This window comes from Chanodichthys erythropterus, chromosome 19 (assembly GCF_024489055.1).
Source record: "Chanodichthys erythropterus isolate Z2021 chromosome 19, ASM2448905v1, whole genome shotgun sequence".
In the NCBI taxonomy this organism is placed as follows: Eukaryota; Metazoa; Chordata; class Actinopteri; order Cypriniformes; family Xenocyprididae; genus Chanodichthys; species Chanodichthys erythropterus.
The window spans coordinates 36,175,066-36,463,423 of record NC_090239.1 but is presented as its reverse complement, the minus strand read 5'-3'; the positions used below and the strand labels follow the sequence as shown (position 1 = coordinate 36,463,423).

The 288,358-nt window shown below is 41.8% G+C and overlaps 2 protein-coding genes and 1 pseudogene across 4 annotated transcripts; all 3 read left to right on the top strand.

Annotated features, from left to right (window-relative positions):
- Window positions 1-30,684: 30,684 nt before the first annotated feature.
- On the top strand, window positions 30,685-33,170 carry LOC137007567 (uncharacterized). Its single transcript, XM_067369104.1, has 2 exons — window positions 30,685-30,862; window positions 32,122-33,170. The coding sequence occupies exons 1-2, from the start codon at window positions 30,685-30,687 to the stop codon at window positions 33,168-33,170; spliced, it is 1,227 nt and encodes a 408-aa protein (XP_067225205.1).
- An 81,364-nt stretch (window positions 33,171-114,534) lies between these two features.
- Window positions 114,535-250,408, top strand: LOC137007883 (uncharacterized). 3 transcript variants are annotated; one of them, XM_067369581.1, is made up of 3 exons: window positions 114,535-114,719; window positions 227,357-227,523; window positions 227,623-227,728. In XM_067369581.1, the coding sequence occupies exons 1-3, from the start codon at window positions 114,644-114,646 to the stop codon at window positions 227,647-227,649; spliced, it is 270 nt and encodes an 89-aa protein (XP_067225682.1). In that variant the 5' UTR covers window positions 114,535-114,643; the 3' UTR covers window positions 227,650-227,728. The 3 variants fall into 3 exon arrangements, with proteins under 3 accessions (XP_067225682.1, XP_067225681.1, XP_067225680.1); XM_067369580.1 differs by lacking the exons at window positions 114,535-114,719; window positions 227,623-227,728 and adding exons at window positions 249,181-249,463; window positions 249,560-250,408 and having other exon boundaries at window positions 227,506-227,523; XM_067369579.1 differs by lacking the exons at window positions 114,535-114,719; window positions 227,357-227,523; window positions 227,623-227,728 and adding exons at window positions 238,494-238,579; window positions 249,181-249,463; window positions 249,560-250,408.
- On the top strand, window positions 132,226-132,342 carry LOC137008366 (5S ribosomal RNA; annotated as a pseudogene).
- Window positions 250,409-288,358: the final 37,950 nt, after the last annotated feature.

Here is a 288,358-nt window from a genome sequence, read left to right as displayed (position 1 = left end):
TCCAATTTAGCACACAAAAGTATACTAAATATACTTAAAGTTGTATTTTAATACTACTTAATTTCAACTTAAATATATTTAGTACAAAATTAGTTGTTTCAAAATAGCACACTTTAAATGAACTAATCATTAACACACTTTAAATAAACTAATAATTAGTCTTGCTGCAAATATACTTAGCATACTTTTTTTTCACTAGGGCAGAAGGGAAACTTCAGGGGAGGGAGGACATTCAAACGGGGCAATCCTCCCTCCAGAAGATAAATGTGCCTCGTTTACCTGATGCTTCCATGAGTGAAACTTGAAACTTGTATTCCTAATATAAAAAAGTACGTCTGAATCTGAAACTTATTTCTTAAACTAAGGTTAAATGAACTGACATTAAGCTACTTTTGAGGAAGTATTTATGAATTTATTTGTTAACACAGATGCACACACATTAACGTTGGTCACCGGTCTCTCTCCCTCAAAAAAAAAAAAAAAAAAAAAAAATCCATTCCAATAAATGGTTCATATTTCATATTTGGCAACAATTTACAGCATTAGGTGTCATGAATTAACAATGAATATTAATGTTTTACCATAAAAAAGGCACATAAAACCTCAACCGAAATGTTTAAGACAATTTTTCCATCTCAACATATTTCTTTTTGGGTAACAATAGTTACAGCATTAGGTGTCATGACTTATTGAACAAATCACAGGCACAATGAGGTCTTCTTGTTGTCTTCTTGTTTAAGCCGCTTACTTCAACCTTAAAAACAAGAAACAACAACAAACAAACAAAACACTTTACAATAAGTTACAGCATTAGGTGTCATTTATTTAATGAACAATCATGTTTTACCTTTAAAAAAAGGGCACAGTGGTCGCTGATGCAATGATGGGCTCAGAGCAGGTACAGTGAGGTCTTTGACTTCTTTGACTTATTGTTTAAGCCGTTTACTCCAACCTTTAAAAAAAAAAAAAAAAATACAATAAGTTACAGCATTATGTGTCATAAATTAATGAACAATCATCGTTTAAAGAACTGAATCTTGGTTACTGTTAAGGTTCAAAGTGGTTAAAGGGTTAGTTCACGCAAAAAATGAAAATTCAGTCATTAATTACTCACCCACATGTCATTCCACACCCGTAAGACCTTTGTGCATCTTCAGAATACAAATTGAGATATTTTTTATTTTTGCACACAAAAAGTATTCTTGTCGCTTCATAAAATTAAGATTTAACCACTGCAGTTACATCAACTGTTTTTCTGGAACTTGAATGTGGTAAATTCATTGCTTTCAATAGAGAATAAAAAAAAAAAAAAAAATTGGATTTAATCAAAAATATCTTAATTTGTGTGAAGATGAATGGCGTGGAACGACATGAGACGAGGGTGAGCAATTAATGACAGAATTTTAATTTGTGGGTGAACTAGGGAGTCTCTTCTGTTGATCTGAAAAATCAGGTACATTTAGTAACATAGCAGGTGTGTAGCAACTCATGAAATAACTGCACATATTGCAATAAGTATTACATTATTATTGTAACAATGTTCATAATTTAATAATTTTCTCAAAACCTAATAAAATCTTGCTCAATGTAATGTTTACATTATGAGAAATTTATTACATTATGAACTCACCAAAAACATGTAATTTTCATAATTGTAATAGCTTTTTAAACAAAATATTCCCTTACAGTACATTTTTAAAAAATCTAAATCCAGTGTTAAACTACCTGTACCTATTGGTTGAATATTCATGCTATTATTATTCATATTTTTATTAAACAAAACACTGGTATTCCTTTTACAGTAAATTTTAAATATCTAATGCCTTAACCTGCCTACAAAATCCACCAGACGATTACTACTAATACTACACAGGCGCTGGAGGGTGTACTGGAGGGTGCACTGGATAGTGCACAGGTGCTGGAGGGTGTACTGGAGGGTGCACAGGCGCTGGAGGGTGTACTGGAGGGTGCACAGGCGCTGGAGGTGTACTGGAGGGTGCACAGGTGCTGGAGGGTGTACTGGAGGGTGCACAGGCACTGGAGGGTGTACTGGAGGGTGCACTGGATAGAGCACAGGTGCTGGAGGGTGTACTGGAGGGTGCACAGGTTCTGGAGGGTGTACTGGAGGGTGTACAGGTGCTGGAGGGTGTACTGGAAAGTGCACAGGTGCTGGAGGGTGTACTGGAGGGTGCACAGGCACTGGAGGGTGTAATGAAGGGTACACAGGCGCTGGAGGGTGTACTAGAGGGTGCACAGACGCTGGAGGGTGTACTGGAGGGTGCACAGGTGCTGGAGGGTTTGCTGGAGGGTGTACTGGAGGGTGCACTGGATAGTGCACAGGTACTGGAGGGTGCACAGATGCTGGTGTCTGCAGAGACACAGGGACCTGTTGAGGCGTCAGCCAACCCACATTTCTGCACATGGTTCAAAAATAAATTTTGCTGAGTTATAATCCTTGCAAAATAGCAGCAGTGATAATGATGGCTTTTTAAACATCCACCATGGCATCTGTACATTTTATACCCTAAAAACAAAGAGAAATTCAGTTTTACAATTTACTCTGTGACGAGCAGGGCGGGCGAGAGCCGTGAGGGAACGGCACGAGGCCGGTGACGCGAGTGATAATGAGCGTCACCTGCGAGGCGTGCCGGCCTCGAGTCTCTCACGGAGGAGCTCCGGAAGCATAAAAGGAGGAGCGACTACAGTGAAGGACGAGAGAGGACCAGGCCTGGACTTTATTTTATGGTTTATTATGTTTGTGTGGCCGGCAGACGTCCGCGAGGGTCTGCCGGCATTACTTTCGTTTTGTTTGTTTATTTTGAGATTAAAGTTTTGTTGAATGTTCGCCGGTTCTCCTTCCCACGTCTACTGACCTCGTTACATACTCATACATACCTACTTTATTCTTATGGTAATGTTCAAAATTAAACGTGTACACAAATTAACGTTGGAATAAAAAGCTTATCATTACTAGTGGACAATTTGTAAATTTTACAAGATCTGGAACATTTATTGAAACATAAATACCTCCGTGTTTAACAGCTGTCTTCTCTTGGGTTTGCATATGTGCCACAACATATGCATACTCTCCCATTTTGCTGCAGAACTGGAATTTGTAGTATGGGCCTTCAGAAATTAGATTTTTTTAATATACCTTCCCTACAAACTCTGTTGGATGAAGCTGGAAGCAAATAAATTAAGAATTTTTAATACATATTCTATTTTTTCCCCAAACATAAAAAAACACATAATAATAATAATAATAATAACAACAACATTTTCCAAAAGTCATGTTCTCTAAAGGAAAAAATAACGTTACAAATAGAATGTTACAGATAGGGCTTAACATTACCCTAATGTTAATTAATACAGCACATTGTAAACCTCAGTTCAACCAACCACTAATATTATTTAATTAATGTACAGCTAATGCTAAACTAATTTAATCTATAAGCAACGTTATGATTTTCAGTGGGCTAGCTAGCTTATTTATGCCCGCCAATAGTTGTTAAATAAAAATAAAATGCTTACTTAACAACAATAAGAGAAAGGTTAAACTTTCATAGATATTCCACTTCAGAAACAATACCAATATGCCTTATGTGGCGACCAGGGAGGGCAAGAGCCGTGAGGGAATGGCGCGAGGCCGGTGACGCAAGTGATAACGAGCATCACCTGGGAGGCGCACCGGCCTTGAGTCTCTCACGAAAGTAATGCCGGCAGACCCTCGCAGGCGTCTGCCGGCCACACAAACATAATAAAACATAAAATAATATCCAGGCCTGGTCCTCTCTCGTCCTTCACGGTCGTCGCTCCTCCTTTTATGCTCCCGGAGCTCCTCCATGAGAGACTCGAGGCCGGTGCGCCTCCCAGATGATGCTCGTTATCACTTGCGTCACCGGCCTCCTGCTCCTGCTCGCCTGGCAAGGGGGGAAGTGCAGAGAGTGAAATGACCTGGGATCTGAAAGGTGTAGAAAGCACCTTGGGAACGTAGCCAACCTTAGGTTTCAGCACGACTCTAGAGTCACCTGGCCCAAATTTGAGGCATGCAGGGCTAACAAAAAAGGGCCTGCAAATCGCCAACAACCTTGATCGACGCCAGTGCAAGCAGCAGGGCGGTCTTAAGCGTAAGGGGCCTGAGGTCTGCCAGACGCAGTGGCTCAAAGGGCGGGCCCTTTAGAGCTCTGAGGACCAACGAGAGGTCCCAGGAAGGAACCGTAGGGGCCCGTGGTGGATGCAACCGCCTGGAACCCCTCAGAAACCTTATGACAAGGTTGTTCTGACCTACTGACTGGCCAGAGATGGGTGCGTGAAATGCTGCTCAAAGCGCTCCTGAAGGAAGGACAGTATAGCAGATACGTCACACTCCTCCGGGTCTATGTTGCATGTGGAACACCAGCTAACAAAGATCGCCCATTTCTGAGTGTAGAGGCATCTAGTGGACGGGGCTCTAGCCTGCGAAATGGTATCTAGCACGCTCCTAGGGAGGTCAGACGGCTCCCATCGAGGAACCAAAGGTGCAGAGCCCACAGCTCCGGCTGTAGGTGCCAGATCGTTCTGTTCGCCTGAGAGAGGAGGTCCCAACTCAGGGGAATCGGCCAAGGGGCTTTCGTGGAAAGCCTGAACAGCTCCAAGGTCCAAACTTGGCACCTCCAGAGCGGGGCCATTAACAGAACTCTGTGTTTGTCTTCCCTGACACGCCTGATCAGAGCGACTGGGGGAAAAGTGTAAAGAAGGGTGTTGGGCCAAGAGTGGGCCAGTGCATCATCCTTGAAAAATAGATTGGGCAATGAGAGTTGTCTTGAGAGGCAAAGAGGTCTATCTCCGCCCTCCCGAAGGACTCCCAAATGGTATGAACTGTCTTGGGATGGAGCATCCACCCGTCTGAGGGGACATTGCTCCGGGACAGCATATCTGCTCCCAGGTTGTTCTTCCCGGGTATGTGGGTCGCTCTGAGTGACCGAACCCGTGGAGAAGCCCATTCTAGCAGGCGTTTCGCCAGAGCACATAGGCGGCTGGACAAAAGACCTCCTTGGCGGTTGATGTAAGAAACCACTGTCATGCTGTCCGATTGGACTAAGGCCGGGTTCACACCGCAAGCGGCAGCAGAGCAGAAGCAGTGCGAATTTTTTCGGCATCCATGTTAACAGATGAGAGCGTTCACACCGCACGCAGAGGCTGCGCGGCAGCGCGGAGCAGGAGCAGAGCAGAAGCAGCAGTGCCGCGATCGTTTCGGCGCTGGGTCTATTTTTGCTGCGCTGCTAACGCTCAATTAAAGTGAAAGTACACCTTTGATGGACAAAATAAACAGGATTTCACACAAAAAGTGCTCAAAATGCACAGAATAAGCATATCTAGTGTGTTTTAACAAGAATTGAAGTATGTCAGGAGAGAAAATTAATATTAAAAAATATTTATAGAAGATTTACTAATTTAAACTTGTTTTTAATTATTCAGTTTGGGTTAAAGTATGGTATATTATAGAAAACTAAACTAAACTAGCCAGAAAATATTATTAATATATATAATATAATTATTTTAGTTATTACACAGACAGCAATTTAGGCTCTTGCATACCCAAATTAAACCCGAGTTTGCAGACTTTTTCGCCGAGTTTGCAGTCTTGTAAACATGTTCATGCGTCAGATGATGTAAAACACAAAGCTTACCTCATTCATGTGCAGCAATGGATGACACAAGGCTTTTATTTATTTATTTATTTTTTATATATTTTACGTTTATATGTGAGTGTTGTACACCTTGCATGTTAACAAACTTTCAAGACTATCAAGTTTAACAATGACCAATTATAAAAACAAATTTATAGCTGTCTTTGTAAAGAAATGCTCACTTTATATGTAGCTTCGAGCTGCTGCTGTGACGATGTACAAACGCTTCCAGTGTGAATACTCGCGTGTCTCTGCAGCTGCAGTTCACGCTCACGCGCTGCTTCCGCTCTGCTGCCGCTTGCGGTGTGAACCCGGCCTAAGACGTGGCGATCCATCAAATGAGCCTGAAAGGCATGTAGGGCTCGAATCACTGCCAGCATTTCAAGGTCAATTGAGACGCAGGTGGCCGTGCTGCCAGGCGTGAGGAGGGACCCGAATTTTCAGCCAGTACTGAAGAGGCCGCATACAAAGCAGGCCGAGCTGCAGCACAGGGGAGGCGGAAGCCATCAGCCCTAGCAACCTCTGGAACAGCTTCAGAGGGAGGTAGGCTTTGTTCTTGATGGAAGCCGCGAGCTGCTGAATGGTCAGAGCGCGCTCTGACGAGACTACTGCTGTGATACGGACTGAGTCGAGGACTGCACCCAGGAACGAGATACGTTGAGTGGGAAGCAGCAAGCTCTTGGCTAAATTGACCCTGAGACCCAGACACTGCAAGTGGCTGAGGAGCACGGATCTGTGGTGTTCCAGCTCTGTTCGTGGTCTGGCCAGGATGAGCCAGTCGTCGAGGTAGTTCAGAACCCCTATACCCATCTGCCTCAGACGGGAAAGTGCCGCGTTCATGCACTTTGTGAAAGTGCAAGGAGCTAGAGACAACCCGAAGGGAAGGACCGTATATTGGTAAGCCACACCCTCGAACGCGTATCTCAAGAATCGCCTGTGTTGGGGGGCTATCTGGATGTGAAAGTAAGTAAGTAAGCCTCAGTCCGGGTAGCAAGGGGTAGAATGACATCGGATGGCGGCCCGCGTAGAGGGGGGTCGCAGACCGATATGGGAGGAAGAGGAAATAAGCTCTTTGGAGGAGAGTGTAAAAAATTGGTCACTGTGATAACGGCAGTTGTTGAGGACGCAGCATGTGTGGGCCCTTTTACAGCAAACTGCATTTGTCCTGTGCCCGGAGTTAAACGAGACGGAGGGGAGTATGCACGAGCGAGCTTTCGGGGTGGTCCGGCCGCAGCGAGACATGCCCCGATCCTCTTTCTTTCTGGTCGATCAGGATGACTTAGGAGGCGCCGGGTCCAGCACAATCTTGGGCCGGGGTCCCTGGCGTCTTGAGAAAGCCATGCGCTTAGAGGAGCGCACGCGCTGGAGGTGCTCTTTGGGTGGCGCAGCTTGTGAGGCAGAGGGAGCTTGTTTCGTCTGCTGAGCCGGCGCAGGCCTGGGGCAGCTGGGAGCAGACGCGGAGCTCGAACGCTTGGGCAGGAAATGTCTCATCGCTTGAGAAGACTTCTGTGCTGCCGTAAAGCGCTCTGTGAACCCTTCCACTGCCGGTCCAAAGAGTCCTGACGGGGAGACGGGTGCATCCAGGAAGGCCGTCTTGTCCTGATCTTTGATCTCCATCAGGTTAAGCCATAAATGGCACTCCAAAACAACCAGGCTGGCCATCAATCTCCCAATGGCCTGGGCCGCGGCCTTTGTGGCCCACAGGGCTAAGTCGGTCGCGCTGCGGAGGTCCCTGAAGGAAGTTTCTTCAATGCCAGACTCGTCCATGGAGCAGAGAAGTTTGGCTTGAGAGACCTGGAAGATGGCCATAGAATGGAGCGCTGAGGCAGCTTGCCCCGCAGAGGCGTACGCTCTTCCTGCGAGGGCGGAGGTGGTCCTGCAAGGCTTGGACAGGAGGGAACGCTTCGTCTTCCAGCCCACAGCCGCGGGTGGACAGAGGTGAGCAGCCACTGCTTCATCCAGGGGCGGCAGGTGTTCGTATCCCTTCTCCTCCGAGCCATCGACCGAGGTGAGGGCTGACCGGTGTGACGTGTGCAGGCGGGCTGAGTACGGGGCGCGCCATGACTTGGCCAGTTCCTCGTGAACCTCAGGAAAGAACGGGGCCGAGCGTTGTCGAGGGGCTTGGCGGCGGCCTGGGAGAAACCACTCATCCAGGCGGCTTCATGATGGCCCCTCTGGAGGAGCCCAGTCGAGGTCCAATTCCTCCACGGCTTTAGATAGGACAATGGGCTCCAGGGGGGGCTGGGGAGCGGGGCCGTCCGACTCACCCAACCAGTGCTCGGGTTTGGAGGCTGCCAAAGACACGGAGTCGTCAAGCTGCTCCTCATCAAATCCGCCGAACGAGACAAGGTCGCTTGCATCCGCTGAGGGACGTTGCTCGGGGTGCCAGAACAGAACCGGGGACTGCTCTCTGCTGGGAGAAGGCGAGGTACGTGGGCATTGGGCCGACATGAGCTCGCTTAACTCTGTGCGCTGGACCGGTCTACCCCGCTGTCTCTTCCTAGCCGGCTCGTGGGAGTAAGGCGAGAGGAGGGCGCGATCGGCGGGGTCACTTCCCTTGAAGAAAGCAGCCCGAGAGCGCAAGGGCGCCAGGCTCATGCTCTCGCAGTGTGGGCATGAGCCCCCAGCAAGCGCGTCATCCACATGGGACTTGCCCAAGCATCCAACGCACTCACCGTGGCCGTCTGCATCGTGCAGAGGTGCTCTGCACGTAGTGCAGTGGTGAGGCATTGAAAAATGCCGGGGCGCCGTGAAAACAGCGATTGTGTGGCTCTTGAACGACGAGGGCCGTAAGCGGTGAAAACCGCTGTGGAAAGTGCTCTTAAAGCGGTTAGTAAACCGCGGAAAAATGCTCTAATTAGATGCGCCGATGGCGGCAGGAGACGCACTGAGACCGGGCCGGAAGGCGGAGGCGTCGACAGCGCGCAGGCAGCAGTCAGCGAGGGCGAAGGCGAAGGTGAATCCAGCGACTCAGCAGTGTCCGCTGCAGGGCCTTCTTCAATGACGGCAGAGCTTCTTCCAAGGTGGCGAGCTTCTTTCCAGGCGAGCAGGCTTCGGCGAGGATCAGTGAGGAGAAGACGAGTCGTCGCTGAAGGAGAAAGGACTGAGTGGCCTATGGCGAAATGCTCACTTATATAGGGCTTTACCCCGCCCATTTAGGCGGGAAAGTTTGCACGCTTTGTCGCCATAGGCCGCGCAGCTAAGCAGCACCGTCATTGGTTCAACGACTTGCAATGAGTGAACTAATGGCGATGCAGCTGCACTGCGTTATTGAAAAAGGCTTTAGTAGCGGGGAAAAAGGGAGACTTTTCACCCATACGCAGTACGAGTGAAGTATCGAAAGGGAACTAACATTACATAGCAGGCATAGGAAATGCTCTCTCGAACGGAGAAACACGCAATCTCCAAGCAATCGATCAGAGCATGCTAACGTTTTAGGACAGGTCGATCGTATATAAATCATGGCCGAATGTTAGCGTTTGTCAATCAAGCCGAACTGTCCATTTACAAACCGTGAAATTTGACACTTTAAGTTAAGGAGGCTGATCTCTCAGGTTGACACGCAAGCTGGCTTGTTTTTGATTTCAGTAATTACATCTAGAAAGTTAAAAGCATTGATGGCATCTATAAAAGAGATATCTAAAAGCGAAACAAAAGTTATTGCCTCGACTGGCGACACAGTGGGGAGGACGCATGAGAGGAAACCTGTGTGTTTAATTGATATATACTGTAATACTGCATTTACAAAGCTTATCAGTGGCATGCACTTTGATCGCGAAAGTGAAAGTGCCCTTTGCGGTCGCATCGCGGTGCCCCCGCGTTCCCATTTCTCTCGATGTAAACTGTGAGCTCCAGTCCATTACAATTTAGGGCCCTGTTATACTTTATTTCTATGGGATTAATATCCTGCCATGATTCAAAACTGAAAATAAATTTCTGAAAGGTTGAAACTAAATGTTCGAAAACTCAAAATCTTACAAAAAAAAGTTTTGCAAGATCGAAAAATAAGATTTGCAAGCTTGCAAAATGTAAAAAAATATCTCTTCAAACATTGTTGTTTTTGAGATTTCCTTTTTCAGAACTGCAACATTTTTCAGAGTTTCAGATTTGTCAGTGTTCTCCCACTGTATAGCTTGTTCCCTTTCGTGGGAACTATCGACGCTACGTCAATGACGTGATGGGAACCCTCTGCATTTTGTGTTCGTGAAGCACCTCTGTATCCAACCAATGAGAAGATGGCGGGTGACGTCACGGACCAGGAAACTATAAAGCATACCCAAAAACAGAGAACGCCAGCTTCTGTTGTCTTCAGCAAGTGCTATCTGTATCTTGTCTGTCTTATTTACTGTTGTTTGTCCCTGCACACTGCACACACTGATCTCTTTGTCTGAGGACAAGAGTTTCACAAGCACAAAATAAGACAAAAAATATATATAAATGGCGGAAAAGCAGCAAAAGTTTACGAAGTGTGTTCCTCCCTGTCCGCGCTTCATTACGGACGGGGATACACACGATATGTGTGTAAAATGCCTGGGAGTTGAGCACGCACAGGCAGCTCTCAAAGGAGGTGTCTTTGTACACTGCGAGAGGCTCACTTTCAGAGTGCTGCATTCATGCCGGGCGCTCTTTGAGGAGAGCGCCGCGGCGAGTGTTCCCCGCGGGTCCGGTCCCGCTGCTGCTGAGGCACAGCGAAGGCTGCGCTCGTGGGGTTCACAAATTGATTTAGCAGAGAGAGGACAGATGGGTCCTGCCCTATCGCTCCCCTTACCTGCTGAACCCAGTGTCTCTCCTCTGGTGGCGGAAGCATGCGCTGCGGTTTCTTCCCCCCGGAGAGAGACACCGGCACTCAACATATCTTCCTCCGAGGAGGTTGATGTGGAGGGTGCCGAAGAAGGAGATGAGGGACCGCCATCCTCATCTAAAGCGCATGAGGAGCTTTTGGAAGTAGTGACCAGGGCAGTTGAAAAGTTAAGCATAGACTGGCCCATAGAAAAAAGTGAAAATCAGCCTAAAAGCAAACTTGATGAAAGATTTCTTCCAGCGTAGTCACTACCCCAGCGCCGGGGTCTGCCGTTCTTTACCGACCTCCACACCGAGGTGTCGAGGTCATGGAAGAGACCAGTCCAATACCGTGTTTACAGCCCCCAAACATCATTATACAGTAACATCATGGGGCTGAAACACCAAGGCTATGGGGCGATGTCTCGGGTGGAAGAGACGCTCGCGAGCTATCTCTCTCCCGAGTCTGCGTCGTCCCTTAAGACCCTGACGTTGCCCACTAAGCCATTAAAAACAACCTCCAGCTTAGTGGGTAAGGCTTATTTGGCAGCAGGTCAAGCGGCAGCATGCCTGCATACAATGTCTATCTTGCAGGCATACCAAGCCGACCTGCTGGGGGAAATAGATGAGAGCGGGGAAGCATCATTTGAAGCCATACATGAACTTAGAAAGGCGACAGATCTAGCTCTCCGGGCCACCAAGGAGACGGCCAAATCAATCGGCTGCTCTATGGCAGCCCTGGTGGCCACGGAGAGGCATCTATGGCTCAATCTATCCGATATAAAAGAAAAGGATAAAAACGTCCTGATGGATGCGCCGCTGTCTCCTGGTGGCCTGTTCGGCGACGCAGTGACATCTGTCTTCGACAGGTTCCAGGAGACACGCAAACAGTCAGCGGCGTTTCAAAAGCTTCTCCCCCGTTGCTCTCATTCCCCCGAGACTGCTGGGCGGGAACAGTCTCGGCCGATAGCCAGCTCCTCGGCACACAGGGCACAGCAGAAAGCCAGTGTGGCCACCCGGGCTCCCCCGCAGAAAGCTTGGGGACCGGGGCGGTCAGCGCAGGTGAAGCCTTCCGGGGGCTTCCAAGAAAAGGTCCTGACGCCAGTCATTTGGGACCTTTGAGGGCAATCCCCTCCAGGGTAATTAAATTATCATCTCGGGCGCCCGTTCTACCCCGGTGCCCTCAGGGGGCCGTTCTGCCAACCCTGCCACCCAGTGTGCGTCAGGGCGCAGCGGTCTCCACCGATCCTCCGAGGATCCATTCGTTTGTCTGCCGGTGCGCCGCGTCAGATGAACGAGCCAAGTGCTCAAAAAACACCAGAGACCAGTCTCGAGAGACTGGTTCCCTTAGTAGAATATATGGAAGAATGGAAACATCTCCCGAACATTTCAAAATGGGTGCTGCTCATGATACAACAGGGTTACAGAATTCAGTCCGGTTCTCGACCGCCCAAGTTCAATGGGGTTCTCCACACAGTGGTAGCCCCAGAGCAGTCTCTGGTGATGGAACAAGAAGTTACGATGCTTTTGCAAAAAGGAGCTATAGAGAGGGTTCCTCCTCCCAGCAAAATGTCAGGCTTTTACAGCCGCTACTTCATTGTTCCAAAGAAGGATGGAGGGTTGCGTCCGATCATAGATTTACGTGTGTTAAATCGATCTGTAAAGAAGTTGAAGTTCAAAATGCTCAGACTCAAACAGATTATCCCACAGATCAGTTCCGAGGACTGGTTTGTGGCAATAGATCTGAAAGACGCTTATTTCCATGTATCCATCCATCCTTCTCACAGGAATTTCCTCAGGTTCGCTTTCAGGGGCGAAGCTTACCAATACAGGGTCCTTCCTTTCGGCCTATCTCTATCACCCTGCACGTTCACGAAGTGCGTGGATGCAGCGCTGGCTCCGCTGAGACTCCAGGGCGTACTGAACTATATTGATAATTGGTTGTGTGGAATTACAAATTTAAGAATCTGTTTAAAATCTGCAGATCCTACATCCTGACCATTTGGCAGGACAAGCTCAAGATACAGCAGTGCTTTTGTCTCTATGATAATGTAAAGGTATAGGTGATACTGCCAGACTGATTGGATTAGCACCTATGCATTTGAATGACACAGTTATGCTGATTAGACCATGGCTGGGAAATGTAAGCAATGATCTGATTCCTGTACTGCATTTGCATCCTTTGTTTAGATTGTCCACACCTCTACTCTATGTATCCCTCCCCCTTGAATGTATATGAACTACCAAGTCACTGCTTTAGTTAGATTTTGGATGACCACAGCGACGCACAGCGTGTTTCTCAATAAAGAGTAACTTCTGCTTCAAGAGATCCCAAAGTCTCCTGGTCTATGCTTCTGAGATTTCCAACAGTTTTGGTGCCGTGACCCGGATAGAGCTTCTCACTTCAATCCAGATTGGAACTTCAAGCACAACAAAGATCTGATCCAAAGGAAGATCCAGGCTGAATTTTCCTGTTCACCCAAGGGTTGGTGAGTGATACTCTATCCAAAAGAACCATTAAGACCAGTACTAATGTGTTATCCTCTGCGCCGTCAGAGAAGAGTTAACAGACAGCTGTAGGGTTTGGTTAACTAAGTTATCCTCTAAAAATGTTCTTTTAGAGATTAAGTTTATCCTCTGTTTAGGCAGGGAAGTTTAGCATCACATGCTAATAATTAGGTATCCTCTGTTCAGGCAGGGAAGAATTAGTGTAAAGTGCTAATAATTTGTGTTGTCCTCTGTTTTATCAGGGAAGGTGGTGTGTTAACAGAATAGCCATCCTCTACTTTGCTAGAGAAGAAGGTTCATCCTCTGTTAATTCAGGGAAGGTTACAGTTGTTACAGTGTGTTAGCAGGTTGGTTCTACTCTGCTCACCAGAGAAGGTTGAATACATTACGATGTGTATTAACTAGGTTAACCTCTGCTCTGTCAGGGAAGTGTTGAAGTGTTTTGTTGTACCAGAAAGACATTACACAATGTTGAGAAAGAACGCTAGACTTATTCCAACAACTGAGAAAGGTGGACTAGCTACTCCTTTATGGACAGATAGTGAGTTCAAATCAGTGTTAGGAAAGCACATGGACTCAATAGTGACTGAGTCAGTCAGATTGGATTTGACAAAGAAATTTGGGATTCATCCAGAAAAAGTTTGGTCCATTGAAGAATGCAAAAAGGTATTTGGTGCTTGTATTCTGAAGAAAAATATGAAGGGCATTATCTGCTGCCACAGAGAATTTACTCTATCCATTGCACAAGAACAAATCCAACATATTGCTAAGTTAGAAGAGCAGAACAAACAGTTGCACACTAGAGTGTCTCGTCTCACTCAGAAGTTGGGCCTTAACAAAGCCTCAACCAAATGTGACTCAAAAGACCAACAGTCAGATGAAAGCTATCCTGACTTACAGTCTTTCTGTAGACTAGAGGGCAATAGCAATACTGGATTCATGGATAAAGATGTAAATGCAGTTGAAGTGTGTGGAGTGAGACAAAAGGCTCAGAGTAGGGCAAAAGGGGTTGACACAGTTCCATCTGTAACCCCCATACTGCAGTTACAAGCAGTCAGTACCGCTATAGGTCCTGAAGACATAGAAAGAATTGCTGAGAATTTGCCATCAGTGCATAGAAATTTTTCTGAGTTTAGGACAGAGTTGTCCAGAAAAATGAAGCTCTATGATATGTCCCTAGCTGAAGTCACACAGCTAATGTCACAAATCCTGAAAGAGTCAGAATTCAATGATTTTGAAAGTGCTGTAAATAATTCTGAGTTTCAGCATTCCAGCAAAGGCGAATTGAGAGAAGGAGTTCTGAGAGTGTTACAGAACCTTGTTGGACCAAAGGTAGACTGGTCAAAGATCACTAGTTGTGTACAGAAGGATGAAACTGTAAGTGAGTACACTGAAAGATTTTGTCAGTCAGCGGCAGCATACAGTGGAATAGTTGACACTCCAGAGAAGGTGTTAGAGGATAATGGACCACTGGTCCGCATGTGGTTTGATGGGCTTTCATCAGAATACAGAAATGCATTGCCTTTCTTAGACCTCACATGGTCCAATGGAACCCTGCAAAACAACTTGGATAGGTTAGCTATTTGGGAAAGAGACTCAGATGTCAAGACAAGAGTAAAGATTGCAGCAGCATCCTTTAAGGTCAACACAGAGAATCGACAGAAACGTAAATGTCCTAAGAGAGAAGGCAGATGTCATTACTGTGGTAAACCTGGACATTGGATGAAAGAGTGTAGGAAAAACAAAAAGACATTAAAAGAAATGAACAGCTTTACTCAGCTCCTACTCAGTCTACTTGCTACACTGAAACTGCCCCTCCCCTCTTCTCCAAACTCTTGGAGCAGCAGCTTGCTGACATGCTAACCATTTGGGCTGTGAGTGCTTAATTTCCCCAGTCATTTACAAGAAAGCTTAAAGACTCATTCTGAACAAAAGAAAGTTGACTATCACTTCCACCATTTGGGGACACAGGTTAAGTATACTCACAGCCTTAAATGTTATGCTACAGCACACTCCATTCACTTGTCCATCCTCAATGGGGTATGATGTCTGCTATGACTGATGTTTCAATGGAAGATGGAGATGTAGCACCTTAAATTTGGAAACTAACTACAGGGAGAGAATAGGACACACAGACCAGTGAGGAGCCCAGGGAAGAACCGAAGTGCATAAGGCCTCGGGGGCTAAACCCTGTGGTGAAGACTTCCTCATAGGTTTCCCCCTCTCTCAGTTAATCCCCACCTTACTGGTCTATAGGTGTCAAATTGATTAAGACTAGGTTAAGAAAAAGAAGAACAAAACCACTATACGATCACTAGAAGTTTATGATGATCAGAGTTAGACAGAAAAACTATAGGATCATCAGAGGTCTAACGTACTAAAGTCTATGCATGAATACTGCTGGTCTGCTTTTTCTTTGTTTTCTTGTGTGCAGGTATGTGTATATGCCATGACGTCTCAAGCAGCACCTGGTGTAAAGCATCACCTCAGATAACCATGAACAACCTTCATGATGACGGAGTCATCTGAGCAACTCGGAGTTGCACAACGACAAAGAATCATCTTGGGACAAACATGGAAATGGACTCTACAGGGAACAGACTCCACAGCTATTCAGGCACCATGGACTTTTAGGACTTCCACGCTTATGCTACATGGTTTTTCTGTGTCATCATGTAGTTAATACAACATGTTACCACCCTGCGTTGTATATGTGTGTCAACAGTATACTCAAGTTAAAGAACAACACTTATGTAAATGTTGGACACGACACAGAATAAGATGTATGTGCCTGTAACTGTTACAAGTTGCATGACTGGAAGATGGAACTTATGTTAACAAACATATGTTATAGAAGGGATTTAAGAAGGTTTAAATTTGTATTATGTGAGAGTTATTAGAACTCTCAAAGGGGGAACTGTGGAATTACAAATTTAAGAATCTGTTTAAAATCTGCAGATCCTACATCCTGACCATTTGGCAGGACAAGCTCAAGATACAGCAGTGCTTTTGTCTCTATGATAATGTAAAGGTATAGGTGATACTGCCAGACTGATTGGATTAGCACCTATGCATTTGAATGACACAGTTATGCTGATTAGACCATGGCTGGGAAATGTAAGCAATGATCTGATTCCTGTACTGCATTTGCATCCTTTGTTTAGATTGTCCACACCTCTACTCTATGTATCCCTCCCCCTTGAATGTATATGAACTACCAAGTCACTGCTTTAGTTAGATTTTGGATGACCACAGCGACGCACAGCGTGTTTCTCAATAAAGAGTAACTTCTGCTTCAAGAGATCCCAAAGTCTCCTGGTCTATGCTTCTGAGATTTCCAACAGTTGATACTAGCTCAAACAGAACGACTAGCAGTTCAACATCGAGATGTTGTTCTGTCACACATGAAGAAGCTTGGGTTGAGACTCAATGCCAAAAAGAGTGTGCTGGTCCCGAGTCAGGTTGCGAATCATCTAGGTGTAATCTGGGATTCCACTACGATGCAGGCGCAATTGACTCCTGCTCATGTGAATGCCATTCTTGGGGCCGTGAATGGGGTGAAGTTAGGCCAGTCACTCACTGTAAAACAGTTTCAGAGACTGTTGGGTCTGATGGCAGCTGCGTCCAACGTTATTACTATTGGCCTTCTGCACATGAGACCCTTACAGTGGTGGCTCAGGACCAAGGGGTTTTCCCAGAGGGGAAATCCTTTTCGTATGATCAAAGTCACGTGGCGATGCCTTCGTGCTCTGGTCATGTGGAAAAAGCCTTGGTTCCTGTCCCAAGGACCCATGTTGGGAACTCCACGTCGTCGCGTAATGCTAACGACAGATGCTTCCCTCAAGGACTGGGGGGCGATCATGAGTGGTCGCTCAGCTCAGGGTCTCTGGGAGGACCATCAGCTCTCCTGGCACATAAATCGGCTGGAGATGATGGCGGTGTTTCTAGCTCTAAAACACTTCCTCCCAGACCTGAGGGGACACCATGTGTTGGTCCGCACGGACAACACTACGCTGGTCTCATATATAAACCACCAGCGGGGTTTGCGGTCTCGCCTGCTATGCAATTTGGTCAGCCGCATCCTCCTGTGGGCCCAGGGAAAACTCCTTTCATTGAAAGCAGCATATATTCCCGGGCGGTTGAATGTGGGAGCAGATGCTCTGTCGAGGCAGGGCGCAAGGCCGGGGGAATGGAAGCTCCACACCGAGGTGGCGGAGTTGATATGGAAAGTTTACGGTCGAGCTCAAGTCGATCTATTTGCCACAGAGGAGTCAACTCAGTGCCCTCTGTGGTACTCTCTGGAGCACCCAGCACCCCTAGGGCTGGATGCTATGCTACAGAAGTGGCCGAGGCTACGTCTGTACGCATTCCCCCCAGTCTCATTGCTCCCGGGAGTTCTGGACAAGGTTCGCCAGGAGAGGGCCGACCTAATACTGGTGGCCCCTTACTGGCCAACAAGAATATGGTTTGCGGACCTAATATCTCTCCTTCACGGCTCTCCAATGGAGCTTCCTCTCAGACAGGATCTCCTGTCACAAGCAGGAGGGGATTCTCCATCCCCTCCCAGAAATGTGGAAACTATGGGCCTGGCCTCTGAGGGGGCAAGGCTCATAGAATCTGGTCTCTCAACCACATGGTGTGGCCAGCAAAATATGGACCCTGTCCACTCTCCTATTAGCTGTGTGCTACAATTCCTTCAAGAAAAATTTTCAGAAGGCTTAATCCCTTCAACACTGAAGGTATATATTGCAGCCATCTCAGCTTATCATAATCCTGTAGGGGGCTCCTCGGTGGGTCGAGACCCCCTAGTTATACGCTTCCTCCGTGGTGCACTGAGGTTGAGGCCTACAGTGTGCACAAAAACTCCGACCTGGGACTTATCTATTGTGCTCCAAGGGTTAGCTGAGGCTCCCTTCGAGCCAATAGAAGAAGTGTCAGATAAATTTCTAACACTAAAAACAGTCTTTCTGTTAGCAATTTCTTCCTTGAAAAGGATTGGTGATTTGCAAGCGCTGTCAGTCGCTCCATCATGTTTAGAATTTGCGCCTGGTATAGTCAAGGCTTTCTTACATACTAGACCGGGCTATGTGCCAAAGGTCCCCACTAGAGTCCCAGGTCCCATTGTACTGGAGGCTTTCTGTCCTCCTCCATTTGAAAATCAGGATCAGGAAAAACGTAATCTGCTTTGCCCTGTGAGGGCGCTGGATGCCTACACCCACAGAGCTGCCCTGTGGAGAAAAACAGATCAATTATTTGTATGTTACGGGTCCCCAAGAAGGGAGGGGGGGGGGGGGGCAGCATCCAAGCAGAGGATGAGCAAGTGGGTGGTCGAGGCCATCTCACTCGCATATAAAGCAGTGGGACAGCCATGTCCCTTAGCCGTTAGAGCTCATTCTTCAAGAGGTATGGCCGCTTCTAAAGCTCTTTTGTCAGGAGTGTCACTGGACGACATATGTGGTGCAGCTGGATGGTCATCCCAGCACACTTTCATCAGATTTTATAATCTTAATATAAGTTCTACTCCAGGTTCCTTGGTCTTGCAAGATAGCAGCCATGCACTTGAACATAAGGCGTAGTTGGGACAGCGTTCCCATCACGTCATTGACGTAGCGTCAATAGTTCCCACGAAAGGGAACGTCTCGGGTTACGAGTGTAACCCCTGTTCCCTGAGTAAGGGAACGAGGCGCTACGTCGCGTTTCCGTACCTCCTTCATACCTGGAGCGCTTTGCTTCAGACATATTCCAGAAGCTGGCGTTCTCTGTTTTTGGGTATGCTTTATAGTTTCCTGGTCCGTGACGTCACCCGCCTCTGACGTCACATCTTCTCATTGGTTGGATACAGAGGTGCTTCACGAACACAAAATGCAGAGGGTTCCCATCACGTCATTGACAGGGGTTACACTCGTAACCTGAGACGTTTTCCAGGTTTGAAACCTTGTAAATGGTGATCTGAAAACTGGTGTGCAAATGTGTGAAAAAAAGTTTTGAAACTCTGAAAACAGAGTTTTGCAGGCTTGCAATGTGGTAAAAAAAAAAAATAAAAATAAAAAATCTCTGCAAACATAATTTTGTTTTTGAGTTTTCCTTCTTCAGAAGTGCAACACTCTTTTTTTTTACGGTGTTGTGCAATCATTTTTTCAGAGTTTCGAATTTGTTACTGTTTTGTTGTTTTATTTTAGTAGTATTTTTGTATTTTTTTGTCTTTATTGTTTAGCACCTGGTTGGAAAGGAGAACAAGGTATCCATGTATATTAATACTTGCATAAATATAGTGTACTTTGCCTTTGTGATTGTTTTATATGTATTTGCTTGATTTATGAGTCATTTTATGTTGTTTAGGATAAATGTTAGTATTAATTTAGTAATTTTTGCTATATGGTCAATTGTTTTGTTTCATTTACATGAATGTGAATTATTTACAAATTCCAATATTGTTTATTCATCTGTTCTAGCTCTTACGGTGTTGTGGAATTAATAAGAACAATAAACAAAGAGAGGAAAAGCACAAGATCAGTGGAGGAGCTAAATCCTTTATTATTTCAACTGGGCTGCTACAAGTCAGTTGTTTTGTAAATCCCAACACATAGAAACTCCTACACCTAGATATTTTTCACATAGAGACTGTGTCTGTACCCCGAATTAATAAAAACAAAAAACTTCCAAACCCATTTAATGGAAAAAAAATGAATTGATGTTCAACAAATAAAAAATAGAGATAATAATGATAAACAAATGATAAAGCTTGGATTGTTAAATATTAGATCACTTTCTTCAAAAGCACTTATTGTAAATGATATTATCACAGACAACAATCTAGATGTGCTGTGTTTGACAGAAACCTGGCTAAAACCGGACGATTACATTACTTTAAATGAGTCCAGCCCTCAAGGTTATGATTATCGACACAATCCTCGACAGAAAGGCAAAGGGGGAGGTGTTGCTGTAATTTATAGTAATATTTACAGTATTAGTCAAAAGTCTTTCAAATATAATTCCTTTGAAGTGATGGTGCTTTACGTAACATTATGTAAGTTGACATTTGTGCTGGCTACTGTATACAGGCCACCAGGACACCATACAGACTTTATTAAAGAATTTGCTGATTTTCCAGACAGCTTAGAAAACCTCAATGTTGCAACAGAAACTATTGCCTCTGTCTTTTCCAGTACAGAAAGGCCTTAAAAAGTGCTAGATCTGCCTATTTTTCAAAACTCTTAGAAGAAAATAAACACAACCCTATGTATTTATTTGATACAGTGGCTAAATTAACAAGAAATAAAGCTTCAACTTCTGATGTTTCCAAAGAGCACAGCAGTAACGACTTTATGAACTTCTTTACTTGCAAGATTGATAATATTAGAGAGAAAATTATAACCATGCAACCGTCTACTACAGTATCGTGTCAGACATTGCATTGTAGTGTCCCTGAGGAAAAATTCATTTCATTTACTGCTTTAGGAGGGGAAGAATTGTCTAAACTTGTTAAATCATCAAAATCAACAACATGTATGTTAGACCCTATACCAACTAAGCTATTGAAAGAGATGCTTCCAGAAGTCATAGATCCCCTTCTTAATATTGTTAATTCATCTTTGTCATTAGGATACTGTCATGAATGTGGCTCCCTCGGTCCCTCCTCCGGACCATCGGAGGGAGCCATCTCCGGAATACTGAACAGTTACCATTCGGACTACATTTCCCTTGGGCCCTCATTCCTGGGACTGATTGCACACACACCTGCAACACATCACATCCACACTACTTAAGACACACACACACACACTTACACCGCGAAGTCTTGATTTGCCGAGGTGATCATTACTGAGCGTTTTTCTGTGGACTGCTACCTGTTTTTGTCTGGACTGTTTATCTCTTGTGACCCATCGCCGCCTGCCCTGATTACTGCCTGTTTCCTGGACTGTGTTTGTGTTGCCGCCTGCCTTGATCTCTGCCTGTCCCTTGACTCTGTCTGTCTGCCGCCTGCCACGACCATTGCCTGTTCCTGTTTATGCCTCTGCCTTAGCCCTGTTCTGCTTTGTTGATTTTTCTAAATAAACGCTGCAAATGGATCCACACTCTGCCGACTCATCACTACAGAAGACTTCGCCACACAGCGATCCAGCAGCTCTCCAGCAGATATCATCTGAACTATCTGCCCAGGCCAACCAGCTGGCGGTGCATCAACACCAACTCACCCGCCTAACCTCCCTTACCGAAGAGCTGGTGAAGACGCTACAGGGCCTCCAATTCAGTCCCGCCGCAGCCGCCACGCCGCCGCCCTCTGCCGCCGCCGCTCCAGCCTTCGCGGCCTCTCCGGCAGTCAACCCACGCCTCGCGCTCCCGGAAAAATTCGACGGTAATCCTGCCAGATGCAAGGGATTCCTCCTACAATGCTCCTTGTTCATCAACCAACAGCCGTCTCTGTATCCCACCGAGTCCAGCCGGATAGCGTTTGTGTGTTCCCTGCTTTCTGGGAAAGCCTTGGATTGGGCCACCGCGGTGTGGCAGGATGGCGGATCCACATTCCCCACGTTCCAGGATTTCCTGCGGAGCTTTAAAGAAGTCTTCGAGCACCCCGAAGGAGGCAAGAGTGCGGGCGATCAACTACTCGCCCTCAGCCAAGGTAAACAAACAGCTGCCGAGTATGCACTGAACTTCCGCACATTAGCCGCACAAACTAATTGGGTTGAAGACACTTTAAAACTGCTTTTCCGAAGGGGTCTGACACTAGAGTTACAAGCCGAGCTCGCTTGCCGAGATGAAGGAAGTTCGCTCAACGCGTTCATTGAACTCGCCATTCATATAGACAATCTGCTACGAACTCGACGCCCGAACCGCTTATCTACCCCCGTCAGTCCCGCTCCAGAGCCCATGCAACTCGGTTACACTCCTCTGCAACCCGAGGAGAGAGAGAGGAGACGGCAGCTTCATCTCTGTCTCTATTGCGGCCAGGCCGGCCACATTAAGATCAACTGCCCCGTACGGCCTCAAGCCTCCAGTTCCAAAGCGGTGAGTTCCATGCATCAGCTCAACCATTCTGCTAGCTGTTTTAAAATTCCCATCCAAATTACTGTCAATGGCAAACACATACTCACTGACGCCCTGCTAGATTCTGGAGCTGCTGGGAATTTTATATCAGAGACATTCATTAATGAACATGGCATCCCTCTAACAGACTGTAATTCCCTGTTAACAGTGGAGGCGCTAGATGGGAAACCCATCGGCGGAGGAAGAGTGGCTCACATCTCCGCCGAAGTTTCGCTGCAAATAGGAGCCCTTCACCACGAACGAATCCGATTTTATGTCATCCACTCGCCCAGCAACCCTGTAATCCTTGGTTTACCCTGGCTCAGAATGCATAACCCTCATGTTTCCTGGAAGGACTGTCAAATTCTACAGTGGGACGCAAACTGTCATAAAAACTGTCTCAAACCAGTAACCCCGCTACCCATTCAAATTACTTTACTCCACGGCACAGACACTGAGAAACCCAACATTCCCGATGAGTACGCCGATCTGGCCGTGGTTTTCAGCAAGAACAAATCCACTGAGCTACCTCCACATTGCCCCAGTGACTGCGCTATAGACCTGCTGCCTGGCACCACGCCCCCCAAGGGCAGGATCTTTCCCCTATCACAACCCGAATCAGCAGCTAGTAAAGCTTACATCGAGGAGGAGTTGGAGAAAGGATTTATCCGGCCATCCACCTCACCAGCCGCCTCTGGGTTCTTCTTTGTCAAAAAAAAGGATGGTGGTTTAAGACCCTGTATCGATTACCGAGGATTAAATGATATCACAGTCAAGTTCCGGTACCCTCTGCCTCTGGTTCCTCCAGCCCTTGAACAACTTCGTCAGGCGGCTTACTTCACCAAACTGGACCTTCGCTGCGCCTATAATCTGATTCGCATTTGTGAAGGAGACGAATGGAAAACCGCATTCTCCACCACCACTGGTCACTATGAGACTCTTGTCATGCCGTTCGGGCTGTCCAACAGTCCATCCGTTTTCCAGTCATTCATGAACGACATCTTCCGAGATATGCTCAACCGCTGGGTCATCATCTACATAGACGACATCCTGATTTATTCCAATTCCTACGAAGAACATGTCCAACACGTTCGGGCGGTCCTCCAAAGGTTAATCCAGCATCAACTATACGCCAAGGCAGAGAAATGCGAATTTCATCGAACCTCCACAACCTTCCTGGGCTACGTGATCAGCCGTGAGGGCGTGGTGATGGATGACAACAAGGTTAAAGCGGTTCTGGAATGGCCGCAGCCTTGCACATTGAAGGAACTACAACGGTTCTTGGGGTTCGCCAACTTCTACAGGCGGTTCATACGAAACTTCAGCAGCGTTGCAGCCCCACTCACGTCTATGACCAAACGACAATCCTCCCGCCTCGCCTGGTCCCCCGAGGCAGTACAGGCCTTCCAGGAATTAAAAGAACGGTTCACCTCAGCTCCCATTCTCCACCATCCAGACCCCGAACTCCCTTTCATCGTAGAAGTGGATGCATCCAGCACGGGCATAGGGGCCGTGCTCTCCCAACGGCAAGGTGACCCCGGGAAAACATACCCCTGTGCATTCTTCTCACGGAAGATGTCGGCAGCTGAACGTAATTACGACGTGGGCAACCGAGAACTGCTAGCCACGAAGGCGGCTCTAGAGGAGTGGCGACATTGGCTGGAAGGGGCTAAACATCCATTTACCATTCTCACGGATCACAAGAATCTGGAATACCTACGCTCCGCCAAACGTCTCAACCCACGACAAGCTAGGTGGGCTTTGTTCTTTACGCGGTTTCAATTCGTGGTGACATACAGACCAGGCTCGAAAAACACCAAGGCGGACGCGTTGTCTCGGCAACATGAGGAGGTGGAACGGACCGAGTACACAGACAACATTATTCCTCACACCTTACTTATCGCTCCAGTACAGTGGGATATCATTACAGAGATTACTCAGGCCAACGAACAGACCACACCCCCTTCGACATGCCCGCCAGACCGCATGTATGTTCCCGACCAGTTTCGTGACAGGCTGATTCATCATGTACATGACTTCCCTAGTTCCGGCCATCCGGGCATTACAGCCACTTTCAAGCTCCTGCAAAACCAGTTCTGGTGGGATTCCATGCTGGCCGACACCACTCACTTCATCTCCAACTGCTCACCCTGTCAGACTACCAAAGCCTCGCACCAAGCACCAGCGGGTTTGCTACAACCTTTGCCCATTCCTCAACGCCCATGGTCTCACATAGCCGTTGATTTCATCACTGATCTCTCAGCATCCCAGGGCCACACTACCATCCTCACAGTCATTGACCGCTTTTCTAAAGCATGCAGACTCATCCCCCTGGCCAAGTTACTCACAGCATTTGAAACCGCTGAGGTGCTTTGCAATTATGTGTTTCGATTCTATGGACTACCCGAGGATATTGTGTCAGACAGGGGACCCCAGTTTACTTCTCGAGTGTGGTCTTCGTTCTTCAAGAACCTCAATGTCAACGTTAGCCTCACCTCTGGGTACCATCCAGAATCCAATGGCCAAACTGAGCGCATGAATCAAGAATTAACTAGATTCCTACGCACTTACTGCCATCGCAACCAGAGTGACTGGAGCCGTTACCTGCTCTGGGCGGAGTACGCCCAAAACTCCCTGCAAAAACCTGCCACTGGCATCACACCCTTTCAATGTATCTTGGGCTTTCAACCTCCGTTATTCCCCTGGTCAGGAGAACCATCCAGCCTACCGTCTGTCAATGAGTGGATGCAAAGAAGCGAGGAGACTTGGGACCAAGCTCACCATCACCTCCAGCGTGCTGTAAGAAGACAGGAGATACAGGCTAACCGGCGACGTCGTCCCAATCCTCAGTACACTGCGGGACAATGGGTATGGCTGTCCACTAGAGACCTCCGGCTAAGGCTTCCATGCAGAAAACTCAGTCCCAGGTTTGTTGGGCCCTTTCAAATTATTAAACAAATAACTCCAGTGTCATATCGTTTAGATTTGCCTACTAATTACCGTGTGTCTCCTACTTTTCATGTTTCGCTGTTGAAACCCTCCGGGGGCCCGGGGGAGGAGCCGGAGGGAGCCGAAGCCCGCAACCCCCCACCCTTGATGGTCGAGGGCGAGGAAGCGTATCGCGTACGAGAGTTGATCGATTCCAGGCGCCGGGGTAGGAGACTGCAGTACCTGGTCGACTGGGAGGGGTTTGGCCCGGAGGAGCGATCCTGGGTCAATACGGATGATATCCTGGACCCGTCACTCATAGAGGAGTTTCATAGGACGCACCCGGAGAGACCGGCCCCGCGACCACGCGGTAGACCCCGGCGCCCGCGCCCTCGCGTCTGGAGCCGCTCACAGGGGGGGGGGCTCTGTCATGAATGTGCCTCCGGACCATCGGAGGGAGCCATCTCCGGAATACTGAACAGTTACCATTCGGACTACATTTCCCTTGGGCCCTCATTCCTGGGACTGATTGCACACACACCTGCAACACATCACATCCACACTACTTAAGACACACACACACACACTTACACCGCGAAGTCTTGATTTGCCGAGGTGATCATTACTGAGCGTTTTTCTGTGGACTGCTACCTGTTTTTGTCTGGACTGTTTATCTCTTGTGACCCATCGCCGCCTGCCCTGATTACTGCCTGTTTCCTGGACTGTGTTTGTGTTGCCGCCTGCCTTGATCTCTGCCTGTCCCTTGACTCTGTCTGTCTGCCGCCTGCCACGACCATTGCCTGTTCCTGTTTATGCCTCTGCCTTAGCCCTGTTCTGCTTTGTTGATTTTTCTAAATAAACGCTGCAAATGGATCCACACTCTGCCGACTCATCACTACAGATACGTACCAAAAACTTTTAAGCTGGCTATTATTAAACCTCTTATTAAAAAACCACAACTAGATCCTAAAGAATTAGTCAATTATAGGCCAATCTCAAATCTTACTTTTCTGTCAAAAATACTAGAAAAGGCAGTTTCATCGCAACTATGTTCCTTTTTAGAAAGAAATAATATCTGTGAGGATTTCCAGTCAGGATTTAGACCGTACCATAGTACTGAGACTGCTCTCATTAGAGTTACTAATGATTTGCTCTTATCATCAGATCGTGGTTTTATCTCTCTATTAGGGCCCTATAATACACCCGGCACAATGCGACGCAAGGCGCAGTGCAAGTGTGTTTGCTAGTTTGCGTTTGGCGCCGTTCGCGTTTTCCCGCTCAGCGCCACGTCCTTAAATTAGTAAATGCATTTGCGCCAGTTAGTGCGCCCATGGGCGTGCTGGTCTAAAAAAGAGGTGTGTTCAGGCGCATTGCCGGCGCATTGCTATTTTAAGGAGCTGAAAATAGACTGCGCCATAGACCAACTCAAACCTGGTCTAAAGTCTAAAGTCAATGGCGCAATATTTTTTTGTTAGAGCGCGTTGGTAGAAACTGCGCCTCTGGGCGCGTCCACAGTGCGTGTTGACTTTGCTTATTACACACAATGCGCATCACACAAACATGCCAAATATTAAAAACAAAAGGATTACAGTGTAAAAGAATATTATTGTGTAGGCTACATAAATATAAAAATGTAATGATGAATAGTCATTGCGTGTATTAGAATTCAATTCAGCCTATTACTACTTATAATGATGAACGAAATTGGCTAATTAATTGAACAATCGTGCCAATACACACACATATATATTAACTGACTCATCGCGTGTACGCCATGTAAATAGCAATCCGCCATGGCGCAAGCGCATCTCACTCTTAAAGGGAATGGGAGATGACACTCTGATTGGTTTATTGAACGTTACGCCCATTACTCATTAAGAGAATAGGGACAACCCATTTCAAAAATGCGCCCCGGCGCACGGACCGTTTTTCCGTCGTTAAAATAGCAAAAGTGGATTTGGACACGCCCTGAGTGCACCTGCGCTTTACACTTTGCATTTAGATCGTTAAAATAGGGCCCTTAGTGTTGTCAAAAATATCGATATTTCGATAAATATCGATACTGAAATATCTGAATGGTACCAATACTAATTTCCCGAAGTATCGATACTAGCCGCCCTTTCATTTTCACTTCTCTCCAAAGGTGCGTTGATGACCACCACATGCGCACGCGCACTCGCACTCGTCTCATTCGCTCTGGGCTGCGTTTCTCAAAAGCATCATAAGCTTAAGTTGATCGTAGCTCCATTGAAACCAATGGAGCTACGATCAACTTAGGCTTACAATGATTTTGGGAAACGCTACCCAGGGGTGCGTTTCCCAAAGCGAACTATGGTCGCAAGTTTCGTCATTACCAATAGAGTTCAGTGGGACTTACGATCATAGTTGGCTAACGATGCTTTCGGGAAACGCACCCCTGGTTAGCAAAAGTGAAGTGAATGGAAAGATGGCGAGTGCAACGCCCGCGCGACCGGCTTTGGTTGATAAGAAACACAGCAGGAGTGCTATCTGGAAATATTTTGCATATGAGGCAAATGAACATGGAAAGCCGAAGGACACAAGCAAGCCAATATGCAAGAGATGCTACAGAACAGTGCTAACAAAAGGCGCTAACACCACTAATATAGCAAAGCACCTGAGAGACCGACACCCGGATCTGTATAAAGAATTTCTCGAGGTTGGTATTATTATTATACATTACTGACACTCTATCCTCCAGTTTGATACTATTTAAATAAAGGTGACTTTACGACTTCATGTCGATCCAGTGAGCACTGTTTGAGCACTGTTTACAGTTTTGTTAATGTAAAATATATGTTCTAGACTTGTTATATTTAGCTTTAAATAAAAAAATAACCCCTTAATATTGTGGCAGTTTTTTTCTCTGTGGTATCGAAAATGGTATCGAATATCGATATAATATCGATTTATTTAACACAGACCTACGAATTTATTATCGAATTGAAATATTTCTTTCTTTTTAGGTACAATTAATCGCTGAGTTTAAGTTCATTTTTGAGACGTTTCAGTTTCTCGCAGAGAGACAGCTAAAAGCGCACCCTGTTTGTATTAATTTTATTTTACTAAAGCACAAGGTTTTGTTGTTATTGTGAGCGCACACAAATAAAAGTAAACCATTTGTAGTCTTGCACTAAATGATGTTTTATTAACAAAATTCGGGAGGAGCAGGTGCAGATTATTAGACTAATTATCACAGGTGGAAAGCATTCAGCTAATCAACCAATGGAGGTATATATACGGCACACTTACCTCCGTTCGTTTGACAGTTTATCAGCATTTCGGTTCGCCCTTCTGCTACTATGTCTCAAGTTAACCCTCTGGAGTCTGAGGCTGATTTGGGGCCTGGAGAAGTTTTGACATGCTCTGACATTTGTGCTTTTTTCAGTTCTTCATAAACATATTAATGGAAAAAGTGTCATTACACTGTATTCAGCACAAACTAGGCTACAATAATATGTGAGGAACATGTATGTACATGTTTGTGTTTTTGAAGGAATAACATTTATGCGTGGTTATTGAAAAAACTAAAAACTTAAGTCACTGAAATAAGGCCAAAAAAAGTATAGTAAATCTGTGTTCACAAGACTTTTGGGTATTGGAGGTTGTAGACTAGAATTTTTGCTTCAGAATTATGTAAAAATTATGTTGCCTACTCCTTCATATAAAACAATATATTCATTTAGTTTTTGTAAGACACTTTTTGCCAAGGAACACAGTATGCGAGGAGGCGTGAATCACCACTGAAAATGGGCCATTCTCACCTGAGAAGACAAAAGAATTGGATAGTAATGAGCTGAAATGACTTGCATATTAATGAGGCATTTCAGTCAGGTAGGCTGTGAAAAAAAACCTTCTGTGATGTCTCAAGCTCATTATGATATATGAAACATACAGAAAAATATTATTACAATATAAAGTAATGGTTTTATATTATACTTTAAAATATAATGTATTTCTGTGATGCAAAGAGTCTGAATATAGGCTTTTAGTTTAAAAGCATGCACATTTGGAGAAATATTGGATTCTCATATGCTTATGTCAATTTTCTATACAGAGGAGTTATTTTAATTTAATATTCACTGTCATTACTATGAGCGCTGGAGTTTTCAATTCATCCTTGAAGTCGGAGGGCGCTCTGTGCATTTTTAGTCCACAAATTCATCTAAAAGAAGAAGAGGCTATTCCATGAATGGAGTTTCCAATTCATACAGCAGCAGGAGGGCGCTAAAGAAACAAAAACTCATCTAAAATTCATCCATAGAAGAAAAGTAAACAGGAACTAACTGTATGTCTTCTAGAGATCGCTAACCATGACTTTTACATCCAGATAAACACTTTTCAAGACAATAAATACACGATTGAGATAATGAATGCATGTATTGCCTCTGAATTTGCGTCTGAATAGCGCTGGCTCCGTGGGCGTGGCCGCATTAGCGGGTAATGAGCTGAATCACAGTCTTCTGACATGGCTCTCTTTTCATACAGATTACATAAACACAGAAGGTTTGTTTTCGATGTGACTTACATGATTTAAAACCTGACATCTTAATGTTTTTTTAGACATAAGTTTAATTTTTCTGTGATTAGTATTCACTAAGTTACAGTTCATTTTCTGAGAATTATCGGATTGGATTTCGTTCAGAGGGAGAGGAGAGATCACGCATCATGTTAGTTTTCTTTATTTTACAAAAAGCACAACATTTTGTTTTTACTTTGAGTGTATATAAATAAAAGAAGACATTCTATAGTTTCAATTGATATATTACTTATGTCTCTATGACAAAAAATGACGGAGTATTTGAAGTCTGTTTTGCTGCAATGTGAAAAAAAACTGCAAAATGCGCCGGCGCGTTTTTAGACCTCAGAGTGTTAACGTCTCCCCGTCTAACGACGAAGCTAACTTTTCCGAGGATCCTGCGTCTCCACCTGCCGACCCCTCGACAACTTCTCCTCTGCCCGACACTGCACCTGAGCCCCAGGCTCCCAGGCGCGGCCGACCACCTGCCTGTGCAGCTACAAGCTCGCCTAGACGCCGAGCTCAGCCCTCACCTCCACCGGCGAGACCTCAAAATACCTCCCCGGCGTCTTCCTATCGTTCAGCCGTCCCAACGATTCCACCTATTGGCAATTGGACAGTTGTAGGATTGAGGCAAGCGCTGGCAAATTCGGATGTACAGTTCTCGCTGTACGATCTATACGTGAGTTTACAGCCAACCTACCTCACTCCGAAGTCCACTCCAGCTCCCAAGACGGCCAACAGGCAGAGCAAAGCCCGCAAAGGTCAACGTTCGCCTCGCTCAACTCCTCCTTCCTCCCGCACAAGATCTAGCTCGACTCAACTGTTGGGCTGCAACAAAAGGCATTCGGCGAGCCTGGGCCGTACCCCAGATGCCTCCGCCGTTAAACCTAGTCAGCCTCTCGCTGAAGCCCAGCATTTCTACTCGGCTCCTCTTGCCGCAACACCTCATGCGGCCGGGCCAACAGGCCTTCCCTCAGCTTCTCAGCCTTTTCTCGCTGTCCACAACCCTACCTATTATCAGTGGCCTCCAGCTCCCTTCGCAGACACTAGCGCGAGGATGCTGGCAACTCAGGCTCAGGGCTTTCACCAGTTCCCTCCAGCATCTCTAACCCCGCCCCTTCTCAGTGGCAGGCAGCGCAAGCAAGGGCGCCTATGCCTTCAGCTCAAGATTTTAGAGCTCACCTCCAGGCTCCTTTCAATCTTCCTTTTCAAGCCCCAGAGGCTGATCTAAGCATGAGGCCACCGCTGCTTACAAACACCGCTGCAGCCACTGCTTCTTGCAATCCACTCCTGCAAAACAAATCACCTTACTCTCTCTTCACAGCATCAGCGATGCCCGTCCCACCGAATGCGGTCGCCTCGGAGCCCCCCCCCCCAGTGACTCAAAACATCCGAGCGCAGATCCTGGCAGGTGCAGACGTAGATTTATCATCTCTTCTCTCTTTAATACCGGCTCCAGATTCTAATCGTCAAATAGACTGCGGCGATTTCTCAGTCATCCTAAAAAACTCAAATCCACATTCATCTCGTCTGCTTTCTTTTTCTGAGTTTTCTATTGCTTTTTCCCGTTTCACTGAAATAATCTGTTCAGCTTTCCCCCATAGGCGGCGCAAACTAAATGATTATCTGGCAATCATAGTTGAGCTCGCGCTGTCCTATGGGGGCGGGCACTTCTACACCTACCACAAACTGTTTTCTGCAAAATGTGCCGTGCGAGTCGCCCAGTGGAATCCGTGCAAAAGCAGCCCCAAGATTTTTGATATGCTTTCAGAAGCCGTTTGCTGGATTTTGTCCAACAATTACGCGATTCCTCACCTCATTCACTTGCTAGATGATTTTCTAGTCATTTCGCCACCCGACGCCATTCCAGCCGCGCATATCCATACAGTTCAAACTGTTTTTTCCGAGCTCGGAATCCCTATCGCCCAGGAAAAAACCATGGGTCCCGCCACATCCATCGAGTTCCTTGGCATTAATTTAGATTCTGAGAAATTCCAGGCTTCCTTGCCAAAAGAAAAAAATCGATAGAATAATCCTCGTCTCGTCAACCCTCCTGCATAACTCCAATTGCTCCAAACGCGAACTCCTATCCCTTCTCGGACACATAAATTTCGCAATGCGCATCATTCCACAGGGCCGCTCTTTCATTTCACATCTCCTCTCACTCGCGTCTTCAGTTCACGCACTAGAGGACCTAATTTCCGTGACTCAGGCATGCCGCGACGAACTCCGGTTATGGATATCATTCTTAAATCAGTGGAACGGCCTAACCTTTTTCTATAACAGTCTCGTTTCTTCCCCCGTTGATATCCAACTGTTCACAGACGCAGCCCCATCAACTGGTTTCGGGGGATTTTATCAAGGTCGCTGGTTCGCATCACCATGGCCACCGCAGCTACAAGACTTTTCACAGTTTTCAGCTCTATTCGAGCTTTACCCTCTCATAGTCGCAGCTTTTCTGTGGGGGAAAGAATGGTCTAGTAGCATATTGGTGCACTGCGACAACGAGTCAACGGTCCAGTGCATTAATAAAGGCCGTTCCCATTCACCCGCTCTGATGCCCATGCTGAGACGTCTGACCTGGATTTCAGCATGAGACCAATTTATCATACGTGCTAAACACGTTGCCGGGTCTCAAAACCAGATTCTCTGTCTCGTTTTCTTTTTCAGAAATTCAGGACGCTGGCTCCAGAAGCAGACCAATTCCCAACTCCCGTACCTCCTTATTCAGATCTGATATTCCCATAAACCACCCATTAAAACCCCTTCTAGATGCATCACTCGACGCCATCCTGCAGGCTGTTTCCCCCAGAACCATCCAATCCTACGTGACAGCATGGAGATGTTTCAAAGCTTTCCATTGCGCATATAACTTGCAGTTCCCCGATTTTTCTCTCCTATCAATAACCTCATTCATCTCCTATCTCAAAAGCATTAAGGGCCTCCAAGTCGGGTCCATCAAAGGCTATCTGAGCGGCATCCAATTTTTCCATAAACTGAATTATGGCGCCCCCTCCACAGAAATAAATAACTCTCAAACTTCTCTCTTAATCAAAGGGATCCAACGATCCCAGCCCTCCCGTCCTGATTCCAGACAACCTATAGCGCTGGACATCCTCACCAAATGTATCCATACCCTTTGCACAAGTTATCAGCCCCTTAATACCGCCCGCACCCTCGACGCCATGTTCATTCTCGCCTTTTTTGGCTTTCTCAGATGCTCCGAAATTGCAATCACCTCAAAGTTTGATCCGAAAGTCCACCCCACCATTTCAGACCTTTCAGCAATCAACAGCGAAACAATCTCCTACTTGATTAAGCAAAGCAAAACGGACCAAGCTAAAAAAGGCCATTACATATATATTTTCAACCTCTCATCTCCAATCCAACCATACCAAACTGTCTTAGCATATCTGAAGATCAGAAATGCCCAGGCTAAATCTCCTCTTGAACCTCTTTTCATCGATGCTTCCAACAAACCTGCTACACGCTTCTGGTTTCAAAAACACCTCAAATCAGTTCTCCAGCAATCCGGCATCTCAGCACACAATTTTTCCAGTCATTCATTCCGCATTGGGGCAGCAACATCAGCAGCCCAAAAAGGCCTCTCCCAGCAGCAAATCCAAGCTCTAGGAAGATGGTCCTCAGATGCTTTCCATAGCTACATCAGGACCAACCGTTTCCATATCAGAAAAGCCCACCAAACCCTTATCGGTTGAAGGAAGAAAGAAGGAAAGAAAAAAAAAAAACGCAGATGCTGCGAGTCTTGATCTCCCATCGGATGCTGCAAGAGCCCTCCTGCTAAGTTTCCAACTCCTCCCTTCCTCTGTCTGGCGAGGCTTACCCGTCTGATGCTGTGAGTATTGATTTCCCATCGGTCGCAGCAAGAGCCCTCCCAGTCAGCTTTTATCCTTTTATCCTTTCTCTGACGGGCAAGGCTTACCCGTCTGACACAGTGAGTCTTGATCTCCCGTCCGACGCAGCGAGAGCCCTCCCGATCAGCTTCCTTGTCGATATCATTCTTCGTCCGGCGAGGCTTACCCGTCTGTCGCCACGAGCATTGCTCTCCTGGAGCCTTGGTCTCCCTTCGGACGCAGCGAGAGCCTCCCGGTCGATCTTCATTGCTTAACTTCTGCCTGTCTGTTAGCGAGGCTTACCCGTCTGATGTTATGAGCATTGGTCTCCTGGAGCCTTGGTCTCCCATCGGACGCCGCGAAAGCCTCCCGGTCAGTGTTCATTCTCTCCCCGTCCGGCGAGGCTTACCCGTCCGAGGCCCCGAGCATTGGTCTCCCGTCGGACGCCGCGAGAGCCTCCCGATCGAACCTCTGCACTTTATTTTCCGCCCGTCTGCTAGCGAAGCTTACCCGTCTGATGCCATGAGCATTGGTCTCCTGGAGCCTTGGTCTCCCATCAGACGCTGCGAGAGCTCTCCTGGCTGGGCATTCTTTCCGTCCACCACACTATCGACCAACATTTTTCGATTGGTCGGTCAGTCCGAAACTTCGGTCGGTAGGGCTCACCCATTCAACGCCGTGAGCCTCGGTCTCCCGTCGGACGTAACCAGAGCCCTCCCGATCGGGCGCTCCAAATCACGCGCTCCCCGTCAAACGGCCGGTAGGGCCCGTCCACCTGGCGATGCACGATCCCGTCCGAGGCAACACGGACCCCCCCATCTCCTCACTTCTAAATTCCATCTCTCATAACCACATCCGGGGGGAGTACTCTGGGTTCAGGCCAAAATTCCGAGCTCGGAGCCCTCCCCCTGGACAGCACGCCAAATACGCATTACTCTCTCTATCTAATCGTATGTATATGTGAACTCGTGAATCTGTAGGCTATCGCCAAAAATGACGGAAGGCCTGATTTAAGTTGTTTCTGTCATGAGCAGAAAGTCCATCAGAATGCGGCGGCGCTTTCATCGGCCAGAGGGATAAAAATGTAACCAATTTAGTTTCATATTTATATTTAAATATTGGGCTATAGCCTAATATATATATTTTTAAAGATGTCACCTTTGATTATGAAAAGGGAATAGCATGACGGATGCGCAATGTTGGGAGACAAATGTAGCGGTTTAGACATAACTTTGACCACTTCATTAAGTTTTGTTTTATAGTAAGTCTTTCTTTAAAATGAATTTCGTTTTGTAGAAATTGTATCTTAATTTCAATAAATGTTTCATCAACCAATAGCTTATATTTAATTAGGAAGAAAACCATGAACGTCGGGTGTGGAATGGAAACGAAACCATGTTTCCACGGCCTTTGAATAAGGCTGAAGCAATAGACGTCTTTCTGTTTTTATTAAATGTATTTATTACATGTCTTTATTACTTAATTAATTGATAAGATGTTTTGGTCTAACAAAATATTTTAGCTGCTCTAAATTCTAAGTTAGACACAAATTTGCGCATAGGCTAGGCTATATAAGGTTCTAGACAAGCGCGTAAAATGCTGTTTCAGTAATTTCGATCGGTGCATCAAATGATATAGCCTAGGCCTAAACTAAATTCATGTATTTACAGTAAAAGAATAAAGAAATAGCCTAACTCTAGACTTATTGGCTATGCTATTTACATTTGGGCAATATAATAATAATAATAATAATATCTCAGCAAAGGCCGAACATATTTATTTGTCTCGGCACACGACCGCTAACAGTAACACAGTAGCACAGCACATCAAAGCTTGCTGTTGTCTTGGCTACCTTACAAACGGCTATGGAAACAACAGTGAATTTTTCTCCCTTTTTGGTAATTTAGCACTAGTTTCTATGGTATTCTGCTTGCATTTTTGGGCTTCAGATGGATGCTTTATTTTTATCTTTAGTCAATTGAGTTTAGTTCTAAAAAAAAAAAGCAAAGGCTAAATAGTAAATAATCTGCGACGGCCCATCATAGGGTGGGGGCTGCGGGGCTGTCCCGTACGCCCATGATGTAATGGTAATACATCGCTTACAAAAGGTTCATGTTAACTACTGTGTGATTATCAGACGATTTTAATGTGTTAATGTTTTAACTATATTGTGCAATTATAGCTATGTAACAATCTGATAAACTGCAATTGTGCAGTTTGTATCCATTAACACGCTCATAAACATTACAAAAAGAAATGTCATGCCATAAAAAAATGTTATCCCAATAATCAACATTTTGTTATTCAACAAGTGCTAGGCTATTAAGATAAAAAAGTTTCTGCTATAGAGTTGCTCTGCAACACTTGACAAGTTTGAGATAGGGGGAAGGGCGCTTTGTTTAAAATGTTTGTCACCAAAGCCATTAATCCAGAGAGCGGGAGACTCAAAATATTAGCCTAAGCTATGCGCCTGACAGACCTTTTTGCAATCTTGGTGATTTTTGTTAATTTTAACATCCTGATCTGATCATATGAAATAAGCTGACGAAATACACAATTGTTAGACTCTGTTATGAGTATTTGCAGTAAGTTTCTTTATTTGTTTGTAATTTTGCAGTGTTTCACGCTCCACTCCAGAAGTTTGCATGGGATCAACCCTCCCCCCGCGCGTTTGACAGCGTCTGCTGCTGCCGAGTATGTGCGAAGTTTTGACTTGAGCGAGGAGGGATTTTGTAAAAGTCGGAGCGTCGTTTTTTTTTTTTTTTTTTTTTTTTTTTTAAATCTGCAAGACATGTTATGAGTTTGGCGTGTGGTAGGAAAAAAAAGTTTGCACAATAAGCCACTACGCAAATGTGTCTAAGACCAGCTAAAATATATTGTTCGACCAAAAACATCTTATCAATTATTTAAGTAATAAAGACATGTAATAAAGTAATAAATCAATTTAATTAAAACAGAAAGACGTATATTGCTTCAGCCTTATTCAAAGGCCGCGGAAACATGCTTTCGTTTCCATTCCACACCCGACGTTCTTGGTTTTCTTCCTATTTATTAAATATAGGCAATTGGTTGATGAAACATTGATTGAAATTAAGATACAATTTCTACAAAACGAAATTCATTTAAAGAAAGACTTACTATAAAACAAACTTAATGAAGTGGTCAAACTTATGTCTAACCCGCTGCATTTGTCTCCCGACATTGCGCATCCGTCATGCTATCCCTTTTCATAATCAAAATAGGTGGAATTTATTCATTTAAAAATAATAGGCAATAGCCCAATATTTAAAAACTAGATAAAAAAGTTTGAAGACAAACTTTAGGTTGGCTTGAAAAAGCCAGTCCAGAAAGTTTTAAATAGTTTTAAAAGTTTGAAGTTTGAAAGCTTGAAGTTTGAAAGTTTGAAGTTTGAAAGTTTAAGTTTAGTAGTTTAGATAGATATATAGTTGTCACAGATGGTTACTATGGAGTTTTATAGAGTTATTAGCATGTTCTTAGCCTACTTTAGCACTTAGCTAATAGATATTAGCATGTAGCTATTCACTGCTAGCATGTGTAGCATGTTGGAAGTAGAGATTGCTAGCATGAGTCAAAAGAGCCAACCGCCATGTCTCTACAATATTCTGATGCAGAGATATAGATCTTACAAAACGGTTGCAAGGGTACTCTGTTTGGTTGCTAGGGAGTGGCTCGGCAGCTACCAATGATGATACTCCAAAGGCTGCCTGACAATATAAACCAACCCCCATGTCTTTACGATGTTCTGATGCAGAGATATAGATCTTGCAAAACGGTTGCTAGGGTACTCTGTTTGGTTGCTAGGAAGTGGCTTGGCAGCTACCAATGATGGTACTCCAAAGGCTGCTTGACAATATAAACCAACCCCCATGTCTTTACGATGTTCTGATGCAGAGATATAGATCTTGCAAAACGGTTGCTAGGGTACTCTGTTTGGTTGCTAGGGAGTGGCTCGGCAGCTACCAATGATGATATTCCAAAGATTGCTTGACAATATAAACCAAACCCCATGTCTCTACGATGTTTTGATGCAGAGATATAGATCTTGCAAAACGGTTGCTAGGGTACTCTGTTTGGTTGCTAGGGAGTGGCTCGGCAGCTACCAATGATGATACTCCAAAGGCTGCTTGACAATATAAACCAACCCCCATGTCTTTACGATGTTCTGATGCAGAGATATAGATCTTGCAAAACAGTTGCTAGGGTACTGTTTGGTTGCTAGGGAGTGCCTTAGCAGCTACCAATGATGATACTCCAAAGGCTGCTTGACAATATAAACCAACCCCCATGTCTTTACGATATTCTGATGCAGAGATATAGATTTTGCAAAATGGTTGCTAGGGTACTGTTTGGTTGCTAGGGAGTGGCTCGGCAGCTACCAATGATGATACTCCAAAGGCTACTTGACAATATAAACCTACCCCCATGTCTGTACGATGTTCTGATGTAGAGATATAGATCTTGCAAAACGGTTGCTAGGGTACTGTTTGGTTGCTAGGGAGTGGCTCGGCAGCTACCAATGATGATACTCCAAAGGTTGCTTGACAGTATAAACCAACCCCCATGTCTGTACGATGTTCTGATGCAGAGATGTAGATCTTGCAAAACGGTTGCTAGGGTACTGTTTGGTTGCCAGGGAGTGGCTCGGCAGCTACCATTGATGATACTCCAAAGGCTGCTTGGCACTACAAACCTACCCCCATGTCTGTACGATGTTCTGATGCAGAGATATAGATTTTGCAAAACGGTTGCTAGGGTACTCTATTTGGTTGCTAGGGAGTGGCTTGGCAGCTACCAATGATGATACTCCAGAGGCTGCTTGACAATATAAACCAACCCCCATGTCTGTACGATGTTCTGATGCAGAGATATAGATTTTGCAAAATGGTTGCTAGGGTACTCTATTTGGTTGCTAGGGAGTGGCTAGGCAGCTACCAGTGATGATACTCCAAAGGCTGCTTGACAATATAAACCAATCCCCATGTCTGTACGATGTTCTGATGCAGAGATATAGATTTTGCAAAACGGTTGCTAGGGTACTCTATTTGGTTGCTAGGGAGTGGCTTTGCAGCTACCAATGATGATACTCCAAAGGCTGCTTGACAATATAAACCAACCCCCATGTCTGTACGATGTTCTGATGCAGAGTTATAGATTTTACAAAACGGTTGCTAGGGTACTCTGTTTGGTTGCTAGGGAGTGGCTTTGCAGCTACCAATGATGATACTCCAAAGGCTGCTTGACAATATAAACCAACCCCTATGTCTGTACGATGTTCTGATGCAGAGATATAGATTTTGCAAAACGGTTGCTAGGGTACTCTGTTTGGTTGCTAGGGAGTGGCTTGGCAGCTACCAGTGATGATATTCCAAAGGCTGCTTGACATTATAAACCAACCCCCATGTCTCTATGATGTTCTGATGCAGAGATATAGATTTTCCAAAATGGTTGCTAGGGTACTCTGTTTGGTTGCTAGGGAGTGGCTTGGCAGCTACCAGTAATGATAGATGGATAGATAGATAGATGAGTTTGAATGAGATGATAGATAGATAGATAGATAGATAGATAGATAGATAGATAGATAGATAGATAGATGAGTTTGAATGAGTTAGATAGATAGATAGATAGACAGACAGACAGACAGACAGACAGACAGACAGACAGACAGACAGACAGACAGATAGATAGATAGACAGATGAGTTTGAATGAGATAGATAGATAGATAGATAGATAGATGAGTTTGAATGAGTTAGATAGATAGATAGATAGATAGATGAGTTTGAATGGGATAGATAGATAGATAGACAGACAGACAGATAGATGAGTTTGAATGAGATAGATAGATAGATAGATAGATAGATAGATAGATAGATAGATAGATAGATAGATAGATAGATAGATGAGTTTGAATGAGTTAGATAGATAGATAGATAGATAGATAGATAGATAGATAGATAGATAGATAGATAGATAGATAGATAGATGAGTTTGAATGAGTTAGATTTAGTTTGATAGATAGATAGATAGATTTAGTTTGATAGATAGATAGATAGATAAAGTTTAATGAGTTTCAATGAATTAGAAATAGTACATAGAATGGCAGTTGAGTCTAATTGAGTTTTTGAGTCTAATGGGCTTCCATAGTTTGAATTTGAATTTTGACAGTTGGAATTTGAAAGTCTTGGCTCATTTGAACATTCCGTCAATGAAAGTCAATGGGATTTTTCCGAGCTTTACTTGTCATTTTTAGGAAAACCGTAAGTCGGATCAGTTAGAAAAGATATAGCACACCAAGTCAGAACAGTCTGAAGGTCTGACCCGAGTTTGGAGTTTGTGGAGTTAAAGCTCTAGGAGGAGTTAGTCTTGGAAATTCAAGTAAGAAGAATAATAATAATAACTAGAATGTACATTTCCTGAAGAAAATGTGAATGGTGCTTGCAGTGGCAAAATCGGCACTCGGTTGCTAGGGGGTTGCTAAGGTACTTGGGGTGGTTGCTAAGGTGTTGCTAGGCAGTTGCTAGGGTGTTCTGGGTGGTTGCTAGGTGGTTGCTATGGTAACCTGGGTGGTTGCTAGGGTGTTGCTAGGCAGTTGCTAAGGTACTTGGAGCGGTCGCTAAGGTGTTGCTAGGCGGTTGCTAGGGTGTTCTGGGTGGTTGCTAGGCGGTTGCTATGGTAACCCGGGTGGTTGCTAGGGTGTTGCTAGGCAGTTGCTAAGGTACGTGGGGTGGTCACTATGGTGTTGCTAGGCGGTTTCTAGGGTGTTCTGGGTGGTTGCTAGGCGGTTGCTATGGTAACCCGGGTGGTTGCTAGGGTGTTGCTAGGCAGTTGCTAAGGTACCTGGGGTGGTCACTATGGTGTTGCTAGGCGGTTGCTAGGGTGTTCGCTAGGCGGTTGCTATGGTAACCTGGGTGGTTGCTAGGGTGTTGCTAGGGTGTTCTGGGTGGTTGCTAGGCGGTTGCTATGGTAACCTGGGTGGTTGCTAGGCAGTTGTTAAGGTACTTGGGGTGGTTGCTAAGGTGTTGCTAGGCAGTTACTAGGGTGTTCTGGGCGGTTGCTAGGCGGTTGCTATGGTAACCTGGGTGGTTGCTATGGTGTTACTAGGTGTTTGATGGTTGTCACTGATAGTTACTATGGAGTTTCTATAGAGTTCCTGGCGTGTTCTCAGCCCACTTTAGCACTTAGCTAATCACTATTAGCATGTAGCTATTCACTGCTAGCATGTGTAGCATGTTGGAAGTCCAGTTTGCTAGCATGAGTCAAAAGAGCCAACCGCCATGTATCTATGATGCTCTGATGCAGAGATATAGATCTTGTTAAACGGTTGCTAGGGTACTCTGTTTGGTTGCTAGGGAGTGGCTTGGCAGCTACCAATGATGATACTCCAAAGGCTGCTTGACAATATAAACCAACACCCATGTCTTTACGATGTTCTGATGCAGAGATATATATTTTGCAAAACGGTTGCTAAGGTACTCTGTTTGGTTGCTAGGGAGTGGCTTGGCAGCTGCCAGTGATGATACACCAAAGGATGCTTGCCAGTAGGAATGATATAAACCAACCCCCATGCTTCTATGATATTCAGATTTGAAGATATCCCTCTATGCTTTGGGTTGCTAGGGTGCTCTAAATGGTTGCTAGGGCGTGGCTATGATGTCTTTAAGGTGATTTGTGATTGGCTGTTTGCTGCCCTGAGTCAAATGAGCCCACCCTCATTTTTCTACGACACTTCTATCCAAAGATATTTGATATTTTTCAATGGAAGTCTATGGAGCTTGTTGCTATGGTGCTCTATATGGTTGCTAGGGCGTGGCTTGATAGCTTCACATTGATCCTGAGAGCCTGATTGGTTGCCTGAGTGAAATGAGCCCGCCCCCTTGTCTCTATCACAGTGTGATCAATAGTGAGTGAGTGAGAGAAAGGTTTCTAAGGGCCTGCGTGTGTGAGTGTGTGTGCGAAAGTGACAGTTGAAATTCAAATTTCTGAACATTCCGCCATTGAAAGTCAATGGGACTTTTTTGGCCGCTTTTTCGCCCCCTGTGCGAACATCGTTGGTCCGATCGCTTATAAAAGTCATAGCACACCTCTCCTCAATGAGCCGGTCGATTTGACACTTCATTCATGGGTCTAGGACAAACGCTGCGGGAGGAGTAGCGCGCAGAAATAAAAGTGGAAGAAAATGAGTGTCTGTGTCTGAGAGAGAAAGGCTTCTAAGGGCCTGCGTGTGTGAGTGTGTGTGAGAAAGTGACAGTTGAGATTTGAATTTCGGAACATTCCGCCATTGAAAGTCAATGGGACTTTTTTGGCCGCTTTTTCACCCCCTGTGCGAACATCGTTGGTCCGATCGCTTATAAAAGTCATAGCACACCACTCCTCAATGAGCCGGTCGATTTGACACCTCATTCGTGGGTCTAGGACAAAAACTGCGGGAGGAGTAGCGTGCCGATAATTTGGCCAGAAGAAGAAGAAGAAGAACTAGAATGTACATTTCCTGAAGAAAATGTGAATGGTGCTTGCAGTGGAAAAATTCGGCACCGGTTGCTAGGGTGCTGTAATTGGTTGCTAGGGCGTGGCTATGAAGTTGCTGTGTCAGTACTTATTGGCTGGCCGAATCAAAAGAGCCCAGCCCCAAGTCTCTATGACCTTCTGATCCAAAGATATGATCTCATAGAATTTGCCTCAATGTTAAGTCTATGGGAGTTTTTTCAGCCATTTTTTTCGTACACTGTGCGAACATCGTACACCCGATCGCTTAGAAAAATCATAGCACACCTCTCCTCAATAAGCCGGTCGATTTGACACCTCATTTGTGGGTCTACAACAAACGGTGCGGGACGAGTTACGCGCCAAAGTTTTGTTCAGGTGAATAGTAATTACAATACTAGAATGTACATTTCCTGAAGAAAATGTGAATGGTGCTTGCAGTGGCAAAACACCGGACTCGGTTGCTAGGGTGCTGTAATTGGTTGCTAGGGAGTGGCTATGAAGTTGCTGTGCCACTACTTATTGGCTGGCCGAATCAAAAGAGCCCAGCCCCAAGTCTCTATGACCTTCTGATCCAAAGATATGATCTCACAGATTTTGACCCAATGTTAAGTCTAAGGGAGTTTTTTCAGCCATTTTTTTCGTACGCTGTGCGAACATCGTACACCCGATCGCTTAGAAAAGTCATAGCACACCTCTCCTCAATAAGCCGGTCGATTTGACACCTCATTTGTGGGTCTAGGACAAACGGTGCGGGACGAGTTACGCGCCAAAGTTTTGTTCAGGTGAATAGTAATTACAATACTAGAATGTACATTTCCTGAAGAAAATGTGAATGGTGCTTGCAGTGGCAAAAATCGGCACCGGTTGCTAGGGTGCTGTAATTGGTTGCTAGGACGTGGCTATGAAGTTGCTGTGTCACTACTTATTGGCTGGCCGAATCAAAAGAGCCCAGCCCCAAGTCTCTACGAACTTCTAAACTAAAGATATGATCTCACAGATTTGGCCCCCATGTTAAGTCTATGGGAGTTTTTTCAGCCGTTTTTTCGTACGCTCTGCGAACATCGTACACCCGATCACTTAGAAAAGTCATAGCACACCTCTCCTCAATAAGCCGGTCGATTTGACACCTCATTCATGGGTCTACGACAAACGGTGCGGGACGAGTTATGCACCAAAGTTTTGTTCAGGTGAATAGTAATTACAATACTAGAATGTACATTTCCTGAAGAAAATGTGAATGGTGCTTGCAGTGGCAAAATTCGGTACCGGTTGCTAGGTTGCTGTATTTGGTTGCTAGGGCGTGGCTATGAAGTTGCTGTGTCACTACTTATTGGCTGGCCGAATCAAAAGAGCCCAGCCCCAAGTCTCTATGACCTTCTGATCCAAAGATATGATCTCACAGATTTTGACCCAATGTTAAGTCTATGGGAGTTTTTTCAGCCGTTTTTTTCGTTGGCTGTGCGAACATCGTACACCCGATCGCTTAGAAAAGTCATAGCACACCTCTCCTCAATAAGCCGGTCGATTTGACACCTCATTTGTGGGTCTACGACAAACGGTGCGGGACAAGTTATGCGCCAAAGTTTTGTTCAGGTGAATAGTAATTACAATACTAGAATGTACATTTCCTAAAGAAAATGTGAATGGTGCTTGCAGTGGCAAAACACCGGACTCGGTTGCTAGGGTGCTGTAATTGGTTGCTAGGGCGTGGCTATGAAGTTGCTGTGTCACTACTTATTGGCTGGCCGAATCAAAAGAGCCCAGCCCCAAGTCTCTATGACCTTCTGATCCAAAGATATGATATCACAGATTTTGACCCAATGTTAAGTCTATGGGAGTTTTTTCAGCCGATTTGTTCGTACGCTGTGCGAACATCGTACACCCGATCGCTTAGAAAAGTCATAGCACACCTCTCCTCAATAAGCCGGTCGATTTGACACCTCATTCGTGGGTCTATGACAAACGGTGCAGGACGAGTTACACGCCAAAGTTTTGTCTAGGTGAATAGTAATTACAATACTAGAATGTACATTTCCTGAAGAAAATGTGAATGGTGCTTGCAGTGGCAAAATTCGTCACCGGTTGCTAGGGTACTGTAATTGGTTGCTAGGGCGTGGCTATGAAGATGCTGTGTCAATACTTATTGGCAGGCTGAATCAAAAGAGCCCAGCCCCAAGTCTCTATGACCTTCTAAACCAAAGATATGATCTCACAGATTTGGCCCCCATGTTAAGTCTATGGGACTTTTTTCAGTCGTATTTTCGTATGCTGTGCGAACATCGTACACCCAATCGCTTAGAAAAGTCATAGCACACCTCTCCTCAATAAGCCGGTCGATTTGACACCTCATTCGTGGGTCTACGACAAACGGTGCGGGACGAGTTACGTGCCAAATTTTTGTTCAGGTGAATAGTAATTACAATACTAGAATGTACATTTCCTGAAGAAAATGTGAATGGTGCTTGCAGTGGCAAAACTCAGCACTCTTGATTAGCATGATGCTAACATAATTACCGTCCTGCTAGGATGTTTTTAGCAAGATGCTAACAGATTAGCATGTTCTTGCAAGATGATGCTAACACCCATAGCATGATGCCAGCATGTTTTTAGCAAGATTCTAATCATGTTAGCATAATGCTAGCAAAACATGCTAACATGATTAGCATAATGCTAGCATGATGCTAGCATGATTACCATGTTGCTACCATGATTTTAACAAGATGCTAATCATGTTAGCATAATGCTAGCAACATGCTAACATGATTAGCATAATGTTACCATGATGCTAAAGCATGATTACCATTTCTACAAGCATGTTTTTAACAAGATGCTAACATGATTAGCATGTTGCTAGCATGATGCTAACACCCTAAGCATTCTGCTTAGCATGTTTTAAACAAAATGCTAGTCATGTTAGCATAATGCTAGCAACATGCTAACATGATTAGCATAATGCTAGCATGATGCTAGCATGATTACCATGTTGCTAGCATTATTTTAACCAAATGCTAATCATGTTAGCATTATGTTAGCAACATGCTAACATGATTAGCATGTTGCTAGCATGATGCTAACACCCTTAGCATGCTGCTAGCATGTTTTAAACAAGATGCTAATCATGTTAGCATAATGCTAGCAAACATGCTAACATGATTAGCATAATGCTAGCATGATCACAGATATATTACCATGTTGTTAGCATGATTTTAACAAGATGCTAATCATGTTAGCATAATGTTAGCAACATGCTAACATCATTAGCATAATGCTAGCATGATGCTAGCATGATTACCATGTTGTTAGCATGTATTTAACAAGATGCTAACATGATTAGCATGTTTGCTAACATGATGCTAACATGATTAGCATGCTACTAGCATCATGCTAACACAATTAACAGGCCACTAGCATTATTCTAACACATTTTTACTAGTTTGTGTCATGTTTAAACCTTAAGCTAATCACTATTAGCATGTAGCTATTCACTGCTAGCATGTGTAGCATGGTGGAAGTCCAGTTTGCTAGCATGAGTCAAAAGAGCCAACCGCCATGTCTCTATAATGTTCTGATGCAGAAATATAGGTGTTTCAAAACGGTTGCTAGGGTACTCTGTTTGGTTGCTAGGGAGTGGCTTGGTAGCTACCAATGATGATACTCCAAAGGCTGCTTGACAATATAAACCAACACCCATGTCTCTACGATGTTCTGATGCAGAGATATAGATCTTGCAAAACGGTTGCTAGGGTACTCTGTTTGGTTGCTAGGGAGTGGCTTGGCAGCTGCCAGTAATGATAAACCAAAGGCTGCTTGCCAGTATGAATGATATAAACCAACCCCCATTCCTCTATGATGTTCAGATTTGAAGATATCCCCTCTATGCTTTGAGTTGCTAGGGTGCTCTAAATAGTTGCTAGGGCGTGGCTATGATATCTTGAAGGTGATTCGTGATTGGCCGTTTGCTGCCCCGAGTCAAATGAGCCCACCCTCATGTTTCTATGACACTCCTATCCAAAGATATTCCTTTGATCTTTTTCAATGGAAGTCTATGGAACTTGTTGCTAAGGTACTCTCTATGGTTGCTAGGGCGTGGCTTGATAGCTTTAAAATTATCTTGATAGACTGATTGGTTGCCTGAGTAAAATGAGCCCACCCCCTTGTCTCTATGACATTGTGATCCAGAGTTATGACTTGTCAAAGTTCGTCCCAATGTTAAGTCTATGGGATTTTTCGCCCGATTTTTCGCCCGTCGGACGAACATCGTACACCCGATCGCTTATAAAAGTCATAGCACACCTCTCCTCAATAAGCCGGTCGATTTGACACCTCATTCATGGGTCTAGGACAAAAGCTGCGGGAGGAGTAGCGCGCCAAAATTTTGTGTGGAATAATAATAATAATAATAATAATAACTAGAATGTACATTTCCTGAAGAAAATGTGAATGGTGCTTGCAGTGGCAAAACACCGGACTCGGTTGCTAGGGTGCTGTAATTGGTTGCTAGGGCGTGGCTATGAAGCTGCTGTGTCACTACTTATTGGCTGGCCGAATCAAAAGAGCCCAGCCCCAAGTCTCTACGAACTTCTGATCCAAAGATATGATCTCACAGATTTGGACCCCATGTTAAGTCTATGGGAGTTTTTTCAGCCGTTTTTTTTGTACGCTGTGCGAACATCGTACACCCGATCGCTTAGAAAAGTCATAGCACACCTCTCCTCAATAAGCCGGTCGATTTGACACCTCATTCGTGGGTCTACTACAAACGGTGCCGGACGAGTTACGCGCCAAAGTTTTGTTCAGGTGAATAGTAATTACAATACTAGAATGTACATTTCCTGAAGAAAATGTGAATGGTGCTTGCAGTGGCAAAATTCGGCACCGGTTGCTAGGGTGCTGTAATTGGTTGCTAGGGCGTGGCCATAAAGTCACTACTTATTGGCGGCTTGATAGGCCGAGCCAAAAGAGCCCAGCCCCAAGTCTCTATGACCATGTAAACCAAAGATATGATCTCACAGATTTGGCCCCCATGTTAAGTCTATGGGAGTTTTTTCAGCCGTTTTTTCGTACGCTGTGCGAACATCGTACACCCAATCGCTTAGAAAAGTCATAGCACACCTCTCCTCAATAAGCCGGTCGATTTGACACCTCATTCGTGGGTCTGCGACAAACGGTGCGGGACGAGTTACGCGCCAAAGTTTTGTTCAGGTGAATAGTAATTACAATACTAGAATGTACATTTCCTAAAGAAAATGTGAATGGTGCTTGCAGTGGCAAAACACCGGACTAGGTTGCTAGGGTGCTGTAATTGGTTGCTAGGGCGTGGCTATGAAGTTGCTGTGTCACTACTTATTGGCTGGCCAAATCAAAAGAGCCCAGCCCCAAGTCTCTACGAACTTCTGATCCAAAGATATGATCTCACAGATTTGGACCCCATGTTAAGTCTATGGGAGTTTTTTCAGCCTTTTATTACGTACGCTGTGCGAACATCGTACACCCGATCGCTTAGAAAAGTCATAGCACACCTCTCCTCAATAAGCCGGTCGATTTGACACCTCATTTGTGGGTCTAGGACAAACGGTGCGGGACGAGTTACGCGCCAAAGTTTTGTTCAGGTGAATAGTAATTACAATACTAGAATGTACATTTCCTGAAGAAAATGTGAATGGTGCTTGCAGTGGCAAAAATCGGCACCGGTTGCTAGGGTGCTGTAATTGGTTGCTAGGGCGTGGCTATGAAGTTGCTGTGCCACTACTTATTGGCTGGCCGAATCAAAAGAGCCCAGCCCCAAGTCTCTATGACCTTCTGATCCAAAGATATGATCTCACAGATTTTGACCCAATGTTAAGTCTATGGGAGTTTTTTCAACCATTTTTTTCGTACACTGTGCGAACATCGTACACCCGATCGCTTAGAAAAGTCATAGCACACCTCTCCTCAATAAGCCGGTCGATTTGACACCTCATTCGTGGGTCTACGACAAACGGTGCGGGACGAGTTACGCGCCAAAGTTTTGTTCAGGTGAATAGTAATTACAATACTAGAATGTACATTTCCTGAAGAAAATGTGAATGGTGCTTGCAGTGGCAAAACACCGGACTCGGTTGCTAGGGTGCTGTAATTGGTTGCTAGGGAGTGGCTATGAAGTTGCTGTGCCACTACTTATTGGCTGGCCGAATCAAAAGAGCCCAGCCCCAAGTCTCTATGACCTTCTGATCCAAAGATATGATCTCACAGATTTTGACCCAATGTTAAGTCTAAGGGAGTTTTTTCAGCCATTTTTTTCGTACGCTGTGCGAACATCGTACACCCGATCGCTTAGAAAAGTCATAGCACACCTCTCCTCAATAAGCCGGTCGATTTGACACCTCATTTGTGGGTCTAGGACAAACGGTGCGGGACGAGTTACGCGCCAAAGTTTTGTTCAGGTGAATAGTAATTACAATACTAGAATGTACATTTCCTGAAGAAAATGTGAATGGTGCTTGCAGTGGCAAAAATCGGCACCGGTTGCTAGGGTGCTGTAATTGGTTGCTAGGACGTGGCTATGAAGTTGCTGTGTCACTACTTATTGGCTGGCCGAATCAAAAGAGCCCAGCCCCAAGTCTCTACGAACTTCTAAACTAAAGATATGATCTCACAGATTTGGCCCCCATGTTAAGTCTATGGGAGTTTTTTCAGCCGTTTTTTCGTACGCTCTGCGAACATCGTACACCCGATCACTTAGAAAAGTCATAGCACACCTCTCCTCAATAAGCCGGTCGATTTGACACCTCATTCATGGGTCTACGACAAACGGTGCGGGACGAGTTATGCACCAAAGTTTTGTTCAGGTGAATAGTAATTACAATACTAGAATGTACATTTCCTGAAGAAAATGTGAATGGTGCTTGCAGTGGCAAAATTCGGTACCGGTTGCTAGGTTGCTGTATTTGGTTGCTAGGGCGTGGCTATGAAGTTGCTGTGTCACTACTTATTGGCTGGCCGAATCAAAAGAGCCCAGCCCCAAGTCTCTATGACCTTCTGATCCAAAGATATGATCTCACAGATTTTGACCCAATGTTAAGTCTATGGGAGTTTTTTCAGCCGTTTTTTTCGTTGGCTGTGCGAACATCGTACACCCGATCGCTTAGAAAAGTCATAGCACACCTCTCCTCAATAAGCCGGTCGATTTGACACCTCATTTGTGGGTCTACGACAAACGGTGCGGGACAAGTTATGCGCCAAAGTTTTGTTCAGGTGAATAGTAATTACAATACTAGAATGTACATTTCCTAAAGAAAATGTGAATGGTGCTTGCAGTGGCAAAACACCGGACTCGGTTGCTAGGGTGCTGTAATTGGTTGCTAGGGCGTGGCTATGAAGTTGCTGTGTCACTACTTATTGGCTGGCCGAATCAAAAGAGCCCAGCCCCAAGTCTCTATGACCTTCTGATCCAAAGATATGATATCACAGATTTTGACCCAATGTTAAGTCTATGGGAGTTTTTTCAGCCGATTTGTTCGTACGCTGTGCGAACATCGTACACCCGATCGCTTAGAAAAGTCATAGCACACCTCTCCTCAATAAGCCGGTCGATTTGACACCTCATTCGTGGGTCTATGACAAACGGTGCAGGACGAGTTACACGCCAAAGTTTTGTCTAGGTGAATAGTAATTACAATACTAGAATGTACATTTCCTGAAGAAAATGTGAATGGTGCTTGCAGTGGCAAAATTCGTCACCGGTTGCTAGGGTACTGTAATTGGTTGCTAGGGCGTGGCTATGAAGATGCTGTGTCAATACTTATTGGCAGGCTGAATCAAAAGAGCCCAGCCCCAAGTCTCTATGACCTTCTAAACCAAAGATATGATCTCACAGATTTGGCCCCCATGTTAAGTCTATGGGACTTTTTTCAGCCGTATTTTCGTATGCTGTGCGAACATCGTACACCCAATCGCTTAGAAAAGTCATAGCACACCTCTCCTCAATAAGCCGGTCGATTTGACACCTCATTCGTGGGTCTACGACAAACGGTGCGGGACGAGTTACGTGCCAAATTTTTGTTCAGGTGAATAGTAATTACAATACTAGAATGTACATTTCCTGAAGAAAATGTGAATGGTGCTTGCAGTGGCAAAACTCAGCACTCTTGATTAGCATGATGCTAACATAATTACCGTCCTGCTAGGATGTTTTTAGCAAGATGCTAACAGATTAGCATGTTGCTAGCATGATGCTAACACCCATAGCATGATGCCAGCATGTTTTTAGCAAGATTCTAATCATGTTAGCATAATGCTAGCAAAACATGCTAACATGATTAGCATAATGCTAGCATGATGCTAGCATGATTACCATGTTGCTACCATGATTTTAACAAGATGCTAATCATGTTAGCATAATGCTAGCAACATGCTAACATGATTAGCATAATGGTAACATGATGCTAGCATGATTACCATTTTGCTAGCATGTTTTTAACAAGATGCTAACATGATTAGCATGTTGCTAGCATGATGCTAACACCCTAAGCATTCTGCTAGCATGTTTTAAACAAAATGCTAGTCATGTTAGCATAATGCTAGCAACATGCTAACATGATTAGCATAATGCTAGCATGATGCTTGCATGATTACCATGTTGCTAGCATTATTTTAACCAAATGCTAATCATGTTAGCATTATGTTAGCAACATGCTAACATGATTAGCATGTTGCTAGCATGATGCTAACACCCTTAGCATGCTGCTAGCATGTTTTAAACAAGATGCTAATCATGTTAGCATAATGCTAGCAAACATGCTAACATGATTAGCATAATGCTAGCATGATGCTAGCATGATTACCATGTTGTTAGCATGATTTTAACAAGATGCTAATCATGTTAGCATAATGTTAGCAACATGCTAACATCATTAGCATAATGCTAGCATGATGCTAGCATGATTACCATGTTGTTAGCATGTATTTAACAAGATGCTAACATGATTAGCATGTTTGCTAACATGATGCTAACATGATTAGCATGCTACTAGCATCATGCTAACACAATTAACAGGCCACTAGCATTATTCTAACACATTTTTACTAGTTTGTGTCATGTTTAAACCTTAAGCTAATCACTATTAGCATGTAGCTATTCACTGCTAGCATGTGTAGCATGGTGGAAGTCCAGTTTGCTAGCATGAGTCAAAAGAGCCAACCGCCATGTCTCTATAATGTTCTGATGCAGAAATATAGGTGTTTCAAAACGGTTGCTAGGGTACTCTGTTTGGTTGCTAGGGAGTGGCTTGGTAGCTACCAATGATGATACTCCAAAGGCTGCTTGACAATATAAACCAACACCCATGTCTCTACGATGTTCTGATGCAGAGATATAGATCTTGCAAAACGGTTGCTAGGGTACTCTGTTTGGTTGCTAGGGAGTGGCTTGGCAGCTGCCAGTAATGATAAACCAAAGGCTGCTTGCCAGTATGAATGATATAAACCAACCCCCATTCCTCTATGATGTTCAGATTTGAAGATATCCCCTCTATGCTTTGAGTTGCTAGGGTGCTCTAAATAGTTGCTAGGGCGTGGCTATGATATCTTGAAGGTGATTCGTGATTGGCCGTTTGCTGCCCCGAGTCAAATGAGCCCACCCTCATGTTTCTATGACACTCCTATCCAAAGATATTCCTTTGATCTTTTTCAATGGAAGTCTATGGAACTTGTTGCTAAGGTACTCTCTATGGTTGCTAGGGCGTGGCTTGATAGCTTTAAAATTATCTTGATAGACTGATTGGTTGCCTGAGTAAAATGAGCCCACCCCCTTGTCTCTATGACATTGTGATCCAGAGTTATGACTTGTCAAAGTTCGTCCCAATGTTAAGTCTATGGGATTTTTCGCCCGATTTTTCGCCCGTCGGACGAACATCGTACACCCGATCGCTTATAAAAGTCATAGCACACCTCTCCTCAATAAGCCGGTCGATTTGACACCTCATTCATGGGTCTAGGACAAAAGCTGCGGGAGGAGTAGCGCGCCAAAATTTTGTGTGGAATAATAATAATAATAATAATAATAACTAGAATGTACATTTCCTGAAGAAAATGTGAATGGTGCTTGCAGTGGCAAAACACCGGACTCGGTTGCTAGGGTGCTGTAATTGGTTGCTAGGGCGTGGCTATGAAGCTGCTGTGTCACTACTTATTGGCTGGCCGAATCAAAAGAGCCCAGCCCCAAGTCTCTACGAACTTCTGATCCAAAGATATGATCTCACAGATTTGGACCCCATGTTAAGTCTATGGGAGTTTTTTCAGCCGTTTTTTCGTACGCTGTGCGAACATCGTACACCCGATCGCTTAGAAAAGTCATAGCACACCTCTCCTCAATAAGCCGGTCGATTTGACACCTCATTCGTGGGTCTACTACAAACGGTGCCGGACGAGTTACGCGCCAAAGTTTTGTTCAGGTGAATAGTAATTACAATACTAGAATGTACATTTCCTGAAGAAAATGTGAATGGTGCTTGCAGTGGCAAAATTCGGCACCGGTTGCTAGGGTGCTGTAATTGGTTGCTAGGGCGTGGCCATAAAGTCACTACTTATTGGCGGCTTGATAGGCCGAGCCAAAAGAGCCCAGCCCCAAGTCTCTATGACCATGTAAACCAAAGATATGATCTCACAGATTTGGCCCCCATGTTAAGTCTATGGGAGTTTTTTCAGCCGTTTTTCGTACGCTGTGCGAACATCGTACACCCAATCGCTTAGAAAAGTCATAGCACACCTCTCCTCAATAAGCCGGTCGATTTGACACCTCATTCGTGGGTCTGCGACAAACGGTGCGGGACGAGTTACGCGCCAAAGTTTTGTTCAGGTGAATAGTAATTACAATACTAGAATGTACATTTCCTAAAGAAAATGTGAATGGTGCTTGCAGTGGCAAAACACCGGACTAGGTTGCTAGGGTGCTGTAATTGGTTGCTAGGGCGTGGCTATGAAGTTGCTGTGTCACTACTTATTGGCTGGCCAAATCAAAAGAGCCCAGCCCCAAGTCTCTACGAACTTCTGATCCAAAGATATGATCTCACAGATTTGGACCCCATGTTAAGTCTATGGGAGTTTTTTCAGCCTTTTATTACGTACGCTGTGCGAACATCGTACACCCGATCGCTTAGAAAAGTCATAGCACACCTCTCCTCAATAAGCCGGTCGATTTGACACCTCATTTGTGGGTCTAGGACAAACGGTGCGGGACGAGTTACGCGCCAAAGTTTTGTTCAGGTGAATAGTAATTACAATACTAGAATGTACATTTCCTGAAGAAAATGTGAATGGTGCTTGCAGTGGCAAAAATCGGCACCGGTTGCTAGGGTGCTGTAATTGGTTGCTAGGGCGTGGCTATGAAGTTGCTGTGCCACTACTTATTGGCTGGCCGAATCAAAAGAGCCCAGCCCCAAGTCTCTATGACCTTCTGATCCAAAGATATGATCTCACAGATTTTGACCCAATGTTAAGTCTATGGGAGTTTTTTCAACCATTTTTTTCGTACACTGTGCGAACATCGTACACCCGATCGCTTAGAAAAGTCATAGCACACCTCTCCTCAATAAGCCGGTCGATTTGACACCTCATTCGTGGGTCTACGACAAACGGTGCGGGACGAGTTACGCGCCAAAGTTTTGTTCAGGTGAATAGTAATTACAATACTAGAATGTACATTTCCTGAAGAAAATGTGAATGGTGCTTGCAGTGGCAAAACTCAGCACTCTTGATTAGCATGATGCTAACATAATTACCGTCCTGCTAGGATGTTTTTAGCAAGATGCTAACAGATTAGCATGTTGCTAGCATGATGCTCACACCCATAGCATGATACCAGCATGTTTTTAGCAAGATTCTAATCATGTTAGCATAATGCTAGCAAAACATACTAACATGATTAGCATAATGCTAGCATGATGCTAGCATGATTACCATTTTGCTAGCATGTTTTTTAACAAGATGCTAACATGATTAGCATGTTGCTAGCATGATGCTAACACCCTAAGCATGCTGCTAGCATGTTTTAAACAAAATGCTAGTCATGTTAGCATAATGCTAGCAACATGCTAACATGATTAGCATAATGCTAGCATGATGCTTGCATGATTACCATGTTGCTACCATTATTTTAACCAAATGCTAATCATGTTAGCATTATGTTAGCAACATGCTAACATGATTAGCATGTTGCTAGCATGATGCTAACACCCTTAGCATCCTGCTAGCATGTTTTAAACAAGATGCTAATCATGTTAGCATAATGCTAGCAAACATGCTAACATGATTAGCATAATGCTAGCATGATGCTAGCATGATTACCATGTTGTTAGCATGATTTTAACAAGATGCTAATCATGTTAGCATAATGTTAGCAACATGCTAACATCATTAGCATAATGCTAGCATGATGCTAGCATGATTACCATGTTGTTAGCATGTATTTAACAAGATGCTAACATGATTAGCATGTTTGCTAACATGATGCTAACATGATTAGCATGCTACTAGCATCATGCTAACACAATTAACATGCCACTAGCATTATTCTAACACATTTTTACTAGTTTGTGTCATGTTTAAACCTTAAGCTAATCACTATTAGCATGTAGCTATTCACTGCTAGCATGTGTAGCATGGTGGAAGTCCAGTTTGCTAGCATGAGTCAAAAGAGCCAACCGCCATGTCTCTATAATGTTCTGATGCAGAAATATAGGTGTTTCAAAACGGTTGCTAGGGTACTCTGTTTGGTTGCTAGGGAGTGGCTTGGTAGCTACCAATGATGATACTCCAAAGGCTGCTTGACAATATAAACCAAATCCCATGTCTCTACGATGTTCTGATGCAGAGATATAGATCTTGCAAAACGGTTGCTAGGGTACTCTGTTTGGTTGCTAGGGAGTGGCTTGGCAGCTGCCAGTAATGATAAACCAAAGGCTGCTTGCCAGTATGAATGATATAAACCAACCCCCATTCCTCTATGATGTTCAGATTTGAAGATATCCCCTCTATGCTTTGAGTTGCTAGGGTGCTCTAAATAGTTGCTAGGGCGTGGCTATGAAGTGTTTAAGGTGATTCGTGATTGGCCGTTTGCTGCCCCGAGTCAAATGAGCCCACCCTCATGTTTCTATGACACTCCTATCCAAAGATATTCCTTTGATCTTTTTCAATGGAAGTCTATGGAACTTGTTGCTAAGGTACTCTCTATGGTTGCTAGGGCGTGGCTTGATAGCTTTAAAATTATCTTGATAGACTGATTGGTTGCCTGAGTAAAATGAGCCCACCCCTTGTCTCTATGACATTGTGATCCAGAGTTATGACTTGTCAAAGTTCGTCCCAATGTTAAGTCTATGGGATTTTTCGCCCGATTTTTCGCCCGTCGGACGAACATCGTACACCCGATCGCTTATAAAAGTCATAGCACACCTCTCCTCAATAAGCCGGTCGATTTGACACCTCATTCATGGGTCTAGGACAAAAGCTGCGGGAGGAGTAGCGCGCCAAAATTTTGTGTGGAATAATAATAATAATAATAATAATAATAATAAGTATGCAGGAGAATAAGAATGGAGCTTTGCCTTTGGCAAGCACCATTAACTAGAATGTACATTTCCTGAAGAAAATGTGAATGGTGCTTGCAGTGGCAAAACTCAGCACTCTTGATTAGCATGATGCTAACATAATTACCGTCCTGCTAGGATGTTTTTAGCAAGATGCTAACAGATTAGCATGTTGCTAGCATGATGCTCACACCCATAGCATGATACCAGCATGTTTTTAGCAAGATTCTAATCATGTTAGCATAATGCTAGCAAAACATACTAACATGATTAGCATAATGCTAGCATGATGCTAGCATGATTACCATTTGCTTTAGCATGTTTTTTAACAAGATTCTAACATGATTAGCATGTTGCTAGCATGATGCTAACACCCTAAGCATGCTGCTAGCATGTTTTAAACAAAATGCTAGTCATGTTAGCATAATGCTAGCAACATGCTAACATGATTAGCATAATCTTGGCATGATGCTAGCATGATTACCATGTTGCTACCATTATTTTAACCAAATGCTAATCATGTTAGCATTATGTTAGCAACTTGCTAACATGATTAGCATGTTTCTAGCATGATGCTCACACCCCTCGCATCCTACTAGCATGTTTTAAACAAGATGCTAATCATGTTAGCATAATGCTAGCAAACATGCTAACATGATTAGCATAATGCTAGCATGATGCTAGCATGATTACCATGTTGTTAGCATGATTTTAACAAGATGCTAATCATGTTAGCATAATGTTAGCAACATGCTAACATCATTAGCATAATGCTAGCATGATGCTAGCATGATTACCATGTTGTTAGCATGTATTTAACAAGATGCTAACATGATTAGCATGTTTGCTAACATGATGCTAACATGATTAGCATGCTACTAGCATCATGCTAACACAATTAACATGCCACTAGCATTATTCTAACACATTTTTACTAGTTTGTGTCATGTTTAAACCTTAAGCTAATCACTATTAGCATGTAGCTATTCACTGCTAGCATGTGTAGCATGGTGGAAGTCCAGTTTGCTAGCATGAGTCAAAAGAGCCAACCGCCATGTCTCTATAATGTTCTGATGCAGAAATATAGGTGTTTCAAAACGGTTGCTAGGGTACTCTGTTTGGTTGCTAGGGAGTGGCTTGGTAGCTACCAATGATGATACTCCAAAGGCTGCTTGACAATATAAACCAAATCCCATGTCTCTACGATGTTCTGATGCAGAGATATAGATCTTGCAAAACGGTTGCTAGGGTACTCTATTTGGTTGCTAGGGAGTGGCTTGGCAGCTGCCAGTAATGATAAACCAAAGGCTGCTTGCCAGTATGAATGATATAAACCAACCCCCATTCCTCTATGATGTTCAGATTTGAAGATATCCCCTCTATGCTTTGAGTTGCTAGGGTGCTCTAAATAGTTGCTAGGGCGTGGCTATGAAGTGTTTAAGGTGATTCGTGATTGGCCGTTTGCTGCCCCGAGTCAAATGAGCCCACCCTCATGTTTCTATGACACTCCTATCCAAAGATATTCCTTTGATCTTTTTCAATGGAAGTCTATGGAACTTGTTGCTAAGGTACTCTCTATGGTTGCTAGGGCGTGGCTTGATAGCTTTAAAATTATCTTGATAGACTGATTGGTTGCCTGAGTAAAATGAGCCCACCCCCTTGTCTCTATGACATTGTGATCCAAAGTTATGACTTGTCAAAGTTCGTCCCAATGTTAAGTCTATGGGATTTTTCGCCCGATTTTTCGCCCGTCGGACGAACATCGTACACCCGATCGCTTATAAAAGTCATAGCACACCTCTCCTCAATAAGCCGGTCGATTTGACACCTCATTCATGGGTCTAGGACAAAAGCTGCGGGAGGAGTAGCGCGCCAAAATTTTGTGTGGAATAATAATAATAATAATAATAATAATAATAAGTATGCAGGAGAATAAGAATGGAGCTTTGCCTTTGGCAAGCACCATTAATAATAATAAGTATGCAGAAGATTAAGAATGGAGCTTTGCCTTTGGCAAGCACCATTAATAATAATAATAAGTTTAAATAGGATTACAGTAAGTTGGCTTTTTCAAGCCAATTTAATAAGCTTAAATAGAAGATCAGTAAGTTGGCTTTTTCAAGCCAACTTAATAATAATAATAAGTTTAAATAGGATTACAGTAAGTTGGCTTTTTCAAGCCAACTTAATAATAATAATAATAAGTTTAAATAGGATTACAGTAAGTTGGCTTTTTCAAGCCAACTTAATAAATATGAAACTAAATTGGCTATATTTTTATCCCTCTGGCCGACGAATGCGCCGGCGCGTTCTGATGGATTTTCTCCTCATGACAGCTGAAATAACTATAAAACACGCCTTCCGTCATTTTTGGCGATAGCTTACTACGAATGGTCTACTTTTATTTGTGTACGCTCACAATAACAACAAAACCTTGTACTTTTGAATAATAAAATAAAATAAAAACAGGGTGCGCTTTCAGCTGTCTCTCTGCGAGAATCTGAAACCTCTCAAAAGTGAACTTAAACTCAGCAAATAATTGTACCTAAAAATAAATAAATATCTCAATTCGATAAGATATAGGTCTGTGTTAAATAAGAGGTGATCTATCCGCTGGAACGTGTTGTTTCTGAAATCATGGCCAGTGCTCGTTGCTGCTGTTATCAGTTCTCTTGGCGCTCGTGCACACGAGCAGTTTTCACACAGACAACCGAGCGATTCGGTCTGGTAAAAGCACAAAACAAAATGCACACACCGTCCCAGCTAACACAGTTACGTTGTGACGATGTAACTGGACCGGACCATTCGTTGTAGCGACGTACCAAATAACGTTCTAGGGACGTAACTTTGTGATTCCCATATTCGTCGTGGCGACGTTATAGTGGTACGTCTCTGTAACGTGAGGAGTACGTCTCAACAACCAAACTGGCACGTTGTAAAAACGTAACCAGATTGGCTCATATTAATTGCAACGACGTCCCGAAAAACGTTCCAGCGACGTAACTTTGTGATTCCCATATTCGTCGTGGCGACGTTATAGCGGTACGCCGCTGGAACGTGACAGTAACGTCTCAACGACCAAAGTGGCACGTTGTAAAAACGTAACCAGATTGGCTCATATTAGTTACAACGACGTCCCGAATAACGTTCCAGAGACGTAACTTTGTGATTCCCATATTCGTCGTGGCGACGTTATAGTGGTACGTTGCTGGAACGTGACAGGTACGTCCTAAAGACCAAAATACCACCTCGACCTTTATCTTAAAATCTGCTTCTCACCTTTACTCCGGGGAATGGAGATGTGCACCGTCCATAACCTTGAAATCAATGCAGAATTGATAAACACTTCATTCTCTGCTATAAAACCTAATAAATTCTAATTGTTATAGGGAATTGTGTTGCTTTGGTTAATACATTTGCAGATCAAAATATGTAGTGGAAACCAATATAAACCCTCATTAAATTCTGATAGAAAATGGCTAGAAACACACTGCATCCATGAAATCATCAGCATTGTTACTTTGTACAATTACTAAGCCAAAACATTTGAACATTACCATGTAACCATGTTTTAACCATGTAAAGTGTTAACACATGAATTCATAAATTGAACACATTCATAGATAAAACAATACAATCAATAAATAAATGTAACCAGTAATTAATGTGTTTTATTCTTTTAATTGTCAAAGTGTTTTATCATTATATAGGTATAGTTAAATAATGTTTTTATCAATTATATGTATAGATACTCTTATGATTACTACTATCCATAATTTGGCACAAAAAAGACAAAGATATGACAAAGATTCAGCAGATATTTTATTACTTTATTTGCAAAAAATATATTTTAAACCATTTCCTAAGTGTCCTGTATGTGGCAGCTGCTACAAATATACTGAGGTAATTTTCTTTAATACTGCTTTACTGCCAGACAATATCACAATTACCAAAGATATACAGTCCTTGAGCTTCTCAAAAGCTAAAAAAATCCAGAAGATGACATTCATAAAGAGTAAAAGAACAATATAGAGATTTTTAGCATTCCTTCAAATAATAGTTTGGTCCACCCAAAAATACATGTACAGTTTTTGTTCAAGAAAATGAACATGTGGACTTTCTCAGGAAGAATTTGAGATCTCTCATTACCGTGTCCTCAGCTGTGTAGAACACTCTTGCCAACAGTGTTGCAGAGGTAGATGATGGAGAGCTGTGAGGAGGAGGAAGAGTGTCTTTCTCAGGTTCTTCTGAGGCAAGGATAGGAGGATGGTCTCTATATATTCACTTTGGATTTTGGCAAACTGGAAGCTAAAAAAAAAAAATATTGTAGTAGTTATTGTAGTAAGGTTTATTGTTTGTTAGAAAGGTATGAGGAAAGCATGTTTAACTTACATGTTCCTCCTCTTCTTCATCCTGAGCTTGCACTTTCACCTTGGTCACCACTGTCATCATCATCCTCCACTGGCAACTGAAAGGTTGAATTACATTGTTAGAAGTTGCATTTTTACTTTTGAAAGCAGTCTCTTCTACTTACCAAGGCAGCATTTGATGAAAAAAATACAGTAAAATAATAATACTGTGAAATAGTTTTACTTTAATATTCTAAAATAGTTTTACTATTAACTGTTTTTTATTTTAATCCATTTTTAAAAGTAAGTTATTCCTGTGATCAAAGCTGAATTTTCAACATCATTAACTCCAGTCTTCAGGGTCACATGATCCTTCAGAAATCATTCTAATATGATGATTTGATGCTCAAGAACAAAAAAAAAAAAAAAAAAAAAAATGAAGCAACACATTTCAAAAGAAATGTCCAAGCATCAATTCAGCATATTAGAATGATGAAAGATCAAGTGGCACTGAAGACTAGAAAAATGATGCCGAAAATTTTCCGTCAAAGGAATAAATTCAATTTTGCAACATCTTCCAAATCTCAATATCTTTGACTGGCAGTGTACATTATTACATTTTGATAATAAACAGTGCACAAATTCTCAAAGAACTTACATTTTAACGATTGACTCCTTCAAGCTGGGGACACACTGAACGACTAGAAAAAAAACATTCTAAGACTGAAATCAACACACTTAAAAACTTCGACTGAAGTGGATTTAAATACTTACAGATTATAAACAGACTGAACGCAACTGGCTCTGACTCCACGTGTTTGGGCAAGATCAGTTGAAAGTATCAAATTACATATATAATCGGCCTTACAGTCATTAAGTGTGTCCCTGGCTTTAATCGTTGTTGTAGCCTCCTCAAAAATACATCTTTCTGTACACGAAAGCAAGAAAAAAATATTTTAAGAAAAAATACAGTAAGGGCATATTTCATGTAGCCTAAATTAATTGTGATTATGAAGTTTTTTTTTTTTTAATTTTGAAATCATTAAAATATCATGTATATATTGTAAGTTACAACATTATTTGTTTTTATCATGACATGAATTAATGTCGTTCCAAACCTGTTAAGACTTTCGTTCATCTTCAAAACACAAAGATAATTTAATGAAATCTGAGAGCTTTCTGTCCCTCCATTGACAGTCTACACAACTGCCACTTTGATGTTTAAAACAAAAGTTCATACAGACCGTAAATCTAATCTAATGAATATCGAGGGGTTTAGTCCAAATTTTCTAAATAAACTCGATCACTTTATATAATGAACAAATTTAATACACTAGTGCATATTGTCACGATCACGTCTGTTCCTGTCACATCCCGGACTACATTTCCCATGATCCTCCATTGCTCATCACCTGCACTCACTTCACAATCACTCCACACTAATCACCACACCCAGCTGCCACTCATTACCAGGACTATAAAGGACTGTCACACATACCACCTCACCGCAAAGTCTTGATTACTCCGTGTGTCATTTCTGAGCATTACTATTCCTGCCTGTCTGCCTGCCTGCCTGCCTGCCTGCCTGCCTGCCTGCCTGCCTGCCTGCCTGCCTGCCTGCCTGCCTGCCTGCCTGCCTGCCTGCCTGTCTGCCTGTCTGCCTGTCTGCCTGTCTGTCTGTCTGCCTGTCTGTCTGTCTGTCTGTCTGTCTGTCTGTCTGTCTGCCTGCCTGTCTGTCTGTTACCGTTACCGTTACTGCCTGTTCCTGTTTCTTGACCCGTTGCTGGCTGTCCTGAGCATTGCCTATTTCCTGATTACGATTCTGCCTGTCCCTTGCTGTTCTCGTCTGCTCCTGATTGACCCTGCCTGTACGACATTCTTAATAAAGCTTGCATTTGGATCTTACCATGACTCCCGCTTCGTTACAGAAGACTTCGCCACCACCAAGATCCAGCAGCTTTACCAGAGAACATTTGTATGGTATGGATATTGATCATTTGTTATTGTGGAGTACGCAGGGCACGCGATCGTTAGAGGATTATGTGCAGGAATATCTGGACATTGCTCACCTCTCTGATCTTCCGGACTGTGCACTGATTGACTTCTTCTGTGATGGCGTCAACCAACCTCTCCAGAATCAACTAAGACGAGATGGACCGCGTTCGTCACTCAGCAGCTTTATGGACTATGCATTGTTGACTGTTGGCTCTCCGTTTACTGTGGGTGTCGCGGAGGAATGCGACACCATGGTGAGTCCCGTAATGGCCGCCGCGCCAGGTAACACGCACAAGATGGCGGCTACCATCACAACAGCAACAGTTCACGTCTCCGCTGATCGCCCAGAGTCACGTCACGTCTCCGCTGATCGCCCAGAGTCACGTCACGTCTCCGCTGATCGCCCAGAGTCACGTCACGTCTCCGCTGATCGCCCAGAGTCACGTCACGTCTCCGCTGATCGCCCAGAATCACGTCACGTCTCCGCTGATCGCCCAGAGTCACGTCACGTCTCCGCTGATCGCCCAGAGTCACGTCACGTCTCCGCTGATCGCCCAGAGTCACGTCACGTCTCCGCTGATCGCCCAGAGTCGCGTCACGTCTCCGCTGATCGCCCAGAGTCACGTCTCCGCTGATCGCCCAGAGTCACGTCTCCGCTGATCGCCCAGAGTCACGTCTCCGCTGATCGCCCAGAGTCACGTCTCCGCTGATCGCCCAGAGTCACGTCTCCGCTGATCGCCCAGAGTCACGTCTCCGCTGATCGCCCAGAGTCACGTCACGTCTCCGCTGATCGCCCAGAGTCACGTCACGTCTCCGCTGATCGCCCAGAGTCACGTCACGTCTCCGCTGATCGCCCAGAGTCACGTCACGTCTCCGCTGATCGCCCAGAGTCACGTCACGTCTCCGCTGATCGCCCAGAGTCACGTCACGTCTCCGCTGATCGCCCAGAGTCACGTCACGTCTCCGCTGATCGCCCAGAGTCACGTCACGTCTCCGCTGATCGCCCAGAGTCACGTCACGTCTCCGCTGATCGCCCAGAGTCACGTCACGTCTCCGCTGATCGCCCAGAGTCACGTCACGTCTCCGCTGATCGCCCAGAGTCACGTCACGTCTCCGCTGATCGCCCAGAGTCACGTCACGTCTCCGCTGAACGCCCAGAGTCACGTCACGTCTCCGCTGATCGCCCAGAGTCACGTCACGTCTCCGCTGATCGCCCAGAGCAACGCCACGCCTTCGCTGAACGCCCAGAGCAACGCCACGCCTTCGCTGAACGCCCAGAGCAACGCCACGCCTTCGCTGAACGCCCAGAGCAACGCCACGCCTTCGCTGAACGCCCAGAGCAACGCCACGCCTTCGCTGAACGCCCAGAGCAACGTCACGCCTTCGCTGATCGCCCAGAGCAACGTCACGCCTTCGCTGATCGCCCAGAGCAACGTCACATTGCCGCTGATCGCCCAGAGCAACGTCACGTCGCCGCTGATCACCCAGAGTCACGTCACGTCTGTAGATCAGTCCGGGAGCGGAGAGGGTTGCGTTCCAGTGTGGCTGATCCTCCACTGACTACGGTCCGAGCAGCTGGCATCCCCAAGTCCTCGCCGGACGCTTTGCTCTCAAGCCAGCCGGACGCTTTGCTCTCAAGCCAGCCGGACGCTTTGCTCTCAAGCCAGCCGGACGCTTCGCTCTCAAGCCAGCCGGACGCTTCGCTCTCAAGCCAGCCGGACGCTTCGCTCTCAAGCCAGCCGGACGCTTCGCTCTCAAGCCAGCCGGACGCTTCGCTCTCAAGCCAGCCGAACGCTTTGCTCTCAAGTTCGCCGGTTGCACCGCTCTCAAGTTCGCCGGTTGCAACGCACTCAAGCGCCCCAGACGCGATGGACAAAGTGGCTGCCTTGCCAGTGCCCTCGGGCAAGATGGCCGCCCCTGCAATGAGTAAGGATGTAGGGGGCGTTCCAGCCAGTGAGTCCATTCCAGAGGACGCTCCAGCCAGTGAGTCCACTCCAGAGCAGCCTGCTCTCCTGGTCAGTCCTGTCTTGGCCCAGAGGGCTGTGCTCACTTTTTATGTTTTGGCTGTCCTGCGTGCGTTGAGGATAAACTCGAGCTCTATGGACTTTGGAGCAGTCTGCCAGCCCGAGCAGCCCGCTGTCGTCCCAGAGCAGCCCGAGCCTGCTGCCGTCACAGAGCGGCTCGCTGCCGTTCCAGAACAGCCTGTGCCCATCCCAGAGCTGCTAGCTCTCCCTGACACGGCCACGGAGGCTGTCACCGAGCTGCCCGCTCTCCCTGACACGGCCACGGAGGCCGTCACCGAGCTGCCCACTCTCACTGACGGCCACGGAGCACCCTTGGTCGGCCCTGCCACCACCGCCCAGGCCATTTGTCCTTCCGCTGCCGCTCAGGCCATCTGCCCTGCAGGCGCCACCCGAGCTCCTTGCCCATGAACCCGCCAATGCCTCCGTTGATTTCTCCAAGAACTTTTTGGGGGAGGGCAGTATAACTAGGGGTGGGGAGCTTGTGGGTGGGGACCCTGCTCGGCCACTGCCGTCATCGGCCTTTGAACTATTATGGCCGTTTATGGACCCTAACCTGCCGTGGTTACCCAAACCACCTGACCTACCGTGGTTACCCAAACCACCTGATCTACCTTGGTTACCCAGACCACCTGACCTGCTGTGGCTGCCCAAGCCACCTGACCCACCTGACCTGCCATGGTTGCTCAAGTCACCTGACCTGCCGAGGTTACCCAAGCCACCTGATCCCCTATGGCCTTCTGACACTCCGGACTCACCATGGCTGCCCGTGGCACCTGACCCACCATGGCTGCCCGTAGCACCTGACCCGCCATGGCGGCCCGGGAACCTGCATTGGAGACTCCATTCCTGTCCGCCACTAGAGCTCCAATGCACCCACCCCCCCTCCCTATTGGTGTCATCTACGCCGCGAGGACGCGCATTCCGGGAGGGGGGCGTTATGTCACGATCACGTCTGTTCCTGTCACATCCCGGACTACATTTCCCATAATCCTCCGTTGCTCATCACCTGCACTCACTTCACAATCACTCCACACTAATCACCACACCCAGCTGCCACTCATTACCAGGACTATAAAGGACTGTCACACACACCACCTCACCGCGAAGTCTTGATTACTCCGTGTGTCATTTCCGAGCATTACTATTCCTGTCTGCCTGTCTGTTACCGTTACTGCCTGTTCCTGTTTCTTGACCCGTTGCTGCCTGTCCTGACCATTGCCTGTTTCCTGATTACGATTCTGCCTGTCCCTTGCTGTTCTCGTCTGCTCCTGATTAACCCTGCCTGTACGACATTCTTAATAAAGCTTGCATTTGGATCTTACCATGACTCCCGCTTCGTTACACATATACAAACAAGTACAGTTGAGCTTCCATTTATGTTCGCTAATTAATGTTTATATGTGAATAAAAGTCTAAACTCATACTGTATATTGCATTAAGCGAACAAGTCTCTTTGAAGTTCAAGTTTGGACTAAACTGCTCCATTCATATGGATCACTTTTACAATGTCTTTATGAACTTTTTGAAGTGTCAAAGTGTTAGTTGCATGGTCTGTAAATTGAGGGAGATAACTCTCAGATTTCATTAAAATATCTTCACTTATTTTTCGAAGATGAACAACACATTCTTGCATGTTCGGAATGACATAAGGGCGAGTCTTTTTTTTCTTTTCTTTTTCATTTTTGTGTGAACTAACCCTTTAGGCAGGCGTACACTTTGTAAGTTCGAACACTCAGTAGTTTGTGAGCCTTTGCATACAAGTTAGTTAACCCGATTATCATGTCAAAGCAGTTGGTACATTGCACGACTGCACTACACAGCTTTTCTTTGTTTTAAAAACAGACTTAACATTTATCTATTATGGGTCCTAATTAGGAGACGATGAGCACATTAAGCTTTGTGCCATGCGGTTTATATTTATCAAGCAGTAAAAATGCTCCTTTCAACGCCCAAAACAAGAAGCTTGCGGATGAGATGATGAAGGGAAGGAGATTTTGGATTGTATATGATAGTCGAAATGATTCGAACCGTTTTAATCGAACAGATTTAAAAAAAGCTTTAATCATGCCCTTTGAATCCGAATGAAATGCCAATCGGCAAATTCATTTCAACAAATGTGGTTACATGTGACTTTTTATTCCATCTGTGCTACTAGTCTGATTAAAGTCTGATTATTAGAGCCCATGTAAACACAGCTAATGTTGCTGCAATAGCTTCAGATTTAAAAAAGTTATAGGGTATGGGATCAGATTCCCACCAATAGTATTGCGGTCACGGATCAAAAAATAATACCACATGTATAACACATGTAAAAATATATAGCACAAACTTAAAAAAAATAATGCAAAATGATCGGAATGGCAAAGAACATGGTCACGGATCAAAATATAATAAGCGTAAATCGAAAAATTAAAAGCACATTTAAAAAAATAACAAGCATGAATCAAAACTTTAAACACATTAAAAATGATATTGCACAAATCTTAAACTTGTGTTTATGCGTTCTTAAAAGTTGTTTTCCTTGCTTTTATTACTCTTTTCTTTCTGCTCTCTTTACATTTTCTGCTTATATTTTACTCTTTTGTGCGCTTGTGCAGTTTTTCTCTTTGCTCTTCTTTCTACGTTCTGCTCTTGCTTTTCCCAATGTTGCAGTTCGAGTTTCATGTAAATTAGGCTGGGCTTAAGCGAGATTGAGATTGACAGCTCCTCCTCTAGCCAATCAATCGAAGGGAGGGAGATGACATCACTTCAATGCGACTCATGGCTACTGATGCTCACACTCATACAGGAGAAGATAACAGTTTAATCTGAAACTTTACAAGGATTTCCATTTGTAAAGTTATCTGAACTATGGACAAATAATTCCTCTTTTTGAGATACTCTTTTTATTGTGCAGTCCACTTATGATTGTTAATCTTTATGTTCATAATATATGGTATTTGGTGTTAAAATATTACTTGGCTCATGGTGCTAATATGCTAAGGCTACTGTAGCTAATATATTTCTTAATTGTTGTTAAACGATCATAGGTAAATTAATTCTAAGACTGAATGTATCATCTCTGCATTGACTACGATAGTGTTACAGAGAAGATAGTTACAGAAACCAGGTGGATTTGATATGCAGTGATTTATTCACACATTTATTGTTTAATTAACTACATAATTGCACAATACTATAAGATTAATGTTTTAAATAAAAACTAAATTATAGATACAGATATGTAGGTGGCGAAAAGTTCATTCAAACCTCTCGTTCAAATCAGGAATTCATTAATGAAACACTGCTGTGTTGCTCAGAGACGAGCGAAGCTGTTCTGCTGTGACTTTGTTTGATACTCCTTTCATTAAAATAGTGCAAAAACACATTCAAAATTAACTTATAGCTATATTGATTTATACAACAGCTCAATAAACATTTGCAATTGCTCTAATATTGGGGAAAACACTGATGTGAAGGCTATTGCTTAACTTTATAATTTTATAATCTCAGTGTTAAAATGTGATCAAATTCATAAACCAACACCCGTGTCAATGACATACTGTACATGGAAGACAAAATCTATAAATCTGTTTACAGGAAAACAATACATGACAAAATATGCACAGTTTACTATTACGAGCAACATACAATGATCTAAACCAGTGGTTCCCAAACTTTTCAGAGTGGAGTACCCCCTGAGACACTTACCATCCTTCTGCATACCCCCTCTCTTCCACTTAGATTGTAAATTTTCCATTAAGGGACAATATTTGCCCCCTAAATTGACTTTCTAGTGCAGTTTTTGATCTTTATGAATACCTTTACAACAATAATAATGTTTTAAATTAAAAAATGTTCAATAGAGAAATATGCAATGCTAAAAACGTGAAAAGTGATTATTTTAAATACTAAAACCGCCAGTAGATGGCGGTAAGTCACTGTCTTAATGCCTGAGTCATCGAGTCATTCATTCAAAGAAGCAAGTGGCTGTATTTATGAATGAATCATGACTTTCACGAACAATTTATTCAAAGTTGCAGATTCGTTCTCGAAGCACTGCTGTGTTGTAATCCTGCTGTTGTTTTCGTTGCAAAATAGAGCAAATACTGACAATACTGTGAAGAATAACACTTAATATTACCCCTTTGTTTGTTGAACTGTTGTGTGGATATTTGGATTTGCATTCTTGCTCATATAATATTATCAACATTAAAAACAAGAACGCACAAAAGGTAGGCTATGTTTTGTATCAAGAGTTTGAATCTTAAATTGATATTTAAGCCCGTTTTGTGCCAGGCTATTGTTCTCCGTGCTAGTAAGTGCTAAATCTGCAGGTACAGAATGGCAGTATGTTGCGCGTTTTGCTCAGGCTGCAGACTCCCCACGCAACCTATACTGTAGGCTATATGCACCCATATGTGCGCTGCATGTGGAAATGGACTCTTTCAGATTTGACCGCAAAAGATGTGGTATTTTGATTGGATGTCATATGGCATATTGTACCTGTTAGAAAATACATGATCAGTTTTAATGTTATTTTAATGTAGAGAAGAATTAAATGAATGGCAAAATTCTGCATTTTGTTCGCGTAACGTTACCCCCTCTGTCACCTCACGTACCCCAGTTTGGGAACTACTGATCTAAACAATTGCCATGGCATATCTTACTTTAAATGTAATTCACGAGCAATTATATTAGCCTAGTAAGGTAGGTTTCATATGTTATATTCTCTTGTGCAAAATACAGGAATAAAAGAAACAACAAGCAAGCATATTATTATTAATATTATTGTATGAATACTAAAAATATCTAACAGTAACATAACAGGTATAGACGAGCCAGGCACACATAAGAGTGATGTTGTGAGGCTGCTGCATGGTGGATGCTGCGTTTCACGGTGCCAAGTCCAGTTGTAGGTGCAATAAAGATTAATATAACAATGATAGATCGTCAGACAGGCACAACTGTGACAGGTTGTCGCTGGATGGTAAATGTAACAATAAAAGATTGTCCAGGTAGAAGTAGCCTATATACCGGTGACAGGTCGAGTTGCAGGTACAAATGTATGAAGGTTGTAATGAAATGTAGCGGTTATTAATCAATTTATGGATGAAATATGAATATAATAATTCATAAGGTTATGAATAAATTATGATTCATATATCGACCCAACGGGGAATTAAACTTATATTGTGAATCAATTACAACGAATTGTAATCAATTACATATAGTTCTGGTTTAATAATTATTTAGAGAAACTGTTCGTTTGTCCAGCAAACTAAGTCCCTCACAGAATATTATAAACAGAGTTATTCTCTGGCCGTGAAAATAACTTTATAGTTTTATAACATAAAGCGATCGAAAAGCGTTAAAGTGACTTGGTTTTCAGCTGAAAGAACAAACAGAACAATCGAGCATGAATAACGTTTTAATATATGCAAACTACGAATACAGAGGGTATACATCTAAATATATATACAAGAAAATACACACCTATGTACAAGAATAGAAGTAGAGAAGGAAAGAGAGAAGGCAAGTAGCAAACTCACAACCAGTCCTAAGCCAGCACGGAAATCAGTTTCATCATCTAAGATTGAGAAACGGCAGTATACTTGCATTGGTTGCGTGTGTCGAATTTCAGGTTAGCGCTGGTGCAGTTCGTCGGCTTCCTCCGTTCAGCGGGAAGGTTTGAACTGAGGACGAGAGTGAGTTTCGCTGGAAGATGGCGATCCCGAAGCTGAGCGCGGTGGCAGCGCGTGGTCACCGGAGAGGTCCGGGAAAAACGTGCACGAGATGCTCGTGAGACAATCGGGAGAGAACGCACAAGAAATTGTGCGTCTTTGCTTTTATGACAGATAAGCCGACACACCTCCTTGAGGTGGGGTAGCCAATAACATGGGTGCAAAGTTGGCGGGAAAGCTTTCCCATTGTTTGGCCTCACGACTTAATCCAATGATTTATGACTACCAGATCAGATCTCCAAAAGGAGAGTGTTCTTCACAGTATCATTAAACACATAAAAAGATGCATTTGTCCGTTTGGTGACATGTCTCAATGAATAGCTTGAGTCCGGAGCTTTGAAACGAGATCAAACTCGATAGGTCAGAAAGGCATAGGAGAGAAGTTATGGTTTACAGACAAAATTATATCATTAAAATGCACACTAGCACAAATACACTCATTTAAACACTAGGAAACATGCATAGGCCCTAAAATATATGAAATATATATTTCAGCATAGCGGTAGTATATATATATACAGTTAAAAGTGTATGTTTGTGTGTTTCTGTATGTGTGTCTGTGTGTGTGTTTTTGTGTGTGCCAGTGTGTGCGGGTGCTGGAATGTGGATCTGGCCCGTAGTCCACATGAGGGGCCCTTTTGATGTCCTAAGAGCAAGGAAATTGGGCCTGCTGTGTTACCTCGGAGGGCCACAAAGGTGTCAAGTGGGCTCATCTTTAGTAGACAGTTCGGAGCCGATTTAGTGATTAAGAAACAAAGTTCATCAGGTTAAAAGCGTTCTGAAAACTCCAAAGTTTATTGATTATCCTGATACGTGTGCATACGCTACAGATTCCCCCTTTCGGCCAACGAAGTTCCTGTGCGGACTTCGTTGGACGGTAACCAAGTTCGATGGCACATGGATCCGGATGGTCACGCAGCAGTTGGTTCCTACTGGTCCTTGAGGGAGAGCAGATAAGCTCCTGTCCATGGATTCTTGCATCCCTTTGATCCCTTGGGATAGGATGAAGGCCAGGCCCAGGGCGAGTGAGTACTTGATTGCCATGGAGATGCAACGGGTTGTGTTGGCAGGAGTCCAAGCTTGGGCTTTAGGTGAGCTGGTCAGGACAGGCAGTCATGAGAGTGCTTGGAGGGCTGCATCAATAGGAGTACTGTCACTTAGCTGGGACCCCCCTTTGTCAATCCTCAGTTCCATTCCTGGATCTAAGGTGTGATGGTGATCCCTGGGGGAAGATGGGATTTCCAGTTCTGACTGGTCCTCTTTGCTTGAGAGACAGTGCACCGCCAGATGGCTGCGGTGAAGGATGGAACCCAGGGGTACCTGGATCCACTTACTTGGATTGGGCAGGCTGACACGAGTGGCGGTGTTGTGCTGATTGTAGGTTAGGGTGGCAGCATGAGTGGGGGTGTGGACGAGCAGTCGATCACCCACAATCTCGGCTTGTGTTCCGATGACTGGGGTGTGAGGCTTGGCCTCGGCAGGGCAGCGTGTGTCGCTGGTCATAAGCTGCACCCGGCCCATTCCTTCAGTGTGGTTTCTGAGGAAAAGCTGGTTTGGGCAGAAGGACTGAAAGTCTTTGGTGAAACTACACCTGCGAAAGTGGGGAGCCGGGCACAGCAGTGGGTTGCTGTTGTGGTAGGTTACCGCAACTGAGGTGTGTTTCTTGGCATGGGTGTTACGTTGCCGCCACCTGACATTGACCGTGTCTTTGGGTCTGCCAGTAGCAAAGTCCAGCACAGTTTGTGTAGGATACTGAGGAATCCTATTCATAGCCACTCTGTCCATAGAGAAGCTAATTTCTCGCAGCAGGTCTGTCAACAGAGCTATAACCAGCTGATTTTGGGCAAAGTCATTCTGGAGGACTGTAAACAGTTGCTTCCTTGAGTTCGCAGTTTGGATCAGCAGGAAACTGTGAGTGCGGAGAACCACCGCAATACCTTTCCAGGATTTGCAGGTGGTTTGCAGGGTTTGGCTCTGTGTTGCGAGTTGCTTTCTCAGTTGTAGGCGGAGCTTGTTGTGATGCTGATGAGGGGAGCAGGCTGTGATGAGACTCAAGTCTCCTGGTTGGTACAGATGCAACGGCAGTGGCACCTGCCATGCCATCAGTAGTTCTGTGGGGAACACCTGAGTTGACTCCTGTACGGTGTCTGTGATGGCCATGAGCATCAGAGGAGGTTTTACCGTCCAGTCTTTCTGGTCGACTGACCGTGGAAATGTGATTCCTCGGTTTTGCAGTGAAGCTCGGTGCTTTGCGTTTGCAGTCTGGACATGACGGTAAACTTGACATCCTCTGGCGTGCTCTGCCACATCTTGCTGCATGCTGGGCCAGTGCGCCACTTGTTTTAATGTCTCGTCCGTAGTTCTGGTGCCATGGTGTTTGGCACATGGTGTGTCGTGGGTGTATATCAGTTCACCCCCTTTTGGCCCTGTGGCAGTACAAGCTTTGGCGCTGTGAAGACATCAGGGACATATTTTAGAAAGTTCACTCCAACAGCATGTGGTCGGTCATGGGACCAGGTGCCGTGAACGGGAGGTTGGAGGGGTATGAGTGGTGGTACACAACATTTTGCATGGAAGTGTTGGCAAGTTTGGTTGTCAGTGTGACCATAGCTTGTTATGCAGGGTGCCAGTCTTGGCAAGGGCATTAGTTTGGTCGTTCACGCCTTTGTCACGCCCTGGTTGCTTTAAGCGTCTTTTCACCTTTTCCCAGTAAACGATCATGTCGTGTGCTTGGGTGAGGTGATCATGTGTCTGGAACATGTGTTGATGTTTCACCTGCTTGTTGCATTCAGTCTTGAAACCAGTTTGTTTCCAGCCCAGAAGATGGCATGTGAAACAAGGTCTGGCAAAGTGTGAGTCTGTGCACATGAGTTCTCTGATGTTATGGACAGAGGAGACTTGAAGGGTTTTGAGGGTCGCTGCTGCTTCACCATACTGACATGACTGGGGACCACACCTGCTGTTCTGTGGTTGGCAGGGTTGGTTGTTTAACCATCGTGCCCCTGCACTTGCCTGTAAGATGCCCTCATGGTTGTAGGAACGTCCATCGACGTAGGCCGTGGGCATTCCTTGGCACGCATTCTCTTTGAGGTATCTGTGACAGGCTGGTCGCTGTTGTTGGGGTACCAGTATCTCAAGTGTCAACGCTGGTGTGCCGTTATAGCAGTTTTGGCAGGCAGCTGAATATCCGCTCTGTGCAGATTTGTGCTTTCTGGCACGTTGTGGCAGTGGCACCTGCTGGTTCAGCCTCCTGAAGTCGCTGGTGGGTCGCCACTTGCTGTCTGGTTTGACAATGGACCAGGTAGGGACTGAATAGGTGCTGTTGCATGGGCGGATAACACCTTTTCCTTCTGTTGAATGAACAACCTCCTGTACTGGTTCATGTGGGGCGATGTGACCTTCGTACTGCCTGATTAAGGTGGGAGGAGCATTTGGGTGTGTTGCACTATGCACTGTGTGAAGTTTAGTGAGACCACAGCATAAAAGGTCTTTGTCAAATGTCACTTTGAATTTGTGCAAGACGTTTCTGAGTCTTTGACAGTCTGCATCATTCTTTAGCGCACTTGCATCTTTCTGGATCTGTTGGCCTTTAGGCTCAAACCTTGGGAAGGGCTCCTCTGTTGTGGTGTAAGCTGTCAGGTTGGCTGTCCGAGGTGCAGCGCTTTCCTGAGTTTCACAGGCAGGCTGGTTAGCGACTGTGGGTACTGCAAGGTGTTTGTCCTCCATCAGCTCCGTTCTGTGCACCTGTTCTGTGGGTACCAGTTTGATGGAAGTGATGGAGATGCTCTTGAAGGATGCTGTGAAACTTGTGTTGCTTAAGCTTCCTTCTGGGACCATGGCAGCTGGTATTAAGTTAATGACTGTTAACTTGTGTTCAAAGTCATAGGGGCCGTGGTCCATTATCCATTCTAGATGGTGGGCTTTGGGAATGCTGATGTCTGTGACCATGCATTCGTTGAGCCAGCTGTGAACTACGTAGGGTGACACTTCAGTTAGCGGTGTGGCTTTTAGAGCAAGTCCAAGTTCCATGCCTTCAGGTGACAGTGTGAAGGAGCCCAGCATGTGGCTTAGGGTTTGACCACATTGCCTGTTGAGCCAACCAGCACCCCCTTTGGTGTAAGGTGGTACTACCGTTTCCTGTGCGTGGAGCCAAACAGCACCCCCTTTGGTGTAAGGTGGTACTACAATTTCCTGTATGTTGATCCAAACAGCACCCCCTTTGGTGTAAGGTGGTACTACAGGTTCCTGTATGTTGATCAGGATGCAGACCTGTTGGATAGTCTGGCCTGACAGGAAGTTGGCAGTGTTGACAGGAACAACAGGAAGCTGTACAGTCATCGGGGCCCACAACAACTCATTTGTACTGTCCGTATGAGCATTAGAGTGCATCAGGAGGTCTGGAAGGACCAAGAAGTGATGGGTTAAATGCCGGTTGTTCCATTTGAAGTTCAAAACGCAGATGTCCTTGACAGTCATCATGGTTGGCAGACGAAAGTCCAGTGGAAAGTGTGTTTGCTTGTTGACAAATGGGAGGTCCGGTGTTCCTTCACTGAGAGCACTTAACAGCGTGTGGCTGAAGGCTGAGTTGTCTGCCCACAGTGTGAGAATAATGTCTGTTGTAGTTACATCATTCAGCTGTGAGTCTGTCGTGACCTTGGAGCAGAGAGAGTTACAGTCTATGGTGAGTTGAAGTACGCCGGGTGGCGAACTTGAACTGTGTTCTGAGCCGGGGTTCCCGCGGTTAGCTGGGAGATTTCCCGCGACCTCTGTGACCTGACCGTCTGGCTCAGGTGGTCTGGGTGACTGGGAAGGCAGAAGTTCACACACTTGAGCCCAGATTTTCAGCGGTCTGGCGTTCAATAAGGGCTCAAAACAGTCTAGCAGGTCTTTGTGAGTGGAACAGAGAAACGTGTCCATTTGCGCTACGCACACAGGAGGTACCAGGCTCACTCGACCAATGGTGTGGTGCGTGGGAGCTGTGTGTTCAAGGTGGACCTCATTTGGACTGTGCGACTGCACATTCAGCTCACATCTTTGTGACTTGAGAGTCTGATTTTGTCTTTCAGCTTCATTTCTCAGTCTTTCAAAAAGGTAAGGACAGGTTTCTGGACAGTGATCGGAGACTGTGTAGCTGGTTTGATTTTCTACAGTCTTTTCAGGAGCCGTGTTCTGCTTGGAGTGAGCTTCGTCAACCAAGTTTTGCAGCTGCTGAGTAGACATACTGCGTGAGCAGGCCAAGGCTGCCAGGTGATCACTCACCGCAGGGTGCAGCTCTCGGAGAAGCAGAGTGTTGAAGATGAAATCTTCCTCCATCGCTGGCTGATCACATGTTCTGAAGTAGGCCATTTGCAGTCGGCTGTAGCAAGTGTATGGGTTTTTCAGTCTGCCCCGTTTTAGGTCCATGGCAGCAGGGAGCCCTTGATCTGATGCAGGGTCAGAAAGCTTTTGGATCAGAACCTGTTGCAGGTGCTGGCAGTTGGATGTGACAGCTGCTGGCAAAGGTTCTTGGCCGCTGGACATTTTGGGCAGTGGACTTTCAACCCATTTGGAATTAGGGCTTCTTGACTGGTTAGGGGAAACTCGGTGATGTGTGTTTCCCCTCCCATGCCACTTTTCAGTACTCTGTAACCAGTGTCAAGTTCATTCACATAGTCTCTTTGTTGTTTCGGAGCCATAACTCCTTTCTGGGCCTGTTTGAGATTATTTTCACAGGTCAGGGCTTTAGTGTGTCTGTCTTTCAGCTTAGTTTCTGCTTTGGCTAGGGGAGCTTCGCTGTGTTGGAGTTTTCCAGTCAGTTTTCTACGCTCCACCTCCAGGTGGAGCTCTGCAAGGGCTTTTTGAAGTCTTTGCAGCTCCTCCTGCAGCTCAGGTTTGGATTCGTCCACTGTCCAACGCTGGTCCTGGGTCTCGACGAGTCGCTGATCGTGGTGACGATGAATCTGGGCCTGATTCCTCCGGGCGTCCTCCACCTGGAGCTTGAGGTTGTGGGCGATGGCTCGGATGACTCTCGCCCATTCTTTGTAGCTCGGTATTGGATCGTGGGCCATTAGTCGATTCAGGTTGTCATCCAGCTGCTCGTTGCTTAGGTGCTGGGGATCCACAGCGTCGTTGGGCAGGATTGTGCTGGTCAGGGAGCCCAACCCGGTCTTGAGTCCGTCCCCATGGGTGCTGGGGCTGGCTGCTCTGAACACGTTAGCTTGCTGTTGGCGAGAGAAAGACAGCACAAACAGAACTAATGCAAGCACGCGCAGAGCTAACGACTTATAATAATGCATGATTATATAATTCTTTGGTTTGGTTCCAGTTAACTGGTGCAGACAGTTAGTGGAATGTAGGCTAGACACTTAATTGTCGATAGCCAAAAGGACCACGCGGGTCAATTTGTGTGGGTGAGTGCCGGATTTGAATAAAGATTTTGACAGGCGGTAGCCCTAAGAGTCCTTTGATGACTCTCGCTGCTCGGTCGTCTATCTATTACTCAGTTTTCCGTGATGGCTCTCACAGGCTCTGCTTTTACATGAACTGAAAGAAACAAACACAGTAGAGAAGCAAAACAGAACAGGGTGGATGCAATTAAATGAGAAATAGAGCAGTAAACAAATAGAAAGGAATAAAAATAGAATCGCAATAAACTAAAACAGAAGGGCTAGAGGGGAGAAGTGAAACTTAAACTTCCTATTCCAGCTGGGTTTATGACGGTGTCAGGCGAGTGCACGGTTGCGTCATAAAACCTAGAGGGATGGTATGGATCGAGAGCCTAAGGGTTGGCCCGCACCTGAATAATTGAAGAATATGTAATATTCTGTGGCTTTCAATTAGGTGAAGTGACTGTATGTCACCAATTTAGGCCTGGGTGAATCGTGGGTGCTCAGATAAGAACTCAATGGCAGGCCACCTTTCCTCGACGATCAAACACTCTACTGCGGTGTCCGTTGCCACCTGTCCCCTTTGTACCACGGTGCAACCTCTCAAACAGGGAACACCAGCACAATTGCGCACTTTGGCAAGGTATTTGCGCCAACGGCCCGAGTGACCGGTCAAAATTGAGTTTACCCTAAACTCAGAGTCTGTCCCCTTTACGGGCAATTAAACAAAATTGCCGTTTGTTGTCAACCTGGCTCGTTGCCTCCCTGTACCTGATACACAACTCACTGATGTCCTTGCGTGTTGCCCGTGATACGAGGTCAGAGTGTCTCCGATTCACACACAGTCAGTGAAAGAACCGACCAGGCCAGGTAGCTCCACTCACTGGAACTCACTGGAGCAACCGTCAGCTCACCCCAGGGCGCTAAAGGGCCTTATCTGCAAGTGCACAAACAGTCAGGTAAACACGACTTAATTGTAAATTTAAAACTCAATTTAAATCTTGTTTAAATAGAATTTAAATAATTAAGTGTGTAGGATAAAAGAGTAGGGGTCTAAAATGAACTAGCTAGAAGCAGAACAAAAGTAAAAATAAAATAAAACAAAAACAAATCAGATGCAGTTGATTCAGATTTGAATTAAACTCTGTTCAATTAAATTTAAATGAGTGCATAGAATAACAGGATGGGAAAAAGCGAAAAGAGGATAATTCAGAGGCACTTGATTCAAATTTGAATTAAACATGTTCAATTAAATTTAAATGAGTGCATAGAATAACAGAATGGGAGAAAGAAAAGAGAAAGCCTTCCCTATTTGCAGATTCCTAAAGAGAATTGCTTGTTGATAGCAAAATGCCAACTGATTGACACTACTTAATTTTAAAATTGAATTAAATGTTATTTAATTAAATTCAAAATAAGTGTATGAAATAAGGGAGGCTTGGGTGTGCGTGAATATTATTGCCAGCCAATAACACACAGGACCCAGAACTAAGAGTGACTAAAATAAAACATTAATAAAAGGGAATGAATTCCCAAAGTAAAACTAAAGAAATAACTTGAGAGAGAGAAAAGACAAAAAGGGAATGGATGAAATAACACAAAGTAGAATAAAAATAAAATAAATAAACTGAAATAAAATAAAATAGAGTAGATCTGTGAATACAGGAAAAAGAATACAAGGGAAAAGAGAATTGACTTATCTGGCAGTGTCCACCAGGGGGCGCACTCTCAGAAAGTGAATTCCCTTGTTGGAAGGGAAACTATTTAAATTAAAAATTTAAACGTGTTTAAATTAAATTTAAATCAGTAAACCACATTCCAACAATGATTGGAAAGCATAACCACCAAAAGCAAATTACTTTTACAACTCCCCGCAGTATAGAGAAGCAAAAGATAACTTGGAGATAATTTCAGTTCAAAGTATGGAGCGGCTTTAACTCAGAACGTCCACGCGGTGGCGTCACTGAGTCCACACAACCAATAAGTAGGGAGGGGTGGCACACCTGAGCACACTGCCCTCTGGCGTCTGGTCAGAGTTATTGCATCCCCTTTCTTTAATTCGTGATATAAAAACGAGCGCTTTGTGGGGTTCTGACCCTTACGCTGTTTTAACTGCACGGTCACGATTACAACTATAGAACCTTAGCGGATTCTTTCATAAATATATGTGTACTGTTTTACTCACGGGTACACAACTCTGGGAATCAGTCCCTTTGGTGCAAACTTTAATGTACGCGAATATGTAACGCTTGCGGGATTCCTTCGCCGCGGGTTACAAATCAACATTGGATCAGAATGTTGATATAGCTCCAAATTTTACACATCAATCGATAAACCAGGTGAACTGCTCTCCGATTAGATTTGTAAGTGGGATCACGTGTTTGGGTAGCTAGGCCAAACGGCGTAACCCAGGAGCGCCAGCTATATTATGAATTTTTGGACGACACAAATAATTCAGATAAATAGTGGCAAATATAATAAGGCCTTAAAAGAGATTTAGTGGGAATATTCGCCACTATACTCGTTTCAAAACGCGTTGAATACGATTCAATTCGTTAATTCAAGCGGAAATTAATATTCAAAACTGTAACTTACTGCAAAGATTGTCGTCCTTCACAGATACGAGCTTGAAATATCAATAGACTGCAGTGTATTTCACGGTCAACCAAGGCTAGGCCTGCAGTGTTTTTAGACACAAACAGCAGCTTGTTAACGGTGTGTAGAGAGGACTCGTGCGTCTTCTCACTGAATAAAGCGTGCATGTACATTAAGTCATACACAAATTATTCTACATTGCTCTTTTACCAAAAACCAAGTTTAAAACGTGCCTTTAAATTCTCCACCAAATATATGTAACGAAATGTAGCGGTTATTAATCAATTTATGGATGAAATATGAATATAATAATTCATAAGGTTATGAATAAATTATGATTCATATATCGACCCAACGGGGAATTAAACTTATATTGTGAATCAATTACAACGAATTGTAATCAATTACATATAGTTCTGGTTTAATAATTATTTAGAGAAACTGTTCGTTTGTCCAGCAAACTAAGTCCCTCACAGAATATTATAAACAGAGTTATTCTCTGGCCGTGAAAATAACTTTATAGTTTTATAACATAAAGCGATCGAAAAGCGTTAAAGTGACTTGGTTTTCAGCTGAAAGAACAAACAGAACAATCGAGCATGAATAACGTTTTAATATATGCAAACTACGAATACAGAGGGTATACATCTAAATATATATACAAGAAAATACACACCTATGTACAAGAATAGAAGTAGAGAAGGAAAGAGAGAAGGCAAGTAGCAAACTCACAACCAGTCCTAAGCCAGCACGGAAATCAGTTTCATCATCTAAGATTGAGAAACGGCAGTATACTTGCATTGGTTGCGTGTGTCGAATTTCAGGTTAGCGCTGGTGCAGTTCGTCGGCTTCCTCCGTTCAGCGGGAAGGTTTGAACTGAGGACGAGAGTGAGTTTCGCTGGAAGATGGCGATCCCGAAGCTGAGCGCGGTGGCAGCGCGTGGTCACCGGAGAGGTCCGGGAAAAACGTGCACGAGATGCTCGTGAGACAATCGGGAGAGAACGCACAAGAAATTGTGCGTCTTTGCTTTTATGACAGATAAGCCGACACACCTCCTTGAGGTGGGGTAGCCAATAACATGGGTGCAAAGTTGGCGGGAAAGCTTTCCCATTGTTTGGCCTCACGACTTAATCCAATGATTTATGACTACCAGATCAGATCTCCAAAAGGAGAGTGTTCTTCACAGTATCATTAAACACATAAAAAGATGCATTTGTCCGTTTGGTGACATGTCTCAATGAATAGCTTGAGTCCGGAGCTTTGAAACGAGATCAAACTCGATAGGTCAGAAAGGCATAGGAGAGAAGTTATGGTTTACAGACAAAATTATATCATTAAAATGCACACTAGCACAAATACACTCATTTAAACACTAGGAAACATGCATAGGCCCTAAAATATATGAAATATATATTTCAGCATAGCGGTAGTATATATATATACAGTTAAAAGTGTATGTTTGTGTGTTTCTGTATGTGTGTCTGTGTGTGTGTTTTTGTGTGTGCCAGTGTGTGCGGGTGCTGGAATGTGGATCTGGCCCGTAGTCCACATGAGGGGCCCTTTTGATGTCCTAAGAGCAAGGAAATTGGGCCTGCTGTGTTACCTCGGAGGGCCACAAAGGTGTCAAGTGGGCTCATCTTTAGTAGACAGTTCGGAGCCGATTTAGTGATTAAGAAACAAAGTTCATCAGGTTAAAAGCGTTCTGAAAACTCCAAAGTTTATTGATTATCCTGATACGTGTGCATACGCTACAGATTCCCCCTTTCGGCCAACGAAGTTCCTGTGCGGACTTCGTTGGACGGTAACCAAGTTCGATGGCACATGGATCCGGATGGTCACGCAGCAGTTGGTTCCTACTGGTCCTTGAGGGAGAGCAGATAAGCTCCTGTCCATGGATTCTTGCATCCCTTTGATCCCTTGGGATAGGATGAAGGCCAGGCCCAGGGCGAGTGAGTACTTGATTGCCATGGAGATGCAACGGGTTGTGTTGGCAGGAGTCCAAGCTTGGGCTTTAGGTGAGCTGGTCAGGACAGGCAGTCATGAGAGTGCTTGGAGGGCTGCATCAATAGGAGTACTGTCACTTAGCTGGGACCCCCCTTTGTCAATCCTCAGTTCCATTCCTGGATCTAAGGTGTGATGGTGATCCCTGGGGGAAGATGGGATTTCCAGTTCTGACTGGTCCTCTTTGCTTGAGAGACAGTGCACCGCCAGATGGCTGCGGTGAAGGATGGAACCCAGGGGTACCTGGATCCACTTACTTGGATTGGGCAGGCTGACACGAGTGGCGGTGTTGTGCTGATTGTAGGTTAGGGTGGCAGCATGAGTGGGGGTGTGGACGAGCAGTCGATCACCCACAATCTCGGCTTGTGTTCCGATGACTGGGGTGTGAGGCTTGGCCTCGGCAGGGCAGCGTGTGTCGCTGGTCATAAGCTGCACCCGGCCCATTCCTTCAGTGTGGTTTCTGAGGAAAAGCTGGTTTGGGCAGAAGGACTGAAAGTCTTTGGTGAAACTACACCTGCGAAAGTGGGGAGCCGGGCACAGCAGTGGGTTGCTGTTGTGGTAGGTTACCGCAACTGAGGTGTGTTTCTTGGCATGGGTGTTACGTTGCCGCCACCTGACATTGACCGTGTCTTTGGGTCTGCCAGTAGCAAAGTCCAGCACAGTTTGTGTAGGATACTGAGGAATCCTATTCATAGCCACTCTGTCCATAGAGAAGCTAATTTCTCGCAGCAGGTCTGTCAACAGAGCTATAACCAGCTGATTTTGGGCAAAGTCATTCTGGAGGACTGTAAACAGTTGCTTCCTTGAGTTCGCAGTTTGGATCAGCAGGAAACTGTGAGTGCGGAGAACCACCGCAATACCTTTCCAGGATTTGCAGGTGGTTTGCAGGGTTTGGCTCTGTGTTGCGAGTTGCTTTCTCAGTTGTAGGCGGAGCTTGTTGTGATGCTGATGAGGGGAGCAGGCTGTGATGAGACTCAAGTCTCCTGGTTGGTACAGATGCAACGGCAGTGGCACCTGCCATGCCATCAGTAGTTCTGTGGGGAACACCTGAGTTGACTCCTGTACGGTGTCTGTGATGGCCATGAGCATCAGAGGAGGTTTTACCGTCCAGTCTTTCTGGTCGACTGACCGTGGAAATGTGATTCCTCGGTTTTGCAGTGAAGCTCGGTGCTTTGCGTTTGCAGTCTGGACATGACGGTAAACTTGACATCCTCTGGCGTGCTCTGCCACATCTTGCTGCATGCTGGGCCAGTGCGCCACTTGTTTTAATGTCTCGTCCGTAGTTCTGGTGCCATGGTGTTTGGCACATGGTGTGTCGTGGGTGTATATCAGTTCACCCCCCTTTTGGCCCTGTGGCAGTACAAGCTTTGGCGCTGTGAAGACATCAGGGACATATTTTAGAAAGTTCACTCCAACAGCATGTGGTCGGTCATGGGACCAGGTGCCGTGAACGGGAGGTTGGAGGGGTATGAGTGGTGGTACACAACATTTTGCATGGAAGTGTTGGCAAGTTTGGTTGTCAGTGTGACCATAGCTTGTTATGCAGGGTGCCAGTCTTGGCAAGGGCATTAGTTTGGTCGTTCACGCCTTTGTCACGCCCTGGTTGCTTTAAGCGTCTTTTCACCTTTTCCCAGTAAACGATCATGTCGTGTGCTTGGGTGAGGTGATCATGTGTCTGGAACATGTGTTGATGTTTCACCTGCTTGTTGCATTCAGTCTTGAAACCAGTTTGTTTCCAGCCCAGAAGATGGCATGTGAAACAAGGTCTGGCAAAGTGTGAGTCTGTGCACATGAGTTCTCTGATGTTATGGACAGAGGAGACTTGAAGGGTTTTGAGGGTCGCTGCTGCTTCACCATACTGACATGACTGGGGACCACACCTGCTGTTCTGTGGTTGGCAGGGTTGGTTGTTTAACCATCGTGCCCCTGCACTTGCCTGTAAGATGCCCTCATGGTTGTAGGAACGTCCATCGACGTAGGCCGTGGGCATTCCTTGGCACGCATTCTCTTTGAGGTATCTGTGACAGGCTGGTCGCTGTTGTTGGGGTACCAGTATCTCAAGTGTCAACGCTGGTGTGCCGTTATAGCAGTTTTGGCAGGCAGCTGAATATCCGCTCTGTGCAGATTTGTGCTTTCTGGCACGTTGTGGCAGTGGCACCTGCTGGTTCAGCCTCCTGAAGTCGCTGGTGGGTCGCCACTTGCTGTCTGGTTTGACAATGGACCAGGTAGGGACTGAATAGGTGCTGTTGCATGGGCGGATAACACCTTTTCCTTCTGTTGAATGAACAACCTCCTGTACTGGTTCATGTGGGGCGATGTGACCTTCGTACTGCCTGATTAAGGTGGGAGGAGCATTTGGGTGTGTTGCACTATGCACTGTGTGAAGTTTAGTGAGACCACAGCATAAAAGGTCTTTGTCAAATGTCACTTTGAATTTGTGCAAGACGTTTCTGAGTCTTTGACAGTCTGCATCATTCTTTAGCGCACTTGCATCTTTCTGGATCTGTTGGCCTTTAGGCTCAAACCTTGGGAAGGGCTCCTCTGTTGTGGTGTAAGCTGTCAGGTTGGCTGTCCGAGGTGCAGCGCTTTCCTGAGTTTCACAGGCAGGCTGGTTAGCGACTGTGGGTACTGCAAGGTGTTTGTCCTCCATCAGCTCCGTTCTGTGCACCTGTTCTGTGGGTACCAGTTTGATGGAAGTGATGGAGATGCTCTTGAAGGATGCTGTGAAACTTGTGTTGCTTAAGCTTCCTTCTGGGACCATGGCAGCTGGTATTAAGTTAATGACTGTTAACTTGTGTTCAAAGTCATAGGGGCCGTGGTCCATTATCCATTCTAGATGGTGGGCTTTGGGAATGCTGATGTCTGTGACCATGCATTCGTTGAGCCAGCTGTGAACTACGTAGGGTGACACTTCAGTTAGCGGTGTGGCTTTTAGAGCAAGTCCAAGTTCCATGCCTTCAGGTGACAGTGTGAAGGAGCCCAGCATGTGGCTTAGGGTTTGACCACATTGCCTGTTGAGCCAACCAGCACCCCCTTTGGTGTAAGGTGGTACTACCGTTTCCTGTGCGTGGAGCCAAACAGCACCCCCTTTGGTGTAAGGTGGTACTACAATTTCCTGTATGTTGATCCAAACAGCACCCCCTTTGGTGTAAGGTGGTACTACAGGTTCCTGTATGTTGATCAGGATGCAGACCTGTTGGATAGTCTGGCCTGACAGGAAGTTGGCAGTGTTGACAGGAACAACAGGAAGCTGTACAGTCATCGGGGCCCACAACAACTCATTTGTACTGTCCGTATGAGCATTAGAGTGCATCAGGAGGTCTGGAAGGACCAAGAAGTGATGGGTTAAATGCCGGTTGTTCCATTTGAAGTTCAAAACGCAGATGTCCTTGACAGTCATCATGGTTGGCAGACGAAAGTCCAGTGGAAAGTGTGTTTGCTTGTTGACAAATGGGAGGTCCGGTGTTCCTTCACTGAGAGCACTTAACAGCGTGTGGCTGAAGGCTGAGTTGTCTGCCCACAGTGTGAGAATAATGTCTGTTGTAGTTACATCATTCAGCTGTGAGTCTGTCGTGACCTTGGAGCAGAGAGAGTTACAGTCTATGGTGAGTTGAAGTACGCCGGGTGGCGAACTTGAACTGTGTTCTGAGCCGGGGTTCCCGCGGTTAGCTGGGAGATTTCCCGCGACCTCTGTGACCTGACCGTCTGGCTCAGGTGGTCTGGGTGACTGGGAAGGCAGAAGTTCACACACTTGAGCCCAGATTTTCAGCGGTCTGGCGTTCAATAAGGGCTCAAAACAGTCTAGCAGGTCTTTGTGAGTGGAACAGAGAAACGTGTCCATTTGCGCTACGCACACAGGAGGTACCAGGCTCACTCGACCAATGGTGTGGTGCGTGGGAGCTGTGTGTTCAAGGTGGACCTCATTTGGACTGTGCGACTGCACATTCAGCTCACATCTTTGTGACTTGAGAGTCTGATTTTGTCTTTCAGCTTCATTTCTCAGTCTTTCAAAAAGGTAAGGACAGGTTTCTGGACAGTGATCGGAGACTGTGTAGCTGGTTTGATTTTCTACAGTCTTTTCAGGAGCCGTGTTCTGCTTGGAGTGAGCTTCGTCAACCAAGTTTTGCAGCTGCTGAGTAGACATACTGCGTGAGCAGGCCAAGGCTGCCAGGTGATCACTCACCGCAGGGTGCAGCTCTCGGAGAAGCAGAGTGTTGAAGATGAAATCTTCCTCCATCGCTGGCTGATCACATGTTCTGAAGTAGGCCATTTGCAGTCGGCTGTAGCAAGTGTATGGGTTTTTCAGTCTGCCCCGTTTTAGGTCCATGGCAGCAGGGAGCCCTTGATCTGATGCAGGGTCAGAAAGCTTTTGGATCAGAACCTGTTGCAGGTGCTGGCAGTTGGATGTGACAGCTGCTGGCAAAGGTTCTTGGCCGCTGGACATTTTGGGCAGTGGACTTTCAACCCATTTGGAATTAGGGCTTCTTGACTGGTTAGGGGAAACTCGGTGATGTGTGTTTCCCCTCCCATGCCACTTTTCAGTACTCTGTAACCAGTGTCAAGTTCATTCACATAGTCTCTTTGTTGTTTCGGAGCCATAACTCCTTTCTGGGCCTGTTTGAGATTATTTTCACAGGTCAGGGCTTTAGTGTGTCTGTCTTTCAGCTTAGTTTCTGCTTTGGCTAGGGGAGCTTCGCTGTGTTGGAGTTTTCCAGTCAGTTTTCTACGCTCCACCTCCAGGTGGAGCTCTGCAAGGGCTTTTTGAAGTCTTTGCAGCTCCTCCTGCAGCTCAGGTTTGGATTCGTCCACTGTCCAACGCTGGTCCTGGGTCTCGACGAGTCGCTGATCGTGGTGACGATGAATCTGGGCCTGATTCCTCCGGGCGTCCTCCACCTGGAGCTTGAGGTTGTGGGCGATGGCTCGGATGACTCTCGCCCATTCTTTGTAGCTCGGTATTGGATCGTGGGCCATTAGTCGATTCAGGTTGTCATCCAGCTGCTCGTTGCTTAGGTGCTGGGGATCCACAGCGTCGTTGGGCAGGATTGTGCTGGTCAGGGAGCCCAACCCGGTCTTGAGTCCGTCCCCATGGGTGCTGGGGCTGGCTGCTCTGAACACGTTAGCTTGCTGTTGGCGAGAGAAAGACAGCACAAACAGAACTAATGCAAGCACGCGCAGAGCTAACGACTTATAATAATGCATGATTATATAATTCTTTGGTTTGGTTCCAGTTAACTGGTGCAGACAGTTAGTGGAATGTAGGCTAGACACTTAATTGTCGATAGCCAAAAGGACCACGCGGGTCAATTTGTGTGGGTGAGTGCCGGATTTGAATAAAGATTTTGACAGGCGGTAGCCCTAAGAGTCCTTTGATGACTCTCGCTGCTCGGTCGTCTATCTATTACTCAGTTTTCCGTGATGGCTCTCACAGGCTCTGCTTTTACATGAACTGAAAGAAACAAACACAGTAGAGAAGCAAAACAGAACAGGGTGGATGCAATTAAATGAGAAATAGAGCAGTAAACAAATAGAAAGGAATAAAAATAGAATCGCAATAAACTAAAACAGAAGGGCTAGAGGGGAGAAGTGAAACTTAAACTTCCTATTCCAGCTGGGTTTATGACGGTGTCAGGCGAGTGCACGGTTGCGTCATAAAACCTAGAGGGATGGTATGGATCGAGAGCCTAAGGGTTGGCCCGCACCTGAATAATTGAAGAATATGTAATATTCTGTGGCTTTCAATTAGGTGAAGTGACTGTATGTCACCAATTTAGGCCTGGGTGAATCGTGGGTGCTCAGATAAGAACTCAATGGCAGGCCACCTTTCCTCGACGATCAAACACTCTACTGCGGTGTCCGTTGCCACCTGTCCCCTTTGTACCACGGTGCAACCTCTCAAACAGGGAACACCAGCACAATTGCGCACTTTGGCAAGGTATTTGCGCCAACGGCCCGAGTGACCGGTCAAAATTGAGTTTACCCTAAACTCAGAGTCTGTCCCCTTTACGGGCAATTAAACAAAATTGCCGTTTGTTGTCAACCTGGCTCGTTGCCTCCCTGTACCTGATACACAACTCACTGATGTCCTTGCGTGTTGCCCGTGATACGAGGTCAGAGTGTCTCCGATTCACACACAGTCAGTGAAAGAACCGACCAGGCCAGGTAGCTCCACTCACTGGAACTCACTGGAGCAACCGTCAGCTCACCCCAGGGCGCTAAAGGGCCTTATCTGCAAGTGCACAAACAGTCAGGTAAACACGACTTAATTGTAAATTTAAAACTCAATTTAAATCTTGTTTAAATAGAATTTAAATAATTAAGTGTGTAGGATAAAAGAGTAGGGGTCTAAAATGAACTAGCTAGAAGCAGAACAAAAGTAAAAATAAAATAAAACAAAAACAAATCAGATGCAGTTGATTCAGATTTGAATTAAACTCTGTTCAATTAAATTTAAATGAGTGCATAGAATAACAGGATGGGAAAAAGCGAAAAGAGGATAATTCAGAGGCACTTGATTCAAATTTGAATTAAACATGTTCAATTAAATTTAAATGAGTGCATAGAATAACAGAATGGGAGAAAGAAAAGAGAAAGCCTTCCCTATTTGCAGATTCCTAAAGAGAATTGCTTGTTGATAGCAAAATGCCAACTGATTGACACTACTTAATTTTAAAATTGAATTAAATGTTATTTAATTAAATTCAAAATAAGTGTATGAAATAAGGGAGGCTTGGGTGTGCGTGAATATTATTGCCAGCCAATAACACACAGGACCCAGAACTAAGAGTGACTAAAATAAAACATTAATAAAAGGGAATGAATTCCCAAAGTAAAACTAAAGAAATAACTTGAGAGAGAGAAAAGACAAAAAGGGAATGGATGAAATAACACAAAGTAGAATAAAAATAAAATAAATAAACTGAAATAAAATAAAATAGAGTAGATCTGTGAATACAGGAAAAAGAATACAAGGGAAAAGAGAATTGACTTATCTGGCAGTGTCCACCAGGGGGCGCACTCTCAGAAAGTGAATTCCCTTGTTGGAAGGGAAACTATTTAAATTAAAAATTTAAACGTGTTTAAATTAAATTTAAATCAGTAAACCACATTCCAACAATGATTGGAAAGCATAACCACCAAAAGCAAATTACTTTTACAACTCCCCGCAGTATAGAGAAGCAAAAGATAACTTGGAGATAATTTCAGTTCAAAGTATGGAGCGGCTTTAACTCAGAACGTCCACGCGGTGGCGTCACTGAGTCCACACAACCAATAAGTAGGGAGGGGTGGCACACCTGAGCACACTGCCCTCTGGCGTCTGGTCAGAGTTATTGCATCCCCTTTCTTTAATTCGTGATATAAAAACGAGCGCTTTGTGGGGTTCTGACCCTTACGCTGTTTTAACTGCACGGTCACGATTACAACTATAGAACCTTAGCGGATTCTTTCATAAATATATGTGTACTGTTTTACTCACGGGTACACAACTCTGGGAATCAGTCCCTTTGGTGCAAACTTTAATGTACGCGAATATGTAACGCTTGCGGGATTCCTTCGCCGCGGGTTACAAATCAACATTGGATCAGAATGTTGATATAGCTCCAAATTTTACACATCAATCGATAAACCAGGTGAACTGCTCTCCGATTAGATTTGTAAGTGGGATCACGTGTTTGGGTAGCTAGGCCAAACGGCGTAACCCAGGAGCGCCAGCTATATTATGAATTTTTGGACGACACAAATAATTCAGATAAATAGTGGCAAATATAATAAGGCCTTAAAAGAGATTTAGTGGGAATATTCGCCACTATACTCGTTTCAAAACGCGTTGAATACGATTCAATTCGTTAATTCAAGCGGAAATTAATATTCAAAACTGTAACTTACTGCAAAGATTGTCGTCCTTCACAGATACGAGCTTGAAATATCAATAGACTGCAGTGTATTTCACGGTCAACCAAGGCTAGGCCTGCAGTGTTTTTAGACACAAACAGCAGCTTGTTAACGGTGTGTAGAGAGGACTCGTGCGTCTTCTCACTGAATAAAGCGTGCATGTACATTAAGTCATACACAAATTATTCTACATTGCTCTTTTACCAAAAACCAAGTTTAAAACGTGCCTTTAAATTCTCCACCAAATATATGTAACGAAATGTAGCGGTTATTAATCAATTTATGGATGAAATATGAATATAATAATTCATAAGGTTATGAATAAATTATGATTCATATATCGACCCAACGGGGAATTAAACTTATATTGTGAATCAATTACAACGAATTGTAATCAATTACATATAGTTCTGGTTTAATAATTATTTAGAGAAACTGTAAGTTTGTCCAGCAAACTAAGTCCCTCACAGAATATTATAAACAGAGTTATTCTCTGGCCGTGAAAATAACTTTATAGTTTTATAACATAAAGCGATCGAAAAGCGTTAAAGTGACTTGGTTCTCAGCTGAAAGAACAAACAGAACAATCGAACATGAATAACGTTTTAATATATGCAAACTACGAATACAGAGGTTATACATCTAAATATATATACAAGAAAATACACACCTATGTACAAGAATAGAAGTAGAGAAGGAAAGAGAGAAGGCAAGTAGCAAACTCACAACCAGTCCTAAGCCAGCACGGAAATCAGTTTCATCATCTAAGATTGAGAAACGGCAGTATACTTGCATTGGTTGCGTGTGTCGAATTTCAGGTTAGCGCTGCTGCAGTTCGTCGGCTTCCTCCGTTCAGCGGGAAGGTTTGAACTGAGGACGAGAGTGAGTTTCGCTGGAAGATGGCGATCCCGAAGCTGAGCGCGGTGGCAGCGCGTGGTCACCGGAGAGGTCCGGGAAAAATGTGCACGAGATGCTCGTGAGACAATCGGGAGAGAACGCACAAGAAATTGTGCGTCTTTGCTTTTATGACAGATAAGCCGACACACCTCCTTGAGGTGGGGTAGCCAATAACATGGGTGCAAAGTTGGCGGGAAAGCTTTCCCATTGTTTGGCCTCACGACTTAATCCAATGATTTATGACTACCAGATCAGATCTCCAAAAGGAGAGTGTTCTTCACAGTATCATTGAACACATATAAAAATGCATTTGTCCGTTTGGTGACATGTCTCAATGAATAGCTTGAGTCCGGAGCTTTGAAACTAGATCAAACTCGATAGGTCAGAAAGGCATAGGAGAGAAGTTATGGTTTACAGACAAAATTATATCATTAAAATGCACACTAGCACAAATACACTCATTTAAACTCTAGGAAACATGCATAGGCCCTAAAATATATGAAATATATATTTCAGCATAGCGGTAGTATATATATATATACAGTTAAAAGTGTATGTTTGTGTGTTTCTGTATGTGTGTCTGTGTGTGTGTTTTTGTGTGTGCCAGTGTGTGTGGGTGCTGGAATGTGGATCTGGCCCATAGTCCACATGAGGGGCCCCTTTGATGTCCTAAGAGCAAGGAAATTGGGCCTGCTGTGTTACCTCGGAGGGCCACAAAGGTGTCAAGTGGGCTCATCTTTAGTAGACAGTTCGGAGCCGATTTAGTGATTAAGAAACAAAGTTCATCAGGTTAAAAGCGTTCTTTAAACTCCAAAGTTTATTGATTATCCTGATACGTGTGCATACGCTACAAGGTACATATGTACATATGTTATAATGTATATATATATACATTATAACAGTGTCCTGCAACAGAAAGAGTTTACCACAGCTCGGAAATTGCCAGCTGTGATGGTTATCTTCTCCTGTATGCGTGTGAGCATCAGTAGCCATGAGTCGCATTGAAGTGATGTCATCTCCCTCCCTTCGATTGATTGGCTAGAGGAGGAGCGTTCAATCTAGAACTAGTGGACCAATGGTGGCGCTTAAGCCCAGCCTAATTTACATGAAACTCGAACTGCAACATTTGGAAAAGCAAGAGCAGAACGTAGAAAGAAGAGCAAAGAGAAAAACTGCACAAGCGCACAAAAGAGTAAAATATAAGCAGAAAATGTAAAGAGAGCAGAAAGAAAAGAGTAATAAAAGCAAGGAAAACAACTTTTAAGAACGCATAAACACAAGTTTAAGATTTGTGCAATATCATTTTTAATGTGTTTAAAGTTTTGATTCATGCTTGTTATTTTTTTAAATGTGCTTTCGATTTTTTGATTTACGCTTATTATATTTTGATCCGTGACCATGTTCTTTGCCATTCCGATCATTTTGCATTATTTTTTTAAGTTTGTGCTATATATTTTTACATGTGTTTTTAAATTTGTGATTCACGTTTATTATTTTTTGATCCGTGACTGCAATACAATTGGCGGGAATCTGACCCCATAATAGGGTTGCCAAGCAGCCTATGTAATGTGATTGTGTATAATTTGGGACTATACAATAGCTGCATTTACATGGACCCTAGTAATTAATTTGTAATCGGACTAGTTGCACAGTCAAATTAAAGGGACAGTTCACGAAAAAATGAAAATTCTATCATCATTTACTCACCCTCAGCTTGTTCCAAAGCTATATAAAATATTTTAAAGAAAGTTTGTTACCAGGCTGCTTTGGGCCAACATTGACTTCCATAGTAGAAAAAAAAAAAAAAAAAAAAACTATGGAAGTCAATGGTGGTTTTTAACAGAAGAAATGTATACAGCTTTGGAACAAGCTGGAAAGTCTGTAATTCTGGACAGACAGTGCATTTTAAAATATAAAATCAAATTTCTAAATAAATGTACACATCACCTATATTCAGATTCATCAATCACAATGATGTCATTCTGAATTAAATGAAAAGTGTAAATGTATCAAATAGTAAAATTGCTGACCCCTCAAATTCAGAATTATTAACATCTCCTTGTCTCTGTGAGTAATTGAATTGTGAAATTCAACCCTGTGAATTACCTGTTTGTCCTCCTGAGCCTTTTAACGAGAAGGCGGCTTTTATGGCTGGATGCTGATTGACACACCTTTTGACCATGTTCTCACATCCAGGACAACAAAATGATCATGCAGACCTGAAAGAAATGACCCATGATTGAAATCACTTTAAATCCATTTAGTCTTACCTAAGTGATATTGGAAAAATGAGGCATAGTTGTTACCCAGTATACGCTGCTTCTCCTGGAACATGGTCTGCATGATGAATGATCTCTTGATCCTGGATCCATGCAGTCTACCTAGAGATTATCAGAATGATATGTGGTTGTATATAAAGGGTAATTAATGACTGAACGTTACATACATACCGATAGCAGCACTATTAGTCCAGGACCTTATTGGTACTGAATAAGTCAGAAATTAATTTAAAGGCAGGGTAGGCAAAAAATTTTGTTCCAAATTTGTTTAAACTTTCTATATATATCCATGCATAATTAAAATGTAAGAACTCTGATAAAAAGAGTATAAAAATCAAGTGACTCTAGACCGTTTAATATGTATTAAACACAGCTCATTATTTCCATCCGGGACGAAACATAGGATTGGCTTAGGCGACTGTCACTCTCTCGCAACCATGGCAACCACCCTTTTGACACACATGACCTGCCCACTTGCGCGCGCACGTTTGATTTGGGGAATTCAAGAGGCATGGATCCTAGGAATACCAAAACAATGGCAGAGAAACAGCAAGCAAAATTCACAGTACCGGCCCATGCAGTTAGTAAAGGCAAACCAGGCAAAAAAAGGAAGACAGTAACAGTACACGAAAAGGCAATGAACAAAAAGTCTTTGGATAAACAAAGAAATAAAACGCGAGTTAATATCGGTGTGGCTCTCCAGCGATGGCGAGAACTGAGAGCAGGATTTTTGCACGCATGCATCAATCGGCATTTATCATATATGCATCATATAACAGTGGCAGGTCCCGAGGCAGGCGCATATAACCACTGAAGGTCCCGAGGCAGGCGCGCATAACTGTGGCAGGTCCAGTGGCAGCTCCCCCTGCCACGCAAAGATTTTACTCCCTCTCAACTGAGGGAACTTAAGGGGCTGAAAAGTGACTCCTTGATGGCTTTATTTCTGCTGGACAGGTAAATCTTTCTTTTTGTATTTTGATCATACATATTTTTTTGTTTATTTTTTCATGAAGCATGTGTCATTAGCACACGTAGCTGCGTAATATAGCTAACATAACATTACTTAGCGAGCCGTAGTAGAGACGATAAATAATCTATAGGCCTAGCTCAAGATGATAGCTATAGTGTTGAATTGTGCATAATTTTTCTTTAGATAACTAAATACATGTTTAACAGATAGTAGGCTTAACCTTACTCCGCATCTAGGAACTTTTCTTAGAACTATATTTACCCTCTGTCTAACTCTTTTACCATGTTCACCTGTAAGTTTACCTGCACGTTTTTTTTTCGCCTTTGTTTTGTTTTTATATTCTCTACCTATGTTTACTGATGTCTTTATCTTGTATCTGTGTGTGTCGTACACACTTTGTTGTATGTGTGTGTTATTATTTTGTGTCTGCAATGCAGTTGTGAGTTGATATTTGAGTGTATATTACTCTGTTTATCTGTAGAACAACGTATATGTTATGAATCTTACACAAAATTCATCTTCATCACAGTGTAAATGATGGTAATGGAAAAATGTGTATCATGCAACCTGTTTTTAGCTTTGCCTTATAGATAACTAGCTCGTTAGCGAATCAAAATATATATATTTTAAACTTTACCAATATCAATATGCTAGCTTGATAGTGAGTACTAAAATACATCTTGTTTGTTTATCTTCATAATTATAATGTTATTTTTATTACATGTGATTCTGACATGATGTCACTACATGCACTGTGCTCCTTCCTCTCCGCTTGTCTCAGGTAAATAATGCGTCTTCCAGCTCAGTGGTCGGAGTCGCGCGTTCATGCGTTTTGGGGGTGTGGCTTTGGAAGGAGCCCAGAAGGGAGGGGGTGGAGTGAATGGAAATAATGAGCTGTCTTTAAAACAGTCGTGAGAGGTCTACAGACACTCGATTTTTATACTTTATTTTTCAGAGTACTTACATTTTAATTATGTATTGATATATAAATAAAGTTTAAACAAATTTTGAAAAAAAGTTTTTTTATACATTTTTTACCTACCCTGCCTTTAATACCCACCCATGCTCATTGTTGTCTTGTTGTTTCTGCACAGGCTGTCCCTCCTCCAGCTGCTGAAAATAAAAAGTATGTTAGATTTATTAGAATGAATAGACATACTCATAGACCACACATAACGTTAACGTTAAACCAGTAAGTGGCGACAAACGAGAATATTTTGTTATAAACAACTCTTAAGTCATTGATTTGTCTGGTTCATTGTCATTACAAAGAATTTAAGTAAACAAATCGTGAAGTAATTAACCATGTCTGATTAATCATTTTATACAGATTTTATTGGATTTTCAATATGGTTCATATGAGCTTCAGGGAGGCCAGGCAGGGTCTAAAATTAACAAACACTCTACTACAGTTGCCGTTTAACGAATATAAGTGATTATTCTGCCGTTTATAGCATTAAACAGTTAACGTTACACTTAAAATAACTAAAAATATATATATAAAACACGAGGCTGAATCCAGCTTCTTATTCGCAGCTTCTTATTGACGCTATCCAGTCCACCTTAAAAAACGCGACGCTTCCGCATTTGTAGCTTCTTATTCACGCTTAGTTAAGGGACGGTGCGGTTTTTCTGTTTTATGCCTTTTGTGTCTATTTTCAGAATTAAAGCAAAATAAACTATTTTGAAATGCAAATAGCACTGATATATCAGCGAAAATATGCTGCAAAAATATAAAGGCACTTAAAATATAATTATAGTATTCTTTGTTTATTGAACGTGTCATCAGCTCAACTTGAAGGACCGTGTGGTTTTTCTCTTATTCACGCTTTTTATGCTATATTGTCTATTTTTAGAAAAAAAACAATAAACTATTCTGAAATGTAAATAACACCGAAATATCTGTGAAAATTACTGTACAATTACAAAGGTATATAAAAAACAATTACATCATTCTTTTTGCACGTCATCATTTGAATGCATTAATGAATCAATTGAATAAAAAAATTATTCATGCAAATATTACAGATTTCAATATCACAAGGTAACTAGAGACTATCAGCTCCAGCTCCAGCTTGGATCCAGCCTGTTATGAAGACTTCAGATGAAGGACTCCAGAACATCAAACATGGATGATTATACAAAATGATCATGTTATCATTGCTTTGCATGCACACTACTTTTGCTTAAAAGAAGTAATATCTTACAACTGTACGTTCTGATATCATCTCATAAAAGAAGACTATTGTGTGCTTGCTACAAGTGAATGTGAATTAAATTACCTTTCAGGGTGCGTTAAAAGTTGCACTGGGGCCTTATTCCTAATGTGCTTGACTGTCACCATGCACATTTTCAGACATTTTTACTGTAGCATTTTAAAGTTATGGACCCATGAATTTGACAAACGTGACAAAAGTTTCATGAGAAATTGCACTTTTGGCCCATTTGGAGGCGTTATATCTCAGCTGCCTTTATGGGTGCGTTAAAAGTTGCATTGGGGCCTTATTCCAAGTGCACTTGACTGTCACCATGCACATTTTTAGACATTTTTACTGTAGCATTTTAAAGTTATGGACCCATGAATTTGACAAATGTGACAATACATTTACAGGAGAAATTGCACTTTTGGCCCAATCGAAGGCACTATATCTCAGCTGCCTTTAAGGGTGCGTTAAAAGTTGCACTGGGGCCTTATTCCCAATGTACTTGACTGTCACCATGCATATTTTCAGACATTTTTACTGTAGCATTTTAAAGTTATGGACCCATGAATTTGACAAATGTGACAATACAGTAACAGGAGAAATTGCACTTTTGGCCCAATTGGAGGCGCTATATCTCAGCTGCCTTTATGGGTGCGTTAAAAGTTGCACTGGGGCCTTATTCCCAATGTACTTGACTGTCACCATGCATATTTTCAGATATTTTTACTGTAGCATTTTAAAGTTATTGACCCATGAATTTGACAAACGTGGCAAAAGTTTCATGAGAAATTGCACTTTTGGCCCAATTGGAGGCGTTATATCTCAGCTACCTTTATGGGTGCGTTAAAAGTTGCACTGGGGCCTTATTCCCAATGTACTTTACTGTCACCATGCACATTTTCAGACATTTTTACTATAGAATTTTAACGTTATGGACCCATGAATTTGACAAATGTGACAAAAGTTTCATGAGAAATTGCACTTTTGGCCCAATTTGAGGCGCTATATCTCAGCTGCCTTTAAGGGTGCGTTCAAAATTGCACTGGAACCCTATTCCCAAATAACTTGTCTGTCAGCATACAACATTATCAGCAATTTTACTGTAGCATCGAGTTATGATCCCATGATTCTGAGAGATGTGACAAAACAGTTACATAAGAAATTGCACTATTCGCTATAACTCTTCTGCCTTTAAAGTTGTTCTGTTGCTGTTCATGGTGCTGAAAAATCTTCAACAATTGGATTATTAAGGAGTGCAAATACATTGTCATCTAGCATTAAAATAAAGTTATTACATACTATCACTATGAAACCCAAAATGTAAGGGTTTCAAAAATCTACTCAGATCATGCACACATCATAAAACATTAGAAGTCACTTAATGTTATCACAGTTAGTTATTTATTTCTTTATTTATTTATTTATTTATTTATTCATTCACTTATTTGTTCATATACGTCTGTGCTTTGAACGCACCGTTAAAGGAAACTGAGATATAGCGCCTCAAACTGGGCTAATAGTGCAATTTCTCCTGTTACTGTATTGTCACATTTGTCACATTCATGGGTCCATAACTTTAAAATGCTACAGTAAAAATGTCTGAAAATGTGCATGGTGACAGTCAAGTGCACTTGGAAGAAGGCCCCAGTGCAACTTTGAACGCATCCATAAAGGCAGCTGAGATATAGCGCCTCCAATTGGGCCAAAAGTGCAATTTCTCATGAAACTTTTGTCACGTTTGTCAAATTCATGGGTCAATAACTTTAAAATGCTACAGTGAAAATGTCTGAAAATATGCATGGTGACAGTCAAGTGCACTTGGAATAAGGCCCCAGTGCAACTTTTAGCGCACCCATAAAGGCAGCTGAGATATAGCGCCTCCAATTGGGCCAAAAGTGCAATTTCTCCTGTTACTGTAATGTCATATTTGTCATATTCATGGGTCTATAACTTAATAATTCTACAGTAAAATTGCTCATAATGTTGCATGGTGACAGTCAAGTGCATTTGGAATAAGGCCCCAGTGCAACTTTTAGCGCACCCATAAAGGCAGCTGAGATTTAGCGCCTCCAATTGGGCCAAAAGTGCAATTTCTCATGAAACTTTTGTCACGTTTGTCAAATTCATGGGTCCATAACTTAATAATGCTACAGTAAAATTGCTCATAATGTTGCATGGTGACAGTCAAGTGCACTTGGAATAAGGCCCCAGTGCAACTTTTAACGCACCCATAAAGGCAGCTGAGATATAGCGCCTCCAAATGGGCTAATAGTGCAATTTCTCCTGTTACTGTATTGTCACATTTGTCAAATTCATGGGTCCATAACTTTAAAATGCTACCGTAAAAATGTCTGAAAATGTGCATGGTGACAGTCAAGTGCACTTGGAATAAGGCCCCAGTGCAACTTTTAACGCATCCATAAAGGCAGCTGAGATATAGCGCCTCCAAATGGGCTAATAGTGCAATTTCTCCTGTTACTGTATTGTCACATTTGTCAAATTCATGGGTCCATAACTTTAAAATGCTACAGTAAAAATGTCTGGAAATGTGCATGGTGACAGTCAAGTGCACTTGGAATAAGGCCCCAGCGCAACTTTTAACGCACCCATAAAGGTAGCTGAGATATAACGCCTCCAATTGGGCCAAAAGTGCAATTTCTCATGAAACTTTTTTCACGTTTGTCAAATTCATGGGTCAATAACTTTAAAATGCTACAGTAAAATTATATGAAAATATGCATGGTGACAGTCAAGTACATTGGGAATAAGGCTCCAGTGCAACTTTTAACGCACCCATAAAGGCAGCTGAGATATAGCGCCTCCAATTGGGCCAAAAGTGCAATTTCTCCTGTTACTGTATTGTCACACTTGTCAAATTCATGGGTCCATAACTTTAAAATGCTACAGTAAAAATGTCTGAAAATATGCATGGTGACAATCAAGTACATTGGGAATAAGGTCCCAGTGCAACTTTTAACGCACCCTTAAAGGCAGCTGAGATATAGCGCCTCCAACTGGGCCAATAATGCAATTTCTCCTGTAAATGTATTGTCACATTTGTCAAATTCATGGGTCCATAACTTTAAAATGCTACAGTAAAAATGTCTGAAAATGTGCATGGTGACAGTCAAGCACATTAGGAATAAGGCCCCAGTGCAACTTTTAACGTACCCTGAAAGGTAATTTAATTCACATTCACTTGTAGCAAAAACACAATAGTCTTCTTTTATGAGATGATATCAGAACGTACAGTTGGAAGATATTACTTCTTTTAAACAAAAGTAGTGTGCATGCAAAGCAATGATAACATGATCATTTTGTATAATCATCCATGTTTGATGTTCTGGAGTCCTTCATCTGAAGTCTTCATAACAGGCTGGATCCAAGCTGGAGCTGATAGTCTCTAGTTACCTTGTGATATTGAAATCTGTAATATTTGCATGAATTAATTTTTTATTCAATTGATTCATTAATGCATTCAAACGATGACGTGCAAAAAGAATGATGTAATTGTTTTTTTATATTGTAATTGTACAGTAATTTTCACAGATATTTCGGTGTTATTTACATTTCAGAATAGTTTATTCTTTTTTTCTAAAAATAGACAATATAGCATAAAAAGCGTGAATAAGAGAAAAAAACCACACGGTCCTTCAAGTTGAGCTGATGACACGTTCAATAAACAAAGAATACTATATTTTAAGTGCCTTTATATTTTTGCAGCATATTTTCGATGATATATCAGTGCTATTTGCATTTCATAATAGTTTATTTTCCTTTAATTCCGAAAATAGACACAAAAAGCATAAAACAGAAAAACCGCACTGTAAAGTGAGCGTGAATAAGAAGCTACAAACGCGGAAGCGTCGCGTTTTTTAAGGTGGACCGGATAGCGTCAATAAGAAGCTGCGAATAAGAAGCTGGATTCAGCCTCGTATATTAAACTGCGTCTCAGATTTTAACGTTACCTCAGACCGCCGTACGGGGACAGCGCTCGTGCGCACATTAACCAAACGTAATTTATTTCTTAAATACATTTAGAAAACCAAAAACACTGCACTAACATTACTCATCACAAGTGATATTTAGTGTCACATGGGCAAAAACGATGAATAAAAGCAGATTTGTAGGGCTTACCTTTTACTCCGTGTCCGTCTGCTGGAAGTCGACCGTTACAAAAGTCCGTTTGACTTGCTCGTTTAAAATTTCGAATTTGTCTCGCGCGTGCCCCATCCAATAAATCTCCTACATTCACAAACACAACATATAATATATATAAACATGTCCATAACTTTTGGCGCTCTAACAGTTACACAGAACGGCATGCATCTTGCGGAAGAACATTGTAGCCGGAGCTACTTCTCTCTGTTTATGTCTAAGACGAGTCACGCAGGTATTTGTGCTACTCCGCAGCGGTTACCAGACTGGTCTAAAATAGTCCGAATATTTACACTATCTAGGTGTACCATAATGATTCAGGGTCCAACAAAAACACGGTTTGGAAAATGTATTCATGTTGTACATTCCCATTGTATACCTTTTGTAAATTTTGAACACAAAAAGTTACATATCTGGAAAGTTATCAGGAGACCAATGGACCACGTCGCTACAACGTTCTCCGTGGGATTAACCAGCGACGTCTTTTGAGAACGTGCCCGCGACGTTTCTGGAACGTTAGCCAAGATTCTTAAAAAAAAAAAAAAGGAACTTTACCACGACGTCCTCACAACGTTGTCATTCAGTAAACCTCTTGTTCACAAACATATGAATAATCACAATTTATTAAGTAAAATGTTAGGTAGTTTTGCTGGCAAATATTTTATGAATATGTAGGTATATCTTAAATATAAATAAAACTATGTCGATTCATTTAAAAAGCTTGAATCAATTAAATTTACTCATAATATCCAAATGCCATATTAACAAACATAATGTTGGCTTAATGCAATATCTGGAAAGTTATCAGGAGACCTATGGACCACGTCGCTACAACGTTCTCCGTGGTATTAACCAGCGACGTCTTTTGAGGACGTGCCCGCAACGTTTCTGGAACGTTAGCCAAGATTCTCAAAAATGGAACACTACCACGACGTCCTCACAACGTTGTCATAAAGTAATGTCACGCTGACCAAATGACGACTAACTGACGTCGTCGTCACAACGTACTGTGTTTGCTGCGGTGTCCTTGCTCTTGATGTACAATCACAGATGAACACTTTTGGATTTAATGAGTAAATTTGCCTAAAAATTTATTCCTGCCGGTATTAGTCTGCGATATCAAAATCACTAAACATTATATAGCATATATACAGTAATAGCCCCCCCAAATAATAATAATAACAAGAAAAATTAAAAAATCAAGAACAATAAGTCACGGATCCCTTTTTCTCCTAGACTCCATTTCCCAAGATCCTCCTGTTCTCCACACCTGCACTCACTTCCCTCGTCAGCGCCCCATCATCACGAATCACCTGCACCTGGACTCTATTGTCAGCACTCCTTTATATTGCACTCACTCCATTCACTCCTCGTCCGTTCTCTGTTTATGTTAAGTGTATGTTTGGTGCCTCCTGCCTTGTTCATTAAAGAAGTCTATAATTGTGGAACTCCGTATCTGCCTCGTCTCTCTACCAGCAACACGTAACAGAAGAACGGACCCAAAAACGACCGGATTTTCCACAAGGAGATGGAGATCTTCCCCAGCTCACTGGCTCCAACTATTCCCATGCCTCTCTCTTCCCCGTCAGCTGGCGAGCGGCTCATCGGGCTCCTGCAGGTGGGTCGTTCGCTGGAAAGGTATGTGGAGGAGTTCGTTGAGCTCGCTTGTTTGTCCGACTGGCCTGAAGCACGTTTGATCTCCCTGTATCTGGATGGACTAGATGATGACACCATCCGTTTTGGTGAACCCGATTACCGATTCTCCTTAAGTGAAACTATAAATTCCATTTTATGGTTAAATGACTCCAAATTCGTAGTAGATTGGGTTCAGGATGGGTGTCTGTCTCTAGTCCATCCAGAAACATGGTTGGCCGGGCCAGTCGGTCAACCTCAGTCTTCCTCCGCATACCCCTCCAGCGAACGCCCTGCCTGCCCCACACAGAACCCACACTCCTCCACTGGGTCCCGTAAGCGGAGGAGGAGAAAGGAAGCCGCTCCAGTGTCTCCAGAGCCCGCTCCAGTCTCTCCAGAAGCCGCTCCAGTATCCCCAGAGCCCTCTCCAGTATCCCCAGAGCCCTCTCCAGTATCCCCAGAGCCCTCTCCAGTATCCCCAGAGCCCTCTCCAGCATCTCCAGAGCCCGCTCCAGCCTCTCCAGAGCCCGCTCCAGCCTCTCCAGAGCCCGCTCCAGCCTCTCCAGAGCCCGCTCCAGCCTCTCCAGAGCCCGCTCCAGTCTCTCCAGAGCCTGTGCCCGTTCCTACGGGAATCTTAATTGTATTTGAGGGTATGGATTGGCCCTCAGCTCCAGCCGCCGCCTACGAGCCCTCAGCTTAAGCCACCGCCTACGAGCCCTCAGCTCCAGCCGCCGCCTACGAGCCAGCCGCTCCAGCCGCCGCCGCCGCTCCAGCCGCCGCCGCCACCGAGCCAGCCGCTCCTGCCGCCGCCGAGCCAGCCGCTCCTGCCGCCGCCGAGCCAGCCGCTCCTGCCGCCACCGAGCCCTTTATTATGATGAACTTTGTTGTTGAAACATACAGTCCTAAGACTGTTTCCCCTCCCTGCCTCCCTCTCCCACCTCCGTCCATTTGTATCTCCACTGAACCTCCACCTCACGACCCTTCGCCCAGATCTCCACCTCGGACCTCTGGGTGATTACCTACACCCTGGCTCCAACCTCCCTCGTCTCCACCAGGGCCCATCAGTCCTCCAGCCTCACAAGTCTCCATCCTGCCCCCGTTCACACCTTGGTCCCTCGTCAGCCTGCCCTCCCCTCTGGACTGCACTCCTCCGTCTCTGCTCGGTCCCTCCGTCCCTCGGTTCCAGTTGGCTTCCTTACTCCCCCTGGTGTTCACTGTGTTGTCTGTCGTCTTTATTCAACTGCGGCCTTCTGGAGCCCCGGCTGCGCTTCGGTCGGCGGAGCCGCTGGTTCCGCCATCTCCCACCGGTCCTTCAGCGCCGCCAGGGCTCATCGGCGCGAAGGCTTCAGCCCCTGACCCTCCATGGCTGCCTTCAGCCCCTGACCCTCCATGGCTGCCTCCAGGAGGAGGTACTGTCACGGATCCCTTGTTCTCCTAGACTCCATTTCCCAAGATCCTCCTGTTCTCCACACCTGCACTCACTTCCCTCGTCAGCCTAAAGGTCTTTCTTTTAATTTTTGATGCATAGAGTAGCCTAAGCCTATCCCACGTTTTGAAATTAACTCTCACTTTTTAATGGTTTTTAAGGATGTTAAAAGGTAATATTATAATGTTATTGTTGTTTTACTTCGTCGTCCTTTCATCTCCGTTTACAAACCGACATTTTATTATTACAGTCACTTTCCAATCCGTCCCTTTGCGTCACCTGGCGGTAGTTGTTTACACGCGACTGAATTTCAGTTAACGCAACGACCCTGCGGTGGCGGTATGCGCGGCGGTAATACCCATTTTGGTTGTCCACCTACTGTATATGCCGTGACTGGAGTGAAGCCCTTTGTGGATTATTTTGTTTTGTTGTTGTGCCTCGCACAGTTTTCGTTGGATTTTTCTGAATCTTGAAATAAAGCTCAGTCATCAGTTGAACGCTGACCCTGTCCCCTTCCTTCCTAGACTTAAGAATCTTATTTGTACTACACTGGTGCCGAAACCCGGGAAGGAAGCTGGGTGGCCGCTGCCATGCAATCTTCATCCTCCCCGTCGACATTTGCGGAAGTCATCGCGTCCCTCGCGGTCCTGCATCAGGAGCAACATCAGGCCCTGCTGGACCTGCGCACCGACCAAGAACGCCACTTTCAAGCCATCGTGCAGGCCCAGCAGGAGGACCGCGAGAGGTTCCGGAGCTGGATTGACCAGGAGGTTCACCAGGAAACCATCGCGCAGCTGGCTGCGCCTACCCACCTGCCAATGAACAAAATGGGGCCATCGGACGTCCCAGAGGCCTTCCTCGACCTATTCGAGCGGTCAGCCGAGGCAAGTGGCTGGCCGTGGGACCAATGGTCCATGAGGCTGGTCCCCCTCCTCTCGGGGGAGTCGCAGGTGGCGGCGCAGCAGCTGCCAGCAGAGAAGGGGGGCGGGACTCCCTGCTGCCAGGCCGGACTCCGCTCCTGCTTCTCCCCTCTCTCCGCGTCAACCATTTAACCCACTCCCTGCCACAAGAGCGGCGGACAGGTCTGGGCCGGCCTGTTGGCGTTGCGGGGACCCGGAGCACTTTGTGGACAGGTGTCCAGTGATGGAGGTTGGGACGTTGATCCGGGTCCCGGACTATCCGCAGGCTGCCCCCGGTCAAGCTGGCGAGTACCAAATACCTGTGAGTGTCAAGGGGGGTACCTATCAGGCTTTGGTGGACTCAGGATGTAACCAAACTTCGGTGCATCAAAGCCTGATTTCGTCCGGGGCATTGGATGCAGGCCGCTTGGTTAAGGTGAGGTGTGTGCACGGGGATGTGGTGAAATATCCGTTAGTGCCCATCATTATTCAATTTAGGGGGCAAAAGCATAGTGTGGAGGTGGCAGTTAACCCGCACCTCCGGCATCCGATAATTTTGGGTACGAATTGGCCTGCATTTAATAAATTGTTGGGGTGTTTATGCTCGGATGTCTCTTGGGGGGAAAAATTGCGGGATAAGGAGGTGCAAATGCAGGCAGGAGAGACTGACCAGACAAAAGAAGATACGACCCAATTGTTAGTTCCAAGGAGCCGCAGGGCTCACTAATCCGGCTCATTCTAATCCGATGGCTGGGCATCTAGGACAAACGGCAACACTAAATCGTCTCATGACCTGATTCTTTTGGCCGGGCATTCACGAGAATGTGCGCAGGTGGTGTGCGTCTTGTCGGGAATGTCAGTTGGATAACCCACCGGCCACCCCAAAAGCGCCGTTGCGCCCCCTCCCATTAATGCAGGTCCCCTTTGAAAGAATTGGTATGGACCTCATCGGGCCATTAGAGCGATCAGCAAGAGGGCATCGCTTTGCATTAGTCATTGTGGATTATGCAACGCGATATCCTGAAGCAGTGCCACTCCGCAACATTTCCGCTAAGAGTGTTGTGGATGCACTGTTTAGTTTAATCTCCCGAGTGGGGATTCCGAAAGAAATACTCACTGATCAGGGCACGGCGTTTATGTCACGCACGTTACGCGAACTTTACGAATTGTTGGGCATTAAATCCGTGCGTACCAGCGTCTTTCACCCACAAACGGACGGGCTGGTCGAACGGTTTAATCGCACGCTTAAATCCATGATTCATAAATTCGTTCAAGAGGACGCCAAAAATTGGGATAAGTGGTTGGAACCTCTGTTATTTGCAGTGCGAGAGGTCCCGCAAGCCTCCACGGGGTTTTCCCCCTTTGAGCTTCTCTTTGGACGCCAGCCCTGTGGGGTATTAGACATCCTAAGAGAAACTTGGGAGGATGGACCATCTCAGGCCAAAAATGAAATTCAGTATGTGCTGGACTTGAGAGCAAAACTCCACACGTTGGGGTGGCTGTCTATGGAGAATTTGTTACAAGCCTAGCACAGACAGAGCCAGCTGTATGACAGAGGAACTAACTTACGCAAATTTTCACCGGGAGATAAAGTACTTGTATTGCTTCCCACTTCAAGCTCGAAATTACTTGCAAAGTGGCAAGGACCATTTGTGGTGACACGGCAAGTTGGTGAGCTCGATTATGAGGTTGTGCGTTCTGATAGGAGAGGAGCACGTCAGATTTACCACCTCAATCTCCTTATAAAGTGGAATGAGGCGGAATCAGTGATGCTGGCGACGGTGATTAGCGTGTTTTCTCCCCTACCGGGCCGTACAAACCTCATTCAGCACCACATCGAGACAGAGCTGGGCGTGGTGGTTCGCAGCCGGCCGTATAGATTGCCGGAGCACAAGAAAAATGTAGTTCAGGCAGAATTAGAGGCTATGCTTGAAATGGGTGTAATAGAAGAGTCCAGCAGTAACTGGGCGAGCCCGATAGTTTTGGTTCCCAAGACAGACGGCTCAGTTCGGTTCTGTGTGGACTACCGCAAGGTGAACGCAGTGTCGAAATTCGACACATATCCAATGCCTCGGGTGGACGAGTTGCTTGACCGGCTAGGTACGGCTCGATTTTATTCGACACTGGACTTAACAAAAGGGTATTGGCAGATCCCCTTGTCGCCATTATCCAAAGAAAAGACAGCTTTCACGACGCCGTTTGGATTACACCAATTTGTCACCCTTCCGTTCGGGCTGTTCGGGGCACCGGCTACTTTTCAGCGTCTCATGGATAAAATTTTGCGGCCCCATGGTGCATATGCTGCTGCCTATCTGGATGATATTATTATCTTCAGTAATGACTGGCAGCGGCATATGCAGCATTTGAGGGCCGTCCTGAGATCGCTGAGTGGAGCCGGGCTCACGGCCAACCTGAAGAAGTGTGCGATTGGGCGCGTGGAAGTAAGGTATCTGGGCTTCCACTTGGGGCATGGACAGGTGCGTCCCCAAATTGATAAGACGGCAGCGATTGCGACCTGTCCGTGCCCCAAGACCAAAAAGGAGGTTAGACAGTTCCTCGGGCTGGCGGGATATTATAGGAGGTTTGTTCCTAATTATTCGGACCTCACCAGCTCATTGATTGATCTAACTAAAAAGGATGCGCCAGATACGGTCCAGTGGACGGAGCTGTGCCAGCAGGCCTTCACCCAGGTGAAGGCTGCTCTATGTGGCGGGCCATTGCTTCACTCTCCTGATTTTTCTCTCCCTTTTCTGTTGCAGACTGACGCGTCGGACAGAGGGCTAGGTGCTGTCCTGTCCCAGGAGATAGAGGGAGAGGAACGGCCGGTGCTGTACATTAGCCGTAAGCTCTCAAAGAGGGAAGCTAAGTACAGCACCGTTGAGAAAGAGTGTTTGATTATTAGGTGGGCCGTCCTCACCCTCCGCTATTATCTCCTGGGATGGGAATTCACTCTCTGTTCGGACCACGCTCCCCTGCAGTGGCTCCCCCGCTTGAAGGATACCAATGCGCGGATCACTCGTTGGTATCTGGCATTACAGCCTTTTAAGTTCAAGGTGGTCCACAGGCCGGGTGTTCAGATGGCTGTGGCCGATTTCCTCTCCAGAAATGGGGCGGGGGTTGCAGGCCGGACGGCTCCCCGGCCTGAGTCGGGTGGTGGGGGTATGTGGCGAGGGGGGCGTGGTTCAGCGAGGTCTGCGGCGGGAGAGGGCATCGGAAGATCTTTGGTGAGTGACCGAGTTAAATGTAAATCACGAACACCTGTTTCTCATTTCAGTAATTGGCACGGAGACAGGTTAAAACGCCGCAAGAAACAGGAGTCGGTGAATGAGAGGGGAACTGCTGACTGAGCCGCTGGTGCACGACTAACTGGAGTGAAGCCCATTGTGGATTGTACGTGCCGTGACCAGGAGTGAAGCCCTTTGTGGATTGTATATGCCGTGACTGGAGTGAAGCCCTTTGTGGATTATTTTGTTTGTTGTTGTGCCTCGCACAGTTTTCGTTGGACTTTTCTGAATCTTGAAATAAAGCTCAGTCAGCAGTGGAACGCCGACCCTGTCCCCTTCCTTCCTAGACTTAAGAATCTTATTTGTACTACATCCATGTTACTAGTGTAGCGCGGCCACTTTATGGGGAACATTTATACTGCTGTGAATTATTCTAATTAATAATATAAGTACAGCTGTTTTGTATATATGTTTTCCCCTGTGTTATGTTGCCCGGATATGTGTTTGTGTTCCCGTTTTACTCACGCGAGACTGCTGTCGGGAAGATCCAGGGAATCCCCGTGATGTCATGGGGTTGGACAGCTGATTGTCACGTCTGATAAAAGAAGCCGGTTTACCGGTGTTCGGGAGAGGACGCTCTCATTGCTACGTGGATATCGCGATCGATCGCTCTACACACTATTTGTTTGTCATCGTCTGTGACTGATCATCTCGTTGTGGAAGTAACATCCATTGGATTATTTCCCCTTCGGGATACGGGACAGGACAACGCTATACATCGTGCTCCCGGTCTAAAAGCCTTTCCGGTGAGGCCGATTCAACACACACCCGCACACACACACCTACACACACACATTACATTGGACTGAAACGGACTATTCCAACACGCATACATACATTTTTGTTTATATATATATATTGTATATATTGTTGGGGTTGTGGTATATTTATGTTTCTTGTATAATACACTTTGGTTTGACATTTATTCTGTTTATTTTGTGGAGTATTTTATTCAAACCCGTTTAAAATAAAGGGATTAAGAACCGGTTGACGTTGTGTAAACTGCCTTATATAGGCTGAGTGTTACATATTGGTGGCCCGTACGGGGATTTTTCCCGACTAAGGTGTTTTGTTTTTTTTCTTTCTTTCTTTTTCTTTCAACGGGCATTATGGATAGGACAAATACTGAAACAGTTGTTGAAGTTCATGTTGAGCAAACTGATGACACTGTTACACATGGAATTGTACAAAGTGAGAATGAACCAAGTGATATGGATTTTACTGCAGGCCCATTTGTGACAAGGCGTAATCCAGCTGCAGAAATAACGTCTATGATTAGTTCACTGTACATTTCTGATTCTGAACAGTCTGATGATGATGATAATGGTATAAGGAATGTTGATATGGCACAATCATTACACACAGACATGGCACAATGTAAAGTGGATTTATTGGCCCTTAACCAAAAAGTACTCACTTTAGACAAAGATTTCAAACAGTCAATGGACAGCACATTGAATAGGGAAACCAACTTCAGGCAGGCAGTGGATTCTAGCTTGGCAGGGTTGGAGGATTATTTTATGAAGGCACTGGAAAAATTAGAAAAGGCTGTAACAAATTGTTTTCTTAGGAGAGACCATAAATGGGAAAGTCAAATGAGGAAATTGAGACTGACTAGCACTCCCACACTCTCCAGATTACAGGCCTACTCTCCGGATGCCTCACGCTTTTCGGCTGTACGTCATCCTCAGACCCCAGTTCCAGTATCTAGGGAGAAAATTCCAGCTTTTAAACCACTTGATGATACATATGACATTCCCCCCCCTGTGCATACTAATCGTCAAAATGTGCTTACCTCTTCTTCAGTAGGGGTTGGTGCTTCCTCATTCTGTGCTCGACCTCCCATCCGCATTGAGTTCCCCTCTTTTGGCGACTCCTGTGAGACCTCGGAGGTGCTAAACTTCATAGAGCAATGTGAGAACTTCCTGGAGATCAGGCCCCTTCCTTGTGTTGAGCTTATTGGAACCTTAAGTACGGTCCTGAAGGGACCCGCTCTGAGCTGGTGGAAGGCAGAGAAAGCGAAGGTAACGGACTGGAAGTCCTTCAAAAAGGCATTCATGGCTGCGTTTCTTTCAGATGATTACCTCTCTGAAGTGGAGGAAAAGCTGAGGACCCTGGTTCAGCAGCCACAACAACGCCTGAGGGACTTTGCTTATGACTACCGGGCCCTCTGTCTTAAATGGAAGCCAGAGATCTTGGAGGAGGAACTGGTGAACCGCATCTTGAACAACATCAACCCCAGGGTCGCAGGATGCCTGAGAGGGACAGTTCACTCAGTGGAGCAACTGGTGAAGGTGGGGTCAAGAGTGGAGAAGGACTGCATGGGAGCCAAAGACTACTGGCAAAAAGTCAGCACTCAGAGCAGCAAAGAAAAGCCATACAAAAAAGCTGGGGAACGTACCTTCAACAAAAACCTGGCCGGAGTAAATCTAGCCCAACCCCATCCTGGGTCTTCTCTCCTTGTTGTGCCTATAAGGGTGAATGGCAGAGAAGTGAGGGCGGTTCTGGACACAGGCAGCACGTACACATTAATGCAGGAGAACCTGTGGAAACAGTTGAAGGGGGAGACACCAGCGGTTGTTAACTCCAGTCCTCAGAGATTTATTATGGCGGATGGCACAATTCACCAATCCAGAGACCTGCAAAAGATCAGGTTTCAGTGGCATGATCAAGAGTGCAGTATGGATACTTATATCCTGAAAGATACTCACCTCGCCTTTCCTCTTATTGCTGGTCTGGATTTCCTGAGTGCCACAGGTGCTGTCTTGGAGGTGGGACAACGCAGGTATGGGTTGAAATCTGAAAAAGGATACACGTATTACTCTTTCCTGCCTTCGCTGATACCGGCAGGTCCAGCAACCTCTACAGGACAGGCTCATTCTCTTACGGCGGCAAAGCTGAATCTATACTACGCCTTACCACCTGTTGACATTCTTCCTGAGCTCACATCATTCAACCCCGAGATCACTCAGTGGGACTCAGACAATCAGGAAGAGATGATGAAATTGATCTCCACCTGGCCACGCACCACCTCTAACACCCTGGGTAAAACATCAGTGGTACAACACAAGATTACATTAATGGACGACATACCAATCAAATCCCGAGCATATAGAGTGTCTCCTCTCAAGAAACAGGTCATAGAGGAGCAAGTTGATCAGATGCTGCAGGACGGCATTATTGAGCCATCCTTCTCACCTTGGTCATCCCCGGTGGTCCTAGTCCCCAAACCTGATGGGTCATATAGGTTTTGTGTGGACTATAGGAAGCTAAACAGCAAGACTGTACCTGACGCTTACCCAATGCCCTTGATTCATGACATCCTTGAGTCCCTTGAAGGTGCTTCTTGGTTTAGTTCATTGGATTTACAGTCTGGGTACTGGCAGGTTGAGATGGAGGAGTTGAGTCGAGAGAAGACCGCTTTTATCACCACCAAGGGGTTATACCAATTCAAGTCTATGCCGTATGGACTCAGAAATGCCGCTGCCACCTTCCAGCGCTTGATGGAGAGGGTGCTAGCTGATTTGAGGGGGAAAATATGCTTTGTCTATATTGATGACATCATCATCTATTCAACGTCACAAGAACAACACATTCAAGATCTCAACACTGTTCTACACAAACTTACCCAAGCCAATTTGACGCTGAACATGAAGAAAGGCCACTTCTTCAAACGCCAGCTCAAATTCTTAGGCCATATAGTCTCTAAGAGGGGGGTGGAGATTGATCGAGAAAAGACCAGGGCCGTTGATGAGTTCCCCCCTCCACAAGATCTCAAAGCCCTTCAGAGGTTTTTGGGCCTGGCAGGGTGGTATCATAAGTTCATTCCCCACTTCGCTGACATATCTGCTCCCTTGAACCACCTCAAAAAGAAAGGAGTAAAGTGGGAATGGACTCCAGAGTGTCAGGCTAGTATGGATGCTCTTAAACAAAGATTACAGAACTCACCTGTGTTGATACAACCTGACCTCAACAAAACCTTCCAGGTTCACACGGATGCGAGTGATGTTGGACTGGGCGCCATCCTCACTCAACACTCGGATGAAGGTGAACAAGTGGTGGCGTATGCATCACGGACCTTAACAGGGGCCGAGAAGAATTACAGCACTTCTGAAAAGGAATGTTTAGCAGTGGTGTGGGCTGTTGAAAAGTGGAGGCATTACCTGGAGGGATGTCCTTTTGAGGTTTTCACGGACCACTCAGCACTCTCCTGGGCATTCAACTGCCCTAAAACCTCCTCCCGACTAACCCGCTGGACACTCCGCCTGCAACAATTCAACTTTCAGGTCCATCACAGAAAGGGCTGCCTTAACTTGGGACCTGACGCTTTATCCCGGGTCCAGGAGCCGTTTTCTACTGATGATGCCCCATGTCTTTCCATGTCATCGCAACATTCATCCACTTTACCCCACTCGCTGGAAGAAATCGCTCAAGCACAACGTATGGACAATACTATCACTCACCTGCAGTCTGGCATCAAACCTCGATCAGTCAAGGAACAACCCATCACCTTTGAAGACCACCAGGGGGTGTGGTACCGCAAGGTTCCTTTAAGAAATAAGGGAGAGAAGTATCAGTTGGTAGTACCATCCTCGTTAACCACTGACTTCATGCATTATTACCATGATAATCCCCTAGGTGGCCATCTTGGACAGTTGAAAACCCTGCTGAAAGTCCTAGATGTGGCATGGTGGCCATCCGTCAGGAAGGATGTGTGGCAGTATGTCAAAGGCTGTGAGGTATGCCAGAAATATAAACCCAGCAATACAAAACTGTCTGGATTTATGCAGAGTTCACCTATCACAGAACCGGGATACATGCTGGGAGTGGACCTAATGGGACCATTTCCCAGCAGTAAAAAACAGAACACTTACCTTCTTGTCATTGTGGATTATTTCACTAAGTGGGTGGAAATGTTCCCATTGAGAGACGGCAAGACCCAGAGAATAGTGAAAATACTCAGGGAGGAGATATTTACCCGATGGGGGGTGCCCAAATACCTGGTGTCTGATAGGGGGCCCCAATTCACTTCCAGCCTTCTGGGCGATCTGTGCAAGACATGGGGTTGTGTTCAAAAACTAACCACGAGCTACCACCCACAGTCAAATCTAACTGAGAGATTTAACAGAACGATAAAGACCATGATTGCTGCTTTTGTGGGTCAACAACATCAGACCTGGGACCAGTGGCTGCCAGAGTTCCGCTATGCCATCAACAATGCCCAACAGGAAACCACAGGAAGGACACCTGCTGAGCTCATGATGGGTAGGCAAATTCTGGGACCACTGGAACGCCTAATCCATCGGCCACCTTCACCAGATCAAGCTGCATATTCCCTGGTGGAAAGACAAAACATCATGGCGGAGGAGGTGAAAAATAGAATGAGGAAGTGTCAAGCCAAACAAGCTAGGTATTATAATTACCGTAGAAAAAATGTGCAGTTTCAATCGGGTGACCTGGTTTGGATTAAAACGCATCCTCTCTCTAGTTCATCAAATAAGTTCTCTGCCAAGCTAGCGCCCAAGTGGGAGGGTCCAGCTGAAATAAAGAGTAAAACAGGGCCAATAAATTACACTGTGTCCTGGGGCAACCCACCTAGAACAGACGTATTAAATGTGGTAAACCTGAAGCGTTATTATGGACGTTCTCCTCCGATGCCGCTGGCTGGGGGGGGGGGGATTTATGTAGCGCGGCCACTTTATGGGGAACATTTATACTGCTGTGAATTATTCTAATTAATAATATAAGTACAGCTGTTTTGTATATATGTTTTCCCCTGTGTTATGTTGCCCGGATATGTGTTTGTGTTCCCGTTTTACTCACGCGAGACTGCTGTCGGGAAGATCCAGGGAATCCCCGTGATGTCATGGGGTTGGACAGCTGATTGTCACGTTTGATAAAAGAAGCCGGTTTACCGGTGTTCGGGAGAGGACGCTCTCATTGCTACGTGGATATCGCGATCGATCGCTCTACACACTATTTGTTTGTCATCGTCTGTGACTGATCATCTCGTTGTGGAAGTAACATCCATTGGATTATTTCCCCTTCGGGATACGGGACAGGACAACGCTATACATCGTGCTCCCGGTCTAAAAGCCTTTCCGGTGAGGCCGATTCAACACACACCCGCACACACACACCTACACACACACATTACATTGGACTGAAACGGACTATTCCAACACGCATACATACATTTTTGTTTATATATATATATTGTATATATTGTTGGGGTTGTGGTATATTTATGTTTCTTGTATAATACACTTTGGTTTGACATTTATTCTGTTTATTTTGTGGAGTATTTTATTCAAACCCGTTTAAAATAAAGGGATTAAGAACCGGTTGACGTTGTGTAAACTGCCTTATATAGGCTGAGTGTTACACTAGCATCTTTAAACCGCTTTCTTCCATCTTAAAAATATATCTAAACTACGACATATGCTCTCAATGAAGAATGCAGAACAGTAAGTTCATGCGTTCATGACCTCAAGGTTAGATTACTGTAACGCTCTACTGGGTGGTTGTTCCTCCCGCTTGATAAATAAACTACAGCTCGTACAAAATGCAGCAGCTAGAGTCCTTACTAGAACTAGGAAGTATGACCATATTAGCCCAGTTCTGTCATCACTGCATTGGCTTCCTGTTAAACATCGTATAGATTTTAAAATCTTGTTAATTACTTACAAAGCAGTAAATGGTTTAGCCCCCCAGTACCCAAGCGAGCTCTTAATGCATTATAGTCCTTCACGTTTATTGCGATCTCAGAATTCAGGCCAGCTGATAGAATATCGAAATCAACCACAGGTGGTAGATCCTTCTCCTATTTGGCACCTAAACTGTGGAACAACCTTCCTAGCATTGTTCGGGATGCAGACACACTCTGTCAGTTTAAATCTAGACTAAAAACGCATCTCTTTAACCTGGCATACACATAACACATTATATATTTATATATATATATCCGTTAAAGGATTACTAGGCTGCATAAATTAGTTCAGCCGGAACCGGGAACACTTCCTATAACACCATATGTACTTGTTACATCAGAAAAAGAATGGCATCTACGCTAATATTAGTCTTTCTGTTTATCCCGAGGTTTACCGTAGTCAACCGGATTCGGGGCCGTTTCCAGATGAGACCGAGGACTGGTGCCTTGACACGACCACAACGCAGCCCTGTATCAGCAGAGATCGAGTTGACTAGATCATCCATTGTGAAGACATCATAAACAGGACAGCCAGTGCCACAGGTTCCTCAAAATTATAATCACGATTATTAATCATGTTTATTCTATCAAAAGAGTAATGTAACTATGACTATTTTGCAAGTTCTTTACCAACCTACACTTCACCCAAAAGGCCTGTAAGTGGCACAAAGACCAAAAAATGTAACCAACTATGATAACTTCGTTAGATGGTAAATCAATACAAAACATGGTTTTTGTGAGAGCTTTTTAATATGTATTCACATTAGATTTTAAAGCACCATAATTCGTTTGCAATAAGACAAACCAGATTCAAATGCCCGGCAAATTCGTAAAGCAAAGAAAAATCATTTCTAGCTGATCAACATTATGAAAACTGGTAAAACCTTTAGGAACTTCAAAAGATAAAACAGCGAAATTCCTAATATTCCAATATTTCCAAATTATGTTCATTTTCATAGAGCGGGCCAATATCGTGACGATTATTTAAAATCAATCGAGAGAAGCAGATATCATTATCGTGATAAAATACGATTAATCGTGCAGCCCTAATTTACTTTAATTTGACTTGACATTTGATATTCAACAGTATCCTTGACATTTATTCAACAGTGCTTTTGATCTGCCTGCACTGACAATATTCTTTAAAAGGAAAAAATATATACCAATTATCAATGTAAAGCTGCTTTGACACAATCTGCATTGTAAAAAGCGCTATATAAATAAAGGTGACTTGACTTGACTTGACTTTTGTGAATGTAGTTTGAAGATTTGGCTTTGTGTTTAATGTTGTGAGAAAATGGGTAAAGGTTTCAAGAAATTTGTCTTATTTGATTGTTAAAAAACTGTAAAATAGTATGTGGTAAATACTGCACAGTATTCAGCAAGCAACAAACCACAGTCTTGACAGACTTCTACAGAAAGAGAGAGAAGAGAAATAAAGAATAGCCTATACCTAGAATAGTAGTGGAACTGTTTTAGCTGATCTCTCTGCCATAATTCTCTCAGCTCCAGCATTACTATGTCTTTAATATCCCACAATTCACAGAAAGAATGAAAAAGCCATAAGGGATGGAAGAACAGCGGGAGTAGGAGGGCGGGAGGAGGGAGGGAGGAGGAGGGAGGTGGAGGGAGGAGGAGGAGGGATGAGGCGGAGGGAGGGACGAGGAGTGAGGGAGTTGGGGAGGAGGAGGGAGGAGGAGGAGGGAGGGGGAGGGAGGAGGAGGAGGAGGGGGGGGGATACGTCCAGGAAAAGGAGAGTATGTAAAACCCAACTCAGAGAGGAGAGAGGTAACCGGAGGAGAAAAAGGGGGAGTGAAAAGACAGGATAGGAGAGGAACGTGAGAAAGGAGAGTGAGAGAAGGATTGCAAGGTGGACATGGGTCTGTGTACTCTGCTGTTGATTTGTCTCTCGCAGACAGAGCTGACCAGAGTGTGGGCTCAGGAGCAGACAGGTAAGACATTATGAAACGCACAAAGAGATATACTGGCTTAAAAGCATGCTCATATTTACTGATATAAACATCATGACTGTGAAACGCAAAAGCATTTGAGCAGTTAATTTTTTTGTGTAATTCCAAACCAACACTCCAAACCATTAAATGACAAGTAAATATGTTATAGATATTGATGGGCAAATATTTTAACTGATCTTTTTTGTTTATGTATACTTATCCCTGTTGTTCTGTTGTGATTGACTGTTATGTTTGGGGTAAAAATAATAGCTGTAATTTTGAAATTAATCTCTTGTTTGCACATAAAATTTATTTAATAATAGACCTAATACAATTCCAGTAGACTATTTGTTGATTGATTGATAAATCAACCAACCATCGGTTGTATCTAAGTAGGCATGCATTTTAAATATATACATACATACATACATACATAACATAGTTATCTTTTATTATCTGTTATCCAGTAAAGTAATGTTGCTTCTATTTAAAGTTACATTGACTCTAACCAAAGCAAACAAACACACGTTTGTTTGTTTTTTTTGTTGTTGTTTTTTTATTATTTTTTACATTTTTGGCTTTTGCAGTCAGGTTACTGTATTTTCACAGTATGCAAGTGCTGAATATAGAGACATTCGATAGGCCTACTATACATTATTCAGAACAATACTATACTTGCAGTGCATACAGTATACAATTTATTCACCTTACTACTATATGTTGTGATTACAATAATTTTACCTAATTGCAAATTTTGTTTACTTTGTTACAATATTATTTTTTTTCTGTAACTACATGCTTTGGATGCTGTTCTCCATTTTTTTTTTTTTTTTTTTTTTTTTTTGATGTAGTGTCTAATGAATGATCTGTAAGGTTTATAATATTGACTTGCTGTGTATGATCTGAAATTTTTCGATCATTATTTGATTTTGAGCATAGATAAAATGGTTCTGAGCCAAATTGTTTGATTTGGCCAAAAGAGTCAAGAGTTCTCTGAATGTAGTTTGAAGATTTGGTTTTGTGTTTAAGCTTTTGAGAAAGTGGGTGATGGTTTAAAGAAATGTGTTTTAGCATACAAAATGTGCAGATAGGTGGGGCACCATGATCAGAATTTAGAACCTTGGTGCATGTGTGTTAATGCATACCTGGTCAGATGGTGTGTGTAAGCTGAAGGTCAGTGTTCTGCTTTATTGTGTATATCTCAATGTTTTTTCTCTCTAAGAAGCTTTATGAGTCAGTGAAAATAAGCCCCTGCTTAGAATGCTGGGGTTTGTGTCTGATACTGGAGAATACAGACAGAGCATCCCCCTTCTGAGCACACATCAACTTTATATTTAATAGTTGTCAACCAGAGAACTGGGAAAGAGCAGCACAATGTTTCTGGGTCATGCGACATGGGGTTTAAACAACAGTGCGTCCACTGTTGACCAAGGTTGGAAGTTTTAATTTTTCATTCAGGCATCCACAGAAAAAGATCAAAGTCATGTAAACCATATGCATACATGCTCTGTAAAGAACAGTCCTACATATCAGCTTGGCCTGTTTTATACGTTACCCTTATATTCTTTCTCTCTTTTTTTGACAGCACACACCCAACGCGTGTGTGTATTTCTGTCCTCCTTAGAGATACTGTATTTTTAGTAGGCCTGGTTCTTCTTCTCTCTGCCAGGCAGCTCTGCTCTACTTTCACTGGCCTCCCTGTCCCTCCCACACTTCACTGTTCACTGGGCCCTACGCATAGGTGTAAATTATATACTGAGCGTGAGATCCAACAAAATTTGTAACAGCTTTGAACAGATTTGTGACAGCTAATGAACAGATGAGGATAAAGGTTGTGTTTGAGCATGACCATACAGAAAAAAAGTACACCGTGACCTATCACACACTGAACAGAAGTAGATACTACACCTGGCCATCACTACATGCTATACACAGGGCTTAGATCAAGTGCACACTGCTAAAACTTGTTTGAAGTCAGCAACAAACCTTGCATCATGCTAAGGCTACTCACTCACAGACATTATGACAAACTTCAGACTGGTTTAAAATGTGGTTCTGCTAGTTGTTGTAGGCACACTGTCCTGGTTAACAGAAGAGCAACTGTGAGCTAGCTAATGAAATTCAATCTGTGGCTTAAAGGGATTGTTCACCCCAAAATGCTTTGCTGTTAATTCACTCACTCTCAGGCCATCCAAGATGTAGGTGACTTTTTCTTCAGTAGAAAAGCAAAGAAGATTTTTAGGTAATGGGTGTCATCATTGTGAGATAAAAAAATAAAAAATATGCTAACAAAACAAAATTAATACCTGTGGCTCCTAAAGATACACTGTGGTCTTAAGAAGCGAAATGATCGGTCTGTGCATACGTCATCATGCGACAAAAAGCTTGCGCTCCAGACTGTCATGAATGCGCTCAGGACTGTTTGCCAAGGCTGTGAATTAGAGGTAAAAAAGAGGTTGTAAATAATGTTCACTTTCTTGCATAGACCGATTTTTTAGCTTCTTAAGACCTCAATGTATTGTCAGGTGCTGCGGGTATTAATTTTGTTTTGTCTGCATATGTTTTTTTGAATCTCAAAGTGATGGCACCTATTGACTTCCATTATATGAATCACTAAGGACCATGGTTTCAGCTAAAAATAATCTTTACTGTTCTACTGAAGAAAAAAAAGTCACCTACATCTTGGATGGCCTGAGGGTGAGTAAATTGACAGCAAATTTTCATTTTTGGGTGAACTATCTCTTTAATGTCAGATTTGACGGTAACACTTTACAATAACAGTACATGAATAACCATGAACTAATACATAAATTAATAGTTACTTCAACATGAACTCATGATTAGTTAAGATATGAACTAATGAAGAGTGATCCTTAACTACGACAGGAGTCATAAGGATTCATGCATGAAAACAGCAACCTTAACTACGCGTTAATACATGTTTGTTAATTAATGCATTAATTAACATTTAGGGGTAAACTAAATAAATCAGCCTCCATAAGAGTAAACAAGAAGTACTCTGAATTTGAATTAAACGTGATTTAATACTGTCATAATTTACACTGTAATATCATAATCTGCCATCTGCAGCTTTGTGACAAATAATTGCAATGGCACATGATTATTTAGCCATTAATTACTTAGATCTGTCTAATCAAATGTGGAAAATAGACTAACTACCACTATTAAATTTAATTTGATCTAAACTGTTTTCTGATTTTTATAGTTCATTTACATTTAGTCATAGCTAAATAGTCATAGGCCTAGTTTATTCCCGGAACTAAAGTATGTAGGGTTTGTTTCTGGCGGGACACTCATTAGTGGCGCACGCTAGGAGTTCTCTTGGTGCGTTTGTTGTGTTGCTGGCATTTTAAACTAATAAATGTTGACTGCTTTGGTAAGCCGAATTAATAATTAAAGACATATTTACATGTATGTTTTATTGGGGTTTTCAAGGAGGTTATGTGCAGTTATTAACTGTATTTGTATTTTTGTCATTTAAATGTATATGCTTTGATTAGCATTAGCTTGTGGACGCTCGCGATTTTACATGTAAATGTGCCTTATGTGTGTCTTTACAGGTATGTTTATGGCTTGCTTTCAAGTCCATATATGTTTAATTATATAAATAAAAGTAAAATACAAATACTAATATTTTTTTTGTACCGGGGTGTAAAGGAATAAGGATGGCACTCTATAGTGTTTATTCATATATTAGTTAATGATGTGTGATATGTGCATCATGTCATGACTTTACTTGAGGGGGCACAATCATAATTAACTCATTATTAACTAAGCATATGCTAACATCAACTAATGGCTTGTTAATGTATACTTATGTCATGACTTTACTTGAGGGGGCACAATCATAATTAACTCATTATTAACTAAGCATATACTAACATCAACTAATGGTTTGTTAATGTATACTTATGTCATGACTTTACTTGAGGGGGCACATCATACTTAATTCACTGTTAACAACTTACCAAATTCAGCTCATGATTATCATTAACTTACTATCAAATACACTTGTACTAACACAACTATATAAGTATTCAGCCCAGTTAAGTGATGTTGTGTGACTTTTCAAAAAGTCAGAGAATGGAGGTACAGTATGATCACGGCCTGCGTCTGGATGGAGAGTGAACTTCTGAATCTGATCCCAGCAAACGCTCCCTGACCTTAGTTCATGTTTCCTGTTTGGTTATTTTTTCGGGAACCGATTCCTAAGGAACTGATGTAAGTCACAGTAGTTTAGTTTGATAGGAAAGAATATCACAAAAACCTTTTAAGATAAATAGTGTATTTAGTATTTTATATGTTTGATAAGGAGGATAAGTGAAAATAATGGCAAACTAATCATGTGCCTTTCAGTGATGTTTATAATGAAGCTGCTGATGTCAGTAGTTTAAATTCTGACAATAATAAATTGTTTAAATTTATTTCAAAGTCCAAATATGTATTATTCCTTCTTATAGAGATGTTTGATTTAGTTTACCCTAAATGTTAATTAATGCATTAATTATCAAACATGTATTAACGCATAGTTAAGGCTTCTGTTTTCATGCATGAATCCCTATGACTCCTGTCGTAGTTAAGGATCACTCTTCATTAGTTCATATCTTAACTAATCTTGAGTTCATGTTGAAGTAACTATTAACTCAGGTATTAGTTCATGGTTATTCATGTACTGTTATTGTAAAGTGTTACCGATTTGACTTATCTGTGATGGAAACATGAAGAATAATTGTAATAACTTGTCCCTCGAGCAAAGAATAGACTGGAGACGTTATGCTGATCCATACAATGCAGCAGGATTTATTTTCCTTCACATCACTCTAGTGCAAATGCGTATATTAACGTAAGTCAAGCAGGACTTCTTTTTTTTTTTTTTTGGTTCACCTAACTGGATAGGAACATTAACTATGAAATAAACATTTTGTTGCTTAACTCTTAAATGAAAACCAAAAATAATAATTCTTTTGAAATATCACATTTCCAAATTACTACAATAATGTTGTAATTCATATGAACCTTGGCTGTTGCACAGCTAGCATTTACAATAGTAGATCAAATATACAGTGGTGTGAAAAACTGTTTGCCCCCTTCCTGATTTTATTTTTTATTTTTTTGCATGTTTGTCACACTTTAATGTTTCAGATTATCAAACAAATGTAAATATTAATTAAAGATAACACAAGTAAACACAACATGCAGTTTTTAAATGAAGGTTTTTATTATGAAGGGAAAACAAAATCCAAAACCACATGGCCCTGTGTGAAAAAGTGCTTGTCCCCTAAACCTAATAACTTTTTGGGCCACCCTTAGCAGCAACAACTGCAATCAAGCATTTGCGATAACTTGCAATGAATCTGTTACAGCGCTGTGGAGGAATTTTGGCCCACTCATCTTTGCAGAATTGTTGTAATTCAGCCACATTGGAGGGTTTTCAAGCATGAACTGCCTTTTTAAGGTTATGCCACCGAATCTCAATAGGATTGAGGTCAGGACTTTGACTAGGCCACTCCAAAGTCTTCATTTTGTTTTTCTTCAGCCATTCAGAGGTGGACTTGCTGGTGTGTTTTGGATCATTGTCCTGCTGTAGAACCCAAGTTCGCTTCAGCTTGAGGTCACAAACAGATGGCCGGACATTGTCACTCAGGATTTTTTGGTAGACAGCAGAATTCATGGTTCCATTTATCACAGCAAGTCTTCCATATGGGGGCCATGTGGGTTTGGATTTTGTTTTCCCTTCATAATAAAAACCTAATAACCTTTAAACCAACATAATTTAAAAACTACATGTTGTGTTTACTTGTGTTATATTTTTGATTAATATTTAAATTTGTTTGATGATCTGAAACATTAAAGTGTAACAAACATGCAAAAAAAAAAACTTTTTCACACCACAGTATTGGCTCCCATGGTCTTTTCTTGGCCAATTCTGAAAACAGCCAAACTGTTTCTCTCGAAAATCCTTTTGTGTTAGTGCACACCTGTGGTTTTCAACTGGTTTTCCTTCCCCAGTTTTTTTTTTTTACAATTGGATATGAAGTGGTGACCAAGTACAGAGCACAATATCATACAAAATTGACAAAAACATAAAAAAAAGTGCTAAAAAAATAACATTTATGAAAATTGCTATGAATTGCATAAGACCAGCAATATGCATAATTACACTTTACAAATTTGAAAATTTATGGTTTCATGCTTTTAGCAGCCAATAATTCTTAACCACACTGTGGTTTGCACAAACCATGTCTATTTTCACTTCAAGTGAACCTGTATAATGTAGTCCAGATTGTATTTCCTTTAACTTGTGTAGTATTGTTTATGGTCTTTGATGATAGGGCTTCTGCTAAGAGAATTTGAGCCAAATGTTGAATTTGAGAAAGGAATATTTGAAAAGGAAATGCAATAATAATAATAAATATAAAGTACACAAGATTTCTTTAATTTATTTTCATAAAACACCACTTAAAAAATTCCATAATGTATGTGATGTTCTTAAATCAATGCACCACTATATGACACTCAACTTCCTGGTTGTAGTTATTTGTAAAGTAAAAGGAGAAAAGAGGAGAGATAATGCAACCGTGTGTGTATGTTATCATCCTGGTTCTGAGCCGTTATTAAAAGGGACTTATTATGCAAAACTCACTTTTATAAGGTGTTTGAACACAGATGTATGTCCACAGTGTGTGTAAACAACCAGTATATAATGGAAAAATTCCACCCACTTTTTTATTAATCCCCATAAATCATAAACAGTCTCTCCAGTAGTGTGGTTCCAGATTTTCAATTCTCTTACGTAAGAGTAGGGGAAGGCTAGCCCATGACTGGTGACTATGACAATAGTATCTATGACAATGGTATCTATGACAATGGGTCAGACCTATTGTCATAAATACCGCCCTGAGTCAAAACAGTCTGCCATTTCTGTTTCCTCGCTGTAGCAGCTGGAGATGTACAATGTATGTGCCAAAAACATTACAAATGTTCTGTTTTTGGATGTACCAATGAACATACGAGTCTCCATAGATTCCCAGCATCTGAGCCACTGAGCGTTACCCTCGGTTTCCTGTTTTATTTTGTAGAAACCATGGAAACACCAAATACCCTTTAATATATTATGTGTTTTATTACACAGGTGAGAAAATGTTTGGATTGATACAGTCATTGACAGAAAACAAATAATTTTATATAGCTCAACACAGTAAGTCTTATTGTTTAAACCTTGTTTTCTTGATTTACATCCAGTACCATGTTTTACCATGCCTAATATCAATCTAGCATACTGCAGTGTGCTACAAGTGTCTCATAGCAGCTGCTGAGTGAACAGAGAGCACTATAACTACTTTCAACACACAAATATATCTAATATGATAAAAAACGTCTCAGGTTACAGATGTAACCCTGGTTCCCTGAGTAGGGAACGAGACGCTGCGTGGTAACGCATTGGGAACCTTCTGCGTGATGTCGTCACTGAAGCACTCATGTATCTAACCAATCGCGTAGCGAGACGTCAGAGACGGGTGACGTCACGGACCAGGAAACTATAAAGCATACCCGGATGCAGAGCACGCTAGCTTCTGGATAAGTCTGAGACAAATGCTCGCAAGTATGCAGGGGGTACGGCAAGAGACGCAGCGTCTCATTCCCTACTCAGGGAACCAGGGTTACATCTGTAACCTGAGACGTTCCCTTTCGTGGGAACTGTCGACGCTGCGTGGTAACGCATTGGGAACGCTATCCCAACTGTGCCGTAGCGGCAAATACTTGCCAGGTTATCTTGGCAGAACTGATGACCCCGGAGTGGAGCCGACATCAAGGTTATAAAACCTTACAAACGTGTGCTGACATGACCAGCCAGCCGCGTCACAAATGTCACCGATGGAGACACCTGACATCAAGGCTTTTGATGCCGCCATACCCCGCGTAGAATGGGCACGGACATTCAGAGGAGAAGGCTGTCCGGCCGCATCATATGCAAGTGTGATGGCCTCGACCACCCACTTGCTCATCCTCTGCTTAGATGCAGGGCCCCCTTTTTTAGGGGACCCATAACAGACAAAAAGCTGATCAGTCTTACGCCACAGGGCAGCTCTGTGGACGTAAGTATCCAAGGCCCTCACAGGGCAGAGCAGATTTAGTTTTTCCTGATCCGGAGATTTAAAAGGAGGAGGGCAGAAAGCCTGGAGCACAATGGGACCTGGAACGTGGGTAGGGACCTTAGGGACATAGCCCGGTCTAGGATGCAGGAATGCTTTCACCATTCCTGGAGCAAATTCAAGGTATGAGGGAGCAACTGACAGTGCTTGTAAATCTCCTATCCTTTTCAGAGAAGTGATAGCAAGTAGAAAAATAGTCTTTAGAGTGAGGAACCTCTCAGGAACCTCCTCTATTGGTTCAAAGGGCGCCTCGGCCAACCCTTGTAAAACCACGGCCAGGTCCCAAGCCGGAACCCTTGTGCGCACTGGAGGCCTCAACCTCAGTGTGCCACGGAGGAAGCGAGTGACCAGGGGGTCTCGACCCACCGAAAGGCCACCTACAAGGGGAATATGAAAGGCAGATATAGCCGCAACGTAAACCTTTAACGTTGAAAGGGATAGGCCCTCAGAGAACTTTTCTTGGAGAAATGTAAGCACGTGGCTAATAGAGGCGTGGACAGGGTCCACATTAATACGTCTGCACCAGGCAGAGAACAGATTCCACTTGTATAAATAAAGCTTCCCCAGAGGTGCTGGATGGGTGAGGGAGTACCAGAGTGGACACTGGGTTGACTCTCCCGAAGCAAATAGGTCGACTTCCGCTCGACCGAAATTTTTCCATAGGAGATCCACCACTCCTGGGTGAAGTCTCCACTCCCCGGGCCTCGGGCCCTGCCTCGACAGGGCGTCTGCTCCCATATTTTGGCGCCCTGGGATGTAAGCTGCTCTCAGGGACAGCTTCCCTTGGGCCCACAGGAGGATCTGACGGGCCAAGTAATAAAGTTGGCGAGACCGCAAACCCCCCTGATGATTTATATATGGGCGACCACAGCAGTGTTGTCCGTGCGGACCAACACATGATGGCCTCTCAGGTCTGGGAGAAAGTGTTTCAATGCCAGAAACACCGCCATCATCTCCAGCCGATTTATGTGCCAGGAGAGCTGATGGACCTCCCATGAGCCCTGAGCTGGACGGCCACTCATGATCGCCCCTCAGCCCGTGAGGGAAGCATCTGTCGTAAGCATTACGCGACGACCAGAAGTCCCCAGCACGGGACCCTGGGACAGGAACCAGGGATCTTTCCACATGACCAGAGCACGAAGGCATCGTCGTGAGACTTTGATCATGCGAAAAGGATTTCCCCTCGGGGAGAATCCCCTGGTCCTGAGCCACCACTGTAAGGGTCTCATGTGCAGGAGGCCAAAAGGTATCATGTTGGACGCAGCTGCCATCAGACCCAACAGCCTCTGGAACTGTTTTACAGTGAGTGACTGGCCTAACTTCACCCCTTTCATAGCCATAAGAATGGCACTCACCCGAGCGGGAGACAGATGTGCCCGCATCGTGGTGGAGTCCCAGACTACCCCCAGATAAGTGATAGTTTGAACCGGAACTAGCACACTCTTTTTTGCGTGAATGTCACTTCGTGAATGTGCGGGGTGATAACGATAGGCCAAACGGAAGAACCTTGTACTGGTAAGCTTCGCCCCCGAAAGCAAACCTGAGGAACTTCCTGTGAGAAGGATGGATGGACACATGAAAGCATGCATCTTTCAGGTCTATCGCCACAAACCAGTCATCGGATCTGATCTGTGGGATAATCTGTTTGAGTGTAAGCATCTTGAACTTGAGCTTCTGGATTGAGCGATTTAACACACGTAAATCTATGATAGGACGTAGTCCTCCATCCTTCTTTGGAACAATGAAGTAACGGCTGTAGAAGCCTGACAGCTTGCTGGGAGGAGGGACCCTTTCTATAGCTCCTTTTTGCAAGAGTGTCATAACCTCTTGTTCCATCACCAGAGACTGCTCGGGGGTCACCACTGTGGGAAGGACCCCGTTGAATATGGGCGGGCGAGACCCGAACTGTATTCTGTAACCCTTTTCTATCATGAACAGCACCCAATTTGATATATTTGGAAGTAGTTTCCACTCTGCCAAAAAATCTACTAAGGGAACCAGTCTCTCGAGACTGGTCTCTGGTGTTTTTTGAGCACTTGGCTCGGTGATCTGACACGGCGCGCCGGCAGACAACCGAATCAAGTGGCCGGCCCTCCTCGAAGGACCGGCGGGGACCGCCGTGCCCTGACGCACACTGGGTGGCAGGGTTGACGGACTGTCCCCCTGAGGGTGCCGAAGGGGAGCGGGGATTAGATGTATTTTTTCCTGGCTTCCTCCGGAGGGGACCACCCTCATTGGGTCCTGACCCACAGATGTCAGGACCGCTTTGAAGCCTTCCTGGCGATGATAACGGCCCGCAGGTCCGTTTTGCCCTTGGAAGGCTTCTTGTGAGCGGACCGACCCGGTCCCCAGCTGTTTGTGGGGGAGCTCGAGTGGCCACGCTCACTTTCTGTTGCGCTCTGTGGTGCGCTGAGGAGCTCGTGGACGGCCGAGGCTGCTCCCGCTCAGCAGCCTCGGGGGGAATAGAGCGGCGGGGGATGAACCTCTGGAACGCCGCTGATTGTTTTTTCGCCTCCTGGAACCTCTCGACGACTGTATTTACAGCGTCGCCGAAGAGGCCCGCAGGGGACAGCGGCGCGTCCATAAGGGCAGCTTTGTCTCGCTCCCTTATGTCCGAGAGGTTCAGCCACAAATGTCTCTCAGTAGCCACCAAGGCTGCCATAGACCGGCCGATTTCTTTGGCCGTCTCTTTGGTGGCACGGAGAGCGAGATCAGTTGCCATCCTGATCTCTTGAATACAATCATAAGTGGCCTCCCCGCTCTCATCAATCTCCCCCAGCAGGTCTGCTTGATATACTTGAAGCAGCGACATGGTGTGTAGACATGCCGCCGCCTGACCTGCTGCCGTGTATGCTTTGCCCACCAAGCTTGATGTTGTTCTTAAGGGCTTGGTGGGCAACGTCGGGGCTTTTAGTGACGATGCCGACTCGGGCGAGAGATAGCCCGCAAGCGTCTCTTCAACCCGGGGCATCGCCGCATAACCGTGCCGTTTCAACCCCACTATATTGCTATATACAGACGTTTGGGGGCTGAATACGCGATGCGGACCTCGGTGTGGAGGTCCGTGAAAAACGGCAAACCCCGACGCTGGGGTAGCGACCGAGCGGGCAGAAAGCGCTCATCTAGCTTGCTTTTTGGTTTCGGTTCTGCCCGCTCTGCTGGCCAATCAATTTTTAACTTGGCCACAGCCCTGGTCACTACCTCCAGGAGCTCCTCATATGCTGGGGAAGAGGATGGCGGGTCCTCTTCCCCAGTCTCGACGCTCACCACATCAACCTCCTCGGAGGAAGAGAGGTGAAGCACCGATGCCTCTCTCCGGGGGGAAGAAACCGCAACGCGTGCTTCCACCGCCTGAGAAGAGACACTGGGGCTGGCGGGTAAAGGGCGAGATAAGGCTGGGCCCGTCTCAACCCCCTCCGCCAGCTCCATCTGCGAACCCCACGACAGCAGCCGGCGCTGCGCCTCAGCAGCAGCAGGACCCGACCCGCGGGGAACGCTCGCCGAGGCACCCTCCTCGAAGAGTGCTCGGCGAGATCTCAACACCCTGAGGGTTAGTCTCTCGCAATGCACGCAGACAGCTCCCTCAAGAGCTGCCTGGGCATGCTTAACCCCCAGACAAAAAACGCACATATCATGTGTGTCCCCGTCAGGAATGAATCTGGGGCAGGGATGCACACACTTCCTGAAACGTTTTTCCTCCGCCATTATAATTGTCTTATATATATATATATATATATATATATATATATATATATATATATATATATATATATATATATATATATATATATATATATATATATGTGTGTGTGTGTTTGTGCAACTCTTGTCCTCAGACAAAGAGGTAGTGTAATGATACGGGACAAACAACACCAAATAAGACAGACAAGATAAGATAGAGCGCTTTGTTGAAGACACAGAAGCTAGCGTGCTCTGCATCCGGGTATGCTTTATAGTTTCCTGGTCCGTGACGTCACCCGTCTCTGACATCTCGCTACGCGATTGGTTAGATACATGAGTGCTTCAGTGACGACATCACGCAGAAGGTTCCCAATGCGTTACCACGCAGCGTCGACAGTTCCCACGAAAGGGAAGTGCTGATTTTCCCCACATAGGAATGACCAGAAGAAGCGGAAGCACCGACTGCAACATAATAAATGTTACGCCGCTCTTGAGATTAGTGTAGCGCTCATCTCTCTGCTTCATACAGTACCGTTAATAATCTCATTCATGAACATGATTTCTGGCCGGGGAAGAGGCAGAGCATGGTGATTGCGAGCATTGTGGAATGTTCACAGTTAAAGTGCTTTGCGTTCGCTTTGCTTATATCTGAGGGGTAGCACTATGGTCATGGGGCTCGAGTGTCAATCTGGCTGAGGAGATTGAATTAAAATGTACTTTAAATATGAAACTAAACTGCCAGTAGGTGTCAGCAAGTCACTGTCTTAATGAGTGAGTGAGTCATTTATTCAACCGATTTGTTCAAATGACTGATTCATTCAGGAATGAAGCAAGTGATTGTCTTTATTGAATAGGTCATTTAATCATTAATTAAACTGAAAAATCCGTTCAAAACGCGGATTCAGTCAGTATAACAAAACATTTCTGTCTGTTGCATGGGGGCTCTGTTCTGCTGTTCATAATTTTGAAATTTTCGTTGGTGAAAAAAAACTAAACAATATTAACAATACTGTGTCTTAAATGTAACTCACATTGTTCATTTTATTCATTTATAAATTAAATGAACATTGCATTTGTGCTGATTTGGGGAAAACGGCACTCTTGCTTGTGTAATATTGTAATACAACTACATCTTATCATATGATATAATGAAAAAACTGGTTGTGGCAAAAATGCCTGTGTATCTTGAATGTATCACGCTGAGTAAGACGAGTAAAGAAAACACAGTATAAATATTAATTAAATTAAATATAGTATTTACATGTTGTGATATCATAAGCATCCTATTAATTTTAAATATTGTGGTTATCGCCAATACTGCTATATTGTCACACCCTAAATTAACACAATATCGATATTTCATGCTTTGAATATCACGATTATCGTCAATACTGGTATATTACGACACCCCTAGTCCCTATGGCTCGCTCGTTCTCCAGATCACTGTGTCCTTTTGCCTGACTACTGAATTTTGGCGCTTCTTCAGCTCGGGCAGAGGATACTGAATCTGGTGTTTTTGTTGTATGTGAGCTCGCTGCCTCCAAGTGTTCCTCCCGTGATGATAAAGGGGGAAACGGCAGTTGCTCGTGCAGTCAGGGCCGGATTAACATAAGGGCTAAATGGGGCTGAAGCCCCAGGGCCCGCGGGTAGAGGGGGCCCGTGATTGGCTGGAGGAAATGAGATTGACAAGTCAAAGGTGGTTGATTTGTGTCTAATAAAATAACAAGAAAAAATGATTGGAAAATATACCTGACTGATAAATCACCGTCCAATCAAAATCACTTTACAATTCGTGCCATGACATCGGGAAACGCCTCTTTGCGTTATGCTGTCGCATGTAGGCCTAGACTAGAAAATTGGCCTTTATTGCTTGTTCAGCCTCGCTGGTGTTCAAAATGATAAAAAAAAAAGTGATAGTGGTGCGCAAAAAAGGAAAAATAAGCTTGAAAGGGAGAAAAGGGATGCTAATCTTACAGCAAAACTTACAAAACCAACTGCTTCGGTTCACATAAAACATCCGAGCCAGTGGAAGACCCCGCGTGCAGCGGCAGCTCACAATTATCTTCACCCACCGACACCGTCGCCGTTCTGCGTGATTTACACGTTGAAAAAGGTGAGATAGCAGCTGCATCAAGTTATTATTTTTATTACGAGTTAAGCCCTATTCGGATCGTAATTGTTTCTCATGAAAACGTAAGGTGTTTTCAACATTTACAGGGACGAGTCGATTGATTTTATTGCTGTGGATTCAGAATGTCAGTGTTTTTCTCTCATCATCATCACCCGTGTAAAAATCCCGAATTAACTTTCCTACTGTTTTTTGACGAACACCAATGTCGAGTGACTTGTCTCCAACTATCTGCCCTTGAAGCACATTTTATCAGTTGCAGTTCTGGTGCCGCATCCGTACAACTCGACCTCGACACATTCACATCACACGTTAACACAGCGGTAGAGTTACTCACGGGACACTGCACTTATTCGCAATCAATTCTTTATTTGCATGCACTTTAAAGCCCTGCCAGTTAAACATGTCATTAGTGTGCTGTTCTGAGATGCGCTTTTTCTGACCCCATACACCCGAAGCGTGCACACAAGCCTGTCAAACAGCACCTGACTACTGGACTTCATCTTTCGCGTCTGATTGCGCTATAATACTGTCAATTACACAAAAGGTTTACATAAACACAGTTGGTTATGTCTGAAGTGAGTTGAGAAAATCGGACGCGTGCGGGTCTTAAAGTGACAGCATCCTAATAGTTAGCATGCGGACCCTTGCCCTTAAAGGGATAGTTCACCCCCAAAATTAAAATCCTGTCATCACATGCTCACTTTCAAGTTGTTTTAAACCTGAATGAGTTTCTTTCTTCTGTTGAACACAAAAGAAAATATTTTGAAGAATGTGGGTAACCAAACAGTTGCTGGTCCCCATTCATTTCCATAGTAGGAAAAAATAAATATATATAATGTGGAAATCACTGGGGACCATCAACTGTTTGGTTACCCACATTCTTCAAAATAGTTTATTTTGAGTTAATCAGAGGAAAGAACTATTGTGTCAGCAATATATGCAATACAATTTTAAAATATGTTAAATATTTTATATGTTAAATATATTTTAAAATATGTTAAATAGCATGGAATATTTAGTGTGCTTATATAAAATGATTTGATAAAATGAAATTTGTAAAAATATAAAAATAATAATAAAAAAATGATTGTGGTACAAGACACTGTGGCATGGCAATCGGATGAAAGGGGGCCCTTGGTGTTGCTATAGCCCCAGGGCCCAACGTGTTCTTAATCCTGGCCTGCGTGCAGTGGCCAGATTACACTGATCACAGAAACAAGAGACCCTCGAAACACTTAACTTGTTCATAGATAAATAGATAAATAAATAAATAAATAAATAAATAAATAAATAAATAAATAAGTTTATTTATTTATTTATTTAACACATTACATGCCCATGACGTTGACTCATTCAACTATCGCGGATGTGAAGGTACACGGTTATATGATGCTGCCTCAGATCGGAGAGACACTCGCAGGCTATCTCTCCCCTGGGAGCATATCATCAGGCATTTCAGCAGTGTTGTCAGGCTGGTACTGCACTGCACACAATGGCTGTGTTACACATGTACCTTATGAATATACACATATATCTTATGAAAGATTAAGCACAGCCTTTCATCCAGACCATTTTTGTCTGATTGATATTTAGCTGTATTAAATGCTGAAGAATTAAATGTTAATACTGATCTAATTGAGAGGTTAGATGCTTGTATTAATATATTTCTGCCTGTTCTTTGGTTACATTTAATTCTGATTAAATAGCCATCTAAAAAGATGGGACTGTGAGAGCGCCACCTCCAAAACTCCTCCTGTGGGAAGCATGTGAAGAGCTACTCAAGGTGGCCAGATAGACTGCCCTTCTTGAGGATCTCCATAATTTTAACTCATTTATGGGGAAAACCTCATTCTTTGTGTGCCTTTGTGCCCTCAACGTCAGCTTATTCGACTATCGTGGATGCAAGGGTGTGTGATTATACGATGATGCCCCAGTTTGAAGAGATGCTTTCAAGCCATCTCTTCTCTCAAGCTCATCGTCACTTAAAGAGAGAGCACTCCCCACCAAGCCAAGCATAATAACATCCACGCTGGTTGGGAAGGCGTTTTTGTCAGTGTGTCAGACTGGTGCTACTCTGCAAACTATGGCAGTGTTGCAGGCGTACTTTGCTGACCTGTTGAAAGAAAGGCTCAAAAGCAGTGTGGCGAGTCATGCTCCCACTTGTAAAGACTGGGGACCATCTTGTCGCACTCAGCAGCCTCATAATAGACCTGAAACAAAAGTCCTGAGGGTGTTTTGTGGGGTCTGTGGGTCAGGTCTGTGCCCCTTTGGGACAGGGCATGTAAAATACATCAATTAGCTCCTACCCGACACCCACACAAAACCACTGTAACATCCCCGCCACCTCTGGGGCAGTGGTTTCCAGTGAAATGTTAGATGTTCTGTCACTTCCTGTTCTCGCCCAGGACACAGAACATTTAACATCCCCCAAACACGAAGTATTAAAATGGGTACCCCTTTAAAGGTGATACAGAGGATCTTTTTGTTGACTGAGAAACCAAAGACTGTTAGTGAGTTTTTTAAATGAGCGCATGCTTAAGAACAACCCCCCTCCTTCACAGCTCATTTCGAGGGAATGCCTTCCAAAACTCGTGCACGAGGGCGAAATTCACCAATGGTGGCCACAGCTAGGACGGCGACCCACAGCGGTGTTGCTGGAGGGAGGAGCCGAGGTCGTGAAATGCTCCAAACAACCTTGGGTAGGCGTGGAAGCAGTGCAGCCGATGTAGAGGGATCCTTGAGTGAAAACAGAGAGCCGAAGGAGTGGAGTGATGCCGATGACCTTGGAGTCCACGTCGAAGTTGTAGCGATGGCCGTAGGTCCGTGGCGATGTGATGGCGATGTCTGACTCAGCCGGAGTCGCAGGACCGAGGGAGTACAGTGGAGCCGAACGCTCAATGGTCACTGCACGAGGGTGAAGGAGCAGCGGCGGAGGAGTCAGGACGATGAGTCAAGGTATAACGATGTGACCTGAGACTGGAGGCGGAGCCGCAGAATCCTCATCACCTGAGGCTGGCTCACAGCAGGCCCCAGGTGTAGCCACGCCACTAAGAGGAGGCTGGTGTAGAGCTGAGGGAGTGATGTGAGACAGCGATGGCTGGGTAGCAGGCAAGGTTGAGGGCTGGAGAATAGGTTGAACAGCAGAGGAAGAGAAGTAAACAAAGTCATTACCAGGGATTTGGAGAGGAGGTCGGAGAGGGAGGCTGGGTGGGGCCAGTTCATCAAGAATGGGGTAGACAGTCTCAGGATTTACCAGGGATAGGGACTCCTCTCCAAATTCAAAATAGTCCATGGTGCTTGCCTGGAACTCACTCTCAGTGGCGGGAGTGTGGGCGGGGCTCCCTTCCATCCCCTCGTCTTCCTCACTGACTCCCTTGGCGATGGTAGTAGCAAACTCGCACACCTGGTCAGACACGCTGGGCTGCTGTCCGGGTAATGTGTCAATGGTGCGAGGAACAAAAAGTTGTCCAAATGTGCCTTGAGGGAGCGGTCCTTCTGCTCAAGGCAGAACAACAAGCCAGCCAGCAGCCATATCACCCTGTAGCCCAAGACTGGTTGCCCACTGAAGCTAAGCAGGGCTGAGCCTGGTTAGTACCTGGATGGGAGACCTCCTGGGAAAACCAGGTAGCTGCTGGAAGAGGTGTTAGTGAGGCCAGCAGGGGGTGCTCACCCTGTGGTCTGTGTGGGTCCTAATGCCCCAGTATAGTGACGGGGACACTGTACTGTAACAAGCACCGTCCTTCGGATGAGAGGTCCTGACTCTCTGTGGTCATTAAAAATCCCATGGCACTTCTCATAAAGAGTAGGGGTGTAACCCCGGTGTCCTGGCCAAATTCCCTCCATAGGCCCTACCAATCATGGCCTCCTAATAATCCCCCAACCCCAATTGGCTCTTTCACTCTCTCTCCTCTCCACCTTCAGCTGGTGTGTGGTGAGCGCACTGGCGCCGTTGTACTGTGGCTGCCGTCACATCATCCAAGTGGATGCTGCACACTGGTGGTGGATGAGGAGAGATCCCTGATATGATTGTAAAGCGCTTCGGGTGTACAGTAGTACATATGACGCTATATAAATGCCTCATTCATTCATTCATTCATTCAACAAAAATGCGGGTGTGTACATCGTGACGGAATGAAAAGTGAAATACAAAAAACGCTGACACGGAAAATAAAAAAAACACGCCACAATCTGTCTTAACTGTTTGGTCCGGTATTCTGTTACAGTTGCTGGTGTATAAAGCACACAACGAGGAGATATAATCAAAACAAGTCTTTTACTAGGAAATCAAAATGGAGAGATCAGGGAGATCAGGGAGATCAGGAACACACAGGAACACACAGGAACACACAGGAACACACAGGAACACACAGGAACACACAGGAACACACACCAAAGCATACACAAACGATACCGGACAACAAATGACAGGAAACACAGGGCTTATATACAAGGGATAACAAGGTGGGTGATTAGACACAGGTGAATGACTAGTGGCGGGAAATGGAACAACAACAAGACCAAAACAGAGGCTGCGTCCGAAACCGCCTACTTCTCTACTATTTAGTAGGGGAAAAGCAGTAGGCGAGCGAGTAAGTATGTCAGAAGCAAAAAGAGTAGGCGAAAATTACCTTGGTGACGTAGTAATTCTCGCGAGATTCGGCCGTGCGCCTACTTAAAGTGCGTCCGAAACCGCCTACTTACCTACTATATAATAGGGGAAAAGCAGTAGGCGAGCAATTAAGTATGTCAGAAACCTCAGTAATCATAAATGAGTAGTCGAGGAGTTCCCGGATGGCCTACTACTTCCGCCCAGATTCTGAAGTGTTCCTCGATAGATACTTTTCTATCCCAGGAGGCCACGGGAGAGGATACGTCATAATCAAACACTTGAGAAAAGCGGCGCGGATGCTGTTAAATGTAAGTATTGAAAACCAAAAACACATTTGTTGAACTACTGTAGAGTAAACTGCTGAATGTGTGAAGATGCTAGACACTATAGTTGTGACTTTACTGTAAAACACGATTTATTATGTATTATAACGGGATCTATAGTAAACACACCTTAATTTAATTCTCCGAAGTGGAATTACATATCCTAAACCATATACATCTTAAAGATGCTTATGAAATGTTTATTTAACCTCTGACAGGAACATCTTTAAGTATTATGTATTATGAGTGATGTGTTTGTGCTATTATTCACTGTTGTCAACACTGCTTACATTACATGAATGAAAATAATGTAAATAAATAAATCTACAGTAACTACATAAGTTTAATCTATTTTATTTGTCCGTTAATACAATTGGTAAATTAAGGAACATTTGTACTGGATAAGAAGTGAGTTAACACATCATCAACATGTGAATGTAGATTTGAGCACATAAATCTCAGAGGAAACCTGAATCTTGTCTGATGTTACAGGGACAAATGAGCACACGTGTGTTTATCCAGTAGAGGAATGATGCCATCAAAAGCTTTGGGTGAGGATACTACAGAAATGAATACAAAGTCTATTTAAATCTAAAGTCTATTTTATTTTAATTATTGAAATTTAAACAGACTTATAACAGCACTTTTTTGGCTCTTGATGTCTGTATATTTGCTGCACAGCTTTTGTGGAGCAGGACCTGCAAGGAAAGCTGACGACGGCATTTGTTAGAAATAAAGAGGAAAGTCTGAAACAAAATATAAAGTAAGATCATTTTGTTATTTCTAAAACAGAAATCAAATGACACTGTGCTGTTAAAATGACTGCTTTTGTATTATATTTGTGCATTATTGTAGGATGTGAATGTCCTCAGACTGGTGTGAGCACTGAAGATGGAGAGCCACAGCAGATCCTGGGAATGGTTCAGTGTCATGGACGAGATCCTCCATCACTCCTCCTTTCAAGTGACTCAATCAAGGACACACTGGAGGAGATGCTGCAGAGATTGAACCTTCTGCTGACCAGCTCAGTGGTTTAGCCCACCACACCAAAAATGTAATGAAGCTACAACAAATATTAGCAAGTAATTGTAAAAATATGAAATGAAATATGTCAAGAAACTGAATGCTGACATGAATGAATTGTAAAATGTTTTAATCTGCTGATGGAGAGCAAATGAATGTTTGCAGCAGCAGATTGTCCCGCACATCTTCTCCCACTCCTGCTTCAAGGTTGAGGGGTTCAGGGGTCCATCATCATCATTTTCCTCATCCTCTGGATCAACACTGTCCCCATTGAGAAGAGCAGCAGTGAGGGACATGATGATGAAGGTGTTCATCAGCTGCTTCATCAGAATAAAGCTGCAGAATTGGCACAGCTGTGTTGAGATGACAACAGGACTGTAAATACCTGATTGTTAGATCAATACATTTGAATAAAGCTTTGTTTCTTGTGTTGTTGTCTTGTATATGTATTTATTTATTGTCATTGTAACTTGTATTATTTCACTTTTTTTTATTAATTATGCTATTATTATCAGTAAATGTATATATTTTATTAAGCAATGAATTAATGCATGAATTGACTAAATTGAGATATATTCACATCAGCTGTATTTGTCTAGTGTGTGTTCATGCACAGCTGTCATATGGCAAAACATTACATTTTGCTTGTTTTACTAAAGAAGTAAAATGAAAAGTTATATAATTAAGTTTTGGTCAGCATTTATCATTGTTATTGTGTATAAGTGTTGGGATGTGCTAGCAGAGCAATTCATTCTGGAGTAATCTTAATTTTAAGTAGTTATACTTAAATTTTTTGAGTATAAGATCAGTCTTCTCCAAAGGCGAGATCTTCGAGCAGCTGCTGATGTCTTCTTTGGCTTCAGACATTGCTAACACTGAGGAAAACCGCTCTAGGTAGGGTTGAGTTACTGGTGCTGTGAGGTGTTAGTGCACCCGTCACTCATATCTTTATTTTTATTGCATTATCTTTAACAATGAACAATAATAATGACAAAAAAACAAAAAAAATATGGGTCTGTATACATGATAGTTTGAGATTATATACACAGACATAAAACATGACAAGATTAAATATTTTGAATACATCATAATGCATAAAAGTTATTTATTTGTTTATAATTTATAAGCATGAGGGATGAAACTAAAGCTAATTCAACAAGAAAAAGAGGAAAACAAATGAGATTTATGCCACTTTTGCTTGTGGATTGACATTTTTGCATATAAAATAAAGAAATTAACAATATATTCACGCAAATTTGGGTTTTTGTAACAAAAAATAAACTCACATCAGTAGTTAAAAATATAAGAACTTTAAATTAACCCAAATATACATTATTTGTACTAGAATTACAAAATTACTGGCAGCTGTTTCTTCAACAAGACCACAAAATAAAAAAGTTTGATCAATATCAAGATATTTACAGATATTACAGAAGAATTAAACCTGTCACTCATATCTTTTCAGTTGTTGCGCTTGCGATAACGTCGTAGGTCACATGATAACGTCAACATGGCGGATTATTCTCGGATCTCATTCATACTCAACGAGATTTGGCTATTAAGTACCTACTCTTTTACCCCTCGTTAAGTAAGTACTTATTGAAATTAAGTACCTACTCATTAAGTAGGCGGTTTCGGACGCAGCCAGAGTGTACATGTAACAAAGAGATTCTGTATACAAGTTTTTGGTCCAATAAGTAATACCTCAGTCTTAATTGAATTTAATAGAAGAAAATAACTGGTCATCCAATGTTTTATAACTTAAAAACACTCTGTCAGTTTGGATAATTTAGAGATTTCATCTGGTCATGATGAAATATATAACTGGGTATCATAAGCATAGCAGTGGCAGCATATATACTGAAAATAGCAGAGGGCCTAAAACAGATACTAATGGCACTCCATAATTTACTGATGTTATCTTAGATTTTTTCCTGTATGATCTAAACCACCTTAATGCCTGTCCCTGAATATGAGTTGTCGTCGATCTAAGAGTATTTTATGATCTGTAGTGTTGAACGCAGCACTGAGATCAAGTAACACTGGTATTGAGATATAGCCTTGGTCAGAAGCTAGAAGTAAGTCATTCGTAATTTTAACAACCACAGTTTCTGTGCTATGATGAGGCCTGAATCCTAACTGAAATTTTTCATAGATAACATTTTTTTTGCAAGAAGGAAAACAACTTTTTCTAGTATTTTAGACATAAATGGAAGATTTGAAATGGATCTGTAATACAATTGTATTTCTGATACTTTCAATTTTCTCAGTGAAAAAAATAATAAAATTATTACTACTAAACTGTAATGGAATATTTTGTTCTGGTGATGTCTGTTTTGGTTATTTTCTGAGTTTGCAGAGATGCTCGGCCTTGGCTGCTTTTAGAGTCTTTTTATAATGGGAAGTGCTTTCTTTCCGAGTGATTCTAAAGACCTCTAAATGATTTTGTCTCCATTCGCGCTCTAGATTATGAGTTTCTCTCTTGATAGCATGAGTAAAACTGTTGTACTAAGGTGCTGTGTTTTTCTCTCTAACCTTCTTTAATCTGATGGGTGCAACAGCATCTGATGTACTAGAGAAAATGGTGCCCATTGGGTACACTGAGCTGCTGCAGATCAGGCAGGTTATTTGTGAATCTATCTATAGTTGTCGGGAGATTTGTTCTACCTAGTCGATAATGCGGCGCAATATGGCAAATATCAGCAGTACCCAGCCAACATAGCATGGTGGGGCCCAGATGGGTGTCACCTGGGCATCACCTGGGCAGCCTAACTGGGGCCCAGACATTTTTGTCCACGGTTTCCATGGAGGCCCCACATGGGTTAGCCCAGATGAAACACTGCTCAGTGTGCACACTACAGGCGGTTAAATGTAACACAGAAACATGCTGGAGTTAATGAGATAATTAGGTGATAACGAGCAGAATCACTGAAGGACAGAGAAACAACAAGAACTACGACTTCAGCCACAGCCTTAGATGAAATCAACTGAAGATAAAAGACATTAAATCTCTGAAGATCTGATTAAACATCTCCACAAACAGCTTTACATATTACTAACCAGACTGACTTTATTTCTGACATACATCTACAAAAGTTGTTATTGAGAATTACCAGAGGTTTAGATGTTGATGATTTGTTGAAAATACGTTTGGTTTGATGTCACCATGATCAAGGTCAGCGCTTACTTCAGTTAGGCAGTTTGACTCTTGATTGTTTTAGTTATAATGTTTCTTTGGCTGCTCTTGCTGTTTGTTATGGCAAGAAAAGCAAAAGACAATATGTTTAGCTGTTGTCAGCTGTTCAATGATATGAATCTAATTGTTATCATGTTATAGCTTTGTTCAATAATCTAATGACTGAGCTTTACATGAAAAAATTATTAATTTGGTGCTGGATCTTCTCCAGAACAACTTTTAAAAAAAAGTTACAAAAATCAGAGCAGAAGATCTGAAAATACAATGTACATTAAATCCTTTAAAGGTGCTCTAGATTGTTTTTTTTACAAGATGTAATATAAGTCCTAGGTGTCCCCCGAATGTGTCTGAAGTTTCAGCTCAAAATACCCCATAGATTTTTTTAAATTAATTTTTTTAACTGCCTATTTTGGGGCATCATTAACTATGCACTGATTTTTTCAGCACGGCCCCTTTAAGAGATGCGTTCCCTCTGCCCCACGAGCTCTTGACTATACATTGCATAAACAAAGTTTACACAGCTAATATAACCCTCTGTTACGTCCCCAGCTAGTCTAGGGTTTAGGGGACAAGTAACAGAATAAATATGGTGTGATGTGTGGAGGCAGCAAGGTGCAATTCCCAACCCAAGGGCTTTAACAAAGACCAAAGGCAACTCAATATCAAAAAAAAAAAAAAAAAAATTCATTTATTATACAGATGTGGGAGGATTAAGGCTTCAAGAGGGGGCAAGGCCAATATAACAAACATAAACCCTCTAACTATTTAGGAAGAAACAAACTAATCTACAAAAGAAAAGAAACCAAAATACAATAATACGCTAACTCCCTAACTAGCTTAAACAAGAGAAAACAAGATATAAAGAAAATGGCACCCACCTCTCTACTAACCCTTCCCCAAATAATTAACAATATAAACTTAGGTAGAGGAAAACAATAACAAAAGTATATACAAAAAGAAAGGACTTACAAAACATAAGGGTTTTCTGGTAGCAACAACAAAAAGTATCACACACTGACACTAAAGAAAAGAATCAATCAACAAGATATAAATCAAAAAAAAAAAAAAAAAACAACCGATAAGGCTTTCTGGGTTGGGAAAAGAAGCCTCACGATGCAGCCTCCACACACACACACAGCTCTATTCTAGATCCCCACAGCTTCCTCTCCTCCTCCAATCACATTGGATAACCAATTATTGATCATTGGAGTCAGGTGGCAGCCATTACTTCCTGCTTATGGAAGGAGAGAGAGAGAAAGAGAGAGAACAAGAAGACAAAAAAAAAAAAACATACGTCCTTGGCGTTGAACACCTGTTGCGTGTCGTTACAGACAGGTAGGAGCAATGATCCAGCCAATTGGCTTTTGACTCTGGAGACATGGCTCTGGGGTTGGGAGGAGACCTGACCGCCGACGCTTGTGGTGGATGCCTGTCGAAACGGGGGAATGGCTGAGTCGGGAGGAATGAGGTGTGATCCGGGAGGTGCAGGAAGTGAGGCGGATGAAGGAAGTGACATTGAGGTAGATCATGAGGTAGACATGGGTAACGAGGGAAATTCAAACAACGAAGAATGGAGGGTAGCGAATCGAAAAAAAAGAAAGCAGAGAGAAAACGATGGAGAAAAGGTAGAGGAAGAACAAAGATCTGAAATGAAAGTTATGCGGTTTCAATTCCCTTGTACGTTAAATCACTTGAAGGTTAGTGAAGCTATTCACAAGAAGGTAGGTGATGTACGATCTGTTAAAACTTTGCGAGATGGGAATCTACTGATAATATGTAGAAATAGAGTTCAGCAACAAGGACTAATGAAATGTAATTCATTGCTAGAGAAGGAGGTTAAGTCACAAGTGTGGGAAGAGAGAGCGAAGGTTATGGGTGTATTATCTGGAGTGTCAACTGAGTTAACTGAAGAAGAAATCAGGGTTAATATCAGAGGAGTGAGAGTAATGAGAGTTAAACGTTTTCCTTTCACTAGAGATGGTGTTAAGGGGCCTAGCATGTCTGTTTTGTTGACTCTAGAGGGAGACAAAATTCCTGAAAGAATCAGAATTGGGTATGTCAGCTTTGTAGTAGGACCATATGTCCCTCCCCCTATAAGATGCTTTAAATGCCAGCGCTTTGGGCACATTGCAGCAGCATGAAAGAGTAAATTCCGTTGTGCCAAATGCGGAGGGGAACGTGAATATGGGAAATGTGAGAGAGGAGCTAAAATCAAGTGTTGTAACTGTGGAGGAGAGCATAGTGCTGCCTACAAAGGCTGTGATGCACATAAAAAAGCAGTTCAGATTCAGAACGTGAAGGTAAAAGAAAAGCATATGCTGAAGCAATTAGGAAGGTAAAATCTAATGACATTAATAGTTGAGTAGCACCTGTGAGTCAACCCCCTGTTCAAAGCATAAATAAAAGCTGCAGTGTTACCAAGGACACACTTATAGTGGAAAAAAGGAAGTTTGTAGCGTTTATGGAGGAAGTCATTAACTGCTCCGCTCAAGCAGGTAGCCGGACAGAGAGAACTAAGATAATTGCAAAAGCGGCAGAAAAGTACTTGGAAATGGAAGAGTTGTCAATAGAGATCATTAACGCAACATTTATTACGGGGATATCAGATTCACAGTCAACATGTGGTGGTGGAGATTAATAATGTTAATCATTCTACAGTGGAATGCGAGGAGTCTAATTGCGAATGGTCAAGAACTAAAACAGTACATTCAGGAGTTGTCAGTTAAACCTAACATTATTTGCATTCAGGAATCTTGGTTAAAACACTCACTTGACTTTACATTGTATGGTTATACAGCAGTACGTAAGGACAGAACCAATGCTACGGGTGGTGGAGTTGTCACCTTCATTCAACATGGTGTTAACTATAGAGCTATTAACAGTAGTGAAGAGCTAGAGATAATTATAATTGAGGCATGGGTCAACAAAACAAAAATTAGAATAATAAACTTATATAATCCTTGTCAAAAAATAACTAGAGACACGTTGGAGAGGGTATGTGGTATGGAAAAATCCAAAGTTATAATATGTGGAGATTTTAATGCATATAATACCCTGTGGGGAAGTGCTAGAACAGATGGAAATGGGTATATCATTGATGAGTTTATGGATGATAATCAGTTAGTGTGTATAAATGATGGAAGAGGCACCAGGTATGATGCAGCTCGTGGTGTAGAATCTGCAATTGATCTCACTTTTGTATCACAACAACTAGCAGGTACTTGCTTATGGGATGTGAGTAGTGATAATGCAATGGGTAATGATCACTACCCTATCTGGGTAAAGATAAGGAATCAAAATATTAGTTTTGAAGAAAATTGGATTCCAAGATGGAGAATGAAAGAGGCCAATTGGGGGCTGTATAATTTTAAAACAAGCAGCAAATTAATTGAAATCATGCCAAATTTGAGTGACGATATTGAGGAGTTGAATAATATAATTATTAACATAATACATGAGTCAGCAGAGGAAACAATAGGTAAAACATCTGGAGTAAAGAAGAAGAAAATGGTGCCTTGGTGGTCTGAGGAGTGTAAAGACAGGAATAAAGCCTTTAAAATTGTTAAATCTAATCATTCATTTGATCATTTAGTGAAGTATAAAACAGCACAGGCTAAAGTCAAAAGAACTGTAAGAGAAGCCAAAAGGAAATATTGGAGAGAGTTCTGTAGTAATATTGGGGCAGGAATTAAAATTAAGGACATATGGGGAATGATCAGAAAGATGGGTGGTATAAGAAGGGAATTTTCAATTCCGGTATTAAGAGATAATGGCACTGAGGCAGTAACCAGTAGAGAAAAAGCCGATATGCTTGCAAAATCCTTTGTAAGGATACATAGCTCAGAGAATCTCTCTAGTGAAGAGTTTGCTTTAAGAATGAGAACCATTGAAGAAAATAAAGATATGTTGGGGATGAAAGTGACAGGTGAGAGCTCACTAGATGCAGATTTCACACTGTTTGAGTTAAAAAGAACATTGACAGGTGTTAAAAATACTTCACCAGGGAGAGATGGGATATGTTATAAAATGCTTGAAGAACTATCTGATGTGGCAAAAAATGTGATTTTGATGTTATATAATAAAATTTGGGAGCAAGGAAAGCTACCTAATGGGTGGAAACATTCAGTAATAATCCCTATAGAGAAACCAGGAAAGGATAAAACGAATGTCAAAAGCTACAGACTTATAGCATTAACATCTAACCTATGTAAACTCATGGAGAGGATGATTACTAAAAGGTTAGTGTACATATTAGAAAGTAGAGGGCTGATCACACCGTATCAGAGTGGTTTCCGAATTAGAAGAACAACTACGGATCCTGTAATCTGTCTGGAGAATGAGATACATAAAGCACAAATTAATAAAGAATTAGTTTTGGCAACCTTTTTTGATATAGAGAAGGCATATGACATGCTGTGGAATGAAGGAATTTTAATTAAACTGAATAAATTAGAAATAGGAGGTAAAATGTTCAACTGGATCAAAGATTTTTTAAAGGGTAGATCCATAGAGGTTAGGATAGGATCAGAGTCATCAAGCACATATGCAGTAGAAAACGGCACCCCACAAGGCAGTGTGTGTAGTCTAATTCTGTTTAATATAATGATTAATGATGTGTTTGATGGAGTGAATCAAAGGATAAACAGGGCATTATATGCAGATGATGGAGTATTGTGGGTAAGGGGCCGTAATATTGACAATTTACAGCAAAGGATGCAAACAGCAGTTAGTCAGGTTGGAAAATGGTCATTTAAATGGGGGTTCCATATTTCAGTGGAAAAAACGCAATTAATCTGTTTTTCTAAGAAAAGGGTAAAACCCACAATAGATCTTAAGATATATGGACAATCTCTCAAACAGGTCAATGACTTTAGATATCGTGGTGTGTGGTTTGATAGTAAACTTACTTTTAAAAATCATGTTCAGAGAATGGTGGACAAGTGTAAAAAAGCAATAAATCTTTTGAAGTGTCTTACAGGGTACAGCTGGGGGGCATCAGGATCTTCTTTGAAAAGAATTTATATTGCAATAATCCGATCAGTGGATAATCCGATCACTATGGATGTATAGTATACAAAACAGCAGCAAAAACTACATTAGCGGAACTAGGCAGGGTGCAGGCCAAAGCCCTCCGGCTGTGTAGCGGTGCCTTCCGAACATCACCTATCTCAGCGATGCAAGTAGAAGTAGGGGAGATGCCTCTAAATCTTAGAAGGTTAAAACTTTCTCTAGCATATTGGGTAAATCTACAAGGGCATGAAAATACACATCCTACAAAATTGGTGTTAGAAGAATGCTGGGAATATGGTCGCAATGTGAATAGTAGTTTTGGATGGAATAGTAATAAAGAGGCAGATCACATGGGAATAAATAATATATCTTGTAGAAAAACTGTTAACTTGAGCACAATTCCTCCCTGTTTTTTCTGCTATCCTGTAGTTAATCTAGAAGCAAAAAATATAATCAAGACAGGAATGTATCAAAGTGTACAGCAGTATCTAAAAGTAACGTATGATGACACAGTACAAATATTTACAGATGCATCAACTGGTAAAACAGGGGTGGCTGTATACATTCCTAAATATAATGTCAACATACAAAAAAGAACTTCAAACTACCTCTCAATCTTCTCTGCAGAGATGATGGCCATCATAGTAGCGTTACAGTGGGTAGAAGAAGTGAAGCCATATAAATCGGTTATTTGTTCAGACTCTATGTCCTCCTTAAAGGTACAGTTTGTAAAATTTTTGCAGTAAAATATCCAAAAACCACTAGGCTAGTGTTATATATTTTGTTCAGCTGATTACTAACAATATCTCTAATGTTTTCAACTACTTGTAAATCATGAGAAAATTCCCATTCTAAACAGTGACACGGGGCAGTGCAGTCGCCTGTCAATGACGCAGTTACCTTTGTTACCGCCTTTACTGACGTAGAAACCACATGACAACAGTGCCGTGGACAAATGCGGAAGTAGAGTCTAGCGTCCAGCAAACCACTAGCTTGCTTCAAGCAGTTCCTTATTTACTTCTTGCACGTTTTATGGTGGATTGTGTTAATTCTTTATGGAACATAATTACTGTTTACCATCTGCCGCTGGTTCTGTCGACAAGGACAGCTCCCGTAAACTCATGACCGGAAAAGCGGAATTGGCGCCGGCGACTGTGTCATAATAAAAGTCCCGCTGCTCGTGAGGCGTGTGTTGATCAATCGCTCCAGCTCCTCGTTCAGCTCCCGCAACACTCGGTCCTGCGCTACTTCATACTACGGTAACGTTAATAATCGCATCCACGAACATGAGTTCTTCCAGACTCCAATCCCTATTCTTTTGCACCGTCCGTTGATATGGAGACCACATGTCCCAAGTTTCCACTCTAAACTTTACGTCATCAAACTACGCCTTTGTTTTGAATAGGCTTCTAGCGACCTCTAGCGGAAAAAAATATCACAAATTGTACCTTTAATTAGTATCCAGAATGGGAAATCTGCATGCAGACAGGATCTTGTAGATGAAGTTCATCAGACGATTTTCAGGATAATTCAACAGAAGATAATATTACAGTTCGCTTGGGTCCCAGCACACACAGGTATTGAGGGCAATGAGAAAGCAGATGAATTGGCAAAAGAAGCAATTAAAGCAGAACAAGTTGAAGTTGTTACAGATTCCCTTTCAGCAGATCAGAATTTAAAACAATAATTAAAGATGGTATTCATAAACTCTGGCAAGATAATTGGGATACGGAAGGAAAAGGTAGGCATTTATATAGTATTCAGCAGACTGTAACAGTTAAAAAGATCAGTTCACTCTCAAGACAGGAGGAAATCTGGTTAACTAGGCTAAGGTTGGGACATACAGGACTGAATAGCGGTCTACGCATAATAGGTAAACATGAGACAGGAATGTGCCCATATTGTACAGAAACAGAAACCGTGAAGCATGTACTTCTGACCTGTAGACAGTATTCTGAAGAGAGAAAAATATTTAAGAGGGTAACGAGAAATTCCGTTACTTTGAGCAACTTGTTGAGTATACCTGAAACACAGGCAGTTACCAAAGCAGTGATAGAATTCTTAAAAGAAACACAATTAGCAAAAATAATTTAGCCTATTATATTTATTTATTTATTGAGTTATATTTTATTATTGATTTATTTATTACTAGTCTTCTTCTGGAGGCTGTTTTTTTTTTTTTTTTTTTTTCTCCCTCACGACCCAATGTGATCACACCTCAGTCCAGTAGATGGCGGTAATGCACAAAGATTGCAAACTGCCAATAAAATTCACTGAAGAAGAAGAAGAAGAACATACGTCCTTGGACGTAACACCCTCAAATGGATCTTTACAAGATGTTCGTCATGCATGCTGTATGCATGCTTCGAATTATGTAAGTAAAGTATTTATTTAGATTGTTATGTTTGATTCTGTGCGAGTTTGAGGCTATGCTTTGTGGCTAACGTCTAATTCTACACTGTTGGAGAGATTTATAAAGAATGAAGTTGTGTTTATGAATGACTGCACGTGTTTAAAAATGAAAATAGCAACGACTCTCGTCTCCGTGAATACAGTAAGAAACAATGGTAACTTTAACCACATTTAACAGTATTAGCAACATGCTAATGACACATTTAGAAAGAATTTACAAATATCACTAAAAATATCATGATATCATGGATCATGTCAGTTATTATTGCTCCATCTGCCATTTTTCGCTGTTGTTCTTGCTTGCTTACCTTGTCTGTGCACAGATCCAGACGTTAATACTGCCTTTCCTTGTCTAATGTGTCGAATGGGCTGGCATTATGCAAATATTGGGGTCATATATATTAATGATCCTGACTGTTACGTAACAGTCGGTGTTACGTTGAGATCCGAGTGTTTTCCGGAAGTCTTTTAAACAAATGAGATTTACATAAGAAGGAGAAAGCAATGGAGTTTGAGACTCAGTGTATGTCTTTTCTATGTACTGAACTCTTGTTATTCAACTATGCCGAAGTAAATTCAAATTCTGATTCTAGGGCACCTTTAAAACACCTGGAAGATTTATTCACACACAGACATCAAGAATCAGCGTATGATTCTCAACAATGGTGACATGCTTCATGCTGCAATGCATTCTGGGTGCCTCATACAAAACTCATCCATGGCTCCCAGAATGCATTGCAGCATGAAGCATGTCACCATTGTTGAGAATCATACGCTGATTCTTGATGTCTGTGTGTAAGTGAATCTTGCAGGAGGTTTGAAGTGTTTAGTGAACAATGTGTTGTTCAAATTTTCTGATTAAAACATTTTTATTGTTGTAATTCAAGAAAAGATCCTGCACAAAGTCAATCACATTTTGCTCATAAAAAAGCTCAGTCATTAAATCAGTGAATTAAGCCACTAAATTACTATAGTTTTATCATTTAGCAGCTGACCACATTGTCTCTTGTTTTCTGCCTAACTGAAGTAAGCGCTGACCTCGATCACGGTGACATCAAACCAAATGTATTTTTAACAAATCATCAACATCGAAATCTCTGGTAATTCTCAATAACAACTTTTGTAGATGTATGTCAGAAATAAAGTCAGTCTGGTTAGAAATAAGTGAAGCTGGTAATGCTGTTTGTGGAGATGTTTAATCAGATCTTGAATGATTTAATGTCTTTTATCTTCAGTTGATTTCATCGAAGGCTGTGGCTGAAGTCGTAGTTCTTGTTGTTTCTCTGTCCTTCAGTGATTCTTGTCAAGAGTCAGGTGGGATGGGATGTTCTTATCTCATTAATTCCAGCATGTTTCTGTGTTACATTTAACAGCCTGTAGTGTGCAGTGTTCATTTCATCTGGGCTAACCCCTGTGGGGCCTCCATGGAAACCGTGGACGAAAATGTCTGGGCCCCAGTTAGGCTGCCCAGGTGACACCCATCTGGGCCCCACCATGCTATGTTGGCTGGGTACGCACGTTACAAGGTAGTGATCAGTAACATCATCACTCTGCAGTAGAATTTCTATATCGGTAGGATTGGTTCCATGTGATATAATTAAATCTAGTGTATGATTAAAACGATGAGTGGGTCTAATGACGTTTTGCTTGACCCCAAAGGACTTTAGTAAATCTGTAAACCATAGACTGTAAAAAAATATGGACGTAGCGTCCGTGACGTCACCCATAGAGTTCTGAACAGCAGTTTTGAAGCGAAAATGAGGACGCGGCCATCTTAGCTGCGCGTCACCGCACGTCACTCCCGGATAACTGAAAATGGGCAAAGAGGCGGGGAGGTGGTTTGAGCTGATGTGATTGGTTGCTGAAACCACGCCCACCTAGCTCGACGTGACCACGTTAGCAAGCAAAGGAGCTATCTGTCTAGATACTATCTAAATTATTAATAAAGATAAGTTTTAACATCAGAAAGTTCTAAAGGTTTACTGTCAATTTACGGTGTTTTTTTTAAGATATAGATGCTCCAACACCAGTAATTTGTGTTGGGTGTGCAAATAACAACATGGAAAATCAAATGGGACTTCATACCTTTATAATAGAGATCACGAGATGAATCCAATCTGTGGCACTTGGGTAAAATATAAATGTCCATTGCAAAACAAAAAAAAAAAAAAAACATTTCACATTTATTCTGAATGATCTGCTCTCTGTCATCGTTCTTCAAGAAAGGATGCAATCTGAGCAGCGATCGTATCTAACAAACAAATGAGCCCGTGTCCAAAGTATATTTTTTTCAAAATAGTGCAGCAGTTTTAGTTATAATATCCAAGCAGTGCTGTCAGAGTTGTATATCCTCCTGGTTTTGTCATTGTAGTAACGTTAAATCTCGCAATCAAAACTTTCAGCCAATGCCACGATCCAACAACGTGTGTTCTGTCTCTTCCGCATGCATGCACATCTACACAGACACACATCAGTCTCGAATATTATGCAGCAAGCCATATTTTATAATTGTATAAAATAATCGAGAAAAAAAGCACAAAAACGGCTGAGATGCCAAATTCAGCGGCAGTTGAGGTAACATGACGGCTCTCAGACAGCAGCGCAATCTACCTGTCACTCAAGTGACCACGCCCTTAATTATGCAGAACTTTTAAGGCTTAATATAATTTAAACGGATAAGTTATAAAAAAATTCACCCCCCTCAGAGTTGTCATGAAGGGCAAAAATAGCAGTATAGACCAAAACCACAATTTGTACCAACTTGTAAACATGTTTTTTTCTGCTATAAACTTGGCCAATTTAACATGGGACTCTATGAGATTCTGCTCTCTTTTGGAGCCTGTCCCTAGCGGCCAGTCGATGAATCGCAGTTTAAGTTACTTCCGTATTGGCTTCAGAGAGAAAGGGGGAGGTTGCCGCTTGCTGTAAACGCAGCCCCTAATGCATCATTTTTATTGTCTACATGAATGGTAAAATCTCCAACAATCAGTGCTTTATCGACATTGACCAATTGATTTGAGAGAAAATCTGCAAACTCTTTTGGGAAACCAACATCTATAAATGGTAGCCAAAGCAAGAGATAGTAGGGACTTTTTCTTATATATGAGAGTGTAACAATTAGTACAATCACTTCAAATGAATTAAACCTGTGTTCTGTTTTCTGAGTAACATTAAGAATATCTCTATAGATAGTTGCAACCAATCAGATGGGGCTTGTGTTAGAGAGAGATATAGGGAGGCTACTGTGTCAAAATGATTGATGACACCTGTCATAATAAATCATTTTTATTGTGTCCGGTATGAATATTCCTATGGGGGTTGGATTTGCAGAATGATTAATATTGAACTGTCAGGTTGTATTTATATAGTTGTTATTTGAACTCTCTCTAACCCGACTGATCTGTTGACCACATGTGTGAAAAATGAATAAATTATAATCAGGATGATCATAATATGACAAACAATAACCATCATTATTAGTGCAAAGCTAGACAGCCACTCTCTGTCTCACACACACACACACACACACACACACACACACACACACACACACACAAACACACACACACACACAAACACACACACACACACACACACACACACACACACACACACACACACACACACACACACACACACACACACACACACACACACACACACACACACACACACACACACACAAGCAGCCACCCCACCCCCATGCACAAACAGTCTCAGATTTCACACCTCTGGTTGTAAGAGGAGAAACGGAGAGAGAGAGTAAAATCAATGATCTATAAATTGGTTTAAAATAAACTACTAGATCACAAATTAAATAAAACAATGTAAAAGTTTTTACCCTAAATAAGTGTATAAAACCTTCTTACATTTTTCTCATGGAGAAAAGAGACTTGCGTGACCGCATGAGTTCTACTGAGTCAAGGAAATGTTTAAAATAATAATAATAAAAAACATGCTTAAAGTTTAAAGCTCTTAAAGTGCAGCTCTTCTCACAACTTGGTGAAACTGGTTCAGAGAAGAGGAAATGTTTTCCAACAGGTGTGTATTTTAATAGATAAAAATATTTCAACCATAAACTTTTATATCTTATTTCTGTATTGGGTTCCAATCAGTGTTTGATTGTCTATGACACAAGTGATTATGCATAAATGTAACTCAAAGTATGAGATTATTCAATGGTACATGTTCAAAAAAAAAAAAAAAACAAACAAAAAAAACCTTTTGCTGTTATATCCATACACTCTTCCCTGGGAAATCAGGCTGAAAACCATTTTCTATCCACTTCTCACAGCAAGGTGTGAAATGTGAGACTGTCACAGTATTCAGGCTGTGGGGGTCTGTGGACACTTCCATGTTTTATGGGGCTTTCCATAGACATAATGATTATTGTAGTATAATTGTATATTCTAGTCCGTACACACACAAAAACAAACAAACAAACTACAAAAAAACAAAAACAAAAACAAAAAAAACATTTATTAATAAATAAATTAACAAAGAAAATTGATCTAAAATAATTTATAAGCTGTTTTTGTCATGGGTCAAATTTTGCTCGGGGGCCAACAATTTGTGGTAGGACTACACTTTTGGGTCACATTTTGTCCACACAACATTAGGGAATACCAGAACCACACACATGTACACACGCACCCATCCACCCAAACACACAATTGGTTCTATCAAAGGAATTCTCTATTTATCTCTATTTTAAATTAAATTATTATAAATCAAATGTATAAGCCAAATATGTTACATTTATTTAAACATTTTAAACATTTTTAGTTATAGTTAAAAAAAAATAAACAAATATAAATATGAAAACACCTTACATTTTCAGAGAGCTGAAGTTGTTAAAATAAAATAAAATAAAAAAATTCTAAAAAATATATAAAATTATAAAAAACAAATAGTTTAAGTTGTGTCATAAACAAAAGACTCCTAGGGATAAATTCCAGTGTGAAACAAATCCTTCAGACCCTCACAGAGACGGGAGGAAGCAGACAGATGAGCCTCTGTGTCACAGCATGTAAAGTTAGTCTGCATTCTAGAGCACATTTTTATTGTACTAAATTTATTACAAAGCATAATCTAGATATTTTATCCAAATCCAATCTATAAAGTTTTATTAAAATCATATCTTCTATTTATCTTTTTAGAAGGCTACTGTATCAGGATAACATCTGATTTCCAATGGTAGAAATGATTTAACTTAAATTTAACCTAAAGTATTATTTTTATTAAAAAAAAAAAAAAAAAAAAAAAAAAAAACTTTAAAATGTTACATCAAAAAAACTCTACTTAGTTTTATTTGATCTTATTTCTCAAAGATTTAAGCAGCATTTCCATCTGGCAAATAACCACCAATGCAATGAAACATATTGCCAAAGTTTGTCATAAAAAAAAAAAAACTTTGTTTTTAAAAATGAATATTCAATTTTGATAAAAAAAATATATATATTAAAAAATTCCAAACGTGAAAGTGTCTGTGTGTTTGATGCCTCACAACGCAGTCACCTGAAACAATGACTCAACATTGCTCTTTTTAGTTTAAGTTGTATCTTTAAGAAAATCCCACATTTTCAGAGAGAGGGAGAGAGAGAGAGACCAGATGTTCCTCTGTGCTGTTCCCCCTGAAAAATTGTCTAGAGCGAATATTTAATTTTACTCGTCTTAATTCAAAGTATGATATTACCTTAAAAATCAAATAAAAAGTGGTCATATGTTGTCATACTATTATGGTGTGCCTGAACTCAACATCTGACATTCTTGTAGCTTCTTAACTGGTCTTTATCAATGTGGAAACATACCCTTTACTAAAAATATACTATTGGTTATCTACTCAAAAATACAATGAGTATTTTCAAACGTTACCATATTTTGATGTGACCGTTGTCTGTTGGCCTTATGAACAGACTTTAGGGAGCACTGATGAAAATGCCCTTTGACTCCCAACGATTTTGCAGGGTGTTAAAGACCCTATAAGGTAAAACATAATTTTTCAACTAAGTGAATCCGCACATGTGAGATCTTTCAGAAGACGTGACTTCCAGGGGACAATGGGTCTCTTGAGAATATTTAATTGTGCTTAAAAACCAAAGATTAGGCCAAATCCCCTACCTGGCATGTCCGCATTAAATATCTTCGCTGTTAAAACCTAGTGTATCTGTTAAATATGTTTGTGTCTAAAAAACTTTACATTTAAGGTGAGGTTTGTCTCATAGATTTATATAATTTAACTTTTTTTTTTATTTCAATAAAGTTTCAATTCCTAGTCAATATAAGGTAAAACTATGGTAAAACAAAATAATAATGTTGACAAATAATATGTTTGCTGCAAAGTTTTTAACAAATAGATATTACCTTGCTCCAAATCAGTTTCTCACACAATGAATACAACATAACCAGACTATTTTTTTCTTTTCACAAACTATTAGGCAAAACGTACTTTCCCCCTTGGTATTAGAATAGGTCTTATTTTTTTTAAAGTTTCAGGCATGTTACAGTCATGCGATACAAGGATCCAAGTGAAGCTTCATATTAAACTTTAACAAAGAAAAGAATATATCATTTTCACTTTGTATAATTTGTATAATTTGAACATGACTTATACATACTTCCAACATGTATTTTACAATATTTGTACTCTGGTATCAAGTGCTCACGCCATTTTTAAAAAAAAGTTTTAGTAATGATTTAGATAAGAATCCAGATTTTAGCATTCAACATGACTGTTACGGCCCATGTCCGAGTTAACAGTTCGTTTAAAATAATAACTCAAATGAGGACATGGACCGCACACATGCAAGAGCCACAGACGCGGTTGTCAATTTTCAGGACAATAAATCACCATCATTTAATTATAATAAAAAGAAGGAATAAACAATTCATAAATAATGTTTGCAAACAAAATTAGACAAAATATTAACAAAGGAATTAACAGTAAACAGGTAGGGAAAAAAAACAGCCAAAGGAACAAAGAACGCCTGCCTGGCTATTCTCACCAACAGTTCTTACCTAGCTTCCGATAAAGCAAAAGGAGTGAATCTTCCGGGCCTCTGCTTCCTTCACTATACTTACTACATTATTAAACAGTGACCTGTTTAAACAAATCCACTACCCGTTACTGTTAAAATTAAACATTAACCATATAAAGAAAACATATCGAACAAAACAATGACAAATCAAGAAAACAAACTAAACTACAACAAAACACAGACTAAGCGCCCCATGAGAGCGGATGATGGATGTTCAAAGAGACCGCATCGAGGGGAGAACGCAGAGAGAGACACCAGCGAGAGAGCCCAGCGAGAGAGAGAGTCCATTGACGCCCTCCACGCTTTTTATGCCGGAAACCCAGTGACGTCATCGTGCTTCCACCAATCCAGAGCTTCAACGCCACCTATGGGTCTTTAAAACAAACTACACAGCCACGTAACAATGACATTTAAGAATTGTATCAGCTGTCAAATTTTTGACTCAGAAAAATAGATATTGAATATAGCTTACTGCCGTTTCTTTTTCCCAACAGATAAAAGTCAAACATCCTTTGTAGGAATTATCTGACTACAAAACTCACATGCGAATTCAAGGGTCTAGTTACTAAGAAAGTAAATTGATAGTTCTTGTAGTGCAATTATCCATCTCTTCGATGTGGGATTGCATGAATCGTCGACAGCAAAACTAAGTCTGGTTGTTTGCACTTGAAACGATTACAACTGAGACATAATCTAACCGTAGCACTAAAAGCTATGCATTCATTAAAGTTTGAGGACGGTAAGCTACACACTGTAGTAAAGCTACAGATAAATCTCAACCGTGATCTTTGTAGGAATTACGAGTGCAATAAATTTTCACATCTAAATTCAAGAAAGAAAGCAGTGACATCATGTTGTTAGAGTCTATGCCATGCTGTTGCAATGCTCATTTAAGAAGTATAACATCGCAAGCCCTTGTGAAAGCTGTAGATGAAATTCAGACAATCTTTATACAGGTATTATATGTACACAATTTACTACGACGACATATAAGAGACATTTAGCTATAATGAAAACATATATATATATATATATATATATATATATATATATATATATATATATATTTATATATATAAATCCTCTCTTCTGATCTATTGCGAAAGATTGTGATTTGTAAATGCCATTTTTCCGCTAGCAGATGACCCTGTTTACAATTTTTGATATTTTATGTACAGTTCAAACATACTCTCAGGAAATAATGAAAACATGAACAAATGATGCTCCTACTACACAAGAGTGTTGAAACTAAAACTGTAATGTTCTTTTAGGTCATCTTTTCTGGTCTGTGTATGAAGCGGTCACAAGTCACATAATGCATCAACATGAAAAGTGAGTCTTGCTGTTTTTGTGTAACATTTACAACTATTGAGCTTAAAACAAGGCTATCTATTACACTTAGTTACAATATGTTACAGTCATGGAATCATATTTTCTTTGTACTCAGGACTTCAATAAAAAGTAAACTTGAGTAGTTTTAAGTGAAAGGTTAGTTGATTCAGGCCGCTCCAATGCTGTCTTTTTAGGTGTCAGCCTTTTAGGTTTGATCCAGGAAACAGGCACGACAGTGTGTTGTCATATTTGTCTCGATTTGTTCTTCTTTCAGGATGTCATTATGGTAAGTGGCATACGATCAAAAAATGTTTAACATCTCTTAAATGTTTTTTTTAAATTTTAAATATTTGTTTAGCTTAAGACAAACTCAGTAAAAACAGTATATTCGTAAATACATTGAAATAAATGTAACCATACAAATATTGACTATGAATAAATAAAACAAAACCTAACAACATACACAACTCTTTCACAAGCCAGACTGATCCCAGGTAAGTTTATCTCAAATACCTGACTCACAATAGTTAGATATCTTGACTTTATCCGCACATAAAATGTATGTTTCTTGATTTTTTTTCTTTGACCAACTTTTTTCTGAAACACAGTGTTTTACCAAGGCTTCATTTTTTTAACATCACCATTCTTTATTTTTTTCCTCTGTATTTGTAACAAATTAATTAAAAATTATTTAACAGCATGATACTTCAAGCTGTTGACTGCAGCGGTTATCATTTTTCCATATTTGAATCTGTGTTTTCTACACATTGCATGCTGGGATGCATTCCAGTACCTTCAGACCATTTTCTCCATGTTTTTTTTTTTTTTAGTTTCAAATGTCTCAGTATAGGATTTCTCTCACCTACTCCAAATAAAGAAATAAAAATGCATATTCTGATCAGATAACATAAAACCAATACTTTAAAATGGCTGTATATATGCCATGTGTGTGTTTGTGAAAGTTGATTGGTGGATGTTGGTGTGTTTCAGCTTGTAAAGAATATGTGTGCTTTTTTTCATCTCTATTCACAATAAAATTTGTAAAGACATTCGGATCAACTGGTGCGTGGGCAAAGGCCTGAAAGTTTAAATCTGGTGAGCAGTGCAGCTTTGTACACTTTAAAAACAGACTATGCATTGTTTGATAATTAGATTGCATAGTTTGCTATATTTGTATCCAGAATTACAGAGTTTGAATGTAAAAAATACCAATAACATTTACTTTAAAATTACAAAGATGTTACATTGTTACAGATGTTACAGGGATATCACCCCTTTAATATAATGAGCCACATGTTTAATTACAGATTATGATCATTCATGTAATTTTACATGAATTTTTAGGCTTTGTAATGTAATTTAAACATACAAAAAAAAAAAGTAATTTTCCTGTTTAAAAAAGAGAATTACTGTAATTTGTTATCAATACTTAAAATAGCAGTCAAGTTGATAAATTACAGATATTGTTTGTAATTTTACATGAATCTGTATGTAATTTAAGAAAACAGAAAACTACTGTAAAAAATTTTGCTATTTTCCATAAAATGTGTAAAAAATTACAGTGTATAGAGGTTAAAAAACAAATGAAATTGTTTTGAATATAATTTACAATATCATGATCATAAAGTTAAGTGACTCAGTGAAGTGACGCTTTTTATTTCAACTTTGTTGTATACACATAGTAGTGTAGATGATAAAATGGCATTACATACATAAAGTAAAACAATCATGACATTACAGGTGGTCTAGCAGAAAAAGAAAATCTCTGGAGGCTACCATGTTTCGGTCTAGGGCGTAGTTGACCACCGTTTCAATGATTCCGTCGATGGTGGTATCATCAGCATTTTTTGAAAACACACATATCTGTTACATACAGAGAACCTCAGTAACTGCAAACTCGTCGCCACATTCAGACATCACATCCAGAACTTTTAGGCTGTCTATTTGCTGTTAATACACAAACTTGTAATATGAGTGTTTGTATCAAACCATGAATTGTTCAGGCCTTTTATCACAATCATTATCCGGATCGCATGCATCTTCAAGGATCTTATGCATTAATATGCTCATCTGTCTTCTGAAATAATCTTTAAACATAGTCATATGAAGTATGAACATATGAAGTTCTTTCAGCTACATTCAGTCACCTTGTTACTGACATCTGGTTACTCTTCATCAGTTTCTGCGTAGCTATTTCATTAATGTTTAGATGTTTAAAAATTAATTTTGCACATTATAAACTTTGTCTTTGATATAAACTTTCTGGAATCTCATTGTGCTTTAACGCATTGAAGTTAGGATTTTTAGATCACATGCCCCAAAGGGGCATGTTGGAGAAGGTGAACTATCTAGTGCTAGATCTTCCTTTGTTTAGGAAACCCAGATTGTTTGCGATAACCAAGATCATGCATAGAATTTATCAGGACAGTCGATTGGGGTCTGACCCCTGCTGTGCGGGGTGTACAGGGAGTTGCCATCAGGAAGTCATAAACATAACAATCACAATGAAACATAAGTAGAGAAGTCTACATATGTCGCCAGTTTATTATTTTCTTTTTTTTAATCTTTTTTTTTGTATGTGACTTCTTTGTTAACAAAACAAATACAGGGGTTGAACAAAGGAAACCAAAGACACAGCTGAAGCTGATGGGTATAGAAACAAACAATGACATAATCCATAGCCATAGAAACCTTCCTATATAAAACTTGTATACTTAAATGTTTATCTCTCTATGAGATTTTTTTATATAAATGAACGGGTTAAAATGTTTGAAAAACCAAAGCCAATGAAATAAAAAAAGAGTATGATGATTGTTGCTTTTTTCCCCCCAAATAAATGTTTTTAATTATTCTGCTGTAAAACAAAATCTGATCATATAGGGGATATATACTCAATCCAATCTTTCCATAGTACTGAAAATAACTGAGACTTAAGTCTTAAGCATAGGTTAGCTTCTCCATTGTAAAAATATCATGTACTATGTCCACCCAGTCATCTAGAGTAGGCAAAGTTGGTTGCAGCCACTTTCTTGTGAATACTTTCTTACTTGCTATGGATAGGATTCTGAACAGGTATTTGTTTGAAAAAATCACTGGTAATCAAACCCAGGTACATCATCTCAAAACTGAAAGGAATGTGAATCTTAAGAGTAATTACTAGACATTTGTGTATCTCATACCAATATTGTTTAATAGAAATACAGCCCCAAAAAATGTGGAAATGGTTTGCCTTGTCAACCCCCACACTTTCGCAAACAACTGGATCTACGACTGATGCTTGATCTGAGCAGGTGTGGAAAAAAAACCTAGCAACACCCTTCCATGCAAACTCTCTCCAGAACAGAGAATATGTAGTTTCCATTGTGCCTCGCATACTCTTTCCCACTCCTCTACTGAAAGATTCAGGTTGCCTTCCCACTCCCATCTCTCCTTTATGTATAATATGTCTGTCTTAGCTTGTTGTAGCCAACTATACAACTTTGAGATCACATTTTTACAGACATCTAATTGATAGGCTAGAAGAAAAACTTTTAATAACCTATGTTCTACTTTCCTTGATACATCTCCTATAGCATGCTCTGCATAGTGCCGCAATTGGAGATACCTATAAAAGTCTTGGTTCTCTAGCCCATGATTTCCTTTAAGCATATGAAAGCTCTGAAGTTTCCCTTTATTCATAAATGTCCAATAGGCAGTTAAGCCTTTAGTTGTCCAACTTTTAAACCTACTATCTGTTTTGTTGGAAACAAACTCAGTATCATAGGCACACCAGCGGAGCAATATCACGGAATCTTTCAAATTACATAATTTCACTACTTTCTTCAAATGTTTAGGGATACATTTAACCAAGGGTTATCTATATTTAATAATATATTTATCAGTCCAACATCTCCCAATGCAGCCTGAACTGGGACATTGTGAGATATAACACTTTCTATTTCCTTCCATCTAGATTGATATACTGGATTACATAAACACACCAAAGGTTTAATCTGGGCAGCATAATAATGATCTTGAAAATCATAATAATGGTCCATAACATGTAGAAATAGGTTGGAATTTCATTTGTTTTTAACCTCTATACACTGTAATTTTTTACACATTTTATGGAAAATAGCTAAATTTTTTACAGTAGTTTTCTGTTTACATACAGATTCATGTAAAATTACAAACAATATCTGTAATTTATCAACTTGACTGCTATTTTAAGTATTGATAACAAATTACAGTAATTCTCTTTTTTAAACAGGAAAATTACTTTTTTTTTTTTAGTATGTTTAAATTACATTACAAAGCCTAAAAATTCATGTAAAATTACATGAATGATCATAATCTGTAATTAAACATGTGGCTCATTATATTAAAGGGGTGATATCCCTGTAACATCTGTAACAATGTAACATCTTTGTAATTTTAAAGTAAATGTTATTGGTATTTTTTACATTCAAACTCTGTAATTCTGGATACAAATATAGCAAACTATGCAATCTAATTATCAAACAATGCATAGTCTGTTTTTAAAGTGTACAAAGCTGCACTGCTCACCAGATTTAAACTTTCAGGCCTTTGCCCACGCACCAGTTGATCCGAATGTCTTTACAAATTTTATTGTGAATAGAGATGAAAAAAAGCACACATATTCTTTACAAGCTGAAACACGCCAAAATCCACCAATCAACTTTCACAAACACACACATGGCATATATACAGCCATTTTAAAGTATTGGTTTTATGTTATCTGATCAGAATATGCATTTTTATTTCTTTATTTGGAGTAGGTGAGAGAAATCCTATACTGAGACATTTGAAACTAAAAAAAAAAAAACATGGAGAAAATGGTCTGAAGGTACTGGAATGCATCCCAGCATGCAATGTGTAGAAAACACAGATTCAAATATGGAAAAATGATAACCGCTGCAGTCAACAGCTTGAAGTATCATGCTGTTAAATAATTTTTAATTAATTTGTTACAAATACAGAGGAAAAAAATAAAGAATGGTGATGTTAAAAAATGAAGCCTTGGTAAAACACTGTGTTTCAGAAAAAAGTTGGTCAAAGAAAAAAAATCAAGAAACATACATTTTATGTGCGGATAAAGTCAAGATATCTAACTATTGTGAGTCAGGTATTTGAGGTAAACTTACCTGGGATCAGTCTGGCTTGTGAAAGAGTTGTGTATGTTGTTAGGTTTTGTTTTATTTATTCATAGTCAATATTTGTATGGTTACATTTATTTCATGATTCCATGACTGTAACATATTGTAACTAAGTGTAATAGATAGCCTTGTTTTAAGCTCAATAGTTGTAAATGTTACACAAAAACAGCAAGACTCACTTTTCATGTTGATGCATTATGTGACTTGTGACCGCTTCATACACAGACCAGAAAAGATGACCTAAAAGAACATTACAGTTTTAGTTTCAACACTCTTGTGTAGTAGGAGCATCATTTGTTCATGTTTTCATTATTTCCTGAGAGTATGTTTGAACTGTACATAAAATAACAAAAATTGTAAACAGGGTCATCTGCTAGCGGAAAAATGGCATTTACAAATCACAATCTTTCGCAATAGATCAGAAGAGAGGATTTATATATATATATATATATATATATATTTCTATATATGTTTTCATTATAGCTAAATGTCTCTTATATGTCGTCGTAGTAAATTGTGTACATATAATACCTGTATAAAGATTGTCTGAATTTCATCTACAGCTTTCACAAGGGCTTGCGATGTTATACTTCTTAAATGAGCATTGCAACAGCATGGCATAGACTCTAACAACATGATGTCACTGCTTTCTTTCCTGAATTTAGATGTGAAAATTTATTGCACTCGTAATTCCTACAAAGATCACGGTTGAGATTTATCTGTAGCTTTACTACAGTGTGTAGCTTACCGTCCTCAAACTTTAATGAATGCATAGCTTTTAGTGCTACGGTTAGATTATGTCTCAGTTGTAATCGTTTCAAGTGCAAACAACCAGACTTAGTTTTGCTGTCGACGATTCATGCAATCCCACATCGAAGAGATGGATAATTGCACTACAAGAACTATCAATTTACTTTCTTAGTAACTAGACCCTTGAATTCGCATGTGAGTTTTGTAGTCAGATAATTCCTACAAAGGATGTTTGACTTTTATCTGTTGGGAAAAAGAAACGCCAGTAAGCTATATTCAATATCTATTTTTCTGAGTCAAAAATTTGACAGCTGATACAATTCTTAAATGTCATGTTGAATGCTAAAATCTGGATTCTTATCTAAATCATTACTAAAACTTTTTTTAAAAATGGCGTGAGCACTTGATATCAGAGTACAAATATTGTATAATACATGTTGGAAGTGTGTATAAGTCATGTTCAAATTATACAAATTATACAAAGTGAAAATGATATATTCTTTTCTTTGTTAAAGTTTAATATGAAGCTTCACTTGGATCCTTGTATCGCATGACTGTAACATGCCTGAAACTTAAAAAAAAATAAGACCTATTCTAATACCAAGGGGGAAAGTACGTTTTGCCTAATAGTTTGTGAAAAGAAAAAAATAGTCTGGTTATGTTGTATTCATTGAGTGAGAAACTGATTTGGAGCAAGGTAATATCTATTTGTTAAAAACTTTGCAGCAAACATATTATTTGTCAACATTATTCTTTTGTTTTACCATAGTTTTACCTTATATAAATCTATGAGACATACCTCACCTTAAATGTAAAGTTTTTTAGACACAAACATATTTAACAGATACACTAGGTTTTAACAGCGAAGATATTTAATGCGGACATGCCAGGTAGGGGATTTGGCCTAATCTTTGGTTTTTAAGCACAATTAAATATTCTCAAGAGACCCATTGTCCCCTGGAAGTCACGTCTTCTGAAAGACCTCACATGTGCGGATTCACTTAGTTGAAAAATTATGTTTTACCTTATAGGGTCTTTAACACCCTGCAAAATCGCTGGGAGTCAAAGGGCATTTTCATCAGTGCTCCCTAAAGTCTGTTCATAAGGCCAACAGACAACGGTCGCATCAAAATATGGTAACGTTTGAAAATACTCATTGTATTTTTGAGTAGATAACCAATAGTATATTTTTAGTAAAGGGTATGTTTCCACATTGATAAAGACCAGTTAAGAAGCTACAAGAATGTCAGATGTTGAGTTCATGCACACCATAATAGTATGACAACATATGACCACTTTTTATTTGATTTTTAAGGTAATATCATACTTTGAATTAAGACGAGTAAAATTAAATATTCGCTCTAGACAATTTTTCAGGGGGAACAGCACAGAGGAACATCTGGTCTCTCTCTCTCTCCCTCTCTCTGAAAATGTGGGATTTTCTTAAAGATACAACTTAAACTAAAAAGAGCAATGGCTCATCTGTCTGCTTCCTCCCGTCTCTGTGAGGGTCTGAAGGATTTGTTTCACACTGGAATTTATCCCTAGGAGTGTTTTGTTTATGACACAACTTAAACTATTTGTTTTTTTATAATTTTATATATTTTTTAGAATTTTTTTATCATTTTAATTTTATCATTTTTTTATTTTATTTTATTTTAACAACTTCAGCTCTCTGAAAATGTAAGGTGTTTTCATATTTATATTTGTTTATTTTTTTTTTTTAACTATAACTAAAAATGTTTAAAATGTTTAAATAAATGTAACATATTTGGCTTATACATTTGATTTATAATAATTTAATTTAAAATAGAGATAAATAGAGAATTCCTTTGATAGAACCAATTGTGTGTTTGGGTGCATGGGTGCGTGTGTACATGTGTGTGGTTCTGGTATTCCCTAATGTTGTGTGGACAAAATGTGACCCAAAAGTGTAGTCCTACCACAAATTGTTGGCCCCCGAGCAAAATTTGACCCATGACAAAAACAGCTTATAAATTATTTTAAATCAATTTTCTTTGTTAATTTATTTATTAATAAATGTTTTTTTTTTTGTTTTTGTTTTTTTGTAGTTTGTTTGTTTGTTTTTGTGTGTGTACGGACTAGAATATACAATTATACTACAATAATCATTATGTCTATGGAAAGCCCCATAAAACATGGAAGTGTCCACAGACCCCCACAGCCTGAATACTGTGACAGTCTCACATTTCACACCTTGCTGTGAGAAGTGGATAGAAAATGGTTTTCAGCCTGATTTCCCAGGGAAGAGTGTATGGATATAACAGCAAAAGGTTTTTTTTGTTTGTTTTGTTTTTTTTTTTGAACATGTACCATTGAATAATCTCATACTTTGAGTTACATTTATGCATAATCACTTGTGTCATAGACAATCAAACACTGATTGGAACCCAATACAGAAATAAGATATAAAAGTTTATGGTTGAAATATTTTTATCTATTAAAATACACACCTGTTGGAAAAAATTTCCTCTTCTCTGAACCAGTTTCACCAAGTTGTGAGAAGAGCTGCACTTTAAGAGCTTTAAACTTTAAGCATGTTTTTTATTATTATTATTTTAAACATTTCCTTGACTCAATAGAACTCATGCGGTCACGCAAGTCTCTTTTCTCCATGAGAAAAATGTAAGAAGGTTTTATACACTTATTTAGGGTAAAAACTTTTACATTGTTTTATTTCATTTGTGATCTAGTAGTTTATTTTAAACCAATTTATAGATCATTGATTTTACTCTCTCTCTCTCTGTTTCTCTTCTTACAACCAGAGGTGTGAAATCTGAGACTGTTTGTGCATGGGGGTGGGGTGGCTGCTTGTGTCTGTGTGTGTGTGTGTGTGTGTGTGTGTGTGTGTGTGTGTGTGTGTGTGTGTGTGTGTGTGTGTGTGTGTGTGTGTGTGTGTGTGTGTGTGTGTGCGTGTGTGGGTGTGAGACAGAGAGTGGCTGTCTAGCTCTGCACTAATAATGATGGTTATTGTTTGTCATATTATGATCATCCTGATTATAATTTATTCATTTTTCACACATGTGGTCAACAGATCAGTCGGGTTAGAGAGAGTTCAAATAACAACTATATAAATACAACCTGACAGTTCAATATTAATCATTCTGCAAATCCAACCCCCATAGGAATATTCATACCGGACACAATAAAAATGATTTATTATGACAGGTGTCATCAATCATTTTGACATAGTAGCCTCCCTATCTCTCTTGTGTTTATAGCAGTAGCCAGGTGGACTAGATTCAGTCTGAAATTATCATTTTGTTTAAGCCAGGTTTCAGTAAGGCAAATTACATCAAGACTTACGTGTCAGAATGTTTAGGAGCCTTAGCTTTGGGAATTGTTTTTGTTCAGTAATTTTGAGATTTTCTGGTTTAAGGGTACAATATGTAATAATTTTGTCCACTAGAGGTCGCTAAAAGCCTATTCAAAATGAAGGCGTTGTTTGACGCCAAGTTTTAGAGCGGAATCTTGGGACATGTGGTCTCCATCTCAACGGACGGTGCAAAAGAATAGGGATTGGAGTCAGGAAGAACTCATGTTCATGAATTAGATTATTAACATTACTGTAGTATGAAGCAGAGCAGGACCGAGTGTTGTGGGAGCTGAATGAGGCCGCTGGAGCGATTGCGCAACCCGCCTCACAAGCAGCAGAACTTTTATTATGACAGTCGCTGGCGCTGCTTCCGCTTTTCCGGTCATGAGTATGAGGTAACACAGTTCTGCTTATTATTAGATACATTTGAGTGTGTTGAAAATTATGTAATAACGTTACTCTGTGTGTTCGTTTGGCGGCTGTGAGACACTTGTTGCACACTGCAGTAAGATGGATTTTAGAATATCATATTAAATATTGGATGTCTTGTGTTGATAAATGGCATGCAATTCATTTTAAAACGTATTGTATGATGGAGAAAATTATGTATTACTGTTAATTAAAATAAAGCTGCATCTGATTATGCTATGTTAGCTATTTGACAAAATAGTGTTTTTCTCTGAGGCATGGTAAAGCATGGTACTCACAAAAAAATCAAGAAAATTAGATTTAAACAGTAAGACTAAACGTGTTGAGCTATATAACATTCCGTTTTCTGTCTATAAATACATCAAAACAGTTGTTCCCTTGTCTATTAAAATGTGTAATATATTAAAGCATCTTTGGTGTTTCCATGGTTTCTACAAAATAAAACCGGAAACCAAGGGTAACACGGGTATGATGCAATTGACAGGCGACTCCTCACGTCCCGGAGCCTTGGTTAAAATTGCAATTTTCTCATGATTTACAAATAGTTGGAAACATTTGGGATATTGTAAGTACTCAAGTGAACAAAATATATAACACTGGCCTAGTGTTTTTTGGATATATTACTGCAAAAATATTAGATATAGTACCTTTACAATCAGATTTTTTCTAGATGCTATAGATTTTGTCACAGTTCCAGTCGTTCCTGGACTACATTTCCCAGAATCCTCCCTGACAATCACCTGCACTCACTCCACCAATCACTAATCACCCACACCCAGCTGCAGCACATTACCTGGCTATTTAAGCCATTCACATCCTCACACTCATTACGATTCAGATTGGAAGAAAACCTTGAAGGTGTTTTGGGTACAACAGGAGAAGGGGTTAAAAAAAAACGCAGGATGCCTTTGTGGAATATTTAAAGGATGTAGGGTTGTATTATAGGATTTTTATTATTATTATTATTATTTTGTGAATTAGATTCATATCCATGCTACATACTCCGATACAGTAGGTGGCGGTATGCACCCGATAAGCCATGGTTGCAATCTGCCATAAAACTAAGAAGAAGAACACTCATTGTGAGGTCTTGCATACTATGGTTGCATTTCTGAGCATTTGTTAGCCTGCCTGTTGTTGACCCTGTTTGTTCCCGTTCACGATTCTCTGCTGCCTACCCTTTGGACTATTTGCTCTGTCTTGGATTTATTATTGTTATCTGCCCAACCTGACCTATTGCCTGCTCTCTGACATACCTGTCTGCTGTTGTTCTACCATTGCCTGTCTGACTACGAACACTGTTTAATAAAGCATGCACATGGATCCTATGCTGAGACCCGATTCGTTAAGGAAGACCTTGCCAAGACAAGGATCCAGCAGCTTTTCTGGAGAACACTGGCCCGGTAGGAACATTGCACAATTGATGTTATGGCTCAAGCAGGGCACAAGTTCGTTGGAATATATTAAGGAATATTTAGACATTGCGTACTGTTCATCAGCCACTTAAATTGAGTAACTGTGAGCTACATCACTTCAGTACACATTTCTATAAACCACACAATAAATGATCAAATAAAGCCCAGTCGATCACATAGATTTTACAACAAATCAATATGATCAAGTAAAATATTTGATTAGATTGCAAATAAATGCTAACAAAATAGCAAAATATCTCTAAACTCTTAAAACCTTTATTACCTTCTGGTTTACTTTTGTGGGAATGAGACCTTTGTACCAGTCACACTGAGACATTTCAAATAATACCAAACATGTATAGCATTGTGTGATAATTGTTCACAATAAACCATATAGATTTTGGGTGAATTTCAGGTCATCTCTGCATGTAGAGAGAAGAGATGGGGGAAGAGGGAGTGAAGGAAAAGGAATGTAGATTAAGGCTATGCTGAGTGTGATTGCGTGTTGGATGGGGAGGCTAATTTTGCAGGAGAGTTCAAATGTTAATTTTGTTTTTCTTTGTTAATGTTCCTTTGTTTTCTCAAAGTTATCAGTCTTACACTGTCTAATACTTGCTGTTCTGTCAAGTCTTCGTTGTCAGATAGGAACCTAGATACCTAGATGCTCTTTGATACTAATCTTTCATTTGAAAGCCATGTTTCTAGCATCTGTAAAACCACATTCTTCCATCTCAAAATATATCTAAATTATGACATGCTCTCAATAACACATCCGGAACAGTTAGTTCATGCGTTCATGACCTCAAGGCTAGATTATTGTAATACTCTACACGGTGGTTGCCCTGCACGCTTAATAAACAAACTCCAGCTGGTCCAAGGAGGTATGACCATATTAGCCCGGTTCTGTCAACACTGCATTGGTTCCCTATTAAACATTGTATAAATTTAAAATTCTTGCTAATTACTTACAAAGCACTAAATGATTTAGCTCCCCAGTACTTGAGCGAGCTCTTAACACATTAATAGTCTTTCACGTCTATTGCGATCTCAAAATTCTGGCCAGTTGATAATACCTAGAATATCAAAATTGTCTGCTGATAAGATCCTTTTCCTTTTAAGCACCTAAACGTTTGAACAAACTTCCTAGCATTTTTCAGGAAGCAGAGACACACTGTCAGTTTAAATCTAAACTAAAAATACATCTCTTTAACCTGGCATACACAACACATTATCTACTTCTATAATTCAAATCATGTAAATTGTTAGGCTGCATAAATTAGGTCAGCCGGAACCGGGATCACTTCCCATAGCACCTGATGAACTCACTACATCATAAGAAGAATGGCGTCTACACTAATATTAGTCTCTCTCTGTTTATCCCGAGGTTTACAGTAGTCTGCCAGATCCAGGCCGTATCCAGATGAGATGGACCTGTGCCTAGATAAGACGACAACACAGCCCTGAAGTGTCAACTAAACTATCCTATTCCTTTCCCTATGTATAGATTATGTCTGTCCAATAATTTTCCTATTATCACTGTGAAACTACTTTGAAACAACCTGTATTGTAAAAAGGACTATATAAATGAAGATGACTTGACTTAAACAATATTTTGAGCCGCTAATCCTACACCTACCCCTAAACCTAACCATTTCTTAAAACTACATACTGTTTAAATAAGAGAATAATAGACAAACAAGTTTAATCATAATCATTTATTTATTGTGATAATGTCAAAAGTGACAAGACTTAATTTTTTCTATATATATATATATAATATATATATATATATATATAATATATATAAATACAAATACATTTTTATGGGGTATAGAGCAGAATTTAAGTTATTAATCCATGAAAATATGAATTGAGCTTCTCTCTGTGAAAGTGCATATTCATTTAAAATCTCAATATACTCAAACACTGCATGTCGCAATCTGTGACGAAGCAGGTGAGAGCAAATAAGCGTTCAATATCAGCGCTGTAAACCATGTTGTAAAGCTTCTCGAGGGCACAAATTTCAAATTTGAATCATAACGAGCATGGCCTTTGACCATGATGGTTGCTGCCGAGAATGAAGATGAAGATTGCTGGATAAAGGACCATTGCAAACATATGGATTCTAAAGATTTGGAGTACAGCGAACAAATAATATGGAAGTAAATTAATGCCAAATGTTTTTAAAACAAAAAAGCTTGTTGAATTGCACTAATAAAAAAATACGCATTACATTAACAGTGCTTACATTTTAATGCATTATATTTTTAGGGCTTGCAATTTTTTGGGCTGAAACATGGTCGTATATTTAAGCTGTGAATATTTTAATTCAAAACATTTCACACACATTTTCATTACTTAAAATTCAATAATTTACATTCACCTTTCTGATTTCACTTCCAAAATATTCATTCTGTTTTAAAATACAAACTATAATATTCGACTTACAATTTTACATTTTATTTCGCTTTACACATTTGCTTCCACAAATTCAGTGGTTCAAATTCAGCAGATAATTCAACATGCTGCAGGAAAATGTAAGAATGTAAGAAACTTTCTCTACCGTGAACGAGATTATAACGTTATTCCCCGATGCTGATGTACAGACCAACGTTAATTCTGAGGTGGACATATATTTCTCTCTGTTGTTTAGTTTCCTTAACTTTATATCGCAATGCTGTGTTGTAATACTAGGGTTTCCCTCATACGTCATATGATTCCCCTGCCGTTGGAACATATAAAACACTTAAAGGGTTAGTTCACCCAAAAATGAAAATTCTGTCATTTATTACTTACCCTCATGTTGTTTCACACCCGTAAGACCTTCATCTTCAGAACACAAATTAAGATATTTTAGTTGAAATCCGATTGCTCCGTGAAGTCTCCATAGGGAGCAATGTCACTTCCTCTGTCAAGATCCATAAAGGTACTAAAAACATATTTAAATCAGTTCATGTGAGTACAGTGGCTCAATATTAATATTATAAAGCGACGAGAATACTTTTGGTGCGGCAAAAAAAAACAAAATAACGACTTATTTAGTGATGACCGATTTCAAAACACTGCTTTAGGAAGATTCGGAGCATAAATGCCCAGGTGAAAAAGAATTCTATTAAAAATATACTTTAATAAAGTGTACTAAGTATATTTTCTACATTTTGTACTATTTTCGTCAAATCCAAGTATAGTTAAGTGTATTCAATTATGTATTAACTTCAACTTAACATATATTTAACTACACTTCTAGTGTAAATTGTATACTAAAATGGAACAACTTTTTTTAAACTTCAAGTGCACTAAAATACACTAATGAAAATCAAGATTCATGAGCAATTAAGCACACTTAGAGTACAATTGCATTGTATTTCCATTCTAATGGAAATACACTTAAAAAGGCATTGCAGTGCAAATTATAGTTGTTTAAGTACATTTTGTGCATACTGCTATCATACTTATAATTACTATAAACAGTTAATTTAGTATGCCTCTGTAACATTTCAAGTGATCTACAAATGCACTTCCTAACTATATTTAGTGCTTTAAAGTGTCCCACTATGACAATAATAATGTTTTTGAAGTGAAGTTCAATTACAACCTAAACATCATAGACACGTACTTTCAGTGCAATGTTATTATAGTGTAAGGTAGAAACAAATTGAAAGTACATTTCATTTGTAATTTTATCCCCATTTTGTTATACTTAAGCATGAATGTTGGTATTACACTACAAGTGTATTACATTAAAATTCAGTTCAAGTACATTAAATCAACAGATTACAAATTGCATTTCAGAAAAGGATCTTTATTATTAACACAAAAGTAACACACAAAAGCAGATATTGGCAAAAGGAAGAACTTTGAACAGTCGACTTTCTCTGAAATTCCGGGAACAGAACAATGGCAAACAACTTACTACACATGCATATCTACAGGTGCTGGTCATATAATTAGAATATCGTGAAAAAGTTCATTTTTTCATTGTAAATTATTTAAAAAAATGAAACTTTAATTTATACTAGATTCCCTACATGTAAAGTAAACATTTCAAAAGTTTTTTTTTTTAATTTGTTGATTAGAGCGAAGTCAAAATCCAGTATCTCAAAATATTAGAATATTTACATTTGAGTTTCATTAAATGACCATCCCTACAGTATAAATTCTGGGTATCTCTTGTTCTTTGTAACCACACTAATGGGGAAGACTGCTGACTTGGCAATGGTCCAGGAGACCATCATTGACACCCTCCACAAAGAGAGTAAGTCACAGATAGTCATCACTGAATGTGGTGGCTGTTTACAGAGTGATGTATCAAAGCATATTAAATGCAAAATTGACTAGAAGGAAGAAATTGGGTAGGCAAAGGTGCACAAGCAACAGGGATGACCACAAGCTTGAGAATACTGTCAAGTAAAGCCGATTCAGACACTTGGGAGAGCTTCACAATGAGTCGAATGAAGCCGGAGTCAGCGCATGAAGAGTCACCACACTCAGACATCTTCAGGAAAAGGACTACCAAGCCACTTGTGAAACAGAAACAACGTCAGAAGCATCTTACCTGGGCTAAGGAGAAAAAGAACTGGACAGTGAACAGTGGTCGAAACTCCTCTTTTCAGATAAAAGTAAATTTTGCATTTCATGTTGAAATCATGGTCCCAGAGTCTGAAGGAAGACTGGAGAGGCACAGAAAATCCAAGCTGCTTGAAGTCTAGTGGGAAGTTTCTGAAGTCAGTAATGATTTGGGGGGCCGTGACGTCTGCTTCCACTTTATGCTTCCATCCGCTGACAAGCTTTATGGAGATGCTGATTTCCTTTTCCAGCAGGACATTAGCACCTGCTAACAGTGCAACAACCACTTCCAAGTGGTTTGCTGACCATGATATTACTGTGTTTTATTGGCCAGCCAAAATGCCTGACCTGAATCTATGGGACATTTTTAAGAGAAAGATGAGAAACAGTCGATCCAACAATATACAGATGATCTGAAGGCTCAATAGTGCCTCAGCAGTGCCACAGGCTGATCACTTCCATGCCACACTTCACTGATGCTGTAATTTGTGCTAGGAGCAAATCATTTGCTGAAATATGTGCTGCCGACCAAGTATTGAGTGTACAAATGTACATACTTTAAAGAACTTGAACTTTTCTGTTTTGAAAATCCATTTTTTGATTGATCTTAGGAAATATTCTAATATTTTGAGATACTGGATTTTGGACTTTCATGAGCTGTACGCTCTAATCATCAAAATTAAAAAAAAAAAAAAAAACTTTTGAAATGTTTTACTTTACATGTAGGGAATCTAGAATATGTGAAAGTTTCATTTTTAAAAATAATTTACAATAAAAAAATGAACTTTTTCACGATATTCTAATTATATGACCAGCACCTGTAGCTCTGACTTGAGTTACTAGAGGCCTTGTAGCTCTCATTGTTGCACTTCCTCCGTAGAAGGGCCCAGATCTCTGCCACCTCGGTGTTGGGGAATCGCTCCCTCACTGCATCTGTAAAAAAAGGAAAGAGACATGGGGATGAATTAAAACAGGATAGACAATGTATAACATTGAAATACAATCATTGATTATAATGGATTTGTCAATCAATCATGACAATGGATTTGGATTCATAACTATGACATTACTGTACCTAAAATTGCGTTGGTTTTTTCTGGCTCAAGCTGCTCCTTCAGCTTGCCTTTTTTCCTTTCCCTGTGAGGGTTGCCTATAAACGCAACATGTCACTTGTGGTCACAGTATTGGTACCTGCGCCAATTTGCCAGAGGCCTTGTAGTTATATCCGTACCAGGGCTGGGATGAACAAAGTTTCACGTGGAGCATTTTTTTTGCTGAATTACCGCGGAGTGCGAGTTGTGCTAAAAAATAAACTGCCGGGATAATCACACAGCGCTTGCCGTAGGCTACACGTCCAATAATGACATGTCCGATTCGCGAACTAATGACTCATTTGAACTGATTCACTTAAATGAATAGTTAAAACAACTGATCTGTCCAACACTGAACTCATGAGACGTCTGAATCGGTGTATAACAAATCGGTACACTTTACAATAATGTTCCATTTATTAAATTCTAGTTACCTACATTAGTATTTTTTTTTTAAGAAAAAGGTGAGTGGCAGAGTGTACTACTATACGTTGTTGTTATTTTTATGTGAATGAAGAATTAAAAGATGCACTTTTTTCAGTAAGCTTAAAGCTATGTGTTTTCAACAAATGTTAAATTCTGTTGGTTCAGGAAGGACACCATGACAGGCTGCTGGCTCCCACTGTCGCTGTTAATTAGGGGCCAAGCACCGAAGGTGCTTAGGCACCTATTGTTATTGTTGGCGTTCCGTACGCTTATTAGGGGCCAAGCACCGAAGGTGCTTAGGCACCTATTGTTATTGTTGGCGTTCCGTACGCTTATTAGGGGCCAAGCACCGAAGGTGCTTAGGCACCTATTGTTATTGTTGGCGTTCCGTACGCTTATTAGGGGCCAAGCACCGAAGGTGCTTAGGCACCTATTGTTATTGTTGGCGTTCCGTACGCTTATTAGGGGCCAAGCACCGAAGGTGCTTAGGCACCTATTGTTATTGTTGGCGTTCCGTACGCTTATTATTATTCTTCTTCTTCTTCCGCTCTTGAAGTCTATGGCAGCCCATAGAACCGCTGGCGGGAAAGTTGTGAAATTTGGCACACAGTCAGAGGACAGTCTGACCTTTGTCCATAGCAAATTTGGAGTCTCTAACTCAATCCCTCTAGCGCCACCAGCTGTCCAAAGTTGCACTTATGTTTATGTTAATAACTTTTGAACCATAAGGGCTAGAAACACAATTCTTTTTTCCTCTTATTCCTTGCCTCAAGACGAATCGAACGCACCATATGACGTCATTTTCCGTCATGAAAATTTTTCCGCCATTTTGAATTTTCTGAAAAACTTACTTTTTCGAACTCCTCCTAGGCCGTTACTCCGATTTTCATGAAAATTGAATCAGATCATCTTCAGACCATGCTGACAAAAAGTTATGGAATTCAAGTTGATTCCTCAAACCGTTTTCGAAAAACTAACGAACGAATTGTACGTAGTGCTTGCGAAAACAGAAGTAAGGCTGTATCTCCGCAACGCTTTATCGTATTCAGACCAAACTTGGTACATGTCATCACAAGCATGACCTGAGGTACCATGCAGTGTTTCGGTGCAGCGCCACCTACTGGTGCGGAGATATGAAAAATGGGTATTTTTGCTTATAACTTCTGATGGGTTTGTCCAAAAATCATAAATTTGGTCTCGTTGGATTCGGGGAATCATGCCGAGTCGAATGATATCCAATTTTCCCATATCGGCCATTTTGGCCGTCGGCCATTTTGAATTTTGTGCTAAAATGCTGTATTTTACGAACGCATTAACGTATCTTTACAAAACTTGGTATGGGTCATCAGCACAATGCCCTGAAGGAGCCTGAGAAGTTTCGGCACAGCGCCACCTTGTGGTCAAAAGTTATAACAAAATTTACAAAAATGCTAATAACTTTTGACTGTATTCACCAATTGTAATGAAACTGGTCTCAGTAGATTCCTTGGGTCATGCTGAGAACATAGATATCACATTTGCTATAGTCAGCTAAACTTCCTGTCCGCCATATTGTTTTTCTTCAAAAACCTACTTTTTCGAACTCCTCCTAGACCGTTGCTCCAATTTTCACCAAAATTGAACCGTGTCATCTTCAGACCATGCCGACAAAAAGTTATGGATTTCAAGTCGATAAGTCAAACCGTTTTCGTATACCGGAGCAAAGAATTTGAGATGTGATGCAAAAATTACCCTTGAAGCTGTATCTCTACAATGCTTTGACATATTTAGACCAAACTTGGTACATGTCATCACAAGCATGACCTGAGGCATTATACAGTGTTTCGGTGCAGCGCCACCTACTGGAGTGGAGATATGAAAAATTGTTATTTTGCTCATAACTTCTGATGAGTTGGACCAAAATTCATAAATTTGGTATGGGTCATCAGGACAATGCCCTGAAGGAGCCTGAGAAGTTTCAGACCAGCGCCACCTCGTGGTCAAAAGTTATAACATAATTTACAAAAATGCTAATAACTTTTGACTGTATTCACCAATTGTAATGAAACTGGTCTCAGTAGATTCCTTGGGTCATGCTGAGAACATAGATATCACATTTGCTATAGTCAGCTAAACTTCCTGTCCGCCATATTGTTTTTCTTTAAAAACCTACTTTTTCGAATTCCTCCTAGACCGTTGCTCCGATTTTCACCAAAATTGAACCGTGTCATCGTCAGACCATGCCGACAAAAAGTTATGGATTTCAAGTCGATATGTCAAACCGTTTTCGTATACCAGAGCAAAGAATTTGAGGCATGATGCAAAAACGACTCTTGAAGCTGTATCTCTTCAGTGCTTTGACATATTCAGACCAAACTTGGTATGTGTCTTCACAAGCATGACCTGAGGCAGCATACTCTGTTTCGGCGCAGCGCCACCTACTGGAGTGGAGATATTAAAAATGCCATTTTTGCTTATAACTTCTGATGGGTTTGACCAAAATTCATAAATTTGGTATGGGTCATCAGGACAATGCACTGAAGGAGCCTGAGAAGTTTCGGACCAGCGCCAGCTTGTGGTCAAAAGATATAACAAAATTGACAAAAATGCTAATAACTTTTTTTCTAATTGCTCACTACTGCTGGTCTGATGCTCCCAGCCATGTTGGCTTGCTTCTTGTGCCATTTTTGTGCTTGGCCCCGTAATTGCTGCTTGCAGCTATATTTATTATTCTTCTTCTTCTTCCGCTCTTGAAGTCTATGGCAGCCCATAGAACCGCTGGCGGGAAAGTTGTGAAATTTGGCACACAGTCAGAGGACAGTCTGACCTTTGTCCATAGCAAATTTGGAGTCTCTAACTCAATCCCTCTAGCGCCACCAGCTGTCCAAAGTTGCACTTATGTTTATGTTAATAACTTTTGAACCATAAGGGCTAGAAACACAATTCTTTTTTCCTCTTATTCCTTGGCTCAAGACGAATCGAACGCACCATATGACGTCATTTTCCGTCATGAAAATTTTTCCGCCATTTTGAATTTTCTGAAAAACTTACTTTTTCGAACTCCTCCTAGGCCGTTACTCCGATTTTCATGAAAATTGAATCAGATCATCTTCAGACCATGCTGACAAAAAGTTATGGAATTCAAGTTGATTCCTCAAACCGTTTTCGAAAAACTAACGAACGAATTGTACGTAGTGCTTGCGAAAACAGAAGTAAGGCTGTATCTCCGCAACGCTTTATCGTATTCAGACCAAACTTGGTACATGTCATCACAAGCATGACCTGAGGTACCATGCAGTGTTTCGGCGCAGCGCCACCTACTGGTGCGGAGATATGAAAAATGGGTATTTTTGCTTATAACTTCTGATGGGTTTGTCCAAAAATCATAAATTTGGTCTCGTTGGATTCGGGGAATCATGCCGAGTCGAATGATATCCAATTTTCCCAATTCGGCCATTTTGGCCGTCGGCCATTTTGAATTTTGTGCTAAAATGCTGTATTTTACGAACGCATTAACGTATCTTTACAAAACTTGGTATGGGTCATCAGCACAATGCCCTGAAGGAGACTGAGAAGTTTCGGCACAGCGCCATCTTGTGGTCAAAAGTTAAAACAAAATGTTACAAAAATGCTAATAACCTTTGACTGTATTCACCTATTGTAATGTCACTGGTCACAGTGGATTCCTTGGGTCATGCTGAGAACATAGATATCAAATTTTCCATAGTCAGCTGAACGTCCTGTCCGCCATATTGTTTTTCTTTAAAAACCTACTTTTTCGAACTCCTCCTAGACCGTTGCTCCGATTGTCACCAAAATTGAACCGTATCATCGTCAGACCATGCTGACAAAAAGTTATGGATTTCAAGTCGATACGTCAAATCGTTTTCATATACTGGAGCAACGAATTTGAGTCATGATGCAAAACCCACTCCTGAAGCTGTATCTCTGCACTGCTTTATCATATTTAGACCAAACTTGGTACATGTCATCACAAGCATGACCTGAGGCATCATGCAGTGTTTCGGCGCAGTGCCACCTACTGGAGTGGAGATATGAAAAATGGCTATTTTTGCTTTTAACTTCTAATGGGTTTGACAAAAATTCATAAATTTGGTCTCTTTAGATTCGAGGCATCATGCCGAGTCGAATGATATCCAATTTTCTCATATGGGCCATTTTGTTCTTCGGCCATTTTGAAATTTGTGCTAAAATGCTGTATTTTGTGAATGCATTTGTGTATCGTTACGAAACTCGGTATGGGTCATCAGGACAATGCCCTGAAAGTGCTTGAGAAGTTTCAGACCAGCACCACCTTGTGGCCAAAAGTTATAACAAAATGTACAAAAATGTTAATAACTTTTGACTGCATTCACCAATTGAAATGAAACTGGTCTCAGTAGATTCTTTGGGTCATGCTGAGAACATAGATATCAAATTTGCCATAGTCAGCTAAACTTCCTTTCCCCCATATTGTTTTTCTTTAAAAACCTACTTTTTCGAACTCCTCCTAGACCGTTGCTCCGATTTTCACCAAAATTGAACCGTGTCATCTTCAGACGATGCCGACAAAAAGTTATGGATTTCAAGTCGATATGTCAAACCGTTTTTGTATAAATCTTCAGTGCTTTGACATATTGACACCGAACTTTGCAAGTGTCATTGTCACTTCACTCTGACCATACCACAACAATTTGGACACAGCGCCACCTATTGGTCGAAAGTGATGAAGCAGTAAATCCTCATTTTTGATCATTTTTCAGCTCTTTCACATAAAATGATCTTAATAGGTCTTTAATTGTTCACTGCTGCAGTTAGCCTGATGCTCCCAGTCGTGTTGGCTTGCTTCTTGTGCCGTTTTTGTGCTTGGCCCCGTAATTGCTGCTTGCAGCTATATTTATTATTCTTCTTCTTCTTCTTCCGCTCTTGAAGTCTATGGCAGCCCATAGAACCGCTTGCGGGAAAGTTGTGAAATTTGGCACACAGTCAGAGGACAGTCTGACCTTTGTCCATAGCAAATTTGGAGTCTCTAACTCAATCCCTCTAGCGCCACCAGCTGTCCAAATTTGCACTTATATTTATGTTAATAACTTTTGAACCATAAGGGCTAGAAACACAATTCTTTTTTCCTCTTATTCCTTGCCTCAAGACGAATCGAACGCACCATATGACGTCATTTTCCGTCATGAAAATTTTTCCGCCATTTTGAATTTTCTGAAAAACTTACTTTTTCGAACTCCTCCTAGGCCGTTACTCCGATTTTCATGAAAATTGAATCAGATCAGCTTCAGACCATGCTGACAAAAAGTTATGGAATTCAAGTCGATTCCTCAAACCGTTTTCAAAAAACTCACGAACGAATTGTACGTAGTGCTTGTGAAAACAGATGTAAGGCTGTATTTCCGCAATGCTTTATCGTATTCAGACCAATCTTGGTACATGTCATCACAAGCATGACCTGAGGTACCATGCAGTGTTTCGGCGCAGCGCCACCTACTGGTGCGGATATATGAAAAATGGCTATTTTTGCTTATAACTTCTGATGAGTTTGTCCAAAAATCATATATTTGGTCTCGTTGGATTCGGGGAATCATACCGAGTCGAATGTTATCCAATTTTCCCACTTCGGCCATTTAGGCCGTTGGCCATTTTGAATTTTGTGCTAAAATGCTGTATTTTACGAACGCATTAGCGTATCATTATGAAACTCAGTATGGGTCATCAGCACAATGCCCTGAAGGAGCCTGAGAAGTTTCGGCACAGCGCCACCTTGTGGTCAAAAGTTATAACAAAATTTACAAAAATGCTAATAACGTTTGACTATATTAACCGTTTGTAATGAAACTGGTCTCAGTAGATTCCTTGGGTCATGTTGAGAACATAGATATCAAATTTGCTATAGTCGGCTGAACTTCCTGTCCGCCATATTGTTTTTCTTTAAAAACCTACTTTTTCGAACTCCTCCTACACCTTTGCTCTGATTTTCACCAAAATTGAAATGTATGATCTACAGACGATGCCGACAAAAAGTTATGGATTTCAAGTCGATAAGTCAAAATGTTTTCGTATACCAGAGCAACGAATTTGAGGCATGATGCAAAAACGACTCTTGAAGCTGTATCTCTGCAATGCTTTATCATATTCAGACCAAACTTGGTACGTGTAATCACAATCATGACCTGAGGCATTATACAGTGTTTCGGCGCAGCGCCACCTACTGGAGTGGAGATATGAAAAATTGATTTTTTTGCTTATAACTTCATATGGGTTTGTCCAAAAATCATAACTTTGGTCTCGTTGGATTCAGGGAGTCATGCCGAGTCGAATGATATCCAATTTTCCCATTTCAACCATTTTGGCCGTCGTCCATTTTGAATTTTGTGCTAAAGTGCTGTATTTTATGAACGCATTCAAGTATCGTTACGAAACTCGGTATAGGTCATCAGCACAATGCCCTGAAGGAGCCTGAGAAGTTTCGGCACAGCGCCACCTTGTGGTCAAAAGTGATTATGAAATTTACAAAAATGCTAATAACTTTTGACTGTATTCACCAATTGTAATGAAACTGGTCTCAGTAGATTCCTTGGGTCATGCTGAGAACATAGATATCACATTTGCTATAGTCAGCTAAACTTCCTGTCCGCCATATTGTTTTTCTTCAAAAACCTACTTTTTCGAACTCCTCCTAGACCGTTGCTCCGATTTTCACCAAAATTGAACCATATAATCTTCAGACGATGACGACAAAAATTTATGGATTTCAAGTCGATAAGTCAAACCGTTTTCGTATACCAGAGCAAAGAATTTGAGATATGATGCAAAAATTACTCTTGAAGCTGTATCTCTGCAATGCTTTATCATATTCAGACCAAACTTGGTATGTGTCATCACAAGCATGACCTGAGGCATTATACAGTGTTTTGGCGCAGCGCCACCTACTGGAGTGGAGTTATGAAAAATGGTTATCTTTGCTTATAACTTATGATGGGTTTGACCAAAATTCCTAAATTAGGTATGGGTCATCAGGACAATGCCCTGAAGGAGCCTGAGAAGTTTCGGACCAGCACTACCTTGTGGTCAAAAGTTATAACAAAATGTACAAAAATGTTAATAACTTTTGACTATATTCACCAATTGTAATGAAACTGGTCTCAGTATATTCCTTGGGTCATGTTGAGAACATAGATATCAAATTTGCTATAGTCGGCTGAACTTCCTGTCCGCCATATTGTTTTTCTTTAAAAACCTACTTTTTCAAACTCCTCCTAGACCGTTGCTCCGATTTTCACCAAAATCGAACTGTATCATCTTCAGACCATGCCGACAAAAAGTTATGGATTTCAAGTCGATATGTAAAACCGTTTTTGTATACCGGAGTAATGAATTTGAGGCATGATGTAAAAATGACTCTTGAAGCTGTATCTCTTCAGTGCTTTGACATATTGACACCAAACTTTGCAAGTGTCATTGTCACCTCACTCTGACCATACCACAACAATTTGGACACAGCGCCACCTATTGGTCGAAAGTTATGAACCAGTAAATCCTCATTTTTGATAATTTTTCAGCTCTTATGCCTAAAATGATCTTAATACGTCTTTAATTGTTCACTGTTGCAGTTGGTCTGATGCTCCCAGCCGTGTTGGCTGGTTTCTTGTGCCGTTTTTGTGCTTGGCCCCATAATTGCTGCTTGCAGCTATATTTATTATTATTATTATTATTATTCTGCCGTAAAACTGATCGTGCAGCCTAAACCGTAAGGCCTAGAGACTTGAAATTTGGCCAGATTGTAGTGCTCAATTTGGGGAGAACCTATCAAAGTCTTGACCCAATCGGCCAAACGGGGGCGCTACAGCGCAAAAAACAAAATTTTCAGACATTTTTGGCCATAGCTCGTAAACCGCTTGACGTAGACTCAAAAACTGTACATCGTTGCAATCCTTGGGTTAGTACGAACAAAATTGTTTTGCGCCTTTTTTAACTCTACGACGCACCGTTTTTCCGTAAAATTGACCCGAAGCCCAAACGTACTTTCGCGAACTAGTCCTAGGATTTTCAACCGATCGGAACCAATCCACTGCAGAAATATTCTCTGGACACTGAATATCAATAATTATCAAAAAAAGTTGAAATTTCGAATTTTGCACGAAACAGTACGCCAAAAACATCTATGCTAACGTTAGCCAAATGCTATTTTTAGTGATAACTCTTGAACGGAATGGAATATCTTCACTAAACTTGGTACATATATGTATAAGCTCAGACTTTGGTTAAATAAAAAAAATTGCGCACCTCTGCCACTAGGTGGCGCTATAATGCGAAAAAAACATAAAAACAGCTATAACTATGCAACCGTTAGTCCGATTGACTTAAAATTTGGCATGCAGTGTCTTGGTCCAAGGGGGCATGATTGCCTTTAAGGACATTGGTGTATCTCAAAAAACATGGCCGCCATCGGCCAATGAAATTTGAGCACCTATTAGACAAGGTTAACGGAGGCCGATCGGAACGAAACTCGGTGTGCATGATCGAATCGTGGTCATGGACGTCTGTACCAATTTTGAAAGAAATCGGCCACTAGTTGGCGCTAACGAGTTTTACGACTCTGTAATCACATGGTGTTTCATAAATCCACACAATATGCATATCATTTGATAGATCTCCTCATGCTGAACAACTTTGCCTCAAGAACCATTGCTGTCAATCAAATCGTTCATTAATTATTCATGAATATTTTAAAAACCTACTTTTGCGAACTAGTCCTAGGTTTTTCGCACAATCGGAACGAAACCAGTGCAGGACAATTCTATGGACTCTCCAGATCAATAATTATCAAAAAAAAGTTGAACTTTACCCTTTGGGTCGCTATAACGGGGTCATTTAGAAAGTGGGCGTGGCTAAATATACCCAAAAGCCTATAAAACCTAAACGTAAACTCAGAACTTCACGAAAATTGGGGAACGCATGCAAAGTATAACTATACAGAAGCACACCAATTTTTATGGAGATCGGACCATAGGTGGCGCTATAACTGTTAGAAAACTTTAAAAAACTTGTGTTTTTAATGCTTTTGGATTAAATTGTATATAACTCTGGATGTGATCGACTTATTTTGACAAGAGATATATCTTTAGACTCCTGAATCCTTGCCGAGTTCAACGATATCAGACTTGCCAGGTTTCGGAAAATGGTTTGTGTCACCTTGTGATTTAGCGCTTAAAAAACGTTTGCGAATATTTTCGAAACCGTTTGTCCGATCGTCACGAAACCACCGTAGAAAACACGGAACCTAAGTTGGTTTACTATACGTTAAAGCCCAAATGTCAAAATTTTGATAGGAAGTGGCAAAAAAATCCAATCAAAGTCTTTCATGGGTCAATTTTTATGCGCTCATATATATGTGTCTATAACGTCAAAACGAAATGAGATATTTTCACCAAATTTGGCACACATATGTATGGATACACTCCGAGGACATCCCCCAAAAATGGTGGAGATCGGGCAATAGGTGGCGCTATAACTGTCAAAAAACCTTTAAAACTATATATTTCTATAATGTATTGCCTGACACTGTCATTTTGTGCCACCAGATGGCAGCAGAAGGCCACTAATATAATTCAAGGTTTCAAGAATTCAATGTTTTGTCATTTAAAATCCCTTTAAACCAGGGGTGCCCAATCCTGTTCCTGGATATCTACCTACCTGCACATTTTAGCTCCAACCCTGATAAAACACACCTGAATCAGTTAATTAAGATCTTCAGGAGCACTTCATATTTACAGACAGGTGTGTTGTGTTGAGCTGGGCTAAAGCTGAACTCTGTAGGAAGGTAGATCTGCAGGAACAGGATTGGACACCCCTGCTTTAAACTATATAAATCCTTATAATAACATTACAAATCACATTTTTTTTCAAGGTTTACCACTTCATTTGTTCATGTGACTTATGTCTTTGCAGTAAGACAACATTACAATTACATTGTGACCTGAAAATTATATTTTTTTGTTTATGTGTGTGTGTGTATGTGTGTAAAGCATGCTTTGTATGTATAAGGTATTACTGTTTAAACCTTTTCTTTCTGTGTTTGTTTTAGCATATATGATTTCAGTGGTACATGCTTGCTAAATAAGACAAATCCTGCCTTAAACTACCTTAAATGCTTGAACCCCGATAAAATGCTGCATGCAGCTTTAATTATTATTATTATTATTCTGCCGTAAAACTGATTGTGCAGCCTAAACCGTAAGTGCTAGAGACTTGAAACTTTGTCAAATGATAGTACAAAAATCGAGGAGAGGTTGACAAAGTATGACCCAAATCGGCCAATAGGTGGCGCTACAGCGATCAAATGTGCGAAATGGCTCATAACTCCTAAACCGTTTATCGTAGATTAATAAAATTACATATTTGGAATCCTTGGGTCAAGGCGGTTAAAAGCATAGAAAAAAAGATTCGCGCTGCGAGGTCCCGTTTTCCCGCCATTTTGAATTTTGTCCAAAACCTATTTTTGCGAACTAGTCCTAGGTTTTTTGCCCGATCAGAACCAAACCAGTGCAGAAATGTTCTCTGTAGTGTGATTATCAATAATTATTAAAAAAAAGTTGAAATTTTCATTCACGGTCACTAAAGGGCGCCAAAACGTATGATGTGGGCGGAGCCACTTTTACTAAAATGGCTATAACTCGAGAACGAAATTAGATATTTGCACCAAACTTGGTACACCTGTATACGGGCTAAATTTTTGGTCACGATAAAAAAATCGCGACGATTGGCCACTAGGTGGCGCTATAACGCGAAAAAAACATGAAAACAGCTGTAACTATGCAACCGTTAGTCCGATTGACTTAAAATTTGGCGTGTAGTGTCTTGGTCCAAGGGGGCATGATTGTCTATGAGAACATTGGCGTATCTCAAAAAACATGGCCGCCATCGGCCAATGAAATTTGAGCACCTGTTAGACAAGGTTAACGGAGCCCGATCGGAACGAAACTCGGTGTGCATGATCGAATCGTGCTCATGGACGTCTGTACCAATTTTGAAAGAAATCGGCCACTAGTTGGCGCTAACGAGTTTTACGACTCTGTAATCACATGGTGTTTCATAAAACCACACAATATGCATATCATTTGATAGATCTTCTCATGCTGAACAACTTTGCCTCAAGAATCAATGCTGTCAATCAAATCGTTCATTAAATATTTGCAAATATGTTAAAAACCTACTTTTGCGAACTAGTCCCTGGTTTTTCGCCCGATCGGAACCAAACCAGTCTAGGACAATTCTCTGGACTCTCTAGATCAATAATTATTAAAAAAAAGTTGAACTTTATCCTTTGGGTCGCTATAACGGGGTCATTTAGAAAGTGGGCGTGGCTAAATATACCCAAAAGCCTGTAAAACCTAAACGAAAACTCAGAACTTCATGAAAATTGGTGAACGCATGCAGAGTATGACTATACAGAAGCACACCAATTTTTATGGAGATCGGACCATAGGTGGCGCTATAACTGTTAGAAAACTTTAAAAAACTTGTGTTTTTAATGCTTTTGGATGAAATTGTATATAACTCTGGATGTGATCGACTTATTTCAACGGGAGATATATTTTTAGACTCCTGAATCCTTGCTGAGTTCAACGATATCAGACTTGCCAGGTTTCGGAAAACGGTTTGTGCCACGTTGTGATTTAGCGCTTAAAAAACGTTTGCGAATAACTTCGAAACCGTTTGTCCGATCGTCACGAAACCACCGTAGAAAACACGAAACCTAAGTTGGTTTACTATTCGTTAAAGCCCAAATGTCAAAATTTTGATAGGAAGTGGCAAAAAAATCCAATCAAAGTCTTTCATGGGTCAATTTTTATGTGCTCATATATATAAGTGTCTATAACGTCAAAACGAAATGAGATATTTTCACCAAATTTGGCACACATATGTATGGATACACTCCGAGGACATCCCCCAAAAATGGTGGAGATCGGGCAATAGGTGGCGCTATAACTGTCAAAAAACCTTTAAAACTATATATTTCTATAATGAATTGCCTGACACTGTCATTTTGTGCCACCAGATGGCAGCAGAAGGCCACTAATATAATTCAAGGTTTCAAGAATTCAATGTTTTGTCATTTAAAATCCCATTAAACTAGGGGTGCCCAATCCTGTTCCTGGACATCTACCTACCTGCACATTTTAGCTCCAACCCTGATAAAACACACCTGAATCAGTTAATTAAGATCTTCAGAAGCACTTCATAATTACAGACAGGTGTGTTGAGCTGGGCTAGAGCTGAACTGTAGGAAGGTAGATCTCCAGGAACAGGATTGGGCACCCCTACTTTAAACTATATAAATACTTATAATAACATTACAAATCACATTTTTTTCAAGGTTTACCACTTCATTTGTTCATGTGACTTATGTCTTTGCAGTAAGACAACATTACATTGTGACCTGAAAATTATATTTTTTTGTTTATGTGTGTGTGTGTGTGTGTGTATGTGTGTAAAGCATGCTTTGTATGTATAAGGTATTACTGTTTAAACCTTTTCTTTCTGTGTTTGTTTTAGCATATATGATTTCAGTGGTACATGCTTGCTAAATAAGACAAATCCTGCCTTAAACTGCCTTAAATGCTTGAACCCCGATAAAATGCTGCATGCAGCTTTAATTATTATTATTATTCTGCCGTAAAACTGATCGTGCAGCCCAAACCGTAAGGCCTAGAGACTTGAAATTTGGCCAGATTGTAGTGCTCAATTTGGGGAGAACCTATCAAAGTCTTGACCCAATCGGCCAAACGGGGGCGCTACAGCGCAAAAAACAATATTTTCAGACATTTTTGGCTATAGCTCGTAAACCGCTTGACCTAGACTCAAAAACTGTACATCGTTGCAATCCTTGGGTTAGTACGAACAAAATTGTTTTGCGCCTTTTTTAACTCTACGACGCACCGTTTTTCCGTAAAATTGACCTGAAGCCCAAACGTACTTTCGCGAACTAGTCCTAGGATTTTCAACCGATCGGAACCAATCCACTGCAAAAATATTCTCTGGACACTGAATATCAATAATTATCAAAAAAAAGTTGAAATTTCGAATTTTGCACGAAACAATACGCCAAAAACATCTATGCTAACATTAGCCAAATGCTATTTTTAGTGATAACTCTTGAACGGAATGGAATATCTTCACTAAACTTGGTACATATATGTATAAGCTCAGACTTTGGTTAAATAAAAAAAATTGTGCACCTCTGCCACTAGGTGGCGCTATAATGCGAAAAAAACATAAAAACAGCTATAACTATGCAACCGTTAGTCCGATTGACTTAAAATTTGGCGTGTAGTGTCTTGGTCCAAGGGGGCATGATTGTCTTTAAGGACATTGGTGTATCTCAAAAAACATGGCCGCCATCGGCCAATGAAATTTGAGCACCTATTAGACAAGGTTAACGGAGGCCGATCGGAACGAAACTCGGTGTGCATGATCGAATCGTGGTCATGGACGTCTGTACCAGTTTTGAAAGAAATCGGCCACTAGTTGGCGCTAACGAGTTTTACGACTCTGTAAACACATGGTGTTTCATAAATCCACATAATATGCATATCATTTGATAGATCTCCTCATGCTGAACAACTTTGCCTCAAGAACCAATGCTGTCAATCAAACCGTTCATTAATTATTCATGAATATTTTAAAAACCTACTTTTGCGAACTAGTCCTAGGTTTTTCGCACAATCGGAACAAAACCAGTGCAGGACAATTCTCTGGACTCTCCAGATCAATAATTATCAAAAAAAAGTTGAACTTTACCCTTTGGGTCGTTATAACGGGGTCATTTAGAAAGTGGGCGTGGCTAAATATACCCAAAAGCCTATAAAACCTAAACGTAAACTCAGAACTTCACGAAAATTGGTGAACGCATGCGAAGTATAACTATACAGAAGCACACAAATTTTTATGGAGATCGGACCATAGGTGGCGCTATAACTGTTAGAAAACTTTAAAAAACTTGTGTTTTTAATGCTTTTGGATGAAATTGTATATAACTCTGGATGTGATCGACTTATTTTGACAAGATATATATCTTTAGACTCCTGAATCCTTGCCGAGTTCAACGATATCAGACTTGCCAGGTTTCGGAAAATGGTTTGTGCCACGTTGTGATTTAGCGCTTAAAAAACGTTTGCGAATATCTTCGAAACCGTTTGTCCGATCGTCACGAAACCACAGTAGAAAACACGGAACCTAAGTTGGTTTACTATATGATAAAGCCCAAATGTCAAAATTTTGATAGGAAGTGGCAAAAAATCCAATCAAAATCTTTCATGGTTCAATTTTTATGCGCTCATATATATAAGTGTCTATAACGTCAAAACGAAATGAGATATTTTCACCAAATTTGGCACACGTATGTATGGATACACTCCGAGGACATCCCCCAAAAATGGTGGAGATCGGGCAATAGGTGGCGCTATAACTGTCAAAAAACCTTTAAAACTATATATTTCTATAATGAATTGCCTGACACTGTCATTTTGTGCCACCAGATGGCAGCAGAAGGCCACTAATATAATTCAAGGTTTCAAGAATTCAATGTTTTGTCATTTAAAATCCCTTTAAACCAGGGGTGCCCAATCCTGTTCCTGGATATCTACCTACCTGCACATTTTAGCTCCAACCCTGATAAAACACACCTGAATCAGTTAATTAAGATCTTCAGGAGCACTTCATAATTACAGACAGGTGTGTTGTGTTGAGCTGGGCTAAAGCTGAACTTTGTAGGAAGGTAGATCTGCAGGAACAGGATTGGACACCCCTGCTTTAAACTATATAAGTCCTTATAATAACATTACGAATCACATTTTTTTCAAGGTTTACCACTTCATTTGTTCATGTGACTTGTGTCTTTGCAGTAAAGCCGGGGACACACCTAACGATTAGCTGAAACATTCTAAGACTGAACTGAACACACATACCGATTGTTTCCTTCGACTGGAGCCGATTTTAATCGTTGACAGTCGGAGAAGAACACAAACGTTTATGATTGAGACCGCTGCTAAGCAACACACTGTGCGCGGGATCTTGAAAATGGATGTAAACAAACAGCTGGCGCTCATCTGCAGCTATATTTGTGCGGAAAATAACTAAAAAAGAGGAAAAACGCGCAGGATATGTGTGAGGTCCTGGCTGTAGAGTCAACATGGATTTGTTCTCTACAGAGAGAATTTGAGGTGAGTAAACAAAATCTCAATAATAGGTAGAATATTTGGAATTCATATGCTTAAATCTATTTTTAGGGCTTGCACTCCGGTGGTGTCGGCCGTTGTTAAGCAACGATCCTCAATGAAGCTTGTGCGACTTGAAACGGCGCTGTACAGACCAATAAATTACCACAGAAGTAACGTTAACTTTATACTACCATAATGCGACCTCAAAGGGCACTTTCACTTTTGCGATCAAAGGGGCAGGACTCTTTATATTCTCTCTGTATATATTGTATCAACTGTTAATTTTGTATCAGTATTAGATAAATAATATTGGCTGGTGCTCTAGGACACTCGCCCAATGCCGTCTATGGATAATCCGGCCCTGTACATTACCTGACACGTTCCGCAATAGCAGCCCAGCTTCTTTTCTTATCGCTTCTATTATGGTATTCCTTCGAAGATATGTTGTATTCGTACTCTTGCCAGAGTTCAACCAGTTTTTCTTCCATACCGGTTGTCCAATGTGTTTTTATGTTTCAAACGTTTTTGACGCCATTTTGCCGCTTGTTTACAATCGCCTGACACAGTCTCCAAGGAAACAGAGACGGTCGCAAATATTATGCTTCCTTCACGTGCTCTCAGTGCTATTGTAAAGATGACTTTCCTTGAAAAAAAAAAAATAACGAAACTTGAATGCGATTTGCTCATAATCACTACTTCAGAAGTGGGAATTATCAAATTTGAGAAGAATCTTTGTGAGGAGGACTGGCAATGACTGTTTCTAAAATTCTAAGACTAGAATCGTTAGACGCAGCACACTGCACGATTTTAAGCACCAACTGTAAACACCGACTGAACGCAACTGGCTCTGACTCGGCGCGATTGGACATCATCAGTCGTAAGTATCAAATTACATTCATAATCGGGCTTACAATCGTTAGGTGTGTCCCCGGCTTAAGACATTACAATTACATTGTGACCTGAAAATCACAATTGTTGTGTTTATGTGTGTGTATGTGTGTAGAGCATGCTTCGTATGTATAAAGTATTATTGTTTAAACCTTTTTCTTTCTGTGTTTGTTTTAGCATATATGATTTCAGTGGTACATGCTTGCTAAATAAGACAAATCCTGCCTTAAACTGCCTTAAATGCTTGAACCCCGATAAAATGCTGCTTGCAGCTTTAATTAGGGGCCAAGCTCCGAAGGTGCGGAGGCACCTATTGTTATTGTTGGCGTTCTTTTTTTTTCTTTATTCTTCTTCTTCTTCTTCTTCTTCTTCCGCTCTTGAAGTCTATGACAGCCCATAGAGCCGCTTGCGGGAAAGTTATGAAATTTGGCACACAGTTAGAGGACAGTCTGATCTATGTCCATAGCAAATTTGGAACCCCTAACTCAATCCCTCTAGCGCCACCAGCTGTCCAAAGTTGCAATTATGTTTATGTTAATAACTTTTGAACCATAAGGGTTAGAAACAAAATTCTTTTCCAAGATTCCTTGGCTCAAGCCGAATCGATTGCACCATATGACGTCATTTTCCGTCATGAAAATTATTCCGCCATTTTGAATTTTCTGAAAAACTTACTTTTTCGAACTCCTCCTAGGCCGTTACTCCGATTTTCCGATTTTAAGAAAATTGAATCAGATCATCTTCAGACCATGCTGACAAAAAGTTATGGAATTCAAGTTGATTCCTCAAACCGTTTTCGAAAAACTAACGAACGAATTGTACGTAGTGCTTGCGAAAACAGAAGTAAGGCTGTATCTCCGCAACGCTTTATCGTATTCAGACCAAACTTGGTACATGTCATCACAAGCATGACCTGAGGTACCATGCAGTGTTTCGGCGCAGCGCCACCTACTGGTGCGGAGATATGAAAAATGGGTATTTTTGCTTATAACTTCTGATGGGTTTGTCCAAAAATCATAACTTTGGCCTCGTTGGATTCAGGGAGTCATGCCGAGTCGAATGATATCCAATTTTCCCATTTCAACCATTTTGTCCGTTGTCCATTTTGAATTTTGTGCTAAAATGCTGTATTTTACGAACGCATTAACGTATCTTTCCAAAACTTGGTATGGGTCATCAGCACAATGCCCTGAAGGAGCCTGAGAAGTTTCGGCACAGCGCCACCTTGTGGTCAAAAGTTATAACAAAATTTACAAAAATGCTAATAACTTTTGATTGTATTCACCAATTGTAATGAAACTGGTCTCAGTAGATTCCTTGGGTCATGTTGAGAACATAGATATCAAATTTGCTATAGTCGGCTGAACTTCCTGTCCACCATATTGTTTTTCTTTAAAACCCCTTTTCGTATACCGGAGCAATGAATTTGAGGCATGTTGTAAAACACACTCTTGTAGCTGTATCTCTTCAGTGCTTTGACATATTCAGACCAAACTTGGTACCTGTCATCACAAGTATGACCTGAGGCATCATGCAGTGTTTCGGCGCAGCGCCACCTACTGGTGCGGAGATATGATAAATGGTTATTTTTGCTTATAACTTCTGATGGGTTTGGACAAAAATCATGAATTTGGTTTCGTTGGATTTGGGGCATGATGCCGAGTCGAATGATACCCAATTTTTCCATATCGGACATTTTGGCAGTCAGCCATTTTGAATTTTGTGCAAAAATGCTGTATTTTACGAACACATTAGTGTATTGTTACGAAACTTGGTATGGGTCATCAGTACTATGTCCTGAAGGAGCCTGCGAAGTTTCAGACCAGCGCCACCTTGTGGTCAAACGTTATAACAAAATTTACAAAAAAGCTAATAACTTCTGACTATATTTACTGATTGTAATGAAACTGGTCTCAGTAGATTCCATGGGTGCTGGTGAGAACATAGATATCAAATTTGCCATAGTCAGCTAAACGTCCTGTCCGCCATATTGTTTTTGTTTAAAAACCTACTTTTTCGAACTCCTCCTAGACCGTTGCTCCGATTTTCACCAAAATTGAACCGTGGCATCTTCAGACCATGCCGACAAAAAGTTATGGATTTCAAGTCGATATGTCAAACCGTTTTCGTATACCGGAGCAATGAATTTGAGGCATGTTGTAAAACACACTCTTGTAGCTGTATCTCTTCAGTGCTTTGACATATTCAGACCAAACTTGGTACATGTCATGACAAGCATGACTTGAAGCAAGATGCAGTGTTTCGGCGCAGCGCCACCTACTGGTGCGGAGATATGAAAAATGGCTATTTTTGCTTATAACTTCTGATGGGTTTGGTCTCGTTGGATTCGGGGAATCATGCCGAGTCGAATGATATCCAATTTTCCCACTTCGGCCATTTTGGCCGTCGGCCATTTTGAATTTGCCATTTTGAATTTGAATTTGATACCATTCAGGTATCAAATTTGCCATAGTCGGATGAGCTTCCTGTCCCCCATATTGTTTTACTTTAAAAACCTACTTTTTCAAACTCCTCCTAGACCGTTGCTCCGATTTTCACCAAAATCGAACCGTATCATCTTCAGACCATGCCGACAAGAAGTTACGGATTTCACATTGAAAAGTCAAACCTTTTTCGTATACCGGAGCAACGAATTTGAGGCATGATGTAAAACACACTCTTGAAGCTGTATCTCTGCAATGCTTTGACATATTGACACCAAGCTTTTCGATTGTCATTGTCAACTCACTCTGACTATATCACATGAATTTGGTCACAGCGTCACCTATTGGTGGAAAGTGATAAACCAGTAAATCTTTATTATTGACTGTATATGTGATTTTTCAGCTCTTCTGACTAAAATGATCCTAATAGGTCTTTAATTGCTCACTGTTGCAGTTGGTCTGATGCTTACGGCCATATTGGCTGGCTTGTTGTGCCGCTTTTGTGCTTGGCTCCGTAATTGCTGCTTGCAGCTATATTTAGGGGCCAAGCACCGAAGGTGCGGAGGCACCTATTGTTATTGTTGGCGTTTTTTTTTTTTTTTAGGCACCTATTGTTATTGTTGGCGTTCCGTACGCTTCTTCTTCTTCTTCTTCTTCTTCTTCTTCTTCTTCTTCTTCTTCTTCTTCTTCTTCTTCCACTCTTGAAGTCTATGGCAGCCCATACAACCGCTTGCGGGAAAGTTATGAAATTTGGCACACAGTTAGAGGACAGTCTGCCCTTTGTCCATAGCAAATTTGGAGTCTCTAACTCAATCCCTTTAGCGCCACCAGCTGTCCAAAGTTGCACTTATGTTTATGTTAATAACTTTTGAACCTTAAGGGCTAGAAACAAAATTCTTCCCCCTGATTCCTTGGCTCAAGCCGAATCGACTGTACCATATGACGTCATTTTCCGTCATGAAAATTTTTCCGCCATTTTGAATTTTCTGAAAAACGTACTTTTTCGAACTCCTCCTAGGCCGTTACTCCGATTTTCACGAAAATTGAATCAAATCATCTTCAGACCATGCTGACGACAAGTTATGTAATTCATGTCAATTCCTCAAACCGTTTTCGTAAAACAAGCGAACGAATTGTGCATAGTGCTTGCGAAAATGGACATAAAGCTGTATCTCCGCAACGCTTTATCGTATTCAGACCAAACTTGGTACATGTCATCACAAGCATGACCAGAGGCATCATGCAGTGTTCCGGCGCAGCGCCACCTACTGGTGCGGAGATTTGGTCATTTTTGCTTATAACTTCTGATGGTTTTATCCAATAATCATAAATTTGGTCTCGTTGGATTCGGGGAAACAAGCCGAGTCGAATGATATCCAATTTTCCCATATTGGCAATTTTGGCCGTCAGCCATTTTGAATATTGTGCTAAAGTGCTGTATTTTATGAACGCATTCAAGTATCGTTACGAAACTCGGTATGGGTCATCAGAACAATGCCCTGAAGGAGCCTGAGAAGTTTCGGACCAGTGCCACCTTGTGGTCAAAAGTTATTATGAAATTTACAAAAATGTTAATAACGTTTGAATATATTTACCGATTGTAATGAAACTGGTCTCAGTAGATTCCTTGGGTCATGCCGAGAACACGGATATCAAATTTGCTATAGTCAGCTAAACTTCCTGTCCGCCATATTGTTTTTCTTTAAAAACCTACTTTTTCGAACTCCTCCTAGACCGTTGCTCCGATTTTCACCAAAATTGAACCATGTCATCTTCAGACCATGCCGACAAAAAGTTATGGATTTCAAGTCGATACGTCAAACCGTTTTCGTATACCAGAGCAATGAATTTGAGGCATGATGCAAAACAAACTCTTGAACCTGTATCTCCGCAATGCTTTATCATATTTAGACCAAACTTGGTACATCTCATCAAAATCATGAAATGAGGCATCATGCAGCGTTTCATCGCAGTGCCACCTACTGGTGTGGAGATAAGAGAATTTGTTTTTTTTTGCTTATAACTTCAGATGAGTTTGTCCAAAAATCATAACTTTGGCCTCGTTGGATTCAGGGAGTCATGCCGAGTCGAATGATATCCAATTTTCCCATTTCAACCATTTTGTCCGTCGTCCATTTTGAATTTTGTGCTAAAATGCTGTATTTTACTAACGCATTAGTGTATCGTTACGAAACTCGGTATGGGTCATCAGGACAATGCCTTGAAGGAGCCTGAGAAGTTTCGGACCAGCGCCACCTTGTGGTCAAAAGTTATAACAAAATTTACAAAAATGCTAATAACTTTTGTCCATATTAACCAATTGTAATGAAACTTGTCTCTGTAGATTCTTTGGGTTATGCTGAGAACATAGATATCAAATTTGCCATAGTCAGCTAAACGTCCTGTCCGCCATATTATTTTTTTTAAAAACCTACTTTTTCGAACTCCTCCTAGACCGTTGCTCCGATTTTCACCAATATTGAACCGTGTCATCTCCAGACCATGCCAACAAAAAGTTATGGATTTCAAGTCAATATGTCAAACCGTTTTCGTATACCGGAGCAAGGAATTTGAGGCATGACGCAAAAATTACTCTTGAAGCTGTGTCTCTGCAATGCTTTGACATATTGACACCAAACGTTGCAAGTGTCATTGTCACCTCACTCTGACCATACCACATTAATTTGGTCACAGCGCCACCTATTGGTCGAAAGTGATGAAACAGTAAATCATTTTTTTATCATTTATCAGCTGTTTTGCCTAAAATGATCTTAATAGGTCTTTAATTGCTCCCTGTTGCAGTTGGTCTGATGCTCACAGCCATGTTGGCTGGCTTCTTGTGCCGTTTTTGTGCTTGGCCCCGTAATTGCTGCTTGCAGCTATATTTAGGGGCCAAGCACCGAAGGTGCTTAGGCACCTATTGTTATTGTTGGCGTTCCGTACGCTTATTATTATTCTTCTTCTTCTTCCGCTCTTGAAGTCTATGGCAGCCCATAGAACCGCTGGCGGGAAAGTTGTGAAATTTGGCACACAGTCAGAGGACAGTCTGACCTTTGTCCATAGCAAATTTGGAGTCTCTAACTCAATCCCTCTAGCGCCACCAGCTGTCCAAAGTTGCACTTATGTTTATGTTAATAACTTTTGAACCATAAGGGCTAGAAACACAATTCTTTTTTCCTCTTATTCCTTGGCTCAAGACGAATCGAACGCACCATATGACGTCATTTTCCGTCATGAAAATTTTTCCGCCATTTTGAATTTTCTGAAAAACTTACTTTTTCGAACTCCTCCTAGGCCGTTACTCCGATTTTCATGAAAATTGAATCAGATCATCTTCAGACCATGCTGACAAAAAGTTATGGAATTCAAGTTGATTCCTCAAACCGTTTTCGAAAAACTAACGAACGAATTGTACGTAGTGCTTGCGAAAACAGAAGTAAGGCTGTATCTCCGCAACGCTTTATCGTATTCAGACCAAACTTGGTACATGTCATCACAAGCATGACCTGAGGTACCATGCAGTGTTTCGGCGCAGCGCCACCTACTGGTGCGGAGATATGAAAAATGGGTATTTTTGCTTATAACTTCTGATGGGTTTGTCCAAAAATCATAAATTTGGTCTCGTTGGATTCGGGGAATCATGCCGAGTCGAATGATATCCAATTTTCCCAATTCGGCCATTTTGGCCGTCGGCCATTTTGAATTTTGTGCTAAAATGCTGTATTTTACGAACGCATTAACGTATCTTTACAAAACTTGGTATGGGTCATCAGCACAATGCCCTGAAGGAGACTGAGAAGTTTCGGCACAGCGCCATCTTGTGGTCAAAAGTTAAAACAAAATGTTACAAAAATGCTAATAACCTTTGACTGTATTCACCTATTGTAATGTCACTGGTCACAGTGGATTCCTTGGGTCATGCTGAGAACATAGATATCAAATTTTCCATAGTCAGCTGAACGTCCTGTCCGCCATATTGTTTTTCTTTAAAAACCTACTTTTTCGAACTCCTCCTAGACCGTTGCTCCGATTGTCACCAAAATTGAACCGTATCATCGTCAGACCATGCTGACAAAAAGTTATGGATTTCAAGTCGATACGTCAAATCGTTTTCATATACTGGAGCAACGAATTTGAGTCATGATGCAAAACCCACTCCTGAAGCTGTATCTCTGCACTGCTTTATCATATTTAGACCAAACTTGGTACATGTCATCACAAGCATGACCTGAGGCATCATGCAGTGTTTCGGCGCAGTGCCACCTACTGGAGTGGAGATATGAAAAATGGCTATTTTTGCTTATAACTTCTGATGGGTTTGACCAAAATTCATAAATTTGGTATGGGTCATCAGGACAATGCACTGAAGGAGCCTGAGAAGTTTCGGACCAGCGCCAGCTTGTGGTCAAAAGATATAACAAAATTGACAAAAATGCTAATAACTTTTTTTCTAATTGCTCACTACTGCTGGTCTGATGCTCCCAGCCATGTTGGCTTGCTTCTTGTGCCATTTTTGTGCTTGGCCCCGTAATTGCTGCTTGCAGCTATATTTAGGGGCCAAGCACCGAAGGTGCTTAGGCACCTATTGTTATTGTTGGCGTTCCGTACGCTTATTATTATTCTTCCGCTTCTTCTTCCGCTCTTGAAGTCTATGGCAGCCCATAGAACCGCTTGCGGGAAAGTTGTGAAATTTGGCACACAGTTAGAGGACAGTCTGACCTTTGTCCATAGCAAATTTGGAGTCTCTAACTCAATCCCTCTAGCGCCATCAGCTGTCCAAAGTTGCACTTATGTTTATGTTAATAACTTTTGAACCATAAGGGCTAGAAACAAAATTCTTTTTTCCTCTGATTCCTTGGGTCAAGACGAATCGATTGCACCATATGACGTCATTTTCCGTCATATAAATTTTTCCGCCATTTTGAATTTTCTGAAAAACTTACTTTTTCGAACTCCTCCTAGGCCATTACTCCAATTTTCACGAAAATTGAACCAGATCATCGTCAGACCATGCCGACAAAATGTTATGGAATTCAAGTTGATTTCTCAAACCGTTTTCGAAAAACACGCAAACGAATTGTACGTAGTGCTTGCGAAAATAGACATAAGGCTGTATCTCCGCAACGCTTTATCGTATTCAGACCAAACTTGGTAACTGTCATCACAAGCATGACCTGAGGCAACATGCAGCGTTTCGGCGCAGCGCCACCTAGTGGTGCGGAGATATGAAAAATGGCTATTTTTACTTATAACTTCTGATGGGTTTGGCCAAAAATCATGAATTTGGTCTCGTTGGATTCGGGGAATCATGCCGAGTCGAATGATATCCAATTTTCCCATATTGGACATTTTGGCCGTCGGCCATTTTAAATTTGGTGCTAAAATGCTGTATTTTACGAACGCATTAGCGTATCGTTATGAAACTCAGTATGGGTCATCAGCACAATGCCCTGAAGGAGCATACCAAGTTTAGGACCAGCGCCACCTTGTGGTCAAAAGTTATAACAAAATTTACAAAAATGCTAATAACTTTTGACTATATTAACCGATTGTAATGAAACTGTTTTCAGTAGATTCCTTGGGTCATGCTGAGAACATAGATATCAAACTTTCCATAGTCAGCTGAACGTCCTGTCCGCCATATTGTTTTTCTTTAAAAACCTACTTTTTCGAACTCCTCCTAGACCGTTGCTCCGATTTTCACCAAAATCGAACCGTATCATCTTCAGACCATGCTGACAAAAAGTTATGGATTTCAAGTCGATAAGTCAAACCGTTTTCGTATACCAGAGCAACGAATTTGAGGCATGATGCAAAAATGACTCTTGAAGCTGTATCTCTGCAATGCTTTATCATATTCAGACCAAACTTGGTATGTGTCATCACAAGCATGACCTGAGGCATCATACAATGTTTCAGCACAGCGCCACCTACTGGAGTGGAGATATGAAAAATGGCTGTTTTTGCTTATAACTTCTGATGGGTTTGACCAAAATTCATAAATTTGGTATGGTTCATCAGGACAATGCCCTGAAGGAGCCTGAGAAGTTTCGGACCAGCACCACCTTGTGGTCAAAAGTTATAACAAAATTGACAAAAATGCTAATAACTTTTGATAATATCTACCGATTGTAATGAAACTGGTCTCAATAGATTCCTTGGGTCATGCTGAGAACATAGATATCAAATTTGCCATATTCAGCTGAACTTCCTGTCCGCCATATTGTTTTTCTTTAAAAACCTACTTTTTCAAACTCCTCCTAGACCTTTGCTCCGATTTTCACCAAAATTGAACCGTATCATCTTCAGACCATGCCGACAAAAAGTTATGGATTTCAAGTTGATAAGTCAAACCGTTTTCGTATACCGGAGCAAAGAATTTGAGAGATGATGCAAAAATTACTCTTGAAGCTGTATCTCTACAATGCTTTGACATATTCAGACCAAACTTGGTACGTGTCATCACAAGCATGACCTGAGGCATCATACAGTGTTTCGGCGCAGCGCCACCTACTGGAGTGGAGATATGAAAAATGGCTATTTTTGCTTATAACTTCTGATGGGTTTGACCAAAATTCATTAATTTGGTATGGGTCATCAGGACAATGCCCTGAAGCAGCCTGAGAAGTTTCGGACCAGCGCCACCTCGTGCTCAAAAGTTATAACAAACTTGACAAAAATGCTAATAACTTTTTTCTAATTGCTCACTGCTGCTGTTGGTCTGATGCTCACGGCCATGTTGGCTGGCTTCTTGTGCCGTTTTTGTGCTTGGCCCCGTAATTGCTGCTTGCAGCTATATTTATTATTCTTCTTCTTCTTCTTCCGCTCTTGAAGTCTATGGCAGCCCATAGAACCGCTTGCGGGAAAGTTGTGAAATTTGGCACACAGTCAGAGGACAGTCTGACCTTTGTCCATAGCAAATTTGGAGTCTCTAACTCAATCCCTCTAGCGCCACCAGCTGTCCAAATTTGCACTTATATTTATGTTAATAACTTTTGAACCATAAGGGCTAGAAACACAATTCTTTTTTCCTCTTATTCCTTGCCTCAAGACGAATCGAACGCACCATATGACGTCATTTTCCGTCATGAAAATTTTTCTGCCATTTTGAATTTTCTGAAAAACTTACTTTTTCTAACTCCTCCTAGGCCGTTACTCCGATTTTCATGAAAATTGAATCAGATCATCTTCAGACCATGCTGACAAAAAGTTATGGAATTCAAGTTGATTCCTCAAACCGTTTTCGAAAAACTAACGAACGAATTGTACGTAGTGCTTGCGAAAACAGAAGTAAGGCTGTATCTCCGCAACGCTTTATTGTATTCAGACCAAACTTGGTACATGTCATCACAAGCATGACCTGAGGTACCATGCAGTGTTTCGGCGCAGCGCCACCTACTGGTGCGGAGATATGAAAAATGGGTATTTTTGCTTATAACTTCTGATGGGTTTGTCCAAAAATCATAAATTTGGTCTCGTTGGATTCGGGGAATCATGCCGAGTCGAATGATATCCAATTTTCCCATATTCGGCCATTTTGGCCGTCGGCCATTTTGAATTTTGTGCTAAAATGCTGTATTTTACGAACGTATTAACGTATCTTTACAAAACTTGGTATGGGTCATCATCACAATGCCCTGAAGGAGCCTGAGAAGTTTCGGCACAGCGCCGCCTTGTGGTCAAAAGTTATAACAAAATTTACAAAAATGCTAATAACTTTTGACTGTATTCACCAATTGTAATGAAACTGGTCTCAGTAGATTCCTTGGGTCATGCTGAGAACAAAGATATCAAATTTGCCATAGTCAGCTAAACTTCCTGTCCGCCATATTGTTTTTCTTTAAAAACCTACTTTTTCGAATTCCTCCTAGACCGTTGCTCCGATTTTCACCAAAATTGAACCGTGTCATCGTCAGACCATGCCGACAAAAAGTTATGGATTTCAAGTCGATATGTCAAACCGTTTTCGTATACCAGAGCAAAGAATTTGAGGCATGATGCAAAAACGACTCTTGAAGCTGTATCTCTTCAGTGCTTTGACATATTCAGACCAAACTTGGTATGTGTCTTCACAAGCATGACCTGAGGCAGCATACTCTGTTTCGGCGCAGCGCCACCTACTGGAGTGGAGATATTAAAAATGCCATTTTTGCTTATAACTTCTGATGGGTTTGACCAAAATTCATAAATTTGGTATGGGTCATCAGGACAATGCACTGAAGGAGCCTGAGAAGTTTCGGACCAGCGCCAGCTTGTGGTCAAAAGATATAACAAAATTGACAAAAATGCTAATAACTTTTTTTCTAATTGCTCACTACTGCTGGTCTGATGCTCCCAGCCATGTTGGCTTGCTTCTTGTGCCATTTTTGTGCTTGGCCCCGTAATTGCTGCTTGCAGCTATATTTTTTATTTATTTTTTGTTGGAAAATCACTTAAATAGCTTAAAGCCCACAAGTTTACATTGGTTACTGTATTCTTTCAATTGTTCTAAACAAGTATTTTGGGTGACCTTTTTTTTATTGAATGACATCAATTTGTTATTTTCATCTGAAAGAAGAATTACAAGATGCACTTTTTTATTAGTAAGATAGGCCTATGTGTTTAAGGCTTCAAGGTTTTATCGAACGCTACCTCTGACTAAGAATGCATTACTTTGCACTTGTATAGTCTTTTATTTTGGACTTTTTACAAATTGGTAATAGTCAATTAATGGGGACATTATCGATAATCGAATCAAACCGAAATAGAATCGGACTGAAAAAAACAAAAACAAAAAAGAGTCGTTAGATTAATCGATGCACCGAAAAATAATCGCTAAATTAATCGTAAAAAAGATCGTTTATCCCAGCCCTAATCCGTACCAACCCACTATCACTTTTACCATATTGCTTAATCAGTGAAATTCAAACAAGAAGTATTAACAGTAGTCAATGACGGCAAAAATGGCAGAGTTAAGTGGATTTTCAAATTTGTAATCTGGGAAGTCAGGTCTGTATTCCAAGACATAACGTGAACATGCATGTTCTTCAAATTAAAGGGTTAGTTCACCCAAATAGCAAAATTATGTCATTAATAACTTACCCTCATGTTGTTCCAAACCCGTAAGACCTCCGTTTATCTTTGGAACAAAGTTTATTTTAGATTTAGTCCGAGAGCTCTCTGTGTGTCCAGAAAGGTAAGAAAAACATCATCAAAGTAGTCCATGTGACATCAGAGGGTCAGTTAGAATTTTTTGAAGCATCAAAAATACATTTTGGTCCAAAAATAGCAAAAACTACGACTTTATTCACCATTGTCTTCTTTTCCGTGTCTGTTGTGAGAGAGAGTTCAAAACAAAGCAGTTTGTGATATCCGGTTCGCGAACGAATCATTCGATGTAACCGGATCTTTTTGAACCAGTTCACCAAATCGAACTGAATCGTTTTAAACGGTTCGCGTCTCCAATACGCATTAATCCACAAATGACTTAAGCTGTTAACTTTTTTAATGTGGCTGACACTCCCTCTGAGTTCAAACAAACCAATATCCCCGAGTAATTCATGTACTCAAACAGTACACTGACTGAACTGCTGTGAAGAGAGAACTGAAGATGAACACCGAGTCGAGCCAGGTAACGAACAACAGACAGACTGATTACACTACAGATGAAGTGAAATCAGTGTACACTTTAATAAATTATATTTTGTATTAAAAGTAAGCGTACTTACTAAAAGTACACTAAATTACCACTAAACTTTTTTTCAACATATTTTATAAGAGTACTCTGATATGCCACTAAAAATACACTTATTTTAGAGTGTACTGTATAAAGTGTACAGAAGTCACACTTCTAATCAAGTGAGAACATAGTACACTTTAAAAAAAGTATACTAACAATTAATTTCCAAAAAAATATACTTCCCATAAGTACACTGAATTGCCACTCTAAGTATGTCAAATTTAATACACTTAAAAAAATAAACTTCAATACAATTTAAAATACATTTACAACAAAGTACACTTTCAAAAAGTACATTTAAAAAATAATTTGATTACTGATAAATTAGTATACTTACTGTTTGGACTATTAAGTTGAACTTAATTACATCTTTTTCGAAGTATACTTTTAAAAAGTACAAATCAAATACTCTTTAAATAAAGTACAACAAGTAGAAGTATACTTGTTTTATAATTCATGTACTTCATTCATATTTCAAATACACTAAAGTATACTACTTTTTTACCTGGGTGAATCAGTGTATCGAATCATGAATCGGATCGCGGGTCAAACCGCCAAACTGCTGAAATCACGTGACTTTGGCGCTCCGAACTGCAGATTCGACACACAGATTCACAATGCTCCGATGCTTTCTGAAGCATTGTTTTGAAATCGGCCATCACTAAATAAGTCGTTATTTTGTTTTTTTGCCGCACCAAAAGTATTCTCGTCGCTTTATGATATTAATATTGAACCACTGTACTCGCATGAACAGATTTAAATATGTTTTTAGTACCTTTATGGATCTTGACAGAGGAAGTGACATTGCTCCCTATGGAGGCCTCACAGAGCCATTGGATTTCAACTAAAATATCTTAATTCGTGTTCTGAAGATGAATGAAGGTGTGAAACGACATGAGGGTAAGTAATAAATGACAGGGTTTTTGGGTGAACTAACCCTTTAACATTGCTTAATGGACTAGTACAGTGATATAAAAAAGTGGTTCTCAAACCTGTCCTGGGGACCCCCCACCACTGCACATTTTGCATGTCTCCCTCATCTAACACACCCAGTTCGACTCTTGCAGTCTCTACTAATTAGCTGATGACTTGAATCAGGTGTGTTACATGAGGGTGACATGCAAAATGTGCAGTGGTGGGGGGTCCCCAGGACAGGTTTGAGGACCACTGATATAAAAGACCAAACTTGCACCTTATTGGTGATGTAAGTAATACTAGGCTCCAGGCAAGCAGACACTGGCATGAAGTTGGCTCGACGTTGCACATTTTATATTCGCAAAGTTAGGGGGGGGGTCTCTAAAGTTACATACAACTTTGGTATAAATGTGGTATAAATATTGGTGTGTGTTTGTGTGTGTGTGTGTGTGTGTGTGTCAGTGAGTGTGTGAGAGAGTAAATGGGTACATCACTGTTTGACATGACATCTAGATGAACAAAAATCCTGTAAACTCAAAGAGTCAATCCAAATTTGGAGTCCGAATTAAATTATAAACCAAAAATTTTAATAAATAAAGTTGATTTTTACAGAAGCGCCAGAAAAGACTTACACGCAGAATAAACTTCAACCAGGCCGTTGAATTTCCTTCATTGGGCTGACGGGTGGAGCTTACACATGTTTTGTACCTTTTTTTTTTTGTTTTTTCTGAGGCATGTTTATAAAAGCTACTTAAATGTCCTTATTGAACTAAGGACTAATCCTGGCTTAATCTAAGCCCTGTCTGTGAAATTGGGCCCATTATGTATTAAATGAAAATACAGTGCACCCAGAAATGTTCTTATAATTTACTCATCATCTTTTCGCTTCCGACCAACCAGCGTGTGAGTCGAGTTCATGTTTGACATAAACCTGTTGTTCAGCGCAGTGTGAAGTGTGAGGTAAGCGCACTGTGAAACTTGCATGAGAACTAGCGTCTCTGTTCTCCTGTCTTGTTTGTTTCTCATTGTTATTCAAAGTCATGCTCATGATTAGCCCAAACATTGCTGTGTTTGTTGATGAGAAGTTGAATCAGATCTGTACTGGATATGGACATAATGCTGGCACTGCTTTGTGGCAGGCATTTCTCTTAAATTATACCAAATGTTTCCAAGAGTGTTTAAATCCAGAGAAATAAGCAATTTTAACCAGGACACGGGCTGTGTCTGTGCATTGTCTATCAATGACGTCATACCCTCAATTTTTTTTTTTTGTAGAAACCATGGAAACACCAAAGACGCCTTATATTCCTCATCTGTCTAAAACAACATATATGTTTTATTATATAGATGAGGAACTATTTGGATTCATTCATCAACTGAAAACTAATCATGTTATAGGCCTATACCTTTTTGTTTAAATTTAATTTTATTGATTTACCGCGTGTACCATGTTTTACCATGACTAAAATCGATCTAGCTTACTGCAGTTTGCAACAAGTGTCTCATAGCAGCCGCCAAGTGAACGCACAGAGTAGCATTATAACAACTTTCAACACTCAAATGTATCTAATATGAAAAAACAGCACTACATTACCCCACATACGCTAGACCAAAAAAAATGAAAGCGGCGACTGTGGCATAATAAAAGTTCCGCTGCTCTCGAGACATGGGTCGCGCTCGTCAGGGATGGGCATTATTTATGATACATGTATTTCAAATACGTATTTCAAATACAAAATAGTATTTTGCAAATTGTATTTGATAGGGTTGATGAAAATGGCTTTGTATTTTGTATCAAAATACTTTAGTGTTTTGTATTTTTGTATTTTTAAAATACTGTAAAATACTTTGTAAGACGTCTACATGATGACATCATAAAATTGCTGCCTCTGATTGGTGCCTATTCAATAGTTTGCATAGACTTGTTGAGATCAGAACAGAAAACGGATCCATATCGAAGAAGGTGATCAAGAAACGTGCAGGCTGCAAGCTTTCTATCATTTTTTTTAGCATGAATTGCTATAATTTTTAACAGTTTGTGTTAAGTTTTGGTGTTCATTTTGGTAGCCTAGGCTAGTATACCAATTTACGTAATGTTCTTGAAAACATTACTGAGCAGCAACCCCCTATATTTATGATTAACAATCAAATGATTAATTGGTTAAAAACAAGTTGCTATGAATACAGATGCCATCAGTTGTCTTCTTATAAATTAGTTGATGTCATTGAGTCAGTGTTGCTGATGCAAAGTATGCCCTTCATTACCAAACATCAAGTAACTAAATTAGGATACAGTTATGAGTCATTCGCAAACATTAAACTGTTGGTTACTTTAAAACTAACCTTCATCTGGGAGATCACAGAGATATGTGAATATTTGATCTGTTAAAGCCAGAATATGTACATTTTCGCCTCTAAAGATCGCTAATTCAAAACAAAGGCGAAGCTCGTTAACACCTAGATTTCACGGAATCATGGGATGTGTTGTCTTCACTTCTACAGCCGGTGGAAAAGAATCAGGACAAGTCTCAGGCAGAAATAATGTCCATGAAGAGATTATTAACGTTACTGTAGTGTGAAGCAGAGCAGGTCTGAATGCTATGACAGCAGTACTGAGCCCACTGGAGCGATTACTAATGAGGGACGAGTGCGACACACACCTCAAGCGCGTGCAGATCTTTTAGTATGCCACAGTCACCACTTCCGCTTCTTCCGGTCATGTGCACGTAGGGTAAAGCAGCGCTGCTTATCATATTAGATACATTTGTGTGTTGAAAGTTGGTATAGTGCTACTCTGTGTATTCGCTCAGCGGCTACTATGAGACACTTGTTGCTCACTGCAGTAAGCTAGATCGATATTAGTCATGGTAAAACATGGTACTCGTGATAAATCAAGAAAACGAGATTCAAACAAAAAGACTTAGGGCCAGATTTACTAATAGCTTGTGTCAGCGCAAACCCTCTTTTGGCATTAAAAATCTACTGTCAGGATTTACAAAGACACGCAGTATAAAATTAGCGCTAAAAACGCATGGACGGAGTTGTGTTTGCGGCTGACCTTATTGCATATGCATTTGTAGGAGTTTCCTTTTCAGATGCAAAATTTATGGGAGGAGAGTATTTAAATTAATCACACAATGCGATTTACTAATGTTTGCGCTCATTCATTTACTAGTATTTACACCATTATTTAACATCCTAAAAAAGCATATCTTAACCCATTTTGTGACATAGCTGCAATTGTTGTAGGAGGAGACACCACAGAGAACAGAGAGCATGTGGTAGAAGGATTATTAATTTCTTTGAAATGCCAGAGTAAGACCATATTCAAATATATCGTTTGCCTATATCTATATCTATAGGCCAACATGGCATGGCAAACTATATTATACAGTATATATGTATGTGTTTGTCAGATTACATGTTAAGTTGCGCCTGTGTTGACTCGAACCTGATGAGAACATCAGCATCAGGATTCAGCTCTGCTTATTTGCGACTCAACTCTAATTTGCACTGCTCTTGGTATATTGCGTTAGTCATTATGTAAATGATCTGACCGTGTCTGTGTTCAGCAGATCACGTGCAAATCTTGCCACTCCCATCAACACATTTGTGGAATTGCGCTCTCACACTAATTTATAAATCTGGCCCCTTAATGTGTTAAGTGATATAACATGATTAGTTTTTTTGTCGATAAATGTATCCAAACAGTTGCTTCCCTGTCTGATAAAATTCATAATATACAGTACTAAAGTGTCTTTGATGTTTCCATGGTTTTTCGACAAAATAAAATGGGAAATCGAGGGTAATGATGTCATTGATAGGCGACACACAGACACGGTGTGTGTCCTGGTTAAACTTGCTTATTTCTCTGGATTTAGAATTTCTTGGAAACATTTTTTAATCTAAAAATCCTACTGTAGTAAGATCAAAGTTCGTCTGGAAGGAAGAGGACGGAGTCGGCGATTGTCTGCTGACTGAGCTTTATTCAACAACTCAAAACTGTTCAACAGAAAGACTGTGCATCGCACAACAACAAAATAAATAATCCACAAAGGGCTTCACTCCAGTCTTGGTATACACAATTCCCAACGGGCTTCGCTCCAGTATCGCTGTCGTAACCAGCTTCTCAGTCAGCAGTTCCCCTCTCTCTCACACACTCCTGCTTCTCGCTGCATTTTATCCTGTCTCCGCACTAATTACTGGAATGAGAAACAGGTGTTTGTGATTTACATTTAACCCGCTTGCTTACCAAGCCTCTCCTGACGCTTTCTCCTGCTGCAGACCTTGCTGAACCACGCCCCCCTCGCCACATACCCCTACGGCCCGACTCAGGTCGGGGAGCCATCCGGCCTGCAGCCGCCCCCCCCCCATTTCTGGAGAGGAAATTGGCCACAGCCATCTGAACACCCGGCCTGTGGACCACCTTGAACTTAAAAGGCTGTAAAGCCAGATACCAACGAATGATCCGCACGTTGGTATCCTTCATGCGGTGGAGCCACTGCAGGGGAGCGTGGTCCAAACAGAGAGTGAATTCCCGTCCCAGGAGATAATAACGGAGGGTGAGGATGGCCCACCTGATGGCCAAACACTCTTTTTCCACAGTGCTGTACTTAGCTTCCCTCTTAGAGAGCTTACAGCTAATGTACAACACTGGCCGTTCCTCCCCCTCTATCTCCTGGGACAGGACAGCGCCCAGCCCCCTGTCCAACGTGTCAGTCTGCAACACAAAGGGGAGAGAAAAATCAGGAGAGTGAAGCAATGGCCCGCCACATAGAGCAGCCTTCACCTGGGTAAAGGCCTGCTGGCACAGCACCGTCCACTGAACCGTATCCGGTGCATCCTTTTTAGTTAGATCAGTCAACGAGCTGGTGAGGTCCGAATAATTAGGAACAAACCTTCTATAATATCCCGCCAGCCCGAGGAACTGTCTAACCTCCTTTTTGGTCTTGGGGTGCGGACAGGTCGCAATTGCTGCTGTCTTATCAATTTGGGGACGCACCTGCCCATGCCCCAAGTGGAAGCCCAGATACCTTACTTCCACGCGCCCAATCACACACTTCTTCGGGTTGGCCGTGAGCCCGGCCCCTCTCAGCGATCTCAGGACGGCCCTCAAATGCTGCATATGCTGCTGCCAATCATTACTGAATCATTACATTACAGCATATGCACCATGGGGCCGCAAAAATTTTATCCATGAGATGCTGAAAGGTAGCCGGTGCCCCGAACAGCCCGAACGGAAGTGTAAAGAATTGGTGTAATCTGAACGGCGTTGTGAAAGCTGTCTTTTCTTTGGATGATGGCGACAAGGGGATCTGCCAATATCCCTTTGTTAAGTCCAGTGTTGAATAAAATCGAGCCGTACCAAGCCGGTCAAGCAATTCGTCCACCCGCAGCATTGGACTGCGTTCACCTTGCGATAGTCCACACAGAACCGAACTGAAAACCGTCCGTTTTAGGGACCAAAACTATCGAGCTCGCCCAGTTACTGCTGGACTCTTCTATTACTCCCATTTCAAGCATTGCCCCTAATTCCGCCTGAACTACCTTTTTCTTGTGATCAGGCAAACTATACGGCCGGCTGTGAATCACCACGCCCAGCTCCGTCTCAATGTGGTGCTGAATGAGGTCAGTGCGACCTGGTAGGGGAGAAAACACGTCAGCAAATTCTGCTTGTAACTTAATCAAATCAGTGAGCTTTGAGGGCGAGAGGTGGTCTCCTCCTGGGGCCAGAGCGAGTGATTTTTTTTTTTTTATATTCGCCTCTGGCCTAAGATCATCCTCTCCGCTAATCACCGTTGCCAGCATCACTGATTCTGCCTCATTCCATTTTTTAAGGAGATTGAGGTGGTAAATTTGACGCGCTCCTTTCCTATCGGAACATATCACCTCATAACCACGCTCGCCAACTTGCCGTGTGTCATGATATAAAAAGATGTCACTCTTACGAACTCAAATATCAGCTTTATTTTTGAACTACGGCACATAGCAGTTCACCTCGTGTCATGTCTCTCACACATACCGCGTGACCCGGAGGGTTGCCTGGCAACCGTTGACCCGAGCACTTAACAGCCAATAATAAACCATTACGTCACATCTCCCCTCTTTAAAGTTCCACTGCTTCTTATTTTCTTTTTTTTGTTTTGTTTTTCAGTACATTTAGTGTTGTTTTTGTTTAACATAAGAAAGCAGGTAAGTTACAAATAAACATGTATAGTACGATATTAACTGTCTGCAACTGCATTAGCATAAACTGTCAACAACAACATTACAACTTTCATTATTCGTTTTCCTGTTACCCCGTACTGTGAATTATGAAAAGTCACATGCATAGATGCCATACAAGTACAATCATATACTAGTACGACAGGAAAGTACACTTATCCCAAAACATAATCCTTGAACTTCATTGGCTGTTTTAATTCCCTACCAGCAAGAGTTATTTTACAGGTCAACTTGTGTGGATGTGATTTAATAGGAGTTGGGGTATCCCGCCCATTTGTCTCAGTCTTGTGGGAGGGAGTATCAGTTATTTCAATGCTCTCAGATACAATTTCACTTTCCGGTGTGCCAGCTGTTTCAGGGACACTCTGAATGTGTCTCCTGTTTCGACGGGAAATAGCACCTCCATCAGTCTGAACAATGCACGACCTGGGTTCTGGATCTTTCTCAACAACTGTTGCTGGTGTTTTCCACCCTTTCTCACCATCCAACTTGACTTTCACACTTTGACCTGGATGTAAATCTGGTAAACTGCGTGCTGAATGTCGTCGGTTGTAAAAGTATTGATAGGCCTGTTTAGTATGCTTGTCTCTCCATTTGACTTGCTCATAGTCGACTGGACTTGGCAGCAGCTGTTTTTTTAGCATGGGAACAGTCGTTCTGACCTGACGTCCGATCATAAGTTGAGCTGGACTCATCCCTGTGGCGTTAAGAGGTGTAGAACGGTAGCTCATCAGTGCTAGCTGTGGATCAGGCTGTCTTAACACCCGTTTTGCAATGGCAACACTTCTCTCTGCCGCACCATTAGCTTGCGGATAATGTGGGCTAGAAGTAGTGGGAGTAAAATCATAGATCTTTGCGAACTCCACAAACTCAGAGGCCGTGAACTGTGAAGCGTTGTCTGACACAAGTTCATATGGGATCCCCCATCGAACAAACATGTTTTTCAGGTGCATTATCACTTGCTGGCTTGTAATAGCATGCAGATGTGCAATCTCAATGTCACGAGAAAAATAGTCCACAACTACCAGGTATTTCTTACCATCCAGTTCACAGATGTCCGCTGCAATCTTTTGCCAAGGACCATCAGGGAGGGAGGTGACCATTAGGGGTTCTCTCTTTTGTGCAGGCCTGTTTATTTGACAAAACTCACATGTTGTCACTGTTTTTATGATATCTCTGCCTATACCAGGCCACCATACAGATATATTTGCTCTTTCTCTGCATTTAGTAAGACCTTGGTGGCCTGTATGAAGCTGCCGTAACACATCTTGTCTCAGTGAGCCCGGAACCACTATCCTGTCCTCATACAGCAAAAGTCCCTCAACTTCAGAGAGATGAGCACTAACTGTGTGAAACCCATGAAGTGTGTGTGTCAGTTGACTTGGTCAGCCTTCATGAAGGTACTTACTAACCAGCTGAAGATCTGCATCCTGTTGTGTGGCAATTCTTACAGCATTCAACTTATCGTCAGTTACAGGCCTGGTAGACAGTACTGCTTGTATAAACACTTTGACATCACCCTCAGTATCGGACTCGCCTTGATGTGTTATGGGATTCCTGGACAGGGTATCTGCCACTATAAGTTGTTTACCTGGCACATGCACTGCTCGGACATTGAATCTCATCAGGCGCATTAATAGTCTCTGACATCTTGGAGGAGCTTTGTCAATGTCGTAAGTGTTTATTAAGGGGACCAACGGTTTGTGCTCTGTCTGGAGCTCAAATCTGGCCATACCTTGCAGGTACCGTGAGAAGCGTTCACATGCCCATACTCCTGCTAAGCATTCCTTCTCTATTTGTGAGTAGCGCCGCTCTGTCTCTGTTAAGGTCCGTGAACAAAAAGCAACAGGACTAAATCCATTCTCCTGCTCCTGAAGCAGGGCGGCGCCAAGGCCATAGCTACTTGCATCCGCGCTGACCACAGTGGTCTTGTTGGCATCGTAGAATGCCAACACCGGTGCTGTAGTCAACATGTTCTTGACCTCATTAACCCTTTCGATCGTGAGTTTAAAATATTCTAACTGTCCCCCCAGAGTGAGTTTAATGTTTTTAATGTCTTTAATGTTTCCATAGCGACGCGTCTTGCATGTCACGAGCGCTCAATGCAGCAGCAATAACACTGTATGACAGATGGATCGCTATTATTTAGTTTTTCCTTTTTTATTTAAAATATTCACAAAATTGCTTACCATGTCATCAACTATCTGATATTCCGATTCTCAAATATGTGTGAGTGTGCTTTGTCGTTTTAAAACCTTTATAAATGATCTTTATCTTTATCTGTAATGTGAGATGGGCGCCGCCATCTTAGTTTGCGCTGCAGTTCACAAGAGTCCTGTCAGTCGGATTTACAGCAGGTTAATTCATCATTTTCTTCCAAAATATATGCAAGTAAGTGGCTGGTGAACTGGAAGAATAATAGAGTAAACTTTATAGTCACTTAGGCCCATTATGTGTGTCTGATATGAATAAATGTCGCCAAATTATATTTGTTATTGCTGCATCCACTGATGTCGGACATCAATGTGTAAATTATAAACTCTTAATGTATTGTTTTAATGGTGCTTATGCATATTTAAATGTCTGAAACATTAAAATAAACATTATGTGCCTGAAAACACTGCATAGCTGTGGTATATGACAAGAGCTGCACGCGTCCGTCTTGTAGCCAGAGCGCGAAAGCACAGTTTGAATCTGGCAGTTGTGTGACGTCACTGAACGTTCGAAATCCCATATGTGGTACCGTACGCCCAGGGGCACTGAAATAAAAATCCCATATGTGGGACCGTACCGCTCAAAGGGTTAAATGCCCGCATCTGTTCCTCACCCCAGACCCAATCAGTCTCGCGCTTCAGCAGCTCGGTCATTGGATGAAGAACTGATGAAAGCCCAGGGAGGAATTTACCCAGGTAATTAATCATCCCCAATAGTCAAGTCAAGTCAAATTTATTTATATAGCGCTTTTACAATTGGTAATTGTTTCAAAGCAGCTTTACATATTAGAAGCACAGAAAAAAGGGAAGTGGTTAAAAATAAGCTGTACAAACAAGCGTGGTAATATGTAACATATACAAGATGGTGCTACATTAAGCCAATGTCTGCTGACTCCCAGGGGTGGAAAAAAACCCCTAGGAGAAAAACCCAGCATCCTAGCACTGGGAAAAAAGTCCTAGGAGGGAAAAAACCCCTTGGAAGATATATATAATATATGTAAATGGATATGGAGATCAAAATCTGAATTATACATTTTTATTATAGAGATTAAAAATAGATTATATATACATATATGCAAGCGGATACAGGGATTAAAAATCTGAATTATAGATGCAGCCAGAACTGGATCTGTAGGCCCATTGTCTCCTGGGCTACGTTGTAGTCAGGTCCAGACACAGGTTCTCCATCTGATCTGGATACGGCCTGGATCCAGCACCCAGCAAACCTCAGGATAAGCAGAGAGACAGATATTAGCGTAGATGCCATTCTTATTCTGATGTACAGGTATATCTAATGTTATAGGAAATGTTCTCGGTTCCGGCCGACCTAATTATTGCAGCGTAACAATCCTTTAACGGATTTGAAAAATGATAATGTATTGATAATGTGTTATGTGTATGCAAGAGCAAAGAGATGTGTTTTTAGTCTAGATTTAAACTGACAGAGTGTGTCTGCTTCCCGAACAATGCTAGGAAGATTGTTCCAGAGTTTAGGTGCTAAATAGGAAAAGCATCTGTCGCCTTCAGTAGATTTTGATATTCTGGGTATTATCAACTGGCCTGAATTCTGAGATCGCAATAAACGTGAAGGACTATAATGCATTAAGAGCTCACTTAGGTACTGGGGAGCTAAACCATTTAGAGCTTTATAAGTAAGTAACAAGATTTTAAAATCTATACGATGTTTAATAGGGAGCCAATGTAATGTTGACAGAACTGGGCTAATATGGTCATACTTTCTGGTTCTAGTAAGAACTCTAGCTGCCGCATTTTGGACCAACTGTAGTCTGTTTAAAAGTCGAGCAGAACAACCACCCAGTAGAGCGTTACAATAATCTAGTCTTGAGGTCATGAATGCGTGAACCAACTGTTCCGCATTTGTCATTGAGAGCATATGTCGTAATTCAGATATATTTTTTAGATGGAAGAAAGCGGTTTTACAGATACTGGAAACATGACTTTCAAATGAAAGATTGGTATCAAAGAGCACACCCAGGTTCCTAACTGAGGAGAAGGTTTTTTAAAAGAATGGTATGATCGATAGTGTCAAAAGCAGCACTGAGATCTAATAACACTAATAGAGAAATACAGTCACGATCGGATGATAGGAGTAGATCGTTTGTAACTCTAACGAGAGCAGTCTCAGTACTATGGTATGGTCTAAATCCTGACTGGAAATCCTCACAGATTCCATTTCTATCAAAAAGGAGCACAGTTGTGTTGAAACTGCCTTTTCTAGTATCTTTGACAGAAAAGGTAGATTCGAGATTGGCCTGTAATTTACTAAATCTCTCGGATCTAGTTGAGGTTTTTTAATAAGAGATTTAATAATAGCCTGCTTAAAAGTTTTTGGTACGTATCCTAGTGTTAAGGATGAATTAATTATATCAAGAAGTGGACCTACGACCTCTGTAAGCATTTCTTTCAGTAGTGTAGTCAGCATTGGGTCTAGCATACATGTCGTTGATTTTGATGATTTGATAAGTTTAGATAATTCTTCCTCTCCTATAGCGGCGAATGATTCTAGTTTTACCTCGGGGACACTACAGTGCACTGTCTGAAGCGAAACTGTAGACGGTTGCTTGTTTATAATTTTCTCTCTAATATTATCAATCTTGCAAGTAAAGAAGTTCATAAAGTCATTACTGCTGTGCTCTATGGAAACGTCAGCAGTTGAATCTCTGTTTCTAGTTAATTTAGCCACTGTGTCAAATAAATACCTAGGATTATGTTTGTTTTCTATTAAGAAATTTGAAAAATAAGTAGATCTAGCATTTCTTATAGCCGTTCTGTACTCAATCTTTTTTTTTTCTTTCCACGAAAGGCGAAAAACTTCTAGTTTTGTTTTCTTCCAACTACGTTCAGCTTTTCTAACAGCTCGTTTTAGAGCCCGAGTGTGCTCATCATACCACGGCGTTGGATTAGTTTCCTTAATCTTCTTTAGACGTAAAGGAGCGACTGCATCTAATGTGCTGGAAAAGAGAGAGCCAATAGTTTCTGTTGCAGCATCGAGTTCTTCTAAGTTGTCAGGTATACTAAGGCGATGAAACTGCACGGGGAGATTATTTATAAAGCAATCTTTAGTGGTAGACGTGATGGTTCTACAATATTTATGGCTGGGTGGTGGTTTTGTAGCCTTGGCTAATTGTATTATACACAAGACTAAATAATGATCTGATATATACAGCTCTGCTGTAGAATTTCAACATCATCAATATCAATTCCATGCGACAGTATTAGATCTAGGGTATGATTACGACAATGAGTGGGTCCTGACACGTGTTGTCTAACTCCAATAGAGTTTAAAATGTCTGCAAATGCCAATCCAAATGCGTCTTTATTATTATCTACATGGATATTAAAATCACCAACAACAAGGACTTTATCCGCAGCCAGTACTAACTCTGATAGAAAATCAGCAAATTCTTTGATAAAGTCAGTATGGTGCCCTGGTGGCCTGTATACAGTAGCCAGCACAAATGTCAACTTACATAATGTTACATAAAGCACCATCACTTCAAAGGAATTATATTTGAAATTCTTTTGAATTGTTCTGAATATATTACTATAAATTACAGCAACACCTCCCCCTTTGCCTTTTTGTCGAGGATTGTGTCGATAATCATAACCTTGAGGACTAGATTCATTTAAAGTAATGTAATCGTCTGGTTTTAGCCAGGTTTCTGTCAAACACAGCAAGTCTAGTTTATTGTCTGTGATAATTTCATTTACAATAAGTGCTTTTGAAGAAATAGATCTAATATTCAGTAACCCAAGCTTTATCATTTGTTTATCTGATTTATCTGTGATTTTCATTTTTTGAACATCAATTAAATTTTTACCCTTAAAAGGTTTCGGAAGTTTTTTGTATTTACTAGTTTGAGGTACAGACACAGTCTCTATGTGATAATATCTAGGTGAAAGAGTTTCTATGTGCTGTGAATTATTTGAGTTCTGTGATGTGAGGCGGCTAGCAGACGGTCGGTTTAGCCAGTTTGTCTGCGTCCTGATCTGGGCCCTGGTTTGTCATGTTTCAGCTCTAAGACTATTTGCCAAATTTCTAGATAGAAGAGCAGCACCATCCCGGGAGGGATGAATACCATCTCTTTTCAACAGATCAGGTCTGCCCCAAAAGCTTTTCCAATTGTCTATGAAACCTATATTATTCTGCGGACACCACTTAGACAGCCAGCCATTGAGTGATGATAACCTGCTAACTATCTCATCACTCCGACGAACAGGAAGAGGGCCAGAACAAATTACTTCTGCTGACATTGAATTTGCGAGTTCACACACCTCTTTAATGTTAATGTTAGTGATCTCCGACTGGCGAAGTCGAACATCATTTGTGCCGACGTGGATAATGATTTTAGAATATTTACGTTTAGCATTAGCCAGCACTTTTAAATTTGCTTTGATGTCAGGTGATCTGGCCCCCGGCAAACATGTGACTATGGTGGTTGGTGTCTCTATTTTCACGTTCCGTGTAATAGAATCGCCAATAACTAGGGCATTTTCAACAGGATTCTCAGTGGGTGCGTCACTGAGTGGGGAGAACCTGTTTGATGTTCTAATCGGAACGGAAGAGTGGTGTTTGTTCTTGCCACTATGCCGCCTCACAGTCATCCAGTTAGCCTGCTGCGTGGCTTCTACAACCGGAACCGAATGTGCAGTGTTTACTAGGCTAGTCGCATCCAAAGCAGTATTTAAGGCCCTTTCATTCTCACTATCCTCAATTAAAGTTTGGATGCGTGTCTCTAATTCTGAGATTCTTTCTGTCAGCCTGACAATATCCCTGCATTTATCACATGTGTAAGTCTCACTGCTGACAGAAAGAGCTAAGCTGTACATGTTGCATTTAATACACATGATAATCGTCGGACATGACTGACCATGTGTTTGATGAACCCCGTCCGAAAAACTGCAACGCACACAGGACTCGCTGGCTGGATGTCTCGGTCGCTTGCCGGTGCCTGGGGCAAGGGTGATGTGCGGGACGCTGTACCTCGCGGTGGATCGATGAATGCCGGGCAGCAACGTCTCCACAGCTTCCTGATCTGGCGAGGACAGATCAGAATAACATACATCGGATAAATCCGCCATTAAATCGACAAGGAAGGTTGGTTTAGAGGAAAAAAAGTAGACGGTAGCTAGCAGGCTAGCGGGCTATGGCTAACACTAGGTGATTACGCTGGTGGATTGCTAGTAATAAATCGTTCTGTTTAGTAATACTATGCAATAGGTTAAGTAATCTAGTGAAAAATAAGAAAGTTATATTATGTGAATAGGAATAAAGAGAAGGATTTAGGATAAACTCCACGAAGCTCCGAGCGTAGGTCAGACAGCAGGCAGGCAGCAGTGTTGAGCAGCGTTGAGCAACAACCCAACTGATTATACCTGTCGCAGTTCCGTCAGATTCTTTGGGCAGGGGAGCTCAGTTATAGCCCTTACTTTATTTGTGTCTGGCCGGATTCCATCCTTTGCAATGATGTGTCCAAAGTATTGAATTTCAGATTTACCAAAATGACACTTGTCTCTGTTCAATTTTAAACCAGATTCTCTGATAGTCTTTAAAACTACCTCGAGATTGCTATCATGTTCATCCTTGTTCCTGCCGAACACAAGTATGTCGTCCATCACTGCTACTGTGCCAGTATGATCTTTGAGAAGAGTGCTCATTTCTCTCTGAAATATCTCGCGAGCTGAAGTAATCCCGAAAGGTAATCTTTGAAAACAGAAGCGGCCAACTGGTGTGATGACTGGTGTTCTGCAGCTTGGATCCAATGGTATCTGCCAGAATCCACTCGACGCGTCTAACGTGGAGAATACAGTTGCACCAGACAGTTGTGGTGCAATGTCCTCAAGAGTAGGCAGAATAAATCTCTCTCGCTTTGCTGATCTAAAGAAACTAAATGAAGCAGTAAAGTCTCACCTTTCCATTCTTCTTAATCACAGGCACTATAGGAGCACACCAGTCTGTTGCTTCAGTGACCTCTGATATGATCCCTGACTTGAGCATACGCTGCAGTTCTTCTTTCACTTTTGGCAGCAATGGAAAGGGAATTTGCCGAGGTGCAGAGAGGCTGTATGGTTTGGCATCCTGTCTGAGCTCAATTTTGAATTTAAAAGTCCAAACTCTCCAAAAACATCATCAATGCCATCTACTCTACTCACTAGGTTCATTTCACAGGCAGTTTTTCGTCTAAGAAGGTTATTGGTGTATGGACCTTTAAGAACACGCGTCCAAAAACTAATGCTTTGACCTTTTCTTTCTGTGCATGCCACAAATTTACCAATGCAGTCCAGTTTGCCACCCGGACTCCTGATGTCTGCTGATGTTTTGGTAAGTTGAGGGCGGCGAGGTAGGTTTAAGAATGTTTGCTCAGACATCACCGTGATATCAGCTCCAGTATCAATCTTGAACTTTACCGTTGTGCCATTCATAGGTAGCTTTACATGCCACTCGTCCTCATTACCAGTATCAGAAACTGATCCCAGAAACCATGTTTCGTTTGCCTCAGCCTCCAGTCTGTCGCTGGTCACTTCCTTTACAGTCTTTGTTTTACACGCAATTTCGAAATGTCCCGTTTTGTTACACTTACGGCATCGTTTGCCTCGTGCCGGACACGCCCAGCAGTCATGTATGCGTGCACATCGTGAACAGGTCTCATTATTACTTCCATCTCTTTGTTTGGAATCTGAATTACTTCCTTTATGTTTGTTGAATTGTTTTGAGTACTTAAACTTACGTCGCACTTCGTTGACATCACTTGCACTTCTCATATCAGCACTTTGCATTTTAATGAGTTCTGACTGGCGAGCAATCTGTATCGCTTTCTCCAGCGTCAAATCTGGCTCTAGCTGCAGCTTTTCAGATACATTGTTATCCGCTATTCCAATCACGATGCGATCGCGAATCTGCTCATCTCTAGTAGCCCCAAAGTCACAAAACTCTGCCAGCTCGTATAAACTCTGCCAGCTCGTATAAACTCCTGACAAATGCCTCTACACTTTCGTCACTTTTCTGGTCTCTTTTGTGAAAGCATGCACGGTCATGAATCAAGTTGCGTTTGGGCACAAAATGTTCATCAAACTTTTTAAGTATTGCATTGTAATAATCATTTTCCTCCTCCGCGGAAAATGTAAATGTGCTGAATATAGGTTCTGCCTGTTTGCCCATAGCATAAAGTAATGAGTTCACCTGGACGTCGTCGTCTTCCTTGTCGAGTTTTGTTGAAATCCTGAACCGTGCAACCGTTTTGTTCTCAAGTCCAGCACATACTGAATTTCGTTTTTGGCATGAGATGGTCCGTCCTCCCAAGTCTCCCTTAGGACGTCCAGTACCCCGCGGGACTGGCGTCCGAAGAGAAGCTTGTAGGGGGAAAACCCCGTGGAGGCTTGCAGGACCTCTCGCACTATGAATAACAGGTGTTCCAACCACCTATCCCAATTTTTGGCGTCCTCTTGAACGAATTTACGAATCATGGATTTAAGCGTGCGATTAAAACGTTCATCCAGCCCGTCCGTTTGTGGGTGAAAGACGCTGGTACGAACCGATTTAACTCTCTGAGGTCTGAAAACGCGCCGGCGCGTTTTGCAGGGTTTTTTTTACATTGCAGCAAATCAGACTTAAAATACTGTCATTTTTTGTCATAGAGACATAAGTAATATATCAATTGAAACTATAGAATATCTTCTTTTATTTGTATACACTCAGAGTAAAAACAAAATATTGTGCTTTTTGTAAAATAAAGAAAACTAACATGATGCGTGATTTCTCTTCTCCCTCTGAAGGAAGTCCAATCTGATAGTTCTCAGAAAATTAACTGTAATTTAGTGAATACTAATGACAAAAAAATTACACTTATGTCTAAAAAACGTTAAGATGTCAGGTTTTAAATCATGCAAGTCAAATCAAAAACAAACCTTCTGTGTTTATGTAATCTGTATGAAAAGAGAGCCATGTCAGAAGTCCGTGATTCAGCTCATTATCCGCTTATGCGGCCATGCCCACGGAGGGAGCGCTATTCAGACGCAAATTCAGTCAATACATTCATTCATTGTCTCAATTGTGTATTTATTGTCTTGAAAAGTGTTTATCTGGATGTAAAAATCATGGTTAGGGAGCTCTAGAAGACATGCAGTTAGTTCCTGTTTTCTTTTCTTCTATAGATGAATTTTAGATGAGTTTTTGTTTCTTTAGCGCCCTACGGCTACAGTATGAATTGGAAACTCCATTCATGGAATAGCCTCTTCTTCTTTTAGATGAATTTGTGGACTAAAAATGCACAGAGAGCGCCCTCTGACTTCAAGTATGAATTGAAAACACCAGCGCTCATAGTAATGACAATGAATATTAAATAAATATAACTCCTCTGTATAGAAAATTCACATAAGCACATGAGAATCCAATATTTCTCCAAATGTGCATGCTTTTAAACTAAAAGCCTATATTCAGACTCTTTGCATTCACGCCTCCACGCATACTGTGTTTCTTGACAAAAAGTGTCTTACAAAAACTAAATCAATATATTGTTTTATATGAAGGAGTAGGCAGCATAATTTTTACATAATTTTGAAGAAAAAACTCTAGTCTACAACCTCCAATACCCTAAAGTATTGTAGACACAGATTTACTATACTTTTTTTGGCCTTATTTCAGTGACTTAAGTTTTTTTGTTTTTTCAATAACCACGCATAAATGTTATTCCTTCAAAAACACAAACATGTACATACATGTTCCTCACATATTATTGTAGCCTAGTTTGTGCTGAATACAGTGTAATGACACTTTTTCCATTAATATGTTTATGAACAACTGAAAAAAGCACAAATGTCAGGGCATGTCAAAACTTCTCCAGGCCCCAAATCAGCCTCAGACTCCAGAGGGTCAATGCCCAATAATTCGTAAAGTTTGCGTAACGTGCGTGACATAAATGCCGTGCCTTGATCAGTGAGGATTTCTTTCGGAATCCTCACTCGGGAGATTTAACTAAACAGCGGTCCGCAACACTCGTAGCGGAAATGTTGCGGAGAGCCACTGCTTCGGGATATCGCGTTGCATAATCTACAATGACTAATGCAAAGCGATGCCCTCTCGCTGATCGCTCTAATGGCCCAATGAGGTCCATACCAATTCTTTCGAAGGGGACCTGCATTAATGGGAGAGGGCGCAAAGACGCTTTTGGGGTGGCCAGTGGATTTACCAACTGACATTCACGACAAGACGCACACCACCTGCGCACATTCTCGTGAATGCCCGGCCAAAAAAAAAATCAGGCCATGAGGCAATTTAGTGTTGCCGTTTGTCCTAAATGCCCAGCCATTGGATTAGAATAAGCCGCTTGGAAAAGCATTTCCCTGCGGCTCTTCGGAACTAACAATTGGGTTGTATCTTCCTTTGTCTGAGTGTCTTGGGTCACTCGATACCTATCTTTTATGATCGCAAAATATGGATAAGAGAGCGGTTGTCCAGGGTGGAGAGGCTGATCATCGATGGTACTGACCTTTTCAAATGCATGTTTTAGCGTGTCATCGTGAGAATGCTCCAGGGGAAAATCATCGCAATCCGAGAGAATAAGTCTTCTGATCTCGCTCTGTTCCCCTGAAGCTGAACTCACTGGTCCCTGATCAGTCAGTCCCACCTGCACTCGCACATATCTATCCAGCGATTTTTCTCCCCAAGAGGCATCCGAGCATAAATACCCTAATAATTAATTAAACGCTGGCCAATTTGTTCCCCAAATTATCGAATGCCGGAGGTGCGGATTAACTGCCACCTCAACACTATGCTTTTGATCCCTGAATTGAATAATGATGGGCACTATCGGATATTACACCACGTCCCCGTGCACACACCGCACCCTAACCACGCGGCCTGTATCCAATGCCCTGGATGAAATCAGGCTTTGATGAACGGAGGTTTGGTTACATCCTGAGTCCACCAAAGCCTGATAGGTACCCCCTTGATACTCACAGGTATTTGGTACTCGCCAGCTTGACCAGGGGCAGCCTGCAGGATGTCCGAGACCCGGATTGTCCTGACCTCCATAACCGGACACCAATCCACAAAATGCTCTGGGTCCCCGCAATGCCAACAGGCCGGCCCAGACCTGCCCGCTGCTCTTGTGGCAGAGAGCGGGTTAAATGGTTGGCGCGGAGAGGGGGAAGAAGCAGGAGCGGGATCCGGCCCGGCAGCAGGGAGACCCACCCCCCTGGGCAGGGCTCTAGGTCCATAGAGCTGTCCCTGTTCAGTTCCACCGGAACACAAGGCGGGCGGAGTGGACGAGACCTGGGGAGAGGGACGGGCCTGGAGAGAGAGGAGGAAAATAGAGGGGGAGAGAGAGAGAGGTAGATGGTAGGGGTTTGCTGACCCCTTGACATGCCACCATGTGGTCCTCCGCCAGCTGGATAGCCGAGTCTAGCGACGTGGGGTGGTGGCACTGGACCCACTCGGCGGTTTTCTTTGGGAGCCGCCTGATGAACTGCTCCAGCACCACACGATCGATAACCTGGTCCATGTCGCTTCCCTCCGCCAGCAGCCATTTGCGGCATGAGTCCCGGAGCTGTTGGGCATTCACGAAGGGCCGGCCCGATTCACCCACCTCCAGGCAGCGGAAACGCTGTCTGTGCTGTTCCGGGGTCTGACCAACCTGCTGGATAATGGCCCGCCGAAGGTCGTTGAAGACCAGGAGGTTCTGTACTGGCAGTTGCTGTGCTGCCACCTGTGATTCCCTCGAGAGCAGCGGGACCAATCTCAATCGACCACTGGTCCCGCAGCCACCCACTCGCCTCAGCGGAACGTTCAAACAGGTCGAGGAAGATTTTGGGGTCGTCCAGGGGCCCTATTTTATTCAGGGGTAGCTGGGTGGGCACAGCTGGCTGCCCAACGGTCTCCGTGCGATCTTCCCGGTTGATCCAGTTCCAGAAACTCTCGCGGTCCTTCTGCCGGGTCTGCAAAATAGTCTGGAAACAGCGTTCCTGGTCGTTCCTCAGATCCAGCAGGGCCTGATGTTGTTCTTGATGTAAGACCGCGAGGGAGGCGATGATGTCTGCAAATGGGGTGGGAGACGAGGATTGCATGGCAGTGGCCACCAGTCTTCCTTCCCGGGTTTCGACACCAGTGTAGTAAGATCAAAGTTCGTTTGGAAGGAAGAGGACGGAGTCGGCGATTGTCTGCTGACTGAGCTTTATTCAACAACTCAAAACTGTTCAACAGAAAGACTGTGCATCGCACAACAACAAAATAAATAATCCACAAAGGGTTTCACTCCAGTCTTGGTATACACAATTCCCAACAGGCTTCGCTCCAGTATCGCTGTTATGACCAGCGTCTCAGTCAGCAGTTCCCCTCTCTCTCACACACTCCTGCTTCTTGCGGCATTTTATCATGTCTCCTCGCCAATTACTGGAATGAGAAACAGGTGTTTGTGATTTACATTTAACCCGCTCACTTACCAAGCCTCTCCTGACGCTTTCTCCTGCTGCAGACCTCGCTGAACCAAGCCCCCCTCGCCACACCTACATATTATTACTAGAAAAGGTAACAATGGAACATGAGGGCTATTTATACAAAGAGACTAATGACAAACAAGGAACACCTGTGAACAATGAAGACAAAGGACCACTGGCAAGACAGAACTGAAATCACATGACAATGACAACCAATCAGAACATAACACATGAGACAGGGTAGGCTCATGACGTGAACACATGAGGGCAATGGAATCACATGACAAAACACATGGCAAACAAGGAAAACAAAGCATAACTATGAAAATAAACCAAAAACCATGAACATGAAACAAAACCAAAACAAGATGACATTGCTATCGAACATTGTTTACTTAATCAAATCAATGTAATGGTGAAGGGATAGATCAGATGGGCCAACTGATGGAAGGTTTGCAAAGAAATTCCATGCTCCCTTGTAAAAGTATTTTGTAGTATTTTCAAAATATAAAAATACAGTAGTTTATTTTGATACATGGTGTGGCTGCTGTATTTTGTAGTTTATTCTGATACATTTAAAATGAAGGTATTTGGTGTTTTATTTTAATATACATTTTGATGTATTTTTGCCAATCCCTGGCGCTCGTCTCTCATTAGCAATCTCTCCAGTGGTCTCGTTCAGCTCCAACATCACTTGTCCTGCTCTGCTTCATACTACAGTAACTTTAATAATCTCATCCATGAACATGATTTCTGTCAGAGTCCCATCCCGATTCTTTTCCACTGGCTGTAGACGAGAAAACAACACGTTCCATGATTACACAAAATCAAGGGTAAATGACTGAATAAGCGACCTCTAGCTGCAAAAATTTACATAGTGTCTTTAACAGCTCAAATATTCACATGTGATCTCCCAGATGAAGGTTAGTTTTAAAGTAAGTTTTTTTTTTTTTTTTTTAAAGTTTGCAAATTACTTATAGTTGTATCTGTTACGGTACACAGGAGTCAGACACAGATGTAAACAGGTAATGGTCTTTTATTGACACCAGTAGAGCAAGTAGCAGTGATAAGGTAAGCAGTAATGGATTAACAGATGGATATATGAGATGAATGGAGATAGTTACTGTCCTTTTCTTTTCAGATGTGGGAATCCATGAACACGCTGGAGCTGGAGATCGCTGGAGAAGGGTAGAGCACTCACACACAGGAAACGAGGCACACAGAGGGAAGGAGACACTCTGGAGACAGGTAAGTATGGAGCGGGGAGTCCTTGAGGTAAGCATTAACGTGAGTATCTGCAAATGAGACCGGACGTGGAGTGCTGTGTGTGCGTGCTCTTTGTAGTGCTGTTGATTGGTGCAATGATGAGGTGCAGGTGGCGGTGATCAGTACTCTGGAGATGGAGTGACCTGTGATTGGTTGATGTTGGAGCCTGACGTGTCTGACAGTATCCCAATTTAGTTACTTGATGTTTGGTAGCGAAGGGCCTACTTTGCATCAGCAACACTGACTCAATAAACAAGTCATTCATAAGAAGAAGATGGCTCCTGTATTCATAGCAACTAGTATCTAACTAATCAATCATTTGATTATTAATCATAAATATAGGGGGCTGCTGCTCGGTATAATAGTTTTCAAGAACATTATGTAAACTATTTAGCCTATAGGCTACTAAAATGAACACCAAAACTTAACATCCATTCTGAACTCAACAAGTCTGGACAAACCACTGAGTAGGCACCAGTCAGAGACTGCATTTTTATGATGTCATCATGTAGACTTCTTACAAAGTATTTTACGGTATTTTAAAACTACAAAAATACAAAACACTAAAGTATTTTGATACAAAATACAAAGCCATTTTCATCAACCCTATCAAATACAAATTACAAAATACTATTTTGTATTTGAAATATGTATTTACAATACATGTATCATAAATACTGCCCATCCCCAGCTATCACGCGTTCATTTTCTGCAATCGTTGCTAAATCATTTTGACGCAGCATATAAACAATCGCACTCAGTAGATTTTGATAGGAATATTTAGTTTCCAATTTTCGGCCTTCAGTAACATACCAGGCTAGGATTTGGACATTGTTCCAATCAAAATCTATTCCTTTATTGTGCAGACAAAAAAGGAGATCTTTTATTTGCAAGGCGAAGGATTCCATTATATCTCTGTCTACACTCGAACTACCATTTCACTGATAAGCCATGTTGTTCCTCTAATAATCTAAAATGCCAACAGGTTTTTCGGTTCCGGTCTATCCTGGGTATACCGACCCGTTCTACAAATGTGTCTATATGAGGTGTGTCTAGGTTTTCCCTTAAACTTTTCTAAAAAGGTAAACAAAAAATGGACTTATCACAGTAGCTGCAGACAGAGAACACTAACCTCAAACCTCATTCCTCGTCTGGATCTGAATTGTCCTGACAGATGACGTCACTCGCCTAAGACTGGAGGATCATGGAGGGTTAGTCACCACTTTGTAAGCTCCACCCATCAGCCCAATGAAGGAAATCCAACGGCCTGGTTGAAAGTTATTCTGCATGTATTTCTTTTCTGGCACTTCTGTAAAAATCAACTTTATTCAAATTTTTGGTTTCTAATTTAATCTGACTCCAAATTTGGATCGACTCTTTGAGTTTACAGGATTTTTGATTTAACAGCTGATCATTAAATTAGTTAATTAATTAACTTAACTTAACTTAATTTAGGTCTTTGAATTTTTGAATATCCCATACTTCCACTTTTCACGTCACAGAACTCAAATAATTCACAGCACATAGAAACTCTTTCACCTAGATATTATCACATAGAGACTGTGTCTGTACCTCGAACTAGTAAATACAAAAAACTTCCGAAACCTTTTACGGGTAAAAATTTAATTGATGTTCAAAAAATGAAAATTAAAGATAAATCAGATAAACAAATGGTAAAGCTTGGGTTACTGAATATTAGATCTATTTCTTCAAAAGCACTTATTGTAAATGAAACTATCACAGACAATAAACTAGACCTGCTGTGTTTGACAGAAACCTGGCTAAAACCAGACGATTACATTACTTTAAATGAATCTAGTCCTCAAGGTTATGATTATCGACACAATCCTCGACAAAAAGGCAAAGGGGGAGGTGTTGCTGTAATTTATAGTAATATATTCAGAATCACTCAAAAGAATTTCAAATATAATTCCTTTGAAGTGATGGTGCTTTATGTAACATTATGTAAGTTGACATTTGTGCTGGCTACTGTATACAGGCCACCAGGGCACCATACTGACTTTATCAAAGAATTTGCTGATTTTCTATCAGAGTTAGTACTGGCTGCGGATAAAGTCCTTGTTGTTGGTGATTTTAATATCCATGTAGATAATAATAAAGACGCATTTGGATTGGCATTTGCAGACATTTTAAACTCTATTTGAGTTAGACAACACGTGTCAGGACCCACTCATTGTCGTAATCATACCCTAGATCTAATACTGTCGCATGGAATTGATATTGATGTTGTTGAAATTCTACAGCAGAGCGATGATATATCAGATCATTATCTAGTCTCGTGTATAATACAATTAGCCAAGGCTGCAAAACCACCACCCAGCCATAAATATTGTAGAACCATCACGTCTACCACTGAAGATTGCTTTATAAATAATCTCCCCGAGCAATTTCATCGCCTTAGTATAACTGACAACTTAGAAGAACTCGATGCTGCAACAGAAACTATTGGCTCTCTCTTTTCCAGCACATTAGATGCAGTCGCTCCTTTACGTCTAAAGAAGATTAAGGAAACTAATCCAACGCCGTGGTATGATGAGCACACTTGGGCTCTAAAACGAGCTGTTAGAAAAGCTGAACGTAGTTGGAAGAAAACAAAACTAGAAGTTTTTCGCCTTTCGTGGAAAGAAAAAAAAAATGATTGAGTACAGAACGGCTATAAGAAATGCTAGATCTACTTATTTTTCAAATCTCTTAATAGAAAACAAACATAATCCTAGGTATTTATTTGACACAGTGGCTAAATTAACTAGAAACAGAGATTCAACTGCTGACGTTTCCATAGAGCACAGCAGTAATGACTTTATGAACTTCTTTACTTGCAAGATTGATAATATTAGAGAGAAAATTAAAAACATGCAACCGTCTACAGTTTCACTTCAGACAGTGCACTGTAGTGTCCCTGAGGTAAAACTAGAATCATTTGCCACTATAGGAGAAGAAGAATTATCTAAACTTATCAAATCATCAAAATCAACAACATGTATGTTAGACCCAATGCCGACTAAACTACTGAAAGAAATGCTTCCAGAGGTCAAAGGTCCACTTCTTGATATAATTAATTCATCCTTAACACTAGGATACGTGCCAAAAACCTTTAAGCAGGCTATTATTAAACCTCTTATTAAAAAACCTCAACTAGATCCGAGAGATTTAGTAAATTACAGGCCAATCTCGAATCTACCTTTTCTGTCAAAGATACTAGAAAAGGCAGTTTCAACACAACTGTGTTCCTTTTTAGAAAGAAATGGAATCTGTGAGGATTTCCAGTCAGGATTTAGACCATACCATAGTACTGAGACTGCTCTCGTTAGAGTTACAAACAATCTACTCTTATCATCTGATCATGGCTGTATTTCTCTATTAGTGTTATTAGATCTCAGTGCTGCTTTTGACACTATCGATCATAACATTCTTTTAAAAAGACATGAAAACTATATTGGCATTAGTGGAATTGCTTTGGCATGGTTCAAATCGTACTTATCTGACCGTTATCAGTCTGTAGTAGTTAATGAAGAGATGTCGTATCGATCACAGGTTAAATATGGAGTACCACAAGGCTCAGTACTAGGACCGTTGCTTTTCACTCTGTACATGCTGCCCTTAGGAGAGATAATTTGGTAGCATGGTGTTAGTTTTCACTGCTACGCTGACGATACTCAGCTCTATATTTCCTCGCGCCCTGACGAAACCTACAAATTCACAAAACTAACAGAATGCATAGCTGACATTAAAAACTGGATGACAAGAAATTTCTTTTTATTAAATTCAGAAAAAACTGATATCCTAATCTTTGGACCAAAAACTTCCTCACGAAAAAACCTTGAATACTCTCTAACACTTGACGGGTGCTCCATTAAACCTTCTCCTCAGTTAGGAACCTGGGTGTGCTCTTTGATACCAATCTTTCATTTGAAAGTCATGTTTCCAGTATCTGTAAAACCGCTTTCTTCCATCTAAAAAATATATCTGAATTACGACATATGCTCTCAATGACAAATGCGGAACAGTTGGTTCACGCATTCATGACCTCAAGACTAGATTATTGTAACGCTCTACTGGGTGGTTGTTCTGCTCGGCTTTTAAACAAACTACAGTTGGTCCAAAATGTGGCAGCTAGAGTTCTTACTAGAACCAAAAAGTACTGTATGACCATATTAGCCCAGTTCTGTCAACATTACATTGGCTCCCTATTAAACATCGTATAGATTTTAAAATCTTGTTACTTACTTATAAAGCTCTAAATGGTTTAGCTCCCCAGTACCTAAGTGAGCTCTTAATGCATTATAGTCCTTCACGTTTATTGCGATCTCAGAATTCAGGCCAGTTGATAATACCCAGAATATCAAAATCAACTGAAGGCGGCAGATCCTTTTCCTATTTAGCACCTAAACTCTGGAACAATCTTCTTAGCATTGTTCGGGAAGCAGACACACTCTGTTAGTTTAAATCTAGACTAAAAACACATCTCTTTGCTCTTGCATACACATAACACATTATCAATACATTAACATTTTTCAAATCCGTTAAAGGATTGTTACGCTGCAACCCAATCTCACGGCAATTCGTACGTATTTTACGAGGTGGCTAAATCGTATGAATTCATATGACCTCACTCGTACTAATTCATACGTTTTTTGCTAAATCGTATGTATTTTACGAGTTGACAAATTCGTATGAATTCATACGAATGACCTACCCCAAACCCCGCCCCTAAACCTAACCGTCACTGGGGTTTAGACAAATCGTACGAATTCGCACGAGTGATGTCGTATGAATTTATACGAAATAGCCACCTCGTAGAATAAGTACGAATTGGTCGTGAGATAGCGTTGAATAATTAGGTCGGCCGGAACCCGAGAACATTTCCTATAACACTAGATATACCTTTACATCAGAATAAGAATGGCATCTACGCTAATATCTGTCTCTCTGCTTATCCTGAGGTTTGCCGGGTGCTGGATCCAGGCCGTATCCAGATCAGATGGAGAACCTGTGTCTGGACCTGACTACAACGTAGCCCAGGAGACAATGGGCCTACAGACCCAGTTCTGGCTGCATCTATAATTCAGATTTTTAATCCCCGTATCCGCTTACATATATTTATATATAATCTATTTTTAATCTCTATAATAAAAATGTATAATTCAGATTTTGATCTCCATATCCATTTACATATATTATATATATCTTCCAAGGGGTTTTTTCCCTCCTAGGACTTTTTTTTTCCCAGTGCTAGCACGCTGGGTTTTTCTCCTAGGGGGTTTTTTCCACCCCTGGGAGTCAGCCGACATTGGTTTAATGTAGCACCGTCTTGTATATGTTACATATTACCACGCTTGGTTGTACAGCTTATTTTTAACCACTTCCCTTTTTCTGTGCTTCTAATATGTAAAGCTGCTTTGAACAATTACCAATTGTAAAAGCGCTATATAAATAAATTTGACTTGACTTGACTTGACTTGTTCGTTCATTAGGGACCCAGTGCCGCACAGAGATACTCCCCCCGGAATTACGGTAACTCACGATCATAAACTCGCCATAATTGATACATATGGATCGATACTTACACACAGCTGTCCAGAGGGTTTTGTACTGTGACCATGCTGCTAATCCAGTCTGTGCTTCTTTTAAGAGATGCTATGATACCTCGCCTCTGTATGGCTGCTAGCTTTTTTTTTTTTTTTTTTTTTTTTTTTTGATGGGTTCATAGAGAGCTATGGGAACTCTTCTTTTGTATAATTTTACTGGTTCGACCTGCCCATCTATTTTCAGTTTGATGTAGTGAATTTATGTTTGCCCATCCAATGATGCGAAGTAAAATAGCGATTGGTACTCAAGTCACTGCTGACGTTGTGATTTTTGGATCACACGTCACTTAAGGTGTGGTTATGAGTACATCAGATGACCACTTTACATTATTTCTAAATGCAGTTAGTACTGGTCTTGTTGGTTTATTCCACCTGTTGCTATTGGATGGAGGCAGATCCGAATGTTAGCTTGCAGTCAATTGTAGGAAAGGGGTGGGATTTGGATTAAGAATTAAGAAACATTTAAAAAAAAAAAATGAAACTCACGCATGTATCAGTTGTTCACAATAAGATCAATAACATGCATTAAGGTGAATTTTCATTTCATGACAAATTTAATTCTATCTAAAAGGTATCATTCAATTTGATTTTGTTTTTATGTCAGGTATAATTCATGGGCAGTCTGCAAAGACTGATGGAGGTCCATCAGACATCCAGAGAACAAGAAGAGACCAGCAAGATAACAGCAGACGCATTCAGAACAGAACTGGACAAGAGCCGATCAATGGGCTGTCCATTGATATGCTCCCTGAAAACATGACACAAGTGGTGGTGAGTAAACTACTGTATTACTTTTGTAACTTTGGATCCTTGCCTTTTTCGGTTTTGAATGGTCTTAAAGGCACAGAATGTTTTTTTTTTCGCCGCTAGGGGTCGCTAAACTCTTCAACACAATAACAAAGTCGTAAATTGATGACGCAGTGAAGAGAGTGGAATCATGGAACTTGTCATCATTCTGATAGATTTAATAATGTTTATGGCAAAATAATGTTTATGGATGAGTGAATGCATTCATGTTTTTAACATGACTGTGGTATAAAGCAGGGCGTGGCCAAGAATCGCAGGCGCGAGTGCTAATGAAAAACAGATATCAGTGCCACACACAAGTCTCAGGAGATATAAAGGAATGAGGACATTTCAACTACTCATAACTACCTGCAAAGCTGAAATACTTCTCATACATGTCAGTTTATTTGAAAAATTTAAATTGTGAGGCAGCACTGTTTCACTTGGTCTCACGTTACACTATCATACTAAAAAAAATTAATTACACTTACAATAAAATTTTCTGAAAGATTGTTTTGGTCATTAAAGGTAGTTGTTATCACTCTGATATATCTTCAATAGTTCGTTTTTGTGATCAGTTTGATTTTAGCTAGCAATTTGATGCTATAGAAATGGGGCGTGTCGTCATGATTTACAGTTGATTGACAGCTTCTCTGAGGACTGTCGGAACTTCGAGGGGAGATTGAAGATAAATAAATAAATATTATTTTTCGATTTATGTGTTATTTCTGATTGACAAAATGAGTTGTTCAGCAGTAAACTGTCCTAACCGACCTACAGGATCTGACGGATCACTGAGCTTTTTTCGGTCACGTGAAATGTGGGCTTTATAAGCTAATTAATAAATGTTAATAGCCAAGATAACACGCCTAACGTTAGTTAGATGGGGAAAAAGCAGGTGATCGTTATCTGGCAGTTACTAATTATTTTTATGGGTATAAAAAAAATAATTATCAGGACAAAACTAATCCTACTCTAGTTAATTAAAGAGCACTGTCTACAGCAATCGATCTGCTGTAAAGTTAGTTCAACTTGACCATGGTTTCAAAAATATTATTGCTCTAGAAACAGAATATAAATTGTGTGTAATTTATATATTTAAAATACATCAATTACGATATGTTGTTTTGACCTAGTTTTCAGTAATTTAGTTTAAAAATGAACAATGTGCATTGATAAACATTCAAATAAATGTAAATTCCTTATTGCCAGATGTAATTAAGCCATTGTTTAAGCCAAATGAAAAAGGAAGGAGGAAAAGAAAAATATAATAAACAATAGATAATTGTAACGACTTGTCACTCTGGCAGGGATCCATTTGCATGCTTTTATTGAATAGAATTGTGGTCGTACAGGCAGGGTCAAACAGGAGCAGACAGGAACAATGGGGGCAGGCAGAATCATGGTCAGATAACAGGCAGTAGGTCCAGACAGGCGGATATCACTCACAGATCAAGGTAACAGGCAAGGGTCAGAGGCAGGCAGCAAAGGGTCAATAACGGTATACAGCAGGATCAACAATAGGCAGTCAGACAGGAAAAATAACGCTCAGAAATGTTCACCACGGCAAAACAAGACTTTGCGGTGTGCGTATGTGATTGGCAGTCCTTTATAGTCTGGGTAATGAGGTTCAGCTGCAGGTGTAATCAGTCCAAGGTACGGACTTATGGGAAATGTAGTGTGAGTGTGTGAGTGTGTCAGTATTCCAGTGATGGCTCCCTCCGATGGCCAGAGGAGGGAACCATGGAGTTTGTCTCTGTGACAGAGCCCCCCCCCGCGAGCGCCTCCTGGCGCGAGGAGGCAATCGCGCCGAGGTCTTCCAAGCAGCCGAGGGGCTGATTTCTCCGGGTGATTGGTGGGGAACTCTTCCACAAGGTTGGGGTCCAGGATATCATCCGCATTGACCCATGTACATTCCTCAGGACCATACCCCTCCCAGTCGACCAGGTACTGAAGCACTCTTCCTCTGTGCTTCGAGTCCAGCAGCTCATGGACCTGATAAGCCTCCTCGCCCCTCACAGCAATGGGCGGGGGGCCCTGACCACCGGACACCTCCTCTCCCTCCTCGCGGGGACCATCGGCAGGTTTGAGCAGGGAGACATGAAACGTAGGAGAAATGCGATAGTGATTAGGTAATGCAAGGCGAAATGAGACTGGTGTAATCTGACGTGTAATCTGAAATGGGCCTACGTACCTTAGGCTTAACTTCCTGCATGGAAGCTTGAGGCGTATATCTCGTGTGGACAACCAAACCCATTGACCTGGCTGGTACGTGGGACCTGGACGACAGTGGCGGTCTGCTTGTTCTCTCAAGTCACCCTTATTTATATAGCGCTTTCTACAATGCAGATTGTGTCAAAGCAGCTTTACATTGATAATTGGTATATAATTTTTCCTTTTAAAGAATAGTGTCAATGCAGGCAGATCAAAAGCACTGTTGAATAAATGTCAAGGATACTGTTGAATATCAAATGTCAAGCCAAATTAAATTAGGGCTGCACGATTAATCGTATTTTATCACGATAACGATATCTGCTTCTCTCGATTGATTTTAAATAAACGTCATGATATTGGCCCGCTCTATGAAAATGAACATAATTTGGAAATATTGGAAGTAATATTAGGAATTTCGCTGTTTTATCTTTTGAAGTTCCTAAAGGTTTTACCAGTTTTCATAATGTTGATCAGCTAGAAATGATTTTTCTTTGCTTTATGAATTTGCCGGGCAATTTGAATCTGGTTTGTCTTATTGCAAACGAATTGTGTTGCTTTAAAATCTAATGTGAATACATATAACAAAGCGCTCACCAAAACCACCAAAACCTGATTTACCATCTAACGAAGTTATCATAGTTGGTTAAATTTAAGTCTTTGTGCCACTTACAGGCCTTTTGGATGAAGTGTAGGTTGGTAAAGAACTTGCAAAATAGCCATAGTTACATTACTCTTTTGATAGAATAAACATGATTAATAATCGTGTTGATGATGTCCCCACAATGGACGATCCAGTCGACCCGATCTCTGCTGACACAGGGCCGCGCCGTGGTCGCGTCAAGGCACCGGTCCTCGGTCTCATCTGGAAACTAACTGTTCTGCATTCTTCATTAAGAGCATATGTCGTAGTTTAGATATATTTTTAAGATGTAAGAAAGCGGTTTTACAGATGCTAGTAACATGGCCTTCAAATGAAAGATTGGTATCAAAGAGCACACCCAGGTTCCTAGCTGACGACGAAGACTTAACAGAACAGCCATCAAGTGTTAGACAGTATTCTAGGTTATTACGTGAAGATGTTTTTGGTCCAAAAGTTAGAATCTCTGTTTTTACTGAATTTAGTAGTAGGAAATTACTGGTCATCCAGTTTTTTATATCAGCTATGCATTCTGTTAATTTTGTGAATTGGTAAGTTTCGTCAGGGCGTGAAGAAATATAGAGCTGAGCATCATCAGCGTAACAATGAAAACTAACGCCATGCTTCCTAATGATATCTCCCAAGGGTAGCATGTACATAGTGAAAAGCAATGGTCCTAGTACTGAGCCTTGCGGTACTCCATATTTAACTTGTGATCGATATGATATCTCATCGTTTACTACTACAAACTGATAACGGTCAGATAAGTATGATTTGAACCATGCCAATGCAATTCCCCTAAAGCCAACATCATTTTCAAGTCTATTTAAGAGAATATTGTGATCGATAGTGTCAAATGCAGCACTAAGATCCAGTAACACTAATAGAGAGATACAACCATGATCTGATAAGAGCAAATCATTAGTAACTCTAATGAGAGCAGTCTCAGTACGGTACGGTCTAAATCCTGACTGGAAATCCTCACAGATATTATTTCTTTCTAAAAAGGAACATAGTTGCGATGAAACTGCCTTTTCTAGTATTTTTGACAGAAAAGTAAGATTTGAGATCGGCCTGTAATTGACTAATTCTTTAGGATCTAGTTGTGGTTTTTTAATAAGATGTTTAATAATAGCCAGCTTAAAGGTTTTGGTACATATACTAATGACAAAGATGAATTAACAATATTAGAAAGGGGATCTATGACTTCTGGAAGCATCTCTTTCAATAGCTTAGTTGGTATAGGGTCTAACATACATGTTGTTGATTTTGATGATTTAACAAGTTTAGACAATTCTTCCTCTCCTAAAGCAGTAAATGAAATTTTCCTCAGGGACACTACAATGCAATGTCTGACATGATACTGTAGTAGATGGTTGCATGGTTATAATTTTCTCTCTAATATTATCAATCTTGCAAGTAAAGAAGTTCATAAAGTTGTTACTGCTGTGCTCTTTGGAAACATCAGAAGTTGAAGCTTTATTTCTTGTTAATTTAGCCACTGTATCAAATAAATACCTAGGGTTGTTTATTTTCTTCTAAGAGTTTTGAAAAATAGGCAGATCTAGCAGTTTTTAAGGCCTTTATGTACTCAGTCATTTTCTCTCTCCACAAAATGCAAAATACTTCTAGTTTTGTTTTCTGCCAGCTACTCTCCATTTTTCTGGCTGCAGTTTTTAGGGCCCGAGTCTGCTCACTGTACCATGGCATTGGATTAAATTCCTTAATCTTTTTTAAACGCAAAGGAGCGACTGAATCTAATGTGCTGGAAAAGACAGAGGCAATAGTTTCTGTTGCAATATCAAGGTTTTCTAAGCTGTCTGGTATGCTAAGGCGATGAAACTGATCAGGAAGGTTATTTATAAAGCGATCTTTAGTGGTAGAAGTAATGATTCTACCATATTTATGGCAGGGAGGCAGTTTAGCCTCTTTAACTAAATGTAGTATACACGAGACTAGATAATGATCTGAGATGTCGTCACTCTGCTGCAGAATTTCAACGGCGTCAATATCGATTCCATGTGACAATATTAGATCTAAAGTATGATTACGACGATGAGTGGGTCCTGACACATGTTGTCTAACACCAATAGAATTTAGAATGTCTGTAAATGCCAATCCTAATGAGTCTTTTTTTATTATCTACATTGATATTAACAACAACAAGGACTTTATCTGCAGCTAGTACTAACTCTGATTAGAAAATTAGCAAATTCTTTAATAAAGTCTGTATGGTGTCCTGGTGGCCTGTATACAGTAGCCAACACAAATGTCAACTTACATAATGTTACATAAAGCACCATCACTTCAAAGGAATTATATTTGAAAGACTTTTGACTAATACTGTAAATATTACTATAAATTACAGCAACACCTCCCCCTTTTCCTTTCTGTCGAGGATTGTGTCGATAATCATAACCTTGAGGACTAGACTTATTTAAAGTAATGTTATCGTCCAGTTTTAGCCAGGTTTCTGTCAAACACAGCACATCTAGATTATTGTCTGTGATAATATCATTTACAATAAGTGCTTTTGAAGAAAGTGATCTAATATTTAACAATCCAAGCTTTATCATTTGTTTATCATTATTATCTCAATTTTTTTTTTTTTTTTGTTGAACATCAATTACATTTTTTCCATTAAATGGAAGTTTTTTGTTTCTATTAATTTTATTGAATTAAGTCTCTATGTGATAATATCTAGGTGCAAGAGTTTCTATGTGTTGGGAATTATCTGACTTCTGTAACGTGAGGCAGCTAGCAGACAGTCGGTTTAGCCAGTCTGTCTCAGGCGACGGACTGCATGTTGTAGGTGGGTATGAGCTCTGTTCCGTGTATCCTCACTCCGACTCATCCAATCGTTCACAGCAGGTACGTTAGTGGGTTCGCCGGACCAGTGGAACAATGGTGGCTGGAAACCCAGAATGCACTGAAATGGGGTGAGTCCAGTTGCTGGCTTAAGGAGGGAGTTTTGGGCGTATTCTGCCCACATGAGGTAACGAGCCCAGTCATTCTGGTTACGGTTGCAGTAGGATCGAAGGAAAGGTGTGAGCTCTTGGTTCAACCTCTCTACCTGCCCATTCGACTGTGGGTGATAGTCGGAGGTAAGGCTGACGTTTATGCTGAGAGCTTGACAGAAGGCTGACCAGAGGCGGGAGGTGAATTGGGGACCACGGTCGGATATGATATCCTCTGGCAGGCCGTAGGTCCGGAACACCCAGTTGCAAAGATGCTCGGCCATCTGCATGGCAGTGGGCAGTTTGGGCAGAGGAATGAGGCGGCAGGCTTTGGAAAAGCGGTCGATTACGGTCAGAATAGTGGTGCATCCATCTGAGGCAGGAAGATCAATGATGAAGTCGACAGCTATGTGTGACCATGGACGTTGCGGGAGAGGCAGTGGCTGTAATAAACCTGCGGGGACCTGATGGCATGGTTTGTTGATGTTGCAGGTGTGACAGGATCTGTCGAACTGCGTGGTGTCTTTGGGAAGCGACGGCCACCAGAACCAGTTTTGTAGAATCTGTATGGTGGCAGCAATGCCTGGGTGGCCAGAGGCGGGTGAAGAGTGGACCAACTCCAGGATGCGGCTGCGGAAGTTCGGCGGGACGTAGACCTTGTCAGGAGGACAGTCAGCAGGCCCTCTGCATTGGCCTGGTCCAGTTCAGCCATTATATCCCACTGTATGGGTGCGACAACGAGAGAAGCAGGTATTATAGTTTCAGGGTTAGACATGTTGGTCTCACCTTCGAACTGGCGTGAAAGAGCATCTGCTTTGGTATTCTTAGAGCCTGGGTGGTAAGTGACAGTACTGGAAGAACTGAAGTGGAACTGGGAGAAGAACAACGACCACCGAGCTCGACGGGGATTGAGTCTCTTTGCGGTACACAGGTATTCAAGGTTCTTGTGATCGGTCAGGACTACAAACTGGTGAGCGGCTCCCTCCAGCCAATGGCGCTACTCTTCGAACGCTGCCTTCATAGCCAGTAACTCTCTGTCACCCATGTCGTAGTTGCGCTCTGCTGCAGTGAGTTTTCTGGAATGAAAAGCAAAGGGGTAGAGTTTAGGTGGGTTACCTTGTCGTTGGGACAGAACTGCCCCTAACCCGGTATTAGATGCGTCAACCTCAACGATGAACGGGAGAGACAGGTCAGGATGATGCAGAATGGGAGCTGAGGTGAACCGTTCCTTTAGTTATTGGAAGGCGTCGTTGGCACGGGAAGTCCATTTTAACAGGTGTTGACCCTTCTTCACCATACTGGTAAGTGGGCAGGCGATGGAGCTGAAGTTTTGTATGAAACGGTGGTAGAAATTGGAAAACCCCAGGAATCATTACAGTTCTTTAAGGGTGTTGGGATGTAGCCAGTTGAGTATGGTGGAAACCTTCTTTTAATCCATAGCGACACCATCAGGACTGATGATGTACCCAAGGAAGGACGTTACTGTCTTGTGGAACTCACACTTTTCTGCCTTGGCATACAACTGATACTTTATTAGTCTCTTCAGGACCTGTCTGACCTGTTGGATATGATCCTCCATGTTGTCTGAATAAATCAATATGTCATCAATGTAGACATTGATGAATCTGTTGAGCATGTCTCTGAACACGTCGTTGATAAAAGCTTGGAAGACAGACGGACTATTGACTAGCCCGAAGGGCATAACAAGATACTCAGAGTGTCCAGTAGCTGTGGAGAAGGCAGTCTTCCACTCGTATCCCTCCCGGATGCGGATCAAGTTATATGCACTGAGTAGGTCAAGCTTGGTGAAGAAGCGGGCCGTTCGTAGCTGTTCTAAGGGAGCCGGGACCAGAGGTAGAGGATAGCGGAACTTGACAGTAACCTCATTCAGACCCCGGTAGTCAGTGCAAGGGCAGAGGCCCCCATCCTTCCTGCCCACGAAGAAGAAGCCTGCAGATGCTGGTGACATGGACGGGCGGATGAAGCCTTTAGCCAGTTCCTCCTCAATGTATTTCCTCATGGCCTCTGATTCAGACTGGGATAACGGAAAGATTCGGCCTTTGGGAGGTGCAGCTCCTGGAATTAAATCAATGGCACAGTCGTATGATCGATGTGGTGGTAATTGTGAGGCACGTACCTTGCTGAAGGCTAACGAGAGGTCTTTATACTCTTCGGGCAGAGAAAAGTCCAGTGTAATGTACCTTAGGTCATTTATTAGCTCAATTTAATTGTTACAGGGAATAAGAATTGAATCAACTGTAATTGATTCACTGTAAATGATTCAGAATTAATATTTAACACTTCATCAATTATTCGTCCAGCGAAAATTGAGGTTAGAGTATTTTACCAATTCTGGATAAAATATTATTCTGCGGCCAACAGTAACAATATTTTATTATGATTATTGTTATTATTGTAATTATTATATTATAAGCAAGAGGTAACTTGATCTTTAAGTTTAAGGCAGTAATTTGACACACAGCACAAGAAACTCGTATATGTGAAAATCAAAACAAGATTTATTGACTACTTCTAATGATTACAGGAAACTAAGGCTAAACACACACACACACACATACATACATGCACACACATTCGCGGAGTTGATGAGTTATGAAAAGTCCCAAGTTCAGTGCTAACTTAACTCATAACCTGAGGAAAATCACAAAAGCAGAGCTTTGGCTTGATTCTTTAGATTTAAAGGAGTTACACCAGTTTCCAGCAAGAGAGAGAGAAGTTTGCTTGTACCTGCGTTTGCTCTGACAGCTGAGGTAATCGGGTTGTTCCGTGACTTGTGAACAGCGGAGTCCCATTCTGGATTGGCTGTCTTTCAGGTGACGTCTTCTCGGGAAAGCCCTGTGGGTTGCGCGGAAGCTTTGAAGGATGTTGCTGTTTTGATCTGAGCGTCTGGCTTGAGCGGCTCTCTTCTTGGGAGACTTTGGTCAGATATTTCACAGAGGGTTTTGGAATCTGGATGTGAAGGCTGTTGAATGATCAGCGGCGTGGCTCGTAGTTGAAATCGGCGACTGTTAGATGGAAAATCAGCCCCGATAAAGGATCTTCTCAACTTCTTCTTTTCAGCATGACACAAGCAACTTTTCAGCCGTGGTCAAAGTATTTCTGACTGACTTCTGACTTCCAGCTTCTGACTTTTAGCTTGTTCGGACAGCATAGTTTTAAAGGAGCAATTCTGGCTCCATCCTTCCGATGCGATCCTCCAATGAGACGTTGCTACGGAGATTAGACACACCTCGTCTATTGTCTATTGATCACATCGCGTGATATCTGCAGAACATTCTCCTGTTTTATTAACTTTATAAAGTTTATAATATTTTCCTGATACTGAATTTCAATGTTTCATTCACACAGAATTACAGAGAATTATAAATTCTGCATTTAGAGCTCAAACACGACACACTTCTTACACACATATTACTAGACTAACCTAATTAAAAAGAATGATTATAAGAGAAAGATGCATACAGGAATACAAACATACAATGCATTGAATCCAACATGTTAGTAATCACATCATATCAAGTGTTATTCTGGATATAGTTAATACTTTAAGTAATCGACAATTGTCCCTTTTGAGATTCAAGATTGAGTCCTTAAGCATAGTTTAAACTTTGACCGGAGTCACGAGTGACCGGGTCAGGATGGATTGCTCAAACAAGGGAGGTATTGATAGGACAGATTCGTCTTTAAATCCGTTGATGGGTGTTTTCCTGTTCCGTCCGATAATACAAGAGGGTTTTGTGAGAGAATCAATAGATTTAATGTGATCAGACCCATGTGATAGGTTCTGATTAGTTTATTGCTGATGAGCAAAGAAGTCCTTTAGACAGAGTCCTTTGTTAAAAGAAGTCACGTCATCACTTCTGTTAAGGCTAGGTTTTTCCTGTCAGGAAATGGATCTTTTGGACCAAATGAAGCTTTGTTCAATCATGCCTCTGGCTGATAAAGCCATTTGGTAATGTCTGTTGAACGGGTCCCTACACCAGAGTGGGTTCGGCTGGTCCGGAGGGCTTGACGACTTGAATGACACATTTAGAAGCAGCTCTCATTCCAGCAGATAATTTGTCCCTCTCTCCAGCAGACATGGGGGTTGTGGGTACGTAACCATGGCAGTCCTAGGATGATGGATGAGGTAGAAGTGGGTAAGATGTGGAATTGGATTTTTTCTGTATGGAAGATACCGGTTTGCATGGAGATCTGTTGGGTGATGGCGTTCACGCGTCCCGTAACCAGTGGCCGACCATCTATTGCTTCAACTGTGAGGGAAGAGGAGCATTCAATTAATGGAATTTGATGTTGTTGAGCATAACTGTGAGACATAAAGTTCCCTGCTGCCCCGGAATCCAGTAGAGCGGTGGTTTCTAGCCGCATGTCATTTATCAGTAGCGTTATGGGCACAGAGACCCACATATCTGAGCAATAGTAAGGATTGGATTCACTCACCGACCGTGGGTTCACTGGACGGGTGCGAACTGGACAGTTATTCCTCACATGACCAGGATTACCACAGTACAAGCACAGGCGGTGAGTTAATCGGCAACTTCTCTCCTCTTCAGACAGGTGGTAAGCATTCACTTGCATGGCTTCTGAATTATCATCATCGACAGGTAACGGGGCACGCACACTGCGTTTCTGACCAGCTTTACGGGCACGAATGAGATTGTCTATTTGTATGGTGAGCTCAATGAATTGATCTAGGCTTTTACCCTCATCACGGCAAGCTAATTCCGTCTGTAACTCATGATTTAATCTTCTCCTAAAGCAGACTTTCAGAGTGTCACTCAGCCAGTTGGTTTGAGCCGCAAGCGTTCGGAACGCCAGAGCGTATTCAGCCGCTGGTTTATGTCCCTGTGTGAGCTCCATTAAAAGATCACCGGCTCCTTTGCCGTCACTGGGGTGATCAAACACTTCTTTAAACCTCTGCAGGAAATATTCATATGTGGGAAAAGCTGTACCATCATCTCTCTACACTGCCGTAATCCATTCCAATGCTCTCCCCGTAAATGAGCAGACTAATGCAATCTTACCAGCGTTGGTGGTATACATGGCAGGTTGCTGGCTTATGAAGAGAGAACACTCTGGAATAAAGCCCTTTCATCTTGCAGGATCACTGTCGAACTTCTCTGGGAGAGAGAGGCGGGGATTCACAGATGACAGCATGCTCGCCGCGTGGGTAATGGCGGCCGCGGCAGGTGGAGGAGACTCCGCTGTAGAGGTGACTTGAATGCCTTGTAGTGCTTTTACCAGTTCTTCCGTGAGATTCGTGAGCCGGTTAAGCTGGTGTTGATGTGCTGCGAACTGGTTTGCTTGGGCTGACAGCGTAGCACACAGGTGAGTGAAAGTGGTCGCACAGGCAGTGTCAAACAGGAGCAGACAAGAACAATGGGGATAGGTAGAATCATGGTCAGATAACAGGCAGTAGGTCAAGAAAGGCAGATATCACTCACAGGTAACAGGCAAGGGTCAGAGGCAGGCAGCAAAGGGTCAATAACAGTATACAGCAGGATCAACTACAGGCAGTCAGACAGGATAAATAACGCTCAGAAATGTTCACCATGGCAAAACAAGACTTTGCGGTATGCATATGTGATTGGCAGTCTTTTATAGTCCGGGTAATGAGGTTCAGCTGCAGGTGTAATCAGTCCAAGGTATGGTCCAGGCTCCACTGACAATTGTTTCTGCACATGCCCAGACTCCAAAACTGACGTTTTGCGTAACATATCAATGCCCATCATCGTCCGTTTTACCTTCAGTTTATTACAATGGAAGGAAGCGGCGTTGCGTCGTCCATCTTTTTTTACAGTCTATGGTTGAAAGTTGTAATGTTATTCTATGTATTAGTTTGTTGGCTGTATGCATGAGACCGTAAGCTACAATCCTGATTCCAAAAAAAGTTGGAACACTGTACGAATTGTGAATAAAAAAGGAATGCAATGATTTACAAATCTCATAAACTTATATTTTATTCACAATAGAATATAGATAACATACCAAATGTTGAAAGTGAGACATTTTGAAATGTCATGCCAAATATTGGCTCATTTTGGATTTCACGAGAGCTACACATTCCAAAAAAGTTGGGACAGGTAGCAATAAGAGGCCAGAAAAGTTAAATGTACATATAAGGAACAGCTGGAGGACCAATTTGCAACTTATTAGGTCAATTGGCAACATGATTGGGTATAAAAAGAGCCTCTCAGAGTGGCAGTGTCTCTCAGAAGTCAAGATGGGCAGAGGATCACCAATTCCCCCAATGCTGCGGCGAAAAATAGCGGAGCAATATCAGAAAGGAGTTTCTCAGAGAAAAGTTATCATCATCTACTAGTGTTGTCACGGTACCAAAATTCCAGTAGTCGGTACCGATACCATGAAAATTTTACGGTTCTCGGTACCAATTTGGGTACCACAGCAAAATCTATTTGAACTATTTTACAATTTTATATAGCCTATTTTAAAAACATTAAATATGATTTGGAGTGTGTGTGTATGTTTGTGTGTGTATATATGTAGGCTAACTCAAGGAAATACATTTGAAATAAATCTAAAATAAAATAAATAAATGCTCAAACATCCACTTTGTACTGTTGAAAAAAAACAGCATATGCTGGTAAGGTACCTATGGTTTTAAGGTTGGTTTGCTGGTTTGAGCTGGTTTATGCTGGTCCTATGCTGGTCCTAAACTGGTCCTGGACCAGCATGGACCAGCAACCAGCTCAAACCAGCATACCAGCTTCAAAACCTACCTGCTGTTACAACAGAGACGGCACGGAGGCAGATGTAAAAGCAAGTAAAGTATCTTTATTGATATCAGCAGAGAATTGGGTGAGTATATGGCAGTTACTGAAGTTGAAGAGATGATAGAATAGAGATACTGTCCTTTTGTTGATTGTAGGAAGAATCAGGATGAACACGCTGGAGACTGAAGACAGGGAACACTCACACACAGTTGGAGAAGCACACGAGGAATACACTGTGTGCAGAATTATTAGGCAAGTTGATTTTCTGATCATATTTTTTTTCCAAGCACATTTTACCAATTCCAATCCACATCAATCTTAATAACTACTATTAATATTGTTTTTAATCATTTATAAGTGATATATAATTGTTCATGAAGGCTGGAAATGAAAAATGCCCTATATTCAGGTGTGCAGAATTATTAGGCAGGTTTTCTTTTACAGATAAAATGAGCCAAAAAAGAGATTTAACTCAGACTGAAAAGTCAAAAATTATTAAATACTCATGAGAAGGACGCAATACTAATGTAATACTAGAAATTGCAAAGTTAAAGCATGACCACTGGACAGTGAAATGCTCATTGGGTAAGCTGGGTCATACAAAAACAGCTGGAGAAGAAAAGACACGTTAACTGCAAAATAATTAAGAATTAAGGTGAAGAATTAAGTGTGAAACCATCAGGAACTCTTTAGTCTCCAGCGCCACCATTTCCCAGTACTGAAACCTACCTGGAGTCTTCAGAAGTGTGAGGTGTCAGGATCTCAGAGACTTAGGTTAGGTGAAGAATCCTAAAAAGCGACCTGCTCTTAATAAGAATCACAAGCTGAAGTGTTATAAAGTACATGAAGACTGGGTTTTTATAGGCCTTATAGACAGACAGCTTGAGAGTGACTCCTGAAGGACCAGCACCACATCCTCTTGTACCACTGTTTGAAGAATTTATCTTCCAGAATCTGGCAGTAAGGTGTGGGAGTTCACTTTTAGTCCATCTCTTATCCTGAAATGTCCATCTTGCAGAGATGGACTAAATGATCTTCCAAAACTTACTGCCAGATTCTGGAAGATAAATTCTTCAAACAGTGGTACAAGAGGATGTGGTGCTGGTCCTTCAGGAGTCACTCTCAAGCTGTCTGTCTATAAGGCCTATAAAAACCCAGTCTTCATGTATTTTATAACACTTCAGCTTGTGATTCTTATTATGAGCGGGTCATTTTTTAGGATTCTTCACCTAACCTAAGTCTCTGAGATCCTGACACCTCACACTTCTGAAGACTCCAGGTAGGTTTCAGTACTGGGAAATGGTGGCGCTGGAGACTAAAGGGTTCCTGATGGTTTCACACTTAATTCTTCACCTTAATTCTTAATTATTTTGCAGTTAACGTGTCTTTTCTTCTCCAGCTGTTTTTGTATAACCCAGCTGACCCAATGAGCATTTCACTGTCCAATGGTCATGCTTTAACTTTGCAATTTCTAGTATTACATTAGTATTGCGTCCTTCTCATGAGTATTTAATCATTTTTGACTTTTCAGTCTGAGTTAAATCTCTTTTTTGGCTCATTTTATCTGTAAAAGAAAACCTGCCTAATAATTCTGCACACCTGAATATAGGGCATTTTTCATTTCCAGCCTTCATGAACAATTATATATCACTTATAAATGATTAAAAACAATATTAATAGTAGTTATTAAGATTGATGTGGATTGGAATTGGTAAAATGTGCTTGGAAAAAAAATATGATCAGAAAATCAACTTGCCTAATAATTCTGCACACAGTGTACTGGAGACACTGGAGATGGTGGAAACAGGTAAGTAGCAAGTTGGAGTCCTTGAGGTAAGTACACATGTAGCTGTAGTACAAACGAGACCGGACAGTGACTGTGTGTGTGTGTGTGGGGTTTTTGAGGAGGTGGTGATAGCGGTGCTGACGATGTGCAGGTGGCGGTGATTAGTACTCCGGTGATTGAGTGCGTGGGTATTGGAGGGAGGTGGAACCTGACGTGTCTGTGACAGTACCCCCCCTCTCATGGTCCGCTCCTGAGGACCGAGGACCCCGATGCGTTGTGGTCGTCCTCTTGGGCGTGGGGCAGGTCTGTCTGGGTGGCTGACGTGGAACGCTTGTAGAAGATTGGGATCGAGGATATCATTTCTAGGGACCCATGAGCACTCCTCGGGGCCGTAGCCTTCCCAGTCGACTAGATATTCCAGAAGACCACCACGGCGCCGGGAGTCCAGTATCTCGCGAACCTCGTATGCCGCTCCGTCATCCAGGATGAGTGGAAGGGGGGGCTCGGCGGCTGCCACATCAGGTTCTGTGGAGGGAGAAACAGAAGGGTGGTGAGGTTTTAGCAGCGAGACATGAAAGGTAGGATGAATTTTGTATTAAGGTGGGAGTTGCAAACGATACGTGACGGGGTTGATCTGTCTGGGGATGGTGAATGGGCCAGGTGAAGCGAGGACTCAGCTTCTTGCAGGGCAGACGCAGCCTGATGTCCTTGGTTGACAGCCAGAGCAGGAGCTGCGAAGATCTGCTGTCATCCTGCGTCAGCGCAGGGCCCTCTGCAGTTGGTGGTGAGCTGCGTCCCATACCCTCTCGCTCTCCCGGAACCAGTAGTCGACTGAAGGAACATTGGAGGGTTCCCCGTCCCAGGGGAACAGTGGGGGTTGGTAGCCGAGTACGCACTGAAAGGGTGTTAGTCCAGTGGAAGGCAGATACTAGTTCCAGGAGTCCTGGTGGCTGTGACAGAAGGTACGTAGGAAGCGGCCGATCTCCTGGATCTTCCGTTCCGTCTGCCCGTTCGTCTGAGGATGGTATCCTGATGACAGACTGACGGTCACACCCAGGAGGGACAAGAAGGCCTTCCAGACACGGGAAATGAATTGGGGCCCTCTGTCTGATACAATGTCTTTAGGGATTCCATAATATCGAAAGATGTGGTTAAACATGAGTTCTGCTGTGGTTAGGGCGGTAGGTAGTCCTTTCAGGGGGATTAGACGGCAGGCCTTGGAGAAGCGGTCTACTACTACGAGGACACACGTGTGACCATCTGATGCTGGGAGATCTGTAATGAAATCCACTCCCAGGTGTGACCACGGTCGCTCAGGAACGGGCAGAGGATTGAGCTTGCCGGCTGGCAGATGACGAGGGCTCTTGGAGATGGCGCACTCCCTGCAGCCCTGCACGTACCTTCTGACATCCCTGGCCATGTTGGGCCACCAGAAGCGCTCTTTAAGCAGCGAGAGGGTCTCATTGACCCCTGGGTGGCCATTGCCAAGTGATGAGTGAGCTGCGTGAACAAGTGGAGTGCGTTGTGTCCGGGTGATGTACTGGAGACCTTGGGGACAACCCGGCGGAGCGTAGGAGGAGGCATTGGAGGAGGGCAAAGGTTTCTTCTGACCACTGGATAGGACTCACGAAGATAGACTTTGTGAGGATGGTCTCAGGAGTTTCATTCTTCTCATATGGAGCAAGGAGACGGGATAAGGCATCCGCCTTAATATTCTTGGAGCCTGGACGATAGGAGATTGTAAAATCGAATCTGGAGAAAAACAGCTTGACGGGGATTAGTACTTGAAAAGGGTGATTTGCTCCCTCCAACCAATGCCTTCTTTCCTCCAGAGCAAGCTTGACGGCCAGGAGCTCGCGGTCACCAATGTCGTAGTTGACCTCTGCCGGGTTGAGCTTGCGGGAGAAGGCGCATGGATGGAGTCTACTTGGTTGCCATGAAAGTACCGCTGCTGTGAAAGTACCGCTCCCACTCCTGTGGTGGAGGCGTCCACCTCCATGACGAATGGCAGGTCAGGGTCAGGGTGGACGAGGAGGGGAGCGGTGGTGAAGGCACTCTTGAGGGCTTCGAAGGCGTTGGTGGCATCTTCGGACCAGGACAGAGACTTGGGCTGATGACGAAGGAGGTTGGTGAGTGGATTGAAGATGGAGCTATAGTTCTTAATAAAGCGGCGGTAGAAATTGGCGAAACCTAGGAAACGTTGGAGTTCTTTGATGGTTGTGGGAATGGGCCAGGACCTCTGCAACGTGGTAGCGATGTTCGGCCAGGCTCCGGGAGTAGATGAGGATGTCGTCTATGTACACCAATACAAACTTTTGGAGGAACTCCCGGAGCACCTCATGAATGAAATCCTGGAATACGGAGGGGGTGTTGACCAGACCATAGGGCATGACCAGATATTCATAATGGCCGGTGGGCTTGACGAAGGCGGTCTTCCACTCGTCCCCCTCACGTATCCGGAAGAGGTTGTACATGCTGTGGAGGTCCAGCTTGGTGAATACAGTGGCACCAAGAAGATGTTCCAGGGCCGCTGGGACGAGGGGAAGTGGATACCGGAACTTGACAGTAATTTTATTCAGAGAGTGATAATCGATGCAGGGCCGCAAGCTTCTGTCCTTTTTTGCCACAAAGAAGAAGCTTGAAGCAGCAGGGGAAGTAGACAGGTGGATGTATCCTTGGTTAAGGGCCTCTTCGATATATTCCTCCATGGCCTTGACAGGGGGTAGATCCTTCCCCTAGGCCAGGGATGGACAACTCCGGTCCTGGAGGGCCAGTGTCCTGCAGAGTTTATCTCCATCCCTGATAAAAACTCACTTGCCTATAACTTCCTACTAATCCTAAAGACCTTGATTAGCTGGTTCAGGTGTGTTTGATTAGGGTTGGAGCTAAACTCTGCTGGACACTGGCCCTCCAGGACCGGAGTTGTCCATCCCTGCCCTAGGCACTGGCTCACCCGGTAACAGATCGATGGCACAGTCCCATGGCCGGTGTGGAGGTAGCTTGGAGGCTCGTTGCAGGCAGAAGATGTCACTGAAGGGGGCGTAACAGGATGGGATGTCCACGGAGCATTTCTCTATGGGGCTTTCAATGGATGTAGTGCAGATGGAGATCTTCTTGGAACGTGGAGACTTGAGAATTGGAGATTTGGAGAAACAACTGGAGAAGCATTGTTCACCCCACTTCAGGATCTCACCCGTACGCCAGGAGATGGTGGGGCTGTGCTGTTCGAGCCACGGGCGCCCTAGAACCACGTCAGCGGTGGAATCCTCCAGAACCAGCAGATGGATGTCCTCAACGTGTAGAATTCCCACACGAAGCTGAAGGGGTCCCACACAGCGGCTGATCCGTTTACGGCTCAGGGGTTTGCCCATGATGGAGTGGACTTGATAGATGATCGGAGAGGGCGATGTTTTGAGTTTGAGTTGTCGACAGAGGGAGCCTGAGATGAAGTTTCCTGCTGACCCTGAATCGAGCAGCGCCACCACTGGAACAGATACATTAACAGCAGTAAGGTTTACAACAGTAGTGAGTGGTTTCATCTTCTTAATGGAGGGAATGATGGCACTCACCATTGGTCGAGGAGGACGGATTGGGCATGCGGAGATTACATGCCCAGGAGCACAACAATATAGACATAGATTCAGGGTCAGCCTTCTTTGACGTTCAGAGGGTGAGAGACGTGAATTATCCACTTGCATGGGCTCGCTGGCTGGTTCTGGGGAGCTGACAGGTTCGGATCGAGGATGTTGGGAAGTGGCTGGCCCTAGTGCTCTTCGAGACACGACTGCATACGAGTGCCTACGCGGATGGTGAGTTGGATGAAGCATTCGAGGCCGATGGAATCCTCGTATGCAGCGAGATGCAACCGCACTCTGGGTTCCAACTAGTGTTAATTTCGTCACCTATTTTTAATTTAGTCTTAGTCTTAGTCTTGTGCCAAATGTCCTTGTTAGTTTTAGTCATTCACATATCTTTTTTTGTTAGTCTAGTTTTAGTCAAAAGAAAACTCAAGGTATCCTAGTCAAGTTTTAGTCGACTAAAAGTCTTTTAATTTTAGTCTAGTTTTAGTCAAAAAATGTAGTCTTTTTTTAAAAAAATAACACATTATTACTGAGATTATTACTGATAAACATTTCAGTAAAAAAAAGTGTTTCACATATCTCAAACATTGGTTAAATGTCATAATTACCTGACAAAATACACTTGTTGAAAGATTTTTGTTGAATGCAAATGTTAAACGTGTCTGGTTTTCAATTTCTGATTTAGGAGACACATTCACAAATGATTAACCTGTTCTGAAGAGTATTTTATTTTAACCAACACAATTCAAAAGCAGCATATCATCGTCGCTCGTCACTCGTGTTCGCTTTGGGTGTGTTCAGTGTTCTTTTTTTACAGTCTATGGTTCAGCAGTTTCGTGTTGCAGCCACAGGTGTATGAGACCTGTAAAGCCTCGTTTACACTGCACGCGTGTGCGGCTCGTTACGGCTGCGACGCGGCTACCGGAGCTGATAGACGGCCACTCTAGTCAATGCTTGTGTTTACACCAGCCGCGCCGCGGTGCGTTTGAGAAGCGTCCCAGAAGCTGCTCGACGCGCCGCTTCTCTAAAGATAGGCGCCTCGCCTCCAAGACGCGCAGCTCAAATACAAAACAAAGTCAAAATAATCATCCTGTGTAAACTCCCGCTCATATTTTACATCACTAGAAACAGACGAAAAGAGATTCGAAGTTGAAAAACTTGAAATTTCTTTGAGTTGACATCGCGCAGAGGACGGAACAACATCTTGCCGGAGCCGTAACGAGCCGCACGCATGCAGTGTAAACAAGGCTTCAACGAGGCTTAACTTGAGCAACAGCGCGAAGCCGCAAACTCGTTCTGAATATTTTAAAGGCGTAACAGCTGATGAAAAAGCAGAGACGATTGTAGACGAAAATGAAGAGAGATTTTATCTTGGTTTTTATTTTATACAAAACATTTTCGTCTCGTCTTTTTTCGTCAACAATTAATGCATGTTAATTTAGTCTTAGTCAGCGTTTTTGGACAGTGGTGCAGTCTTGTCATCGTCTCGTCTTAGTCATGAAAAAAAAAGGTCGTTGACGAACATATTTCGTCTCGTCTCATCAGACGAAATTAACACTAGTTCCAACCCCTGACGAAACGAGGTGATGAGGGCTTGTTCATTCCATCGTCATTATGTGGGTCTTTACCTTCTCAGGTGTGAATCACAGCATTATTCATGAAGATTCAGGCCTCCATGCATACTTGACAAAAAGTGTCTCACAAAATTTAAATCTCTATATGGTTTTATATGAACGAGTAGGCAGGATAAAATTGACATCATTCTGAAGCAAAAATTCTAGTCTACAACCTCCAATACCCACAAGTATTGTGAACACATATTTAATATTTTATTTCTTGCCTTATTTCAGTGACTTAAGTTTTTTGTTTTTTTCAATAACCACACATAAACGTTATTCCTTCAAAAATACAAACATGTACATACATGTTCCTCACATATTATGGTAGCCTAGTTTGTGCTAAATACAGTGCAATGACACCTTTTCCATTAATATGTTTATGAACAACTGAAAAGAACACAAATGTCAGGGCAAAACTTCTCCAGGGCCCCAAATCAGCCTCAGACTCCAGAGGGTTAAAGATGTGGCGCTTTTCATACATTGTGCAAAGTTCTTCATACTTTATGTATGCCCCTCTAGCCTCACTTTTACTCTTTCAAAGACTAATGACACTACACATATTTTTGTGATCAAATACAATCAGCTGACTATTACATTTTTCTCAATCGATTTGACACATTTCTCCAAATGAATGTAATTGCTCTCAAAACAATTAACACAACAAACTAAACACACTCATGTTGGCAAAACAGTTCAGTATTCACTGCATAATGAAGCTCTGCAGTTTTCTCTATTAATGAATTTATCAAAAATAAATATTAACAACAAAACTACAAGTGTGTTCTCTGTTTATTTGATAAATTCAGCTCTAGATACACAAATACATGAATGAAAAAAACATGTTTTTCTTGTTCTTTAATCATGTTCTTCGTTAATCATTTTCTTCAAAGTTCTTTAATGACAAGTTAGTTGTATAACAATGAGTTTTAGCAAAAAATAAATAAGCAAGTAAATAAATAAGTAAATGTAGTGTAATCATTGAATCAACAAACTTATAGATCTTATTAAGCGCGTAGGGCCCTCTTGTTCTTCTAAGGATTATTTATTTATTTTATTTTTTTCCGTTTTTCGGGGGATTTTTGGGGGCTTTAACATGCTCAAAAACTCTTGAAAATTGGCACACACATTGGAATCCGCGGCCATTAGGACGCCACAGAGGCTGGTACCCGGGCGTGGCAGGGGGACTCGACAGCGCCCCCTTGAAAAAAGTCTGAAAATTTGTTCCATATATTACAGTTTTTTCCAATTGCTAACACACTAAAATGACATGCACAGCACAATTATTTAAACTGACACACAGAGAGCAAAACTTCTTCTCAAGTCTCCAAAAGTCTAAACACCTTTTCTGTTTTACACACATTTTGCATTTCAAAATAGCACTTTTTAAATTCACTAAATACAGTTCTCTGCATAAGACACAACAATCTGACATAAAGTCACATGTTTGCCATTTCAAAACACTGCCATTCAAAATGACACTACATGAGCTAATTGGCCAATTACATGTGCCACCTGGCCAAACACCTCAGTGGTTAATTGTTAACACTTCAATCAGGATGTAAGCACTATGAAAAGACCACAGGTGAGAAACTTTTTTTTTACAACAACAATGGAAGACATTGCAGAGAGAGGAAGAGGAAGAGGAAGAGGAAGAGGAAGAGGGAGGTTGAGAATAAGAGGGGGAGGAAGAGTGAGAGGTAGGGGTAGAGCAGGTAGAGGAGTTCATGGCCAAAGAAGACAAACACTTTCAAATGAAATCAGAGCAACCTTAGTAGATCATGTCATCAACCATGGGTTGACAATGCGTGAGGCTGGACAGAGAGTGCAGCCAAACTTGAGCCGTTTTACTGTCGCCTCTGTCATCCGGACCTTTAGACTGGAGAACAGGTATGTAACCAAAATTTCATGTAGTACACATGTAGTATACCCCATGTCATAGTGTATCAGTTGGGTGACACCTGTTTACTTAGTGTATGACATCAGCCATTCATGAACTGTACAAGTTTCCTGTACAATGTACTCTACTGTGGGGGAAAATATTTAGGCTGCATTGTCCAAGCCCTATATATATTTTTATTTTATTTTTTCTAAAGGACTGAGAGACGACACCATGGTGGAGGAGGGGGCCAAATGTTCACCGGGGTACAGGAAGCTGCCATTGTAAACTTGGTTTTGGAAAATAATGAAATCAGATTACGAGAAATTCAAAGCCACATCATCCAAGACAACACCTTATTCAACAACATTCAACGAGTTAGTCTGTCCACATTGGCTCGCATTCTCAAGCGAAACCAAATCAGAATGAAACAACTTTATAAGGTGCCGTTTGAGAGAAACTCTCAAAGAAACAAAGAGTTCAGACGAGCATATGTGGATGTAAGTACTATATTGACTGCAGTACACTACACACAACATTGTTTCCCAGTGTACTGGATAACACCATATTGAGTGATTTTTGTTCTTTGTTTTCAGGGAGTACTGGAAATGGATGCTCATGCAATCCCACATGAGTTCATCTTTATAGATGAGGCTGGGTTCAACCTAGCAAAGACCAGAATAAGAGGGAGAAACCTCATTGGCCACAGAGCCATTATAGATGTTCCTGGCCAACGTGGTGGGAACATCACAATGTGCGCTGCCATCTCCAATATGCATGGTGTCCTCCACCGTCATGCCAAACTTGGACCATACAACACAGCCCATATTCTCACATTTCTGGACAGACTTCACAACATTCTCATACCACCAGAGCGTATGAATGATGCAGACCATCAAAGAAACCGGTACGTTGTAGTATGGGACAATGTGAGCTTTCATCGTGCAGCCCCAGTCCAAAACTGGTTTGCTGACCACCCAACATTTCTTGTGCAATACCTACCACCATACTCACCATTTCTGAACCCCATAGAAGAATTTTTTTCGGCATGGCGGTGGAAGGTATACGACCGGCAGCCCTTTGTGCGCATGCCTCTTGTGCAGGCCATGGAAGAGGCATGTGATGAGATTGATGTGGGTGCAATTCAGGGATGGATAAGGCACTCAAGGCGCTTCTTCCCTCGATGTCTGGCAAGGGAAGATATTGCCTGTGATGTTGACGAGGCGTTGTGGCCAGACCCGGCTGTGCGGCAAGATGCTGCCTAATTATTTTTCTTGCCTTTTTTTTTGTTTTGTTTTTTTTACTGTAATATATTTTTTTTCAGAAATTTTCTTTTTCAGTTTACTTTTTTTGTAAGAATATTTTTGTTCAGTCCTATGTAAATATATCTGCTGTGCTTATGTTGTACTGACTTGTTTACTGTAGTGAAGGAAAAAAAATAAAAATGTTGCAACAGCATGTGTGTGTATCTGCAAATATTTCTGTGCATGTGAACAATCTGATACATATTTTAGTATTATGGCAAAGCATACTAAAGATGGGGGTGCTTTTCATTATGCCCAACAGTGTGTAGGTGGTTAGGCAAAAATCTGGTAATATGAATGAAGTGTGTGCCATTTCATGCAAAAGTTTGATTTTGATAATGCTCTGTGTAGTTTCGGTTGCAGTGCTTCATTTTGCAGGATATATGAGGTATTTTGCAGTTTGGGTGTGTGGTTTTGTGAATTGTGTTAAGTGTTTTGATAAAACCAGACTAGTTTGAAAAATTGTGTGTTAGCAATTGGAAAAAACTGTAAACACACTTGCGCGTATTAGTATGAAAGTCGGTACACATATAGACCTCATCGGGCCGAACAACTTTCGTACTCTAAGTTAAACGCCACCCCAACAGGAAGTCAGCTATTAAGGGTTGTTTGAAAAAAGCATGCTCTGGAATTTGATATACTCCTCCTAGGCGATTAATCCGATCGCCACCAAACTCGGTCAGCATGAAGTCAAGACACTGATGATTAAAAATTGCCAGCGGTTTTTTGATATCTCGAATGGTTTGGCCGTGGCGAGGCAACAAATTTATGGCGAGAAAAAGGAAACAGGAAATGTGTTATAACATCTGCATACATATATTGATCTTTATGAAACTTCACGAGTGTGTTGGTTGTAGTAGTCTGATCACATGGATGTGACTATTGTGAGTCAAAGTTATAGCGCCACCAACTGGCAGCAGGAAGTGTATCACTTTTTGAAATGCTTTGAGATCACCCTCTTATTTTTACCTAATTTGCTTCAAACTTCATCAGTGTAATGTCAATACACAGCAGATGTAGACCTATGACAGGATTTTTGATATTTGAAATATTGTTGCCATGGCAACAGGTCAAACTGTAATAATATTCTTGAGTGTTTTTGAGGCTCTTAACATGCTTCAAATTGCATGAAACTCGACACACACATCAATATTGTCAACCAGTAGACATGGACAAAGCCATAGAAATGGGCGTGGTGGAGGGGCTCAGTAGTGCCACCTTTTGACAAAAGGGGGGGGGGTTAGTTTTTCCTACAGTCACCAAACTCGGTACACATATTGTTCTCATCAAGCCGGACAATTTTCTAATTTACATTCATTAGCTCCGACCAACAGGAAGTCAGCTATTTTTGTTTGAATGTTCATTTTTTGAAAAAAAACAGGCTATGAATTTTATACTACTACTCCTACAGGGTTTATCCAATTTACACCAAGCTTTTTTTAACTTGCTGCTAACACATTGAAGTTGTTTAATTGCAAACAGATTTTGGATATCTCAAACGGTTTGGTCGTGGCGAGGCAACTAATTTAATAGCAAAAAAAGGGAAACAAAGTGTTATAACTTCTGCATTAATTGATTTTGATGAATCTTCGGCTGTGTCTTTGTTCTACAAGGCTGATCACATAGATGTGACTATTGTGAGTCAAAGTTATAGTGCCACCAACTGGCAGCAGGAAATGTGTTACTTTCAGCATGCTTTGTGATCACCATCTTATGTTTACCCTATTTGCGTCAAACTTCATTTAAATAATGTCAAAACATGTCAGATGTAGACCTTTGAAAATAATTGTGTTATCTCAAACACAGTTGCCATGGCAACGCATCAAACTTTTATATTGGTTTTGAATGCTTTTGAGACTCTTAGCATGCTTCAAATTGTTTGAAACTCCACACACACATCAGGATTGTTAGCCAGTAGACATGGGCAAAGCCTTAGAAACGGGCAGGGAGGAGGGGCTCTATAGCGCTACCTTGTAGTGCAGTAAATGTGGAGTGAATTTGACAGTCCTTTTATGCTTAACTCTTTTAAATGCCTATTGCCTGCCATGCACAGTTGCCCTGAAGCCACAGGGGTGGCGATGCCACCGGGCTTTGGCCCGTCATCGCTGCTCGCAGCTATATTTATTATTATTTTTTTTCTAAGTTTTGGGGGTTTTTGGGGCCCTTAACATGCTCAAAAACTCTTGAAATTTTGCACACTGGTCAGAACCCGCGGCCATGACAGCCGTACAGAGGCTGGTACCCGGGCGTGGCAGGGGGGCTCAACAGCGCCCCCTTGAATTGCACCCGAAAACTTGGTCCATATATGAAACACGCTTGCACATGTAAGTCTAAAACTCGGTACACATATAGACCTCATCGGGCCGAACAACCTTCGTGCTCTAAGTTATACGTCACCTCAACAGGAAGTCAGCTATTATGGGTTGTTTGAAAAACGCATGCTCTGGAATTTGATATACTCCTCCGAGGAGATTATTCAGATCACCACCAAACTCGGTCAGCATGAAGTCAAGACATCGATGATGAAAAATTGCGGACGGATTTTTGATATCTCGAACGGTTTGGCCGTGGCGAGGAAACGAATTTATGGCGAGAAAAGAGAAACACGAAGTGTTATAACTTCTGCATACATTAACTGATCTTGATGAAACTTCAGCAGTGTGTTGGTTGTAGTAGTCCGATCACATGGATGTGACTATTGTGAGTCAAAGTTATAGCGCCACCAACTGATAGCAAGAAGTGTGTCACTTTCAAAATGCTTTGAGATCACCATCTTATTTTTTTCCAATTTGCTTCAAACTTCACCAGAATAATGTCAAGACATGGTGAATGTAGACCTTTGAAAGGAAATAGTGATATCACAAACACTGTTGCCATGGCAACGCATCAAACTTTAATATTAGTTTTGGAAGCTTTTGAGACTCTCAACATGCTTCAAATTGCATGAAACTCAATGCACACATCAGAGATATCAACCAGCTGACATGGGCAAAACCGTAGAAACGGACGGGGAGCAGGGCCTCTATAGCGCCACCTTTTGACAAAAGTGGGGGGGTTAGTTTAACCTACAGTCACCAAACTCGGTACAGTTATTGTTCTCATTAAGCCATATAATTTTCTAATTTACAGTCATTAGCTCCGACCAACAGGAAGTCTGCTATTTTGGTTTGAATGTGGATTTTTTGACTAAACAGGCTCTGAATTTTAAACTACTACTTCTAGGGAGTTTATTCCATTCAGACCAAACATTTTTTACATGTTGCTAAGACACTGAAGATGTTAAATTGAAAACGGATAATGGATATCTCGAACCGTCTTGCCATGGTAACAGATTGAAGTAATGTAAAAAAGGTGAACGGAATGACTCATATTCTCCATTAAAAAAAAACACTATACACAATTAATTTATATATAGAATAATATAGATGTTTGAAATAAACACATTTTATTCATTTTCTTCCAATTCAAAAAGCATGTGTAATTAAAAATAGGCAGATTAATCCATTTTTCAATCAAATATAATTAATGTCATACATAGAGTAACAACTAGAGGGCAGCATATACCTATTTTTAAAACAGGGTTGGATAAGTCAAACATATATATAGAACAAAAAATTGTTTTAATTATACTGTTTGTGCAGGTATATTAAAAAAAATTATCAAAGACTACTTTGACATAATTAAGATTTTTTTTTGTTTGTTTGTTTAAAATGATCTTCTCAGTCTGTCTCAGTCTCTCTCCCTCTCTCTCTCTCTGTCCTCCCCCATCAGGCCTGGACTGGTAATCTGGCATACCGGGCAAATGCCCGGTGGGCCGACGCACTTGAGGGGGGGCCGCTATATGATATGATTTTTTTTTAATAAACATAAAATTGGCCAACGACCGGCCCATAAAGCAGGGACAGCGGCCCATTGGTTCATTTTCCATACTGACACTGGGCTGGCCCAATCACATCCCTTAACAGACTCCACCCCGTCCCCTTTGTTTCGCCAGAACATCTGTGAAAAAAAAATAAATAAATAAAAAAAATGTACAGGTTGATGCCTCAACGTGCAAAAATTACTGACATGTTTAGTACGGTTACTGTAGCTTCAGTTTTCAAACCTACAGTACCTGACGTGCAAAAACAGGTGAACATAGAAGAACATGGAGGAGACCTGTAAGGCAGAGGAGCAGTGAAACCAATGAGGGACAGAGTAAGCAGGAGAGTATAATAGAAGCGGTAAGCAGGGTAGTTACATGATTAACAGCGAGGGACTCATGATGCGACGACGACGATGATGCTTAAATGAATGAATATTATAAGACAACATAATCGTCGTCGTTATTATAAAGTCAGACTGTCACCTACTGCACTGGTCACTCAGTCAGCTAAAGTCAAATAGCACAGCAAAAGTTGTTTTGCACTGTTTTTTGTAGTTTGCAGTGCCCTTGTAGCTATCAGAGTTCACTTATGCAGTAACGGCCCTTCTCATAGAAAAACCCGAAATTATGCAATTTGATTTTTCAAAAAAAAAAAAAAAAAATTCAGGTTATTATTATAATGTAATATTACTGATGATGTGTTTATTTCACAACGAGACTATAGGTGTCTATTTATAGCTGTTAGTCGTGATGATGGTCTACTAGATCTCACTTTTCGGCTATAAAAAGTTATGTTTTGTAGCTCTTGTACCCTATTACTCTGGTGTGAACACTTGGTTGTTTATGGCAAGTGAATAGCATTCTTATCATTTTATTAGGACGTTTTTTGTAAGTAATTTGGTAGTATTGTTTTCTTTTTCATTGTTTTTAATGGGGAGTATCTAAACAATGAGAGGTAAATGTTTGACACTTAAACAGGGGTTTGTGCTCTTTAAAACAAAGTATATTTGTAATTGTAAATTATAGTTTTTCTGCTGTTTCATTGAAAAAAAAATGTCTGTGTGTGGGTCTATGTCTGTGTCACACTGTCTATATATATCTTTTTCTCTCTCTGTGTATGCATATGTGTGTTTTATTTTTTTCTAAATATTGAGTTATTTATTTTTAACAATTACAATGAGAATTTTTGAATTATTTATTTACTGATATAATTCAAATTTATTAAAAAAACCTGTTTCAGTAAAATTTCACATGATTATGAACGTGGCTGTTTAAAATAAACTTGCATAAGTGAGCAGAAAATTCAAGATATGAACCTTATTAATACCTGAGACTGACATTTAAAATTGTCTTTGCAGGTTCTGTGATTTGGCTCTATTTATTATTTATTATTTTTCCATTTTATTTTTTATCTTATACCACACATATTAAAATTAAATGAATGCATGCTTTTGGTGCATAAGATTGGTGCACAAACAACAGCTCATGGAGGTCAAAAAACACATGAATAGAAGAGTGAAGATTATACAACATCAGCAATCACAGACATTCACATTATGGCTGGATTAGTTATTTCAGAGCATTGTGGAGTTTGCACAAATAACAGTATATCATTTGGTCTAGAATTTTTATAGGGGTTGTCTGAAGCCGACTTCAGACTGCATGATTTTCAAAGTAGTCTGGTCACTGTCCTTTTCACACTGCATTACTGTCGCTTTCGATTCAGTTGCTGTTGTGTTCAAAATGCATGATGGATCGGCGACAGAAGGTTTCACACTGCATGAATTTAGAATAGGAAGAATCGCCGACACATCTGTCTGGCACTCAAACTACGTTTCACAACCAAACACACGGGAGATGTGACAAGGAAACAACACAATATCATGTATGCAAGACTCGGTCAGCATGAATTCAAGACATTGTTGATGAAAAATTGCCAGCGGATATTTGATATCTCGAACGGTTTGGCTGTGGCGAGGCAACGAATTTATGGCGAGAAAAGGGAAACGGGAAATGTGTTATAACTTCTGCATACATATATTGATCTTTATGAAACTTCACGTGTATATTGGTTGTAATAGTCAGATCACATGGATGTGACTATTGTGAGTCAAAGTTATACTGCCACCAACTGGCAGCAGGAAGCGTGTCACTTTCAAAATGCTTTGAGATCACCATTTTATTTTTATCCGATTTGCTTCAAACTTCACCACAATAATGACAAAACATGGCAGATGTAGACCTTTGAAAAGAAATGTGATATCTCAAACATAGTTGCCTTGGCAACACGTCAAACTTTTATAATATTCTTGGGCGTTTTTGAAGCCATTAACATGCTTCAAATTGGACACACATATCATTATTGTCATACAGTAGATATGGACAAAGCCTTAGAAACGGGCGGGGAGCAGGGGCTCTGCAGCGCCACCTTTTGACAAAAGTGGGGGGTTTAGTTTAACCTACAGTCACCAAACTCGGTACACTTATTGTTCTCATTAAACTGGACAACTTTCTCATTTACAGTCATTAGCTCCGACCAACAGGAAGTCTGCTATTTTGGTTTGAATGTAGATTTTTTGACTAAACAGGCTCTGAATTTTAAACTACTACTTCTAGGGAGTTTATTCCATTCAGACCAAACATTTTTTACATGTTGCTAAGACATTGAAGATGTTAAATTGAAAACGGATAATGGATATCTCGAACCGTCTTGCCATGGTAATAGATTGAAGTAATGTAAAAAAGGTAAACAGAATGACTCATATTCTCCATTAAAAAAAACACTATACACAATTAATTTATATATAAAATAATATAGATGTTTGAAATAAACACATTTTATTCATTTTCTTCCAATTCAAAAAGCATGTGTAATTAAAAATAGGCAGATTAATCCATTTTTCAATCAAATATAATTAATGTCATACATAGAGTAACAACTAGAGGGCAGCATATACCTATTTTTAAAACAGGGTTGGATAAGTCAAACATATATATAGAACATAATTAAATTTAATATGATTAAATTTGTTTTAATTATACTGTTTGTGTAGGTATATTAAAAAAAATATCAAAGACTACTTTGACATAATTAAGATTTTTTTTTGTTTTGTTTGTTTGTTTAAAATGATCTTCTCAGTCTGTCTCAGTCTCTCTCCCTCTCTGTCCTCCCCCATATTACCTCAGGCTCATTCGGGTGGGTGTGTGTGTGGGTGGGTGGGTGGGAGGTGTCTGTGTATGGGTCTATGTCTGTGTCACACTGTCTATATATATCTTTTTTCTCTCTCTGTGTATGCATATGTGTGCTTTACAGTCTTATTTTTTTTTTCTAAATAATGAGTTATTTATTTTTAACAATTACAATTAGAATTTTAGAATTATTTATTTACTGATATAATTCAAATTGATTAAAAAACCCTGTTTCAGTAAAATTTCACATGATTATGAAAGTGGCTGTTTAAAATAAACTTGCATAAGTGAGCAGAAAATTCAAGACATGAACCTTATTAATACCTGAGACTGACATTAAAATTGTCTTTGCAGGTTCTGAGATTAGGCTCTATTTATTATTTATTATTTTTCCATTTTATTTTTTATTTATACCACACATATTAAAATTAAATGAATGCATGCTTTTGGTGCATAAGATTGGTGCACAATCAACAGCTCATGGAGGTCAAAAAAACACATGAATAGAAGTGTGAGGATTATACAACATCAGCAATCACAGACATTCACATTATGGCTGGATTAGTTATTTCAGAGCATTGTGCAGTTTGCACAAATAACAGTATTTAATTTGGTCTAGGATTTTTATAGGGGTTGTCTGAAGCCGACTTCAGACTGCATGATTTTCAAACTAGTCTGGTCACTGTCCTTTTCACACTGCATTACTTTCGCTTTTGATTCAGTCGCTGTTGTGTTCAAAATGCATGATGGATCGGCGACAGAAGGTTTCACACTGTATGAATTTAGAATAGGAAGAATCGCCGACACATCTGTCTGGCACTCAAACTACGTTTCACAACCAAACACCCGGGAGATGTGACAAGGAAACAACACAATATCACGTATGCAAGACCGAAGTTCTCTAGTGAGACTGGGTTTATTATTAAAAACGGTAACCCGCAAGGAGCTTGCAATACGAATGGCCTGTGTGCTGATTTGCAGCGAAAACAAGAAAAAGAGAAGAAGAATATAGAGGAGGAAATGGTTGGAGAGACTGTGACAGAGCACTCGCATAACAGAGCACTGATTTGCCTGTGATTTCGGGCATTTGTCTGCGATTTCACAAAACCTGTCTGCGAGCTAAAATCGGGGCTAAAATCATGCAGCCTGAACTCGCAATGAGAAAAAACCCAGACATTTCAGATTATGGTGATATTCTGCACTCATTTGAAATAGACTTATAACATTCTGTGACATGAAAGTCATCTCAATTTAAACGATCTCATGCATGTGGCTTTTGTGGTTTGTCATCATAGGAGCATCAGCCGCTGCAGTAAATGTGATTTGAAATTGACATAGTCCTTTTATGTTTAATTGTTTTAAATGAACATTGCCCTCCGTGCACAGCTGACCTGAAGCAACCGGGGTGGCGGTGCCACCGGGCTTTGGCCCATCATCGCTGCTCGCAGCTATATTTAGGGCCCAAGCGAATTAAGCGCGCAGGGCCCTCTTGTTCTTCTAAGGATTATTTATTTATTTTTTATTTATTTTTTTCCGTCTTCCGGGGCTTTTTGGGTGCCTTAACATGCTCAAAAACTCTTGAAAATTGGCACACAAATTGGAATCTGCGGCCAACAGGGCCGGGCAGAAGCTGGTACCCGGGCGTGTTAGGGGAGCTCGACAGCGCCCCCTTGAATGGGGTCCGAAAACATGGTCTATATATCAAACACGCTTGCACATACAAGTATGAAACTCTGTACACATATAGACCTCATCGGGCCGAACAACTTTCGTGCTCTAAGTTAAACGCCACGCCAACAGGAAGTCAGCTATTAAGGGTTGTTTGAAAAACGCATGCTCTGGAATTTGATATACTCCTCCTAGACGATTAATCTGATCGCCACTAAACTCGGTCAGCATGAAGTCAAGACACTGATGATTAAAAATTGCCAGGGGATTTTTGATATCCCGAAAGGTTTGGCAGTGGCGAGGCAATGAATTTATGGCGAGAAAAAGGAAACAGGAAATGTGTTACAACATCTGCATACATATATTGATCTTTATGAAACTTCATGAGTATGTTGGTTGTAGTAGTCTGATCACATGGATGTGACTATTGTGAGTCAAAGTTATAGAGCCACCAACTGGCAGCAGGAAGTGTATCACTTTTTGAAATGCTTTGAGATCACCCTCTTATTTTTACCTGATTTGCTTCAAACTTCAAACTTGAACTGCTTCAATACACAGCAGATGTACACCTATGACAGGATTTTTGATATTTGAAATATTGGTGCCATGGCAACAGGTCAAACTGTAATAATATTCTTGAGTGTTTTTGAGGCTCTTAACATGCTTCAAATTGCATGAAACTCGACACACACATCAATATTGTCAACCAGTAGACATGGACAAAGCCATAGAAATGGGCGTGGTGGAGGGGCTCAGTAGCGCTACCTTTTGACAAAAGTGGGGGGTTAGTTTTTCCTACAGTCACCAAACTCGGTACACATATTGTTCTCATGAAGCCGGACAATTTTCTAATTTACATTCATTAGCTCCGACCAACAGGAAGTCGGCTATTTTTGGTTTGAATGTTAATTTTTTGAAAAAACAGGCTATGAATTTTATACTACTACTCCTACAGGGTTTATCCAATTCAAACCAAGCTTTTTTTAACTTGTTGCTAACACATTGAAGTTGTTTAATTGCAAACGAATTCTGGATACCTCAAACGGTTTGGCCGTGGCGAGGCAACGAATTTATGGCAAGAAAAGGGAAACAAAGTATTATAACTTCTGCATACATTAATTGATTTTGATGAATCTTCGGCTTAGTCTTCGTTGTACAAGGCTGATCACATGGATGTGACTATTGTGATTCAAAGTCATAGCGCCACCAACTGGAAGCAGAAAATGTGTTACTTTCAGCATGCTTTTGAGATCAACATCTTATTTTTACCCGATTTTCTTCAAACTTCTTTTGTATAATGTCAAAACATGGCCGATGTAGACCTTTTGAAAAGAATTGTGATATCTCAAACACAATTACCTTGGCAACGCATCAAACTTTAATATTCATTTTGGACGCTTTTGAGACTCTTAGCATGCTTCAAATTGTTTGAAACTCCATACACACATCAGGATTCTTAGCCAGTAGACATGGGCAAAGCCTTAGAAACAGGCAGGAAGGAGGGGCTTAATAGCACCACCTTATAGTGCAGTAAATGTAGAGTGAATTTAACATAGTCCTTCGATGTTTAACCGTTTTAACTGCCTATTGCCCGCCATGCACAGTTGCCCTGAAGCCACCGGGGTGGCGGTGCCACCGGGCTTGGGCCCGCCATTGCTGCTCGCAGCTATATTTAGAGCCAAAGCCCCGCAAGGGGCTGAAGGCCCTATTGTTTTCTTTAGGATTATTAGGGCCAAAGCCCTGTAAGGGGCTGAAGGCCCTTTTGTTTTCTTTAGGATTATTATTGTAGTGAATTCCAGGGCCCAGTTTACGGCCGGGCCCCTCTCTCTCTGTAACAGTGGACAAAGGTTTGCTACATTTTGATTGGATCTCGATGGACTAACACAAATAAACTGTCCAACGCCATCAGATAAAGATGTAAGGACAACATCCAGACCTCTCTTAGGGGGTAAGAAGAAGACCTCTTGTACCAAGCCTGGGAAGGACAAGACTTCTCATTGGTCCACAGGCAGTTACTGCCCTTCACCCATCTAGACATTATTTCCTTAAGTTGGCCAGAGACTGCCATAAAAATTCCTTGGGACCTTAGTAGAAATGGGTGAAACAAAGAAAGATCACAAAGATCCATCCAAATCCATTCAAAACTATGTTTGAAAAACTTAAAACTGATGCAAACTACACATCCATTTCACACTTATTCACAGAAATAAGTATACTCAGTGACAGCCATTTGTAGTGCAACATCTGATACAAATGCAGCTGTTAATGTACAATTGAATGACAGTTCAATCTTTTTCCATCATGTTTAGTCTCTATTTGTTTAGAATATTGCCAAAGGTATTCTGGTGGTGGTTTGGAAAGTGAGAAATGCATTGGTAAACTTTTAAAGACACTGTAAAGACTTCCAACTTTGTGCTTTATGCAAATGAGTTTCACAGGGGAGAGAAGGGTGGGCCACACTGTGTGTGTCCCCTCTGATGCCAGCAGCCAATCACAGCACTCGAATGGAGAAGCGCCAAAATGCAATCTCGTCCTCATCGGAAAGGGATAAAGGTACCCTTTCTACCGACACTCCTTGTTCTGAGTCTGCCCTTGAAAGGGGGAAGACGTAACAGATAAAGCGTTCTGAGTCTGTCCGTCAAAGGGGATAGACATAACAGATAGATCTTTCTGAGTCTACCCTTCAAACAGGGAAAGACACAACAGATACACCGTTCTGAGTCTGTCCTGCACGGGGACAGACATTAACAGATACAACACCGTTCTGAGCCTCTGGTCCATCCAGAGAAACAACAACAGATCCCATGAGTCTACAGCTTGTGAGGCAACTGCCTAGCTACACCCTAGCAACCGCCTAGCAACACCTTAGCAACCACCCCAAGTACCTTAGCAACTGCCTAGCAACACCCTAGCAACCACCCTGGTTACCATAGCAACCGCATAGCAACCACCCAGAACACCATAGCAACTGCCTAGCAACGCCTTAGCAACCACCCCAAGTACCTTAGCAACTGCCTAGCAACACCCTAGCAACCACCCTGGTTACCATAGCAACCGCCTAGCAACCACCCAGAACACCCTAGCAACCACCCAGGTTACCATAGCAACACCTTAGCAACCACCCCAAGTACCTTAGCAACTGCCTAGCAACACCCTAGCAACCACCCAGGTTACCATGGCAACCGCCTAGCAACAACCCAGAACACCCTAGCAACCGCCTAGCAACCGAGTGGCGATTTTGCCACTGCAAGCACCATTCACATTTTCTTCAGGAAATGTACATTCTAGTTAATGGTGCTTGCCAAAGGCAAAGCTCCATTCTTATTCTTCTGCATACTTATTAATGGTGCTTGCCAAAGGCAAAGCTCCATTCTTATTCTTCTGCATACTTATTATTATTATTATTAATGGTGCTTGCCAAAGGCAAAGCTCCATTCTTATTCTCCTGCATACTTATTATTAATGGTGCTTGCCAAAGGCAAAGCTCCATTCTTATTCTTCTGCATACTTATTCTTCTTCTTCTTCTTCTTCTGGACACAATTTCTGCGCGCTACTCCTCCCGCAGTTTTTGTCATAGACCCATGAATGAGGTGTCAAATCGACCGGCTCATTGAGGAGAGGTGTGCTATGACTTTTATAAGCGATCGGGTGTACGATGTTCGTCCGGCGGGCGAAAAAGTAGCGAAAAAAATCCCATAGACTTTGCATTGGGACAAACTTTGACGAGTAATAGCTCCTAACGAGAATTTCATAGAAACATGTGGGTTACCACGTTTGAAGAGCCTGATAGGCTCTCTCAGACCATACCTCAAAATGGGGTGTAAGTTGTACCCCTGGGGCGCAAGAGCTGCCCAAAGTTGCCCCATAGACATACTATGGTGAAGCCGTGCCCATGAACCAGGAAGTACTGTGTTTTTCCTACTATGGGAAATTACATAGGGATTTTGTATTGAACATAACTCTGGATCACAATGTCATAGAGACAAGGGGGTGGGCTCATTTTACTCAGGCAACCAATCAGTCTCTCAGGATCATTGTGAAGCTATCGAGCCACGCCCTAGCAACCATATAGAGCACCATAGCAACAAGTTCCATAGACTTCCATTGAAAAAGATCAAAGGAATATCTTTGGATAGGAGTGTCATAGAAACATGAGGGTGGGCTCATTTGACTCGGGGCAGCAAACGGCCAATCACGAATCACCTTCAAGATATCATAGCCACGCCCTAGCAACTATTTAGAGCACCCTAGCAACTCAAAGCATAGAGGGGATATCTTCAAATCTGAACATCATAGAGGAATGGGGGTTGGTTTATATCATTCATACTGGCAAGCAGCCTTTGGTTTATCATTACTGGCAGCTGCCAAGCCACTCCCTAGCAACCAAACAGAGTACCCTAGCAACCGTTTTACAAGATCTATATCTCTGCATCAGAACATCGTAGAGACATGGGTGTTGGTTTATATTGTCAAGCAGCCTTTGGAGTATCATCATTGGTAGCTACCAAGCCACTCCCTAGCAACCAAACAGAGTACCCTAGCAACCGTTTTGAAACACCTATATTTCTGCATCAGAACATTATAGAGACATGGCGGTTGGCTCTTTTGACTCATGCTAGCAAACTGGACTTCCACCATGCTACACATGCTAGCAGTGAATAGCTACATGCTAATAGTGATTAGCTTAAGGTTTAAACATGACACAAACTAGTAAAAATGTGTTAGAATAATGCTAGTGGCATGTTAATTGTGTTACCATGATGCTAGTAGCATGCTAATCATGTTAGCATCTTGTTAAATACATGCTAACAACATGGTAATCATGCTAGCATCATGCTAGCATTATGCTAATGATGTTAGCATGTTGCTAGCATTATGTTAACATGATTAGCATCTTGTTAAAATCATGCTAACAACATGGTAATCATGCTAGCATTATGCTAATCATGTTAGCATGTTTGCTAGCATTATGCTAACATGATTAGCATCTTGTTTAAAACATGCTAGCAGCATGCTAAGGGTGTTAGCATCATGCTAGCAGCATGCTAATCATGTTAGCATGTTGCTAACATAATGCTAACATGATTAGCATTTGGTTAAAATAATGCTAGCAACATGGTAATCATGCTAGCATCATGCTAGCATTATGCTAATCATGTTAGCATGTTTTGCTAGCATTATGCTAACATGATTAGAATCTTGCTAAAAACATGCTGGCATCATGCTATGGGTGTTAGCATCATGCTAGCAACATGCTAATCTGTTAGCATCTTGCTAAAAACATCCTAGCAGGACGGTAATTATGTTAGCATCATGCTAATCAAGAGTGCTGAGTTTTGCCACTGCAAGCACCATTCACATTTTCTTCAGGAAATGTACATTCTAGTTAATGGTGCTTGCCAAAGGCAAAGCTCCATTCTTATTCTCCTGCATACTTATTATTATTATTATTATTATTATTAATGGTGCTTGCCATAGGCAAAGCTCCATTCTTATTATTGCTCATACTTATTATTATAATTATTTTTCTGGACAAAAGTTTGGCGCGCTACTCCTCCCACAGTTTTTGTCCTAGACCAATGAATCAGGTGTCAATTCGACCGGCTTATTGAGGAGACCTGTGCTATGACTTTTATAAGCGATCGGGTGTACGATGTTCGTCCAGCGGGCGAAAAAGTAGCGAAAAAAATCCCATAGACTTTGCATTGCGACAAATTTTGACGAGTTATTGCTCCGAGTGAGAATTTCGTAGAAACATGTGGGTTACCACGTTTGAAGAGGCTAGCAAGCTCTGTCAGGCCATACCTCAAAACTGGGTGTAAGTTGTACCCCTGGGGCGCAAGAGCTGCCCAAAGTTGCCCCATAGACATACTATGGTGAAGCCGTGCCCATGAACCAGGAAGTACTGTGTTTTTCCTACTATGGGAAATTACATAGGGATTTTGTATTGAACATAACTCTGGATCACAATGTCTTAGAGACAAGGGGGTGGGCTCATTTTACTCAGGCAACCAATCAGTCTCTCAGGATCATTGTGAAGCTATCAAGCCACGCCCTAGCAACCATATAGAGCACCATAGCAACAAGTTCCATAGACTTCCATTGAAAAAGATCAAATGAATATCTTTGGATAGGAGTGTCATAGAAACATGAGGGTGGGCTCATTTGACTCGGGGCAGCAAACGGCCAATCACGAATCACCTTCAACACTTCATAGCCACGCCCTAGCAACCATTTAGAGCACCCTAGCAACCCAAAGCATAGAGGGGATATCTTCAAATCTGAATATCATACAGGCATGGGGGTTGGTTTATATCATTCATACTGGCAAGCAGCCTTTGATGTATCATCATTGGCAGCTGCCAAGCCACTCCCTAGCAACCAAACAGAGTACCCTAGCAACCGTTTTTCAAGATGTATATCTCTGCATCAGAACATCGTACAGACATGGGGGTTGGTTTATATTGTCAAGCAGCCTTTGGAGTATCATCATTGGCAGCTGCCAAGCCACTCCCTAGCAACCAAACAGAGTACCCTAGCAACTGTTTAGCAAGACCTATATCTCTGCATCAGAGCATCATAGAGACATGGCGGTTGGCTCTTTTGACTCATGCTAGCAATCTGGACTTCCAACATGATACACATGCTAGCAGTGAATAGCTACATGCTAATAGTGATTAGCTTAGGGTTTAAACATGACACAAACTAGTGAAAATGTGTTAGCATGATGATAGTAGCATGCTAATCATGTTAGCAAACATGCTAATCATGTTAGCATGTTGTTAACATTATGCTAACATGGTTAGCATCTTGCTAAAAACATGTTAACAGTATGCTACGGGTGTTAACATCATGGTGGCAACATGCTAATCATGTTAGCATGTTGCTAGCATTATGCTAACATGATTAGCATCTTGGTAAACACATCCTAGCAATATGCTAAGGGTGTTAGCATCATGCTACCATCATGCTAATCAAGAGTGCCGAGTTTTGCCACTGCAAGCACCATTCACATTTTCTTCAGGAAATGTACATTCTAGTATTGTAATTACTATTCACCTGAACAAAACTTTGGCGCGTAACTCGTCCCGCACAGTTTGTCGTAGACCCACGAATGAGGTGTCAAATCGACCGGCTTATTGAGGAGAGGTGTGCTATGACTTTTCTAAGCGATCAGGTGTACGATGTTCGCACAGTGTACGAAAAAAAACGTCTGAAAAAACTCCCATAGACTTAACATTGGGTCAAAATCTGTGAGATCATATCTTTGGATCAGAAGGTCATAGAGACTTGGGGCTGGGCTCTTTTGATTCGGCCAGCCAATAATTAGTGACACAGCAACTTCATAGCCACACCCTAGCAACCAATTACAGCACCCTAGCAACCGGTGCCGAATTTTGCCACTGCAAGCACCATTCACATTTTCTTCAGGAAATGTACATTCTAGTATTGTAATTACTATTCACCTGAACAAAACTTTGGCGTGTAACTCGTCCTGCACCTTTTGTCATAGACCCACAAATGAGGTGTCAAATTGACCGGCTTATTGAGGAGAGGTGTGCTATGACTTTTCTAAGCGATCGGGTGTACGATGTTCGCACAGCGTACGAAAAAATCGGCTGAAAAAACTCCCATAGACTTAACATTGGGTCAAAATCTGTGATATCATATCTTTGGATCAGAAGGTCATAGAGACTTGGGGCTGGGCTCTTTTGATTCGGCCAGCCAATAAGTAGTGACACAGCAACTTCATAGCCACGCCCTAGCAACCAATTACAGCACCCTAGCAACCGGGGCCGAATTTTGCCACTGCAAGCACCATTCACATTTTCTTCAGGAAATGTACATTCTAGTTATTATTATTATTCCACACAAAATTTTGGCGCGCTACTCCTCCCGCAGCTTTTGTCCTAGACCCATGAATGAGGTGTCAAATCGACCGGCTTATTGAGGAGAGGTGTGCTATGACTTTTATAAGCGATCGGGTGTACGATGTTCGTCCGACGGGCGAAAAATCGGGCGAAAAATCCCATAGACTTAACATTGGGACGAACTTTGACAAGTCATAACTCTGGATCACAATGTCATAGAGACAAGGGGGTGGGCTCATTTTACTCAGGCAACCAATCAGTCTATCAAGATAATTTTAAAGCTATCAAGCCACGCCCTAGCAACCATAGAGAGTACCTTAGCAACAAGCTCCATAGACTTCCATTGAAAAAGATCAAAGGAATATCTTTGGATAGGAGTGTCATACAAACATGAGGGTGGGCTCGTTTGACTCGAGGCAGCAAACCGCCAATCACAAATAACCTTAAAGCCATCATAGCCACGCCTTAGCAACCATTTTAGAGCACCCTAGCAACCCAAAGCATAGGCAGATATCTTCAAATCTGAATATCATAGAGGCATGGGGGTTGGTTTATATCATTCATACTGGCAAGCAGCCTTTGGTTTATCATTACTGGCAGCTGCCAAGCCACTCCCTAGCAACCAAACAGAGTACCCTAGCAACTGTTTTGCAAGATCTATATCTCTGCATCAGAACATCGTAAAGACATGGGTGTTGGTTTATATTGTCAAGCAGCCTTTGGAGTATCATCATTGGTAGCTGCCAAGCCACTCCCTAGCAACCAAACAGAGTACCCTAGCAACCGTTTAGCAATATCTATATCTCTGCATCAGAGCATCATAGAGACATGGCGGATGGCTCTTTTGACTAATGCTAGCAAACTGGACTTCCAACATGCTACACATGCTAGCAGTGAATAGCTACATGCTAATAGTGATTAGCTTAGGGTTTAAACATGACACAAACTAGTAAAAATGTGTTAGCATCATGCTGGTAACATGCTAATTGTGTTAGCATCATGTTAGTAGCATGCTAATCATGTTAGCATCATGCTAGCAAACATGCTAATCATGTTATCATCTTGTTAAAACCATGCTAATCATGTTAGCATGTTGCTAGCATTATGCTAACATGATTAGCATATTGTTTAAAACATGTTAGCAGCATGCTAAGGGTGTTAGCATCATGATAGCAACATGCTAATCATGTTAGCATCTTGCTAAAAACATCCTAGCAGGACGGTAATTATGTTAGCATAGTTTTGCCACTGCAAGCACCATTCACATTTTCTTCAGGAAATGTACATTCTAGTTAATGGTGCTTGCCAAAGGCAAAGCTCCATTCTTATTCTCCTGCATACTTATTCTTCTTCTTCTGGACAAAATTTCGGCGCGCTACTCCTCCTGCAGTTTTTGTCACAGACCCACAGATGAGGTGTCAAATCGTGCAGATTATTTGGGAATGGTGTGCTATGACTTTTATAAGCAATCGGGTGTATGATGTTCGTCCGGCGGGCGAAAAACCGGGCGAAAAATCCCATTGACTTAACATTGCGACAAACTTTGACGGGTCATAGCTCCTAACGAGGATTTCGTAGAAACATGTGGGTTACTACGTTTGAAGGGGCTGACAGGCTCTGTCAGACCATAGCTCAAAATGGGGTGTAAGTTGTACCCCTGGGGTGCAAGAGCTGCCCAAAGTTGCCCCATAGACTTACTATGGTGAAGCCGTGCCCATGAACCAGGAAGTACTGTGTTTTTCTACTATGGGAAATTACATAGGGATTTTGTATTGAACATAACTCTGGATTACAATGTCATAGAGACAAGGGGGTGGGCTCATTTTTCTCAGGCAACCAATCAGTCTCTCAGGATCATTGTGAAGCTATCAAGCCACGCCCTAGCAACCATATAGAGCACCTTAGTAACAAGCTCCATAGACTTCCATTGAAAAAGATCAAATGAATATCTTTGGATAGTAGTGTCGTACAAACAAGAGGGTGGGCTCATTTGACTCGAGGCAGCAAACCGCCAATCGCAAATCACCTTAAAGACATCATAGCCATGCCTTAGCAACCATTTAGAGCACCCTAGCAACCCAAAGCATAGGCAGATATCTTCAAATCTGAATATCATAGAGGCATGGGGGTTGGTTTATATCATTGATACTGGCAAGCAGCCTTTGGTTTATCATTACTGGCAGTTGCCAAGCCACTCCCTAGCAACCAAACAGAGTACCCTAGCAACCGTTTTGCAAGATCTATATCTCTGCAACAGAGCATCATAGAGACATGGCGGTTGGCTCTTTTGACTCATGCTAGCAAACTGGACTTCCAACATGCTACACATGCTAGCAGTGAATAGCTACATGCTAATAGTGATTAGCTTAGGGTTTAAACATGACACAAACTAGGGCTGCACGATTAATCGCATGCTATTCTCACGCGCATTTCGTCAGTAAAGCCGGTTCCCTGATTACCGCTAAATCGCCATCACCTGCTTTTAAACGGAGCGCCTTTTAATAGACAGAGCCGTAGTTCACAGACAAGCCACGCAATATCGCGTTCATTATCGCAGGCGATTCATCTGCGATATGAACGCGATATTGCGTGGCTTTTCAGTGATCTACGGCTCTGTCTATTAAATGCCGCTTCATTTGAAAGCAGGTGATGGCGATTTAGCGGTAATCAGGGAACCGGCTTTACTGACGAAATGCGCGTGAGAATAGCATGCGATTAATCGTGCAGCCCTAACACAAACTAGTAAAAATGTGTTAGCATCATGCTGGTAGCATGCTAATTGTGTTAGCATAATGCTAGTAGCATGCTAATCATGTTAGCCTAATGCTAGCAAACATGCTAATCATGTTAGCATCTTGTTAAAAACATGCTAGCAACATGGTAATCATGTTAGCATTTTGTTAGCATTATGCTAACATGATTAGCATCTTGTTAAAATCATGCTAGCAACATGGTAATCATGCTAGCATAATGCTAATCATGTTAGCATGTTGCTAGCATTATGCTAACATGATTAGCATCTTGCTAAAAACATGCTAGCAGGATGCTAAGGGTGTTAGCATCATGCTAGCAACATGCCAATCATGTTAGCATCTTGCTAAAAACATCCTAGCAGGACGGTAATTATGTTAGCATCATGCTAATCAAGAGTGCCAAATATTGCCACTGCAAGCACCATTCACATTTTCTTCAGGGAATGTACATTCTAGTTAATGGTGCTTGCCAAAGGCAAAGCTCCATTCTTATTCTCCTGCATACTTATTATTCTTCTTCTTCTTCTTCTTCTTCTTCCACTTTTTTTTCTGCGCGCTACTCCTCCCGCAGTTTTTGTCCTAGACCCATGAATGAGGTGTCAAATCGACCGGCTCATTGAGGAGAGGTGTGCTATGACTTTTATAAGCGATCGGGTGTACGATGTTCGTCCGGCGGGCGAAAAAGTAGCGAAAAAAATCCCATAGACTTAACATTGGAACGAACTTTGACAAGTCATAACTCTGGATCACAATGTCATAGAGACAAGGGGGTGGTCTCATTTTACTCAGGCAACCAATCAGTCTCTCAGGAAAACTTTGAAGATATCAAGCCACGCCCTAGCAACCATTTAGAGCACCTTAGTAACAAGCTTCATAGACTTCCATTGAAAAAGTTCAAATGAATATCTTTGGATAGAAGTGTCGTACAAACAAGAGGGTGGGCTCATTTGACTCGAGGCAGCAAACCGCCAATCACAAATCACCTTAAAGACATCATAGCCACGCCTTAGCAACCATTTAGAGCACCCTAGCAACCCAAAGCATAGGCAGATATCTTCAAATCTGAATATCATAGAGGCATGGGGGTTGGTTTATATCATTCATACTGGCAAGCAGCCTTTGGAGTATCATCATTGGTAGCTGCCAAGCCACTCCCTAGCAACCAAACAGAGTACCCTAGCAACCATTATTCAACATCTATATTTCTGCATCAGAACATCGTAAAGACATGGGTGTTGGTTTATATTGTCAAGCAGCCTTTGGAGTATCATCATTGGTAGCTACCAAGCCACTCCCTAGTAACCAAACAGAGTACCCTAGCAACCATTTAGCAAGATCTATATCTCTGCATCAGAACATCGTAGAGACATGGGTGTTGGTTTATATTGTCAAGCAGCCTTTGGAGTATCATCATTGGTAGCTACCAAGCCACTCCCTAGCAACCAAACAGAGTACCCTAGTAACCGTTTTGCAAGATCTATATCTCTGCATCAGAGCATCATAGAGACATGGCGGTTGGCTCTTTTGACTCATGCTAGCAAACTGGACTTCCAACATGCTACACATGCTATCAGTGAATAGCTATATGCTAATAGTGATTAGCTTAGGGTTTAAACATGACACAAACTAGTAAAAATGTGTTAGCATAATGCTGGTAACATGCTAACTGTGTTAGCATCATGCTAGTAGCATGCTAATCATGTTAGCATCATGCTAGCAAACATGCTAATTATGTTAGCATCTTGTTAAAAACATGCTAACAACATGGTAATCATGGTAGCATCATGCTAAGATTATGTTAATCATGTTAGCATGTTGCTAACATAATGCTAACATGATTAGCATCTTTCTAAAAACAAGCTAGCAGCATGCTAAGGGTGTTAGCATAATGCTAGCAACATGCTAATCATGTTAGCATGTTGCTAGCATTATGCTAACATGATTAGCATCTTTCTAAAAACATGTTAGCAGCATGCTAAGGGTGTTAGCATAATGCTAAGCAACATGCTAATCATGTTAGCATCTTGCTAAAAACATCCTAGCTGGACGGTAATTATGTTAGCATCATGTTAATCAAGAGTGCCGAGTTTTGCCACTGCAAGCACCATTCACATTTTCTTCAGGAAATGTACATTCTAGTTATTATTATTATTATTATTATTATTCCACACAAAATTTTGGCGCGCTACTCCTCCCGCAGCTTTTGTCCTAGACCCATGAATGAGGTGTCAAATCGACCGGCTTATTGAGGAGAGGTGTGCTATGACTTTTATAAGCGATCGGGTGTACGATGTTCGTCCGACGGGCGAAAAATCGGGCGAAAAATCCCATAGACTTAACATTGGGACGAACTTTGACAAGTCATAACTCTGGATCACAATGTCATAGAGACAAGGGGTGGGCTCATTTTACTCAGGCAACCAATCAGTCTATCAAGATAATTTTAAAGCTATCAAGCCACGCCCTAGCAACCATAGAGAGTACCTTAGCAACAAGTTCCATAGACTTCCATTGAAAAAGATCAAAGGAATATCTTTGGATAGGAGTGTCATAGAAACATGAGGGTGGGCTCATTTGACTCGGGGCAGCAAACGGCCAATCACGAATCACCTTCAAGATATCATAGCCACGCCCTAGCAACTATTTAGAGCACCCTAGCAACTCAAAGCATAGAGGGGATATCTTCAAATCTGAACATCATAGAGGAATGGGGGTTGGTTTATATCATTCATACTGGCAAGCAGCCTTTGGTTTATCATTACTGGCAGCTGCCAAGCCACTCCCTAGCAACCAAACAGAGTACCCTAGCAACCGTTTTGCAAGATCTATATCTCTGCATCAGAACATCGTAGAGACATGGGTGTTGGTTTATATTGTCAAGCAGCCTTTGGAGTATCATCATTGGTAGCTACCAAGCCACTCCCTAGCAACCAAACAGAGTACCCTAGCAACCGTTTTGAAACACCTATATTTCTGCATCAGAACATTATAGAGACATGGCGGTTGGCTCTTTTGACTCATGCTAGCAAACTGGACTTCCACCATGCTACACATGCTAGCAGTGAATAGCTACATGCTAATAGTGATTAGCTTAAGGTTTAAACATGACACAAACTAGTAAAAATGTGTTAGAATAATGCTAGTGGCCTGTTAATTGTGTTAGCATGATGCTAGTAGCATGCTAATCATGTTAGCATCATGTTAGCAAACATGCTAATCATGTTAGCATCTTGTTAAATACATGCTAACAACATGGTAATCATGCTAGCATCATGCTAGCATTATGCTAATGATGTTAGCATGTTGTTAACATTATGCTAACATGATTAGCATCTTGTTAAAATCATGCTAACAACATGGTAATCATGCTAGCATCATGCTAGCATTATGCTAATCATGTTAGCATGTTTGCTAGCATTATGCTAACATGATTAGCATCTTGTTTAAAACATGCTAGCAGCATGCTAAGGGTGTTAGCATCATGCTAGCAACATGCTAATCATGTTAGCATGTTGCTAACATAATGCTAACATGATTAGCATTTGGTTAAAATAATGCTAGCAACATGGTAATCATGCTAGCATCATGCTAGCATTATGCTAATCATGTTAGCATGTTGCTAGCATTATGCTAACATGACTAGCATTTTGTTTAAAACATGCTAGCAGAATGCTTAGGGTGTTAGCATCATGCTAGCAACATGCTAATCATGTTAGCATCTTGTTAAAAACATGCTAGCAAAATGGTAATCATGCTAGCATCATGTTACCATTATGCTAATCATGTTAGCATGTTGCTAGCATTATGCTAACATGATTAGCATCTTGTTAAAATCATGGTAGCAACATGGTAATCATGCTAGCATCATGCTAGCATTATGCTAATCATGTTAGCATGTTTTGCTAGCATTATGCTAACATGATTAGAATCTTGCTAAAAACATGCTGGCATCATGCTATGGGTGTTAGCATCATGCTAGCAACATGCTAATCTGTTAGCATCTTGCTAAAAACATCCTAGCAGGACGGTAATTATGTTAGCATCATGCTAATCAAGAGTGCTGAGTTTTGCCACTGCAAGCACCATTCACATTTTCTTCAGGAAATGTACATTCTAGTATTGTAATTACTATTCACCTGAACAAAACTTTGGCGCGTAACTCGTCCCGCACCGTTTGTCGTAGACCCACGAATGAGGTGTCAAATCGACCGGCTTATTGAGGATAGGTGTGCTATGACTTTTCTAAGCGATCGGGTGTACGATGTTCGCACAGCGTACGAAAAAACGGCTGAAAAAACTCCCATAGACAACATGGGGGCCAAATCTGTGAGATCATATCTTTGGTTTAGAAGGTCGTAGAGACTTGGGGCTGGGCTCTTTTGATTCGGCCAGCCAATAAGTAGTGACACAGCATCTTCATAGCCACGCCCTAGCAACCAATTACAGCACCCTAGCAACCGAGTCAGGTGTTTTGCCACTGCAAGCACCATTCACATTTTCTTCAGGAAATGTACATTCTAGTATTGTAATTACTATTCACCTGAACAAAACTTTGGCGCGTAACTCGTCCCGCACCGTTTGTCGTAGACCCACGAATGAGGTGTCAAATCGACCGGCTTATTGAGGATAGGTGTGCTATGACTTTTCTAAACGATCGGGTGTACGATGTTCGCACAGCGTACGAAAAAACGGCTGAAAAAACTCCCATAGACAACATAGGGGCCAAATCTGTGAGATCATATCTTTGGTTTAGAAGGTCGTAGAGACTTGGGGCTGGGCTCTTTTGATTCGGCCAGCCAATAAGTAGTGACACAGCAACTTCATAGCCACGCCCTAGCAACCAATTACAGCACCCTAGCAACCGAGTCAGGTGTTTTGCCACTGCAAGCACCATTCACATTTTCTTCAGGAAATGTACATTCTAGTATTGTAATTACTATTCACCTGAACAAAACTTTGGCGCGTAACTCGTCCGGCACCGTTTGTAGTAGACCCACGAATGAGGTGTCAAATCGACCGGCTTATTGAGGAGAGGTGTGCTATGACTTTTCTAAGCGATCGGGTGTACGATGTTTGCACAGCGTACAAAAAAAACGGCTGAAAAAACTCCCATAGACTTAACATGGGGTCCAAATCTGTGAGATCATATCTTTGGATCAGAAGTTCGTAGAGACTTGGGGCTGGGCTCTTTTGATTTGGCCAGCCAATAAGTAGTGACACAGCAGCTTCATAGCCACGCCCTAGCAACCAATTACAGCACCCTAGCAACCGAGTCCGGTGTTTTGCCACTGCAAGCACCATTCACATTTTCTTCAGGAAATGTACATTCTAGTATTGTAATTACTATTCACCTAGACAAAATTTTGGCGCGTAACTCGTCCTGCACCGTTTGTCGTAGACCCACGAATGAGGTGTCAAATCGACCGGTTTATTGAGGAGAGGTGTGCTATGACTTTTCTAAGCGATCGGGTGTACGATGTTCGCACAGCGGACGAAAAATCGTCTGAAAAATGTCTCATAGACTTAACATGGGGACCAAATCTGTGAGATCATATCTTTGGTTTAGAGGGTCATAGAGACTTGGGGCTGGGCTCTATTGACTCGGCCTATCAAGCCGCCAATAAGTAGTGACTTCATGGCCACGCCCTAGCAACCAATTACAGCACCCTAGCAACCGAGTAGCGAATTTTGCCACTGCAAGCACCATTCACATTTTCTTCAGGAAATGTACATTCTAGTATTGTAATTACTATTCACCTGAACAAAACTTTGGCACGTAACTCGTCCCGCACCGTTTGTCGTAGACCCACGAATGAGGTGTCAAATCGACCGGCTTATTGAGGAGAGGTGTGCTATGACTTTTCTAAGCGATTGGGTGTACGATTTTCGCACAGCATACGATAAAACGGCTGAAAAACTCCCATAGACTTAACATGGGGGCCAAATCTGTGAGATCATATCTTTGGATCAGAAGGTCATAGAGACTTGGGGCTGGGCTCTTTTGATTCGGCCAGCCAATAAGTAGTGACGCAGCAACTTCATAGCCACGCCCTAGCAACCAATTACAGCACCCTAGCAACCGGGGCCGAATTTTGCCACTGCAAGCACCATTCACATTTTCTTCAGGAAATGTACATTCTAGTATTGTAATTACTATTCACCTGAACAAAACTTTGGCGCGTAACTCGTCCCGCACCGTTTGTTGTAGACCCACGAATGAGGTGTCAAATCGACCGGCTTATTGAGGAGAGGTGTGCTATGACTTTTCTAAGCGATCGGGTGTACGATGTTCGCACAGCGTACAAAAAAACGGCTGAAAAAACTCCCATAGACTTAACATGGGGGCCAAATCTGTAAGATCATATCTTTGGTTTAGAAGGTCATAGAGACTTGGGGCTGGGCTCTTTTGACTCAGCCTATCAAGCCGCCAATAAGTAGTGACTTCATGGCAACGCCCTAGCAACAAATTACAGCACCCTAGCAACCAGGTTCCGAATTTTGCCACTGCAAGCACCATTCACATTTTCTTCAGGAAATGTACATTCTAGTATTGTAATTACTATTCACCTGAACAAAACTTTGGCGCGTAACTCGTCCGGCACCGTTTGTAGTAGACCCACGAATGAGGTGTCAAATCGACCGGCTTATTGAGGAGAGGTGTGCTATGACTTTTCTAAGCGATCGGGTGTACGATGTTCGCACAGCGTACAAAAAAAAACGGCTGAAAAAACTCCCATAGACTTAACATGGGGTCCAAATCTGTGAGATCATATCTTTGGATCAGAAGTTCGTAGAGACTTGGGGCTGGGCTCTTTTGATTCGGCCAGCCAATAAGTAGTGACACAGCAGCTTCATAGCCACGCCCTAGCAATCAATTACAGCAACCTAGCAACCGAGTCCGGTGTTTTGCCACTGCAAGCACCATTCACATTTTCTTCAGGAAATGTACATTCTAGTATTGTAATTACTATTCACCTGAACAAAACTTTGGCGCGTAACTTGTCCCGCACCGTTTGTCGTAGACCCACAAATGAGGTGTCAAATCGACCGGCTTATTGAGGAGAGGTGTGCTATGACTTTTCTAAGTGATCGGGTGTACGATGTTCGCACAGCGTACGATAAAAACGGCTGAAAAACTCCCATAGACTTAACATTGGGTCAAAATCTGTGAGATTATATCTTTGGATCAGAAGGTCATAGAGACTTGGGGCTGGGCTAATTGATTCGGCCAGCCAATAAGTAGTGACACAGCAACTTCATAGCCACGCCCTAGCAACCAATTACAACACCCTAGCAACCGGTGCCGAATTTTGCCACTGCAAGCACCATTCACATTTTCTTCAGGAAATGTACATTCTAGTATTGTAATTACTATTCACCTGAACAAAACTTTGGCGCGTAACTCGTCCCGCACCTTTTGTTGTAGACCCACAAATGAGGTGTCAAATCGACCGGCTTATTGAGGAGAAGTGTGCTATGACTTTTCTCAGCGATCGGGTGTACGATGTTCAGACAGTGTACGAAAAAAATGGCTGAAAAAACTCCCATAGACTTAACATTGGGACAAAATCTAAGATATCATATCTTTGGATCAGAAGAATTTAGAGACTTGGGGCTGGGCTCTTTTTACTCGACCTGTCAAGCAGCCAATAAGTAGTTCATAGCCACGCCCTAGCAACCAATTACAACACCCTAGCAACCGGTGCCGAATTTTGCCACTGCAAGCACCATGCACATTTTCTTCAGGAAATGTACATTCTAGTTAATGGTGCTTGCCAAAGGCAAAGCTCCATTCTTATTCTCCTGCATACTTATTATTCTTCTTCTTCTTCTTCTTCTTCTTCCACTTTTTTTTCTGCGCGCTACTCCTCCCGCAGTTTTTGTCCTAGACCCATGAATGAGGTGTCAAATCGACCGGCTCATTGAGGAGAGGTGTGCTATGACTTTTATAAGCGATCGGGTGTACGATGTTCGTCCGGCGGGCGAAAAAGTAGCGAAAAAAATCCCATAGACTTAACATTGGAACGAACTTTGACAAGTCATAACTCTGGATCACAATGTCATAGAGACAAGGGGGTGGTCTCATTTTACTCAGGCAACCAATCAGTCTCTCAGGAAAACTTTGAAGATATCAAGCCACGCCCTAGCAACCATTTAGAGCACCTTAGTAACAAGCTTCATAGACTTCCATTGAAAAAGTTCAAATGAATATCTTTGGATAGAAGTGTCGTACAAACAAGAGGGTGGGCTCATTTGACTCGAGGCAGCAAACCGCCAATCACAAATCACCTTAAAGACATCATAGCCACGCCTTAGCAACCATTTAGAGCACCCTAGCAACCCAAAGCATAGGCAGATATCTTCAAATCTGAATATCATAGAGGCATGGGGGTTGGTTTATATCATTCATACTGGCAAGCAGCCTTTGGAGTATCATCATTGGTAGCTGCCAAGCCACTCCCTAGCAACCAAACAGAGTACCCTAGCAACCATTATTCAACATCTATATTTCTGCATCAGAACATCATAAAGACATGGGTGTTGGTTTATATTGTCAAGCAGCCTTTGGAGTATCATCATTGGTAGCTACCAAGCCACTCCCTAGTAACCAAACAGAGTACCCTAGCAACCATTTAGCAAGATCTATATCTCTGCATCAGAACATCGTAGAGACATGGGTGTTGGTTTATATTGTCAAGCAGCCTTTGGAGTATCATCATTGGTAGCTACCAAGCCACTCCCTAGCAACCAAACAGAGTACCCTAGTAACCGTTTTGCAAGATCTATATCTCTGCATCAGAGCATCATAGAGACATGGCGGTTGGCTCTTTTGACTCATGCTAGCAAACTGGACTTCCAACATGCTACACATGCTATCAGTGAATAGCTATATGCTAATAGTGATTAGCTTAGGGTTTAAACATGACACAAACTAGTAAAAATGTGTTAGCATAATGCTGGTAACATGCTAACTGTGTTAGCATCATGCTAGTAGCATGCTAATCATGTTAGCATCATGCTAGCAAACATGCTAATTATGTTAGCATCTTGTTAAAAACATGCTAACAACATGGTAATCATGGTAGCATCATGCTAAGATTATGTTAATCATGTTAGCATGTTGCTAACATAATGCTAACATGATTAGCATCTTTCTAAAAACAAGCTAGCAGCATGCTAAGGGTGTTAGCATAATGCTAGCAACATGCTAATCATGTTAGCATGTTGCTAGCATTATGCTAACATGATTAGCATCTTTCTAAAAACATGTTAGCAGCATGCTAAGGGTGTTAGCATAATGCTAGCAACATGCTAATCATGTTAGCATCTTGCTAAAAACATCCTAGCTGGACGGTAATTATGTTAGCATCATGTTAATCAAGAGTGCCGAGTTTTGCCACTGCAAGCACCATTCACATTTTCTTCAGGAAATGTACATTCTAGTTATTATTATTATTATTATTATTATTCCACACAAAATTTTGGCGCGCTACTCCTCCCGCAGCTTTTGTCCTAGACCCATGAATGAGGTGTCAAATCGACCGGCTTATTGAGGAGAGGTGTGCTATGACTTTTATAAGCGATCGGGTGTACGATGTTCGTCCGACGGGCGAAAAATCGGGCGAAAAATCCCATAGACTTAACATTGGGACGAACTTTGACAAGTCATAACTCTGGATCACAATGTCATAGAGACAAGGGGGTGGGCTCATTTTACTCAGGCAACCAATCAGTCTATCAAGATAATTTTAAAGCTATCAAGCCACGCCCTAGCAACCATAGAGAGTACCTTAGCAACAAGTTCCATAGACTTCCATTGAAAAAGATCAAAGGAATATCTTTGGATAGGAGTGTCATAGAAACATGAGGGTGGGCTCATTTGACTCGGGGCAGCAAACGGCCAATCACGAATCACCTTCAAGATATCATAGCCACGCCCTAGCAACTATTTAGAGCACCCTAGCAACTCAAAGCATAGAGGGGATATCTTCAAATCTGAACATCATAGAGGAATGGGGGTTGGTTTATATCATTCATACTGGCAAGCAGCCTTTGGTTTATCATTACTGGCAGCTGCCAAGCCACTCCCTAGCAACCAAACAGAGTACCCTAGCAACCGTTTTGCAAGATCTATATCTCTGCATCAGAACATCGTAGAGACATGGGTGTTGGTTTATATTGTCAAGCAGCCTTTGGAGTATCATCATTGGTAGCTACCAAGCCACTCCCTAGCAACCAAACAGAGTACCCTAGCAACCGTTTTGAAACACCTATATTTCTGCATCAGAACATTATAGAGACATGGCGGTTGGCTCTTTTGACTCATGCTAGCAAACTGGACTTCCACCATGCTACACATGCTAGCAGTGAATAGCTACATGCTAATAGTGATTAGCTTAAGGTTTAAACATGACACAAACTAGTAAAAATGTGTTAGAATAATGCTAGTGGCCTGTTAATTGTGTTAGCATGATGCTAGTAGCATGCTAATCATGTTAGCATCATGTTAGCAAACATGCTAATCATGTTAGCATCTTGTTAAATACATGCTAACAACATGGTAATCATGCTAGCATCATGCTAGCATTATGCTAATGATGTTAGCATGTTGCTAACATTATGCTAACATGATTAGCATCTTGTTAAAATCATGCTAACAACATGGTAATCATGCTAGCATCATGCTAAGCATTATGCTAATCATGTTAGCATGTTTGCTAGCATTATGCTAACATGATTAGCATCTTGTTTAAAACATGCTAGCAGCATGCTAAGGGTGTTAGCATCATGCTAGCAACATGCTAATCATGTTAGCATGTTGCTAACATAATGCTAACATGATTAGCATTTGGTTAAAATAATGCTAGCAACATGGTAATCATGCTAGCATCATGCTAGCATTATGCTAATCATGTTAGCATGTTGCTAGCATTATGCTAACATGACTAGCATTTTGTTTAAAACATGCTAGCAGAATGCTTAGGGTGTTAGCATCATGCTAGCAACATGCTAATCATGTTAGCATCTTGTTAAAAACATGCTAGCAAAATGGTAATCATGCTAGCATCATGTTACCATTATGCTAATCATGTTAGCATGTTGCTAGCATTATGCTAACATGATTAGCATCTTGTTAAAATCATGGTAGCAACATGGTAATCATGCTAGCATCATGCTAGCATTATGCTAATCATGTTAGCATGTTTTGCTAGCATTATGCTAACATGATTAGAATCTTGCTAAAAACATGCTGGCATCATGCTATGGGTGTTAGCATCATGCTAGCAACATGCTAATCTGTTAGCATCTTGCTAAAAACATCCTAGCAGGACGGTAATTATGTTAGCATCATGCTAATCAAGAGTGCTGAGTTTTGCCACTGCAAGCACCATTCACATTTTCTTCAGGAAATGTACATTCTAGTATTGTAATTACTATTCACCTGAACAAAACTTTGGCGCGTAACTCGTCCCGCACCGTTTGTCGTAGACCCACGAATGAGGTGTCAAATCGACCGGCTTATTGAGGATAGGTGTGCTATGACTTTTCTAAGCGATCGGGTGTACGATGTTCGCACAGCGTACGAAAAAACGGCTGAAAAAACTCCCATAGACAACATGGGGGCCAAATCTGTGAGATCATATCTTTGGTTTAGAAGGTCGTAGAGACTTGGGGCTGGGCTCTTTTGATTCGGCCAGCCAATAAGTAGTGACACAGCATCTTCATAGCCACGCCCTAGCAACCAATTACAGCACCCTAGCAACCGAGTCAGGTGTTTTGCCACTGCAAGCACCATTCACATTTTCTTCAGGAAATGTACATTCTAGTATTGTAATTACTATTCACCTGAACAAAACTTTGGCGCGTAACTCGTCCCGCACCGTTTGTCGTAGACCCACGAATGAGGTGTCAAATCGACCGGCTTATTGAGGATAGGTGTGCTATGACTTTTCTAAACGATCGGGTGTACGATGTTCGCACAGCGTACGAAAAAACGGCTGAAAAAACTCCCATAGACAACATAGGGGCCAAATCTGTGAGATCATATCTTTGGTTTAGAAGGTCGTAGAGACTTGGGGCTGGGCTCTTTTGATTCGGCCAGCCAATAAGTAGTGACACAGCAACTTCATAGCCACGCCCTAGCAACCAATTACAGCACCCTAGCAACCGAGTCAGGTGTTTTGCCACTGCAAGCACCATTCACATTTTCTTCAGGAAATGTACATTCTAGTATTGTAATTACTATTCACCTGAACAAAACTTTGGCGCGTAACTCGTCCGGCACCGTTTGTAGTAGACCCACGAATGAGGTGTCAAATCGACCGGCTTATTGAGGAGAGGTGTGCTATGACTTTTCTAAGCGATCGGGTGTACGATGTTTGCACAGCGTACAAAAAAAACGGCTGAAAAAACTCCCATAGACTTAACATGGGGTCCAAATCTGTGAGATCATATCTTTGGATCAGAAGTTCGTAGAGACTTGGGGCTGGGCTCTTTTGATTTGGCCAGCCAATAAGTAGTGACACAGCAGCTTCATAGCCACGCCCTAGCAACCAATTACAGCACCCTAGCAACCGAGTCCGGTGTTTTGCCACTGCAAGCACCATTCACATTTTCTTCAGGAAATGTACATTCTAGTATTGTAATTACTATTCACCTAGACAAAATTTTGGCGCGTAACTCGTCCTGCACCGTTTGTCGTAGACCCACGAATGAGGTGTCAAATCGACCGGTTTATTGAGGAGAGGTGTGCTATGACTTTTCTAAACGATCGGGTGTACGATGTTCGCACAGCGGACGAAAAATCGTCTGAAAAATGTCTCATAGACTTAACATGGGGACCAAATCTGTGAGATCATATCTTTGGTTTAGAGGGTCATAGAGACTTGGGGCTGGGCTCTATTGACTCGGCCTATCAAGCCGCCAATAAGTAGTGACTTCATGGCCACGCCCTAGCAACCAATTACAGCACCCTAGCAACCGAGTAGCGAATTTTGCCACTGCAAGCACCATTCACATTTTCTTCAGGAAATGTACATTCTAGTATTGTAATTACTATTCACCTGAACAAAACTTTGGCACGTAACTCGTCCCGCACCGTTTGTCGTAGACCCACGAATGAGGTGTCAAATCGACCGGCTTATTGAGGAGAGGTGTGCTATGACTTTTCTAAGCGATTGGGTGTACGATTTTCGCACAGCATACGATAAAACGGCTGAAAAACTCCCATAGACTTAACATGGGGGCCAAATCTGTGAGATCATATCTTTGGATCAGAAGGTCATAGAGACTTGGGGCTGGGCTCTTTTGATTCGGCCAGCCAATAAGTAGTGACGCAGCAACTTCATAGCCACGCCCTAGCAACCAATTACAGCACCCTAGCAACCGGGGCCGAATTTTGCCACTGCAAGCACCATTCACATTTTCTTCAGGAAATGTACATTCTAGTATTGTAATTACTATTCACCTGAACAAAACTTTGGCGCGTAACTCGTCCCGCACCGTTTGTTGTAGACCCACGAATGAGGTGTCAAATCGACCGGCTTATTGAGGAGAGGTGTGCTATGACTTTTCTAAGCGATCGGGTGTACGATGTTCGCACAGCGTACAAAAAAACGGCTGAAAAAACTCCCATAGACTTAACATGGGGGCCAAATCTGTAAGATCATATCTTTGGTTTAGAAGGTCATAGAGACTTGGGGCTGGGCTCTTTTGACTCAGCCTATCAAGCCGCCAATAAGTAGTGACTTCATGGCAACGCCCTAGCAACAAATTACAGCACCCTAGCAACCAGGTTCCGAATTTTGCCACTGCAAGCACCATTCACATTTTCTTCAGGAAATGTACATTCTAGTATTGTAATTACTATTCACCTGAACAAAACTTTGGCGCGTAACTCGTCCGGCACCGTTTGTAGTAGACCCACGAATGAGGTGTCAAATCGACCGGCTTATTGAGGAGAGGTGTGCTATGACTTTTCTAAGCGATCGGGTGTACGATGTTCGCACAGCGTACAAAAAAAAACGGCTGAAAAAACTCCCATAGACTTAACATGGGGTCCAAATCTGTGAGATCATATCTTTGGATCAGAAGTTCGTAGAGACTTGGGGCTGGGCTCTTTTGATTCGGCCAGCCAATAAGTAGTGACACAGCAGCTTCATAGCCACGCCCTAGCAATCAATTACAGCAACCTAGCAACCGAGTCCGGTGTTTTGCCACTGCAAGCACCATTCACATTTTCTTCAGGAAATGTACATTCTAGTTAATGGTGCTTGCCAAAGGCAAAGCTCCATTCTTAATCTTCTGCATACTTATTATTATTATTATTATTATTCTTCTTCTTCCACTTTTTTTTCTGCGCGCTACTCCTCCCGCAGTTTTTGTCCTAGACCCATGAATGAGGTGTCAAATCGACCGGCTCATTGAGGAGAGGTGTGCTATGACTTTTATAAGCGATCGGGTGTACGATGTTCGTCCGGCGTGCGAAAAAGTAGCGAAAAAAATCCCATAGACTTAACATTGGAACGAACTTTGACAAGTCATAACTCTGGATCACAATGTCATAGAGACAAGGGGGTGGTCTCATTTTACTCAGGCAACCAATCAGTCTCTCAGGAAAACTTTGAAGATATCAAGCCACGCCCTAGCAACCATATAGAGCACCTTAGTAACAAGCTTCATAGACTTCCATTGAAAAAGATCAAATGAATACCTTTGGATAGAAGTGTCGTACAAACAAGAGGTTGGGCTCATTTGACTCGAGGCAGCAAACCGCCAATCACAAATCACCTTAAAGACATCATAGCCACGCCTTAGCAACCATTTAGAGCACCCTAGCAACCCAAAGCATAGAGGGGATATCTTCAAATCTGAATATCATACAGGCATGGGGGTTGGTTTATATCATTCATACTGGCAAGCAGCCTTTGATGTATCATCATTGGCAGCTGCCAAGCCACTCCCTAGCAACCAAACAGAGTACCCTAGCAACCGTTTTTCAAGATGTATATCTCTGCATCAGAACATCGTACAGACATGGGGGTTGGTTTATATTGTCAAGCAGCCTTTGGAGTATCATCATTGGCAGCTGCCAAGCCACTCCCTAGCAACCAAACAGAGTACCCTAGCAACTGTTTAGCAAGACCTATATCTCTGCATCAGAGCATCATAGAGACATGGCGGTTGGCTCTTTTGACTCATGCTAGCAATCTGGACTTCCAACATGATACACATGCTAGCAGTGAATAGCTACATGCTAATAGTGATTAGCTTAGGGTTTAAACATGACACAAACTAGTGAAAATGTGTTAGCATGATGATAGTAGCATGCTAATCATGTTAGCAAACATGCTAATCATGTTAGCATGTTGTTAACATTATGCTAACATGGTTAGCATCTTGCTAAAAACATGTTAACAGTATGCTACGGGTGTTAACATCATGGTGGCAACATGCTAATCATGTTAGCATGTTGCTAGCATTATGCTAACATGATTAGCATCTTGGTAAACACATCCTAGCAATATGCTAAGGGTGTTAGCATCATGCTACCATCATGCTAATCAAGAGTGCCGAGTTTTGCCACTGCAAGCACCATTCACATTTTCTTCAGGAAATGTACATTCTAGTATTGTAATTACTATTCACCTGAACAAAACTTTGGCACGTAACTCGTCCCGCACCGTTTGTTGTAGACCCACGAATGAGGTGTCAAATCGACCGGCTTATTGAGGAGAGGTGTGCTATGACTTTTCTAAGCGATCGGGTGTACGATGTTCGCACAGTGTACGAAAAAAATGGCTGAAAAAACTCCCATAGACTTAACATTGAGTCAAAATCTATGAGATCATATCTTTGGATCAGAAGGTCATAGAGACTTGGGGCTGGGCTCTTTTGATTCGGCCAGCCAATAAGTAGTGACACAGCAACTTCATAGCCACGCCCTAGCAACCAATTACAGCACCCTAGCAACCGGTGCCGAATTTTTCCACTGCAAGCACCATTCACATTTTCTTCAGGAAATGTACATTCTAGTATTGTAATTACTATTCACCTAGACAAAACTTTGGCGCGTAACTCGTCCCACACCATTTGTCGTAGACCCACGAATGAGGTGTCAAATCGACCGGCTTATTGAGGAGAGGTGTGCTATGACTTTTATAAGCGATCGGGTGTACGATGTTCGCACAGCGGACGAAAAATCGTCTGAAAAATGTCCCATAGACTTAACATGGGGACCAAATCTGTGAGATCATATCTTTGGATCAGAAGGTCGTAGAGACTTGGGGCTGGGCTCTTTTGACTCGGCCTATCAAGCAACCAATAAGTAGTGACTTTATAGCCATGCCCTAGTAACCGATTACAGCACCCTAGCAACCGGGTTTCGAATTCTGCCACTGCAAGCACCATTCACATTTTCTTCAGGAAATGTACATTCTAGTATTGTAATTACTATTCACCTGAACAAAACTTTGGCGCGTAACTCGTCCCACACCGTTTGACGTAGACCCACGAATGAGGTGTCAAATCGACCGGCTTATTGAGGAGAGGTGTGCTATGACTTTTCTAAGCGATTGGGTGTACGATGTTCGCACAGCGTACGAAAAAACGGCTGAAAAAACTCCCATAGACTTAACATGGGGGCCAAATCTGTGAGATCATATCTTTGGTTTACATGGTCATAGAGACTTGGGGCTGGGCTCTTTTGGCTCGGCCTATCAAGCCGCCAATAAGTAGTGACTTTATGGCCACGCCCTAGCAACCAATTACAGCACCCTAGCAACCGGTGCTGAATTTTGCCACTGCAAGCACCATTCACATTTTCTTCAGGAAATGTACATTCTAGTTAATGGTGCTTGCCAAAGGCAAAGCTCCATTCTTATTCTCCTGCATACTTATTATTATTATTATTATTATTATTATTCCACACAAAATTTTGGCGCGCTACTCCTCCCGCAGCTTTTGTCCTAGACCCATGAATGAGGTGTCAAATCGACCGGCTTATTGAGGAGAGGTGTGCTATGACTTTTATAAGCGATCGGGTGTACGATGTTCGTCCGACGGGCGAAAAATCGGGCGAAAAATCCCATAGACTTAACATTGGGACGAACTTTGACAAGTCATAACTCTGGATCACAATGTCATAGAGACAAGGGGGTGGGCTCATTTTACTCAGGCAACCAATCAGTCTATCAAGATAATTTTAAAGCTATCAAGCCACGCCCTAGCAACCATAGAGAGTACCTTAGCAACAAGTTCCATAGACTTCCATTGAAAAAGATCAAAGGAATATCTTTGGATAGGAGTGTCATAGAAACATGAGGGTGGGCTCATTTGACTCGGGGCAGCAAACGGCCAATCACGAATCACCTTCAAGATATCATAGCCACGCCCTAGCAACTATTTAGAGCACCCTAGCAACTCAAAGCATAGAGGGGATATCTTCAAATCTGAACATCATAGAGGAATGGGGGTTGGTTTATATCATTCATACTGGCAAGCAGCCTTTGGTTTATCATTACTGGCAGCTGCCAAGCCACTCCCTAGCAACCAAACAGAGTACCCTAGCAACCGTTTTGCAAGATCTATATCTCTGCATCAGAACATCGTAGAGACATGGGTGTTGGTTTATATTGTCAAGCAGCCTTTTGAGTATCATCATTGGTAGCTACCAAGCCACTCCCTAGCAACCAAACAGAGTACCCTAGCAACCGTTTTGAAACACCTATATTTCTGCATCAGAACATTATAGAGACATGGCGGTTGGCTCTTTTGACTCATGCTAGCAAACTGGACTTCCACCATGCTACACATGCTAGCAGTGAATAGCTACATGCTAATAGTGATTAGCTTAAGGTTTAAACATGACACAAACTAGTAAAAATGTGTTAGAATAATGCTAGTGGCATGTTAATTGTGTTAGCATGATGCTAGTAGCATGCTAATCATGTTAGCATCATGTTAGCAAACATGCTAATCATGTTAGCATCTTGTTAAATACATGCTAACAACATGGTAATCATGCTAGCATCATGCTAGCATTATGCTAATGATGTTAGCATGTTGCTAACATTATGCTAACATGATTAGCATCTTGTTAAAATCATGCTAAAAACATGGTAATCATGCTAGCATCATGCTAGCATTATGCTAATCATGTTAGCATGTTTGAAAGCTTAATGCTAACATGCTTAGCATCTTGATTAAAACATGCTAGCAGCATGCTACGGCTGTTAGCAACTTGCAAGCAACATGCTAATCATGTTAGCATGTTGCTAACATAATGCTAACATTATTAGCATTTGGTTAAAATAATGCTAGCAACATGGTAATCATGCTAGCATCATGCTAGCATTATGCTAATCATGTTAGCATGTTGCTAGCATTATGCTAACATGACTAGCATTTTGTTTAAAAAATGCTAGCAGCATGCTTAGGGTGTTAGCATCATGCTAGCAACATGCTAATCATGTTAGCATCTTGTTAAAAACATGCTTAGCAAAATGGTAATCATGCTAGCATCATGTTACCATTATGCTAATCATGTTAGCATGTTGCAAGCATTATGCTAACATGATTAGCATCTTGTTAAAAACATGCTAACAACATGGTAATCATGCTAGCATCATGCTAGCATTATGCTAATCATGTTAGCATGTTGCTAACATTATGCTAACATGATTAGCATCTTTCTAAAAACATGCTAGCAGCATGCTAAGGGTGTTAGCATAATGCTAGCAACAT

Excerpts from the sequence above, each read along its gene's own strand:
- LOC137007567 (XM_067369104.1), top strand. The coding sequence starts at position 30,685 with ATGAGGCCACCGCTGCTTACAAACACCGCTGCAGCCACTGCTTCTTGC. Across the intron at positions 30,863-32,121 it reads CCGAGCGCAGATCCTGGCAG|AAATTCAGGACGCTGGCTCC; the intron begins GTGCAGACGTAG and ends TTTCTTTTTCAG.
- LOC137007883 (XM_067369580.1), top strand. The coding sequence starts at position 249,218 with ATGTTCACCGGGGTACAGGAAGCTGCCATTGTAAACTTGGTTTTGGAA. Across the intron at positions 249,464-249,559 it reads TCAGACGAGCATATGTGGAT|GGAGTACTGGAAATGGATGC; the intron begins GTAAGTACTATA and ends CTTTGTTTTCAG.